This window comes from Pongo pygmaeus, chromosome 3, assembly GCF_028885625.2.
Source record: "Pongo pygmaeus isolate AG05252 chromosome 3, NHGRI_mPonPyg2-v2.0_pri, whole genome shotgun sequence".
Taxonomy (NCBI): domain Eukaryota; kingdom Metazoa; phylum Chordata; class Mammalia; order Primates; family Hominidae; genus Pongo; species Pongo pygmaeus.
In genome coordinates this window covers 54,796,834-55,085,191 of record NC_072376.2, presented here as the reverse complement: position 1 = coordinate 55,085,191, position 288,358 = coordinate 54,796,834, and the positions used below count along the sequence as shown (strand labels likewise).

At 36.3% G+C, this 288,358-nt stretch overlaps 1 long non-coding RNA gene and 4 pseudogenes across 4 annotated transcripts; 2 read left to right on the top strand and 3 right to left on the bottom strand.

Moving 5' to 3' along the window:
- The first annotated feature begins 19,995 nt into the window (after positions 1–19,995).
- On the top strand, positions 19,996–20,472 carry LOC134739501 (large ribosomal subunit protein eL21-like; annotated as a pseudogene).
- Positions 20,473–69,244: 48,772 nt separating this feature from the next.
- LOC129034538 (ubiquitin-conjugating enzyme E2 L3-like) lies at positions 69,245–70,046 on the top strand (annotated as a pseudogene).
- A 9,784-nt stretch (positions 70,047–79,830) lies between these two features.
- LOC129035598 (uncharacterized) lies at positions 79,831–243,644 on the bottom strand. 4 transcript variants are annotated; one of them, XR_008502242.1, is made up of 5 exons: positions 243,509–243,643; positions 241,776–241,952; positions 225,038–225,152; positions 216,079–216,171; positions 211,220–211,352 (listed from the first exon to the last, which is right to left on the bottom strand). It is a non-coding gene; the product is annotated as an uncharacterized LOC129035598 (long non-coding RNA). The 4 variants fall into 4 exon arrangements; XR_008502245.2 differs by lacking the exons at positions 211,220–211,352; positions 216,079–216,171; positions 225,038–225,152 and adding exons at positions 79,831–81,456; positions 171,048–171,125 and having other exon boundaries at positions 243,509–243,644; XR_008502244.1 differs by lacking the exons at positions 216,079–216,171; positions 225,038–225,152 and having other exon boundaries at positions 243,509–243,632.
- LOC129036021 (U2 spliceosomal RNA) lies at positions 158,731–158,883 on the bottom strand (annotated as a pseudogene).
- Positions 243,645–278,196: 34,552 nt separating the features above from the next.
- On the bottom strand, positions 278,197–280,045 carry LOC129034537 (dynein regulatory complex subunit 2-like; annotated as a pseudogene).
- Between the last annotated feature and the right edge of the window lie 8,313 nt (positions 280,046–288,358).

Sequence of the window (288,358 nt, the reverse complement as noted above, 5' to 3'; positions counted from 1 at the left end):
CTCCTGACTCTGAGTAATACTTCTTCACACATTCTTCAGTAACAACTAGCTCAAAGGCTCAAAGGTCAATAGCGTTTCCTTTTTCTCTCATGAAAACCCGTCAATATTCACTGTGGCTTCGGTCTGTGATTTGCTCTCATTTTTCTTCATTAAAAAAAAAAAAAAATCCTTCCAGTATTCCATTTCAAGCAAGCTCTATCCCTGGTTCTATTTTGTGCTTTCTTCTCTCTTCAACTGTCTATGAGGGACAAAACAAAAACAAAAACAAACAAACGAAAAAAACCCCCAAAAACTGACATCTGGATGTGTAGGGACCAATATTTCAGAGTCTACTCTGTATCTTAGGAATCTAAATTTCAAAACCAAAGCACTCATAAATTCCTTATTGGATTGACATGCTATTTCCATTATGGTTTGCATATTAAATAACTATAACTTCTGTATTTCAAAGATGTCACTATATAACATTTACATTGGCAGTAAAATACTTTTCGCATCTTTTTTTTTTTTTTTTTGTCTTTTGACACTTTTTCACTTCTACCTCCATGGCATGGGTGCACACACACAGGCACATAACCCAAACCACTCAATGGATTAGACATGGGGAAAGATCCCTGATGATACATACAATGTAGAAAAGAACAGAAATTCTTATCACCATCAAACAGTAGTTTTGAGCTATAAATATATTTTCTATGAGCCTATTGAAATAATAATTCAGAAAAAGACTAGATTATGCCAGCAGTTTTTAACTATTTTTTTCCTTAGACTTGTTGAACAGTGTTGCATTTTCAGTTGTATTGGTTTTATAAATTGATCCCTGTGGAACTGTATTTCCAAAGGTAGAGTGCCTTCTCTTTCAAACCTGGATTAATACCACTGAATTTGCCCTTTGATGTTAATAATTAAAAAAGGATAAAACCTCCTTGTGGATTTTTCCTTTAATGCAATTTAAGCTTATTTTCTTTGTTAGTAATAGCCATCTGGTAAGATTTACATCAATGATGAAGTCTAGTTGGAGCACATGTTTCATTTTTGCATTGACAGGAATAATGCTGAGTATGTTCCTTAGTCTCTCTGGAATCACCAGGCTCTCTACAAAAAATGTTGTGATTTTCAGTAATTCTATATATGGTGGTATAGTTGGTTTTATTTAATCTAGAAATGTATACTGTGCATGAACCATTTTGAATGGCACCATGTAGGAATCAAAGCAAATAATGCAAGGCTGTTTTCTAGTTTCTATAATATATTAGGAAATAGAAGGCAACTGCAAATAACTGTGCTAAAATTAAAACATAGAAAATGTTCTAAAATGGTAAAATATATTATAGGAATACAGCGAAAGGAGTTTTTTCATCATTTGCTATTTTATTTCCACGTAATAATAGGTAACTAACCCTAAAATATTTGATGTTTATGTATGCAATTTATTTAAAAAAATCCTCTTCAAATTTTACTAATGCTTATTTTCAAAATAATCTCAGAGCAAGGTTATTCATAAATTCAACACTTCTGATTTCAGAGAATACAACTGTTACTTTTACTTGATTATAGCAAATAGTGCAAATAATGTAGACAATCCTGGATACTGTATATAACTTGAAAAATATTATGTGAGGTTTAATTTACATAATGTTATGAGTTTGTGAAAGTAGAAATCACTTGTGTAAATAATTACAGCCCAGTGAAAATTGATAAACTGCTGGGCCATTCATTTAATTTCCCAATATAGCCTTGAAACTGCTACAGATAACCAGGAAACCAAGAAAACATTAAAAAAATGCAGAAGATTAATAGTCGTACAAGAAACTTTATGAAACAGAATTTTAGGGACAGCAATCTGGTTGGAAGATGGGTTAGTAGACTTGTCTTATGGCTGAGTTTATTTGGGAAGCCCATTATTTTTCCACAGAATATAGATGAGAGGGGACTGATGGAGATGGAGGAGACACCATCCTCAAGCCCCCGCATGCAATAACCATGGATGAATAATTGATTGAATGAGTTTCGTGTGTTAACCTTATTTATTATAATTAGTTTCTTGGGACATTTTCCATTGACCTGAACAAATGCTGAATTTACTTACTATGACATTAACTGAGAAAGAATATTTGTTATATTACTGATATATAGTTAATATATGTTTGCTATTCATCCTTAAAAGGATTTTTTGTTGTTGTTTGCTTGTTTTGTTTTGTTTTGAGATGGAATGACACCCAGGCTACAGTGCAGTGGTGCAATCTTGGCTTACTGCAACCTTCACCTCCCTTAAGCGATCCTCCTACCTGAGCCTCCCGAGTAGCTGGAACTACAGATGTGTGCCAGGCTAATTTTTGTATTTTTTTGTAGAGACAGTGTTTTTCCATGTTGCCCAGGCTAGGCTCAAGTGATCTGCACATGTCATCCTCCCAAATTGTTGGGATTACAGGCATGAACCAGCACACCCAGCCAAAGGGTGTATTTTTAATGTTTATTTTAAACCTGAACTTTAACAGGATCTCTGATCAATATGATTAATTTTCAATATGCTTATGGGGAATTTGCTATTTAGATGAATTCTGCTTTATGAATTTGTTAGGAATGACATAACTAAATATTACAGACACTGGGTGGTTTGGTTTAAACAACAGGATTTGTTTTCTCACAGTTTTGGAGGCTGGAAGTCTAAGATCAAGGTGTCCGTGGGGTTGGTTTCTCTTGAGGCCTCTTTCCTGGGCTTGCAGATGACTCTCCTTTCAACATGTTCTTGCATGGTATTTTCTTCATATGTATGTATCCCTGGTGTCACTAAATGTCCTAATCTCCTCTTATAAAGACACCAGTCATATTGAATTAGGGCCCACCCTTATCACCTCTTTAACATTAATTACCTCTTTAAAGGCCTTGTCTCCAAATATGGTCACATTGGGAGGTAGATACTTGAATTTTGTAGGAACACGATTCAGTCCATAACAGAAAATCACAAGGGTTTAGATTTCTGGAACAATTAGAAACGCTAAAACATACCCTGAGTAACCAGAGGAATAGCATATGCTGTTCAGACTCTTGGTCTGATATTTACTGACTGCTTGTGTTATCCATCAGGAATGACGGCCACTTCTTGAGTCAGAATCTGGGAATCATTCTTAACTCTTCACTCTTCCAATATTTCATGAATTGCCTGGGAGAATAAAATTTGCTCCCTTACCTAACTATCTGTTCAAACTATTGACTTTTCTCCAGTCTCAATATGAATATGTTAGCTTTTCACTTGGCTAGCTTAATACAGAAACTTCCTAATTACCATTTCTGCCATTGTCTTATTTTTAACTCCTTTCAATTCATCCCAAATTCAGCCTTCTGAGAGATTTTGCATAAACATTTCAGTGACTTCCCATTGACCACAGAATTTGGTCAAATTCCCTGCATTATTTGATAGAGTTCCCCGCTACTTATGTACCCTTGCCCTCTGTCTACTTCTCCACCCTTGTCTTTTCTCACTCATCTCTTACCCTCCATCCTTCGGCCAGACTAAGCTTGTATTCCCTGAGAAGCTATGTTATCTCTTAGCTCTGACATGCTGCACATGCTGAAATTTTAGCCCAGAGATCTTTCTGCCGAGAATCTTATTCATATTTAAGGTCTCAGTTTAAATATAACTTTTTATAGGCACCTTTATTGACCCCCAAATATGGCTGAGATGTTCTTTTAAGGTGCCACAAAAAAACTTGAAAAAATATTTAATTAATTCACACTTCTCCCATGGTAACATTTCTCTCATTACATTGGAATTAAATTTTTACCAGTATATATTTACTACTAAAATCTAAGTTTCTTAAGAAATAGGAATCAGTCCTGCTCATCACTCTAATCTAAGCACTAGTGTAAAGCCTCGCGCAAGATAGATGTTCAACAGGACTGAAGTGACTCAATGTATAATTAGGTTAGAGAATCTCTTTTAACATATATCAATTTTTATTAGGTTAGGGATTAATGGCAGGGTAAGTATTTCCAAATTGTGTTTTCCTTCATTATATTTCTTTTGCTGTCTTCCATTATTTTCATCTCTGTGTCTACACTTTTCTATACTTGAGAGTTTTCTATATTTTTGATCCTAAGAATCAGGTCACTTGTATTTTTTTTCACCTTGCATCGTACAAAGAAAAGCTTGAAAGATCCTGGTCTGTTGTATAAACTGACTACTGGGATGAATTGGAAACCAAAGCACAGTGACCAAGTTAACAGAGAGGAAGAGAATAAAAGGACAGAGCTATGATACAGTGAATGCTTCAGGGCAGCCGAGCTGCAGGCATCAAGTTTCTGACAGATAACAGAGCTGGTAGCTATCATTACTAGATTGTTTTCCAAAGACAGTTGATGCTGCAGCAGTATGTGTATGCGAGCATTTTAAGAGAAAAAGTGTCCACCCAAACATCAATGTGGTAAATTGTACGTGTCAATGAATTAGGGCTTTATTCTCCACACGATGAAACTGAAATGTGATTGAAAATGAGTGAAGCGTGAAAAAGGGACTCATGTTTAAAATACTCCCAGAAGAAAGAATGCCTGTGTAATGACTATGCTTAAAAAAAAAAGGTATCATTTCTAAATATGTGCTATCAGTTTCACTAGGAATTAGATCCAAGTTTGAAAACATTTAGTCAAATAATAAATTTCAAAATAAAATCACCCTTTAATTTTGATAGAGACTTTGACTATATGATTACTATGAGAAATTCTTGTAGTCTTTATTCACTGCTTCATGTGTACACAGTGAAAGCTTTAATATAGAAACCTTTATAATATATTAGTATTGTATTCCTTTAAATAAAGTATATATTGAACATACCAAGTTCTCTGTGGATTATGAGTAAACATTCTAGAAAACGATATTTACAAATCATGCTGCTTCAGTGGGTATAAAGAAACTGCGTTGTTGCCCCATAAAGGAAATTTACCTTTTGGACAATGTGGGCAGAGGTAATGACCTGTTACTGGAATTTTACTCCTAGAAATGAAATTCTTTGGTAAATAACATACAGATGATGACAGAATATATTTTCCCAGTTGCAAGTAATAGACCAACAGTTAAAATATTTTCTCAAAGAACTAGAACACTTCCAGGGGTAGGATTAAGGTTGCCTTCTGTCTATTGCAATTTCATAGCTGTTTTGAAATCAGTAATTATACAAACATTTATTGAGTAACTATCATGATGTCTAGGGCTGTGTTGGGTAATGGAAATACAAAAGTATAGATTCTAGATATTATCCTTGCCTTCAACTTGCTCATAGCTCCTTGGAATGCTCACAATATTTCTCTCTAATGTGATCTTTAAACATTTTAAATCTTAGCATGTTACTTCCTTGCTTAAAACCTTAATGCTTTCCCTTTTCAGCTAGAATAAATGAATGCTAGAAACCATGATTCACAAGATTCCAGCTGATCTTGTCTAAGTTTCTTGTCTCTCCCCCCTATTCTTCTCTTCCCTCACCTGGAACATCACTTTTTGAGATCTTTGAATGATTCACTCTTTCTCGTGATGTCATTCTCTGTTCATACGTCCTTTTCTCAGCAAGGCTCTCTCTAACCAAAATATTTAAAAACCCCTTCCCAGTCCACAATCCTAAGTCAGTCTCCATCCCTTACACTGCTTAATATTCTTTATGGCTGTTGTCACTCTCTGAAATATTTGTTTACATAAAAAATATCCAAATAGAATTAAGTACCATGGAGAAAAGACCGTTTTTGCCAACTGCTGAATTCATATCACATTAAAAATAAGTTTGTGGCCCACAGTGGTACTTGGTGAGTTTGTGCTACATGAATGAATGAAGTGCTAGAAAGGCCTTGGCTGTTCAACATATGATGTCACTGTCTCCACGTATCAGAAGTTTCTGCACAACCAGAATGACGAAGAAGGCTTAGGAAGTCAATCAAAATGCTTTTGTAAAATGTGTTTTCCAATTTCCCATTCAATATATGTTCATAAAGTATAATTTGGAACTTAGATGCAGAAAGAGATACAGAATTTCTCCTCAAATGAGACCTCAATACCAAAAGACTCATGTTACATGCTAATTTTCCCATGAATTTATATGTTAAATGTAGACTTTGACATTTTTTTTCCTGAAAATGGACATATATCTAAAATTTGATTTTAAAATCAATTTTTACAGAAAAGCATTAATTGTGAAAAAAATTAGAAAGCTTTGGTAAATATATTAACATTAAAAAATAATATATGTATATTATAAAGCTGTGTTTTTATGTAAGGATTTCTTAAAATAGAATGTTATTGTAATAGGTATATGTGTTGTAAAATAAAAGTGGCACCTCAGGTTATCTTAAAACATGACTGGGTTTCAGCCTTTACAAATGCTTTACTACAGTGTGCCAAGAAAGATATTTTGGACTAAATGTATACACATGTTAGGCACTGCATCATACACCGTTTAAACTGCTTCAACTGTATCTGTCTTATTTTAAAGACTGCACTTGCAAACACTGAGGGTGTATTGAGAATGTTTATCTACCAATTTCCTTTTTTGCTTGAGAGACAGTACTCAATATGATAAATTACCTTCCTGGTAGAAAATCCATTCCAGAAAAGCCCTCTGAAGTGAATACCTGTTAAACTAGGAGATCTTTAAAATGAATACATTTTATAATGAGAAAATGAAATTGAAAAATGAAGTACTGAAATAAAATGCCTGATGCTTATAGAAAAAAAATGACATCTAGTAACAAGTAAAATTTACCTATTAAGCCACATCTCATTAAAAACATGTATAGAACAGTAGAGGTGATATGAAATAGCCAGTGTCATGCTCAGGATATATTTGTGCTGTATGTAATTGTGCTATTTTAATTCATATAATTAAACTATACTGTTGTAGATCACTTTAAGTAAATGTTAAAAATCTGTTATTGTAAACTAAGTTTATGAGAGGTCATGATTCATGGGTGAGAATTTTCAAGTTGTACCATTGAGCAATGTTCAGATAGAATTATTTCCATTTTCTGTCTGCCCTTGGGATTCCTCAGCACAAATATTGTTGAAGAACATGCCTCAGTGGTATTTCCTTATACATCCAGGCTTTTCTGGGTGAAAAAACATGTTCTACCTATAAAATACACAGTAAACAAATTGCTTCAGTGTAAGCTCCTCACATTCCTTTCCTCTTTCCCTCTCTACTTCTTCCTCTGCCTTCTCTCCATCGCTCGGTCTCTTCCCTCCCAGGGAAGTTTTGCTTTTGACAAGTAACCTTTAAAGTGACTCAATGACTGTTTGCTCGTTTGAGTCTCAGGTCATATGCAGTGGAGTTTGTCAGAAGAAAGCTGCTCCTGAACTGCTGTAGTAAGAGAAGCTCTACTAACTTGAAGTTTGTAACATAAAAGCACTCTAGGAAGGATGAAATGGCAGCTGGGAACAACACTTTAGGCACCGGAAGCAATATAGCAGCTGTTGGGGGACAGCATTCCTCTTATAGACGTCCATGTGATTTTCTCAGCCAGGGACACATCTGCAGGGCATTATGAATCTGCCAGAAGATTAAAAAATTCATTTACACTTTTCGAAATATCTGAGGGAACTATTTGAAGTGTTAGAGTCTTTTGTAGCTTTTACAAGGAGGCCTTTATGGAAGCAAAAAAAGTCATGTATTGGAAAGACTAGATTTAAATTAAAATTTTTTAAAAAGTTCGTATTTTAGGACCAGGATAGTAAATTTTAAAAAGTGAAAAGAATGTAGCATTCTATGAGCTAAAAATGGTTATTGGTAAAAAATATTTTCAGTGTTCTAAGTCACGTTATAATTTATATATTGATTTCTCTCTATATATATCTAAACACACACACATATATGTATGCACATATGGTCTTTAAAATATTACACACCTAGGACATTCTGCACAAATGAACATAATTATGTAAATGATATTTATAGAGGGCTTTTATATTTATTAACAAAATCTACTTAATGTTAATGTGGAACTTCAAAACTGAAAGGTATTACAGGGTAAATATTTTTTAGTAGAGATTGGAAGAACTGAGTTTTAGAAAATTTGTCTTTGGCACTCCAAAATTACCATAGCAATTGAATGCAGTACTTCCATTTCTAAGTTAACACAATGCCAAATACAGTGCCTAATGTACAATAGTTCTCTTTTTTTACACTAAAGAGAGTTATTTTAAATGTTAAACATTTTAACATATAATTTTAATTGTCAAAATTATAATATGAAGAATATAATTTAGTAACATTAATCATGTAAAATTGGTGAAATATATGAAAATACTTGAAAATTAATTCAAATGGCATATGGCTTTTGATACAATGTGACGGGATCCATCATATTCTTGGGGCAAGAAAGATAAGCAGCCAACAGGTTACTGCTTAATACTTATGTATTAGAAGTTCAAGAATAAACAAGAAGTGGAGCTCACCTGCCCCAAACGAAGGTCGTGATCCATTGTTCAATTTCTCCACAAGAGCCACTTCTCAGCCCCAGAGCTCATGGACTGAGCAGCAGTGATCTCCTGAGCTCCTCTGAAGAAGGACCGATGGCCATTTATTTAGGTAGCTACACATTTGGGAAAGGAGAATACCAGGGCTTTAGAGGATTCTTGGATGCAGAATCTGAGTTGGCACTGATATTTAAGGATCCAAAACGTCCTCCCTGTTAAACTCAGAATTATGTGATCAAGTTATAAACAGAGCTCAGGTCCATCTTAAAGTGGGTCCACTGGATTTATGTTGGCAGAACCTTCACACTTTTTCCTTGATCTGTGGAATGAGAGACAGAAGGAAAGTGAGAAGGAAGCTCCTGAAACTGTACCCTCTCTTTAAGACACTTAATCAAGAAGCATTGGTCAGTCACTAACAGAGACATAAGGTCAAGTTCGCAAGGCAATTTATGTCCCTAACTTCCCTATGAAATCAGACTGAAGCTACTTTCTGGTGGATACCACATTCTTGTTATGCTTTTTTCCTCTCCTTTATCCACTTCCATTTCACCCGTTGGCCTGAAAACACTTCAATAAATCATTTGGAAGTTACCCTTGACTCAGGCTCTTCCCTAGGGAACGAGATCTGTGACATTTGAAATAGCACCCTCCACTCTCTACCTCTTTTGTTCTTTATCCTCTTACCCATTTTTTTTTTACATAGCTCAAAAGTACTTCATGTTATAGTTCTAAGTAGCTATTTTTAAATTTATCTCAATGGACTCTTCCCCTCATTAGATTGTAAGTTATTCTGAGTGTAGGTGCTTTGTATTGTTCATTACCTTAGCCCTCAAAGAATAGAACCTAAACAATACTCCATATTAAAAAATGACAAATAAATGAATAGATGAGTATGTAAATGATTTGAAAGAGCATATTTTCATTTACTTTTTTATTTTGTTGTTCTTTAGTATTACAGGTAGTTCACTAAATTACTCCTAAGGAAAATTCAGTTGCTCAATTTAACAAGTTTTTTTTTTTTTTCTAATCCTATTGCATATGTAGATTCAAGTAGAATCAATAAAATATTTTGAATTAAATTAGATAAACTCTGAGAATTAGGGGGTTTATATGAACATACATCTAACTTTAGTTTTATACTTAGATTATTTTTCCATATTCACAAAATGAGTTATTTCCTTTTTATGTTTCTAATCTGTGTCTTCAGTATTCTAGCCTTACATGCCACAATTTACTTCCTCTTGGAAACAGCATGTTCTGAATTGCTCCCTATTGGTTAATAGTCATTTTATAAATGGAATAGTATAATCTTTAACTATCCCAAGATGCCATCAATTTTAAAAATTTCAACCTTTTACACATTTAAGCTTCTGAAACTCAGTGTAAGGTGGTGGATACATTTTACTATACTCAGTAAATCATAAAACTCCAATAATTTTTGGAATCAAATAAATTTTTGAAATCATTGTAATTTTTATAGCAATATTATCTTATATAAAGATTTTCTTTTTTCACTTGAACTAATTGATTGAATTATTTCTCTACATATTTTATAGTAACTGGCCTTTAAAATAGAGGGAGATAACTTTTAAATATAGTGTATTAAATCAAGAAGATGGCATATATTGAGAGAAAGCAGACACTTTGAGTTGATCTCAAGCTGTCATGCATATTATAAAGCCTAAAGATTTAAGAAATGAAAGAGTATTACTTGGTGGGAGTGTGGAGGCAATAAGAACATGAACTAAACAATTCAGATTTTTTAAAGATACCACTAAACAATCAAGGCCAATAGTAGAGGCATTGGAACTAATTTGGCATCCCAACTCTACTATTGTCTAACTATGTGATCTGGGATATAAGTAATGCCATTTCTAAAATGATTTTATTTGGTGAATGTTGCATGAATGATTTTATATATAAATTCCTATTGTGTTTTTACTTTACCTTATTCTTCCCTGTAACTCCATACAAGTGCCCATTTGAGCCACAAAGTCATGTTAGTCAAGCCAGTGAGTAGAAACTGTACATGCTTGACTTTTAAGTCACAGTCCACTGGTAAAATTAGGAGTTCGAGAAGAATACTTTCTGGGTAAGTTGTTCCTATACTATAAGAGATTGAAACTCTGGGCTGAGGTTTAGACATGAGAATGACAGGAAATCAAAGTAGACCACAGTGAATGAAGAGGCTTTGTGCTCTGACTTGTCAACCCTGAGCCTTAGCATCCAGGTTTGGGATAATAAAACTCAGATATGTCAACCCTGAGCCTTAGCATCCAAGTTTGGGATAATAAAATCTCAGATAAGGTTTTGCATCTCAGAGTATAAAGGAGCCCATGCTCTCCAGAAGTGTCTGTTAAACCTAAAAATGGCAGCCTTGCAAATGCTCTGGGGTGTCATTGTGGCATGAGAGCAAGAGAAGATAGATGGTTATCAGAGTTGGATGTAGGATAATTATATAGTTTAGTTTGCCCAGGACATTTCTGATTTACATCTGCTTTTCAGTAACATTTATCCATGACAACATGTCCTCGTTTTGGCTGATAAATTAGATAATTGCTCAAGTTCTAAGTGGCAAATAGGATTTGAAGTAGTCCTATCAAGTTCCCTATAGCCCTTAAGGTGGATAAAAATGAGACTTCATTCTATTGTGCTTCAGTAAATTAAAGAACACAAAACAGTTGAAAGAGGCATACATATGTACAACATATCTCAAAATAATAAGAGCTGTTTATGACAGTCCCACAGCCAATATCATACTGAATGGGCAAAAGCTGGAAGCACTCCCTTTGAAAGCCAGAACAAGACAATCTCTCTCACCACTCCTCTCTCACCACTCCTATTCAACATAGTATTGGAAGTTCTGGCCAGGGCAATTAGGCAGGAGAAAAAAATAAAGGGTATTCAAATCAGAAGAGAGAAAGTCAAATTTTCCCTGTTTGCAGATGACATAATTGTACATTTAGAAAACCCCAGTGTCTCAGATCAGAAACCCTTTAAGCTGATAAGCAACTTCAGCAAAGTCTCAGGATACAAAATCAAAGTGCAAAAATCACAAGCATTCCTATACACCAATAATAGGCAAACAGAGAGTCAAATCATGAGTGAACTCCTGTTCACAATTGCTACCAAGATAATAAAATACCTAGGACTACAACTTATAAGGGATGTGAAGGACCTCTTCAAAGGGAACTACAAATCACTGTTCAAGGAAATAAGAGAGGACACAAACAAATGGAAAAACATTCTATGCTCATGGATGGGAAGAATCAATATTGTGAAAATGGGCATACTGCCCAAAGTAATATATAGACTCAAAGCTATTCCCATAAGGCTACCATTGACTTTCTTCACAGAATTAGAAAAAACTACCTTAAATTTCATATGGAATCAAAAAAGAGCTTATATAGCCAAGAAAATCCTAAGCATAAAGAACAAAGCTGGAGGCATCATGCTACTTGACTTCAAACTATACTACAAGGCTACAGTAACCAAAACAGCACGTCACTGGTACCAAAACAGAGATATAGACCAATGGAACATAGCAGAAGCCTCAGAAATAACACCACACATTACAGCCATCTGATTTTTGACAAACCTAACAAAGAGAAGAAATGAGGAAAGGATTCCCTATTTAATAAATGGTGTTGGGAAAACTGTCTAGTCATATGCAGAAAACTGAAACTGGACCCCTTCCTTACACCTTATACAAAAATCAATTCAAGATGGATTAAAGACTTAAATGTAAGACCTAAAACCATAAAAACCCCAGAAGACAACCTAGGCAATACCATTCAGGACATAGGCATGGGCAAAGACTTCATGACTAAAACACCAAAAGCAATGGCAACAAAATCCAAAATTGACAACTGGGATCTAATTAAACAAAAGAGCTTCTGCAAAGCAAAAGAAATTCTCATCAGAATGAACAGGCAACCTACAGAATGGGAGAAAATTTTTGCAATCTATCCATCTGACAAAGGGCTAATATCCAGAATCTACAAAGACCTTAAACAAATTTATAAGAATAAAACAACCCCATCAAAATGTGGGCGAAGGATATGAACAGACACTTCTCAAAAGAAGACATTTATGCAGCCAAGAAACATATGAAAAAAAGCTCATCATCACTGGTCATTAGAGAAATGCCAATCAAAACCACAATGAGATACCATCTCACACCAGTTAGAATGGTGATCATTAAAAAGTCAGAAAACAACAGATGCTGAAGAGGATGTAGAGAAATCGGAACACTTTTACACTGTTGGTGGGAGTGTAAATTAGTTCAACCATTGTGGAAGACAGTGTGGTGATTCCTCAAGGATCTAGAACCAGAAATACCTGTTTGTCATAAACAGCTCATTATTTTGAGATATGTTTTACATACGTATTCCTCTTTCAACTGTTTCGTCTCCTTTAGTTTACTGAAGTACAATAGAATGAAGTCACATTTTTATCCACCTTGAGTGCTATAGGGAACTTGATAGGGCTACTTCAAATATTTGACCCAGCAATCCCATTGCTAGATATATATCCAAAAGATTATAAATCTTTCTACTATAAAGACACATGCACATGTATGTTTATTGCAGCACTATTCAGAATAACAAAGACTTGGAACCAACCCAAATGCCTATCAATGATAGGCTGGATAAAGAAAATGTGGCACATATACACCATGGAATACTATGCAGCCATAAAAAGAATGAGTTCATGTCCCTTGCCAGGACATAGATGAAGCTGGAAACCATCATTCTCAGCAAACTAACACAGAAACACAAAACCAAACACTGCATGTTCTCACTCATAAGTGGGAGTTGAACAATGGAACACATGGTCACAGGGAAGGGAAAGTCACACACTAGGGGCCTGTCAGTGGGGGGAGGCAAGGGGAGGGATAGCATTAGGAGAAATACCTAATGTAGATGACAGGTTGATGGGCGCAGCAAACCACCAGGCACGTGTATACCTACGTAACAAACCTATATGTTTTGCATATATATTCCGGAACTTAAAGTATAATAATAATAATAATAAATCCCTGGATGCAAAAAGCTGTAGAGGGGACTAAACTAAATTAAAGATACTAAACCTGAAATGACGGTGTTTACCTGAGATTTAATAAGATCATAGTTTTGATGATTACTTGAAATAAAAGTTTGAGACTAAAACTAAGTTCAGTTATAGTAAAAAATAAAAATAAAAAAATTATGGATTGAGAAAAGTGTACCCACTGCAAGTGTTTTTCAAACTGTTCTCTGAAGAGGTCTACAGGTCTAGGCCCTTAGAATGACATCAAGGGCAAAGGGGTGACTTGGGTGAGAGATCTGAGCTCATCACCCCTTCTTTAAACAGTTTGATTCTGTTCCTACTTATTCTAACTATTTTAAATAAAGAAAAAATTTAACTACTAAAATAAAACAATTGATTTCATTTTTTACTTTTCTATTTTTCTCACAGCCCATAAGTGACACAAGTTCTACTGCTTCTATTTTCAAAAATACATCCAGACTCTGATCATTTCCTACTAGCCCCACTGTTAGATACCATGTTCCAAACCATTATCATTCGTTACTCACATTATGGCAATAACCTCCCAGCTGGTCCTCTTTGATACTCTGGTTACCATATAGTCTATTCTCAACAGAATAGCCTGAATAATGCTTTTAAAAAGATAAGTCAAGACAGTTCACTTTTGTGCTTATGACTCTTCAATGATATCTGATCACTTAGGCTCTCTCCAGCTTGCTGCATAATGATATCACAAGGCCCTGCGTAAGCTGAACCCTTCTAGATACTCTGATCTCATCCGTTTCCAAGTTTCTTTTGCTCTCTCTGCATTACCTGTCCTCTGGGCATCTTTGCTGTTTGCACAAACATGCTAATCATGCTTCAATTTTGGGACTTTTGCATTTCGTGTTTGCTATGACTAGCCCCTCCTTGCTCCTGAGTAGGCACTCAAAAGTAAGTTTAATTACCATTAGACCACATGATTTCTAAGAATACTTTTATAACTTAAGGCCTGTAATTATAGGAAATTCTTGCTTTGGAATACCTGAAATTGAACCAGATGCTTTTTTCAAACACTGTAAGGATGATGGACTCTTTCTGTTTTGGTGCTAAAGTGTCAATTTCAAAATTGTCTATTTTGTCTCTTGATAGGGAAATATTGGACAATTGATGTCAATACCAAACAAGCTACAAATAGTTTGCATTCAACTACCAATATTTGTAGGAGAAGGATACCACTGCTAACTTACATTATGTAGCAAAGAATTTGAAAATTGCACTGCTGTTAAAATTTACAAACTTTGTAATTTTCACCATAATAAATTCAAAGATTACTGTCTTATGTTCATGATACCGAATTCACTCCCATACATTTTACTTCTTTAGGTGTTACTTATAACAATTGGCTTTAACATCATGCCAAAATATTACCATTCAAAATCGTTCAGCAGCTATATGTTATTCCTAGAAGTAGACACTTAAACGTTAATTTGTCAAGAAACTCATGTTCTATTGGTCAAGTCAGTTAACTTTTTGAGGACTCGATTAATTTATTTTCTTTAAGTGGTAGGCAGCCACAAAAATATCCCCAATGATCCTCACCTCCCAGCATGAATGCCCTTGTATAATCCTGCCCCCTTGACTGTGAGCTGGACTTAAATGAATTCATTTCTGAGGAATAGAATACAAGGAGAAGTGTTGGGTAGGCAATTCTGACATCAGGCATGAAAAACACTATGACTTCTGTCTTAAGTGTTTCTCATTTTTTATTACATTTGCTTGTTCTGGGAGAAGTCAGTTTTCATGTCCCGAAGCAGCCTGTGGAGAGTCCCACATGAGTGAACTTGGAAGCAGATTGAACCTTGTCAATAGGTATACGAGTGAATTTGGACATGGATCCTTGAGAACTAAGAGCTGTGTAAGTGGATTTAGAAGTGATCCTCTCTTCGTTGACCCTTGAGATGGCAGCACCTGTCTTAGTCAATTTGAGCTGTTCTAACAAAATACCATAAACCAAGTGGCTTATAAACAACATAAATTTATTTGTCACAGTTCTGGAGGCTAGAAGTCCAGAGAAGGGTGCCAGAATGGTCAGACTCTGGTGAGAGTTCTCTTCGTGGTTGCAGACTGCCAATTTCTTGTTGTATCCTCACATGCAGGAGAGCAGAGAGGAGACACAAGCTCTCTGTGACTCTTAGGACCCTTATAAGGGCGTAATTCCCATTTGTATTAGTCTGTTTTCATATCAGCATTAGTCCTTTCATAAGGGCTCCATCCTTATGATCATACCAAATCCTAATTACTTCCCAAAGGCCACACTTTCTAAAACCATCACACTGGGAAGGGAGTAAAGTTTCCACATATGAATTTTGGAGGAACACAAACTTCCAGTCTATAACACACCTGATGTCACATACGGTTGCAGCCTCATGAGAGACACTGAGATGTAAACACCCAGCTAAACTATTTTTGAATCTCTAGCTCTCAGAATCTATGAAATATTAAATGATTGTTGTTATCATATGTATGGATAACCCATCTAGGAATATGTTAACTAAGGATGACATTATTGATTACTACAAGATTTTTTCTTCTGTTTCTGAAATCTCTTTGTTTTTCTGACTATAATCAGACTAGAACATAGGAATTGCCATTTTCACCAGACTGTAAAAATAGTGAACTTGAGAAGACATGTGATTTTGCATTGTGATAAATCTGTTAAATGGCTAATTTAGCATATAAAATATGTTTAACATATGCAAAATTGTCCTAAAATCTCTAGTCTTTTAAAAAAGTGAATTTCTTAAATCATTTGCCCAACTTTAGTCTGAAGTAAAATTAAGACAACCAAGTTAGAGTGACTGCTCTAGCCCTCTTGCATAAGAAGGTCACTTAAAGGAGACTTGGTTCAGTTTAGATCTAGGCTGCCTCAAAAGGACAGCAGTAGACAGGCTGGTCAGAAGGCAGCAGCCTTGATCTTCATGACTCTTGTCCTTACATTTCCAGCTTACACCAATGCCCTTTGAAATAACATGCTTTGATCTGTCTGGTCCATCCACATTGCTACAGTTTTAATTGGTCAAAGTCCCTTGATATCAATCCCTCACTCATGGCCTTGCTATATTATGGCTCTCGTACCAGGAGCCTCTAGCATCACTGATCCTTTTATTTGTATAAAAGGAGAAATCTTTCAACATTATTTATATAACTAGCACCTCCATGGGTCAAAGCACCAGCTTGCAACATCAGTTTTCTTCCAATCTTTTAAAGCCTTTATGTGATTACAGGAGCTTCACTATTTTCATCTTTGCCACTTTCTCATAGCTAAACCTCAGTATGGATTTATACACATGGATACATGCAGACAAATACATATGCTGATACACACGTGCAGATAAATATGAGAATTTTCTTCTTGTCTCTAGCTGTAGTCAGTGTAATAATTATCTGACAGTTCATAAAATAAGTAAATTTTTTACTGTATAACAGATGACACCTTATATTAAAGTGTACATAAGGAGTAACTTAACTATAGACTAAAATTAATCAGTTCTGTTTTTCTGTCCTTATTGAAATCAGTAATAAAATGTTTTGTCTAGTCACACATACATACACACACACCTACACACACATTTCTCCTTGGAGAACATTTAGCAACAACTATCTTCTATTTGTTCGGGCATTTTCATAAGCAAATCATCTTTACAGTTCGTTAGTAGTAGTCTCCAAAGTGCATTTCTTGGATTATTGTTTTGTTAGGTGTTGACAAACTATATACTTATAATCCTCAGGTTATGTATGTTTGGAAAATACACAGTTAAAAAAGGGAAATAGATTCTGTTATTTCAAGGAATACCAAATGTTAATATATTTTTATTAAATAACTGTAAGCCTGTTAAAATTAATATAAGCCTATTAAAATTTAATTATTAATGTGCAATGGAAACTATGGGATACCATATTATTAAAATGAAATGATAAAGAACATTTAGGAGAACTAAAAAACAATTCTAGAAGAGACATTTAAAGCAAAAGTAGATAGCTCATGGTCAGCATCATTTAACTATTCAGCAACTGGAAGTCAGTTTTGGGTGAGGCACCTCAATGAGCATCTAGCTATTATTCATCAGGAGCCTTACGATGGGAACAAGGTTTTACTTAAACACTTTTAAATTACATAGTGACATGCATGTCTTACAAAAATGAGATATTGGTGTATTAGAATACTTTCTTACATAACAATATTTTATCATAGAAGTCCACTTGATAATGTAAGATTCCTTGATGAACTGATTCTTGTAGGTGAATATTAATATACACACTAAGGACGATCTGTAAATACTTGTCTAATAAAAATGACCAGAATCCTGAGAGGGTCCAACATTCCTTTTTCTGTTGATCTTATCTCTTAAATATTTCTCCAGTTGGCCGGGGGCGGTGGCTCACGCCTGTAATACCAGCACTTTGGGAGGCCGAGGTAGGCGGATCACAAGGTCAGGAGATTGCCACCATCCTGGCTAACACGGCGAAACCCCGTCTCTACTAAAAAAATACAAAAAAAATTAGCTGGGCGTGGTGGTGGGCGCCTGTAGTCCCAGCTACTCGGGAGGCTGAGGCAGGAGAATGGCGTGAACCCAGGAGGCGGAGCTTGCAGTGAGCGGAGATCGAGCCACTGCACTCCAGCCTGGGCGACTGAGCGAGACTCTGTCTCAAAAAATATATATATATGTATATACATATATGTATATACATATATGTATATATGTATATACATGTATATGTATATACGTATATATATGTATATACATACATGTATATGTATATATATGTATATATGTATATACATACATGTATATGTATATATATGTATATACATACATGTATATGTATATATGTATATACATACATGTATATGTATATATATGTATATACATACATGTATATGTATATACATACATGTATATGTATATATGTATATATGTATACATATATACATATGTATATACATACGTATGTATATACGTATATATGTATATACGTATATACGTATATACGTATGTATATACATATATACGTATATACATATATACGTATGTGTATACATACGTATATACGTATATACGTATACGTATATATGTATATATTTCTCCAGTATTAGTACCATCTCCTTTGGCCAAGTTCATGTCTTTATTTCCCACCTTTAAAATTTATTTTTATTTCCAACCTAGACTGTTTTTCCTATGTAATTTTGCATGCAGCTTTATTCTCTACATTGCATTTTCTACTTTGTCACCAGAATTTTTTTTAATGCAAATGTGATTATGTTGCTTTCATGTTTATTTGCAGTGGCTCTGTGCACCGACAGGGTGCAGTCCAAACTCATATGTTGAATGCATATGTTTATAGTTCAGCTATTTCCTGACTTTATGCTTTTACACCTACTCTCCTGACACCTCAAATGCCCTCTTCAGTTCAGTAGTTCCAGGTTCCTAGAACTACTTTTAAAAAGTCAAGGTTTCTAGAAACATAAAGAAGGAAACACTCTTCAAGACATACATGGAAGCTTTTAACATGCTTGCTTTTCAAATGAGCCGATATTTAAATTCTTAAGAATATTTTTATGTTCTCTTTTGTTCTTTGAAACAACTTTAAACATTCTCAACAAATTTGAATTATGAATAGTTCTCATAGTTCTAGGAAATAAAATGAAAATGTTATTAAACATTTCTCCCTCCTGAGGGACATGGGAGAACTAGAGGGGAGTAAGGACCACAATAGTTTAATGAGGACATGAAATGTGAAATACCAAGTTAAATAGTTCTTAATAATAATTATGACAAACATAGTATGTTTGTAATTGATATTGTGATGTAAATCCTTCAGCCACTTTCTCACATAAATATTAAAATATACTTTTAAACTATTTCCTGAAAGGGCTTGTATTTAAGCTATGTTCTAAAAGGGCTTTCCAGATCTGAAGTTACACGAAACTATTACCCTCATCAATCAGGAAAAAAAACAACGACAAAAAAAGAAGCAAAAAACAATGCTTTTATAGTGGCAGCACCACCTCCTGATACCTCATTTTCCTACTTAGTTGCCACAGCACAGATCCATTTCTCCTGAGCTGATTAAAATATTTGTATGTGTAGTATTCTTGAATGAATTAATCAAGAGGAGGAGTAGTGGCACATACAGAGAGGGTATTTGGTATTACAAGAATGTCAGTCACCGAGAGACACTTATAGAGACTTCACCGAATTAAGTGGATGTGAATCCTCAGTTACATCAGTCAAAGATGCTAAATCAGGAGGGACTTCTGATTTCTTGTGAAGACAAGATCAGGGAGCATTGGTAGACATTTCAGACAGCCTTGCTTGGCCCGTCTTCTCTAAAGTTGGGCATCCTTCAGGGCTGTATTTCTACGTGCTTCCCCTCAAAATTATAGTAAAACACTAGGTGCTGTTTTTACATGCAATAACAAGTTTGAGCTCTGTTCAGCTGGAACTTCCATCTTCCAGTAATCCACCAACATGACAAACACAAAAAGAAAGAAGAAGGACACCCACTGTATGCTCTCTAGGCATTTTAGAAAACTTGGAATTTTTCCTTTGGCCATATACCTATGAGTCTACAAGAAAGGAAATATTGTAGACATCAAGGGAATGAGCACTGATCAGAAAGAAATGCCCGCAAATGTTACCGTGACAAAACTAGAAGAGTCTACAATGTTACCCAGGATGCTGTTTTTATCTTGGTAAATAAGCAAGTTAAAGCCAAGATTCTTGCAAAGAGAACTAATGTAGGTATTGGGTGTATTAAGCACTCAAAGAGCTAAGATAGCTTTCTAAAATCTGTGAAGGAAAATCAGAAAAAGAAGGAAGCCAAATAGAAAGGTACCTAGGTTCACCTGACAAATCAGCCTGCTCCACCCTGAGAAACACACTTTGAGAACCAGTCGAAAGAGGCTTAAGCTGTTAGAACCTATTCTCTATGAATTCATGCCATAACAGCGTAAATAAAATGCATAAAATAACAAGTTTTGGATTCCAAAGTTAGCCGTTTTATTTTTCTCTTAATTAAATAGAAGTGTGGTGTTTCCTCCCCTAAAAGAGTATTTAAAGCAAACTTGGTGTCCTAATTCATTGGGTGACGTCCTTAATTTTAAAATTTAGTGCCATTCTTGCTGGGAAAGGAAAGTTTGAGCTAATTTCTGGCCTTCATAGAACAATATGATTCAAACATAGAACAATATGCTTCTGTTTTCCGTAGAAAGAGCAAAATGATTTGAAGAAAACTATATCACTTTGCTCTTCTGCAGGTTATCCAGAGATAACCTCCTCTTTTTTGTCAGATCTTTGTGTATTTCTCTTTCTCATTAATTTTGTATTAACATCCATTTTTCCCCACTAACCTCTCCACTTCTAATTTTTCTTTAGATCAACTTCACTCCTATATTATTTACCCACTCCTGGAGGTAAGAAAAAGTGTTAAGGGAACACAATTGTAGAGATTAAAAAGATAAACTGAAGAGTTGGGGCAAGGCTAAAAAGCCAAGAGGTACAGTGGGGACCAAATTGTGGAGACAGAGCTAAATGTTTTTCTCTCTGAAGGCAATAAAATTCAATTAACCAATTAGTAATTTTTTTGTCCCATCTGCCTGGTACAGTCTTCTAGGTGGGTGCCTGGTTAGCTCTTTCTCATATATTGGAGCTCAGCTCATATCCTACTTCCTGTGAGAGGTGTTTCTTAATCTCCCAATGTAAAATGCTGTCCTCACTCCCACCATTTATATCACATCAGCATGTTATAATTTCTGCGTGTCAGCTATGACTATGTGAATATATTTTATTTCATCATTTGTCTGTTTCCTTCCAATAAAAAGTAACCTTCATGTGGACAAGGTCCATGTTTTGTGGTTGTTTTCTCTATCCCTAATCTAGCACAAAGACACATAAGAAAATAGTTCTATAAAGATAATTATTTCTTTTCATAGAAAATCATAATTTAATCCACAGAATAACTAGAAAATGATAAAGAGTGAAATGCACCCTGTAAACCATAAGTAATACGCTAGTTCAGTGGTGAGAGGAATTGTTATGGCTAGAAACATTTAGGGAAGACTTCATAGAGGATGAGAGCTTTAAAATGACTCTGAAGAACAGGCAAAGAGAAGAATGGGCATTCCCACAGAGGGAGAGGTCTTGGGAGAGAATAGGGGTAAGAATTAGACGTAAATGCTGTTAAATGCCTTATTTCTCACCACGCACTTCTAATTTCTTTCATGTAAGCGTGGTGTTTGATTTGAAATTACCCTTCCGACTTTTTTATGGAGAAACATGAAGCCAGATATTCACTACGACAGCTTGTTGAAGGAATGGATGGTGAAGGCATCACTTTTCTTGGTGCTGAAGTGCAGCCCTCAATAAGCCTGCGGTTCAATGAAGTGCTGTCTTTGTGACAGGATGGATGAGGCAGCTACGTTGTGAGCAGCAGTTGTAGATTATGTGGGCTGTGGCTTTCACGGGAATTTGTCAGGCTAGGCTAGATTTCATGTGAGAAACTTGAAGCACACTTCGTGATGCTGTCTACATGGGCTGGCATAAGTGTTTCTCACTATTGCTGTAGGCCAGCATACACACATTGCCTTCTCTCACCTTTTGATTTGGAAGCCAACTGTCAGTTTTTGATGTCCTCACCTGATAAAAACTCTGCCTAAGAATCATTTTATTCCACTGGGGATTTAGTTAGTGAAAGGGAAGCCCTAAGTATGCAATTTTAATATTAAGGAAAGGGCAGTGCATAGCATTCTACCCATTTTCACTACCTTTGGCAGTGTCTTGTTTTGTGACATTGTGTGTGCTTGTGTATGTGTGCGTGCCCGTGGGTTTTCCTTTTTTTTTTTCCTGATCCTTGTCTTTTATTGCCATATTGACAGAAACCTGTGCCCTTTTGGGCTGCACAGTCAAAGTAGAAAGCAATCTAATTTGAAATGGCTATTTTAAAGAATAGTTGGCTTGCAGAGACAGAAACCTTTAGTGGGAAAGAAAAAAGGAATACAGATGATAAATGAACACAGGTCTGAAAATTATTAACAAAAAATAGTGAAGTATCTTGATGACAAGAAGACTTTGATTTACTAAATAATGAGAACATCTGAATTGAAGGCATCATTTTATTGATTTTCAGTAAGTCCATAACTACAACCAAACACTGTAACTGGTGTACAGAAGTTGAGGGCACCATTTATATTCAGAATATATAATTTTACCTTTGGAAGTTATGAATGACACTTTTTGTGCCCATTGGTGACCTCCTAAATATTCTATAAAATTTTTAAAAACTATAAAAATTCTATAATGTATGATGATATATTAAATATTGTGTTAATAGTTTAGTTAAAATCTTTCCCCAATGTGTATATAATCTTACGTATGTTTTGGTATGTATGATTGTGGCATATTTCTATAGATGTACCAAGGAAATTTTTTTTCTTTATTTTTTGTGAGACCTAGTCACGCTTTGCCACCCAGGTTGGAGTACAGTGGTGTGATCTGGGCTCACTACAAACTCTGCCTCCCAGGTTCAAGCTATTCTTGTACCTTAGCCTCCCAAGTTGCTGGGATTACAGGTGCGGGCCACCATGACTGGCTAATTTTTGTATTTTTAGTGGGGAGAGGGTTTCACCATGTTGGTCAGGCTGGTCTCAAACTCCTGACCTCAAGTGATCCACCTGCCTCAGCCTCCTAGAGTGCTGGGATTACACGCATGAGCCACCGCACCCAGTCAAGAAGGTCTATACTTTTTTAATTAAAATTTTTAAATTAGCAAATAATAATTGTCCATATTCAAGGGGTACACAGTGATTTTGTGATACATATAATGTGCAGTGATCTGATCAGGACAATTAGCATAGCCGTCATCTCAGATGTTTATCATTTCTTTGTGGTGGGGCCATTTAACCATCAGTGATCCATATTTACTTTGAAATGTTATATAATTATTTCAAACCTACTGTGCTTGATAAAACATAGAAAATAGAAATACTACAGAAACAAAACATACCTTCCAAATAGTGACAAAAGATTCACAAAGTATGGAACTATGCTTAATTGTTTATTTGTTTACTCATTTATTCATCCCTTTATTCTTTTCCAATTTCATCGTACTTGTTAATAGATCACTTGGCTAGTTGATTGAATAAATTGGTTTATTTAGTGTTAGAAATACCCTAACTGTTCCAGTTTGGATTTGGGCCAACATTTTCCATGTCCTATTTTGTAGAAGAGGTCTATGGAAAGAAATGTATTGCCTAGGTCTTATGGGTGGTTGCAAGCCTGGACTCATCCAAATACTAAATAGTTAGGTTATATCTGTCCTTCATGATGCCAGTTTTATTTACTGAATGTTAGGTCCTCTTTTGTCCATATTTTCTTCATTTACTAAGGAACTTGTATCCTCACATGTACCTATTCTGCTGTTCTTTCATCACCCCATATAAGGTGAATATTTAATTTATGAAATATCTGTAACTAAGATATTTTCAATTGCAACATCTAATTTTGAAATGCAACATCTTTCTCTATTAATAGGTCAGGTTTTAAGTAGTAAGTGATTGTAGAATTTGGGGAGCTAGGGTGTGACATTTCTGGAGTGACTTTTTCACAGCAGAAACATAAGAAGAAAAAAAGAAAAAGAAAACAAATATTTATTTAATACTTTTATTATGTGATAATTACCCTATATATACATTTATACATTTTATCTTATTTAATAATCTCATAAACTTGAAATGATTGTCATCATAAGTAATTTTGTTTTTGCTAATGAGACCTAAAAATTGCTTACCTGAGATGTCCACAAAATTTCTGACTATCCATTATAATAGATTCATGTTCCATTAACTCAATTTCTCCACTGTAATGCAGCTCACTATGTATACAGATGTCATATACTCCTCTTCACTTTGCCCAGTGGGAATCATCAATTGGAAAATTGGCATAAGAATGCTGATATTCTTCCTACTGACCAAGGGGCCTCATGTCTTCTACCAGCATTTGTGAGACTATAGAAAGTTAATTTGTTTGGTTTACTTGAGTGGAATAAAATCTCAGATACTTCACAGTTCTTGACAATGATGTCATGATTTACTCGGTCATGAATTCTCTTAGTGGTAAATGAAATAATGGTTAAAATACCATTAAATAATGGTAATTTTTAAATTAATGACTTTTTAGATTCAGTGACACGTAGTGTCTGATATATATTCCTGCATTTATAACATATAGAATCAATGACATCCACACTTTCTCTCTAAAGATCTTATCAAATCTTCAAGTTCCTATAGCGTGAAGCTGGCCAAAACAGTATAATCTCAATATTCACACTTAAAGTTAGAGATAGAGATAAGCCAAGTCAATTTATACTTTTATTGTCACTTTCTATTCCCACCTTGTAAACAGTTTCCTAGAAAATTTCCTTGGAAGAGATTTGTTTGACATGGCTGGCTTCAGGAATTTTTGGCCGTAACATCATCTCTTTTCTTACTTTAGTGAAATCAGCAAGCCAATGTACTACGTTAGAGAGGGAAACAACTGTGAAAGAGTCAAGATTTTAATACTTCCGTATTATCTTCCTATATTTATGATCTTCCCATAGACAAGCAACAGGGAAGGCAAATTATAAGATTTTGTGTTAAGAACAGAATTAGAGTAAATAATATTAATATCATTTTGTTGTCTACTAGTGCCTGACTGAAAATAAACCAAACGAAACAGAACACTATTATTCTTGCCCTGGAACATGCCCCAGTGCATCATTTACTCTATTGTCTTAACCCCTTTTTTTTCTTTTTTAAACAAAAAGACAGAGTATCACTTTGTCAATCACACTGGAATGCAGTGGCATGATCATAGCTCACTGCGGCCTCAAACTCCCGGGCTCAAGCGATCTACCAGCCTCAGCTTCCCAAGTAACTAGGTCTATAGGCACATGCCACCACACCTGGCTAGTTGATTTATTTTTAGTAGAGATGGGATCTTGGTCTGTTGCCCAGGTTGGTCTTGAACTCCTGGCCTCAAGTGATCTCTACCTTAGCATCTCAAAGTGCTGAGATTACAGGAATGAGCCATTGCACCTATTTTGGTAGTTTCATTCTTCAGGAAAATTGCTTTAGCATTGGACTTAAAAAATTCTATTGAGATGGCTGAGGATTTCTGAACAAACCACATTCCTGTGGGCGTTGTTTTGAATGAGCATTTGAAGATGGCTAGATGTGTAGCAGCTATCTTCAACTTTATGTAGAACTAGCCTATAGACAAGGCCACAATACTGAGAGATAGCAAGGTAGAAAGATTAAATCTCCCCAAATCACCAGACTCCAATTCTGTTACTCTATGTTCAACCAATGTGTTTCCTGAGCTCATATTTTGTGTCTCTTTGTTGCCTTCCTTTCCTGGCAAGAGTTGAATGTATTGGTGGGAATGGAGTCAGGTTGAGCAGAAGACGTATCAATGTATGAGCTATCACTTATTCCTTATTACAGCTCTTCTCATTAATTTTCAGCCTAGCTTAGTTCTTTCCTAGTTGAGAGGAGAGAAATCAGTTTTTTAAATTTTTGTTTAACAGCTGTTTTTCTTTTTTTATTTTTGACCTCAGGTATAGAGTTTCTTTAATATTAAAGATTACAAGTTCATGTTCTTTTTCTCAAAGTTCTATATGAAGGACAAAGAAAGAGAATTGTATGGAAATAAAAGTGAATCAGTCTTTGACATAACAAATTTCTAACTACCATAAAGGATACTTTATGTGTCATATTTCTACATATGTAATTAGCCATTATACTTTCTTATTATTTGTAGCCATTTAATCACTTCCCCAAACAAACAATGGCTTCAGGCATTTCTTACTCTGTCTTTTGTAATTTCTGTTAGTTCTTATGAATTTTAATCATACTTCTTCACTTCTAACAAAATTATTATTACATTTATTTTACAGTTGTTGATGGAGAGTTTTAATACATCAGATATTGACACTCATATTTTTTTACAACATCACTCTTAATGGACTTATTATCTGAGTTTTTTTCTGTTTTGCATTTTAATATTTGTTCTTATTGATAGAAGCACTTACATGTAAAAAAAAAAAAACTTTCCCATTTCTGCCATGCTAGGTGCATTGTTCTACCATGCTAGGTGCATGCTAGGTGCAGGGAATAATTCTCTCTCATAATCGCAAAAGTGCCTCCAAAGATAGTTCTGTACTATTTCCTTTGAAAGGCCCTTTTGAAATATAATATTTCCATGACCACATATAATTTCCTGAAGACCTTTAATAAAAGGCTAAATGCTAGCTTTTATCTCACTTAGTTGACACAGTTTTTCACATTTATATCACAGATTTTAATTTTATTTCAGCAACCTTATTTTTAAACTTCAAGTAGTCATAGAATTCTATGTAGCTTTCAAACCATTGATCGGCTATTATAAGTAACACCTCATTCTCCACCATGATCCCCTGCATTACTCTCCTGCACATTTGCTGCAGTTACAAATGGAACAGGGTCAAAGTGAAATCATTTCAATCACTTTGAGTATGAATGAAGAGTAGCCCCTGCAAGGTAGAGTCAAAGCTCAGAATTTGGGTATGGCAACAAATTGAGTGGTCTGTTAATTCTAAGGATGCCCACCAGAATGTGAATAGAATATATTAAATATTGGGGACCTGCATACAGGGCAGGTAGGACTCCTAGAGACATAGAAAAATGTTCAACTTAGTTTTAGATCCAAGAAGCTGTCACTGTTATTATTTAACATGATTTGTAAAGTCTTGCCAATGTAATAAGATTGTATACAGCTGAGGCAGGAGAATCGTTTGAACCAGGGAGGCAGAGGTTGTAGTGAGCTGAGATTGCACCACTGCACTCCAGCCTGGGTGACAGAGCAAGTCTCCATTTCAAAAACAAACAAACAAACAAAAATCGTATACAATGTAGGCAGCAAAACTATGGGGAAAATGAAGAAAAATGGTCATTATTTGCAAATGACATAGCTATCATATTGGTTCAAATTGCATGTCAACCGAGAGTCCTGGAAAACAGTTATGTACAGGAAATCGGAGTTTATTATTATTTCTGAACAGGGTCTGAAGGTACGAATTTCAGTACTGGCATGAATTTCTATGATATAAACAGGAAATGAGGCTCCTTCTCATTTTTGTTCCCTCTTCCTTAAGGCATGATTGTTGTTGATGTTTTCAAGATAACTACTGGACCCTAATTGTCATTACCTACCCTGGACAAAGAGAGTCAAGACAAAGGCAATAATAATTTTAAAAAGATCAGGCTAAATGAGTTTGTCCTGCTGTTTAAATCCACCTAAGGACTCTCTTAGATAACAAAGAAAGTGAACATGGAGACAGGACTGGAGCCCAGTCACTAGATAATAGAGTACAAATTACAGAAACCATTAATGGAGATATATTTTGTTGATAGTATAGTATAAGCACCAGAATTTGCAAAAAATACTTAGTTTCAACTTACATTGGGTTTTTAATGGGCAGGTTTTACACTATGTTGATAGGTTTTCTCAAGATGAGCACATCTATAACATGCACAATTCATCGCCATGAGTTATATTGAATCATGACAAATCATAATGTCTGATAGACCAATCCTGATGTGACATTTGTCCTGATGTACACATAAAACTTAAGGTATACAAATGTATTCATCTACTTTATAACCTCTCAAGTTTGGTTACTGTGTACTTCCCAACAGTGTATTTCAACTTTATACACTTTATTGCTCTGCTGCCATCCAAGAGATTTCTACAGTTCTCATGTTACTATTTATTCTTGAAGTGCGTATTGTACATATATTTTATTTCTTTTTTTTGCATGTTTACTAATTTTTTTATTTTGATATTTGTCTTTTTTTAAATTTTACAGTAGTCATTGAAAGTTATGTTTCTTTGCTTACTTCATTTTTTTCATCTAATTATTCAAGACTGGAACAAAAGTATAAATATTATTTCTTTCGTTTTTTTATTTTTTTATTTATTATTATTATTATTATTATACTTTAGGTTTTATGGTACATGTGCGCAATGTGCAGGTAAGTTACATATGTATACATGTGCCATGCTGGTGCGCTGCACCCACTAACTCGTCATCTAGCATTAGGTATATCTCTCAATGCTATCCCTCACCCCTCCCCCCACCCCACAACAGTCCCCGAAGTGTGATGTTCCCCTTCCTGTGTCCATGTGTTCTCATTGTTCAATTCCCACCTATGAGTGAGAATATGCGGTGTTTGGTTTTTTGTTCTTGCGATAGTTTACTGAGAATGATGATTTCCAATTTCATCCATGTCCCTACAAAGGACATGAACTCATCATTTTTTATGGCTGCATAGTATTCCATGGTGTATATGTGCCACATTTTCTTAATCCAGTCTATCGTTGTTGGACATTTGGGTTGGTTCCAAGTCTTTGCTATTGTGAATAATGCTGCAATAAACATACGTGTGCATGTGTCTTTATAGCAGCATGATTTATAGTCCTTTGGGTATATACCCAGTAATGGGATGGCTGGGTCGAATGGAATTTCTAGTTCTAGATCCCTGAGGAAACGCCACACTGACTTCCACAAGGGTTGAACTAGTTTACAGTCCCACCAACAGTGTCAAAGTGTTCCTATTTCTCTACATCCTCTCCAGCACCTGTTGTTTCCTGACTTTTTAATGATTGCCATTCTAACTGGTGTGAGGTGGTATCTCATTGTGGTTTTGATTTGCATTTCTCTGATGGCCAGTGATGGTGAGTATTTTCTCATGTGTTTTTCGGCTGCATAAATGTCTTCTTTTGAGAAGCACCTGTTCATGTCCATCGCCCACTTTTTGATGGGGTTGTTTGTTTTTTTCTTGTAAATTTGTTGGAGTTCATTGTAGATTCTGGATATTAGCCCTTTGTCAGATGAGTAGGTTGCGAAAATTTTCTCCCATTTTTTAGGTTGCCTGTTCACTCTGATGGTAGTTTCTTTTGCTGTGCAGAAGCTCTTGAGTTTAATTAGATCCCATTTGTCAATTTTGGCTTTTGTGGCCATTGCTTTTGGTGTTTTAGACATGAAGTCCTTGCCCATGCCTATGTCCTGAATGGTAATGCCTAGGTTTTCTTCTAGGGTTTTTATGGTTTTATGTCTAACATTTAAGTCTTTAATCCATCTTGAATTAATTTTTGTATAAGGTGTAAGGAAGGGATCCAGTTTCAGCTTTCTACATATGGCTAGCCAGTTTTCCCAGCACCATTTATTAAATAGGGAATCCTTTCCCCATTTCTTGTTTTTGTCAGGTTTGTCAAAGATCAGATAGTTGTAGATATGTTGCATTATTTCTGAGGGCTCTTTTCTGTTCCATTGATCTATATCTCTGTTTTGGTACCAGTACCATGCTGTTTTGGTTACTGTAGCCTTGTAGTATAGTTTGAAGTCAGGTAGTGTGATGCCTCCAGCTTTCTTCTTTTGGCTTAGGATTGACTTGGCGATGCGGGCTCTTTTTTGGTTCCACATGAACTTGAAAGTAGTTTTTTCCAGTTCTGTGAAGAAAGTCATTGGTAGCTTGATGAGGATGGCATTGAATCTGTAAATTACCTTGTGAAGGATGGCCATTTTCACGATATTGATTCTTCCTACCCATGAGCATGGAATGTTCTTCCATTTGTTTGTATCCTCTTTTATTTCCTTGAGCAGTGGTTTGTAGTTCTCCTTGAAGAGGTCCTTCACGTCCCTTGTAAGTTGGATTCCTAGGTATTTGATTCTCTTTGAAGCAATTGTGAATAGGAGTTCACTCATGATTTGGCTCTCTGTTTGTCTGTTATTGGTATATAAGAATGCTTGTGATTTTTGTACATTGATTTTGTATCCTGAGACTTTGCTGAAGTTGCTTATCAGCTTAAGGAGATTTTGGGCTGAGACAATGGGGTTTTCTAGATATACAATCATGTCATCTGCAAACAGGGACAATTTGACTTCCTCTTTTCCTAATTGAATACCCTTTATTCCCTTCTCCTGCCTAATTGCCCTGGCCAGAACTTCCAACACTATGTTGAATAGAACTGGTGAGAGAGGGCATCCCTGTCTTGTGCCAGTTTTCAAAGGGAATGCTTCCAGTTTTTGCCCATTCAGTATGATATTGGCTGTGGGTTTGTCATAGATAGCTCTTAATATTTTGAGATATGTCCCATCAATACCTAATTTATTGAGAGTTTTTAGCATGAAGGGTTGTTGAATTTTGTCAAAGGCCTTTTCTGCATCTATTGAGATAATCATGAGTTTTTTGTCTTTGGTTCTGTTTATATGCTGGATTACATTTATTGATTTGCGTATATTGAACCAGCCTTGCATCCCAGGAATGAAGCCCACTTGATCATGGTGGATAAGCTTTTTGATGTGCTGCTGGATTCGGTTTGCCAGTATTTTATTGAGGATTTTTGCATCAATGTTCATCAAGGATATTGGTCTAAAATTCTCTTTTTTTGCTGTGTCTCTGCCAGGCTTTGGTATCAGGATGATGCTGGCCTCATAAAATGAGTTAGGGAGGATTCCCTCTTTTTCTATTGATTGGAATAGTTTCAGAAGGAATGGTACCAGTTCCTCTTTGTACCTCTGGTAGAATTCGGCTGTGAACCCATCTGGTCCTGGACTTTTTTTGGTTGGTAAGCTATTGATTATTGCCACAATTTCAGCTCCTGTTATTGGTCTATTCAGAGATTCAACTTCTTCCTGGTTTAGTCTTGGGAGGGTGTATGTGTTGAGGAATTTGTCCATTTCTTCTAGATTTTCTAGTTTATTTGCATAGAGGTGTTTGTAGTATTCTCTGATGGTAGTTTGTATTTCTGTGGGATCGGTGGTGATATCCCCTTCATCATTTTTTATTGCATCTATTTGATTCTTCTCTCTTTTTTTCTTTATTAATCTTGCTAGCGGTCTATCAATTTTGTTGATCCTTTCAAAAAACCAGCTCCTGGATTCATTAATTTTTTGAAGGGTTTTTTGTGTCTCTATTTCCTTCAGTTCTGCTCTGATTTTAGTTATTTCTTGCCTTCTACTAGCTTTTGAATGTGTTTGCTCTTGCTTTTCTAGTTCTTTTAATTGTGATGTTAGGGTGTCAATTTTGGATCTTTCCTGCTTTCTCTTGTGGGCATTTAGTGCTATAAATTTCCCTCTACACACTGCTTTGAATGTGTCCCAGAGATTCTGGTATGTTGTGTCTTTGTTCTCGTTGGTTTCAAAGAGCATCTTTATTTCTGCCTTCATTTCGTTATGTACCCAGTAGTCATTCAGGAGCAGGTTGTTCAGTTTCCATGTAGTTGAGCGGTTTTGAGTGAGATTCTTAATCCTGAGTTCTAGCTTGATTGATTGATTATAACAAACTATCTGAAAGATAGTTTGTTATAATTTCTGTTCTTTTACGTTTATTGAGGACAGCTTTACTTCCAAGTATGTGGTCAATTTTGGAATAGGTGTGGTGTGGTGCTGAAAAAAAGGTATATTCTGTTGATTTGGGGTGGAGAGTTCTGTAGATGTCTATTAGGTCTGCTTGGTGGAGAGCTGAGTTCAATTCCTGGGTATCCTTGTTGACTTTCTGTCTCGTTGATCTGTCTAATGTTGACAGTGGGGTGTTAAAGTCTCCCATTATTAATGTGTGGGAGTCTAAGTCTCTTTGTAGGTCACTCAGGACTTGCTTTATGAATCTGGGTGCTCCTGTATTGGGTGCATATATATTTAAGATAGTTAGCTCTTCTTGTTGAATTAATCCCTGTACCATTATGTAATGGCCTTCTTTGTCTCTTTTGATCTTTGTTGGTTTAAAGTCTGTTTTATCAGAGACTAGGATTGCAACCCCTGCCTTTTTTTGTTCTCCATTTGCTTTGTAGATCTTCCTCCATCCTTTTATTTTGAGCCTTTGTGTGTCTCTGCATGTGAGATGGGTTTCCTGAATATAGCACACTGACGGTTCTTGAGTCTTTATCCAATTTGCCAGTCTGTGTCTTTTAATTGGAGCATTTAGTCCATTTATATTTAAGGTTAATATTGTTATGTGTGAATTTGATCCTGTCATTATGATGTTAGCTGGTGATTTTGCTTGTTAGTTGATGCAGTCTCTTCCTAGTCTTGATGGTCTTTACATTTTGGCATGATTTTGCAGTGGCTGGTACCGGTTGTGCCTTTCCATGTTTAGCACTTCCTTCAGGAGCTCTTTTAGGGCAGGCCTGGTGGTGACAAAATCTCTCAGCATTTGCTTGTCTGTAAAGTATTTTATTTCTCCTTCACTTATGAAGCTTAGTTTGGCTGGATATGAAATTCTGGGTTGAAAATTCTTTTCTTTAAAAATGTTGAATATTGGCCCCCACTCTCTTCTGGCTTGTAGGGTTTCTGCCGAGAGATCTGCTGTTAATCTGATGGGCTTCCCTTTGATGGTAACCCGACCTTTCTCTCTGGCTGCCCTTAACATTTTTTCCTTCATTTCAACTTTGGTGAATCTGACAATTATGTGTCTTGGAATTGCTCTTCTCGAGGAGTATCTTTGTGGTGTTCTCTGCATTTCCTGAATCTGAATGTTGGCCTGCCTTGCTAGATTGGGGAAGTTCTCCTGGATAATATCCTGCAGAGTGTTTTCCAACTTGTTTCCATTCTCCCCGTCACTTTCAGGTACACCAATCAGACGTAGATTTGGTCTTTTCACATAGTCCCATATTTCTTGGAGGCTTTGCTCATTTCTTTTTATTCTTTTTTCTCTAAACTTCCCTTCTCACTTCATTTCATTCATTTCATCTTCCAGGGCTGATACCCTTTCTTCCATTTGATCGCATCGGCTCCTGAGGCTTCTGCATTCTTCACATAGTTCTCGAGCCTTGGTTTTCAGCTCCATCAGCTCCTTTAAGCACTTCTCTGTATTGGTTATTCTAGTTATACATTCTTCTAAATTTTTTTCAAAGTTTTCAACTTCTTTGCCTTTGGTTTGAATATCCTCCCGTAGCTCAGAGTAATTTGATCGTCTGAAGCCTTCTTCTCTCAGCTCATCAAAGTCATTCTCCATCCAGCTTTGTTCCGTTGCTGGTGAGGAAGTGCGTTCCTTTGGAGGAGGAGAGGTACTCTGCTTTTTAGAGTTTCCAGTTTTTCTCCTCTGTTTTTTCCCCATCTTTGTGGTTTTATCTACTTTTGGTCTTTGATGATGGTGATGTACAGATGGGTTTTTGGTGTGGATGTCCTTTCTGTTAGTTTTCCTTCTAACAGACAGGACCCTCAGCTGCAGGTCTGTTGGAGTACCTGGCCAGCCTTGTGAGTTGTCAGTCTGCCCCTGCTGGGGGGTGCCTCCCAGTTAGGCTGCTCGGGGGTCAGGGGTCAGGGACCCACTTGAGGCAGTCTGCCCATTCTCAGATCTCCAGCTGCATGCTGGGAGAACCACTGCTCTCCTCAAAGCTGTCAGACAGGGACATTTAAGTCTGCAGAGGTTACTGCTGTCTTTTTGTTTGTCTGTGCCCTGTCCCCAAAGGTGGAGCCTACAGATGCAGGCAGGCCTCCTTGAGCTGTGGTGGGCTCCACCCAGTTCAAGCTTCCTGGCTGCTTTGTTTACCTAAGCGAGCCTGGGCAATGGCGGGCGCCCCTCCCCCAGCCTCGCTGCTGACTTGCTGTTTGATCTCAGACTGCTGTGCTAGCAATCAGCGAGACTCCGTGGGCGTAGGACCCTCTGAGCCAGGTGCGGGCTATAATCTCCTGGGGCATGGTTTCCTAAGCCCGTCAGAAAAGCGCAGTATTCGGGTGGGAGTGACCCGATTTTCCAGGTGCCGTCTGTCACCCCTTTCTTTGACTAGGAAAGGGAACTCCCTGACCCCTTGAGCTTCCCAAGTGAGGCAATACCTCGCCCCTGCTTCGGCTGGCACACCGTGCACTCACCCACTGACCTGCGCTCACTGTCTGGCACTCCCTAGTGAGATGAACACGGTACCCCAGATGGAAATGCAGAAATCACCCATCTTCTGCGTCGCTCACGCTGGGAGCTGTAGACCGGAGCTGTTCCTATTCGGCCATCTTGGCTCCTCCTCCCATATATTTTATTTCAACAGCTATAAAAATGTCTGTTAGCTACTTAGGAATCATTACATTTTGGAAAAGAAAACCACCTTTAAATCAAATTGAATATGCATGGATCTTTAAAAGGTCTGACCTCACTTAAACAAATGTTACCTTAACAGAACAATTGATCCTACGGAGGATCAATTATGACAAAAATCAGTAAGTCCAAAAGAGAAGTCTTGTCTTTGGAAATGAACATGAAATAATTTATTTGACTTCTGGTCATATTTGTGCCATTAGAAAAATGAAATGCCTTTACCACAGAGGCGATACTGAAATGTATATGAGAAAATTGATTAGGTGCTAATTGCTTTCTTGATGCTTAACTTCACTAATATTATTCATGGGATAAATATAAATAGACCTTATATAATGTAGCTAGGTCTTTTTCTAAATTATATGAACAATTTTAAAGGAATAACTGCCTTTATTCTTAGGGAGAAATTTTAATAAGATTTTTCTTGATTAAAACAAATAATTGCTTTATTGTGGTTAAACATAATTTGATCTAAATTGATCACTTTGTTGGATACATTATCTTTGAGCATCTTAAAAAATGAAACACACCTTTTAGATGAGATAATTCTTTGTTGATATGAATTATTTTTATATGGTTTATTTTTCTATTACTAAAAAAAGGCAAAAATTCTGATTTCCCTATAATCTCACTTGTTGAAAGTAAAGTTGAGCCATGTCCACACAAAACAATATGTTTAAATGAAAACTAAAAGCTCATTTAGATCTATCTAGCCATCTGTAATTAGTCAAATATGCAGAATTAAGGAAGCAGATTCTCATTTAACTCTGTTTACATATTACACAAAATTTAAACCGCAATTGAATGATTTACACAAAACTTAAATAGCAAATGAATTGTTAAACCTTCATTTCCTTCTTCCACCTTTCCAGCTTAAACAAATTTTACACAAATATTTTAAATTTAATAGGCATTTTAACATGTATTACATTTTTTTCTCATTTTGAAGATAATACCTTATTTATGAGAAAATGTCTTTCTTTTTCTTTAAAGGAAGATTGGTGTATATAATTACTGCTATGATTCATAGACTGTCAGACTGTATAATAATGAGTCTGAAATGATTACATAGGAGCCCTTTCTGAGTTTCTATAGCATGAAGACTGAGAAGGTAATTTTAATGGACTTGCATAGGAAATGTCATAATATCCCTATTTTTGGCCAGTGTGGCTATGTTTTCTGCTTGGACCTTGTATCTGTTTGCTAGGGCTACCATAACAAAGCACCACAGTCCGCATGGCTTAAACAACAGAAATTTATTTTTTCACAATGCTTGAGGCCAGAAGTCTGTGATGGAGTTGCTGGCAGGGTTGTTTTCTTCTGAAGCCGCTCCCTGGCTTCCGGAAGCCATTTTCTACTCTGTGTCTTCAGGCCATCTTTCCATTGTGCCTGGCTGTGCCCTAATGTCTCTCTCTCTCCCTTTTTTTTTTTTTTTTTTTTAGGACAGAGTCTCGCTGTGTCACCCAGGCTGGAGTGCAATGGCGTGATCGTGGCTCACTGCAACCCTCTGCTACCCAGGTTCAAGTGATTCTGCCTCAGCTTCCGAAATAGTTGGGATTACAGGCGCCCACCACCACTCTCGGACTAATTTTTCCTTTTTTAGTAGAGACTGGGTTTCACCACGTTGGCCAGGCTGTTCTGCAACTCCTGACCTCAGGTGATTCACCCGCCTCAGCCTCCCAAAGTGCTGGGATTACAGGTGTGAGCCACCGCACCTGGCCCCTAATCTCTTCTTATATGACACCAGTCATACTGGATTAGAGTCCACCCTAATGACCTCATTGTCATTTCTTTACCTCTTTAAAGGTTTTATCTGCCAAGATAGTCACATTCAGAGGTACTGGGTATTAGAACCTTAATATATGAATTTTGGAGAGGCATAATTCTGCCCATAAAAGACCTCAACAGCCAATGCATCTCCCTGCCAAAGGAATTTAAGACATCTTTAATATTATCACAGTAGGCAAAACTATGATGATGATGAGCATGCTGACTAGGGAAGAAAGGATAGTGCTTACAATTCATAAAAACACAGAATAAAAAAGTTGAGGTTAAAGAGCTGCAACAATATACAGCCATGCTTTTCAATTAATGAAGCTGGAAGCCACCATTTTGGATAACATATTAGGAGGAAGAAAATTGATATGAATAGCTCTACTAACTTAAGGTGTGAGTGATATTATATTTATTTATTTGTCTTTGTACCAGAATGTCAAAATGATCCTGGAAGACCAAGAATAAAATATCAGTTTGTAAGTGCTCCAGCATTCCAATTGAGGCACTAGACATGTAAATGAAGAGACTAAAGCTTCATTTTGCAATCTTTAGCTCTATATCCACCTCAACCTCAAAGGCTAAGTTTGGGAATCAGATTTCTTAAAGAAGCTTGAGCTTGTTTTACGCGGGGTAAGGGAGACAATGTTTTACATCACTTCAAGTCAAGTATGTGGGTCTTGATTTACAGTGCCTGCAGTTTGGGAGCATAGTGGACTGGCTGGTATTGGATGCATATCTGAATACCTTCTCCAGTCACTCTCCTCTCAAAAAAGTTTAGAAGCAAGAAGCTGGCTGAAATGTTCTGCAGCAATAGAACAGAGTGCTGCATTAGCAAAGTAACTACCACTCCCACTCCTGATACACTAGATCAAGGCTGTATGTTTCTTGTTGACCAAATCTGGGCCGTAGACAAAACACAGAGCCAATCTTAGGCTGTCTTAGACATTAATGAAGAGCATAAGACATCTCCAGCCACATGGGAGGGAATTTAGAGATCCATAACATGACAGCATGAGAAAAAGAGATGTTTTAATTATCTACCTGATCCAGAATATACCATGACCCTCATGACAGTAATAGTCAATTAAGACTGTGACCAACATGATGTCCAAGTTAAGAAAAGAGAGAAACATAATTGAAATGTAATTCAGAGTTCTGACTATTGCATATTATGGACATTTTAACTGTGTGAATGAAATTAGATTCATAACTAAACACGAAGAAAGAATTTTTATTTTCTGAGAGTTAGGAGATAAGTTTTAAGGCCTGCCCAAGATTTTACTCAGGGTCAGGAAAGAACCAGCTATACACGATCATTATGAATGAATATTTAGGATGGAAGAATAATATTGGTTCCAGAATTACGTTCGATGAGTCCCATTTGTTTAATTGATTTTTAAATCAAATTAAATTCTGCTAAATCTCTGGAATTATGGTAGTATTCTTAGAAGGCCCCCTTCTTGCCCAGTTGTCCAAGAAACCTTGAGGGCTAACATATTTTCAAATAGTGAGAAGAAAGCCCACCTTCCATAGTCTTGTGGATTTATCTGGTTGTGTTTCTGAGTTCTATTACATATTTTTCTGGACTCCCATGTGTTGCCATAGTGCCATGCGCTATGCATCCATAGTGCGTGAAGTCTGGCTGGGCTCTAGTTCCCAGGAGAAGCCAGCATGATCCATTGAAGGTAAAAAAAAATGGCTCCCCACTTATGCTAAGTTCCCCTAAAAGAATTCTTTAGTTAGATCATAAACTGTGGTCTTTTGCAATTTCCAGCAGCATAAGTAGACATCATCTTCACCCTGCCACCTCTTACATGCTATATACCAGAAAGTCTGCCAAGATGCCTATATTACTGCCATTCATCCTAAAAGATCAGGAAGGTTTTATTTGTCACCATTCAAGAGTGACAGTCGATCCCTCCCACTCCTTTCTTCAGAGGTAGAGTCATGCCAGCCCTGCCTCACCATTCCCATTTCTGTCCACTATTAGTAGATATTCAGAGAGAAAGTTGCAGGAACAATGACATTCTCTCAATGAGTCATTCTTCCATATCAACTTTTAAAGAATTGGCACTTGATTTCTGTCCTTTCAACAAATAGGTTTGCAAATATTTATAAAATTCCTACAATAACAAATATTCATACTATTGCAAACAGTCTGGGACAAACTAAAACCTGTTTGTAATGGGAAGTGATGCACTGAAACTTCTGTAGTGAAATCCATTCTAGATCAGAATAGAAAGAACGATTTTAACAATACTAGTTAAGGATTATCATGTTTCCTTACCGAGAAACTGAAAATAGATTTGAGAATTTTCTAAATCTCCCTCTCTCTCTCTCACACACACAGAGAAACTCCTGTACCTATTTGCATATTATTTTAAATATATTAATTTAAGCATATGCATATATTTTTAAATTGTTTTTCTGATGGTATGGTTGTCATTCATTTAATTTGAGTAAAATATTTCATCGTCCTCATAAAGTGATGTTAAAAAGCCCTTGCTGTAGGTAGAATTTCTTTGACTATTAGAATCAAAATTTTGCAGCCAAAGTGGAAAAATAAAAGGTTTTAAAAAAAAAGTGTAGGTTAGGCATGGTGGTGACTTGCACTTGTAATCCCAGCACTTTAGGAGGCTGAGGCAGATAGGTCACCTGACGTCAGGGGTTTGAGACCAGCCTGGTCAACATGGAGAAACCCCATCTGTACTAAAAGTACAAAAATTAGCTGTGTGTGGTGACCCATGCCTGTAATCCCAGCTACTTGGTAAGCTGAGGCAGGAGAATTACTTGAACTCGGAAGGCGGAGGTTGCAGTGAGCTGAGATCGTGATACTGCACTCCACCCTGGGCAACAGAGTGAGAGTCCATCCCCCACCCCCCAAAAAAAAGTATTACAAAAGAATATTTTTCAGAGGTTTAATTCCACCTCGAGTAAACATAATAGATGAATACATTCCATGGTTATAATTGTATATTTTAAGCTAGATAGCTTAGTTACAACTGGCAGATAAGTTTTTCCCCGGAAGCAAGTATGATTGTAAAAATAATAAAAGTGCTAGGGTAGGTAGATGGCTATCTAAATTTGCATCTCATTTGATGAATATTAAACACTTTTTGAAAGGGTGAGATAAATCAACACTCAGATCTAATTAACCTAAATTGAACACATAAAAATATTTGCCACTGATAAAGTTGATTTCAGGAGTTAAGATCAGTACCAATACATAAAATACTCTGGCAAGTAACATCTTTGAGCAACTATTAGCAGCTTTCAGCCCCTTTGATATTTGCTGTGTTATAAACTCAACGCAAAAACTACAAGTAAAGAAAACAGGAACTAATTAAACAAAGACAGTGTAAGCAATTTAAACAGTAACTATTGAGTTGGAGAGCCTGAACTGCATCTTAAATACTATTCATAAAATAGGATTTTCCTTATTTATTAGTTTTCACAGCTTTTAAAAAGAAAACAAAATATAAAATTTAGAGAAATAAAAACATAGGAAAACATTGTATAATGTTCTATTCTCCACATTAAGAAATATTTTCCAGAAACAAAATAATAACCAAACAATAGAATACATTTCCCAGATCTCAACATTCCTCACATTTAAGATACTAAGTTAGAGAAAATGATACACAGGTAAAGTAGAGACACATTTGAAGACAGTATCTAAAAAAATAAGTAGGCAAACAAAACAGTATTCTTGAAATACTGCATGGCACTGACACATTTTTTTCTTTATTGAAAAATTTTTGCACCCTGAGAAGCTCTTATAAAATGCATCGTTATTTTTGTGAAGGCGGCAGCAGAACAGCAGTCGTGTGATCACATTTTGACAGGCTTCAGTAGCACACAAATAGCATTAACGCAAGACCCTTGGTCTATGGCAACAAACAATGACGTAACAGACAACTCTAATCAATCAGAATTTGACTTCCCTTTATTCTGACAAGGATTCTTAATATAAGCCATCAAAAGTAGTTTAAAACTTGTTAGTCCTTCTGCCCTGCTTTTAATAGAACAGGTACATACCTCAGTTGCCGTCTTTTCCTTTATTGAAAAACTGACAAAGCATTACAAAATGCATCTGCCTTAAATATTTGAGGCCAACTATAAAACATCAAGATGTGTGGTAATAAATGCATCAATGATGATGTGCTGTGAAAAGTAATAGGCATTAAACTGTCAAAGGCAAAAAAAAAAAAGGTGGGGGGTGAGCTGGATTGAAGTAAGAAAAATAATTCTGTTAAAAAGGCAAGAAACTTGGTGGGAACAAGATAGAATTTAGGAATCAGAAAAACCTGACTTTTCATCCTTCACTAGGAGCTAATAACTAGGAAATGTGGGCAAATTGTTAAGTCTCCCCAGGCTTTGCTTGGCACATTTGGAAAATGAAGAGGCAACCTGGATGATTTCCAAGATTCCTTCCAAAGCTAAAATCTGATGATATATTAGTGATTTACAATTGTTAGAAAGAAGACAAGAAAATTCAAATTCTGGGTTTACAATCTTCAGATGAGAATAAAGTTATCTTTCTTTTTAATTTATAGAAATTATAAATGAAATAAAAATGGATATAGTCCATTGTGTTTCTAGTCAATGGATATATCTAGTCAACAGATATGACCTCTGGATTGTACCTGTTCTACAGTATTCTCCATTTACAGTTAAAGCTGAAAGTTAAGATAATACAATTGATCTCTAGGGCAAATTCTAGAGAGAAAATGTACTCTTGTACTAGATAATGGTAAAATTTACCATCAATGTACTAGAATGATGAACTATTTAACATACATGAAGACGACCGATCAATATTTAGTTAATATGTGTTGGTTTGTTTTTTTCCTCTACAGAACTGTGTTACTGAGATGGGTGGGTGTTGAGGTAATACTTTATTATTTAGATTTTATTAGGAGACATATTAACTGGTTTAAGGAGAGAGGGAGAGAAAGAGAGAGAGAGAAAGTGGGAACTGAGAGGAGAGAGAAAGAGAGAGAGGTGGATTGCAGGGAAAAACAGTGAAATTATTGAAGCATTAGAAGACGTAATATAATTACATAGAGGGGAAGGACTACTGAATAGCTGCCAGGCCACTGAAGAGTCCTCGCCTTTGTCTGTAACAGTTGCTAAAACAAAGAGCACGCTAGGCTATTTGCAATTCCTTCTTGTATTGTCTAAGCAGGAATGCACTTTTCCAGGCTATAGGTCTTGGTAAACTCCACCTGTTCTGTGTTAGACTCTGCAACCTCGAGCTATACTTGGGAAAATGTATGCTCAACAGTTTACAGCCACCTTAGAAAGTTTCTTAAGCAGGTGCAGCTCTGGGCTGGGTACTCTATAGTGTGCACCTTTAGTTTCAAGAAGAATTAGCACTATGTAATATCATAGTGGAAAGATAACCATTATAGGTTAGACCTTGGAATGAAATCCCAATTCCAAACAGTTATGATACTACTATTACTACTAAGAATGATAATCATGATAATAATAACAGCTAATAGTAATTGGGTTTTAGACTAATGCAGATGCTTTACATATGTTATTTCTATTAATACTTGTACAACGCTATGGAGGTATTATTAATCACACAGAGAAATTAAATAATTTGTTTAACGGTAGAGTTATCATTTCAAAGTAGTTTTTTGACTTAAATTCTCTTGTTCTCACTACATGTGACAAGGGGCAGGCCATTTGGTTTATCTTCGAGTCATAGCTTCAGTTTTCTGAGGTAAAATAGTAAAACAATATTTCCCTGTCCCCACATGTTTGAATGTTATTAATACATTCAAACACACACACATATATACATATATGGACATACATATTTACACACAATTATCTCTATGTCTATCATCTCTGTCTCCATCTATTGATCTAACAGGTTAACCAGTGATAAACAGGAGCTTATCTTCTCTTTACTTATGCAATTGGCCTACTGTAATATCCAACTAAAATCAGAGTGCAAGAGGTGAGAATGCATCAGCGACAGATACTTTTCTTTATTTTAGGTCTGACAAATTCAATAAATTTACTTAAGACAAAGTCAGGTCTAGTCTTTTTGATTTCTCACACAGTGGCTAAATTATAAAAATGATTACCAATATACAAATTCCTACATATTCATAATACTTTATTCATATTGATAACAAATATAAAAAGTTGTTATCACTTCCTTTTTACAGTTAAGGAAATTGAGAGTTACACAAGTTAAATGATTTGTCCTAGGTCATATAGATAATGAGAGTATGGATATGTCTGTCTAACTATAGGCTCATATTATTTATGTGAGTCAGATCATCTCTGTAGCAGACAGACACTGGGGTGGCCCTTATGATTCCTGCCCTTGATGGTCATACTCTTTGAGTGGAGGTAGGACTATGAATTGCTTCTAGCTAACAGAATATGGAAATGGTTAAGGGATTCTGAAGATGCAATGAAGGTCCTAAATGAGCTGATTTTGAATTAAGCAAGAAAGAGATTAACTTGAGTGGACCTGATATAATCATGCAGAAGCCTGTAAAATAGGAATTAGGGCCTCCATCGTGGGCTTGCTGAAGTAAGCAGCCATACTAGAGAAGCCTACATGACTTCATACAGCTGCAGGGATATAAACTCTGCCCATAACTTAAAACAGCTTGAAAGTAGATTCTTCCCCAGTCAAGCCTCCAGAGGAGAACACAGCCTAGTTGAGACCATGATTGCTGCTACATGAGATGCTGAATAAAAGACCCAGTTAACCTATGGTCAGATTCCTGATCCACATAAATTGTGAGGTAATAAATGTGTGTTGTTTTAAATTGCTAAGTTTGTACTAATTTGTCATGCAACAACAAAAAAACCAATATAAACTCAAAAACTATTGATTTAGTAAATATTTGTGAAGTGTTTTTTATATGCAAGGTACTGTGCTAAAGGCCATATAAAGCACAAAAATAGAAATCCTCTAGAATTCCTGCCCTCAAGAAAATTATAACTGCAATAGGGGGATCATGTTGGCTTTCTGGTGCCCTTTGGCTTATTCTAGGACTTCTATTAGCTTTTAGTATAACAAAATCCTTAGTAAATCAAAATATGATAGCTAGGTTGCAGGCTTTATTTCTTGAATTATGTCATGGATTGAAGTAAGAAAAATATTTTCAAATATGGAACATTAATTTGTGTATGAGTTCTTTTCTAGACCATATGAACACATCATCTCCAAAGACAAACAAATTGGATATAGATATTTTTTGTGGTAACTTCGAGTTTGATTACATTTGAAGATTAGCATCTAGAATTAAATTCTCTTTAATTTAAAAAATTTATCATTATTTATTCCTATGACAAAATAAGTCCTATTATCCCCTAAATTTGAACAACATATTGTAGTTCCTAAATTTAGGGAATAAAAAGAGATTATTTAAATTGATGACTAATTTACATGAAGTTATATTAGATGGAATGTCCTTTGAAGTCCAATCATGGGCATCTTCGAGGGAGAAAAGATTTCTAAATTGAAACTTTTGTGGGTGTTTGTGTGTGTGTGTGTGTGTGTGTGTGTGTGTGTGTGTGTGGAGAATGAGGTCTCACTGTGTTGCCCAGGCTGGCCCTGAAATTCTGGGATCAACCTGTCCTCTAGCTTCTGCCTCCCTAAGTGCTCAGATTACAGGTGTGAGCCATAGTGCCCTGCCAAGATTTCTAAATTCAATTAAATTGCATAGAATATTAAGTAAGTGTGTTCTTATCATTGTCTAAACCTATGCTTCTTAACTGCTACAGGATTTTTAATATTGACTTTCATTCAAATTTGTTTGCATGTTGTAAAACTCAGTTAAGCCATATAGGTCGTTCTTATGTTGTAGAGCATATCAATTTAAATTCCCAAGGAAAACTTAAGTGCTTACATCGAAGTGATTCTTGATATTAAGCTTTCAAGCAAGAACTGCAGACATTTCCTTATACTTTGTTAACCTCAAAATAAAATAGTCTTTGTAGGAGACACCCTATGTTTTTGGTCTTTTTTTTTTGAGATGGAGTCTCGCTCTGTCGCCCAGGCTGGAGTGCAGTGGCATGATCTTGGCTCACTGCAACCTCTGCCTCCCGGATTCATGCCATTCTCCTGCCTCAGCCTCCCTAGTAGCTGGGACTACAGTCACCCGCCACTATGCCCGGTTAATTTTTTTTTTTTTGTATTTTTAGTAGAGATGGGGTTTCACTATTTTGGGTCTTTTCTAAGCAAAGACTACATAGGCAGTATTAAACATCAATATGTTCAAATTGTTTGCAAATTAAGCATATTAACAACAAATGCGGATAAAAGATAATTAACATCAAATCTTCATAAGTTATCAATAAGAAGTGAAAATTCTGAAGTGAAATCGTAAAATCATGGGTACCTTCAATATAATATCTCAGAATAATTGAGATTGACATAAATTATACTAAACATAATGATGAATTTAAATGTTTGCCCTCCTTTAACTCTTTTCTGTCAGTTTCTACCTATGTATTCTTAAAAAAAAAAAAGACAAAAAATAAACAATCAAAAAGACAGCTTTCAGAAACTCTTTAGTGAAAATACACTTCTTTCAGTCTTAACCTCTCAGAGAATATTCTGTCTTCCCCTAACTTCACTTGATTTACATTACAAATTCATAGCAAGAGAAACAAAAAATTTTACTCTAGGAGACAAAGAAACTGGTAGAAAGGTTTGAAATATCAACATATAATTTTGTTTGCTCTCTATAGCCAATCTTAAAACAAAAAATAACCAGTTTTATTAATATGACCTACTATCTTTTTTCCTGAGTCTGTCACTCTTACTAGAAGCACCTGCTGGGCTCGATGCTTTTTCATTAATGGGATCTGTTCAAGAAGAGTGTAATTTTCCCAATAACACTCTTGGAGAGCTTTTTGACTCAACAACCTCAAACATGTACTGATTTCATTTATAATCACCTCTCCTACTAGTAGTGTCTGTAGACTCTGAAGGCACAACATAGTGTGAAATAAAAGTAAATAAATAGGAACTGAAGTGAGCATCATTTCCCTTTCAATTATCTGCATATGGAAACCCTTCTTTATATTTTGAATACATGAGAAACATATTTTTGCTGATACCTGCATTGAAATCATCTTTAGGAATTTTTATTCTTGCTTTATTTATCTTTCTTTATCATTAGGGAAGTTCCTTCATGGATCTCTGGTTACTGTGTTTTGTTAGTTAAATCAATAAAGCCCTTTATTGAAAGAAGAATTGCGTTACAATGCTGTCAATAATGAATGATTATTGCAAGAAGGGGCTCAGAGAAAATAATTAAGAGGTGGAAATCTCTTAAGAAACTTCTTCAAACCAATTGTAGATGTAATCTATGTATGCAAATGATGGGCATACATTGTATAGCAGCTTTCATCCAAATAGACACTTAACAAATGTGACTCTTATACTCATGAATGCAGTGTATTCTTTTCTTTTTCTGCAGTTGTTTTCATGATGAAATGTTAGCTCTGCTAAATAGAAACTTTGGTATGGATTATTTAAGCAAGAAATATAAAAGAATGAAAAATCAATTTGAAAAAATTAAATTACATCAGAGGAGTTCATTAAAGAGCACATCTCCAAAACGTTGAGATCTGTGGAGGTTACAACTAGGACTAGTGGAAAAAAATACCTCCTTTCCCTTGGCTTGCATCGCCTCTCTTGTAATCATTAATTGTCAAATTTACCCACCACAACTACCTCATCTTTTCTTCACCTCATGCAAAATTCTCTTATTCAGCCATTCTCAATCAGAAGTATGAGAAATTCTATTCTGTATGGTTGTTGTAACTTTCTTCTCACCAAACTGCCGTTGTGTCTACTTATATTTTTGGATTCTTCTTCTTATATTTTATAAAATTCAACTCTTTAAAGATCCATCTTTGGTTCTCCATCCTTATGAGTAGCATCCTCTTTCTTTTACTCATTTCTTTTAGTAAAATCATGAATTTCTTTATTTGTCAAATATAGAAATTTACATAGTGGCTGTGTGTTCAAACCAAGATGAGTTTGCATTTAAAAATAATATCAAAGTATGTTGTTGCTGTGTGCACATGGATTGGTTGCAAATGCAATTAGGAAAATAAGCTGAAAATATATGAAAGATGTATGTGACTTAGTGAAGGACAATTTGTTTTAGACAATAGAAGAAAGCATTAAGAAATAAGATTTCCCTATTTGAAAAAAAATATTAAGTTATTGAGATATACTCTGGAATAGCCAGTACATGAAGTGTGGAGGCTAGCTATTGATTCTCAAAATTGAACCTTAGGAAAATTTCCAATTGAGTAGCATTAGGATAAGAGTGTTGAGGCCCAGTCCTTGAGGACTGACCATGATCCAGGCCCTGTGAATACAAAAGGAAACAGGGCACAGCAACATTTGCTTTTCAGTAATTGGTGTATTTGAGATAAAGGAAAAAAAAATTCATGATGCTTGTTAAAGATGGTAAGGCAAGCTTTATTGAGGTGGGGCCATGGAGATAGCTTTAGGGATGGCTTCAATGGGATCTTGCAGTAGAGGAGAGAGATTGGACTCAAGTCTAACTCCGACAAGGACAAGTGGAGACCTATAACCAAAAAGAAGAATGAGGGTGAGTGGATGGAAAATTACTAAGAGGAAACATCGAGGATAAGGGGTTTCTGGCTAAACTGATTTGAGAGGAATATTGCTAAAGGCAGGTCAGGGTAATAAGATACCCAGGGTGCTCAGGTAACGAGAGACTTAGCAGGATTCTTGCTCAAAATGAATTTCACAGACAGAGAGGGAAAGCCCAAGGTCAAGACTAGTCAAATAGAAAACTCTGAGGTGCCTCACTAAAATTTTGGCCAAAAGAAAGAGTCTTTGTCAGAGTTTATATGGGTAAGTGCAATAATAAAGAAAAAGGAAAAAAAAAGTTATTTATGGTTTGTGGTCAAACAGGATAAAAGCCTATTACTGAGGATTAGACAAGGAGAAGTAAATAGTGTCATCGTCTTTCAGACTAATTTATAGTTTGTGACTTTAAATATATTGTGATAGTAAGGCACATATACCTTTAATTCTAACCTTGGGACCTTCTATGAGGCAGAATAATAAACAAAAATCTCTCAGGGCAGGTACATGCCTATTTTATATCTTTCTGACTTTAAAAATTTATTGGCTCTTAAAGCATGGCATTGGATGTATCTCCTTACCAGAGTGGTTGAAAGGAATGATTTAAGGATAACTTTAAATTACAAAGGCCTTCAGAAATTAAGTTAATTCTTCCTTGCAATAGCCTTCCAAGGTAGAAAAATATTGTCCTCCTAAAAATGGCAGTTAAAATTGAGATGTAGTTAAAATAAATTGGTTAACGTAGGAAAAAAGTCAAGATTATTAACTTTATATTAGGCTTGTGGCCTGATGTTAAAAATCTCTTCTTCCCTGTTAACGGTAAAACCCTTCAGAGTTATGGCTTTCTTAGGGCATGTACCTTTTGTAGCATCACCCTCATCATCATCATTGTTAACAGCATCATTAACATTTTCATTGTGATTACAACACTAGTTACATTAGCATTTCATGCTGAAATATTCTTCTTAACACTCTCCAGATAGTGACAGGATATGATAGATGGGCTGCTTCTAAATAGTTGCAGTTAAGAATTTCTCTCTTCTGGTCTATGTGTGAAAACAGATAGCGAAAAGAGATGGGTAGAAAGCAAAAGGACAACCATACCTGTGAGATCTATTTAAGAACTTTATCTGGCAACATATTAAATAACATAGCTCCTTGTAGAACTCTGCACTTTATTTTCTTCCCTTTTTATTTTTTCTTGGCTCTAATCATGGATTTATTTTCCTATATTGTTTTGCATAAGCCATGTTAGGATTTGTTCTAAGTTGCAAACATTATAAAATGCTTTAACTTATAGTCCTTTTAGTTAAAGGTGTTTTTATATAAAAGCCTTATGATACAGTGTGGCTGTGTCCCCACCTAAATCTCATCTAGAACCACAGCTCCCATAATCCCCACGTGTTGTGGGAGGGACTCAATGGGAGGAAATTGAATCATGGGGGTGGTTACCTCCATGCTGTTCTTGTGATAGTGAGTTCTCACAAGATCTGATGGTTTTGTAAGGAACTTTCCCCCCAACTTTGCTCTGCACTTCCCTTTGCTGTCACCATGTGAAGAAGGATGTGTTTGCTTCCCTTTCTGCCATGATTGTAAGTTTTCTGAGGCCTTTCCAGCCATGCTGAACTGTGAGTCAATTAAACCTCTTTCCTTTATAAATTACCCAGTCTCAAGTGTATCTTTCTTAGCAGAATGAGAACGGATTAACACAGTAAATTGGCACTGGGTAGTGGGGCGCTGCTGTAAAGACACTCGAAAATGGGGAAGCGGTTTTGGAACTGGGTAAGAGGCAGAGGTTGGAACAATTTGGAGGGCTCAGAAGACAGGAAAACGTGGGAAAGTTTGGAACTTCCTAGAGACCTGTTGAGTGGCTTTCACCAAAATGCTGATAGTGATATGGACAATGAAGTCCAGACTGAGGAGGTCTCAGATGGAGATGAGGAACTTAATAGCAACTGAAGTAAAGGTCACTCTTGCTACGCGAAAAGACTGGTGGCATTTTGCCCCTGCCCTAGAGATCTGTGGAACTTTGAACTTGAGAGAGACTTGCTGAGTCTTCCGGCCTTCATCTTTCTCCCGTGCTGGATGCTTCCTGCCCTTGAATATCAGACTCCAAGTTCTTCAGCTGTTGGACTCTTGGACTTATACCAGCTCTGGATTTGTCAGGGCTTCTTGGGCCTTTGGCCACAGGCCGAAGGCTGCATTGTTGGCTTCCCTGCTTTTGAGGTTTTGGGACTTGGACTGATCCACAACTGGCTTCCTTGCTCCTCAACTTGCAGACAGTCTATCTTGGGACTTTACCTTGTGATAGTCATGTGTGAGTCAATTCTCTTTAATAAACTCCCTTTCATATATATATATATTCTATTAGTTCTGTCCCTCTAGAGAATCCTAATGCAGTTTATGTTATAAGTTTATTGTTCTTTTTCCTTTCTCTTATATTTTCTGAACTATACGTTTTGAATCATTTAAAAGGGGCCTGTTGAGGCTGAGAAAACAATACCCCAAAATGAAGGCCTCAGAAGCAGCCTTGAAGCAAAAGTTTTTCTCTGCCCTCCTCCTGTCCTCCTGTCTCTCAGTCCCATTCTCCCCTGGGGTTAGCCATAGAAATGGAATCCCTCTTCCCCAAGGCAGGTCATAGAAACCAGAACCTCTTTTCCCCAGAGTCAGCCATAAAACATAAAAAACATTACTCTAATTTTCCCTCCACCCTTCTGTGTAAAAACTGGTCATAAAGAAATGATCTGATGACTACCTTGTTTGAGTGTAAGTCATAAGGTCCCCATTCCAGAGAGGGCCTTACCCCACACCCAGAAGAAAGAAATGCCACACAGACAGAGAGGCCAAGAAGAATCTAGACAGATAGGCCTTGCTGGGTTTCCCCATTCAGTGGGGATTAGAACATAACCTTTTGATCAATCATATTTCTACATGACTGTCCATCCTCTGTTGAACTTAAGCATAAAAATGGACAATTTCCCCTGTGTCCTTGGGTCTCCATTTTGAACACTGCCCTACATACATGTTAAATAAATTTGTATGTGTTTTCTACAATTAATTTGTCTTTTGTCAGTTGATTTTTTTTCTGAACCATCAAAAGGCCAAGGAGAACTTGTCCAATGGCCCTTACAGACTCTTTTGCATATTCTAACTTTAAGAATTGTGTATATGTTTACTAGAAAAAATTGGAGGACAAATTGTATACTTGGTTTGTTTATTACAGAAACAATCCTGAAAAGGACAATGTTTATTTTCCAAATAGATCAGTAGTGACAATGCTGATCTTTACCAGAGCCATGTGATTCTGGAACAGTGATGATTAGATAAATTCTCCCAGCTTTTTAAAGTTCCAGAAAAGAGTTTAGTGCAAAAAATCATCCGTCCTCGCATGGCTGAGATAAAACTCATGGATGCCTCTTTTTTTTTTTTAACCTAAGACAAGGCCAGACACAGACCCTTCAAATTCTCATTTTTTGCCTCATAAATGATCAGCTGAACTGCTTGTCCTTGCTGATCAACAGGAACAAAATGCTTGTTAACCAAACTTTGGTTAAGCTCTTCTCTTTCCCCAGGCCCAGAACACTGACATAACCACATCCTGACCCAGCAAACAACCCCTACTTAATAGCCTCTCCTAAGAATAGGCTGACCTGAGGGTAAAACATTTTCTGATCTACTACCTTCCTTTCATCCCACTTCTCATCCATTTTTGTCTTATTTACTCCTCCTTATAAAAGAAAAGCCCTTTTCTGTCTGACCTCTGAGATACTTGCAGATCTCATGGTCCGAGCCTTCTCCCTATTGCAATAGTCTCCCCACTCCTTTACAGTAGTCCCTTTCCCACTCATGCAATTGTCTTTTCTGATAAACTCTTTCCATATCAATGTCTGGAGTTGTTTTTATTTGACATCTGTAGAAATTTGTTAGCTAATGATAGCCTTATATGTAGCAAATGCCTTAAATATGGTAGATTAAATTAAGCTAATATATAGGCAGTAAATTATTATTAAAACAATTAATACATAAATTACTGTGCCAATGATCAATGTATTGCCTTTCAGCTCCAAATCTAACCTTGTTTACCTTGCTTTGTGATATTGGAGCTGGGCTCTGTAAACTCCTTTGCCAGTCATCCTGTAAAGAGATGGTAGAAAAATACTACCCTTCCAGATTCAGGTTCTCCATATTGACTTTTCAGCCTATGACTCCAGGGGTCTGTGCAGACATGCCCCAGTTTTGCCCTCAGGCCAAGTTGTCCCCACCAGCAGCTCTTCTGCCCTCCTGAAGGCAGATATGATATGCCTGTCCATATTCCAACAGCTGGTTGCTTCTAAAACTACCGTTAGTCCAACACCTTTGACAAGTTTTGTCACTGACAGGCTACGTGTTCCTTTGGTAGCCATACTGTCTTTGCAGGAGTCTGAATCACAGCATTTCTGAGTGGTGGTCTCACCTACTTCTTAGTTCCTTTATTGTTTCTTTGCCTCAGTCTAGAGGTAACAGCTATCCGTTTGACCCTACTTCTAGATGTCTTAAATCAACTTTTACTTCTTTTAGTATTTAACCACTTTTTAGTGTTGAACAATTTTTTATTTTGAAATTTTTCTTTTCAAATAAACAGAGTCATTTCTGTCTCCTAACTTCTTTCTCTGATGTAATGAGTGAGGAATAAAATTTTCTACAAGCATTCTTGTCCTCAATTTTCAATATTAGTAGATTCTAGGCATAACCTTTTTTTTTTTTTTTTTTTTTGGCGACAGTGTCTCACTTTGTCACCCAGGCTGGAGTGCAGTGGCGCAATCTCGGCTCACTACAACCTCCCCTTCCTGAGCTCAGACTATCGTCCACCTCAGCCTCCTGAGTAGCTGGGACCACAGGCATGTGCCACAACACCAAGTTAACTTTTGTATTTTTAGTAGATTCGGGGTTTCACCATGTTGGCCAGGCTGGTCTCGAACTCCTGACCTCAAGTAATCCACCTGCCTCAGCCTCCCAAAATGCTGGGATTCCAGGCGTGAGCCACCATGCCCAGCCTAGCCTTAATCTTTCTTCAGTAAAACATACTCAAAAGTTATACCCCCAGCTTTTCTGTCTAGAAATCTGGGAGTCACTCTTGACACTTTCTCTTTTCTCTCCTCCTAAATTTATTTTATATATATATTTATTTTTTTTTGAAAGAGAGTCTCGCTCTGTTGTCCAGGCTGGAGTACAGTGTTGCAATCTTGGCTCACTGCAACCTCCCCCTCCCGGGTTCAAGGAATTCTCCTGCTTCAGCCTCTCAAGTAGCTGGAATTACAGATGTGCACCACCACACCTGGCTAATTTTTGTATTTTTTTTGGTAGAGATGGGATTTCACCATGTTGGTCAGGCTGCTCTCAAACTCCTGACCTCCCAAACTGCTGGGATTACAGGCGTGAGCCAACGCGCCCAGCCTCTTCCCCCAAATTTAGTTTCAGTTTAACATCAAGTTCTGTTAAGTTCTACTTCCCAGTATATCCCAAATCTGTATACTTCTCCCAATTTCTGCTAGTCCACCATCCTACTTTATCAATAACACACAGTAATCGATATGTTAAGTGATTCCCCTTCTGTTATTGTTTCTCAGTTAGCTTAACCTATAGGCACACTGATCTCTTAGAATACAAATTGGAACATGTTACTTACCCGATTAAAATATTTCAATGACTCACCACTGCACTTAAGATAAAAATTAAAATTTATTATGGTAGCCTCCAGGCTACCATTGAGATCTGGCTACTGACGACTCCTTCCTTCATATTACATTGACACTGCCCTTCCCCGTTTGTCTGTTTTTGCACACAAAACAACATTTAAAATTTCAGGTCAAATCATAGTGTTATCTTTCTGAGACATTAAATTGTCACTGAAATTTACCAGTGTGTATTCAACAATACACATAATTCAAGCTAAGTGACAACAATGGATAGCTCAGTCATATGCTGATAGTGACTACTGCACGGTGACTCTTGCCTGGCCTTTAGAGATTATGAAACCGCATTGGTTGTAAGTTACCATGCGATGGTAAAGTACAATAAAATGTGAAAAAAAAAGTGTTTTAAAACTGATGAAACCTTATATATAATTGTGTTTGTGTTATTATTTATTTAATGTCTGCCTCTAGTCTGAAAGCCATGTGGCTTGTGTGGACCATCTGAGTCCTACCACTTACTGGACTGTCAGGCATTTAGGATGTGTTCAATAAATATCAATTGGAGAAATAAATAAGTTAAATGTTTCTTAGTATTTAGTGATAAGATTCAAGATACTTATTTCAAAGGAAGGAAAAATGGTGGCTGTTTTTAGCCAATATGATTATCCATGCCTCTGTGGTTGACCGTGAATTACAGAGGAAACTCAAGTAGGTACTGCTGAGCCAGGGATTAGAGAACCAAGAAAAGAGAGTCTTTTAGTCTCAAAAGAGGGTATTTTACCTCAAAGAGAGCAGTGTACAGGCTTTCTATACACTGGTCACTGAGAGTCCTTTTCCTCCTTGTATTTTCTCAATAAAGCCTACAGGCTGTGACTTTAAACCTCAAAGAGAAGCTATGTGTCACATGGGGTGCAAGCATTAGAACATGAAGTTTTAGCCTTGTAATTTTAGTGTTCAGCCTTAGCTGACATATTAAATCAATAGACAAATAATTGTTCTACTTTATCTTTTTATTAGCTGTATTCAGGATCAAAGAAACAACATTGTAGATAATTTCCTGTATTTATGTGGCCTGTCCAATAGTTTCGAGGACAACTGCCACTTCTCTAACACACAGCTTCTAAGCATGTCTGATTTATTAATTATATAAGCTATGACTATGGATGTTGCTTCAAGAGCCAGTCAGGGTTCTCAACCACAGAAAAGCGGTGAATATTTATAAATGAGTAGATAAATCAGAAAATGGTGAGGGGACTCTATTTCCATGAAAATATTACTTTCATTTGGAAGGGGTCAAAAAAATTTTGGATGAGATTGACGTACATCACAAGGTCAAAGTTGGTAAAGAAAGCTTGTACTTAGGGTGTTTTACTGTAGAGAATTTGTTAGAACTGAAAGACTATAAGAAATTGGGACATCAGAGAAATTTCAAGATGTTAGATGAATGAAGCTCAGGAAGTGATTTTAGCTCTGGAAATAGCAAGCGCACTGTGGAAGTATCAAGGCATACAGGAGGGGCATACTTAAAAGGAGGCAAGGTCATTGAAGCCAAACTAGATTTAGATGACAGGCTAAAAATATAGATTTATTTATTCATTTAAAAAATACTTTCTTAGGCACTTGCAATACCTCAGAGTAAAAAAAAAAAAGTAAGACAAAAATGTCTGCCTTTTGTATGGCTCATCTTCCACAGATATACTCAGAACTTATTGTTTTTTGAATGGTATTAATAATATGGGCAGTGATATGTGAGTTATTACTTGGTTGACTTGGATCAGAGAAGGCTAACAGAAAAGAAGAGTTCATGAAGTGAACTGGAGTGATAACCCAGAGAAAGCCTGGATCCCAGGACATATTGAGAGGTACTTCATTAAACTTCAGATACAAGTCAGTAATAAAAGCACTTATGCTAATCATTCATTGAGGAATGGAACACATTAAAGTGGATAAAAAAATAAGAATTTGAATAAATTTGAGAGAAGCCTCAGAAGATAATCTTGACATGTCTTACCATTTTTGGACTACTTTCAGTGTGACATATATCCTTGGATAGCATACCAGGAAAATATATAGTTAGGACTCTACGGGAAGGCACACAAAATGTGAAATATACTAAAGGGGAACCAGGAAGGACATTAACAGATGGGGTCTAATCCTGGGCTAGTTGAACATTTAATACTAACAATATGAAAAACAAAACAAAAAAACAAAAAACCAAAATCTAATATCTTCATCCAAAAGCAAACAAAAAAAGAAAAGAAAAGAAAGTACAATTGGAAGAGAAGCAAAGGGATAGCTTAAAAAATTAAAATCTTAAAAACTCTGATAAGCCTGCCTCAAAGAAATAGAGAAACCACAGTGGAAAATAGAACACTAGGGGATATCTCATTAAAGCAGAAAAAAAAATTGTTGAAAAAAGTTTCTGTTGCTGTTGAAGTAGTAGAAGTTACCCAAGATACAAAAAGTGAAAAAGCTGTTAAAAGGACAATTTTTAAGGTGCATTTATGGTCTTCTTTGAATTTCAAAGAAATTTCAAAAAAATGCTTCCTTTTAAATATGTGTCAGAAGGAATAGATGTCATTTTGATTCAAGATTCTGCCTTGGATAATTTTTCAGCTAAGGAAAAAAAAAATTATGAGGCGAAACTTCTCTTTAGTAGGAAGATTAAACAGAGTTAAGCAATGGACAGAGCAAGCGGCAATAGTAAGTGGCTTAAAATGCCCGATGAGGAAACAAGGAACGTCACGTTAGACCCAGGGACTATGGGTGTCATTGCCGCATACTTGCACATTTTACATGAAAACAGGTCATCACAAATGTCACTTGCTGGGAAAGAAGGCAGAAAGAAGAGGTTGATCCCGCCCCATCTTACTTCCCCAATCCTGAGATATGATAAACGTGACATAACCACCTGTTCTGTCCATTGACAGGAAACTCACAGGGTGTGAACTCCATCAGTCTTCACAGGCTAATTGGCAACCACTGGAGGTGAAACCAAAAGGATTTTTCCCTGCTTATCATGGTATCTTGGTGGTCTAAGCCTTTTGTCAGATAACAGGAATTTTGGGGAATATTAGTATGGGGAATGGATAACAATACAAATACAATATTAACTATGGACCTTGGGAATTTCTTGTGTTTTCTAAATTTTATGAGTTGTTAAAGTGAACTAAATATAGCCTGAGAAGGACTCTGTACTTCTATATTTGAGTCCTTGTGGACAAACTGCAACCTAACTTAATGGATAGACAAGATTGAGAACCTAACATGGCAATGTGTGCCTGTACCAGTACCCGGGTCTTGGCCAATACCAGCAGCCATACTTCAGCCACTCATACACTGTTGAGTGTTCAAACTGTTCAAATAAGGCCAAGGCTGGGCTGTAACCAATCCACTTGTTTCTGTACCACATTTCCTATTTCTGTACCTCACTTTCCTTATTTTGTCTATAAATCTTCTCCTACCACGTGCCTAGGCTTAAGTCTCTCTAAATCTCCTGTGATTCTGGGGGCTGCCTGATTCGTGAATCATTCGTTGCTCAATTAAACTCCTTTAACTTTAATTCAGCTTAAGTTTTTCTTTTAACAGAGTATAGGGCTGGTATTGCAATGGCAGTACATGTCCTAGCAATTGTTAAAGGCTCTTTTAATAATACATACAATAATAACAATAATTTTATTTTTCATTCTCAGTGTGTACCAGGCACTGTTATTGTAAGGTCTTCATTTGTAATTTAAAATATAAATAGATTTAGGGTTCGATTAATTCAACTTTAAAACCTAAAAGAAATTTGCTTTTTCAAGGGAAAACCAGTCAAGAGAATAATATCCTGGGATTCCAAGAGAACCCTCTGGCTGAGAGTGAGCAGAGTAAGAAATTGAGAATGATGATTGTGGACTTCCTAGAGATTTGATTAATTTTGGAGTGAAATTAAATTTTGAACTTTACCATTTTCCTGGACTTTCCTAAAGGGGAGAGGAATTAAAAACATTTAAATGTTGGACATTTAAATATTTGTATTCTTTAAGGCGTATTTCTTCTATCATCAAACTAATTATCAAATTTCTAGTAAGCTATATCAATCCTTGCAACAAGATATGATGTTTAGGATAGAAATTACTCTAGGAAGCAATTTATTTTATTTTACATTATCAGCCTGTGGGGTAGTGTGAACTTGAATTAGTTGTATGTAATATTTTGATTTAATCTTATATTTTCTTGAGGCAAAAGCTAAATCCACATCCAGTGGTCCCAGGATAATACTAAAAAAAGCTGTATTTGGAATAGGGCAATTGTCTTAGGAAGTGGGAGTAGGACTAGCCTGAGAGAATAATGGTCTTCTCCACCCAGGGCAGAGCTTTTAATTATTAAGGGTTAATTGTTAAGACCCATAGGTTAAGAGAATAAGATCTGGGGAGTGATACAGTGCTATTTATTTCCCTATAAATCTATTTCCTTGAGAAAGCATTTATTCCATTCCCCGAGAGAGAATAGTATTGTGAAGTTAACTTTTGCATCTCCTCCTATTTCCCAACTCTTTCCCTTGATAATTGCCTAAAGCAGTTCAGGAGAAAACAAATTGATCCACATAATAATTCTTGAGAATTGAGTCTCAGTTACTGATATTTTGAGCATGGGTAATTTTAGTACATCATGTTGTTTTTGTAAATTTTTATTAATCTCTACTTATTTTGGTTTAGTTTTAGACTTTTCTCAATTTTGTATTTTTTTCTAACCATTTTAAAGTCAACTACACATGCACATCACTATTTTTAATATTAAAAACTTGGGTTAATTTTAATATCAAAGAGTAGGACACTAGTTGGAAAACCCAAAATATCTAACATTAGTATATAGGTTGGAGCACTTATACCTTCAACAACAGTGTATTAGTTGGAACACTGAATAAAGTTTCTACCATTGATGAAATGCTTAAGTAAAATATGACAGCTTGCAAAAATGAATAAAAGTTACTTGAGCATAGAATGAGATTTGGAAGTACAAATTGAGGTTTTACCACTGGTAGTTTCTGGATGCATGTGTTTTTACTTATTTATATCCTAATTATTCTGTATTAATAATTGCTTTTGTGATAAGGAAAACACAGAATTAATTTTTAAATAAAATTTATTACAAAAGGAAAATAAGTAGGTTTGGAGGATCTTAGTGATTTATACTTAAAAGTGATAATTCATTTTATAAACTAATTATTATTGCTCTGCTTGTTTGACTGTATTTTAATTTTATGCTCAGGTGTGAAAAACATTTAGTTGGTACCAATTAATTCCCTCTTGTTGGATATTTAATTTTGCTCACCAATTAAACACATATTATTGAATATTGAAGTTGTGCCAAATTATTTTCAGTTAACATGCTGGGCAATTGCCATGTGTGTTAACTCTTTAATTAAAACTAAAATCTTAAAATTAAAATATAATTAAATATAGCTTAAAATGTGTGTGTGCTTATATCTTAACTCTGAAGACTACAATTTTACCTTTTTGTTATTTGAATTGAATTTTAGAACCTTATGTCTCTGGGCCACTGCTATGGTTTCAGTATTTGTTTTCTCCAAAATTCACATTGAAATTTAATTCACCATTGTGGCAATATTGAGAGGTAAGGCCTTTAAGAGGTGATTGGGTCATGAAAGCTCTGCTTTCATGAATGGATTAATGGGTCCTCATAGGAATGAAAACACTTGTGACTCTATAAGAGGTAGAGAGATCTAAGATGGCATATTCAGCCTCTTGCCATGTGATGCTCTGTGTCACCTTGGGACTTTGCAGAGTCCCCACCAGCAAGAAGGCACTCACCAGCTACAGCCCCTTGACATTGGACTTCTTAGCCTCCACAACCGTAAGAAATAAATTTATTTTCTCTATAAATTACCTAGTTTCAGGTGTTCTGTTATAAGCAACAGAAAACAAACTAACACCGTCACCAATAAAAAAATTGTTTGCGATAGCAATCATTATAATATTTGTCATCAAATCAATTGTTTTCTGAAAACACTTTGTTTTTTTTCCCAGATTTTAACACTGTTGATATCTTGTAACTCTCTCCATTACTTTAAAGTAGTCCTAAAATATCATATTTATTCTTCAATATCTTTTCCATATGCTACTCAATTACTTCTTCTGCTGTATTCACCACTTTCATATTTCTTTCTCCTTATTTCATCTTTTATCTTTTTTTACCTGCTGTTTGCTTCATTCTTTTTTATCTTCTATTTTACCATTTTTATTTTCTCTTCTTTTTTTTTATTTTTTTCCCTTTGCTCCTTCTTTTTTTCTTTTTCTTTTCCTTCTGCTTTTGTTCTTTTCTCTTCTAAATGAATATGATCCTTTAATTCCTCACTTCAATTCTGCTTAATTTTTTTCACATCATTGAATTCGAAAGTGTAGTCTGAGAATTACTGGGGGTCATCCTTCTTTAACTACATATTCGTGTGAGGCAAGCTTTTCTGCATGTACTTCAACAAACAAACAAAAAGATACAACAAACTTAATGTTCACTAGCGGTTCATCTCTTAATCCCCCAAACCTGTGAAGACATTACCTTATGTGGATAAAAGCCTTGCAGATGTGATTGATTTAAAAATCTTGAGATGGGAGATTATTCTAGAGGCCCCAGTGTAATCACAGGTGTCCTTATAAGAGGGAGGCAGGAAGGCCAGAGTCAGAGAAGACGTAAAGATGGAATCAGTGATTTGGCTGAGAACCAAGGACTGTGGGGACCCTCTAGAAGCTGGAAAAGGCAAGGAATGTGTTCTGCTCTAAATTCTTCAGAAGGAACGCCATCTTTAATTTGCTTCATTAGACCACTAGACTTCTGACCACTGTAAAACTAGACTTCTGACCACCAAAACTGTGTGATAATAAATTTGTGTTGTTTTCAGACACTAAGTTTGTGGTAATTTGTCACAATGGCAACAGGGAACTAACACAGATCTATGTAAGGATTGACATTTTAGGCTGGTGGTTTCGGAGTTTTAAAGATTGTAGATTCCGAGTTCCCACCTTCAGAGAGTAATATTTGGTAGATCTATAAGAGGAATTGGAAATTGTTTTTAAGAATTCCCCAACTGACTTGGGAAATCAAAAAGGTTTGAGAAGTGTTGGTTAAATGGTTAAAGGCACAGATAGAAATTTAAAGGGTGGGTACATTCTGACTGTTTAGAGAAATGTAGCCTATATCTGGATTTCAATTTGCAGTTACAAATTGAAAATATCTGTAAATAGTGATTTGTAATCCACATGATTATAATTGTTTCTAAAATCTACTCGAGAACTATTGCTTTAAAAATTTAAAATTTGAATAATATATATTGAAATTGAACAGCCATCACTGTAGCAATTGCCCAGCTTGATATAAGGGGAAAATACAAAGTTTCCTTTTAAGTAATCTATTCAGGTTATCTTTTTCATAACCGCAACGTATTTTTTTACTTTTATTTCTTCAACTTTTGAAGTACTATTGATTTATCATGTTAACTGGAAAACATTATTTTACTTGCAAGGTTGAAGAAACCACAGAAAATGTGAAGTCATTTTTAAAAACCATGATCTTTGTGGTTAAAAGGAATGGAAATTGTGTAAAGTAACTCCCAAAATCAAAACTGTTCAACGGCTTCTCATCACGTTTAGAACAAAATCAAAATTTCTGAATATGGCCTGCATCGTCTGGACGCTGGCTACCACTCTGAAACTAACTCCCACAACTCCCCCTGCCTTACCTACTTCCCACCAGCAAAAGCCTCCTTGTTTTCCTCAAATACATCAATCATGAGGTGGCATCAGGTCTCTCACAATTGCCTTTCCTTCTCCCTGTTATCTGCATGATTCACTCTCTCTTCATATGTCTACTTAAATATTCCTCAGAAAGGCTGTCATGTTTCTGGGTGCTGCATAGATAATTAATATCAGAAGGACAAGTGTTGAGGAAGGGAAAGCAGGCAAAAGACCATTATACATAGTTTAGGCAGGTTATTGTGGCTGCTTAATATAAACATGTACATATACTGATAGTGAGCATAAATTGGCATGACCATGTTGAACAACTAAAGTTAAATATCTGCATATCATATGACCCACTTCTAGGTACCTGTTCAAGAAAAATGAATATGTTTGACCACTGAAATATATGTACAAGAATGTTATTAGGAGATTTATTCATAACAGCTGCTGAACAGGGAACTGCACAAAGACACAGCCTATCAACAGAAACAATAACTAAATTGATATATTTATGTAATGGACTCCTCCACAGAAATGGAAAAAATGAAATACAATGATATAAAAAACATTGAGGGCTGGGCACAGTGGCTGATGACTATAATCTCAGCACTTTGGGAGGCTGAGGTGTGCAGTTTGCCTGAGCCCAGGAGTTCACGAAAAGCCTAGACAACATGGTGAGACCCTACCTCTACAAAAAATATAAAAATTATCTGGGCATGGAGGCACATGCCTGCAGTCCCAGCTCCTTGGAAGGCTGAGATGGGAGTACCCTTATGCCTGAGTGAGACTGTCTCAAATTAAAAAAAAAAAAGAAAAATTAAAAGGTTAAAAAAAAAACCATTCATTGTCTGAAAGACATAATGTGACATGAAATGAGCAAGTTACAAGGATCTATGTTGTATGATTCTAGTTCTATGAAGCTCAAGATCAAGGAACATATTATGAGTATAAAATAGACATTACCTTTAAAGGCATATAGACTGGGTGAAGCATGAGGAAGTCTTTCAAGGTGCCAGAAATGTTCTATATCTTGATTGGCTGGAAGTTGCACAGTTCTATATATATGTAGAAAGTCACCATGCTGTGCTGTGTACTTGATGGTGACAATCCATTTAAAAAGCAAATTTTAAAAGATTATTTTGGCTTGAATCAGTGTGATTTTGGTGTGAGATGGTGTAATTCAGGGTGTATATTGTTGACAATATTTTACTAAAGGAAAAGTCTGCAAGAGAAGAAGGAGCCATTGGCTATGACTTCATTAATTTTTGGAATGAGAAAATTCATGAGCTGAAATGAAAAAGAGAGCAGTAGAAGGGATTCAAGGACTTCACCATCTTTTGTTTTTAACAAATATATCTGTTAAATGGGAACTCACACACTTATATGAAAGTTAAATGTATAAAGTATTCTAAACAGTTACAAATAAAATGCTAAGAATGTTAAAAAGAAAAAGGAACCGATACACTATTTGCTCAATTGGCCGTTACTCTCTGAGTGAGGTCTGGCAAAGCAGGATATTATTAGTCAAATTGAGCACATCATAATACCTTTTAGGAGAGTTTCAAGAATGAAACAAACTTGCAAGTCCTATAGTGTTTTGTATTATTAAAAATAGTAGCGTAAAAAACATAAAATATCCATAACCCAGTTTCAATAATTATCAAGATGAATCAAATCTTGTTTCATTTATAGCCCTGCCCATTGTCTCCCACATAATTTGAAGCAAATCCCAGACAGTATATCAGCACATCTGTAAATATTTCAGTATGATCTTTAAAAGATTATGTCTTTGAAAATCATAAGGCCAGGCATGGAAGCTCACACCTGTAATCCTAGCCCTTTGGGAGGCCAAGAGAGGAGGATTGCTTGAGGCCAGGAGTTCAAGACCAGCCTGGGCAACATAGTGAGACCCCGTCTCTACAAAAAATGTAAAAATTAGTCAGTTCTGTAGTCCTAGCAATTAGGGGGACTGAGTGGAAAGGATTGCTTGAGCCCAGGACTTTGAGGATGCAATGAACTATGATCACACCACTGCACTACAGCCTGGGCAAAAGCAAGGCCATGTCAACAGAGTGAGATAAGCTTCATGCACATGGATGAATGGTTGATATTCTTTTTGGTCAACACATCAAAAAGAATTTACATATTTTATTTTTTTTCTTAGAACTTTTCTGTTGAAGAAACCAGGCCATTTATCTTGTTGCATTCCCCCAGACTGAATTTTGCTTTCAGTGCATGGACTATGGATTGAGTAACATAGCTATATTTTACTCAACAAATCATCTATAGATAGAATTTTGAGTGATTTGCAGTCTTTGCTATTATAATAGTACTGCAATGAATAGCTTTGTGGATACTTGTGTTTGTATTTTTGTCTGTTTGTGTTTTGGACAGATCCCCAGACATGGAATTGTAGTATCAAAGGGTAATGCATATTAAATTTTGCTAGATACTGCCAAATTCTCTTCCATTAGGGTTGTTCTATTTGCATTTCTACCAGCAAAGTTTTCGCATTCATTTCCCCACAGTTTTGCTAACAGAATAGCTTGGCAAACTTTTGGAATTTTGCCTAATAGTTAAAAAAAGCCATCTCAGTATAGCTGTTATTTGCATTTTTTTTTTTGTGAGCTGAGTTGAGCATACAGATAACTTAAGCTGTCTGTACATTAAGCAATGATTTTTTTAATAACAATTTTTTACATATATAAATAAGCAGCAGCTAGCCTGAAGAGTTATCTTTATAGCTTATAGTTTGTAGGAATGTTAAATGTTAAAAAGACTTTGATAAATAAAATATTATTAAAATATCATTATTTTAATGTAAGCATTTTAATTTAATCAATTGTAGTGTATCTGAAAATATTTTGTAGAATAACTTGTAGCTGACAACCATAAGTGGTAAAATTGGTAAAAGGTGCTCTTACAGAGTGTGTTAAATACAGAGTTTAGAATTTTTCTTTTTGTTCCTGATATTTTAATATGGCCAGAGGCCTCTTTAATTCAGATTAGAAAACCCATTAATTATCTTAAAATAGTAGATTGCTTTAAAATTTAGAATGGGACAAAGCAAAGAAGGCATTTCTCCCTTTTTTCCAGGCTCAAGGATGAAAGGCTAAAGGCAAAATGTAATACTTACTATACGCAATGGGCCTGAGAGTTAAGTGGGCAGAGGTGTAAGGGGGAAGATGAGAGGTTAAAAGTGTCTTCTGGCCCGGCACGGTGGCTCACTCCTGTAATCCCAGTACTTTGGGAGGCCGAGGCGGGCGGATCACGAGGTCAGGAGATCAAGACCATCCTGGCTAACACGGGGAAACCCCGTCTGTACTAAAAATACCAAAAATTAGCCGGGCGCAGTGGCGGGCGCCTGTAGTCCCAGCTACTCGGGAGGCTGAGGCAGGAGAATAGCGTGAACCCTGGAGGCGGAGCTTGCAGTGAGCCGAGATCGGCCACTGCACTCCAGCCTGGGCGAAAGAACCAGAGTCTGTCACAAAAAAAAAAAAGTTGTGTCTTCCAAAAGCAAGGCCTTTTTGCTGTTTTTTGTGTCTGAAAGACTTTTTGTTTTGTAGTGTTACCTACTTTGGATTGAACTTTTCTTCCTTTTCTTCCGGTTTTCATGTTTGCTAAATTAAGCTGGACTTTCCTTCCATTCAGGAGGTCTGAGGAGGCCTGAAGGAGCCAGGATAAGGTCAAAAGGAAAGCAAGTACAGAATGGGCAATTTAGGAAAATTTGGTTTCATTTGACAAGAAATATTCAGTTTTTTATTACTTTAAGAGTAGTAGAACCCAAGCCTGGATCTGGGTCTAGGAGAAAAGAGTCAAACCTATGGCTTGACCTACTTTAATTTAGACAACGCAGTGGGTCAAAAATAATCCTTGAGGATCACAAGGCTGGAAGAGTATATGCCACTCTGAGGCCAAAGATGTAGCTCCCTTGAGGACTTGAAAACGTATCAGGCCACTGTCTTAGTCTTTATGTTTCCCCGTCATTGTTTTTCAATGGAAACAAAATTAAGTTCTTCCATGTGCCTATCACCTGCTAGGCTATAAACCAGCTTCTGAGGAGTTAAAAATACACAGCACTGTGCTGAAGAAGGTTGTAACCTTCTTAAAAAGGTACTAGAATGCGGGGCTTAGATGCATGAATTCTGGAGCCAGGCCTGTAAAGCTGGATAATTTTGAGCAAGTTATTTAAGCTCATTGCAACTTAGTTACTTCATTTAAAATTATCAATATTAACTGTAAGGTGCTTAAAACATCAACTGGTACATAGCAAACTGTTAATTTTTGTTATGATTACAGTTATTTAAAACAGACCCTATCTTTGATTTGCCCCTGTAATAAATATCTGCTATTCATTTTTCCAACATATTCAGTTCATGCCTACGGCCAAGGAGAGAAAATCCTCCCTGACTATTCTGCTAAGGTTCCAGGGAAATATACACTCTTATATTTCTTTGTGGATGAAGAAGTACTTAGTGGAATAAGCACTTTCCCAGCCATGCAATCTTTCCTTTGCAATTAATTCACTGTGCATATAGAATGAATGATTTATTATCTGGAAATCTTAGCGTATTCATTTATATAATGTGAAATGTTATCTTTAAAATTCATCATACCTGTAAAACATCATTATTAATGAGTAGCCTTGACACAAAAAGTATACTTCATTGTTAAGCAGCTGTATGAGAAATTATAAATACTTTCAGGTATAGCCAAGTACACTCTACCTGGTGAAAATCTTGCAATGTGTTACAGCTAATCCTTGGGCTTGGAGGAAATTTTAAATCTAGAGTTTATAGTTCACTGAGCTTAAAGTTAATCACACAGTATTTAAGATTAATTGCTATATTTACAGAACTAGCAATTCTTAGAAAAAATACTGATCGGATTTGCCACACCTACCAATCACTTCTAGTCAATCAGGTAACTTTGTCTAGAACGGGAAAGGAAACTGTTCAAATCTATTTTATTTCTTTAATACATCTGAGTATATAGTGAGGCAAAATAATTTGTACATAAATATCAAAAGTAATAAAAGGGGTATTGTATTTTGTACATCTATCAATATATTAGAAAATATACTATCATTGATACTACCACTCCATGTACGTAAGTGTATATGTGTGTATGTATATGTGTATATGTATATGTACATATGTATACATACCCACATATATATACACATACATAGTATACATTCAGGGTTAGATATAATGATGGCAAAGATGTATGGGTGTGTATACAATTCATACTTTACTTAAAACACTGGAATGATTTCAAGTCATTGCCGATTTCTAATTTACAGTTACTTGTAGATTGTTATTCTAACCTTAAGTGATATTTAAGCTTTATAATATAAAGATTTTGAATGTTAATACTTTATAATTATTTATTTAAAAACCATCAAAATTATGTTAAATAGTTTCTAGCATTGTAAACTTAAGTAAAAACATACAGAACATTTGACAATGATACTAGCAAACTCTGCTGCAAAAAAATTAATAGTTCGAAATGCCTATTAGGGCTTGGTTCATATCTTTAAAATAAGAAGTTTCCATGAGAATCTCTATGGTGCATGGTTTGAGGATATGATCTTTTGATATGGGCTGCCTGAACTAAACTGGCTTTGCTATTTAACTGTGTGACCCTGGGTACTCTGTTTCCTTATCTGTCAAATATATCTAAGAGGTGTAGGACAATGCCTCACACAGCAAATAAGTTCATAATTATGATAAGAAACCTGAGATCCCTTTGAGCTTTAGAATTTTATGAAATAGTAGTAATATCTGTTTAAGAGAAGTTACTAAGGGCTTCTTTAGCCATACAATACTGAAGAAAATGAGCTCTCAATGAAATAAACACTTTAATTTTTATCATATGCATTTATAATATAAAAAGTAGGTTACAGGAGTTATCTTGGAACTTGCAAGAATTCAAGGTGATTTGGGAAGAGTGAATATGGCAATAATTGGAAAAACTGCTCTGATTTATTTTTCTAATCTTGACATATAAGATGAAGGATTCATGTAAAATCACTTATGTTTTATATGTTACTAATGTAGTTTTGTACTGACTAAAACTGAAAGAGAGTCAAATGCTTTCTTTCCATTTGCTGAGTTTCACGGGTATGTGTTTAATTTGAACTCTTTTTAATGGGAGTGAAATGAAGAAAGCTGAAAAAGGCCAGTCCTAAGCCCAAGCATCAGTTAGTTACACAATAGGTTCAGGGAACGTGTTTGAAAAACAGAAGGCCAGTGCTTAGTCACCTGGCTTCTATCTGCCTTGTTCTCTGTAGAGACTTATATAGTATACTTTATAAATTGCTGGAGAATGGAGATAAAACTTGATGATTTTAATGGAAATTGCTGTTGTTTCCCTAGAGTAATTCAGTTAAATTTGCCCTATGTTGAACATCAGTGAAACAATTTCTCTTTCTTTGTAGGTTCATTCTGTATAGAGAATTAAATAGGAAAAAAAATTACATTTCAGATCTTTTTTGCAAGACCAAAATTTTCTGGCCAATATTTGAACATTGCAAAGAATTGTGTAAGTAAAGATTATTCATTTAGACAGTGTTCTCAATTCAACAATAGCTCATTTCTAGTATTTAATTACATGATGTTCCAAATGATATCATATCATTCCAGTAGAATAGGGGAGCTTTCCCAATCACTGTTTTGAATATTTCATCTAATTAGAGAACAGAACTTTTATGTTGTAAGCATAATCTAATGTTGTAGGATATAATCTGTGTTTTATGTTTTTGGATGAAGAAGATGAGAGAGTGATCAGAGAAGAAATGTTTGAATAAACATTTAACATAAGTTCAAATGCTCATATGTGCTTTTTATTGATGTAAAACAGGTTACATCAAAAAATAGTTTTATATTTTGTAATTTTACTAATCTCTAAGGGTTGTCTGAATGAAATAGACATTAAAAACTGATACCAGGATAGCAAAACTAGTGAAAAAATTAATATGACCAACTCTAGTAATTTACTTAAGAGAACTTAAGACCCAGAAATAGACCCACACAAATGCAAACATCTGATTTTTGAAAAAGGTGTAAAAGAAATTCAAAGGAGAAAGGGTATTCTTTTCAACAAATGGTAGTAAAGCAATTAAATATACATAGACAAAAATAGTAAACCTTGATCCACATGGCACACTTTGCCTAAAACCAACTCAAAACAGGTAACTCAAAACCATAATATTTTTAAAAGGTAACATAGGAGAAAACTCTGGAACCTAGGGCTCGGTCACATGTTCTTAGACATGATACCAAAAGCACCACCCATAAAAAGAAAAATCAATAATTTGGACTTCATCAAAATTAAAAACATTTGCTCTGAGAAAGACCCTTATAAGAAAATTAAAAGACACGCTATGGAATGAGAGAAAAGAATTGTAAACTACATATCTGACAAAGACTTCTATTAGAATATATAAGAACCTCTCAAAACTCAGCAATAAAACTAACAAACAAAAACTAACAAACAAAAACCCCCCAAATAACAAATAAAATTAGAAAATGGTCAAAGACATGAAGAAACATGTCACTGAAGAGGATATAAAGATGACAAATAAGCACATGAAAAAAATGTTCAACATCACTAGCTGTTAAAATACAAATGTAATCCAAAATGCCATTTGGTATTGTCACTATTTTAGTTCTTCCAAAAGGAATGTAGTGATATCTCATTTGGATTACATTTGTATTTCCAGATTTCACAGTCCTACCAGCAAGGTATGACAGATCCAGTTCCTCTGCATCCATGTAATCCAAAATGGGATGTCACTGCACACCTTTTGGAAGAACCAAAATAGTGACAATACCAAATGCTCATAGGACTGTGAAATCTGGAAAATAGTTTGGCAATTTCTTAAAAATACTAAACACATACTTACCACTAGACAATCGAGCACTTGGACTCCTGAAAATTTATTCTGGGGGTAGAGTGGGAGGTAGGGAAATATGTCCACATAGAAACCTATATATGATTGTTGAAAGCAGCTTTGTAAGAAATGGCCAGAAACTGAAAACAACCAAAATGTCTTTCAACAAATGAATGGTTAAACAAACTGTGATCCATGTATACCATTGAATACTACTCAGCAATAAAAAAGACTCAACTTGGATGTCTTGGACAGATCTCAAGGGCATCATGCTGAGTGAAAAAAAAAAAAGCCAAGTTATTCATTTACACATCTGCACAACTGAAAAAATAACATAAAAGTATGCATACACATTGTATTGAATGTCAATTTCTTGGTTTTAATATTGTACTGCAATTATATAAGATGTAACTATTGAGGAAAACTAAGAGCGTACTACACTGACTGGCACCAGTCCTCTTTGTACAATTTTTTGCAACTTCCTGTATCTACCGTTACTTCAAAATAAAAAGTTTAGGCCAGGCACGGTGGCTCACGCCTGTAATCCCAGCACTTTGGGAGGTCAAGGTGGGCAGATCACTTGAGGTCAGAAGTTCCAAACCAGCCTTGCCAACATGGTGAAACCCCATCTCTACTAAAAATACAAAACAATTAGCTGGTGTGGTGGTGCACTCCTGTAATTCCAGCTACTTGGGAAGTTGAGGCAGGAGAACTGCTTTAATCTGGGAGGTGGAGGTTGTGCTGAGCCGAGATTTTGCCACTGCATTCCAGCCTGGGCGACAGAGCAAGACTCCATCTCAAAATAAATAAAGAAAGAAAAAGTTTTAAAAAATACAAACATAGGAAGTGATAAACAGCCCTTCCTAACTGGGTTCTGTTGCATGTGGATGTGAGGTGTCGAACTGTAGCAGTTGATGTCCAAGAGGGTGGTCAGCAGGAGGGTGATGGACAAGCCTCCACATGATAAGGGGGCCTGATATAGTTTGGATATTTGTCCCCACTCAAATCTCATGTTAAAATGTAATCCCTGATATTGTAGGTAGGGCCTGGTGGGTGGTGACTGGAATATGGAGGCAGAATCCTCATGAATGGTTTAGCACCATCCCTTTGGTGCTGTCCTCCAGATAGTGAGTGAGTTATTGGAAGAGTGTTCTGAGATCTGATCGTTTAGAAGTGTGTGGTGCTTCCCCTCCCCCCTCCAGTTCTCACCATGTGATGTGCTTGCTCCCCTTTGCCTTTTGCCATAATCAGAAGCTTCCTGAGACCTCCCAGAAGCAAATGCAGCTATGCTTCCGTAGAGCCTGTAGAACCATGAGCCAGTTAACCCTCTTTTCTTTATAATTTACCCAGTCTCAGGTATTTCTTTATAACAATGCATAAATGGGCTAATACAGGGCCTTCAGGATCAAAACCAACTTTCCCACAGAGTACTCATTCAAACCACCAAAGATCACATTTAAAACAAAGGTGTATCACCTGAACATTGATGAAAAGGGGACAGTCTGTTTGCCAGTAATTAGTGCTGAAAACTAGAAGCTGGCAACCAAAACCAACAAAGTAATCCAGTCAGTCTTTCATAGCACTGATGAACTATCCCCAGCCCAAGCATCCCTTTGGCCTGACCTACCTGAAGAATACTCTAAGGATCATAAAAAATTCTGTAAGAATGCTGGAGAGTTTACAAAGCAATATAGTCAAAAGCGACTTGCAGACTAAAATCTGCTGCGATTGATTCCAGCAAATGTGAGCAGAGCCGTTGCCCCTGGGAGCAGTGCATTCAGACACCCAGTAAGCAAGGCTCTGTGGAAAATTGACACATGCCATCCCCTGGGTTTCCTTGTGGCAGTTACTAGCTTTCCACAGTTTTCTCAATCAAAAGCCATCTAGGTAACTTGTAAAGAAAAGATGAAACATTTAACATGTTTTCATTCTGCTTTTTGTTTTAAAAAAATCACTGCTTCAACCTACTTCAAAAGAACGATTTTCCTTTTCTTGTCCAAAGTTATCGAAAATCTTCAAGCTACACTTAGCTCTTAAGGTTAAAAAAGAAAAAAAAAATATGCTGTTCCCCTTCTTCCTTCTGTCGTTGCAACTCCCACTTCTTGCACTCAGTTTCTTTTTCATTTATTCACTTCCCCAGACCTAGGCCCTGCCTCCTCCGCATAGGAGAGGAGAGGACCCAGGTGTTTATGGTGGCTTTTCCTCTCACTTACTTGGACTGCTCTATGTAGGAGTTGTTTTAAAATTCTCCTGACTCCCAGTTTATGATATCATTTTAAAAATTTAAAAACAAGCAAAGAGCCACACCCCGCCCCTACAGCCCTCTCCCTAAAAATCCGTGGAAAGGGAGAGCCAGCTGTCCTGTAAATATCCAGCTAATGTTACTACAATATAGTCAATGACTTGGGCAAACCTCGATGTCAGGGTGCATGACTGATCTCCGGCGGGACCTGGCCTGCATAGGGAAACCCTATAATAACAGGTCGGCCAGCCAAGAGGATGCTGTGCACACTGCCTGCGGTGAATCTCTCGCCAGAAAGACTCCAGAGACAAAGGGTGGCACTCCTGCAGCCAGTTAGATCTTCTGGTTCTTGCAAGCAACGCTAAAGCCAGAATGTCCATTTGAAATTTCAAGCTCATGTGTCACCGAGTTCCATTGGAATGGGCCACGGGGCTCAATCTCCACTTTCTGGGTGCGCGGCCCCACCACAGCCCTTCCCCAGCACAGTCTGATCCTGTGCGAGACTGGAACTGGAATCGGCAGGACTTGGCTATTTAGGGCACCGGTCTGGGGTCTCCGGGGCCTCTGCTGGCTCCTTTGTCCTCGGAGCAGCCAGCCAGCCAAGGAACAAGACAGACATCCCTCTTCCTTTGGACTCACAGCCTTTGCAGAGTCAAGCTCCCCTTGAAGCTCACTCAGTAATATCCTTTAAAACGTGTCTTAAATTGTTTTGACTGCCTCTTTTATTTTTGGAAGAAATAAAAATTGATCTTAGAATTAAAAACAACAGACACACACACACACACACACACACAATTACAGCAGTAAAGTGGCATAAGGAGACAAACAGGAAAAAGCCAATATGCTGAATATGGTCTAATTGGAAACATGGAAGACGCTTGGCTTCTGATGCCATCTTTGGATCACTAAGTTAACTAAACTTGGAATGAGGTATATCTAGTAAATTACTAAATGATCTAATAATTGACTTCATTGTTTAAGCTTAGAAAAAAGCACTGAGTCTCCTCAAAACTATTAATATTAAATGCTATAAAATTTAAATAGAAAGATTATTTTAAAATGTAAAATTCTGGCATACATGTACTGAATTGCATCATCTTTGACAATTTTCAAATGAGATACCCTGGAATATCTCCGAAAGAAATCTAAATTCACCATATTTTATTAAACTACTGAACTGACAGTATATGAAAAACACAGATGTTACACACAAAATAAATGCAGGAACAAATTCAGATTTTAAGAAGTATAATGTGAGTTGAGAAATGGCTTTTGTTCTTAGCAAAAGTTAGAAAGTTGGGGATTTTGTCAAGATTTGAAGAGGCTTTAAAATTTGGAAAAGAAAATAAAGGTTTATAAATAATATTTTCTTAAAGTTCATGTGATATTCCAGAACAAGAGATAACTCTTAAGATTAAGATATTTTAATTTTAGCTTTAAATAGTTTTTGTTTTCTCCCTAAATTTGCCACTGTGTAAAAATGTTAGTGCAGTATTTTAGTTAGTACATGCTTTGAGTTTAATCTACGTTAAACTTTCAAAAATTTTTACATTAGTTCTATGGGTTGAGTCATTAGTGTTTCTATAAATTGTCTTAAGATTGCAAAACTATACAATTGTATTTAACTAAAAGAACTCATAACAATGAATAACTTCTAAAATGTTTAAGCCTATGAATTCTTAAAATATAACCAATTATATATACTTAATTTTCTTGTTTTATTTTAATTTCTAGAACTTTAACTTTAAAGCCTGAAGCTAATCATTTATTGAGGTAATAATTTAATCTTTGGGTACTTGGACAATTTCTAAGGAAAAAAGAGGCAAAACATTGGTCACTAATCATTGTTATATCTACCCTTTTCACTATTTTTATATATTATACTATGGTTGTACAGTAAAAATATATGCAATTTTCTTTAAATGGTCAATAAAACTCAAAAGTTATTAATCTGGTAGATTTGGGCTTATGAAAAATTATTTTTTTGGCTGAGTTCTTTTTATTTTTAATTTGGAAAACAAAATTTGGTTACTTTGGATAAAGATAGTGCTATAATCAGAATGTGTCTTCCAAAATTCATGTGTTGAAAATTTAATCCCAATGCAACAGTATTGGAAGGTGAGGCCTAATGAGAGATGTTTAGGTCATGAGTGCTTCATCCTTATGTATGTATTAATGCTGCTAAAAATGGGCTTCTGGGAGTGTGTTCACACTTCTGCTCTTCTGCCATATTTGGACACAGTTTGTCTGTTTTTGCTCTTCCACCTTCCACCATGGGAAGATAGAGCAAGAAGGCCCTCACCCAACACCAGATGCTTGTGCCTTGATCTTAGACCTCTCAGCCTCCAGAAATGTGAGAAATAAATTTCTGTTCTTTATAAATTACTCAGTCTTAGGTATTGACAGGCTAAGACCAGATGGTAACATAAACCACAAGATAATACTTGGTTTAGGGGTTACAGAAAAATATAAATATGTATTGTACTAGTTTTGCTAGGGCAGCCATAATGAAGTACCACCGACTGGGTGACTTAATCAACATAAATTAATTTTTCTCACGTTTCCGGAGGCTAGGAGCTCAAGATCAAGGTATCCTCAGGGTTGTTTTTTTTTTCTTTGAGGACTCTCTCCTTGACTTGTAGGTGGCCATCTTATTCCTTTGTCTTCTACTTGCTCATCTTCTGTGCTTGCATGTATTTTAATCTCCTCCTATAAGACCAATCACATTGGATTAGTGCCTATCATTACGACCTTATTTTAACTTAATATCCTCTTTAAGAGACCTTTCTCCAAATATAGTCACATTCTAGCATACTGAGGTTTAGGACTTCAAAACATCAATTTTGGGGAGATATAATTCAGCCTATAATATATACATATATGTGATGATAAACATGTGTATTAGTCTGTTCTCACACTGCTGTAAAGAACTACTTGAGACTAAGTAATTTATACGGAAAAGAGGTTTAATTGACTCACAGTTCTGTGTGCCGAGGGAGGCCTCAGGAAACTTACTCACATGGTGGAAGGTGAAGGGGAAGCAAGGTATGTCTTACATGGCAGCAGGAGAGTGCAAGAGCAAGGGTGGAACAGTCAAACACTTTTAAATCATCAGATTTTGTGAGAACTCACTACTCTCATGAGAACAGCATGGGGAAAACTTCCCCCATGGTCCAGTCACCTCCTACTAAGTCTTTCTCTCAATATGTGGGGATTACAATTTGAGATGATATTTGAGTGGGGACACAGAGCCGAACCATATCATTCCACCCCTGACCCCTCCCAAATCTCATGTCCTTTGCATATTTCAAAACACAATCATGCCTTCCCAATAGTCCCTCAAAGTCTAAACTCATTCCAGCATTAACCTAAAAGTACAGGTCCAAAGTCTCATCTGAGACAAGACAAGTCCCTTCTGCCTACGGGCCTGTAAAATCAAAAGCAAGCTAGTTACTTCCAAGATACAATGGGGGTACAGGCATTGGGTAAATGCTTCCATTCCAAATGGGATAAATTGGCCAAAACAAAGGGGTTACAGGCCCCACACAAGTGTGAAACCCAACAAGCCCATCATAAAATCTTAAAGCTCTGAAATAATTTCCTTTGACTCCATGTCTCACATCTAGGGCATGCCGATGCAACGTGAGCTCCCAAGGTCTTGGACAGCTCCACCCCTGTGGCTCTGCAGGGTACAGCCCTTGTGGCTGCTTTCATGAGCTGATATTGAGTGCCTGAAGTTTTTCCAGGTGCACAGTGCAAGCTGTCAGTGTATCTACTCTTCTGGGGTCTGGAGGATGGACCCTCTTCTCACAGCTTCACTAGGCAGTGCCCTAGTGGGGACTCTGTGTGGAGGCTCCCACCCTACATTTCCCCTCGGCATTGCCCTAGTAGAGGTTTTCCATGAGGGCTCCACTCCTGCAGCAAACTTCTTTCTGGACATTCAGGTATTTCTCTAATCCTCTGAAATCTAGGCAGAGGCTCCCAAAGCTCAACTCTTGTCTTTTTTGCCCTTGCAGGCCCAACACCACATGGAAGCGGCCAAAGCTTGGGGCTTGCACTCTCTAAAGCCATGACTGGAGCTATGCCTTTGCCCCTTTTAGACATGGCTGAAGCTGGAGAGGCTGGGATGCAGGGCGTCATGTCCTAAGGCTGTACAGAGCAGTGGGGCCTTAACCTAGCCCACAACATCATTTTTCCCTCCTAGACCTCTGGACCTGGGATGGGAAGGGCTGCTGTAAATATTTCTGAACTGCCCAGGAGACATTTTCTCCATTGTCCTGGCTATTAACATTCAGCTCCTTGTTACTTATGCAAATTTCTGCAGTCAGCTTGAATTTCTCTTCAGAAAATAGGTTTTTCTTTTCTACTGCATGGTCAGGCTGCAAATTTTCCAAACATTTATGCTCTGCTTCCCTTTAAACGTAAGTTCCAATTTCAGACTATCTCTTTGTGAATGCATATAACTGTACACTGTCAAAAACAAAACAAAACAAAAAAAACAGATCACCTCTTGAATACTTTGCTGCTTAGAAATTTCTTCTGCTTGATTTCATCTCTCTCAACTTTGAAGTGCTACATATCTCTAGGGCAGGGGTAAAAGACTGCCAGTCTCTTTTCTAAGGCATAGCAAGAGTGACCTTTACTCCAGTTCCCAATAAGTTTCTCATCTCCATTTGAGACCCCCTCAGCCTGGACTTCATTGTCCATATTACTATCAGCATTTTGGTCAAAACCATTCAACAAGACTCTCGAAAGTTCCAAACTTCCCCACATCTTCCTGTCTTCTTCTGAGCCCTCCAAACTCTTCCAACCTGTGCCCGTCAAAGTTGCTTTCATATTTTCAGGTATCTTTATAGAAGTGCCCCAAACTCCTGGTACCAATTTTCTGTATTAGTCCATTCTCACACTGCTAGAGAGAAATCCTGAGACTATGTAATTTATAAAGAAAAGAGTTTTAATTGACTCACAGATTCACATCACTGGGGAGGCCTCAGGATTCTTACAATCATGGCAGAAGTTGAAAAGAAAGCAAGGCACGTCTAACATAGTGGCAGGGGAAAGAGAGTGAGGGGGGAACTGCAAAACACTTTTAAACCATTGGATTTTGTGAGAACTCACTTAATATCATGAGAACAGCATGGAAATTACCACCTCCATGATCCAGTCACCTCCCACCAGGTGCCTCCCTCAACATGTGGGGATTACAATTCAAGATGAGACTTGGGTGGGGCACAGCCAAATCATATCAATATGGTTTGGTTAATACCCCAATATCTCATCCTATGGACTTTTTAGATTGGCAAAAGGATCTGTTGTCTTGGTTTAATTTGAGCACTCTTAGCTCCTGGTCTAGAAGAAAACTAAAAACTATTTTCTTAGTATTTGCTATGTTGCAATACTCAAATATATGATTTCCAGACTCTTAAATGCTGTTACAAAGCCCCTGTCCCCCAAATAATAATTCACCAAAATAATAGAAACAAAACTTTATAAATGTTGAATTTATCACAAGAAAAAAACTTATTATGTGATCATGACTCCACAAAGATTGATGCAGATTTGGATTGATCATATCCCCAGATTATATTGATTTATTGTCCAGCACAGGCATATGAACAAGAAAATACAGAGAGCTGTGTCCTCTTGCAATAACATGATACCATATTTATTTTGTCCCAGGAAACTCTTCACCAGGAAGGTAGGAGTATAAACCAAAAATAACCACTGTTTACTTCAGGAAATTGCTGTGACCCAATTTATCTGGGCAAACAGTTTGCTCCTTTGGACAAACAGCTCTCTTGTCTGGAAAATAGAATGCTCACTGGTGCAAACAGCTAACATAATATATGAGATTTTACTAATTCAAACCATCCTTTCATAATGCTCACCATTCTAAACAATGATTTAGACTGAGTATTCTTACTTTATCTTCCTTTTTTTGAGATATAGTGAGGACTCTGTCAAAGTGGTGTTTTTTCTTATAGTAGAAAATCTGATCAACTTACCACTGTTTGATTAAAAGACTTAAAATAATCTTCTTGGGGATATAACAGTTGATATATTTTACACCTAAACTGTAAGTAACATGTTAAAGTTATTAAGAATAATTGGTTTGCTATATTTACATATAATTTTGAGAATTTTAGTGTTATTTCCTCAGTGTTAAATTTTATCTTTCACATAAATTCAAACGAAGTTAAAAACACATAGAATAACCTAGTATCAATGATAATAATATGTTATAATAATAAATAACATAATTATAGAGGCTAAAAATAGATTAGTGGTTACCAGTGGTTAGGAATTAGGGGAAGGTGTGGGTGTAGCTACTAAGAAGTTACATACGGGAGCCTCTGGTAATGTACAGTAATGTGTCATGATTGTGATGGTGATTACAGAAAGCGACACGTGATAGCATTGTATAGAGCAACACGTGATAGCACATACACACATACACACATGCACACATGCATACATTCTAAGTACAAGTATGACTGGTGACATCTGAATAAACTCTATGAATTACACCAATATTGATTTCCTGGTTTTGACATTGTACCGAAGCTGTGGATAATACTGACATTGAAGGAGGTTGGGTGAAGTGTGCACTGGACCGCCTTGCACATTTCTTTGCAAGTTCTTGTGAATCCATAATTATTTTTTAAAAATTTAAAAAAAGACCAAGAAAATCACTGAATTTAAATTTTGGTGATTTAACACATAATCATTAAATTATTTTATTGATTCACCTAAAAATTGTATTCGGTGCTGAAATTTGATACTGTAATGAAGCAGTGGCAGACACTGTGCCTTGACTACCTAATACCATTTACTTTTCCCCTTTTACTTCCTGCCAAAGGTCACTTCTCATTATAAAGGCTGAAAATGTCAGATTCCCATTTGTCAGGATCTCTTGCAGTAAAGCTAGGTCACAGTGCTGGCCAAAAAGATGAAAGAAAAACTGTATATGTGTGTTTGTGTGTGTATATATGTGTGTGTCTGAAAGAGAGAGAGAGAAATCTGTTGTATATGAGAGCATCTGATATCTTCCTTGTTGAAAAGATAGTGCTGTGATGACAGAATCTTAACTTTATCTTTCCTTTGAATGTTATTGTGCAAGGATGTGATAGAAAGAGATGCAACATTAATCTTAAAACCATGAAGCCACAAACTGAAATAAGCAGCCAGCCTGCTTAGGATAATGAGTGGGAAGGCATTGGCATTTTAGTGACATTGAGACATTGAATCCATCTTGAAAATATCTACCTTTAGACTTCTTGTTATTTACAATAAATATTTATTTCATTATTAAATTAATTGTCAATAGGTTATTTCATTATTTGCAGCCAACAGCATCTGTAATTCAAATATTTGACACATTAATGATTTTTTGAGTAATGTTTTTTGCTAGAACAATCTATTTTATATGAAATAATATCCCTTCAAGAAACAATATCATATGCCTTCATAGAGACATTTAAACAGCACTTTAAAAAACCAATTTGTCATAGTCATTTAAAAGCTGAGATTTTAACAATTAGCCAAATTCAAAACATCACACATTAAAATAGATTATCAAAGAAAAATCATTTTTTCAGGTACTTGTGTGCACATTTAGGCTTCAATTAAAATTTAGTGATGGTGAGAAAGAATGAAAGATAATGCCACTTTTTGTTGAATACTTGTCACTTTTTCTTAAGAAAGCTTCAAGATAGATATAAAATTTTAAATAAAAAATGCTGTTATATTTCCTTTTAAGACACTGAAATAAGCATAAATATCTAACTTCCTGAGTTTTCTATGCAAATAATCAATAACATACAGCAAGAAATAACCTACAAGAATCCTGAAAATTAAATAATGAATTTATTCATATGTTGAACACCTCAATGTAAACTATTTTCACAAATTGCAATTATGAAAAAATAAACATTGTTTTATTAAGTAATGCACTCCACTATGAAACTGTATTAAAAAGCATTGAAATATTACCACATTTGTTTCAGTCCTCTGTGAACATTTTTCTTTTTCTATTTTCCTCTTTTGTATATTTGAGCAAATTTAGAGCTCCAACCTTCATGAAAGGTAAACAAAATGGGTTTTTGTTTATTATTGTGCGTTTCAAATTGAGGAAACTGTTTTAACATATTTTTGAAAATGATGGCAGTGATCGCATTCAGTTATAATTCCATAGCTTCATTTAGGGTAAATTTAATGGGCAGGCCTGTCTTTAGTCATCATTTGCAGCATTACACACTGAGCTATATTCAATAATTTTCATTAATTTATATAACAATATTTGCACAAAATTTCATTAGAAAATGTGTATACTTTGCATTTTCTTGCAATAATGTGAAATTTAAATGTGTAAATGATGTAAGTGGAACTGACTTGAAAACTTTTGTTAATATTTACAATTTATATTTTTTCATCTTTTTCTTTAAAGAGGAAAAATTTTAACTTTATGTAATTTTTAAGGGCACTTCAAGCTTAATAAAGGGACATCAGAGAAGATGGGCTCAGAATAGCCTATATTTTAACTTAAAAAATGAAGTATTTTGAAACATAAATTATCTTTTTTATTTGACTTATAAAGGCATAAAAAGATAGGACTGTTAAACTGACTTTTTTCGTGACAATTTAGCTTAGAGACCTTGATTTTTCCACTGTCATATAGTTCTAGAAAGCAAAGTTTGCAAACTACAGAGATTTTAAAGGAAAAAAAATATTTCTAGTTGTTCTCTTTTGAAAATATTTAGATTCATTTTTTCTGCAGTCAGGTGAAATGGAAGTTTAAAGTTGAGACTTACTACAGTTATAAATATAATTTTAAAATAATACTTTTGCATACCTCATTTTGTTATATGAAAATATACTTGATAAAAACTAAAATATCAAAAGCTAATTATTGAGAGAAACAATATATGTAATGTAACATTAGTAACAAAATTCCAGGAAATATACATGCAAACTGAGAAGAGGCTATCAAGGTCTTTATAATTCCCAGGAAATCGGTATACTCTTTCATCTTGGCATTGATGATTTGAGAACTGTAAGTCTAAATATCAATTTTAATAAGAACATAAATTCCTGTAAAAGAAAAAATAACATGCATATTATATAAATTTACAAGAATGAAAAAGTTCAAGAAAACATTGCACACGGAGAAAAATATATGGCAATGAACAAACAGCCAGGAAGCCCCAAATACAGCATGCACAATAAAATATAAAAGAAGAAATATATCAGCTTTGACAATTCACATAAATAGTTAACTTTATTTATGCAACAAATAGTTTCTCAAAATGGGTTCTAAATCAAGTCCATTCATATGATGTATGAGGAGCTACATTTAAAATGACATGGGGCAACTAGGGAGGAGCGGAGCAAGATGACCAAATAGTAGCCTCTACTGATCATTCTCCCTTACAGGAACATCAAATGTGACAACTCTCCACGCACACCCGCATAAGAATGAAAAATGAGGTGAGTAATCACAGTACCTGGCTTTAACTTCATATAGCTGAAAGAAGCACTGAAAAGGGTAGAAAAGAAAGTCTTGAATCTCTGATGCCACCCCTTCTTTCATCCTCTGACTGCAGCCACATGGTGTAAAGAGAAAATTTGCACTTTGGGGAGGGACAGCACAAGTGGTTGTGAGACTTTGCATTGAACGCAGTGCTGCCTTGTCACAGTGGAAAGCAAAACCAGGATGAACACAGCTGATGCCTGCTCACAGAGGAAGCATTTAGACTGGCCCCAGCCAGAGGTGAATTCCCCATCCTAGTGGTTGGAACAGGAGTTCTGGCAAGGCTTGCCTCATGGGCTGAAGTGCTCTGGGGTTCTAAGTCAACTTGAAAGGTACTCTAGGCCACAAGGATGGCAATTCTTCAGCAAGTCCTAGTGCTGTTTTAGGCTTGGAGCCAGTAGACTTGCAGGGTGCATGGTCTAGTGAGATGCCAGCTGGGGTGGCTAAGGGTGTGCTTGCACCACCCGTCCCCAAACCCCAGGCAGCACGGCTCACAGGAACAAAAGTGCCTCTATCCTTCTGCTTGAGGAGATGAGAGGGAAGAATATAGAGGACTTTGTCTTGCATCCTGGATATCAGCTCAGCCACAGTAGGATAGGGCACTGGTTAGAGTTGGGGGGGCCCCTATTCCAGGCCCTATCTTCTGGAAAGCATTTCTAGACACACCCTGGGACAGAAGAGGACTCACTGCCTTGAAGTGACGGACCTAGTCCTGGCAGGATTTATTACCTGCTGACTAAAGAGCCCTTGGGCCCTGAAGAAAAGCAGCAATACCCAGGTAGTACACCATGAGCCATAGGTAAGTCTGAGATATGCTGACTTCAAATGAGACCCAGCACACTTCCGCCTGTGGCGGCTACAGTGAGAGATTCCTTCAGCTTGACAAAAGCAGAGGGTAAAGTAAAGGGATCTTCATCTTGCGTCTTAGATACCAGCTTGGACACACTGGGGTAGAGTACCAAGCAGGCTGTTGGGGTCCCTGATTCTAGCCTTGTTTCTTATACAGCACTTCTGGATCTTCTCTGGGCAAGAGGGGAACTCACTGCCAGGAAGGGTGATTCCCAAACCTGGCAGCATTCACCACAAGCTGACCAAAGAGCCCTTGGGCCTTAAATGAGCATCAGCGGTAGCATGGCAGTACTCCTGTGGGGCTGTAATGCTGGTGGTGGCCATAAGAAGAGACTTGTCTGCCCCTGGAAAGGGGAGGGTAGATGGGAAGAACTTTATCTTGTACTTTGATTGCCAACTGAGCTGCAGAAGGATAGAGCATCAGGTAGATTTCCAAGGTATTTGATTTCAGTCCATGGCTCCTTGACAGCTCTGAATCCAGCTGGGGCCTGGGGGAACTTGCTGACCTGAAGGAAAAAACACAAGCTTAGCTAGCTTCACCACCTGCTGGTTATAGAGCCCTAGGACGTTGAGTGAGCATTGGTGGCAGACAAGTAGTGGTTCCAGCAGGCCTTGGGTGAGACCTAGTGCTGTGCTGGCTTTAGATCTAACACAGCAGAGTCCCAGTGCTGGTGGCCACAGAGGGGCTTGTGTCACCCACCTCTGGCTCCAGGCAGGTCAAGAGATAGAGAGAGAGGAGAGAGAGAGAGACAGAGAGAGAGAGAGAGAGACTTTGTTTGTTTTTGAGAAAGTAAGGGAAGAAAACAAATTTCTGCTTGGTAATCTAGAGAAGTCTTCCAGATCTTATCCAAGACCACCAAGGAAGTACCTGGGCCAGTGTGCAAGAACCACAACATTACTAGGCTTAGGGTGTCACCTAATGCAGATATGGTTTAAATCATAACACTCAAGTCACTTCAAATTCCTGGAAAGCCTTCACAAGAAGGACAGGTACTAACAAAGCCCAGACTGAAAAGTCTATAATAAATACCTAACTCTTTTGTGGGTGCCCAGAAACTGATGAACACCCACAAGCATCAAGACCATCCAGGAAAATAAGACCTCACCAGGTGAACTGAATAAGGCACCAGGGAGCAATCCTGGAGAAACAGAGATCTGTAACCTTTCAGACAGAGAATTTAAAATAGCTATTTTGAGGAAACTTAAAGAAATTCAAGACAACACAGAAAAAGAATTTAGAATTCTATCAGATAAATTTAACAAACAGATTGAAATATTAAAAAGAAGCATAAATTCTAGAGTTGAAAAATGCAATTGACATACTCAAGAATGCATCAGAGTCTTTTAATCACAGAATTAAGCAAAAAAAAAAAAAAAAAAAGAATTAGTGGGCCTGCCGACAGGCTATGTAAAAATACATAGTCAGAGGAGACAAAAAAATAAACATAAAAAACAATGAAACATGCATACAGGATCTAGCAAAGTGCCTCAAAAGGGCAAATCTAACAGCTGTTGGCCTTAAAAAGGAGGCAGAGAAAGAGGGGTAGACAGTTTATTCAAAGGGATAATAACAGCAATCTTCCCAAACTTCAATATTCAAGTATAAGAAGGTTATAGAACATAAATCTGATTTAGCTCAAAGAATATATCTATATTCAAGTGTAAGAAGTATATGAAATGCCAGTCAGATATAACCCAAAGAAGACTACCTTAAGACATTTAATAATCAAACTCCAAAAAGGAAAGGATAAAGAAAGAATCCTAAAAGCAGCAATAGAAAATAAACTAATAAAATACAATGGAGTGCCAGTACATTTGGAAGACTTTCCAGCAAAAAACTTACAAGCCAGGAGAGAGTGGCATGACATATTTAAAGTGCTGAAGGAAAAAACTTTTACCCTAGAATAGTATATCTGGTGAAAATATCCTTCAAACATGAAGGAGAAATAAGGACTTTACCAGACAAACAGAAGCTGAGATATTTTGCCAACACCAGATCTGTCCCATGAGAAATGCTAAAGGGAGTTCTTCAGTCACAAAGAAGGAGATGTTAGTGAGCAATGAGAAATTATCTGAAGGTACAAAACTCACCGGTAATAGTAAGTACAAAGAAAAACACAAAATATTATGACTGTAATTGTGGCGTGTAAACTACTCTGATCTAAGTAGAAAAACTAAAATATGAATCAATTCAAAATAATTGCTACAACAACTTTTGAAAACATACAGTACAATAAGACATAAAGAGAAATAGCAAAAAGTTAAAAAGCAGTGGGATAAAATTGAAGAGCAGAGTTTTTATTAATTTTCTTTTTGCTTGCTTATGCAATCAGTTTAAAATAATAAGTTATAAGAGAGTGATTGCAAAACTCCTAGTAACCTCAAATAAAAAATACAATTGATACACAAAATATAAAAAGCAAGAAATTAAATTATACTAACAGAGAAAATCACCTTCACTAAAAGGAAGATAGGCGGGAAGGAAAGAAGGAGGAAAAGACCACAAGATGACTGAAAAGAAATAACAAAATGGCAGGAGTAAGTCCTTACTTATTGATAATAACATTGAATGTAAATAGACAAAACTCTCCAATCAAAAAACTCAGTGGCTGAATGGATTACAAAATGAGACCCAATGACCTGTTGTCTACAAGAAACACACTTCACATATAAAGACACACATAGATTGAAAATAAAGTGATAAAAAAAATCTTCCATGCCAATGGAAGCCAAAGACAAACAAAACAAAACAAAACAAAAACAAAGCAGGAGTATCTATACTTATATCAGACAAAACAGATTTCAAGGCAAAATCTGTAAGAAGAAACAAAGAGGTCATTATATAATGATAAAGGGGTCTATTCAGCAAGAGGAAATAACAGTTCTAAATATATGTACACCAAACACTGGAGCACCCAGATATATAAAACAAATATTAATAGAGCTAGAGATATATATATATATCACAATACAATAATAGCTGGAGGCTTCAACACCCCATGTACTCATTGGACAGATCTTCCAGAGAGAAAATCAAGAGAAAAACATGGGACTCAATCTGCACTATAGACGACATGGATCTAAGAGATATTTACAGAACATTTCATCCAATGGATGCAGAATACATATTCTTCTCCTCAGCACATGGATCATTCTCAAGGATAGAACATATGTTAGGTCACAAAACAAGTCTTAAATCATTCAAGAACATGAGAATAATATCAAGAATCTTTTCTGACAACAATGAAATAAAACTCAATATCCAAAACGAGGAATTTGGAAACTATATGAACACTTGGAAATTAAACAATATGCTCCTGAATGACCAGAGGTTCAAGAAAGAAATTAAGAGGAAAACTGAAAAATTTCTTCAAATAAACAACAATGCAAACACAATATACCAAGACCAATGGGGTGCAGGGAAAGCAGTACTAAGAGGTACGTTTATAGCTATAAATGCCTGTATCAAAAACGAAGAAAAATTTTACATAAATAACTTAATGATGCATCTTAACTGACTTGTAAGTAAAGAGCAAATCAAACCCAAACTTTAATGGGTGCAGCACACCAACATGGCATATGTATACATATGTAACAAACCTGCACATTGTGCACATGTACCCTAAAACTTAAAGTATAATAATAGTAAAATTTTAAAAAAGAAATAAAGATCAGAGCAGAAATAAATTACATTGAAAACGTACATAAGATCAACAAAATGAAAAGTTATTTTTTGAAAAGATAAACAAAATTGACAAACCTCTAGCAAGACTAAGAAAAAAAGTGAGAAAATCCAAATAAAATCAGTGATCAAAAAAGAGATATTACAACTGATACTATAGAAATTCAAAGGATCTTTAGTGGCTACTATGTGCTACTATATGTCAATTAGTTTGAAAACCTAGAATACATGTATAAATTCCATGTTGTATCTATACATACAACCTACCAAGACTGAACCATGACAAAATCTCATAGACCAATAAAAAAACCTGAACAGACCAATAACAAGTAAAAAGAATGAAGCCATAATAAAAAGCCTTCCAGCAAAAGGAGCCCAGACACCAGTGGATTCATTGCTGAATTCCACCAGACGTTCAAAGAAGAACTATTACCAATCATACTCAAACTATTGTGAAAAATAGAGGAGGAGAGGGAGGAGCCAAGGCAGCCGAATAGGAACAGCTCCGGTCTACAGCTCCCAGCGTGAGCGACACAGAAGATGGGTGATTTCTGCATTTCCATCTGAGGTACTGGGTTCAATTCACTAGGGAGTGCCAGACAGTGGGCGCAGGACATTGGGTGCAGTGCACCGTGAGCCAGCCCAAGTAGGGCGAGGCATTGCCTCACTCAGGAAGTGCAAGGGATCAGGAAGTTCTCTTTCCTGGTGAAGGAAAGGGGTGACAAACAGGCATCTGGAAAATCGGGCCACTCCCACCAGAATACTGTGCTTCTCTGACTGGCTTAGGAAATGGTGCACCAGGAGATTATATCCCACACTTGGCTTGGAGCGTCCTATGCCCACAGAGTCTCACTGATTGCTAGCACAGCAGCCTGAGATTAAACTGCAAGGCAGCAGTGAGGCTGGGGGAGGGGCGCCCACCATTGCCCAGGCTTGCTTAGGTAAACAAAGCAGCTGGGAAGCTCGAACTGGGTGGAGCCCACCACAGCTCAAGGAGGCCTACATGCCTCTGTAGGTGCCACCTCTGGGGGCAGGGCACAGACAAACAAAAAGACAGCAGTAACCTCTGCAGATTTAAATGTCCCTGTCTGACAGCTTTGAGGACAGCAGTGGTTCTCCCAGCATGCAGCTGGAGATCTGAGAATGGGCAGACTGCCTCCTCAAGTGGGTCCCTGACCCCTGACCCCTGAGCAGCCTAACTGGGAGGCACCCCCCAGTAGAGGGAGAGTGACACCTCACACGGCCAGGTACTCCTCTGAGACAAAATTTTCAGAGGAACGATCAGACAGCAGCATTCGTGGATGACAAAAATCCGTGGTTCTGCAGCCACCGCTGCTGATACCCAGGTAAACAGGGTCTGGAGTGGACCTCTAGCAAACTCCAACAAACCTGCAGCTGAGTGTCCTGACTGTTAGAAGGAAAACTAACAAACAGAAAGGACATACACACCAAAAACCCATCTGTACATCACCATCATCAAAGACCAAAAGTAGATAAAACCACAAACATGGGAAAAAACAGAGCAGAAAAACTGGAAACTCTAAAAAGCAGAGCGCCTCTGCTCCTCCAAAGGAACACAGTTCCTCACCAGCAATGGAACAAAGCTGGAAGGGGAATGACTTTGACGAGTTGAGAGAAGAAGGCTTCAGATGATCAAATTACTCCGAGCTACAGGAGGAAATTCAAACCAAAGGCAAAGAAGTTGAAAACTTTGAAAAAAATTTAGACGAATGTATAACTAGAAAAACCAATACAGAGAAGTGCTTAAAGGAGCTGATGGAGCTGAAAGCCAAGGCTTGAGAACTACGTGAAGAATGCAGAAGCCTCAGGAGCTCATGCGATCAACTGGAAGAAAGGGTATCAGTGATTGAAGATCAAATGAATGAAATGAAGTGAGAAGGGAAGTTTAGAGAAAAAAGAATATAAAGAAATGAACAAAGCCTCAAAGAAATATGGGACTATGTGAAAAGACCAAACCTGCGTCTGACTGGTGTACCTGAAAGTGATGGGGAGAATGGAACAAGTTGGAAAACACTCTGCAGGATACCAGGAGAACTTCCCAATCTAGCAACGCAGGCCAACATTCAGATTCAGGAAATACAGGGAACGCCACAAGATACTCCTTGAGAAGAGCAACTCCAAGATGCATAATTGTCAGATACACCAAAGTTGAAATGAAGGAAAAAAAGTTAAGGGCAGCCAGAGAGAAAGGTCGGGTTACTCACAAAGGGAAGCCCATCAGACTAACAGTGGATATCTCGACAGAAACTCTACAAGCCAGAAGAGAGTGGGGGCCAATATTCAACATTCTTAAAGAAAAGAATTTTCAGCCCAGAATTTCATATCCAGCCAAACTAAGCTTCATAAGTGAAGGAGAAATAAAATCCTTTACAGACAAGCAAATGCTGAGAGATTTCGTCACCACCAGGCTTGCCCTACAAGAGCTCCTGAAGGAAGCACTAAACATGGAAAGGAACAATCGTTACCAACAGCTGCAAAATCATGCCAAAATCTAAAGACCATTGAGACTAGGAAGAAACTGCATCAACTAATGAGCAAAATCACCAGCTAACATCATAATGACAGGATCAAATTCACACATAACAATATTAACTTTAAATGTAAATGGACTAAATACTCCGATTAAAAGACACAGACTGGCAAATTAGATAAAGAGTCAAGACCCATCAGTGTGCTGTATTCAGGAAACCCATCTCATGTGCAGAGACACACATAGGCTCAAAATAAAAGGATGGAGGAAGATCTACCAAGCAAACGGAAAACAAAAAAAGGCAGGAGTTGCAATGCTAGTCTCTGATATGACAGACTTTAAACCAACAAAGATCAAAAGAGACAAAGAAGGCCATTACATAATGGTAAAGGGATCAATTCAACAAGAAGAGCTAACTATCCTAAATATATATGCACCCAATACAGGAGCACCCAGATTCATAAAGCAAGTCCTGAGTAACCTACAAAGAGACTTAGACTCCCACACAATAATAATTGGAGACTTTAACACCCCACTGTCAACATTAGACAGATCAATGAGAAAGAAAGTCAACAGGGATACCCAGGAATGGAACTCAGCTCTGCACCAAGTGGACCTAATAGACATCTACAGAACTCTCCACCCCAAATCAACAGAATATACATTTTTTTCAGCACCACACCACACCTATTCAAAAATTGACCACATACTTGGAAGTAAAGCTCTCCTCAGTAAATGTAAAAGAACAGAAATTATAACAAACTGTCTCTCAGATCACAGTGCAATCAAACTAGAACTCAGGACTGAGAAACACACTCAAAACCACCCAACTACATGGAAACTGAACAACCTGCTCCTGAATGACTACTGGGTACATAACGAAATGAAGGCAGAAATAAAGATGTTCTTTGAAACCAATGAGAACAAAGACACAGCATACCAGAATCTCTGAGACACATTCAAAGCAGTGTGTACAGGGAAATTTATAGCACTAAATGCCCACAAGAGAAAGCAGGAAAGATCCAAAATTGATACCCTAACATCACAATTAAAAGAACTAGAAAAGCAAGAGCAAACACATTCAAAAGCTGGCAGAAGGCAAGAAGTAACTAAAATCAGAGCAGAACTGAAAGAAATAGAGACATAAAAAACCCTTCAAAAAATTAATGAATCCAGGAGCTGGTTTTTTGAAAGGATCAACAAAATTGATAGACTACTAGCAAGACTAATAAAGAAAAAAGAGAGAAGAATCAAATAGATGCAATAAAAAATGATAAAGGGGATATCACCATTGATCCCACAGAAATACAATCTACCATCAGAGAATACTACAAACACCTCTATGCAAATAAACTAGAAAATCTAGAAGAAATGGATAAATTCCTCAACACATACACCCTCCCAATACTAAACCAGGAAGAAATTGAATCTCTGAATAGACCAATAACAGGCTCTGAAATTGTGGCAATAATCAGTAGCTTACCAACCAAAAAGAGTCCAGGACCAGATGGGTTCACAGCCGAATTCTACCAGAGGTACAAGGAGGAACTGGTACCATTCCTTCTGAAACTATTCCAATCAATAGAAAAAGAGGGAATCCTCCCTAACTCACTTTATAAGGCCAGCATCATCCTGATACCAAAGCCTGGCAGAGACACAACGAAAAAAAGAGAATTTTAGACCAATATCCTTGATGAACATTGATGCAAAAATCCTCAATAAAATACTGGCAAACAGAATCCAGCAGCACATCAAAAAGCTTATCCACCATGATCAAGTGGGCTTCATTCCTGGGATGCAAGGCTGGTTCAATATAGGCAAATCAATACATGTAATTCAGCATACAAACAGAACCAAAGATAAAAAACACATGATTATCTCAATAGATGCAGAAAAGGCCTTTGACAAAATTCAACAACTCTTCATGCTAAAAACTCTCAATAAATTAGGTATTGATGGGACGTATCTCAAAATAATAAGAGCTATCTGTGAGAAACCTACAGCCAATATCATACTGAATGGGCAAAAACTGGAAGCATTCCCTTTGGAAACTGGCACAAGACAGGGATGCCCTCTCTCACCACTCCTATTCAACATAGTGTTGGAAGTATGGGCCAGGGCAATTAGGCAGGAGAAGGAAATAAAGGGTATTCAGTTAGGAAAAGAGGAAGTCAAATTGTCCCTCTTTGCAGACAACATGATTGTATATCTAGAAAACCCCATTGTCTCAGCACAAAATCTCCTTAAGCTGATAAGCAACTTCAACAAAGTCTCAGGATACAAAATCAATGTACAAAAATCACAAGCATTCTTATACACCAATAACAGACAAACAGAGAGCCAAATCATGAGTGAACTCCCACTCACAATTGCTTCAAATAGAATAAAATACGTAGGAATCCAACTTACAAGGGATGTGAAGGACCTCTTCAAGGAGAACTACAAACCTCTGCTCAATGAAATAAAGGAGGATACAAACAAATGGAAGAACATTCCATGCTCATGGACAGGAAGAATCAATACCGTGAAAATGGCCATACTGCCCAAGGTATTTTATAGACTCAATGCCATCCCCATCAAGCTACCAATGACTTTCTTCACAGAATTGGAAAAAACTACTTTAAAGTTCATATGGAACCAAAAAAGAGCCCACATCACCAAGTCAATCCTAAGCCAAAAGAACAAAGCTGGAGGCATCACACTACCTGACTTCAAACTATACTACAAGGCTACAGTAACCAAAACAGCATGGTACTGGTACCAAAACAGAGATATAGACCAATGGAACAGAAAAGATCCCTCAGAAATAACGCCACATATCTACAACTATCTGATCTTTGACAAACCTGAGAAAAACAAGCAATGGGGAAAGGATTCCCTATTAATAAATGGTGCTGTGAAAACTGGCTAGCCATACGTAGAAAGCTGAAACTGGATTTCTTCCTTACACCTTATACAAAAATTAATTCAAGATAGATTAAAGACTTAAAACCATAAAAACCCTAGAAGAAAACCTAGGCAATATCGTTCAGGACATAGGCATGGGCAAAGAGTTCATGTCTAAAACACCAAAAGCAATGGCAACAAAAGCCAAAATTGACAAATGGGATCTAATTAAACTCAAGAGCTTCTGCACAGCAAAAGAAACTACCATCAGAGTGAACAGGCAACCTACAAAATGGGAGAAAATTTTTGCAACCTACTCATCTGACAAAAGGCTAATATCCAGAATCTACAATGAACGCAAACAAATTTACAAGAAAAAAACAAACAACCCCATCAAAAAGTGGGCAAAGGATATGAAGAGACACTTCTCAAGAGAAGACATTTATGCAGCCAAAAGACACATGAAAAAATGCTAATCATCACTGGCCATCAGAGAAATGCAAATCAAAACCACAATGAGATACCATCTCATACCAGTTAGAATGGTGACCATTAAAAAGTCAGGAAACAACAGGTGCTGGAGAGGATGTGGAGAAATAGGAACACTTTGACACTGTTGGTGGGATGGTAAACTAGTTCAACACTTGTGGAAGTCAGTGTGGTGATTCCTCTGGGATCTGGAACTAGAAATACCATTTGACCCAGCCATCCCATTACTGGGTATATACCCAAAGGAGTATGAATCATGCTGCTATAAAGACACATGCACACGCATGTTTATTGCGGCACTATTCACAATAGCAATGACTTGGAACCAACCCAAATGTCCAACAATGATAGACTGGATTAAGGAAATGTGGCACATATACACCATGGAATACTATGCAGCCATAAAAAGTGATGAGTTCATGTCCTTTGTAGGGACATGGATGAAATTGGAAATCATCATTCTCAGTAAACTATTGCAAGGACAAAAAACCAAACACTGCATGTTCTCACTCATAGATGGGAATTGAACAATGAGAACACATGGACATAAGAAGGGGAACATCACACTCTGGGGACTGTTATGGGGTGAGGGGTGGGGGGAGGGATAGCATTAGGAGATATATCTAATGCTAAATGATGAGTTAATGGGTGCAGCACACCAGTACGACACATGTATACATATGTAACTAACCTGCACATTGTGCACATGTACCCTGAAACTTAAAGTATAACAATAATAATAATAATAAAAACTCCAAAAAAAAGCTGAATTTCTTAAAAAAAAAAAGAAAAATAGAGGAGGAAAAAGACTTCAAAACTCATTCTATGAGATCAGTATTGCCTTGATACCAAAAACAGACAATTACATATCAAAAAAAGAAAACTATAGGTCAATATTAATGAATATTGATGCAAAAATCATCAACAAAATACTTGCAAACCAAATTCAACAACACATTGAAAACATTATTCATCATGAACAAATGGGGTTTATCCCAGAAGTTTAAGGATGGTTCAACATATGCAAATCAACTAATGTGATACACCATATCAACCAAATGAGGGACAAAAACATATGATTATTTCAATTAATGCTGAAAATGCATTTGATAAAATTTAACATTTCTTCATGATAAAAATCCTAAAAAATCTGAGTATAGAAAGAACATACCTCAACATAATAAAAGCCAAGAAATAAAAGGCATCAAAATCGAAAAAAAGATAACAAATTATCCTTGTTTGCAGATGATATAATCTTATAGTTGGTAAAATCTAAAGACACCACAAAAAACTATTCAAACTGATAAACAAATTCAGTAAAGTAGCAGCATACAAAATAAACATATAAAAATCAGTAGCATTTCTATATGCTAACAGCAAATAATCTGAAAAAGAAATCAAGATGTAATACCATTTACAATAGCTACAAATAATATACCTAAGAGTTAACTTAAACTAAGAAATGAAAGTTCTTTATAAGAAAAACTGGAAAAACTGAAACATCGATGCAAAAATTGAAGCAGACACAAAGAAATGAAAAGATATTCCATGTTCATGGACTGGAAGAACTGATGTTGTTAAAATATCCATACTACCTAAAGCAATCTACAGATTCATTGCAATCTCTATCAAAATACCAATGGCATTCTTCACAGAAAAAGTAAAAAAAATTCCTAAAATTTTTGTGAAGCCACAAAAGTCCCAGAATAGCCAGAGCTATCCTGAACAATAAGAAAAAAAAAAACTGGAAGAATCACATTACTTGACTTCAAGCTATACTAGAAAGCTAGAGTAATCAAAACAGTATGGTACTGGCATTACAAAAAAAAAAACAAAAAAAAACCAGACACATAGACCAGTGGAACAGAATAGAGAACCAGAAACAAATCCACATATTTACAGTGGACTGATTTTTGACAAAGTTGCCAAGAATATACATTGAGGAAAGATAGTCTCTTCAATAATTGGTGCTGGTAAAACTGGATAACCACAGGCAGAAGGATGAAACTATGCTCCTTTCTCTCACTATATACAAAAATCGATCCAAAATGGATTAAAGACTTAAATCTAAGACCTCAAACTATGAAACTAATACCAGTAAACATTGGAGAAGTCTCCAGAACATTGGCCTGGGCGAAGATTTCTTGAATAATACACCACAAGCCCAGTTAACCAAAGCACAAATTGACAAATGGAATCACAAGTTAAAAATCTTCAGCACAGCAAAGGAAACAATCAGCAAACTGAGGCAACAACCCGCAGAATGACAGAAAATATTTGCAAACTACTCATCTGACAAGGGATTAATGATCAGAATATATAAGGGGCTCAAATAACTCTGTAGGAAAAAATCTAATAATTTGATTTAAAAATGAGCAAAACATCTGAATAGCAATTTCTCAAAAGAAAACACATAAATGGTAAACAAATATATGAAAAGTTGATAGAAGGTGCTCAATATCATTGATCATCAGAGAAATGAAAATCAAAACTACAATGATATTCATCTCCCCCCAATTAAATTGGCTTTTATCTAAAAGATAGGCAATAACAAATCCTGGTGAGGATATGGAGAAAAGGGAAACCTTGTACACTGTTGGTGGGAACAACAGTAGTGCAATAGATTAGTGCAACCACATGGATGGACCACAGTTTGGAAGTTCCTCAAAAAACTAAAAATAGAGCTACCATATGATCATGCAATCCCACTGCTAGGTATATACCCAAGAGAAAGGAAATTAGTATATTGAAGAGATATTTACACTTCTATGTTTATTGCAGCACTATTCACAATAGCCAAGATTTGAAAGCAATCTAAGTGTTCGTCAACAGATGAATGAAGAAAATGTGGTACGTATACACAATGGAGTACTATTCAGCCCTAAAAATGAGTAAGATCCAGTCATTTGCAGCAACATGGAGGTCATTATGTTAGGTGAAATAAGCCAGGCACAGAAAGACAAACTTCACACGATCTTATTTACAGGAGCTAAAAATTAAAACAATTTAACTCATGGAGATCAAGAGTAGAGGGATGGTTACCAGAGGCTATGAAGGGTAGTTGAAGGCAAAACGGTCTATTTCAAAAATAATTTAAAAGAAGGAAAACAACCTACATTTTGATAGCACAGAAGGGTGACTATATTCTAAATATTAACTTAATTGTACATTTAAAAATAAGTAAAAGACTATAATTGGATTGTTTGTAACACAAAAAATAAATTCTTGATGTGATGGATACTTCATTTACTCTGATGTCACTATTATGCATTGCATGCCTGTATCACAATATCTCATGTATCCCATAAATATATACTGCTAGTATGTACCCAGAAAAATTTAAAAATAATTAAAAAATAGTAAAATAATATAGAAAGCTAGAATGCAAAGGACATATAAAGCCAATCCAAAATGAAAAAAAAAAAAAAAACTTAAAAAGCAAGTGTCAGTATACTCTTAAGAGAAAATGTAAAATTTGATATTGAAGACATTAAGTTGAAAAAATTGGTCATTCATATTTATAAACAATGCAGTTTGTGGGTGCGGTTCCAAGATGGCTTAATAGGAACAGTTGCAGTCTACAGCTCCCAGCATGAGCGATGCCGAAGACAGGTGATTTCTACATTTCCAACTGAGGTACTGGCTTCACCTCACTGGGGTTTGTCAGACAGTGGGGGCAGGACAGTGAGTGCAGCCCACCAAGTGTGAGCCAAAGCAGGGTAAGGCAATGCCTCACCTGGGAAGTGCAAGGGGTCAGGGAATTCTTTCCTAGCCAAGGGAAGTGGTGATGGATGGCACCTGGAAAATTGGCTCACTCCCACCCTAATACTGAGCTTTTCAAAAGGTCTTAACAAATGGCACACCAGGAGATTATATCCCATGCCTGGCTCAGAGGGTCCCAGGCCTATAGAGCCTGCTCATTGTGAGCACAGCAGTCTGAGATCAATCTGCAAGGCAGCAGCAAAGCTGGGGGAGGGGCGCTCACCATTGCTGAGGCTTGAGTAGGTAAACAAAGCATCCAGGAAACTCGAACTGGGTGGAGCCCACTGCAGCTCAAGGAAGCCTGCCTGCCTTTGTAGACTCCACCTCTGGGGGCAGGGCATAGCCAAACAAAAGACAGCAGAAAGCTCTTCAGACTTAAATGTCCTTGTCTGACAGCTTTGAAGAGAGTAGTGGTTCTCCCAGCATGGACTTTGAGATCTGAGAATGCACAGACAGTCCCCTTAAGTGGGTCCCTGACCCCCCAGTAGCCTAACTGAGAGGCATCCTCCAGTAGGGGCAGACTGACACCTCACACAGCTGGGTACCCCTCTGAGACAAAGCTTCCAGAGGAACGATCAGGCAGCAACATTTGCTGTTCAGCAATATTCACTGTTTGGCAGCCTCCGCTATTGATACCCAGGCAAATAGGGTCTGGAATGAACCTCCAGCAAACTCCAACAGACCTGCAGGTCTGTGAGGGTCCTGACTACTAGAAAGAAAACTAACAAACAGAAAGGACATCCACACGAAAACCCCATCTGTATGTCACTGTCATCAAAGACCAAAGGTAGATAAAACCACAAAGATGGGGAAGAAACAGCAGAAAAGCTGAAAATTCTAAAAATCAGAGCACCTCTCCCCCTCCAAAGGAATGCAGCTCCTTGCCAGCAATGGAACATAGCTGGATGGAGAATGACTTTGATGAGTTGAGAGAAGGCTTCAGATGATCAGACTTCTCCGAGCTAAAGGAGGAAGTTCAAACCCATCGCAAAGAAGGTAAAAACCTTGAAAAAAGATTAGATGAATGGCTAACTAGAATAATCAACACAGAGAAGTCCTTAAATGACCTGATGGAGCTGAAAAGCATGGCACGAGAACTACATGATGAATGCACAAGCTTCAGCAGCCGATTCCATCAACTGGAAGAAAGGGTATCAGTGATTGAAGATCAAATGAATGAAATGAAGCGAGAAGAGAAGCTTAGAGAAAAAAGAGTAAAAAGAAACAACAAAGCCTCCAAGAAATATGGGACTATGTGAAAAGACCAAATCTACGTCTGATTGGTGTACCTGAAAGTGAAGGGGAGAATGGAATCAAGTTGGAAAACACTCTGCAGGATATTATCCAGGAGAACTTCCCCAACCTAGCAAGGCAGGCCAACATTCAGATTTGGGAAATACAGAGAATGCCACAAAGATACTCCTCGAGAAGAGCAACTCCAAGACACATAATTGTCAGATTCACCAAGTTGAAATGAAGGAAAAAATGTTAAGGGCAGCCAGAGAGAAAGGTCAAGTTACCCACAAAGGGAGGCCCATCGGACTAACAGCTGATCTCTTGGCAGAAACTCTACAAGCCAGAAGAGAGTGGGGGCCAATATTCAACATTCTTAAAGAAAAGAATTTTCAGCCCAGAACTTCATATCCAGCCAAACTAAACTTCATAAGTGAAGGAGAAATAAAATACTTTACAGACAAGCAAATGCTGAGAGATTTTTTCACCACCAGGCTTGCCCTACAAGAGCTCCTGAAGGAAGCACTAAACATGGAAAGGAACAACCGGTACCAGCCACTGTAAAAACACGCCAAATTGTAAAGACCATCGATGCTAGGAAGAAACTGCATCAACTAATGAACAAAATAACCAGTTAACATCATAATGACAGGACCAAATTCACACATAACAATATTAACCTTAAATGTAAATGGGCTAAATGTTCCAATTAAAAGACACAGACGGGCAAATTAGATAAAGAGTCAAAACCCATCAGTGTGCTGTATTCAAGAAACCCATCTCACGTGCAGAGACACACATAGGCTCAAAATAAAGGGATGGAGAAAGATCTACCAAGCAAATGGAAAACAAAAAAAAGCAGGGGTTGCAATCCTAGTCTCTGATAGAATTTAAACCAGCAAAGATCAAAGAGACAAAGAAGTCCATTACATAATGGTAAAGGAATCAATTCAACAAGAAGAGCTAACTATCCTAAATATATATGCACCCAATACAGGAGCACCCAGATTCATAAAGCAAGTCCTGAGTGACCTACAAAGAGACTTAGACTCCCACACAATAATAATGGGAGACTTTAACACCCCACTGTCAACATTAGACAGATCAATGAGAAAGAAAGTTAACAAGGATATCCAGGAATGGAACTCAGCTCTGCACCAAGTGGACCTAACAGACATCTACAGAACTCTCCACCCCAAATCAACAGAATATACATTCTTCTCAGTACCACATCACACTTATTCCAAAATTGACCACATAGTTGGAAGTAAAGCACTCCTCAGCAAATGTAAAAGGACAGAAATTATAACAAACTGTCTCTCAGACCACAGTGCAATCAAACTAGAACTCAGGATTAAGAAACTCACTCAAAACTGTCAACTACATGGAAACTGAACAACCTGCTCCTGAATGACTACTGGTTACATAACAAAATGAAGGCAGAAATAAAGATGTTCTTTGAAACCAATGAGAACAAAGACACAACATACCAGAATCTCTGGGACACATTTAAAGCAGTGTGTAGAGAGAAATTTATAGCACTAAATATAAACAGAACCAAAGACAAAAACCACATGATTATCTCAATAGATGCAGAAAAGGCCTTGAAAAAATTCAGCAGCCCTTCATGTTAAAACTCTCAATAAATTACATATTGATGGGACATATCTCAGAATAATAGAACTATTTATGACAAACCCACAGCCAGTATCACACTGAATGGGCAAAAACTGGAAGCATTCCCTCTGAAAACTGGCACAAGACAGGGATGCCCTCTCTCACCACTCTTATTCAACATAGTGTTGGATGTTCTGGCCAGGGCAATCAGGCAGGAGAAATAAATAAAGGGTATTCAATTAGGAAGGAGGAAGTCAAATTGTCCCTGTTTGCAGATGACATGATTGTATATTTAGAAAACCTCATTGTCTCAGCACAAAATCTTAAGCTGATAAGCAACTTCAACAAAGTCTCAGGATGCAAAATCAATTTGCAAAAGTCACAAGCATTCTTATACACCAATAACAGACAAACAAAGAGCCAAATCATGAGTGAACTCCCATTCACAATTGCTTCAAAGAGAATAAAATACCTAGGAATCCAACTTACAAGGGATGTGAAGGACCTCTTCAAGGAGAACTACAAACCACTGCTCAACGAAATAAAAGAGGACACAAACAAATGGAAGAACATTCCATGCTCATGGATACGAAGAATCAATATCGTGAAAATGGCCATACTGCCCAAGGTAATTTATAGATTCAATGCCATCCCCATCAAGCTACCAATGACTTTCTTCACAGAATTGGAAAAAACTACTTTAAAGTTCATATGGAACCAAAAAAGGGCCCACATTGCCAAGACAATCCTAAGTCAAAAGAACAAAGCTGGAGGCATCACGCTACCTGACTTCAAACTATACTACAAGGCTACAGTAACCAAAACAGCATGGTACTGGTACCAAAACAGAGATATAGACCAATGGAACAGAAAAGAGCCCTCAGAAATAATACCACACATCTACAACCATCTGATCTTTGACAAACCTGAGAAAAACAAGCAATGGGGAAAGGATTCCCTATTTAATAAATAGTGCTGGGAAAACTGGCCAGCCATATGTAGAAAGCTGAAACTGGATCCCGTCCTTACACCTTATACAAAAATTAATTCAAGATAGATTAAAGACTTAAAACCATAAAAACCCTAGAAGAAAACCTAGGCAATACCATTCAGGACATAGGCATGGGCAAAGAGTTCATGTCTAAAACACCAAAAGCAATGGCAACAAAAGCCAAAATTGACAAATGGGATCTAATTAAACTCAAGAGCTTCTGCACAGCAAAAGAAACTACCATCAGAGTGAACAGGCAACCTACAAAATGGGAGAAAATTTTTGCAACTTACTCATCTGACAAAGGGCTAATATCCAGAATCTACAATGAATGCAAACAAATTTACAAGAAAAAAACAAACAACCCCATCAAAAAGTGGACAAAGGATATGAACAGACACTTCTCAAAAGAAGACATTTATGCAGCCAAAAGACACATGAAAAAATGCTAATCATCACTGGCCATCAGAGAAATGCAAATCAAAACCACAATGAGATACCATCTCACACCAGTTAGAATGGCGATCATTAAAAAGTCAGGAAACAACAGGTGCTGGAGAGGATGTGGAGAAATAGGAACACTTTTACACTGTTGGTGGGACTGTAAACTAGTTCAACCATTGTGGAAGTTAGTGTGGCGATTCCTCCGGGATCTAGAACTAGAAATTCCATTTGACCCAGCCATCCCATTACTGGGTATATACCCAAAGGACTATAAATCATGCTGCCATAAAGACACATGCACATGTATGTTTATTGTGGCACTATTCACACTAGCAAATACTTGGAACCCACCCAAATGTCCAACAGTGATAGACTGGATTAAGAAAATGTGGCATATATACACCATGGAATACTATGCAGCCATAAAAAATGATGAGTTCATGTCCTTTGTAGGGACACGGATGAAGCTGGAAACCATCATTCTCAGTAAACTATCGCAAGGACAAAAAGCCAAACACTGCATGTTCTCACTCATAGGTGGGAATTGAACAAGGAGAGCACTTGGACACAGGAAGAGGAACATCACACACGGGCCTGTCATGGGTTGGGGGGAGGGGGAGGGACAGCATTAGGAGGTATACCTAATGTAAATGACCGGTTAATGGGTGCAGCACACCAACATGGCGTATGTATACATATGTAACAAACCTGCACGTTGTGTACATGTATCCTAGAACTTAAACTATAATAAAAAAAAAACGCAGTTTGCTAATAAATTAAATCTCTCAAGAGCTGGCCATTACAAGGGGTGACACTACCAATATGGCGGAATAAGAAGCTTGTCACGCTCCCTTTACACTTTTGCAGCTAATAACCATCTACTCACGGATCAGTTCTCTCTGGGGGAAAGTTAGAGACCAGTCAGGAGCCTCCTACTCACTGGGCGTTGGAGAGAACATCCACAATGAGTGGGTAGGAGAAACTGATGCACACACAGGCACAAGCATCACCCCAGGTATGCATTGTGCCATAAAACTAGGAAAGAAGTTCCCAACGTTCAGTTTCTCCCTGTGGTGAGGAGGGTCTAGATCTCACATACAGGGCTTTAATCCCAAGCTTCCCTGTGAGTTGACTGTTAATTCACATACTCTGGGAATAGAAGGGATTAGACACACGCCTTTCCTCCCAGATCATAGGAAATAAAGCAGCCATTTTCTATGGGCATGCAAGTACTTGTAGGAATTTCACCCCCTAGGAGCAGTGCAAAAAAAAGGGGGGCTTAAAAAAACTACAGATCTCTGTTTCTTCCTGGAAGGAGTTTACAATACCCCCCTCCAGTGGCTGCTGGGTGGCCTGTCTTTTAACTAACTTGCAATGGCAAGTTAAAGAGAGAGTCAACTATTAACCTACCACCAGTCTGGGAGGAGTTTGCACCCACACCATGTGCCTCAACTGTTACAACTTCCACCTGAGGGACTCATTCACAAATCTTCTAGCTCTGGGAGTGGAAGGGACTGTCATACACATGTCTGTCTAGATGGCAGGAAAAAAGCACTGTCTTTAAATGTGTATGCAAGTTTCTCCGGGATTTCATCCTCCTGGAACTTCATCCTTCTGAAACAGTGCAAAGGGCCTAAAAGCAAACACCCACCTCCCCCTCAATTCTCTGTTTTTTTTTTTGTTTGTTTTTTTTTGTTTTTTTTTTTGTTTTTTTTCCCAGAAAGGATTTAGGATGCTCACTGAGTGCACCAATTTTTAAAGTTACCTCTTGAAGGACTCCATCCTAAACCTAGTAGCTCTGGGATCAGATGAGACTAGGTATATGTGAGTATCCCTTGATCCCAGAGGTGGTTTTAAATTGTTGTCTTAACACTTCCAGGGGTTATGCCCCTTAAAGCAATGCAGAAAAGGGGCAAGAATGTGCAGCTCTCATTTTCTCTCCAGAAGGGATTCAATGACAGAGACTCTAATTAACTGGCACTGGGCAGGTAACAGAGCAAAACAAAGAAACAAACAACAAAAACCCAGTAGCCCTTCCATAGCTGAGACAGAGCTCAGCACATCATGAGATCTCCCTCTGGATCACTTTAGAAATAAATTCATGCCTATTTAGTCTGGAAGGTATTTGGCCATGCCCCAAGCACCATAACTTCCATAGCTCCCATCTAAAAGGACTGTCCCTTTAACAACCCATCTCTGGAAATTGAGGAAGGGTCTTTGTGATCCTGACTGGCTCAAGACCACAGAAAACAAACAGGTGGATGTACATTGGGCCTACTCCCAGTAGCTATCCCTCCAGGATCAGAATGTGCAGCCTGATCATGAGTGTAGATACTTGCCACAGATCCTCTTCTTAGCTTAGTCCAGAGATATTGGGAGATAGACTCAGACTTACCGTGAAGATAGAAAGACTTGGAACTCACATTCAACCCCCCAAACTCTTCAGCTATAAAGAGCCTGTCTCCTACTTTACTGGTCTTTGGGTACTGAAAAGCTGTGGCACATCTTAAGCTCCAGGTTCTACCAAAACAAGAGAGAGCAATCTGGACAAACACAAAGATTAGATCAGATAGGCACCTTAAAATCTCTGTCTGGATGGATTGGTGAAAATCTTCTCTTACATAAGTCCAGTCTAACAAGGTGGTGTCTTATTTAATGTACAGATATCAACACACAGATCAAGGAAAACGAAGAAACAGGGATATATTCCAAACAACAGAACAAGGCAAATTTCCAGAAGCCAATACAAATGTAGTAAACTTTTGTGATTTACCCAAGGAAATTCGAAATTATGGTTATAAAGAGGCTCACAGAGGTCAAGGCAGCAATGCAAGAACAAGCTGAGAACTTCGACAAGGAGATAGAAAGTATAAGGCAGTACCAACGAGAAATATTAGATATGAAGAATGCTATAGCTGCACTGAAAATTCAATAGAAGCACTCAACAATATACTAGTTTAAGGTGGTGGGGAGGATCAGTGAATTTGAAGACAGGTCATTCAATCTGAGAAGCAAGAAAGAATGAAAGAGTGAAGACAGCTTAAAAGCTTATGGGGCGTAATCAAGGAGAACAACATACATAATTGGCATGCCAGAAGTAGTAGAAAGAGAGAAAGGGACAGAAAGTGTATTCAAAGAAGTAATGGCAGAAAACTTCCCAAATTTGAGAAAGAAGTTAGAGAAACAGATCTAGGAAGCCCACAGGATACCAAAAAAGATGACCCCAAAGAGTCCCACACCAAAACACATGATGGTCAAATCGCCGGAAGTTAGAGACAAAGAAATGGTATTAAAAGCAGCAAGGGAAAAGTGAATTGTCACATAAAGGAGAATCGCTGTAATACTATCAACAGTTTTTAGCAGAAATTGTGCAAGTCAGAAAATTTCTTTCTTTTAAAATTTTATGCCTTTAATTTTTTTTCATATTTCAAAAATATTTTCCCAACTTTGAGGTGGTATCCCACTCTTTCAGAAATAAAAACATAATGAGTCTATATAATTTGGCTGAGTCCATGACACATTTTTTTAAAAGGTAAACCTTGGCAATTTTTCTACCCAAAGCAAGTGGAAACCAGTAGGAGAAGAACTAAAACTGTATTGTCATTGTGGTGATTTTTGCTGCAGTATAATAATGCCATTTGTATTTTTATTAAAATCCTATATAAATTTGTAAGTACAGTGTGTTGCATCTAATAATGAATTTCTTAAATGAAGGAAAAACTATCTAAAGACATTTATTCTGTGTTGAGGTTTATCTGAAATTAACTTTGCTTTTCCGGCTTTACATTCAGTATATAGTCTTTGGAATTAAGTTTCAAATGAATTTCAGGAGGATTTGCACAATATGTTTATATGGATTGCAATATTTGCTGAAGTTTTATTTAAGGATAAAAACGTTTCAGACGTTGCTGTTCTATAATGCAAGATAAAGATGTATCTTTCTTCCACTATTCTTTCTTTATATGTACAACTTTACTTCCTTTTATTGTTCTAATATAAATACTCCACAACTTTTGGTTAAATATTTATTTTAAAAACTGTTGATTTTTTTATAGGTGAGCTAAGTACTATGATTATTTGCCCTTTATTTTACATTTCACTTTGTAAACATAGTAAATAAACTGTGTTTTTTTATTTGCTTAGCTTTCTGTTCACCCTATCAATAATTTATACCTAATATCTATGGTAGAATTGAAAATAACTCCTGGATATGCTGAAATATATCAAATATTCTATCTGTTTAATTTTCTTCTAGCTAACAGTGCTCTTAGGACATGGTTCCCCTGCTCCGGTCTCCATTGTTTGCTCTCCAGCTTGTTTCACAAACTGTCTATAATTTTTAAATCCTTTTCTTTGACTTGTATTATGTCTGTTGCTGTTTTTTGAATTTATATTTTCCCCTTGTTGGTTTACTCCCCCATTTTGATGATGTACATTCACCACCAGCTTTCTGAAGAAAATTCTGAATTTATGAATTGGTTAGCTTCTGTTTGGCTTTATCTCTTAAAGTTTTAGGTTTTCTCTAAGCTATTAAATCATATATCATTAGTTGATTTACTTGCTCAATTTCCTGTCTTCTGCTCTTCATTCATTTTTCCTTGGGGGTAAATGCCTGTTTTGTATTTTTACTGTCAATTTAAAGGGTTTGGTAGACAGTATCTGAAATAGTTCCCAATGATTCCTGACTCCTGGTATTCATGTCCTTGTATAAGCCCTCTCCCATCCATGAGTGCAGGTTGGATTTAGTGACTCAATTTTAATGAATAGTGTGGACTAATGTCATGCAACTTCACCTCTGAGATTAGGTTACAAAAAAATCATGATTTGGTCTTTTTCTCTTTCTCTCACTCTCATTCTTGTTCTGTTGATAGCTCTGAGAGTAGCAAGCTTCCATACTGTGAGCTGCCCTACAGAGGAGCCCACATGGCAAGGAGCAAAGGAGGCCTCTGGCCAATAGCCCTTGAGGAATGTAGGCACTCAGTCCACCAGGCTGAGAGGAACAGAATTCTGCCATGTCAGTGAGCTTGGTATCACACTACATCCCTCATTCAAGTCTTCAGATAAGACTGCAGTCCCTACTGACACCTTGATTGTAGCCTTATGAGAAACCATGAGGTACAGCAACCCAGATAAGACATTCCCAAGTTTCTGACCCATAGAAAGTGTGAGGTTATAAATGTTTATAGCTTTTCTGGCTTCTAAGTTGGGGTTATTTATTTCAGAACCATGGATAACTAGTGTAATTTTTAGGAAGGAATAAAGATTATTGCGTGTGTTTGATTTGCCATATTTGAACAGAAACTTGAAGGCTCTTCATAAGAAGTCACTATACATATATCTTTAAAATAAAAGTCAAATGATAATTATTTTAAAGAGTTATTATTTGGAAACCTTGTGGGGAATACACTACAGGGAGCAAGACTGGAATAAAGGAGCTACTGGAGTAAACAAGTGAGTATTGATGAGAGAATGAATTAAGTCAGTATCAGAGGACATAGAGGAAAGAAGGCAAATTTGAGAACTGTTAAGGAGGAATCACTGATGCACTGTAATTATTGAGTATTTTTATTAAATAATTAGATTTCTTTTGGATTCCAATCTTCAGGGAATAAGTGGATCATGGTCTTGTTAATAAGAATAAATACTAGAGAAAAAGAAGCAAATATGGAGAGGATGAAGATGAGTTTAGTTTTGAACATTCTGAGTTTGGGATACCCTGATATAGCTGTGTAGAAATAAGAATAATAAAAATAATAATACATAGCATGCATTAAATGCTTAATTATCAACAGGTTCTGTTTGACGCATTCTACATGGGTTTTTAAATGTTATCCTTATGACAACATTATCTAATAGTTGCTATTGTTGTTTGTACTTTACAATGAATAGTCTGAGGATTACAGAGGTCAAATAACTTGCCCAAAGAGCATAGATCACTTTTGAGGTAATATTGTAAATATAAGCAGTCTGTTTCAGAAGCTCAAACTTCTTACCTTGATTCCATACTGTTCTCTTAGGACCAGCTTATACACACACACGGGCATGTGTGTACACACACACATGCACACACACACGCGCACACACACAAACACAAGCTGGGCATTGTCTTCAGAACTTTTGAATTTCTTTTGGTTGCCCTAAACATTTCTGTAACCAGACAATTCTGGTTCTAATTATATGACTGGGCCTACAGCCTAGAGGATAATTACAGGCATTTAAAATTTTCTGGTGAATTATTATATTTTGTAAATCAATTACATATAAGATATGTTGATGGATATGGAAACAGACAGGTCTGGTTTTTAGTGTTAAAATTAATCATTATGGTACAAGCCTGGGTGATGTTTCTTGCATTCATTTAAGTAGATTATAATATTGACTGTTTAAATCCAGGATCTTCAGGAATAAGAGGTTGCATAGCATAAGGATAGTCTGTGATTTTTCAAAAGTTTTAACTTGATTACAATACTGAAAAATTGTATCCCAAATAGTGTCATATGATATCTTTTACCTTTATTTGTTTTAACTTTGGTTTACTTTTTAGAAATAATATTCTGCAAATTGCAGCTAGCTTGGATTGACATAAAAGTTCGTTATATTTTCTGAAATAATTATCAGTTTGGCAGAACATGAAAATTACAACACTATATATCTAAGAGAGGGAGAGAGAGAGAGAGAGAGAGAGTGAAAGAGAGAAATATCAGGGGTTTTTCTTAGGGCCACTAGAAGATTTTTATTTTTGAAATAAGTAAATTTTTATGAGGTGCCTGAATAGAGTATAGGAAGATATTAAGGCAATCAAAGCTATAGAGGTATAGAAGCTAATAGTGAAAGGTATAAGGCAATTAAGGGATGACTTGCACGTTTAAAGAATTTCAATTCTTTCAGTGAACTATTCTCTGAAATGTTTGTTTGTATTCTTTCTTCTGTTGTTTTTACATTTATATTCTGAACTTATCATCACCTTAGGACATTTGGTGAGTGCCTCATTTCCTTCAATTGATTATTAAAATTTTAAAGAATACAGAAAAAAAATGTAGAGCAAACACCTGATGTTCTTAGTCTAGTTTTAGCAATTGTTAGTTTGTCATATTTGCTTGTGTGTGTGTGTGTACTTTAATTCATCCTTGAATATTCCAGCAGGCATCTTTAGAAATAAGGGATTCTTTAGGAGTTCTTTATCATTGTTAATGACAAGAAAGAGAGTGTGGAGTAATGATTAAGAGCAAAAGCATGAGAGAGCTAAGTTTGAATCCCAAACCTGCCACTTACTAGCTAAGTGAGATTTACCTCTTTACTTCTTAAAACCTCAGTTTCATCATATATACAATGGTGATGAGATATTTTTCCATATAACAGGATTACTGTAAGATGAAAGAAGAGAGTGTATGCAAAATGCTTTAGCCTAATGCCTTGTAGAAGGTGAATGCTCAGTAAAGAGTGGAGTTTTCTTAGGTACTTGATGTTTTTCCCCATGTTTGTCTCACTGCTTCTTGTTCCTGTTGTTCAATTATTACTTGCTGACAACCAATATAAAATCAAATTATGATTGAGAATGGAAATTTGAAAATCTGAAGAAAATTTTGGAGAAGGCACAGTTCTGTTGGTTAACACATATTTACTTGATTCAATTTACAAAACGAAAAAAAAATAGCAGAAAGACTTGCCTACAGCCATCCTTTGCTGAGAATAAACAGATCTGAGTTTCCTTCTATCCAAGCTAATTTGGCATTCTTACTTAGGAAGGCTTTCAATGATGGGTAGGGTTTAGAATCTTTTAAACAACCTACCTTCAAGTGAGTTTATAGCCAGTGATCAGCGTTTGCTGTTTAGAAACCTTTGTTGTTTGGGTATTTTCACAGAGAACTTAATAAGAGTAATTGGGAGGCATCTGGAGCCCTTTGACAGATCTTACAGAAACAAGCAGTATTTCTTTGGGAAAGGATTACTAACACTGTATTTAAGAGAAAGAGCTCCCATATTGGGGTTGAGTCAGTGATATTGGCTTTAATATTGCCCAGGGTGGAAAGGGAGCTGTTTCTTTGTCAAAAGAACAATTGGACTGGCTTCAGGCTGAATTCTTCTTTATCCAGAAAAAAAGAGAAAGGAAAACACTTACAGAATACTTCATTTTGTCAGATACTGAGCTAACATCGTGTGTGTGTCTGTGTGTGTGTGTGTGTGTGTGTTTCTACTTTTATTGAGTCTCCACAATGACCCTAAGTGGTATTGATTGCCATCTTTAGCATATATTAGTGAGGCAACTGAGGAAACTGAGTGTTTGAGACATTAGGTCTTTTGTTCAATGTCACACAACTAGTAAGTAATACAGTTACAATTTAGACTTAAGTTTGTCTGCTTCAGAAATTGGCATTCTTTCCACCGTACCAATGGCTGTCAAACTATAGCCTTTGACTCAGTGGTATCAATATCATTTGTAAGAAATGCAAATTTTCAGGCCTCTACCCGGATCTACAAAGTCAGAATCTCCGGAATTGGGGTTAGCAATCTGTGTATTAATAAATCCTCTGGGAGATTTTGATGCAGGCTAAAGAGAAAGACCCTTTGCAATATATTTTTTCCCCGAAGCATCTGAAATGTAGAGAATTTAGAGAAGAAGGTAACTGTTAAGAGTAGACAGTTCCAACTCAGCAATTACAGTTCTGATGACATCTCTCTGAAAGTATCATAATCAGGCTAAATCAAGAATAAAACTAGGGGACTTCCTTTGATAAAATCTATGAAACCACTGGAGGACTGAGACTAAGAGAATCCATCCAAATAGGGCTCTCAGCAGAGGAGGACATTTGTGGAGGGAAAGTTGGATCATGCCAGTGGAGTTCACTGAAATGGTTCAGTGAGAAGATCACTCAGAAGGGGAATGCAGCTGATTTTCTGGGAATTGTTGATTCTAATGCCCATTAGGAAAGGATTCTTCAGAGACTACTCTGAAAAATATTTGGTATGAGGACACTGTGATAGCTGTGATTTGCCTGATTCAAAATACATAGTATTTGTTTCTTTCTTCTATTATCTTTTAATAGAATTTTCTTCTAAACCACTAAGATCACTATCTTGCACATTGGATTATAGATAGTAGCCTCATACACCAACACCACCACTTGAAATATACATATTAAAGGTCTAGACAAGGTTGGGCAGTAGATAAACAATATTAATTTACTTGTCGGGGATCCAAGCCAAAATAAAAATGACACATTTTTAAAAATCTAAGTTTCTCATTGTCCTAGAATCTTTGACAAAGCAGAAGGGCAAAATTTTGTCTTATGCAAACTAAAATTTTGATTATGCAAACAAACTCTCAGCTGTAAGCTAAAGGGTTAGGCATAAAGTTGCCATTTATCACAAACCAATTAAAAATAAATATGGTAAGCAGATGTGACATTGTAACTAGAGGAAACAGTAGCAAAAATTAGATGATCTTACTTAAACAAATGAACAGATGCATGGAAGACAACAAAACCAGCAAAACAAACAAACAATTGGAATAAGAATTTTTAAATTAAGAAATGAAGCAAAAGGGAACTGTGGTCCTAAATTGAGATATCTGGTGTGGTAAAGTGTTGTCCGTTCATTCCTTTGGCAAATCTCATTTTTGAGGCATCTGTGATTAGCACAGTGCTTTCCAGCTCCATGTTTCTCCTCAATTTAGGTCTCATCCATGCCTAGATGCAGGAGGAGCATTGCCACCCATCCAAGGTTTCTGGATATTTAGTATTCAAGATGTCCAGTGAATAAAGCAAAGCCTGGCATGTGGCCACTGTGGTCATGTTTGTGGTTCCCACACTCCCAGACTCTTTGGACTGCCAGAATAAATTTGGCAGTAGCTAGATGAGTTCCTGCCAGTAATAGGTTTGAGCATTGTTTGGACCAATTTTCTGAGTATCTGGTTGCTTCAGAATTTCCTTATTTCTAGTGTACTGTAGAAAGGAAGATATGGGAATAACTTAAAGTTTTTAAAAAAGGTTTTTAAAAAGGATATATTTGGAAGGCTTTTCATGGTAGAGCTAAAGAATTACAGATTTGAATAAGCTCATTTTAATATCCTTTACTGTCTTTTGGCAATCTGTGTATTAACAAGTCTAGGTAATTTTGAAGTACACTGAAGTATGAGAAACACTCAGACAGATATCCTCTATTTAAATGCATGCTCCTTCTTTTGTAATAGCATCTCTGCAATACTGACTTTTCACACATAAATTACAGCCCTCTAGCAAGATAACTTTTTTTGTTGTTTTTGAGATGCAGTCTCGTTCTGTCGCCAGACTGGAATGCAATGCATTGCAGTGCAGTGGCACAATCTCGGCTCACTGCAACCTCCACCTCCAGGGTTCAAGTGATTCTTCTGCCTCAGCCTCCCAAGTAGCTGGGACTACAGGCACGTGCCACCATGCCCAGCTAATTTATATATATATATATATATATATATATATATATATTTTTTTTTTTTTTTTTTTTTAATTTAGAGATGGGGTTTCACCATGTTGGCCAGGATGGTCTTGATCTCTTGACCTTGTGATCTGCCTGCCTTGGCCTCCCAAAGTGCTGGGATTACAGGTGTGAGCCACCACACCTGGCCACAAAATAATATTTTTATAGAGAAATGCTATACTGTACCATACATGAATACTATATGGCAGTGCAATATCTTATTTGAATTTTGAATTTTGAATCCTGGCTTGGTCATTGACTGCCTTTTCTGCATTGGAACAGACACTTAATATGTCTTATCCAGGCACACCTAATTTTATTGCGCTTATCTTTATTGCACTTTGAAGATAGCTGGGTTTATTACAAAATAAAAGTTTGTGGCAACACTGCATTGAGCAAATCTATTTGCACAATTTTTCCATTAGAATCTTTGTTTTTGAGACTTTGTAACAAGAGACTTTGTTTCTCTGTATCACATTTTGGTAATTCTTGAAATATTTCAGGCATTTTCATTATTATTACATCTGTTATGGTGATTTGCAGTCCATGATCTTTAATGTTACTATTGTAATTGTTTGGGGATATTATGAACCGTGGCCATATAAGATAACAAATTTGGCTGGGCGAGGTGGCTCATGTCTATAATCTCAGCACTTTGGGAGGCCAATGTGGTTGGATCACCTGAGGTCAGGAGTCCAAGACCAGCCTGGCTAACATGGTGAAACCCATCTCTACTAAAAATACAAAAATTAGCTGGGTGTAGTGGTGCACACCTGTAGTCCCAGCTACTCTGGAGGCTGAGGCAGGAGAATCGCTTGAACCTGGGAGATGGAGGTTGCAGTGAGCTGAGATCATGCCACTGTGCTCCAGCCTAGGTGACAGAGTGAGACTCCATCTCAAAAACAAAACAAAAACAAAACAAACAAACAAACAAAAAAGATGACAAACTTAATGGAATAATGTTTGTGTTCTGACTGAACCACTGGCCAGCTGTTTCCCCATCTCTTTCCTTCTCTTTAGTGCTCTGTATTCCAAAAGACATGACAATATTAAAACAGGTCAATTAATTACCCTGCAATGACCTCTAAATGTTTAAGTAAAAGTTGCATGTCTTTCACTTTAAATCAAAAAGCAGAAATGATTACTCTTAGTGAGAAAAACATGTCAAATGGTGAAAAAGACTGAAAGCTAGGGCTCTTGTGCCAAACAGTTAGCCGAGTTGTGAATGGAAAGGAAACATTCTTGAAGGAAATTAAGACCACTACTCCAGTGAACACACAAATAATAAGAAAGCAAAACAGGCTTATTCCTGATATGGAGAGTGTTAGTGGTCTGTATAGAATATCAAACCAGATACAACACTACCTTAAGCCAAAGCCGAATACAGAGCAAGGCCCTAATTTTTTTCAGTTCTATGAAGGCTGAAAGAGGTGAGGAAGCTTCAGAAGGAATATTTGAAGCTACCAGAAGTTGGCTCATAAGACTTAAGAAAGCTGTCTCCATAGCATAAAAGTGCAAGGTGAAGCAGCAAGTGAAGTAGAAGCTGCAGTAAGTTATCCAGAAAATCTAACTAAGATAACAGATGAAGGTGGCTACACCAAAGAAAAGATTTCCAATATAGATGGAACAGCCTTATATTGCAAGAAGATGTTATCTAGGACTTTCATAACTAGAGAGGAAAAATCGATGTCTGGCTCCAGTGCTTTAAAGGACAAGTTACTCTTTTGGTAGGGGCTAATGCAGCTGGTGACTTTAAGTTGAAAGCCAATGCTCATTTACCATTTCAAAAATTCTAGGTCCCTAAAGATTTATGCTAAATCTACTCTGCCTGTGCTCTATAAATGGAATAACAAAGCCTGGATGAAAGCACATCTATTTGCAACATGGTTTACTGAATATTGTAAACCCACTGATGAGACCTACTGCTGAGAAAAAAAGATGCCTTCCAAAATAGTACTACTCATTTATGATGCATCTAGTCACCCAAGAGCTCTGATAGCAATGTACAAGAAGATAAATGTTTTCATGTCTGCTAACATAACATTTATTCTGAAGTCCATAGATCAAAAAGTAATTTTCACTTTTGAGTTTTATTTTATATAAAATAATATATTTACTTATATAAAATATAATTTTTAAGGTCTTAGCTGCTATAAATAGTGATCCTTCTGGTTGATCTGGGCAAAGTAAATTGCAAACCTTCTAGAAAAAATTCACCAATCTAGATGCCATTAAGATCACTTATTAGAATTAAAAGTGGAGCCCGAAGTTATGAGTAAGTTGCTGCAATCTCATGATCAGACTCAAATAGATGATGGGTTGTTTCTTATGACTAAACAAAGAACGTGGATTCTTCAGATGGGATCTACTCTTGGTGAAGATGCAGTAAACATGGTTGAAATGACAACAAAGGATTTAGAATATTACATAAACTTAGTTGATAAAGGAGCAGCAGGGTTTGAGAGGATTTATTTCAATTTGAAAAAAGTTCTACTCTGGGCAAAATGCTATCAAATAGCATCCCATATTAAAGAGAAATCTTTCTTGAAAGGAATAGTCAATCAATGCAGCAAATTTCACTGTGGTCTTATGTTTAAAAGTTGCCACACCCAGTGCAACTTTCAGAAGCCACAACACTGATTAGTCAGCATCCATCAATATCAAGACAAGATCCTCTATAAGCATAAATATTAAAATTTACTGAAGGCTCATATAATCATTAGAATTTTTAGCAAAATATATTTTTAAATTAGGGTATATACAGTGTTATTAATGATATAATGCTATTACATACATAAAGGACTTCAGTATATGGTAAACTTAATTTTTTATGCACTGAGAAACAAAATTTTGTGTGACTCACTTTATTGCTATTTGCTTTACTGAAGTGGTCTGGAGCAGAACTCAAAATATCTCAAAGGTATTCCTGTACTCAGGTTTTCGAGATATAAAGTGAGATAATAATTGCATCTAACTCACAAGGTGATTATGAAACTTACGAGAATGTTATAATGTATTCAACTGTTTTATTTTTTTGAGCTGGTATGGTATGTGTCTGGTATGGTGATAGAAGCCAGGAATACAGTAGTAAACAAGACTTAGTCTTTTTTCTTAAGAAATTGTAGAGTATTCCAATATGTATAAGTACTCCTGGGTGGGAAGCTGTGGACATACCCATTTTAGTGTACATAGTATTTGGAAAGAATCAGACATAACTTCTCAGAGAGATGTTCTGTTGGGAGAAAGATACAACTAAAGTAGAAAAAAAAAATGATGGAAACGGATGGTGGGTGGAGCATTCTGGGTAGAAGAGATAACATTGGCAAAAACTTTGGAACCAAGAAAGAGCATTGAGCATTAATGGCTGCAAGTGATATAGTTTGATGTGCTAATGGAGGTAAAAGTGGAGTCCTCAAAGATGTGAATATGTAAATGCAAGTAGGATTTTATGCATCATAACTTGTATAATGTGGAGTCAGTAATGAGGAATTTTAAAAAGACTTTAGTACAATTAGATCCACATTTGGTAGAGATCATTTGCCTGTATTACATAAGATGGGTAAGGATTCCATTTAGGTGATTGTTGTGATAATGTAGCCAACAGATAATAATGCACTAAACTAAAACAATGGTGATGAAGATGGCAAGAAGTAGAGATATTTGAGGTGAGAAGGGTATAATCTCAATGTCATTTGGAAGCCAATAGGATTTAACTGAAAAAAAATTAACATTAATTTCCCAGACCTTGTTAGCCTATGGTTACAAAAATTTTTAAATACTCAGATTATGATCGATTGAGCTCTGACTGTTCTAATTGTTGGCAATCCATCTTCCTCCAAGTTTCCATCATCTCAGAGGATTTTCTCAGGGAGCATTCTCTCATGTACTCAAGGTCAACTTCCTAAAGTTCTTCTGCTCTGTCCCTCTGTCATGCCACCCTATGGTGGACTGTTTTATGGACAATCTTAAAATCTTCATTTTAGGGTACAGGGTTCCTCTGCTGGATTGGTGGTTGCAATCCCCATTCTGACCACACAGAAAGCCTTCTGCTCTATTATTTAGACCTCTGTTGCTGTATCAGATGCATGGAATGTCTGATTTGGGGACACTAATTCTATAAAACACAACTCCAGCCAGGCCATAGCTTTTAAGAATACATTCCAGAAGGACCAGGGAACCAAAGGATCCAGGGAAAGATAACATAGAAATTGATATTCATCAATGTGTGGACCCCATCTCATACTATAACCCATTTTTTTACATTTATGTTTTTGAGATAGGGTCTTGCTCTGTTGTCCAGGCTGGAGTTCAGTGGCATGACTATGGTTCACTTTAACCTTGAACTCCTAGGCCCAAGCCAGCACCTCAGCCTCCTGAGCAATAGCAGCTGGCTGGGACTACAGGTACGTGCCACCACATACAGCTAATTTGTAAAATTTCTGTAGAGATGGGGTCTCACTATATTGCCCAGGCTGGTCTCGAACTCCTGGGCTCAAGCAATCCTCCAGCCATGGCCTCCCAAAATGCTGGAATTACATATGTGAGCTACCATGCCCAGCCTCATACTAGGACTCTTTACCTGGCTTCATTGCCCACTGTCCTTCATGTTGTTGGAAGTATCCGAACCCCCACACTGAAATTCTTCAGGATATCCACACACTGGAATCAGACTAAATCTCTTTTCAACTCTAGATAAAAAAGGAAGTTTACTTCTCACCAAAACTAAGGCTTGAACCCTAAGTCTTGACTTCTTTATGGAGCCTGAGTCATAGTGAGCATGTTCTTTCAGGAGAAAGCTCATCCCTATTCACAGTTTTATAATCTATTTTCATCGCCCCATCAAAACAACATAACATAATGGTAAAACATCAGTTTATTTCTCAGACTCAATGTTATTTGGTTTTAAACAGTACCATATAAAGAATAGGAACAGCCTTATCCCATGGGCTGATAAAATATAGTCTAGTTTCTTTTTTGTCTCATTTCATCAAAGATTTAATAATCTTGGAGTAAAAACTCATTAGTGGTAAGCTTATTACTTAGCATATATAAGTGCCTTTGTAGACTATAAAACACAATACAAATATAATGCTATAATTTTTTGTGAAAGAATCAAAGTCTAAATTATTTAGTACAGTTCAGTGAATCCTAAAAAAAAGTTGCTCCCTAGAGTATGATGATATAAAATCCTATATCTTGTTGTTTTATTCAATAATACATCAGAAATAAAAATAAAACATAATTTATTTATGACAGCTTGACTCATTAAATCGCTCAGATCCTGCCAGGTGTGGTGGCTCATGTCTGTAATCCCAGCACTCTAGGAGGCTGAGGTGGGCAGATCACTTGAGGTCAGGAGTTCAAGACCAGCCTGACCAATATGGCAAAACCCTGTCTCTACTAAAAATACAAAAATTAGCCAGGCATGGTGGTGAACACCTGTAATCCCAGCTACTCAGGAGGCTGAGGCAGAAGAATCACTTGAACCCGGGAGGCAGAGATTACAGTGAGCTGAGATTGCGCCACTGCACTCCAGCCTAAAAATCACCCAAATCCTCAGCAGACATGATTTATACTGGAATATATCTGACAATAAACTTTCAAAAAGGTGAAATAAAAAGGAAATAATATTTTATTATACCTTTATCTGACTAATTTTTTCTTTTCTTTTTTGAGATGGGGTTTCGCTCTGTCGCCCAGACTGGAGTGCAGTGGTGTGATCTCTGCTCACTGCAAGCTCTGCCTCCCAGGTTCAAGTGATTCTCATGCCTCAGCCTCCCAAGTAGCTGAGATAACAGGCATGTGCCACCATGCCCGGCTAATTTTTGTATTTTTAATAGAGATGGGGTTTCACCATGTTGGTCAGGGTGGTCTTAAACTCCTGACCTTACATAATCCACTCTCCTTGGCCTCCCAAACTGCTGGGATTACAGGCATGAGCCACCATGCCCAATGCTTATCTGACTCATTTTTATTCATTGGTTCTTCTTTTAGAGACTGAGCAACATTATTTTCCTGAAGTTAAAACAAAAATTTACCTTGTGCATAAACTTTTATAAAAATTAACACTAAGGCTTGCCACTGCCAACTTTGTGGGACAGCCAAAAAATTGTGAGCACCAAAATCCACCTCTAAACATATGTCCTCACTGGGGAACCTGAAAATCCAGATCATGTGAGAAGGATTTAATCATACCTAGAGCTGAAACAAATTTAGAGAGCTGAGCGAAATAGAAAAGTAGAAGAAACAGTGGGAAGAGTGCTGTAGGCACTCCTGGTCTGCAGGGAAGCCCAGGGAAGCCATTTCTGACTTTATCTCACAGTGGTCCTTGGGGAGAGCAGCCAGTGGAATTAGGGAAGGACCACAGAGAGGAGACTTCCAGCTAACTTTGTAATAATTCCAATCAAGCATGAATTTTCTTGGGCAGAATCTGGGTGAGTGAATGGGAAATGCAAGTATGACCACAGAAGCTGCAGCAGGCAGGGAAGGTCAAGGCCTGAAAGTCCTGCTTGCTTTCTTAGCAGGGAGGGTTGTAGGAGCTCTATGGCCCTGCTCATCACTGAGAAACCTGAATACTTATCCAGACAAACTTAGGGCAAGCTTGTATTCCCCCTACACTACCACAGATGACGTTTTCTTGAAAGTACCATCTACTGGCTGGAGGCCAACCAACTTAAGCCATTACAGCAACTCATAACAGAACAACCATGCTCCAAGAAAGGAGAAAGCAACAGCTAATTCCACTTCCTGTAACATCCAGGCTAACCAGATGTCCCAAGTGTGTCCACATGATAACTTCACTGCCAGCATAACCAGCATTCAAGAAAACCAGTGCACTAAATGAAACTACAACCAAGGACTCTCACAGGGTCCACTTCACTCCCTGGTACCTCCAGTGGAGCAGGTGCTGGCATTCATGGCTGACAGACCTTAAGACGGATCACATCACAGGACACTTTGCAGACACTCCCCAGTACCAGCCTGGAGCCCAGTAGCTCCATTAGGTGGCTAGACCCAGAAGAGCAATAATAATCACTGCAATCCAGCTCTTAGGAAGCTCCATCCCTACAAAAAGGGGGAGAGCACCACATCAAGGGAGCACCCCATGGGACAAAAAAATCTGAACAGAAGCCATTGAGCCACAGATCTTTCCTCTGACATAGCCTATCCAAATAAGAAGAAACCAGGAAAACATTTCTGGTAATATGACAAACAAGGTTCTATAACACCCCTAAAAGATCACACTAGCTCATCAGCAATGGATCTACATCAAGAAACAATCTCTGTATTGCCAGAAAAAGAATTCAAAAGGTCAATTATTAAGATACTCAAGGAGGCACCAGAGAAAGGTGAAAACCAACTTAAAAAAATTAAAAAATAATTTCTCCAGATAAATATATATTATAAATAAAAAACAATCACAACTTCTGGAAATGAAAGACAAACTTAGAGATATGCGATACACCTGAGAGTTTCAACAATAGAATCGAAGGAGTAGAAGAATGAACTTCAGAGCTTGAAGACAAGGCATTCGAATTAGCCCAATCTGAAAAAAGAGTAAGAAAAAGAATTTAAAAAACGAACAAAGACTTCAACAAGTTTGGGATTATGTTAAATGACCAAACATAAGAATAATTGGTGTTCCTGAGTAAGAAGAGAAATCTGTAAGTTTGAAAATCTTATTTGAGGCAATAACAGAGGAATAATTCCCTGGCCTTGCTAGAGATCTAAACATTCAAATACAAGAATCTCAAAGAACACCCATGAAATTCATCACAACAAGATCATCATCTAGGCACATAGTCATCAGGTTGTCTAAAGTCAAGATGAAGGAAAGAATCTTAAAAGCCGTGAGGCAAAAGCATCAGGTAACCTGTAAAGGAAAACTTATCAGATTAACAGATTTCTCAGCAGAAGCCCTACAAGCTAGAATGGATTGGGATTCTATCTTTAGCCTCCTCAAACAAAATAATTATCAGCCAAGAATTTTGTATCCAGTGAAACTAAGCTTCATAAATGAAGGAAAAATAAAGTATTTTTTAGAAAAACACATGCTGAGAGAATTTGCCACTACCAAGCGAACACTATAAGAACTGCTAAAAGGAGTTCTAAATCTTGAAACAAAACCTTGAAATACACCAAAGTAGAACCTCTTTAAAGCACAAATCTCACAGGGACTACTAAACGGTAACATGATGAAAAAAAAACAAGTTATTCAGGCAACAACTAGCATGATGAATAGAATAGTACTTCACATCTCAATACTAACATGAAATGTAAATGGCCTTAATGCTTCACTTAAAAGATGCAGAATGACACAATGGATAAGAATTCAGCAACCAAGTATCCGCTGCCTTCAAGAGACTCACCTAACACATAAGGACTCACATCATATAAACTCACATCACCTAACAAGTAAGGACTCACATCACATAAAAAAGACTCACAACCCAAACAGACTCACATAACACATAAGGACTCACAACAAAAAGGACTCACATCACATAAGGACTTGCAACACATAAAAAACTTAAGATAAAGGTGAAAAAAGACATTCCATGCAAATGGACACCAAAAGCAAGCAAGCTTAGCTATTCTTCTATCAGACAAAGCAGACTTTAAAGCAACTACAGTTAAAAAATACAAAGAGAGACATTATATAATGATAAAAGGACTAGTCCAACAGGAAAATATCACAATTCTAAATATATGTACACCTAATACTAGAGCTCCCAAATTTGTAAAGCAATTACTACTGGACATAAGAAATGAGGTAGACAGCAGCACAATAATAGTGAGGGACTTCAATAGTCCACCGACAGCACTAAACAGGTCATCAGGACAGAAAGCTAAAAAAAAAAAAAAAAAAACTTTATCTATACCCTAGAACAAATGCACTTAAGAGGTATTTGCAGAACATTCTACCCAACAACTGCAGAATATATATTCTACTTATCAGCACATGGAACATTTTTTAACATAGACCATATAATAAGATACAAACAAGTCTCAATAAATTTAAGAAACTGAGATGATATCAAGTACTTTCTCAGACCACAGTGGAATAAAATTGGAAATCAACTCCAAAAGGATCCCTCAAAACCATGCAAATACATGGAAATTAAATCTGCACCTGAATGATCTTTGGGACAATAATGAAATCAAGATGAAAATTTTAAAAAAAGTATTTGAACTGAATGATAATAATGACATAACCTATCAAAACCTCTGGGATATAGCAAAAACAGTGCTAAGAGGAAAGTTCATAGCATTAAATGCCTACATCAAAAAGTCAAAGAGCACAATCTATGGTTACACTTCAAGGAACTAGAAAAACAAGAACAAACCAAACCCAAACCCAGCAGAAGAAAAGATATAACCAAGACCAGAGCAGAACTAAATGAAATTGAAGCAACAATCAAAAAAAAAAAAAAAGATAAATGCAACCAAAAGCTAGTTATTTGAAAAGATAAACAAAATTGATGGACCATTAGTGAGATTAACCAAGGAAAGAAGATCCAAATAAGCTCGATTAGAAACAAAATGGGAGCTATTACAACTGATATCACAGAAATACAAATGATCATTCAAGGCTATTATGAACACCCTTACACACACACACTAGAAAACCTAGAAGAGATGGATAAACTCCTGGAAAGATACCCTCCCAGATTAAACCAGCAAGAAATCCAAACTCTAACAGACCCATAACAAGCAGTGAGATTAAAATGATAATTAAAAAGTTGCCAACAAAATGAAGTCTGGGACCAGACTGATTCACAGCTGAATTCTATCAGAAATTCAAAGAAGAATTGGTACCAATCCTACTGAAATTATTCCAAAAAATAAAGAGGAAATCCTCGCCAAATCATTCTATGAAGCCAGTGTCACCCTAATACCAAATCTAGGAAAGGACATAACAAAAAAAGAAAACTACAGACCAATATTCATGATGAACACAGATGCAAAAATTCTCAACAAAATACTAGCAAACCAAATCCAAAGGCAAATAAAAAAGAGAACCTACCATGGATCAGATGGGTTCTATAACAGGCGTGCATAGATGGTTTAACATATGCAAGTCAATAAATGTGATACACCATACAACATAACTGAAAACAAGAATTATAATCTCAATAGGTGATTACAAAAATCAACTCAAGATGGATTACAAAAATCAACTCAAGATGGATCAGAAAAATCAACTCAAGATGGATCAAAGACTTAAATCTAAGACCTGAAACTATAAAAATTCTAGAAGATAACACTGGAAAAACTCTTCTAGACATTGGCTTAGGCAAACAGTTTGTGACCTAAAACCAAAAAGCAAATGCAACAAAAACAAAGATAAATAGATGGAAGTTAAGCTAAAAAGCTTCTGCACAGCAAAAGAAATAATCATCAGAGTAAACAGACAACCCACAGAGTGTGACAAAATATTCACAAACTATGCATACAACAAAGGACTAATATTCAGAATCTATAAGAGACTCAAAAAACTAAAAAGCTTCTGCACAGCAAAAGAAATAATCAGCAAAAGAATCATCAACAGACAACCCACAGATTGTGACAAAATATTCACAAACTATGCCTACAACAAAGGACTAATATTCAGAATCCATAAGGGATTCAAACAAATCAGCACAAAAAAAAATCCCATCAAAAAGTGGGCTACAAACATGGATAGACAATTCTCACAAGAAGATATAAAAATGGCCATCGAACATATGAAAAAATGCTCAACATCACTAATGGGGAAATGTAAGTCAAAACCACAATGCGATACCACTTTAGTTGTGCAAGAATGGCCTTAATCAAAAAATAAAAAAATAATAGATGTTGGTGTGGGTGTGGTGAAAAGGGAACACTTTGACACTGCTGGTGGGAATGTAAACTAGTACATTCACTACAGAAAACAGCACGGAGATTTCATAAAGAACTAAAAGTAGAACTACAATTTGATCCAGCAATTCCACTACTACCACTACTAATATCTATCTACCCAGAGGAAAAGAAGTCATTTATTGAAAAAGACACTTGCACATGCATGTTAGTAACAGCACAATTCACAATTGTGAAAATATGGAACTAGCCCAAATGCCCATCAATCAACAAATGGGTAAAGAAAATGTGATATATTTATACCATGGAATACTACTCAGCCATAAAAAGGAATGAAATAATGGTATCCACAGCAACCTGGATGAAGTTAGAGACCATTATTCTAAGTCAAGTAACTCAGGAATGGAAAACCAAACATCGTATGTTTTCACTCATAAGTAGGAGCTAAGGTATGAGGATGCAAAGGTATAAGAATAATACAATGAATTTTGGGGACTTGGAGGGAAGGGTGGGAAGGGGCTGAGGGATAAAGAGCTACACGTTGGGTACAGTGTACATGGCTCCGGTGACAGGTGCACCAAAATCTCAGAAATCACTAAAGAACTTAGCCATGTAGCCAAACACCAACTGTTCCCCTAAAACTATTGAAATAATAATAATAAAGAGAATGCACATTTGACAGCAAAAAAAAAAAAAAAAAAAATTAACAAGAGCGTTTATTAAGGATCTACATACATATGTCATGGTCCTATAATCTGTACAATATAAGTCATATAGAAAACATTTCTAGCTTCTAGAATCTGATAATTTAAGCTAAATAGTATATATACAGGCCAAGAGAATCATTTCCATAATTTGAATATTTTTCCCCTTTGAAACACATGTGGCATCCCCAATGTGGCAGTTTTGATAGGGGAGGCCTTTAAGAGATGACTGGGTCATGAAGGTTCTGCTTTCATGAATGGATTAATTCATTCATGGTTTAGTGGGCTAGGGTTTAATGGATTATCATTGGAGTGGGACTGGTAGCTTTGTAAAATAAGGAGAAAATACCTGAGCTAGCATACTTACCCCCCTCTTCATGTAATGTCCTGCACTGAGTTGAGACTCAGCAGAGTGTCCTCACCAGCAAGAAGGCCCTCACCATATATGGCCTCTTGACTTATGTCCTTTTCACAACTTTAAGAAATTTCTTCGTTAGTTAGCCAGTTTCGGGTATTTTGTTATAAGCAACAGAAAATGAAGACAATCATTTATTAAAAACACCCAGAAGAAAGAATAATACATTATTCATTAGATAAAGATAGTCAACAATTGAAAATGAATCTTAAGGAATCTTGGAGTGGGAAAGCAAAAAGAAATCCTTTATTTCAGGTTCAAAGGACAAAGTACTCTCTCTGCAGAATTCACAGGGTGTTTGAGACTTGGGGGTAATTTTCCGCACCATAAGACAGTCCCACACCTCCATCCCCATCAGACTCATTTGCTCCAGAGAACTTGTGACATAAATTATCTCATTTAACCTTCAAAATTTACTTGGCTATCACTCCCCGGTAAGGAAAATCCCTTTCTTTGTTGGACCTTCTTGTCTTTACCCTATTAACTCTCAGCCCACTTTAATTATTTTCTGTCCCATTGAGGGTCTCACCTTTCTGACACTCAGAACTTTGCTCTGTGTTCAGTCACTTGGGTCCCCCTATTTCCATTGCTGACTGAGACGTAACAGTTGGAAATGGCTTTCACCATGGTCTGGACTCAGAGTACAGTAAAGAGTAGACACTCTGAGTTTTCTTGTTGCTCAGAAAATACCTACTTCCATGTTGCTTCTAAGGTATGATAAAATGTTTTCTTTTTTATCCTTCCATTGTCATATGGTTAATGCCCCAGGAAAAGGGTAGAAAAGTAGACCAAAAACTGTCACCATCTCTTACTCTTCAGTCTTTACCACCCCCTCTCTCAATAGTAGATTATTGGGGAACCCACCCTGATATTCCTGTAGGTTCTTTTCTATTTTCCCTAAGCATCAGCCAGCTTGAGAAATAAAGGGACAGAGTACAAAAGAGAGAAATTTTAAAGCCAGGCATCCAGGGGAGACATCACATGTTGATAGGTTCCGTGATGTCCCAAAAGCCACAAAAGCCAGCAAGGTTTTATTAGGGATTTTCAAAAGGGGAGAGAGTGTGCGAATAGGTGTGGGTCACAGACATCAAGTACTTTACAAGGTAATAGAAGATCACAAGGCAAGTGGAGGCAGGGTGAGATCACAGGACCACAGGACGGGGGTGAAATTAAAATTGCTAATGAAGTTTCTGGCACCATTGTCATTGATAACATCTTATCAGGAGACAGAGTTTTGAGATCAACCGGTCTAACAAAAATTTATTAGGCGGGAATTTCCTCTTCCTAATAAGCCTGGGAGCGCTATGGGAGACCGGGGTCTATTTCACCTCTGCAGTCTCAACCATAAGAGATGACCACACCCGGGGGGCCAGTTCAGAGACCTACCCCCAGGTGTGCATTCTCTTTCTCAGGGATGTTCCATGCTGAGGAAAAGAATTCATTGATATTTCTCCCATTTGCTTTTGAACGAAGAGAAATATGGCTCTGTTCTGCCCGGCTTACAGGCGGTCAGAGTTTAAGGTTATCTCTCTTATTTCCTGAACAATTGCTGTTATCCTGTTCTTTTTTCAAGGTGCCCACATTTCATATTGTTCAAACACACAAGCTGTACAATTTGTGCAGTTAATGCAATTATAACAGGGTCCTGAGGTGATATACATCCTCCTCAGCTGACAGGATTAAGAGATTAAAGTAACGACAGGTATAGGAAATCACAAGGGCATTGATTGGGGAAGTGATAAGTGTCCATGAAATCTTTACAATTTATGTTTAGAGACTGCAGTAAAGACAGGCATAAGAAATTATAAAAGTATTAATTTGGGGAACTAATAAATGTCCATGAAATCTTCACAATCCACGTTCTTCTGCCATGGCTTCAGCCAGTCCCTCCGTTTGGGGTCCCTGACTTCCTTCAACAGTAGATAAAAAAGAATTCACATGAATAACTGCATGCTACATAGCAGGGAGTTTCTAGTTTCCCTGTGCACCCAGATAGCTGCTTTTAGGTCGGCTGTCCATGGGAAGTTGTCATTTACTGCTTGACTTTACAAATTGATCATTTCTTCGTTTGAATATACTCCTCTTTCCACAATGGTCTCTTTTTAAATTATTTCTTCTCTGAGCTGCATTGATTTCATTCAAAGTCTCCTACCTGCTTCCTTGAATACTTCCCACCAAAGAGTGCTTTTTCCTGTCACAAGTTGGGATAGAAAATATTCCATTTCAATTCATGCTTGAGAGTACCTTAATACTCTCACAGGAGTTTCTAGTTTCCTCACCGTTTTCTATGTTAATATCTACCCCTCACTGTCTGCTGAACATGCCATAGTTATGGCCAAATTCTGAAGTGGCATAAATTCTTTTCTGGGTCAATTTATGAATAAGTATAAAGATATCTCTGTACACTGCCTTAGCATTCCTGGTTCTGGCTTCAGACTTTACATTATCTATTGGCAAAAATTCCAACTGGTCTAATATCAAATATAGATCTTCTTGCACTTGCTAGCTAAAAATCTGTTGTGAGATCCAATGTTCTTATTACAGTTTATGGTTCTATATCCACATGCATAGATTTTTTTTCTGTTACATAACCAAAAGCAGATGTATTTGTTGGCACATGCCCTGTGCACTTTAATGTTAAAAGAGTACCTTTCTCTGTTTTAGTCAAGACCCTTAACGCTGTAAATGACAAAATCCCCATCAAATTTTGGTTAAGCAAAAAATAAATTTATTTGGTCTCATAACTAAAAATTGCAATGGTAGATCTGGCTTCAGAATTCAATGTTATTAGGATTCATTTTATCTTCTGTCATTTCTTGGTTTGCTTTTATCTTTTGGATTCCAAGTGGTAACAAGATGACTGTATGAGCTCCAATTCGTACATAATCTCAGGCCTTTCAGAAAGAGCAGGAATATCTTTTCTAGAAATTACAGCAAAATCCACTTTCATCTCCCAAACTCAGTTTTCCTTATATGTCTGTTTCTTCACCATCACAGTGGCCAGGCAAATACAATGCTCCAAATTTCCCAGTCTAAGTCATGCAGAATGAGAGATGGATAGAACTCTAAGATAAACAAAATGGACTGAAAAAATTGAAAAGTTGTTATCAGAAGGTGCTGCATAGCAAAAACAATGAATGTTCACTATAGTCCCTCTAACCTTGGTATGTGACAGGATCCAGGAAAGAAATGGGCTACAAAAATGTAGGGACCAAATATAAAAAATTTGGCACCTAATTAAATTAAAAAGCTTCTACACAGCAAAATAAATAAACAACAGAATAAATGATTACTTACAGAATGGGAGAAAATATTTGCAAACTATGCATCTGACAGAGTACAAATATTCAGAATCTACAAGGAACTCAAACAACTCAACAAGAAGAAAACCAAGTAACCTAATTAAAAAGTGGGCAAAAGGCAGGACGCGGTGGCTCATGCCTGTAATCCCAGCACTTTGGGAGGCCCAGGCTGGTGGATCATCTGAGGTCAGGAGTTCAAGACCAGCCTGGCCAACATGGTGAAACTCTGTCTCTAATAAAAATACAAAAATTAGCCAGGCATGATGGCACATGCCTGTAGTCCCAGCTACTCAGGAGGCTGAGGCAGGAGAATCGCTTGAACCCAGGAGGAGGAGGTTGCAGTGAGTCCAGATCGCGCCACTGCACTCCAGCCTGGGTGACAGAGCAAGGCTCCATTTCAAAAAAAAAAAAAAGAAAAAAAAAAGTGGGCAAAGGATATGTAAAGACATTTTTCAAAAGAAGACATACAAGCAGCCAACAAACATACGAAAAAATACTCAACATAGCCAATAATCAGAGAAATGCAAATTAAAACCACAATGAGATATCATCTTACACCAGTCAGAATGGCTATTATTAAAAGTCAAAAAACCACAGATGTTGGTGAGGATACAGAGAAAAGGAGACACATATAAACTAGTAAAATATAGAATGTAAACTAGTAAAACCTCTATGGAAAGTGTATGGTGATTTCTCAAAGAACTAAAATAGTAATTTCATTCAACCCAGCAATTCCTCTGCTAGATATTCACCCAAAGAAAAAGAAATCATTATATAGGTTGGGTGCAGTGGCTCATGCTTGTCATCTCAGCACATTGGGAGGCCCAGGTGGGATGACTGCCAGAGCCCATGACTTCTAGACCAGCCTGAGCAACACAGCAGGACCCCATCTCTACAAAAAGTTAAAAAATTAGTCAAGTGTGGTGGTACACACCTGTGATACCAGCTACTTGGGAGGCTCAGGTGTGAGGCTTGCTTGTGCCCAGGAATTCAAGTCTGCAGTGACCTATGGTTGTGCTACTGCACTCCAGCCTGGATGACAGATCAAGAGCTTGTCTCAAGAAAAAAAAAAAGGAACAATTTATTATATAAAAAAGACACCTGCACTTGTATGTTTATCACAGTACTATTCACAATAGTGAAGTTTTGGAATCAACCTAAGCACCCATCAATGGATGATGGATAAAGAAAATATGGTATATATGCACCATGGAATACTATGCAGCCATAAAAAAAAACAATGAAATTACGTCTTTTGTAGCAACATGGATGGAGCTAGAAGCCAGTATCCTAAGCCAGTATACACGGACATACAGAGGAGAATAATAGGCACTGTGGACAACAAAAGTGGGGAAGGTGGGAAGGAGTGAGGGTTGAAAAACTATCTCTTAGGTACAGTGTTCATGACTTGGCTTATGGGTACACTAAAAATTTAGACTTCATCACTATGATATATATTAATGCAACAAAAACTGTGCTTGTACCCTCTGAATCCATTTTTTTTAAGTTGGCATCATAGGAAATATTTAGCAGGAATTTGAAAAGAAGACATGTTGGCATATTACAGTAATTAAGATTCTGGATATTAAGATTTTGAGAAAGTGAAAATACAGTAGGATGTTATTGGGTATGCAATGCATGATATAATACATATGTGTTTATATCAGATGTATTATTATCAATAATTTTCCCTGTTTCTGAGGCTTTCATTTTCACTATTTTTAAATTTTCTCCTCATTTATCTGTAACTGATTTCTCCTGGTACCTTTATTATTCTGCTCAATTTGGGTTTATTTGCTCATTTTCAATTTTTAAATTGGAATATTAGAATATTGATTTTACACCTTATTTTTCTAATAGGAGTATATAAAGCTGTATATTTACATTTGGTACTTCAATAGCTGCATTTTTGATATGTGGTGTTTTCAGTGCCATTCAATTTGAAAAAAAAATTTTGCTTGGGATCTCTTTTTTGACTTATGAATAATTTAGCAGTATATTATTTAATTTTAAAACATGGGAATGTTTTGGTATTTGATTGATATTGATTTTTGAATTTGTTTTGGTTATGATCATAGTTCATACTATGTATATTCTCAGTATTTTGAAATTTATTGAGACCCATTTTATGACTCATTATATTGTTTATCTTGATGAGTAATACACTTGTAGGTAAAAAAAATGAGTAAATGTTCATACTGTAGTTGTGGGGTGAAGTATTCTATAATATCAACTAAATCAATTTGGTTGATGATTTTTTTTACTGATATTTTAGTCTAGTTGCTCTACATATTACTAAAATATGACATTAATACCTCCAATTAGGATTTTATATTTTTCTATTTCTTTCTTTAGTTCTGTTAGTTTTTGTTTCACGAAGTTCTGTTATTTAGGTCCATTAAGTTAAAAGGTTATATTTTCATTATAATAGTGTCATTTTATAGTTTGAAATATGCTTATTTATCTCTGTAAACACTCCCTTGTCTTAAAGTGCATTATGTCTGCTATAAATTTATCTAAACAGCTAGGATAGTATATCTTTTTCTGTATTTTTTCTTTTCCCACATCATTATCTCAAATTTTGAATGTATTTATTGTGAATAGAATGCAGTTGGGTCTCAGTATTGTATCCAGTCTGATAATCTCTATCTTATAATTACAGTGTTTAGTACATTTATGCTTAAAGCAATTATTGATAGGGTTTGATTTAGATCTACAATCTTGGTATTTGATTTCTATTTGTCCCATATTTTACAATTTTAATTCTGCTGTTGTTTCTTTCTTTCTTTCTGAGTATTCCATTTTAACTCTTCTGAAAGCTTTATAACGGTAACTAATTTTTTTCTAGTGGTTGCTATAGTTATTTCAATATGCATCATTAACATACTATGGTTTCCTTAGAGTTAATATTGTACCACTTCACATAAAATGTAAGAACCTTATATAGCTCCATTTATGCATCTCTAAATTTTTGTTATTTTTGCCATACATTTTACCTTTGTATGCATTATAACCATCATAAGATAATGCTGTCAGTTTTGCTTTAAACAGTGTCTTTTAAGGAAATTAACAGAAGAAAACTATTTTTATACTCACATATTTATTATTTTATAAGATTTGAGTTTCATTTGAAAAACTTTCAATTAGCATTTATTGTAGTTCATTTAGTTCTGGTAAAGTAGTAACATATTTTTTCATTTTTTGTTTATCTCAAGATGTTTTAATTTCAGCATCATTTTTATATGATGTAGAATTCTGTATTTACACACTTTAAACAGGTCTTTCTATTGTTTTGATGAGGCATCAGTCAAACATTATATACAATGTGTCTTTTTCCCCTTTCTTCTTTTGTTTTCTGGCTGTTTTAACATAGGTTTGCATATGATACACCTAAGTGTTGTTTTCTTCTTATTAGGTTTTTGGATCTGTAGCTTGAAAATTTTTTAAAAGATTTCAGAAAATTTGGGCAATTATGTTTTCCCCCTCCAGATAATGTTTTTATTTCCAATGTATTTTAGTCTCTTTTTTAGGGATGCAAATTATATGTATGTTGGATCAATTGAGATTTTCCTCAAGATACTAAATACCTATTTATTTGTTCCTATCTTTTTTTCTGTCTGTCTTTTAATAATGGAATAGTTTCTATTGTTCTGTTTTCACATTAACTGACCACTCATTTTATAGTTTTCAGTATGCTGTTAAACCTATCTAATGCAGTTTTTCATATCAAATAAAGTACTTTTTTATATATATATTAATATTTTCATGTGGTTCTTTTAACATTTTTCATATCTTTGCTGAGATTCTCTATTTAGATGTTTTTCTTTTCCTTTGCATTCTTACTCATAATTATACTTACTGTTCAAACTCTTTGTCTACCAGTTCTAATATTTGCATCTTTTTCTGATAGATTTCTTTTGGCCACTTTTTTCTCTCTTGATTGTTTTTACATTTTCATGCTTCCTTGCCTTTAGTGAATGTTTTAATTATATGGATATTGTCAATGTTATGCTATTGAGTTTTGTTTAACTAGTCTTCTTTTATGGGTATTGAATATGGTTCTAGAAAGCAGTTAAATTACTGGGAGATCACTTGATATCACCAGACTTGGCCCTGTTCTTTGTAAATGATGGTTTCATTTTTGTTCTTAGTCCTAAAATGTGCCCTTTCATGTAGTAAGCATTTCTCGTTACTGATTTGTAAATTCTCTGGGGTGTCACTGAAAGTGCTAGCTGCTCAGGGAATTCTCTCGACTCTGGCTGGGCCAGAACTTCACTACTTCTTAGCACTGTGTGACCTATGCTATCTCAGTTCAACTCTCACTCAAGCAATAGCTACTCTTACTTAGTCCTCAAAGAATGTTTCCTGCAGATGAACAGCTAAGCTCTTGACAAACGATCTGTAGGAAACCCTCAAAGATTTTGATGTCCACTTCTCAGTTACATTTCTACCACTGTGAAACCAATTACCACAAATTTAGAAGCTTAAAATAACATCCATTTATTAAGTGACAGCTCTGAAGCTCAGAGGACAAGGCATAGAGTAGCTGGTCCTTACCTCGCCTTCTTAAAAGGCTAAAATCAAAGTTTTGACAGGGCTATGTTCCCTTCTGGAAGCTCTGGGGAAAGAATACTTCCAGGCTTAATCAGGGTATTGATAGACTTCAGCTTCTTGAGACGAGAGCACTGAGGTCCCTATTTCCCTGCTGGCTGTCAGCCAGTGGCTATATTCAGCTCCTAGAAGTCACCTGCATTCCTTGCCATGTGACCTCAATAGGCAGTTAACAACATGGCTGGAAAGAATATCCTCTGCAACTATTTGGAGAAGACAAAAGGACTCACCTAATCAGGTTAGGCTCATCCTGAATAATCTATCTTATTCGAAGTCAACTGTGCCATACAACATAACCTAATCATGGGAGTAAAATTCATCATATTCAAAGTCCTGGGATGTATACTGTTGTGTACACCAGGGTACAGGGTCTCAGGGGCCACTATAGAATTTTTCTTACCACATCCTCTATGTAACTCACTTCTCTCTGGTACCTTACCCTAAAAATATAGCCTCTTCCATTACTGAAATTGATATATGCCTTCTTAGGTCAGTGAGAATAAGGGTCTCTGCTTAAATTCTATCTCCCTGCTTAGTGTCATGGGGAGTGTCCCTAGGCAGACAGTTGATGTGAATATAAGGCCTACCTCATGTGTTTTTCTTCCCTCAAAGACCACAGTGTTGTTTTATCCAATGCTTGAAAACAGTTGACTTATGACTGTTGTTCAGCTTCCTAGTTGTTTACTTCAGAAGGGCAAGTCTAATTCCATTTATTCCATCATAACTTGAAAAACAATGGGAAATACTTTTCTAAAGAGATGAGTCATGCAAATATCTGAGAAAAAGTATACTGGGAATAGATAACAAGTGCATCCTTCTTACACTATTATCAAACACATTATCCACACTATATATAAAAACCCACAGTTATAGAAGATATGATATTTTGGGGGAATGCAATTTATGTAAGGAAGCTTATTTATTTATTTATTTATTATGTAGTCTTAGTGGGCATAGAAAACAAGAGATATTTTTGTAAAGAGAGAGCCGATATACAAAATCAGATAGAATACAAATATCCTTCCTTTGTTATTTGCATATACTGCCAAGGTAATCCATCCAATCCTATGGCTTACACACTGTCTCATGCTCAAATGTAGGACACTCTGAAATATATTTCTTCAGCCTTGATTTCCCACTTTTAGGCCAATATATCTGATCCTCTATTCAACATATTATTAACATATTAGGCAAATTAAAACTAATGTGTCTAAAATCAAATTTATCCCCACTCATCCAATGAAATAACTTATCTTCCCTAAGTCTTCCTTATCATAATGAATGACAATTTTTATTCTTTCTATTGCTGAGGCTAAAAGCAAGGGGAAATCATTGACTTCTCTCTTTCACAACTATATCACAATGATATTCAAATCTCATTACTTTTTACTTTTAATCTTGAATCCTACCAAACAGTGAAATTTGTTGGCTCTACTTCAAAATATGCTCCAAATTTTACGACTTATTACCTCCAGAACTGCAACTCTGAAGCAAGGTCACCAAAATCTATCACCTTGATTACTGCAATTGATTCCAAACTGTTTATATTCTTGTCCCTAGCCCCAGTAGACCCTTCTTACAGCAATCAGATGATTCCTTTAAAATATGAGTTGTAATCTCCCCAACCAAAACCCTCCTATGTTCCCCAAACATGCCTAGCAAAAAAGAGGAAATCCTTAGTAAGGTTCATACCAACTTATGTGATTAGCTCCTTGCTACTTTTCTAACTGTATCCTCAACCACTATTTATGGTAGCACACTGATCTACTTACTGTTACATGAACAAATCAAACATCCCATCATAGGATCTTTACAATTGATATTTATTTTCTGGAAAATTCTTATCTCAAAATCCACGTGGTTCTTTCCCCCATATCACTATGGTTACTGCTCAGATGTCACCTCCACAAAGAAATATATCATGACTATCCTATCAAAGTAGCAATCCCCTCACTGTGCTTTATTTTTCTCCTAGCATTCATCACTTTTGACATTATATTAGACATCAGTTTATTATACTCCTCCTCCACTACCATGTAAGTTAGATGGAGCCAGGAGTCTTGTCTGCCTTGCTTGATGTTGCATCCCCAGCAACTTTGATGTAGAAAGTAATCCCAATTTATCAGAGAGTAAATTGCCTGAGTTTTAATGGTCACAAAACTGAGAAGATACAGTTTTGAAATAGAAAAACATTTAGTCATTCATGCCCTTTTTACTGACTGTCTACTGTCAACAAGACAGCATTAAAGAGCAAGTGATCAAACCTGATTTTCAAGTAAAAAGACATTTAACAAAGAATTTGTAGGCATTGTAGATATGTGTCATATCTCATAGAAAGAGCATACAGAGTTGTTATATTTTGTTTAGCATAATAGATATAGATGATTAATGCTATATGTTTTGTGAAAATGGTGGCTTCAGTATTTTTTAAGACCTGTGTTAGAAATATTCTAAAGGGTTTTTCAGCAACCATTACCTATCAGGGAATAGCTGCTCTCCAATACATTATTTTATTTTTTTCTTTATTGATAAACTTTCAAAATTATTATCACCATCAAATACGGATATCTACATCTTATTCTTTATATAACAAAATATTGACCCCATGATAGAGCATAAGATAGAAGACAGATTTTGAATCACCATAGATTGCATTATCTTTTAAAGGGAGCTTCCTATTTATAAGATTGGGTCTTAGGTGGCAAGTAGGCCAATTAAGTATATTTATTATTCTTGCTTTTGTTAGTATTGTTGCATTTTTCTCCTTTCCCAAATGAAACATTTCACAAAGTTTATTGCATGTGCTAATTAGATTAGCAATTACCCATTAAGTTAGATTTCAAAGTACCAATCACATTTTATATCTTAATTTGTTACTTTGTCACTAATTAGAATAGCAATTTTTCTAATGGATTAAGTGTAAATTATAACAATTCAGTCCAATTTTTAAAAAGTCTACATATATTTAAGTAATTGAAGTAGTAATCATTAGCTTATATTTGAATTTAATATGTCAAGTTAGTAAAGAGTCATATGACAGTTCAAGTCTGTGTAAAATATGGGAAAAATTATCAGAAAAAAACTAGAGTTAATCATTTCAGTATTGTCCAATTTTATCCAGGTTTGAGTTAAGAGATGAGTGACATATTACCTAATCATGCTTTTCAAGACAGAAAAACTAAGTTCTCTGATAAGAACAACAACATAACAGAACATAAAATACAATATATTAAAATATCCAAAGCACACTTTTTATGAATGAGCCTTTCATCTGGCAGTAGCTGATTAGTATACCTTCTGGTGCAGTAGTAGCCAAGATGCACGGACTATATCAGAGACAAATAAATTAAATTTCAATTTTAAAATTTCTGATTAGTTTTGACATCTGAACTTTCAAAATTGTTCAAAGATTTATTTCTTTTTGCTGACTTTTAACAAATATTTTGTGAACAATTCTATTGACAGATGTTTTCTTACTATCATATTAGAGATACATCAAAGACATATAAAATGTTAGCAGTATGATACCATAAATGTACATCTGAAACTGCCTTTGCTAAATTATGACAGTAAGAGAAATCTGACCATTGACTCCCCATCTTGCTTCTAACCTCCAAGCTTTCCTTGGTCATCCTCAGCATAGGCCATGCTACTTTGGGAGGAATTTAGTTTATAGTTTAATTTTAAAACAAAAATAATAATAGTCCCTCTGTACAACTAATTGCCTCACTGGGTATTGAAATTGCCTTTGTAAGACTAATGAGAGGCCACAGGTTAGATTTAGTTTCTACAGTCCCTTACTAGGCAGGGGTAATGGGGCCAGAGGTCACAAGATTTGTGACTTTCTCAATTGCTCCTATGGATAACATCTAGGATTGGGTTATTTTTAAAAGTTTTCAGACTGACCCCACCCAAACCCATGACTCAACTAATCTGTTACCCCACCCAGAGGCAGACTCAGCAGCACAGGGACCATTTTTCACAACTTCTATGATTTCAGCCCCAACCGATCAGTGGCACCCATATCCTAGACTCTGTCCATCAAATTGTCTGTAAAAACCCTAACCTCCAGGCATTCCAGGAAACTGATTTCAGTGATAACTCCAGTTCTTCTGCATGGCCAATCTCAAGTCAGTTAAACTCTCTCTACTGCAATACCACCATCTCAGCGAACTGATTTTGTTTGTGCAGCAGGTAGGAAGAATCTGTCAGGCCATAACACATTTATTGGATAGACAATAGCCTATAAAATGACTAAAAACGCTTGACTACATTAACGCCTTCCTACATTTACTACATTAACATCAATATTCTTTTGTTTATTTACTATATTTAATGATTATTTTAGTCAAGCACAAGATGCTGTATTGTTTAGGACAGTTCCCTAGTCCTAGGCTAAATAGGAATACAAGTAGAAAAAAATATAGCGTTTGTCAATTATAAACTTGTATAAATCCTGAAATTGCACTCTGCCCCACTATACTGTTATTACATAACTCACTCTGGTTCTTTGCTCTTAGTGATGACCCCAGTATGGTAAAAGCTGATGTACATTTACAAAGTAGTAAGTACAGGTATTTTAAGTTACTGATAACTAAAAAACAGACCCGTCAACCAATTAGGATAACAAATGTATTACTCTCTGTTCTCCAAACATCAAATTAAATATTACAATAAACAAGTTACAATTAACATTGTAAATATGTTAATGATCAAACTCTTGGCAAACAAACTAGTGAATATTTGCTTATGAAAGAGTCCATATTTATGGAATACTTTTAGCAAGTTGCCTGCAGTAGGTTCATGGTAAACAAATAGAAATCTTTGTATTTATGGGGCAGCTCTCTGGAAATGTCTCAGAAGCTATGTAACTATATGAATAGAAAGTGGAGATGTTTCCTGGCCCAGGCAACTCTCCTTTGTGTAAGTGATGTAGTTACACATATTATACCAGATCTTTCCTTGTTTGTCTATGCTTGTGATTATTTACAGCATCTAAATGATTACTAAAGCTATCAGACTTGGTGAGATCTCTGATGCATATGATTGAGATTTGACAATCTGATCCTTTGTGTTATCATAGTATATGTTTAATATGTTAGGTTAACTACATGGCAGACTAAGTATTTTTAAACAGTCACGTGATTGGGTGAAAAATATGTCACAGCCACTTAAAGCAGCTATCATTCAGGAATATGCGAAGAATGTATGAGCTTCATCCTTGCAACAAATATTCCTAAAACTTAACTCTTTGTTTAAGAATCCAACAGTTCGTGCATTCTAAAGGTCTTTTATCTATTAAGCCCAAGTATAAACCAATCCAATTTTTATTAGGATTTTAGGAAGACAAATTATGACACAAAAGCCATTAGCCTATTCTATATAGAGGGTAAGAGAGTGGGAATGAAAAATCAAATCAGGAGGTTAATTTTTACTCATCTATTTCAAAGCTATAGTAACATATTTTCCATTTACTTTAGGTTTTGATCTTCTCTTTAAATTCTCTTTTATTATTTATATCCTCCAAGTTTTTCCTCTCACCTTAAGCCATATGACTCTGTGTTCTCTTAATTATAATCATCTGCTTTTGCATGGATCTTTCTGGTTATGTTTATGCTTATACAAATATAAATGCATCACATGAAAACTTTTACATTTCTTTCCAGATTTCTTTTTTTCTAAGTCCAGAAAGTGCTATTCTATTAAGCAAATTGCCCTTTTCTTTTTAACAAATTATATTTACTGTCATTAAAAACGAGCTCTTAAAAAAAAGGGCTTACTCTTCAGAGAGACACTTCTTTCAGAATTCAGATTTTGATGAAGAGAAATTCTTAAAAATTATAACCTTACTACTTTTCAATCTCTCTCTTTCTCTTTTTCTTTTACCCCTGCTCAGTTCTCCCCTATATAAAAATGACTTATCTGATAGGTAAAATTGGGGAAAACTCACAAGCCTCCTATGGAACATAAGTTAGCTGCTAGTTCATGCTCTAAATCTTCCCATGTCATCTACAGTGCCCTCAAGGGGAAGTTTGTCTGAGATCAGTTAGCCAAGGGTGGAGTCACTTTATGTCTGTTTAATGCTGAGGTTCACTGTGGGATTGAATATTTCACTTTCAATAATCATTACGTTCCTGGAAAGATCTTAATGAATCATGTTTTTTTTAACTAACTTATCAATGCACAATTAGGTCATTTTTAAATTTCTATGTTTACAGTAAGTTTGTAACAAACATATTTGTAGCTACTTTTTCATATATTTCTGTGATTTATGTCTCTAGACCAAATTTCTAAAATTGAATTTGCTTATACAAAGAGTTTTGCATATTTAAAATTTTTATAGGTATTTTCAAGGCACTGTCAATAATTTTCACTAATTTATACTCACAACAATAATGTAAAAAAATGATTTTTCTACTGTAACATCTGAAAAGCTATTTATATTTTTATTCATTTTATTTTCATGAGGTTGAGCAAAATCTTATATATTTATCCTGTGTCTATTTTTCTGCAAATTTTACCTTTATGCCCAATAACCTATTTTTCTTTTCTTTTTTTTTTTTTGAGACACAGTCTCACTCTGTCGCCCAGGCTGGAGTGCAATGGTGTGATCTTGGCTCACTGCAACTTCTGCCTCCCGGGTTCAAGTGATTCTCCTGCCTCAGCCTCCTGAGTAGCTGGGATTACAGGCGCCTGCCACCACACCTGGCTAATTTTTATATTTTTAGTAGAGACGGGGTTTCACCATGTTGGTCAGGTCTTGAACTCCTGACCTCATGATCCGCCCGTCTTGGCCTCCCGAAGTGTTAGGATTACAGGCGTGAGCCACTGTGCCTGGCAGGTTTTTCTGTTTTTTTTTTTTTTTTAATATGTTTGCAAGAGATTCTTTTATGTTAACAAAATGTGTTCTTTTTTAATCATATGTGTTACAAATGATATTTTGTTGTTTATTTGTGACTTGCTATACTCTGTGTATCTTTAATATGCAAACGTTTTGAAATTTTATGTAGTTAAATTCCTTATTTTTTTTTCTTTATGGCTTCAGCATGTCAGGTTTAGAAACTCCCTTTTTTACTTCAAAGTTATACAATACTTTTTTTTTTAACTTCCACAATTTTCTCCACATTAAACACTAAAGTGGGGTGGTATGATTAGGCTGGCTATTTTCATATTTTCCTTTCTATAAAAGTTGAATAATGTTTGAGGTTGGATCAGAAATAGTAGTAAATGAAGAAAGGTAAGCCACCTTGAACTCTTAAAAAAGCAAAAAAAAAAAATGCAGAAAATTAAATGCATAAACAAACAAACGAAAAACATGGAAAAACATAGGGGTCAGAAGCATCTGTGGTACCTGTAACATGGAAGAGTTGATAAGTCTCTCTAAAAAAGGATGTTTTGGCCGGGTGTGGTGACTCATGCCTGTAATCCCAGTTCTTTGGGAGGCTGAGACAGGCAAATCACCTGAGGTAAGGAGTTCGAGACCAGCCTGACCAACATGGGGAAATCCCATCTCTACTAAAACTACAAAATTAGCTGAATGTGGTAGCGGACGCCTGTAATCCCACCTACTTAGGAGGCTGAGTCAGGAGGATCACTCGAACCCAGGAGGCAGAGGTTGTAGTGAGCCAAGATCACGCCACTGCATTCCAGCCTGTGTGACAAGAGTGAAACTCCATCTCAAAAAAAAAAAAAAAAAAGGATGATTCAAAAGATTACGTGTTTCTTGCTATATAAGGCAGCTACAGAAGGAAAAGGCTCATAAAAGTGGTGTTTTCCTTACTACTGAATGATTGAAAGGTTGCATCTGTTTTCATTTCAATTTGCTTCAATTTCTACTGCGGCTTTAAATATAATATCTACTTTATTTCAGCTCACTTACCAATAATTCAGACTTATACAGGAATAGGTATTATCAGGTATTACCTGATAATAAGCAAATATAAGAAATGTTATTTTCAATATGCAATATTAAAGTCTAATTTGTAATCTACCATTGTAACTCTAAGTAGGAATTAGAGTAAAAATGAATTCTAATTTAAAAATTTTAAGGAGTTTAATACCTTGTATATGTTGAATGTTAATAATTATTATAATAACTTACACTAAAATGTGTAACTTTATAATCAGGACTTTGCATTCACTGGATTAAATACATAAATATAAAATATTCAGCACTGAAAATATTATCGGAAAATTTGTATGACTTTGTTGAGTGAGTAGAAGAAATAATGGAAAAAACGAAAGCAACTTAGGAAAAGTAGACGTATTTAACTACCTAAGTCTATTTATATTATCTCATGCTATTCTATTTTGGTATGGGAAACAATTCCCATAGAATGTTATGGAGCAAGTAATTGAAGAATAAATATTTAAAATCTATGTAATAGTTAAAGATCTAATATCCCTAGTTGTTCAGAGAATGCCTCAAAGTACTAAGAAAAAGATAAATCCGGCAGGGGGTGGTGACTCACTCCTGTAATCCCAGCACTCTGGGAGTCCGAGGCGGGCAGATCATGAGGTCAGGAGATCGTGACCATCCTGGCTAACACAGTGAAACCCCGTCTCTACTAAAAATACAAAAAATTAGCCAGGCGTGGTGGTGGGTGCCTGTAGTCCCAGCTACTCGGGAGGCTGAGGCAGGAGAATGGCCTGAACCCAGAAGACGGAGCTTGCAGTGAGCCGAGATTGTGCCACTGCACTCCAGCCTGGGTGACAGAGCGAGACTCCACCTCAAAAAAAAAAAAAAAGAGAAAGATAAATCCACTTCCCAGTTGGAAAAAGATTTCAGTAATCAATTTAAATTTGAGGAAAATCTATAGCCAAAAACGTGTGACAGGAATCTAACCAATTTTTAAATAATTTCTATATCAATGAGACATATTTTATTTTATCTACCCATCATTTTGAATACCAATAGAAATACAGCCTTCATTTTTGGTAGCAATTTGAGTAAATGAACACTCTTGTACATTGCTAATAGAAATAATTATTGCTATAGCTTTTATGGACTGTAAATTGCCTTTATTTTTAACATTAAAAAAAGACCTACCACCTTAAAATTTTTTCCATAAATCTTACTTTTGTGAATCTTTCGTATAGCAGTAAAGAAAACATACAAGAATACTGGTTAGATCGATTTATAGAGAGAAAACAGAGAGAGAAATGGAGATACATATATGAATATATATGTATACACAGAACTATAGCTATGTATCAAGAGATAAATAGGCATACAGATGTATATTGCAGTATTAGTTTACTGAAACAATATTGGTAAAAATTTTAATGTTTGTCAGTATCATCATTAGAGTGGTATAAAAATCTTACATAATATTATGAAACTATTACAAAAAATAGATACTTCAATATTATATACTGTAAATTTTTTAACAAAGCAAGCAACCAACAAGTTAAGAATAATTTAAAGTATATGATTACATTTTGATAAAAATAGCAACATTCCTTAAATGTTTATGTGTGTGTGTGTGTGTGTGTGTGTGTGTATTAGTGGTAACGAAAAAACAGATTAATAACGTTTGTTAAACCATAAGTGGGCGGTGTCATGCACGTCCCTGTGAAGAGAGTCCACCAACAGGCTTTGTGTGAGCAACAGGGCTGTTTATTTCACCTGGGTGCAGGTGGGCTGAGTCTGAAAAAGGAGTTAGCAAAGGGTGGTGGGATTATCATTAGTTCTTACGGGTTTGGGATAGGCGTACAAAGTACCTTCTTAAGGGCGGGGGAAAATATATGGTATCAGTTGGGGTGGGGCAGGAACAAATCACAATGGTGGAATGCCATCAGTTAAGGCTATTTTCACTTCTTTTTTGTGGATCTTCAGTTGCTTCAGGCCATCTGGATGTACACATGCTGGTCACAGGGGATATGATGGCTTAGCTTGGGATCAGAGGCCTGACAGGCAGGGGGTTCAGGAATGGGAATTCTAGACCAACTCCTTACTTTGTTTTGCTTGAATGTTTACAGAGAATAGATTCCACCATTGTAGATTTTGGTAAGAAACATAATGTATGAAATGTGGAAAGAAAGACAAGTCAATATAATTGGTATAAAAATAAATTGGAAATAAATAAGAAAGTTTTCCCTCTCTCCCTCCCTCCCTCCCTCCATTTTCTCTCCTCTCCTCTCCTCTCCTCGCTTCTCCTTTCCTCTCCTCTCTTCTTTCTCTGCTTTTCTTTTTCTGAGGCTGGAGTACACTGCAGTGGCATCATAGCTTACTGCAGCCTCAAACTCCTGGGCTCAAGCAATCTTCCCTCCTCAGCCTCCCAGATAGTTGAGACTGTGGTGCATGCCACTGCACTTGCTAATTTTTAAGTTTTTTATAGAGTCGGAGTCTAGCTTTGTTGCTGAAGCTGGTCTTGAACTCCTAGACTCAAGCAATCCTCCTGTCTCAGCCTCACAATATGGTGGGATTATAGGCATAAGCCACTGTGCCCAGCCTTAAGAAGCTTTTTGAATAAATTATTATTATTATTACAATCACATTGTTTTCAGTCTCTAACTTTGAACCTCTTATTTTTATTTTTAAAATTTACTTTAGAAATAGTAAGAAGTTTATAAATAAGAAAAAGATAATTCCATCATAAATGGGTCATTTCCACTAAACTATTTGTGTAAAAGTTTAAGAAGATGGCTGCTACTGTAAAATATGACAAAAATGTGTTTAACTTACATTGTATTTTTCTTCTATCTATGCTAGAATACATTCATCCTTATATTAGCTCCCAAGTTGAACTTAAAATATCTGGATGAAGGATTAATAACGTACTCTTTGCTTAGTTCGATTCGAACAAATTAGGTAATAATGAAGCATTTGAATCCATTATCATTTTGAACTATTTTTGTTCTCAATTAGGATGAATTAAAATGAAATCTTGCAATTTGTTAAAGTTTTTAAAAATTTATGTCTAGATCTTATTGAGATTCTAGTTCTTTGGCATAAGAGATTTGTAAAGCCCATGCAATCCTTCATTTCCAGTCACAATTCCAACTTAGATAAGCCTGAAGCTGGTTCAGTTCTGAACCCCACCTAGAGATATTGGGGCTTCCACCACCACTACCTCCTCCTGCTACCCACCACTAGGTGCTAAGATACTAAACAGACAGGGAAAAGGAAAGGGGAAATAAAAAATAACATAGATTCATATGATAAAAATTTATCCCAGTCATCCAGTCCAAATGACAGATGAAAGCAGAACTGATTTGCTGTTCCCCTGAGCACCTTTCCCCAAAGTGCCAAATATCAATGTTTTTAAAGGTAATATGTTGACAGGATAGTTATTAAAACTATAAAAGAAGAGGAAGTACATAAAAGTAAGACCTGGAGGCTGTCAAAAGATTGTGCTATTCTTCCCAATCAACCAATTTTACAGTCCTGTTGAGACCTGGCCTTTGGCTCAGTTCCTTGTTGATGAGACCCAGCTTTCCTATATCCACACACCTCTTTTTTACCCAAACCCTATCAAAGAATCCCTGAGGCTCCAAGGAACTCAGTTTAAAACAAAATACAAAAATTGCTGTCTTAGTTCAATACACTCATTCAATAGATGAAGACATTTGAACTTAAATAGTTGAAATATTTTACTGGAAGTTATGTGTCTTAGTCTATTCATAGCAAACTCCCATAGACCGGGTGGCTTTGAAACCAGATAAATTTATTTCTTGTGGTTCTGGAGCTGGAAAGTCCAAGAGCAAGGTACCAGATGAGGAAGCTGGCTTGAGTCCCTGATTCTTGGTTCATAGAGGACTGTCTCTCACTGTGTCCTCATAGGGTAAAAGGGATGAGGATTTGTCTGGGCCCTTTTATAAGGGCATGAATCCCTAATTACCTGATCAATTCTCAAAGGCCTTATTTTCAAATAACATCTCATTGGGGATTAGGTTTCAGCGTATGATATTTGCAAGCACACAAGCATTTAGTCTATAACATTATGTTTGGTAATGGGCAGAGCTTAGCTTTGAACTCACGACCTCTGCATCTGGGTTTGGTTTTCTTTTCCAACATCAAGATACATCGTAGGAACCTGTCCTAAGTCTTAGTTCATCCTTATTTAAATAAAGAAAATATTTAAAATTACCAGAGATAAAGTTTTAAGTAACCCACAAAACTTTCCACATTAAGGATTTTGTGTTTTATAAATTATACTGTTGACTCAAGCAACACAGATTTGAACTGTATGGGTTCATTTATACATGAATTTTTAAAAGTAAATATATTAGAACATCTTTTGAAGATTTGCAACAATTTGAAAAAAATAGCAGATGAGCCTAATAGCCTAGAAATATTTAAAAAATAAGAAAAAGGTATGTCATGAAAGCATAAAATATATGTAAATACTAGTCTATTTTATCATTTACTACCATAAACTATGCACAAATGTATTATAAGAAATTAAAAATTATCAAAATGTATGGACACAAACACAGACTCTGCATGGTGCCATTGGAAGTTGAGAGAAATGGAAACAATTGTAAAGATGCAATATATTAAATCATAACTGCATAAAATTAACTGTAGTACGTACTATGCTACTGTAATAATTTTGTAGTCACCTCCTGTGGCTCTTACGGTGAGCCCAAGTGTTGCAAGTATTCCCTTAAAGCACTGTGTGATGCTAACCTTCCCTGCATGAGAGGTTTGTCTCTCCAGTAAATTACTTATCACTGTAAAAAGTGATCTCTCACAGTTCTCGTGTATTTTTCATCATGTTTGGTGAAATACTGTAAACCTTAAATAACACCATAGAACCCATATGAAGTGCCACTAGTAATGCTGGAAGGGCTCCCAAGAAGCAGAGAAAAGTCATGACATTACAAGAAAAAGTTAAATTGCTAGATATATATCCTAGATTGAGGTCTGCAGGGCTGTTGTCCTCCACTTTAAGATTAATGAATCCAGCATAAGGACTATTGTAAAAAAAAGAAAAGGAAATTCATGAAGCCCTTCTGCAGCTATGCCAGCAGGCATGAAAACTTGCACTTTTTGTGAAATACAAGATATGTGTGAATTGACTGTTCATGTTATCAGTAAAACTTCCAGTCAACAGCAGGCTATTAAATTTGGGATGAGTCAAAAGTTACGTGCAAATGTTTGACTAATTCCAAGGGAAGAGTTGGTGTCCCAACTCCCATGTTTTTCTTGGATGAACTGTAGTTATACTGTCTGAAATGTGCTTCTAGAATGTTGATAATATTTTGTTTCTTGAACTGCATGTGTATAGCTTGTGACATTCTCTGAGCTGTAAACTTAGGATTTTTGCTGTTTGGATCTATTTTGTACTTTAATTAAAAAGTTAAACAATAGTGACTGTTAATACAGAAATTGCTATAGTATGGACTCATGGGAAAACCACAAAACTTTAATTCATCTACCCTGTGAAATATTACTGAATTGTTCTATATCTAAAGATCTGCAACTCTGAAAGGAAAACTGGAATTATTTTGAATATTGCATGAAAGAATCCACATTAAGTACCTAGCATGGCGCCTGGCATAGCAGATTTTCAATACGGTGTAATTCTCCTTAATAAATATGTTGTAATTTTAATTCTGTTTCAAAGAAGCATTAAGTAATAAAAGGAGTGTAGTCATTGTGGTTTAATTTTCAGGTCTAGCAAATATTAGTTTTCTTTAATTTTTGGAGTTTGGAGTAATCTATAATAGTAAATGTTTACCTGAAATATCCTTCTGTACTTAATGTTCCTCAATTCATGGCCTTCTTATTAGATTGATAACTGACGACTGATTCACTGACTTATCCATTTATTTATTCATTACTTGTACAGTATTTACTGAGTGTATTAATCAGTGTTCTCCAAAGATACAGAACAAATAGAATATGTGTATGTGTGTGTGTTGGCGGCGGGGTAAGGAGAGAGAGAGAGAGAGAGAGAGGGAGAGAGAGAGAGAGAGAGAGAGAGAGAGAGAGAGAGAGACTGTAAGGCTTTAGTTCATAAGGCTGTGGGAGCTAGCAAGTCTGAAATCTTTATGGCAGGCTGGCAGGCTGGAGACCCTGGAAAGAATTCTTGTTGCACTTCAAGTCTAAAGGCAGTTTGGAGGCAGAATTCCTTCATCCTCAGAGGACCTCAGTCTTTTTCTCTCAAAGCCTTCAACTGATTGAATGAGGCTCACTCACTCTTATTATGGAGGGTAATCTTCTTTACTCAAAGTCTACTGATTTAAATGTTAATCACATTTTAAAAATATCTTCATGGCAACATCTGCTATTTGACCAAACATCTGGGCACCATAGCCTAGCAATGTTGACACATAACATTAACCATCACACTGAGTTTTAAATATAAGAAGCATGGCTGGGAACTAAAAATCTGTTGAGCACATAACCTAGTGGTAGAAACTGAAAGGGAAGAAAAGGGGAAAAGAGGGACAGACACAAGGTCAACTAACTAGATTACAATAGGAAAAGCAAAATAACAGATCATTGCCAAATGTCAAGGGAGCTGAGAATAGGAAGTGAATAATTTTGCCTGAATAAAATAAGAGGTGCATTGATGCTCAAGATGCTTTCCTCTCATCCAGAAATTTGGCCCAGAGGAGCAATAGCTCTAGTCAGAGAGAAATTTAAAGAGATGTGTGAAGCTCCACCTTGGGGCTCATGTGGAACTTGTTCTAGGCTTGGTTCCAAAATTTTTGCAAACTTAAGCTGGGATTCAATTTTACAGTGAAATTGAATATGCATTGGGATCTTTCTTAGTTTGAGGCGTAGTCTTTAAAAATCTCCATCCCCCAGATAGATCTTATTTTATAAGCATCATATACAACTATTTGTTTGATTAAATATGCAGAGTTTTTGAAAGCCTTTTATAAATTGCTTTACTCTGTGAGCTATCCAGTTTTTCCATCTGAAATGTTCATAGTAGAATCTTCAGCAAATCACAAAGTTTTTGGTTGCAGGATTTTGGCAGCCAAATTCACTCAGCACAAGGAGCTGTCTTTCTTCAGCACATTGCATTAGAGAAACAGTTATACACCCTAAGGGTTTTCAGAGTTTTTTTGTTCAGCAAAGAATTGAATCATATTCCTGAAAGTGGATCTATTTCTTTCAAGACCAAGTTTAAATGATCATTGACAAATCAAGCTAGACACTAATTAACTCTCCTAATGAAATTAATGCATCTTATATGTATTAATGTTTATATCGCAAGAGACACACTGTCAATCTAGATTTCACAAAGGAATGTTACATACCTTCCAACTATTGAGTATTGGAAAAAATTTCTAGGATCTCTATCTCATCCTAAACTATTCTCCGTCTGGCTGGCTGTGGTTTGGCACATTGGCTTCCTAATCTCCAAATCTCAAGACTACAAAGGTCATATGAAAGCCTTTGTACTTTCTGCCCCATTGGACCTGGAATGTTATTTGTTTGTTTCTTCCATAACTTGCATCTCCACATTCTTCATATATTAACTTTTGTTTTACCTGCTGAGAGAAACTGTCTTTGACCAGCCCATCCACTGCAGGCCTCTGACCACTCATTTCTCATCTATGGGCCACTGCTCTCATGCTCTTTGCAGCCATTGGGGTTCATATAATAATCTTAAGTTATATTGCTTATTTATTTATCTATTCATGTAACACTTTTTTTTTTTTCCACTAGGAAATTTGCTTCACTAGAATAAGGAACTTGCCTGGCTTTTTTTCTTTTTTTTTAACAGCTGTATGCTTAACACAAAATATGTACAAATTCATGTTTGTTGATGAAATAGTGGAAACAAAACAATGTGGCCCTGATAGTCACACAAAATGTTATTTAAAGTGAAGTTCCTAAAAAGTGAGGTCAGGAATACAATTATAGCTTCTGTTTTATTTTAAGTGAGCTGTCAATTATAAATATCAGTCTCCAAAGTGAATGTGAGATAAATGCCATACCCAAATTTAAAAGAGAAATAGTCCCTATCTTTGGATCCTTTGGCCATATTGATACAAAAAAAGTGTGGGGTGCCCCCCAAAATTGTAGGGAAGGCAAGAAGACTGTGAAGAGATATACACATGTATATCTCTTTCCCCTTTTCCTGTGGATGTGGCTTCCTGTTAGCCAAGCTGCAGCGTTGTTATCTCTCTTTTGGGTCTAGCTACCAAGCAAGTCTACCTGGCTCTGAAGTGGTACTGGAGGTTGTCTGCACAGAGTCCTGTGATGTGAACTGTCTATGGGTCTCTCAGCTGTAGATACCAGCAACTGTTCCAGTGGAGGTGGCATGGCGGTGAAATGGACTCTATAACGGTTCTTAGCTTTGGTGGTTTAATGCTCTATTTTTGTGCTGGCTGGCATCCTACTGGGAGCTGGTGCTTTCCAGGGAGCATCAAATATGGTAGTATGGGGAGGAACAGGTGGTGGGTGGGGCCCTAGAACTCCCACGATTATATACCCTTTGTCTTTAGCTACTCCGGTGGATAGGGAAGGCCCACCAGGTGGGAGCAGGGCTAGGTGAGTCTGAACTCAGACTCTTTGGGCGGGTCTTGCTGCAGCTGCTGTGGGGGATGGTGGTGAGGTCCCCAGGTCAATGGAGTTGTGCACCCAGGAGGATTATGGCAGCCTCTGCTGAGTCCTGCAGGTTGTCAGGGAAGTGGGGGAAAACTAGCAGTCACAGGCCTCACCCAACTCCCACGCAATCCGATGTGCCAGTCTCACTCCCCCCATACTCCCCCTAACAGCCCTGAGTCTGTTTCCAGGTGATGGGTGAGCCACGCTTGAGAACTTGCCCCAAGCTACCTGCCTCCCAGCTGCAAAAGACCAGGGCTTTGGTTCTTGCTTTGCCTATGGAGTCTGCACACCAGATTCACACTCTCCCTCAAGTTCTGGCCAGGAGGCTTCTCGTCTGATTCAAATTGTTACAAAGTTCAGCTGGAGATTTCCTTCTCCCTGTGGTGTTTTTCCCCGGGCTCCTCTGGTCACTCTCCTGAAGGATCCCCGTGGTTCCAGGCAGGAATGGCCTGCTTGGGGAGCCAGCGAGCTCCCAGGGCCTTTCCTGCTGCTTCTTCTACCCCTGTATTACACTTGGCTCTGTAGATTGACTCAGCTCCAGGTAAAGTCAGAAACTTCTCCCGCAAACAGATCTTCAGTTTCCCCAGTGGGGGTGTGTGTTTGGGAGAGGAGGATCTCCCTTTCTGCTTCCACAATTGGGGCACTCACAGTATTTGGGGTGTCTCCCGGGTCCTGCAGGAGCAGTCCACTTCCTTCCAAGGGTCTGTGGGTCCTCTTGGGATTCCTGGCTTGTTCTTGCAGTAGATCTGGAGCTAAAATTTTGATGCAAGCCTCCACATGCTTCTCTGTCCATCTGAGTTGGAGCTGCAGTCTAGTCCTGCCTTTTGGCCATGATCCACACAACTTTTTCTTATCTCGAAAAGTTTTAATTTTGAATGAAGATTAAAGCACTTTGGCAATAGGTGAATTGTATTTGCCACTAGGGAAATGTCTGTTGATTAAGAAGAAGCAGAGATTATGGGATCTGACTCAATTTGTATCCACAGGCAGAAGATTACCCCCAATGTGTAAGTTTTAAGGCATCATTTAGATTCAGAAATACATTTGTGTATTTATCTCATCTCAAGAATCAGGTATTTCAACATACCAGTTATAGGCAATTCTGTTATCCCAAGTATTCCTTTAGAGTCTGTGGCAAAATTTATCTCCCTTTCAATTAATTCTCCATGCAGCAGCTATATATGTGTGTGTGTGTGTGTGTGTGTGTGTGTATATATATATATTTTTTTTTTGAGATGGAGTTTTGCTTTTGTTGCCCAGGCTGGAGTGCAGTGGCATAATCTCGGCTCACGGCAACCTCCACCTCCTGGGTTCAAGCAATTCTCCTGCCTCAGCCTTCCAAGTAGCTAGGATTACAGGCATGATCCACCAGGTCCCGCTACTTTTGTATTTTTAGTAGAGACCAGGTTTCTCCATGTTGGTCAGGCTGGTCTTGAACTCCCAACCTCAGGTGATCTGGCCACTTCGGCCTCCCAAAGTGCTGGGATTACAGGCGTGAGCTACTGCGCTCAGTGCCGCAGCTATATTTTTAAAAACTCAAATTAGATTATGAGAATTACCTGCTTAAAAATTTCTAATTGCCTTTTAGTGCTTTTATAATAAAATTTAATCTCCTTGACCATAGCATATAGGGTCTACATATTTTGGCTGGTTGCCCAATTCATTGACCATATTTATTCTAACTCACCTCCCCACACACCCCCACCCCCCCACCCCCACCCCTAACTTCTGTTCTTCAATCACATTGCCTTTTTTAAAATTCTTAAAACATGTCAGGCTTATTTCTACCTGAGAATGCTGTTTCTCCAGCCTGAAATGTTCTGGTTCCAGACTTTCTCATGACTGTATCCTCAGACACTCAGGTCTTAGCACAAATCATCCCTTCATAATGAGGCCTTTGATGACCTCATAATTTAACCTAAACACTTTATCCCTGACCTCCCTGGAGACTGCTCTACCATTCCTAATTTTATCAACTAGCTTTATTTTCTTCATATGATTTATTATTAAGTGAGATTATTTACTTATTTTTTTCCTGCTTTGGTCTGTGTCTTGCATTAGGCTATAAACTCCATGACAGTAGTGAATAAATTTGTTTTACTTAACAATAAAGATCTTAGGACATAGCATGTGCTCAATAAATTTCATTGAATGAAGAAGTAAAACAAAAGCATTTCTTTAAACATTAAATTATCACATAGTTGAATTTTTTTTTAAAAAAAACAACATGATTGTGATTTTGACAAATGGACTACGTACATGAGATTTACTAGTTTGTTTGGTTTTTGATGCCATGGTAGTTTAAAATGTAGTGTTTTTATTTGGGGGATTGTTCAATTTTTACTGCTTAGACAGTTCTTTTAGTCATACATAGGATATGCTAGACATCTTGATAAAATATTTAAAAATTAAACATCATGAATTTTTTACATAATTTCAAATATTTAAGTCTTTTAAAACAAGGTAGACTTAGGTTTATCCAAAATGGTTGGCTAGTAAGATACTCCAGTTCATGGAAAATTTTGATTAATTAGGGCTTATCATATACAACGGCTATTAATAAGTAATTTCTGGAATCGGGTGAAAGAAATCAATTTCAAACTGCATGTAGGTTAACCTGTTGTTTTGATGGCTCTAAATGCACTCTAGAATCTTGCTGAACATCCTAACGGAATAATGTAGAATCACACATATTGGTGCTACATTAAGGGCTTGGCATCCTTCACATTCTTAAGGGATACCTTATTCCTATGTCTTACTTTCCAATAAGTAAAATATTACCACAGGTGTTGGAGGAGTGGTGGTGGTGTTGGAAAAGGGAGGAAGGGAAAAATGAATCTCATGTTTTCTATCTTTGTAGTGAAAATGCTGCATTATCTTAACAAAACATTCTAGGAATAGAGGGAAATGATTATTCATAGAAAAATTGTATCTCCTTTAGATATCTTGTTATAAATTATTTAACTTCAATCTCCCCTTCCCACGTCTGCAAACTTCCAAAGCTGTAGTAGTCTACTGTGTAACGGGAAGAATGACATCCTAATGTGTCTAGAAAGCATCTAAGTGGAAATGCTACGAGAGTTCTGACTTGTGTCATTAGTTAAATGTTAACCTCATAAATTATTGTATGTTTATAAATGTCTTCTTAATATTACTCAAATAATGTCACAGAAAACTTCACAAAATATGGTATGGTGTTCTCTATCATCTTATCATTTTTATAATTTGAGCAAGACTTGTTATCATTTTATCGTATGTAAAAATGGAAGAAAGAAAAGCACCAGCCTCCAAGGCGATTTTGCATAGAAGTGTTTTATTCCTATAGGATATCACATTTACATGTAATATATCTTTACTGCATTGCATTACAGTTATTTTTTAAAAATTTCACTTTCCCACTGTACTAAGAGTTAGGTTGTTTGTTGAAGCAAAATGTTTCATTGTTATTATTCTTAAAATATCTACCTCTACCTGAATACTTAAGAATAGGCTTGGCCATGTAGCCTGATATTTGGGAGAAGTGAGAAAAAAGAAAAGAGAGAGAGAGAGAAAGACAGAGAGATGACAACAGGACCAAAAGTAAAGTCTTAAAAAACTTGATTCATGAGTGGTAAGATATGAGAAGTTTGATGTTTTGAAAATCATTTTTTAAAGTGTATTTTGTTTTCTTTTCTTAGAAACTGAGTTGAAAGCAATTTCATCTACAATGAGCTATAATGCTCTACAGTAATGTAGGTGTATGTCACCATCAGAAGAAAGGGCAAGACTTAGAAGAAACCTTGGCCAGAAGGAAGATGGAGGAGAGAACCTGTGCTGTTTGCCGCCTCCTAAAATTGTGGGAAGAAGAATTGGGCAGAAAGAAGGAAACATCCATTGAGACATTTTTGTCATAACACTTCTGCTGTGGGCAAAATTTCACTTTGCATTAGAAGATCTGTCAAGAAACCAGCTCTTATAGTCCCTTGGCAGATTCTGGGGCACTTATGCATCAGTCAGACGGAGCACAGATATAATGCCCCTAAACATCTTTTGGATTCCATGTAGTGTGAACTGACTCAGAAATTCCTCTCTCCTCCAAGAAAGGATGAGGCACTTGCAGAGTCTGAGATGGTAGGTAGCCAAAGGAAGCCATAGAGAGGTGGAGATTAATCTGCTGTTGAGGTCTATAAGGAAAACCAATTTTGCTTGGGGGAGGGAAAAAAAAAAAAAAAAGAAAATCAGAGCCAGAACTTCAGTTGTCTATTTGAGTAAGAACTGAGTATTTGGCTAGAGTTGAGGGTACACATGGGAGTGTTGGGAGGTTAGGGAACCACTTGTCCTGATCCAGCTAAGATTCATCCCACTTGTTAGCCAACCTCAGACTTCAATATTTGATGCCAGTGTCACACCCAGGTGACAAGAGGTATTATTATAGAAATCAGAAGAGCCAGAGGGTGGTAAAAAATCTCATTCATGTAGACTTGGTGTATGTGCTTCCAACATATGAAGCTACTTAAGCTTCTACTTTTAATATATACTACATATGCCGTATGGTAAAAGAAGGAAACGAAATCTCTAAGATCAAACATTTGGTAAAGAAAAAAATGTAACTGAGTTATCCATAGTAAATTGATACTATTATTAGATCAGACTAAGTTTATAAAATTGAAATCTATCTATCTATTCATCTAATTATTTTTTATACTACTCCTACCCAGTGCCTTGATGTGATGGTTAATAGTAAGTGTCAACTTGATTGGATTGAAGGATGTGAAGTATTGTTCCTGGGTGTGTCTGTGAGGGTGTTGCCAAAGGAGATTAACATTTGAGTCAGTGGACTGGGAGAGGCACACCCACCCTCAATCTGGGAGGGCACCGTCTAATCAGCTGCCAGGATGGCTAGAATAAAGCAGGAGGAAGAAAGTGGAATGAGGAGATGGGCTGAGTCTTCCGACCTTCATCTTTCTTTTGTGCTGGATGCTTCCTGCGTTCGAATATCGGACTCCAAGTTCTTCAGCTTTTGGTTTCTTGGACTTATACCAGTGGTTTACCAGGGGGTTTCGGGCCTTTGGTCACAGACTGAAGGCTGCACTGTCGGCTTCCCTACTTTCCAGGTTTTGGGACTCGGACTGGCTTCCTTGCTCTCCAACTTGCAGCAACTATTGTGGAACTTCACCTTGTGATTGTGTGAGTCAATACTCCTTAATAAACTCCCCTTCATCTATGCATCCAACCTATTAGTTCTGTCTCTCTAGAGAATCCTGACTAATACACTTGTTATCAGCAAGAAAAGAAAGTGAACAAAGATTGTCTTTGATAATCCAAAGGCTTCTTTGACAAAGGTATTATAGTAAATAGATTCATATTAGTGGAGTGTTCCCAAACAACAACAACAAAAGAAATAACTTTATTTGTATTTTTGAAGATTTCTTCAAATTAACTTTAAAGTTACTGTATAAGGGTACTTAGAATTAAAATCCAGTTTCTGGTCTGGAATGTAAGGAGCTTAGAAGTCTCTTCTCTGTTTTAACAAGTAAAAAGCTGAATAAACTGAAAAACCAGCAACTCTTCTTAGATCCAGAAGAGAAATGAGATCACAGGGCAAACCACTTCCCCAAAGTTGAAGAGACAGCCAGAAAAATACAGAAATAAAAACTATAACACTCTGATTTTAAAAAATCAAAGGAGAACTAAAGAAATAGAGATAAATTCCATTTTTATGGGTAGAGAGATAATATTAAGAAGTCAATTCTCCCAATTTGATCTGTAGATTCAATGCAATCCCAATCAAAATCCCAGAAACATATATTGTGGATATCAACAAACTGATTCTAATGGGTCATTATATGGAGAAGCAAAAGGCCCAGAATAGCCAACACAAAATCAAAGGAAATAACAAAATTGGAGGACTAACGCTACTCAGTTTCAAGACTTAGTACGAAGCTACAGTAATCAAGATCATTTGATAGTGACAAAAGAATAGATAAGTACATTAGTGAACAGAATAGAGAGCTCAGAAATAGATCCACATAAACATAGTCAACTGATCTTTGATGAAGGAGCAAAGACAACACAACGGAACAAAACAGCCTTTTCAATAAATGGTGCTGAAACAAGTGGACATCCACATGCATACAATAATCAAGATGGAGACCTTACACCCTTCATAAAGTTAACTCAGAATGCAGCACAGATCTAAAAGTAATATGTAAAACTATAAAACTCTTTGAAGATAACACAGTAGAAAATCTATATAACCTTGTGTATAGTGATGACTTTTTAGATACAACACCAAAGGCACAATTTATGAAATAAAGAATTGATAAGCTGGAGTTCATCCAAATTGCAAATTTCTGTTTTGCAAAATATATTGCCAAGAGAATGTAAAGGTATGCTGCAGATTGGGAGAAAATATTTGCAGGCATATCTGACAAAATAATGTTATCCAAAATATGCAAATAATTCTTAAAACTTAACAACAAGAAAACAAACAAACAGTTCAAAACCTAGGTCAAAGACCTTGGCAGACACCTCACCAAAGAAGATATACAGATGACAAATAAGCATATGAAAAGGTGTTCATAAAATTTGTCGTCAGGTAAATGCAAACTAAAACAAAAATAAGATACCTATACATCTGTTAGAATGGTCATAATCCAGAACACTGCAACACTAAATGTTGGAGAACATGTAGACCCACAGGAACTCTCATTCATTGCTTGTGGGAATGAAAAAATGGTACAGCCACTTTGGAACAGTTTAGTAGTTTCTTACAAAACTCAACATGCTCTTATCATACTTTCCAGTAATTTTGACCCTTGGTATCTACCCAAAGAAGCTGAAATTTTATAGCCACACAAAAACCTGCATAGGAACGTTTACAGCAGCTGTACTCATAATTGTCAAAACTTGTAAGCAACCAATATGTCCTTTAGTAGGTGAATAGAAAAATAAATAGTGGTACATGTAGTCAGAAGAATATTGTTCAGAACTAAAAGGAAATGAGCTATCAAGAAATGAGAAGCATGGAGGAAACTTAAATGTATATTATTAAGCAAAAGAAGCAAATCTGAAAGGGCTTTATACTAAATGATTCGAATTACATATGACATTCTAGAAAAGGCCAAACTGTGGAGCCAGTAAAAGGATCCATTGTTGCCAGGGGTTGGGGCTAGTGATAGGAGATAAATAGGTAGAGTCCAGAGGATTTTTAGGGCAGTGTAAATACTGTGTGATACTACTCTGATGAATACATGTCATTATATGTTTATTCAAACACACAGAATGTACAAACCAACAGAGAACGTAAACTATGGGCTTTGGGTGATAATAATGTATCAATATAGATTCATGAACTGTAACATGTATAACTTTTGTGGGAGATGCTACTAATGGGGAAGGCTATACATCTGTGGGGGCAGGTGGTATATAGGAAATATCTGTACCTTTCAATCAATATTTCTGTGAACCTAAAATTGCTCTAAAAATAAATATAATAAAATAGAATTGGTTTGAAAGTGTATTTTAAGAAGAGATAACTTGAAGATATCAATTAAAATTGAATATAATCTGACAATTTAGCAACTCTTCATTTCTAACTTGTTTAATTTTTTTGATATTAGTTTACCTTTATAAGATTTATGGTAGAATAGGGAGTTATATTTGCTGTGTACTTTTATGATTATCTATTATAATCACAAGTTGAAATTATTCAGTCTTTTTATTCATCAGTCCACTTGCCTCTATTATCAAGGCACATAGAGTTATTGATTATTAAAAGATGCTTCCAAGAAGTACTCTTCCTGGATGTTTGAATGTAATTGAGTGAGCTTGTCCATTTATTGGTATATTCAGCAGTTTAAGAGCTTGCAGTTTTGATTTTCTATCCCTTCCTTGCTTGGGCAGTTCCTTCCTGTACAACATGCTGCAGTATTTGTGATTCTTTGCTGAGCACCGGAGCAAAATGTTGCAATCCTGTTAATTTGAATATCTCCCTCACCTTACGGCTCAAATCATTCATCTGATATTCTCAATTCAAAGTGCCTTGGAAACTGGTATGGTGGTATGCATATTTGAAATCCACAGATGAATTAATGTATTTATCCAACAATGTAGTGTTTTCCTTTATCAAGTTATTTGGTAGAGATGCTAATAGAGTAACTGTGAATTTTGTCCCTAAGCACCTGGTATAAGTGCTAATATGTAAATAAGCCAAAGAGTAGTTCCCACAATAGCTGACAGGAGGATTCATCTATGCATAATGATGTGCTGGATGAATCTCATTCTTGCTTTAGTACAGCTAAGCATGCAATAGCCTGTGAGGATGAGGCAAAGAAAAGGTTAATTCTCAGAGGCTCATCTTTCTCTACATTAACTAATTAATAATGGAATTCATTAGAATTATTTAGCTTATGAATATATGAAATTTAAATTTTATATTTCTTTCATGTTATAATTTGAGAATGAAACTATAGGTGACACAGGGAGACCTATTCTACACAAATGTGCATTAAATTTAAATTTAGTCATCTCTACTTATTGACTTTTACTAAATGCAGATCAGTTTTTCAAATGCTCAAGAGAGCAATGGAGAAAAAGAAAGAGAAAGGAAGAGAGACTATAAAAAATGCTACCTGTATGTCTGCTAAAATGAATTCTTAATAATTGTTATGAAGCCATATTATCAATGTAAATTGAACACAGCCCAGAGATGAACTTGGTATGACTTTCAATTGTGTGAAGGTATTAGATTCACTTATAAACTAAACATTTATTCAGCAACCACTGTGTTCCAAACCTATAAAAAATGTTGGAAATAAAAGTGAATGTAGCCAGGTGCGGTGGCTCCTGCCTGTAATCCCAGCACTTTCAGAGGCCGAGCTGGGCAGATCACTTGAAGTCAGGAGTTTAAGACCAGCCTGGCCAACATGGCGAAGCCCTGTCTCTACTGAAAATGCAGAAATTACCGGGTGTGGTGGCGGATGCCTGTAATCCCAGCTACTCAGGAGACTGAGGCAAGAGAATCGCTTGAACCCAGTAGGCAGAGGTTGCAGTGAGCCAAGATTGCGCCACTGCACTCCAGCCTGGGCGGCAGAGCCAGACTCTGTCTCAAAAAAAGAAAAAAAAAGTGAATGAGACAAAGACACCAGCTTCAGTGAACTACAGGAGAAGAGAGGCAGGGAGGACACTCATAATAATGCTTGCTAAGTATCAGGTATTGTTCTTAGAGGTCTGTCTGAATTAACTCATTTGATTCTTACTCTTATAAAACATATTTATCTCTGTGGGAAAGATACTTTACTCCAGTTCCACAGATGAGGAAACTTTGGCACTGAACGCTGATATTAACTTATCTAAGTTCATGTAGTTATTCTACTAACCAGGAGAGGTGAAGTCATGTGTCTATACCAAAGAAATCATAAGAACATAGAATAAAGGTCTATTGTGTCTTTTCTTGCTCAAGTCGTAGTCTTATTTGGCTTGGGAATTCCTCCTTCAAGAGGTCACTCAGAGATCAAGGTTGCTTCCACGTTGTAGCTACAAAACTATAACTAAAACATTGGAAATACCTAGTTTTCAAGGTCATCATGGAGAGTTAGGGAGGGTAAGGGGATTGATCACGGAGATTATGAACAGTCCTGGAAATGACGAACGCTACTTCCTTCATATCCATTTGCTAAATCAGTCATGTGGTTCCAACTTAATATAAAGCAATCTAGGAAATGTGGTTCTTCTATGTGCTTTTAAGACAACATGAACTGGTGAACTGACAAATTTGTGTCACAGTTAATGAGTGGCACAGATAAGATTTGAACCTAGACAGTCGTACAGTGGTCGGTCACCCTCTTAACCATTAAGTGCTTCCTGTAAAGAAATATTTATAATGCAATGTGGCAAATGAAGCCAAGCAGAAAAATGAACATTGGAGAGCTAAAGGAGAGCACTTTGTAGTCAATAAGTCCTCATCAAAATCACATGTAACATAATAAAGTTTGGTATTTGTCCTTCTGAATAAACAAGGTGATATGTCAACACTGTACTCTGTTCTTATACAGTATTTCTTTGTCAAGAAAAATATATTCTATGGTTCAGTCTTATTGTGTAGTTTTATCATACTCTTATGTATTTAACCTAAAAAAGGGATAAACTCTGTGGGCTTTTCACTCTTATGTTAAAACTAAAATATAATTTACACATACAATATAAGCATATATGCAAAACCAATAAAATTCAAATCAACAAATTTAATATGACAGATAAAATTATTTTGTTGAAACTAAATTGCAATTCCCATTGTGACTCTGATTTTGATTGCTATATTGCAATTCCTTTGATTTTGGCATGACTTGTCTGCTGGTTGCCCTTGATGGCTTCAACTTTCCTACCATAGTTTTCTATTTGAATAAGTAGGAAACATTTGTTTATGTAGCACTTTCTCATATCATTTGGCCTTCGCTTGTGTTGGTGCAAGATATAGTATTTACATGTTAAGTTGGACTCTGTCTTACATTAATTTACCTGTGCCTTCTAAAGTGGAATTACCTGAAGGCAATACAATTGTAAGTATAAATGCAAATTGTGTAAATGGGGATTAAAGTATAAATGGGGATTAAAATTGTCTAAGAGAACTCACACATGTAATGGATATCTTTTTAGTATGGGACCCATGGGTTTCTAAAACTACTGGGAGACAATGCATAAGACCTGCAACACAAACTAATAAGGGGTAGGCTTTTTAAAACTAGGGAAATAGCTTCATTTTTTGTTTTAAAGAAATAATGGGTGTCTCTACAGAAGAGTAGGAGCAGGGTTCTATTATTCGACCCATGTAGGCTATGTGTAATCTCAGCCAGCCTGGATTCAATTCTTCATTTCCATGCCCTGGCACTTTATTGCAACTGATTTGTAATCTTTGTGCATTTTCCACATAAAATATTTTCTGTAATATTATGTAAAAGTGAAAAATGGCTTTGTTGAGTAGGCATTGTTAAATTTATAAGTTACAAGCAATACTAAAGCCTGAAATTTAGATGGACACCTGGAATCATGGAAATCTTAAGTTTAGTAAAAATCATGGGTCTTTTTTTTTTTTTTTTTTTTTTTTGAGATGGAATTTTGCTCTTGTTGCCCAGGCTGGAGTGCAATGGTGCGATCTCGGGTCACAGTAACTCCGCCTCCTAGGTTCAAGCGATTCTCTTGCCTCAGCCTCCCAAGTAGCTGGGATTACAGGCATACGCCACTGCGTTTGGCTAATTTTGTATTTTTAGTAGAGACGAGGTTTCTCCATGTTGGTCAGTCTGGTCTCGAACTCCCGACCTCAGGTGATCCGCCCGCCTTGGCCTTCCAAAATGCTGGGATTTCAGGCATGAGCCACCACGCCCGACCTAAAGTAATGGGTCTTGTATTTGTAGAGATTCACATTTTTTGACAGCAAAGTAATATATTACTCAATGAAACAATAATTCAAACCCAGATAAAAATTAAAAAACAAACATTTTTACTTTACTCTTTTCTTTCCCCAGTTTTTCCTACTTTTCTACTTTTTAAAAATACTTCTCCCCCTTCCTTTTCTGTTTCACTCCTCTCTTCTCTCTCTCTTCATTTGGTTTATCATTAAATGAGGATTATGAAATAGATACTATTTGTCAGGTATTATGCTAAACACAGAGGATTCACAGATGCGTAAGAGGCAGTCTTAAATTTCAAGGAGATTTCAGTGTAGTAGGAAGTAGAAACACAATTAATAAAGTATTTAGGTGATGGGCTGAGGTGGTTAACACCTAGGAAAGGAAGATATAGTTGAATTGAAATGGAGCGGCCAAAAAATTTGGCAAGGTAAGTTTTGAGGTTAGGTGATGGTCAAGAGGGGCTTCTAAGAGTAATCTTTTACACTGAATCTTTAAGGACACATAGGCTACTCTGGTGGTCATTTAGACCCAGGGTAGAATATATTACAGCACACAATACATATTTAAAAACTCTCTGCACACATGGGGAGGGATTATCTCTGAAACAGATACCTGATTATTTCTGTTGAGCCTATTATTAATGGTATTACACTTTCATGTCCATTAGAAACACCTGAAGTGTTAAATAAACAGTTTGGTATCTAGACCCTTTCCCCAAAGAAACTAATTAGATCTGTAGCAGGACTGAGTAATCAGTGTTAAATTCTGATTGTTTAAGCAGGTGATCCAGAGTCTATAGATTATAAACTCCACCACATTTGGCTTGCAAATATAATGATAGGTTTGCAGTTGTGTTTGGGTATAGGGGTTGATTTTTTTTTAAATAAAAAAGAAGAATTGTTGAGAGTACACTGGGTAGAGGTGGCTGAAGCACACTTATGAAGATATAACAAGAAAAGAGAATCTCTGAGAATATTAGAAGTGAGGTGCTTCCTGAGGTGAAATGGGTAGTAAAAAATTGTGAAAGCTGCAGTAGTGTAAGGGATGCAGAATGTCTAAGTGTAGCAATTTATAATGGTTGACTTGTTTTTGTTTTGTTTTAATAAAAAAATCTCTTTTGCTTCACAAAAGCTTTGGTAAAGTTGACTGCATAAACATGGTTAGCTGTATGTAACTTATTTTTTTTAAGACATTAAGAAGACGTTTTATCAGTCATGTGCTAGAGCCAAGCTGTACAGCATGGAAGATACAATTTCTAAAATTACAGGAATTTTGTGAGGTAGTCACTAAATATAACCATCATTAAAAATTAACATATAAACTTACATATAAAAATTAACATGTAAACTTATAAGCAAATATATTGTATTAATAATAGTTAATATATATTGAAAACCTATCACTACCTAATTATTTTACTACAATGTACCATTATCTTTGCTTTTGAGGCTATTGATGACTATTGTATCTGAGTATGTATATACATATGTATATACATTTATATCTGAGTAATCTGAGTATAAGTATACTCAGACACAATAGATATTAATAACCTGAAAAGCAAAGATATGTATGCAGTGGTATACTACTGCACATCTCTTCTCAAGTCTTCTTACAGAGACCTCTCATTGGTATCTTGAAATTGTCACGATGGGAGAATTTGCAACATGAAAATGATCAAGCATTGTAGAGAAAGACTCGGTATTTTTCTTGTTTTCTTTTGAAAGCTGGTTCTTACTCACTGTCTTAGTGGACTACTTTTTTGTCTTTCCTCCCTCTCCACCCTTCCTTTTCCTTTTGTCTTTCTTCTTCCCTCCCTTTCTTCCTCTGTCCTCCCATTCTTTCTTTTTTCCACTTTACCCATCTGGTATTCATTTTCCTTTCATAGGGCTGTGGCTTTTGAGAAACACCTACTTGTACTAACAGCCTGTCTACTTTTTATGACATGATTCAGTGGAATATAAAGAATTTAGAGTAAACCAATCTAAACATCTACACATTCTATTCTCAGCCATAGCTGATTGCTGAGAAATGCACTTGACTCAAGTCAGGCTAGTCACAGATAAAATTTTACACTTGATCTTAGCCAAAAGGCTGAGAAACTATAGATAAAATTTTAATTGCAATCCCAAGATTTTTGTTTGAAAGGACTGGGAAACAGTCTATTACTTTTCCTTTGGACATTAATCACCAGGATAATAGCCTGTGGATTCCTGGCACTAACATAGTGGCTAGGAGGGAGGATGGCTTGAGGGTGAAGCCAGGACAAAAAAAAGAACTAAGCACGCAAGATAGTGGGCCCTGGTCATATCATCTGAGCCCTAGATTAAGCTATATCTGGATTATTCACTTCCTTGAGTGAACACATTACTTTTCTTCATTAAATATGTTTGAGGGTCTTTCCCACATTAGTTATATAAAATCTTCCAATTGCAGCAGATTGAACTTTATACCTTGTATAAAATAGTGCAAAACAGAGATCATTCCTATGGGCTGGTGAGATAATCCATGAACTGGAGAAGCAGAAGTCCAGGCAGAACCTGTGGAGATAGCAGAGACTCACCAAGAAAAGAGAAACTGAGCTCTCAGACTTGGCAACTAGTGAGGGTTACATTATTCACTATGTTTAACTTTACTATCTATTAGTATTTGGTCTTTAAATAGTAATTACTTTTTATTCTATTGTTATGCAGTTTTACAATCTGCATTTCTTGGTTTTATGTATTTTACCTGAAGGATTAGTTAAAATAAATATTTCATGAGGTCAAAGACTGTATTTTTGTTTTGTTTTTAACCTCACATCATCCCATCCTTTGAAATATTGTGTGTTTGGTAAATGTTGTTAATTGATTAACTACATTTTATCACATCTTAGGGAGAGAACTTGGTATCAAAAAAATTCTTTTGTATTTCCATTATTTATTGTATGACTCTTGAAAATTATATGTATCCTAGAGTGCTTTCATGAAAAAAATGGATAATAAATTGAGCAAATTATCAATATCCTCTATCTGTGATAACTTATAAATAAGAAGATTAGGGGAAGTGATAGAAGATGAATTTTCTTGTTAAGGAGTTCATGCATTAAGTAAAACTTAAAATAGTTTGATCCTAGGGTGACCATACATTCTATTTGCCACTTATGCTGGCAAATTATTAATAGCACTCTCTTTAATTCTTAACAGTGTCCCAGTTTGTATGATAAATTGCATTGCCCAGTAGTTACTAAAATATTTCTCAAACCTGGATATCATCTGAATTACCAGGAGACAGATTTTTTTTAAATATAAAGTATTTCCAACATGTAAAAAGAAAGAAAATAATAGAAACCTGTATGCCCACAATCAAAATCGGATAAACGTTAACATTTTGACATTTTTCTTTAACTGTTTTCTTGTAAAAGCAAGACAATATTACAATTAGTATTAATAAATCTACTATCCCAACCTTTTCATCTTCCCTTTCTCCCCAGAGATAATTATTATGGTCAGTAAATTATCCTGCCTGTGCATTCATTTATATTTTGACTGTGTGTGTATTAAAGACTTAGATGTAGTAATTTGCACAATTTAATACTGTTTATATAAAAGTTACTAAAACAAAAACAGTAATATATATTTTTATGAAAACATTTAAAAAATATGAATTACTGAACATCTCTCCTATGCATTAACTCAGAATGTTTTGGATTTGGAACCAGGAATATATATTGTGTCCCAGATGATTTTGATATGTAGATAGCTTTGGGAAATTTGATTATTGTCAGATCCCAAACTAATTTACAATGTTTAATTAGATTTATAATATCTAGTTTGATGGGCTAGAGATTCAATATTGAATATAGGCAATAAACATCCCAGGATGAAATCTGATAAGCTAAACAGATCAACTTTTCAGTGATCTTTAAAATACAGCCTGTTATGTTTTCCTCTTATATTAGTATATTAGTTTCACACGGGTTTTCAAGGGTGAGAACTATGGAATTTCCACCTATTATTTCAATTCCCAAATTGAAGTAGGCCAATTAAGCTGTGAAGCAAGACAATTAAACCGTGTGGTCATGGGCATACGGCAATATACTAAAAATTACATTTAGGAAATGCTTATGTGAATAAAAGATAATGCTAATGCATTATTGAGCTTCAGGAAAGGCCAAAAACATTTTAGAAAACATTAATGGGTTTAGAGAATGGATGCTGAGAATATGCTCTTAATGTATTGAATTAAGAAAGAATAATATAGAAGGCAAAAATGAACTTTCAGAATAGAAACTATTAAAGAAGAATAAAGGTATAGGCCTAAATAAATTGCTAATTCATTGTATGCACTGAAAAGTATCTAATTTCAAGCACTTTACTAAACTTATTGAAATTCTTAGAGTATTATATATTTGACTTCCTTAATCATTGCACGTTTTGTCTCTTTTTAACCAAAATCAACTGACCTGGTATGCTCTGATTATATGAGTGTTTACGCAATTGTCCTTGAGTCCTAAAGCAAATTGTGATTCATTTCATACAATGGTACTAATGATAGAAAACAACTTAGAAAATAAACTTTGAGACTTCTGGAAAGTTTCAAGTGACATATCCTAAATATTTACATGTATATTTACATGAGACTTCATTGACAGATTCTCACCACCAAACTTCATCAATCAAGCATAATTTGGAGTGAATTGGAAAGACAGGGACACATTCTCAAAATATCTTCAAAAGATTTAATGATGTCACTCTATGTTTCTAAAAGTTACAGTGACTTTGGCACCTCATCATTTTACTTGTCTTTTGGAGTCTCAAGATAATAGAAAGGGAATAATGAAAAGGATAGGATAATTTGGGAAGAAATTGTGGTTTGCAACTGAGCTATCAAATAAATCACCCTCTAAAGGAGACAACAATAGAGAAGATTTTGGCTTTAGCCATTGGGTAAAGATAAGCATTCAAAATGAGACAATGAAGGCTAGGGTAGATAATAGCTTATCCAGCAGAGCGATGTTTCCAATTAATGTTAATAGAAGCATATAGAATTTCACAATACTGCTGCTAGCCATACTTAGAATTTTGTTAACATCTGTATGCCTATCCTTTATTCAACACCTCGAATAAAACAGTGGGGAAAAATTGAATCAATGCTTCTTTATCGAAGGTAAGGGAGATTTTAATTGAGAATCACATTTTTAAAAAGTGGTTTAGAAAAAAGTAAGGTGGTTTCACATTGCTCTTTATTACACAGATAATTCTTACATAATTTTTGACCCCATTAATCTGCTAATTAAATATCACAAGTGTCTGAATCTGTGGGAAACATTGGACATCTAGAAATGAAAAGGCAGATGCAGTAACTGCAAATTATGGTACCCCATAGTAAATGCAATGTAGGGAGATTACGAGGTGCTATGAGAACATGTATGAAAGTTACTTAACCCAGGCTTAATGGTTAGGAAATGCCTTCTAGTGAAGGAGAACTAAATCAAGAACAGAAAGAAAGGTGGGGGTTAAGCTAAAAGGATGGGGGTTGGGGGTTAAAGTTTATGATAAAATTAACTGCATGTGCAAAAACCTGTAATAAGGATAAAATGCTTAAATCACTAGAAGAAGTTAGCTTTGATAGAATCCTAAGAGGAACAGGGAGTGAGAGTGATGAGACACATAGCTGAAAAATGATCCAGTGATACTTGAATTTGATTATAGGAACTGTGGATAGTTATTGAAGGCTAGATGTGATCATCCTTGGGTTTTAGAGAGGTTCCTTTAGTTCATTGTGGAGAATAGATTAGAGGAAGGCTCAAACAGAGGCAGGGAGAGCTTTCGGTAGTCCACGTGACTCTAGAAAAGGGTAGAGGCCAATAAGAGAAATAGGCAGATTTGACAGATTTTTGAGGTGGTACTGACAGAACTTGGTGATTAATTGGAGTTGATGATAAGGGAATAATAAGAAATAAGAGTAACATCCAAGGTGAATCTTGCTGTTGGTAAGTGGGACTAGCGTATTGTAGTGCCCTTGAATGAGGTGGGAATTACTGGGACACAGATATGGAAGAAGATAAAAGTTGTGTATAAGGAACACGTTTACAATAGGATTTAGGTAAGTAGCTGTATGTAACCATCTGATGTTCACGGGAGTTCCTTGGGCTGAGGTTATGTTTTTGAGAGTCATGAATGTTTAGATATTAATTGGAATCATAGGGGTGAATGAGGTGTCTTATTGTATAGAAAGAAAAGAGATGAGGGCACAGCATAAGATTTTCTGGAGGAAAAACATTGAACAGAAAAGCATACATCAAAAAAGAAAAAGCTGGGAATGTGGAATGAAAAGAAAATGGAAAATTCAGGGAGAATTAGGACAAGTGTGGAAGTTTGCTTGATATGAGATGGGTCTTTCATAGAATGCAACAGATAAGAGGGCGGGGTTAGTTATACATGGGGGAAGAGCAGAGTTGCTTCACTAAATCATTTTATATCTAAGACACTAAGACAGAACAGGAAGCAGGTTGAGATTACCTGACTTCAGATTATAAAACGAGTAATTCCAGTTGTTATCTGGCAGATAAGTTTGCTGTTCTGATCTCCCACAGATACTATATTTTGAGAAACTATATAAAATTTTGATTATCACTAGATCTGGAATTCTGATATAACACAATCAATTTCATGTCTCTGTTGATGTGGTTTCAATGTTTTAATAGTCAGTCTAAAGAGTTTTTGCCTTTTTAAAATGACAGAACACAATAGCAAAACCATCAAGTATCAGATTTCAGAGATTTGGTCAGTCCTATCAATGTATAAATATAATGGGTTGGATGTTTTTATAAGAAGTATTACCACTAATATTTTTATATTTTTCTTCTCTGTCTGTAATGATGCAAAGCAAGAATTGGGATTTTTGCTCTTTAAGCATTTTTGCTAAAATTTTGTAAAATGTGTGAATTTTAAAATCATCATTCTTCAGTGTCATGTATTTTTTACAATCTAATAATAATTGTCACCCAAAAATCTTTTTTTTTGTTGTTGTTTTGCTGTTTTTGAGAATTTGAGGAGGAATAACACTGTTAGAAAATATATTGGGTCTCAAGTTTCCCAATGAAAGCCCTAGTTCTTAAAATTATATTATGCTTGAAGATGAGATCTGCTTCAACATATAAAAAAGCAGCATTCTCAAATACTTTTAAAATCAGAGTTCACACTTTGATCATACATTTCCACTTTATCTTTTGAAATGTTCAATGTAACTGACAAAGACTGCTGCATCACAGCCTAAAATCAAAGGACTTATTATTTCTATAATCTAGGAATTAGGTATGGAGTTTTCATTTCTTATAAGTGCATAATAGGGAGATAACACTTGCATTTTCAGATTAGTTGGCACAGCAGCAAGTAGCAGAACTGGCCTGTGAAAGTAATGATATTCCGACAAATATTTTCACTTAAAATTAACATTTTGTTTTGCTCTTTAAAATAGACTGTATTTTTAGTTCTTTCAATATGTTAAAATTTAAAAACTCTCTACTGCTCCTTGCAGGAAGCATGAATGGATTATATAAAAGATCATATACTCATATTTAGAGCCAACAAAATTATTGTACTTTTTTTCTTAATATATAAATTAGGGTAGACACCCACTCTAGCTAAGCAAAGGAAAAATAAAACTGCAAACTTTCAGTGGCTTATTTTTTTCTTACGTAAAGCTTGATACAAATCAGGCAGCCTTTTTTGATCTTAGGCTACAACATGTAGAACATGGTACTTAGGAATGCTGCAATAAGAAGAGGAACACTGGTGGTGAACTGTGTTGGCAAGAACAGGTTGAATAGCTGGAACCTAACTATGGAAAAGGCTGAGGAAAGCACAACACACAAAATACTAAGTACTGATTGCTTCTGCCACACTATGTGCTTTATAAAACTGGAAGGTTAGTGAAAAAATCCAGATTCAAGAAAGCCTACAACCAGGAAGATCTGGAGAAAGAAGGATCTTAAGGAAAGAACTAAGTCTTGGAGACTTTCTGTTTTCATCTTCTACTCTTCCTTGTTTGGATAATTTGCTTATGTGGTTTGTTGCAGGTTTTCAGTTGTGTTTTTCTAAATAATTTGTAGAAGCTCTTTATATATTCTGGATGTAAGCCCTTCAAAAATTATGTTTTGCTTTGCAAATATTTTCTTCCATCCAACAGTTGTCTCTTCACTCTGTTGATTGTTTCCTTTGCTGTGCGACTTTTCAGCCTAATGCAATTCCATTTGTGTATATATGCTTTTGTTTTTTTGTTTTGGAGATAATATTCATAAATTCTTTGGAAGGCTTATGTTAAGAAGCTTTCTCCTATGTTTTCTTCTAGAAGTTCCAAAGTTTCAGGTCTTAGATTTAAGTTTATTATTCATTTCGAGTTGATTTTTGTATTTGGGGTGAGATAAAGATCCAATTTTATACTTTTCATATGGATATCCAGATTCCCAGTACCATGTATTGAAGACCCTGTCCTTTCTCCATTGTGTGCAAGGGGCTATTATTCAAAATATTTAAGAAACTCAACGTAATAGCAAGAAAACAAATAACCTAATAAATGAGCAAAGAGTCTGAATAGACATTTTTTCAAAAGAAGGCATATAAATGGCCAATAGATATATGAAAAAAAAATGCTCAACATCACTAATCATCAGGGAAATACAAATAAAAATCATGAGATATCACCTTACACTTGTTAGGATGGGCAAAAGGACAAGAGATAATCAGTGTTGGTGAGGATGTAGAAAAAAGGGAACTCTTGTGCACTTTGGCGGGAATATAAATTACTACGATTATTATGAAAAATGGTATAGAGGTTCCTCAAAGAATTAAAAATAGAACTACTGTATGACCCAGCAATCTCACTTCTGGGTATATATCCAAAGGAAATGAAGTCAGTATATCAAAGAGATATCTGCACTCCCATATCCATTACAGCATTATGTAATAACCAAGATATAGATGCAACCTAAGGATAGATGAATAAAGGAAATTTGACGTGTATATTCAATGGAATCTTATTTGGCATTAAAAAAAGAAAAAGCCCTGTCATTTGTGACAACATGAATGAACCTGAGGACATGATGCAAGTGAAATAAGCCAGACATAGAAAAACAAATACTGTATGGTCTCACTTATATGTGGAATCTAAAAGTGTTGTACCCATAAAAGTAGAGAGTAGAATGGTAGTTGCCAGGAACTGAGGATGTGGAATGGAGAGCTGTTGGTTCAAGGGAACAAATTTTCAGTTAAAAGGAATAAGTTTATAATAATGCAGTTAATAACATGCAGTTCATAATAATATATTGTATATTGGAGACTGTATTAGTCTGTTTTCCTGCTGCTGATAAGGACAAGACTGGACAATTTACAAAGGAAAGAGGCTTAATTGGACTTAACAGTTCCACGTGGCTGGGGAAACCTCACAATCATGGCAGAAGGCAAGGAGGAGCAAGTCACATCTTATGTGGATGGCAGCAGGCAAAGAGAGGGTTTGTGCAAAAAAACTCCCATTTTTAAAACCATCAGATCTCATGAGAACCATTCACTATCACAAGAACAGCATGGGAAAGACAACACACCCCCCTCCACCCCCGCTCACATGATTCAGTCATCTCCCACTGGGTCCCTGCCACAACACGTGGGAATTATGAGAGCTACAAGATAATATTTGGATGGGGACACAGAGCCAAATCATATCACAAGCCACACAGTTAAGACTAATATATTGTGTATTTGAAAATATCTAACAAAATAGATTTTAAATGTTGTCACCGCAAAAAGATAAGTACGTAAGGTAATGAATATGTTAATTACTTTTATTTAATTCTTCCACATTGTGTACAGATATCAAAACATCACATCATACCACAGAAATGATATTTTTGTCAGTGAAAAGTAAACAAGTAGCTTTTAAAATTAAAAATGTGCACATATACATGTGTACCCTATGGTTTGATATTACATTACCTCAATTATTTATTTGAAGAACTGACATTCTAAATTATAATGTAGAGAAATTTACCCTTCCCCCATGCTTGTAGATAAGTGTTTTCTGTAACTTGTTTAGAAGTTTCTTTCTCTCGCTCTCTCTCTCTCTCACACACACACACACACACACACACACACACACACAGAAATTCTGTTGGGATTATTGGGAATAAATGAATCTTCAGAACTTAGATTGAAATGGACATCTTTAAAAAATTAAATCTACCAATACATGGACATAGTATATGCTGCTCTTTTAGGGTGTTTTTAAAAGTTTCTATCAATAAAGTTTAACAGTTTTTCAGTAGAGGTCTTATACATCTTATGCGACATATGTTTAAAGATACTTGACATGTTAGATAATTTGAATCTTTAAAAATATTTCCATGACTACTTCTTGCTGCTATATAGAAATAAAATTGATTTTTATATTCTATTTCAATATGACCTGTAAATTCCCTAAATCTTCTTAATAATACTAATGGTTTATCTGAATTTTTTTTATATTTTCAATACACACAATCATTTTATTTGTGAATAGTGAAATTCACTTTTTCTCCTTTTTCCAGCTCAGTAACTTTATTTATGTTTTTCTCTCTTTTTATTTGTTTATTTTTTACTGCTTAGGAACTTAAAAACTGAGTTAAATAGAAGTGGCAATAAAGATTACAGTTTTCCTGATCTCAAAAGAAACAGTAATTTTTAAAATCATAGTATATTTTCTATGGAGTTTTATTTTTATGGACATATACCAGATCAAGAAAACTTTCTTCTATTCTAGTTTGCTAAGATTTGGATTTCACAGAATATTTCTGCATGTATTGAGATAATCACATCCATTTTTTAAAATTTGTTAATGAAGCAAAATGCAGTATTGAAGCAACCTCATATTCCTGAAATAGACCTGAACTTGGCTGTCATGTATTATCATTTTTTATATTATTATTATATGTATTATAAATTTTAAATTTGCAAATATTTTGTTTAGAATTTTTGCATTGGGATTAAGGTTGGCCTTTACCTTTTTTTTCTTTAACTTTGCTCATCCCTATTTTATTTTTGTTCAAGATTCATAAAATGCATGAAATGATTTGCTTTCTATTTATTTTTCTCAAATGTTTGGTTAAATATATCAGAGACATATTCTCCATAGAAGGTTTAAAATTACAGATCCATTGTCTTCAGTAAATAACGTTTCAGGTTTTCTATATCTGTTTTGTTAGTTTTGGTAAGTTATAATTTTCTAGGAATGTGCTTAATATACATGCACTTCAAAATAAATTTAGTTATAATGTTGATTATAATCTCCTTATTAGCTTTTTAATGACTAAAGGATCTATACTGATGGCTTTTCCAAGCCCGGTACTGGATGCTTGAATGTTCACTCATTTTCTTGTCTGTCAGCCTCAGCAGGAGTTTGTCAATTTTACATTTGGCTTTTTTCTTTGTTTTTCCAATGAGTTATTTTGGCTTTGAGGACTTCAGATATATTTGTTTTTAATTTTACTATTTTCTCAATAATATTATTAATAGCTATTAATATTATTACTTTTCTGTTGGTTTTCTATCTTCTTTTTTCTAATTTTATGAGATGGATGCTTTCACTATTTCTCAGTCTTTCTAAATACATAGGTAAAGTTACAAGTTTTGTGTACTACTTTTGATATGTAGTGTTTTCATTTTCCATAATCTTCAACATTTAGGAATTGTTTAGTTATTTTTTTGTTACTAATTGCTAGCATAAATTCATTATGGTCAGAAAATAAACAGTGTATTTTAACACTTTGAAATTCTTTTAGAATTGACTTCATAGCCCACTATATAGTTAATTTTAGAAAATGGTTTTATGTGTGCTTGCAAGGCAGCTATATTCTGCAATTGTTCCATTATCATGTTCAAATATTCAGTTTTTCCCCAGTTCCTTTGTGATTTACTAGAGAGGAATATTAAGAGCATCCACTCTAATTATCAATTTTTCCAATTATCATTTTATCTCTGTTAATTTTTTTTTAATATTCAAGACCAATTATTAGATATTAAAAAATTGAAATGTTTAGTCTTGGTGAATTAAACTATTATTATGAAGTGACCCTCTTCATTTCTAATGTTTTTGCCTTAATGTTGACTTTTACCAATATTAATATATTTCAACTTTGTTACTTTTTGTACAAAAAAAGTTTTCCTAGCATTTAATTTAAATATCTATATTATTTATGTTTATATTATTAATATTTAAATATTTCCTGTGTAAATATGTTATAAAATTTAATGCAATCTGACAATAAAAATACTAGAACATCAATTTCTTATATTAAATACAATTTGTTATACTAGACTTTACAGTTTGGCTTTACAATATGTTTCTCTTTGTTCTGCCTGTTCTATTTCTAGTCTTCTGTTTTGAAATTATTGTATTTTTTCTCTGGCTATGTTATTTTGAAGTTAAACAATCTAATTCTCTTTAGTTGTTAAGATATTACCACACACTTTTCTGACTTAAGCTAGTCAATTATTTTACCCTCCTCCCAGATAACATAAGGACTTTAGAACACATTAACTTCCATTAAACCATTCCAAACATGATTGTATTCTATTCTCTCTCTCTGTGTTTTTCTGCCTGAATAACTGCCTTTGATACTTTGTGACGTTCGGGGCTGTAATGGTAAATTTGCCAATTTAAAAAAAATTTCAAAATGTCTTCATTTTACCCTCATCCTTGAAAAGTATCTTCTCCAGATATAGTTCAGGTTGCAATTATTTCAGCTCTTTGAAGATATCATTTTATTACCTTTAGCTTCCATCCTTGCTCTTGATACTTCAGCTAGAAATGTAACTGCTCTTTTTTGAAACTAATCTTTTTTCTTAATGCTATAGTCTGACTGTTTCCACCTATTTAAAATTCTTATGCTGAAGTCTAATCTCTAATGTCATGGTATTAAGAGGTACGGCCTTTGGGAGTTTATTGGGTCATTAATAACCCTTATAAATGGAATTAGTGTCCGTATAAAAGAGGCCCAAGAGAGCCTGTTTGCCTCTTCCATAATGTTAGGTTATAGTGAGAAGTCACTATCTACGAGTCCGGAAATGGGCCCTCATCAGAAGCTGAAATTGCCTGTGCTTTAATCTGGGACTTCCCAAACTCAAGAACCATGAGAAATACTTTTTTGTTGTTCATAATCTATCCAGTTTATTGAATTTTGTTACAGCAGCCTGAAAAGACTAAAATATTTTAATTGCTTTTTAACATTTTTGTCTTTGCCTTTTTTTCTGTACTTTTACTCATATAATAGATGTAGATTTCATTTACTTACTTGAGAAACAATACTTTTTACCCATAATCTCATAAAATATTTCATTACCACATTTTATTATTCTTCCAGGATTCCAAGATTATCCTTACCATAACTTCCCTCTTTATCCTATATGTTTCTCTCCTGTATTTTCTAACTTTTTTGTCTCTGTTCGTCTTTGTAGTTAATTTCTTCATTTTCCCCCTAAATTTGCGTGTTTTCTTGATTGTTTCAATCTATTGATAGTAATATTTATTAATTCTAGAAATTCTATTTGATTCCTTTTTTCTAAGCTATTCAACCACTTTGTATAATTTTAAATCCCCTGCTTAAATTTTCAAGCCTGGCATTCATTTTTATTTCAAAATTTAAAAAGCATAGCTGTTTTATGTTCTAATTGTAAGTAACTCCAGTGTCTATATTCCTGTGTCTCTGTGTCTTTTCGCCTCTATCCTTCTGCTTATTTGAAAAATTACTCACTGTAATTATTTAATGACAGGATATTATTCTCTTCCTTCAGAGGTTATGCTTGACACATGGGGACACTAGCAATTCAGTTACTCCTTAATCTAATTCAATTTTATTTATTTATTTATTAATTTAATTTATTTATTTATGTATTTTTTGAGACGAGGTTTTGCTCTTGTTGCCCAGCTGGAGTGCAATGGCACGATCTTGGCTCACTGCAACCTCCATCTCCTGGGTTCAAGTGATTCGCCTGCATCAGCCTCCCAAGTAGCTGGGATTACAGGCACCCACCACCATGCCCAGCTAACTTGTATTTTTAGTAGAGACGGGGTTTCACCATGTTGGCCAGGCTGGTCTTGAACTGCTGACCTCAGGTAATACACCTGCCTCGGCCTTCCAAAATGCTGGGATTACAGGGATGACCCACCGCAACCAGCCCTAATTTTAAATTTCAAGATTTTCTGGTCCATCCAGATGACTTTGAGACTGGTTACATAGGGAGAGTTTAGTTTCAGTTTACCTTACTCCTGGGGGTATAACCTTTTCAGTATCCATCCAAAATGGTGGGGTGACTTAGTAGATCCCTCCTTGTTGGACCCTAGGGAGCAAGACAAAGATTTTTGTTCCTTTAATCCTCTAAGGCTTCAAAACCTTCAGCTCAGCCTCACCTCATCTTCTGGAAAGGAAAACAACCTTATTGCAAAAGGAGCTCTGAGAGTAGGGCTCACTTTACTTTTCTGGATTCCAGACAATCGAATCTCATTCAGGCCCCTAATTTATTATGTTATTCTTCTCTAGTAAACCTAAAATATTTTGTTCTTAATGTGTCCAGCTTGCGAAGTTGCCTTCAGTGGGAGAGTTGATTAAAATTATCTAACTATTCTGGAATATTTTAATTTTTCCCTTTTTGAAGAGCAATCAGATATTTCAGGGACCCTGTAAGATGTAGGGATCTCAGCTATAGTTCTTAACTTTATAAGACCCAAGTCCTTAACTTTAGCCTCCAAGGAATATTCAAATCCCTTCTCAGGCAGACCATTGAGTCAAGATCAGAGTCTGATGTTTCTAAGACTGTGATGACATTATTTAGTAAATCTATCACTCTTGCTCTACATTCTTTCTCTATTTACTCATGGGGGAACCAACCTTCCTGCCTTCCTTCCTTTATCCTTTCCTTTTCCTTGTTACTCAACTCAACTTCTATTTCTGATGTTGTTTTCCAGAATGTCCGAGTTTTGTGGGGAGGAGACAGAAACTGTGATAGCTTAATTTGCCATGTCGACAAATTCAGAAGTGTCAATTAAAAAGTCAAAAATAAAATCCAGTACTTTAAGAAAAAAGTCAATGTTTTACATTTATATATAAATATACATATACAAAATTATTTGTAGTTGAGCTTTTCAAGCTGCAGATAATCAACTACAAATATCTCTACGAATTGTACACATTTGTCAGATGTATATTTAGCAGTGTGCTATCAAGAGGGAAAACTAGCATGAGTTGTTGGCTCCTTCCGTCAAAATCATCACTAGGGAAACTATAAAAGTGAAAGAAATATGTGGATTCTGGGAATTAAAACCTGCAACAGAAACTACAATAAACCTCCAGAGACACCAAAGGTTGACATGATTTTTGTTGTTGTTGTTGTTGTTGTTGTTACAGAGTCTAGCTCTCTCGCCCAGGCTGAGGTGCAGTGGCCCGATCTCGGCTCACTGCAGGCTCTGCCTCCCAGGTTCATGCCATTCTCCTGCCTCAGCCTCCCCACTAGCTGGGACTACAGGTGCCCACCACCACGCCTAGCTAATTTTTTTTGTATTTTTAGTAGAGGTGGAGTGTCACCGTGTTAGCCAGGATGGTCTCGATCTCCTGACCTGGTGATCCACCCGCCTGGGCCTCCCAAAGTGCTGGAATTACAGGTGTGAGCCACAGCACCCAGCCAACATGATGTTTAGAGGAAGTAGTGGTTATTGCCCCATTTAGGGGAAATGAGTGGAGGGGCACCTGCTGCAGCAGTGAGAATTCTGTCCCCTTCTCCACTGTTTTCCTATCACTTCTTTGAGATGGTATGGCCTGTGCTTTCACTGCAACAGGTTCTACCTTGTTCAGGTGACCACATGTAACATCAGGAATCCTCAAAAGTCCTGGAGCTCTATGTGGTTGATGAAAACTGAACCAAAAAAAATTGTTTTCCTAGGGCATTTACTCTTCCATACTTTCCCTCCAAATTTCTTATTATTGGTGCATTTTAACTTACAGGCACTCCCCCTTCTCAAAGCTGCTTTTTCTGAAGCATTGAATGGGGAATTTTTGAATATAGGAGTTCCCGCATGAGTGCCAACCAAAGAGAATGGTCAATAATATTTTCCTGTCCCTGGGTCTCTCTGCTTTGAACTCGTTCCTTGTCTCTTTCTAAACTCAGTGCTAATACTGGGTCTAGACTTTGGCCCTTTCCTAATACATATTACCAGAACAAACAGTTCATACTCTCCAGAAATATGTTCTCACAGGCCAAAATAACCAAACCCCTGTGGCGTATAATGCCCTCAGAGGAAAAACAGCAAATCTTTGGATTATCTTAACACCTGAATAAAAATTTCTGGAATAGATGGAGTATGTGTGATACTATTTAGTTACAGGATTAATCTTTTCATAAGTATTTTCTTTTGTGATATAACTTCAAAGTTCAGTTTATTCATTTAGGATGGAACACTGGAGAGCAGCACATGCGGGCAGTGAGTGATAATTAGGTACAGCATCACTAAAGACATGCCTCAATACCATCGTTTCCATAAAACTATGTGTATAGGTGATAAGAATAGTTACCATGGATGGAATGCTCATTATATATCCGCCACTGTGCTAGGCAGATGGTACACACTGTTTTAATTCTTAGGTAACTATTATCTACTCAAATGAGGGATGTGAGGCTTAGGAGGTTAAATGACTTATCCAAATCCCAACTGAGAAGTGTATTTCTCAGTTCTTAACCTGGCCAAAGAATTCCTTGGGGGAAACTGGACTATTATCTCAGGTTAAAGTTTTGTTTTTGTATAATGAGGAAGGTTCTATTTGACTGTTATCTGGTAGTGACAGGAAATGGAGGGGAAAGGAGAGTCTCAGACTATTGGTGTCAATGAAACAAAAGATGTGAAGTGCTTATATACTTAGGACTAGTGCATAAATATATTCTCCATATATTGCCAAGCAAAGTTTCCAACCTCATCTGTGGCTATATATATATATTTGAATATATATATATTTGAATATTCTCACTCTTTCAAATTTGCCTTCAATTCTTGTTTTAACTTGTGTTAAAACACAAATTGCTCCTTGAAGTTTTCTGTGTCCCACATTCAGTTGAAGACTATAAGTCCTTTACAGTTTGTTCATGGCAGGTTGAAAACTGTAGTTACCCAGTCTAGTGCTTGGAGCGCAATAGTGGCAATGGGGGTGAGGGGAAAGTTTCCACAAACAATATAAAAATTGGAATAGTCTTGGGTAATAACTTTACATTTTATCCCTCTGGCAATGACAAGTGATGAAGGTGGATCTTAGGAGGCAGCATGAATTCTCATCTATCTTAATCCTCTTTGACAGCATAAAATGTGCTTCTAGGCTATATACAACTTATATTACCAAAAGTTGATTTCACGCCTGAGGAAAGTATAGTGAACAATACCAAAGTTACTATGTTACTAGTTTCATATACTTTATTTAAAGAAATGTGATTGTAATTCTTAATGCCATCAAAATCAGTTTGCAAAGTTTAAGCTTGCCTTTGCAAACTTAGACTTCTTGATGCAATAGAAGTGGTTGCTTCAAGGTGGGAGGGTGCTGTAATAATAGACTGCAGTCCACTTCCAGCTGTTTGTAATTACTGTGAGTCACATCATGAGTCGCATGATTAGGGCTCTATGAAATTAAACTTTTTTAAAAGGTTACATTTCAATTATACTAACATCTGTAAGGAAGCTTATGGGAAAAGAAAAACATGTAAAGTGAGAAATACTAGAATATTAATCTTAGACATTCAAAAGTTTTACAAAGAAATCCCTGAAGACCACATCCCTGTAACAATCTCATTCTGCCATCCTGGGAGTCTATTTGTTCTAAGACTTCAGGATTCAAAGGAAAACATTTTTGGTAAACATTCTCTAGCAGCTGATGTTCATGAAACAAGAAACTTAGTCATTCCCATTACTTTGTTTTAGCACCAGAAATATATTACATATTATTATAACAATCTGCCTTCTCTTTGCCATCAAGTCTTTGCTTAAATGATACCATAAAAGTTGTATTGATAACGGCTAACACTGTGATTAAACAGGTTGTATCAAGCTGTAGATTTCCCTATAATTTTATGATTATTTCCATTTTTACGAATACAAAGTTAAAAACACTTAAGCAAGCCATGAAACTAGTTCCTATATTCTAGTTTCATTGCGGAGATTGTTTCAATACAAGTTCTAAGAAAAATGGTCACACTAATTATGAACTGTTCATCTCAGTAGCCCAAACTGCAAAGTCAATTGATTAGTTTCTGCTACCTATGAAATCATTAAGATTCAAAAGCTTATATGGAGGAGAGTTAAAACATGTAACTAAAAGTGAAAATTCTCTCCACCCCTAAGAATCTCCTCGAACCAGTGGTGAAAGAAAAGCAAATGAGTAAGGTCAATCTTCATCTTTTAGTTGGCATAGAGAGCTAAATCTACCTAGTATATTTGGCAAACTGACAATTGTAAGGAAGTTTTCTGCTTTAGATTTAGAATTATAATTTAAGGGGGAGGAGCCAAGATGGCTGAATAGGAACAGCTCCGGTCTACAGCTCCCAGCGTGAGCGACGCAGAAGATGGGTGATTTCTGCATTTCCATCTGAGGTACCGGGTTCATCTCACTAGGGAGTGCCAGACAGTGAGTGCAGGTCAGTGGGTGCGTGCACTGTGCGCCAGCTGAAGAAGGGCGAGGCATTGCCTCACTCAGGAAGTGCAAGGGGTCAGGGAGTCCCCTTTCCTGGTCAAAGAAAGGGGTGACAGATGGCACCTGGAAAATCGGGTCACTCCCACCTGAATACTGCGCTTTTCTGACGGGCTTAAAAAACGGTGCACCAGGAGATTATGTCCCGCACCTGGCTCAGAGGGTCTTATGCCCACGGAGTCTCGCTGATTGCTAGCACAGCAGTCTGAGATCAAACTGCAAGGCAGCAGCAAGGCTGGGGGAGGGGCGCCCACCATTGCCCAGGCTTGCTTAGGTAAACAAAGCAGCCAGGAAACTCAAACTGGGTGGAGCCCACCAGAGCTCAAGGAGGCCTGCCTGCCTCTATAGGCTCCATCTCTGGGGGCAGGGCACAGACAAACAAAAAGAGAGCAGTAACCTCTGCAGACTTAAATGTCCCTGTCTGACAGCTTTGAAGAGAGCAGTAGTTCTCCCAGCATGCAGCTGGAGATCAGAAAACTGGCAGACTGCCTTCCCAAGTGGGTCGCTGACCCCTGACCCCCGAGCAGCCTAACTGGGAGGCACCCCCCAGTAGGGGCACACTGACGCCTCACACGGCCGGGTACTCCTCTGAGACAAAACTTCCAGAGGAATGATCAGATAGCAGCATTCACGGTTCACAAAAATCCGCTGTTCTGCAGCCACCGCTGCTGATACCCAGGTAAACAGGGTCTGGAGTGGACCTCTAGCAAACTCTAACAGACCTGCAGCTGAGGGTCCTGTCTGTTAGAAGGAAAACTAACAAACAGAAAGGACATCCACACCAAAAACCCATCTGTACATCACCATCATCAAAGACGAAAAGTAGATAAAACCACAAAGATGGGGAAAAAACAGAGCAGAAAAACTGGAAATTCTAAAAAGCAGAGCGTCTCCTCCTCCTCCAAAGGAACGCAGTTCCTCAACAGCAATGGAACAAAGCTGGACGGAGAATGACTTTGACGAACTGAGAGAAGAAGGCTTCAGATGATCAAACTGCTCCGAGCTACGGGAGGATATTCAAACCAAAGGCAAAGAAGTTGAAAACTTTGAAAAAAATTTAGAAGAATGTGTAACTAGAATAACCAATACAGAGAAGTGCTTAAAGGAGGTGATGGAGCTGAAAACCAAGGCTCGAGAACTACGTGAAGAATGCAGAAGCCTTAGAAGCTGATGTGATCAAATGGAAGAAAGGGTTTCAGCGATGGAAGATGAAATGAATGAAATGAAGCAAGAAGGGAAGTTTAGAGAAAAAAAGAATAAAAAGAAATGAGCAAAGCCTCCAAGAAATATGGGACTATGTGAAAAGACCAAATCTATGTCTGATTGGTGTACCTGAAAGTGACGGGGAGAATGGAACCAAGTTGGAAAACACTCTGCAGGATATTATCCAGGAGAACTTCCCCAATCTAGCAAGGCACGCCAACATTCAGATTCAGGAAATACAGAGAATGCCACAAAGATACTCCTCGAGAAGAGCAACTTCAAGACACATAATTGTCAGATTCACCAAAGTTGAAATGAAGGAAAAAATGTTAAGGGCAGCCAGAGACAAAGGTCGGGTTACCCTCAAAGGGAAGCCCATCAGACTAACAGTGGATATCTCGACAGAAACTCTACAAGCCAGAAGAGAGTGGGGGCCAATATTCAACATTCTTAAAGAAAAGAATTTTCAACCCAGAATTTCATATCCAGCCAAACTAAGTTTCATAAGTGAAGGAGAAATAAAATCCTTTACAGACAAGCAAATGCAGAGAGATTTTGTCACCACCAGGCTTGCCCTAAAAGAGCTCCTGAAGGAAGCACTAAACATGGAAAGGCACAACCGGTACCAGCCACTGCAAAATCATGCCAAAATGTAAAGACCATCGAGACTAGGAAAAGACTGCATCAACTAATGAGCAAAATAACCAGCTAACATCATAATGACAGGACCAAATTCACACATAACAATATTAACTTTAAATGTAAATGGACTAAATGCTCCAATTAAAAGACACAGACTGGCAAATTGGATAAAGAGTTAAGACCCATCAGTGTGCTGTATTCAGGAAACCCATCTCACGTGCAGAGACACACATAGGGTCAAAATAAATGGATGGAGGAAGATCTACCAAGTAAATGGAAAACAAAAAAAGGCAGGGGTTGCAATCCTAGTCTCTGATAAAACAGACTTTAAACCAACAAAGATCAGAAGAGACAAAGAAGGCCATTACATAATGGTAAAGGGATCAATTCAACAAAAAGAGCTAACTATCCTAAATATATATTCACCCAATACAGGAGCACCCAGATTCATAAAGCAAGTCCTGAGTGACCTACACAGAGACTTAGACTCCCACACATTAATAATGGGAGACTTTAACACCCCACTGTCAACATTAGACAGATCAACGAGACAGAAAGTTAACAAGGATACCCAGGAATTGAACTCAGCTCTGCACCAAGTGGACCTGATAGACATCTACAGAACTCTCCACCCCAAATCAACAGAATATACATTATTTTCAGCACCACACCACACCTATTCAAAAATTGACCACATACTTGGAAGTAAAGCTCTCCTGAGCAAATGTAAAAGAACAGAAATTATAACAAACTATCTTTCAGATCACAGTGCAATCAAGCTAGAACTCAGGATTAAGAATCTCACTCAAAACCGCTCAACTACATAGAAACTGAACAACCTGCTCCTGAATGACTACTGGGTACATAACAAAATGAAGGCAGAAATAAAGATGTTCTTTGAAACCAACGAGAAACAAGACACAACATACCAGAATCTCTGGGACACATTCAAAGCAGTGTGTAGAGGGAAATTTATAGCACTAAATGCCCACAAGAGAAAGCAGGAAAGATCCAAAATTGACACCCTAACATCATGATTAAAAGAAGTAGAAAAGCAAGAGCAAACACATTCAAAAGCTAGTAGAAGGCAAGAAATAACTAAAATCAGAGCAGAACTGAAGGAAATAGAAACACAAAAAATCCTTCAAAAAATTAAGGAAACTAGGAGCTGGTTTTTTGAAAGGGCAAGCCTGGTGGTGACAAAATCTCTCGGCATTTGCTTGTCTGTAAAGGATTTTATTTCTCCTTCACTTATGAAGCTTAGTTTGGCTGGATATGAAATTCTGGGTTGAAAATTCTTTTCTTTAAGAATGTTGAATATTGGCCCCCACTCTCTTCTGGCTTGTAGAGTTTCTGTCGAGATATCCACTGTTAGTCTGATGGGCTTCCCTTTGTGGGTAACCCGACCTTTGTCTCTGGCTGCCCTTAACATTTTTTCCTTCATTTCAACTTTGGTGAATCTGACAATTATGTGTCTTGAAGTTGCTCTTCTCGAGGAGTATCTTTGTGGCATTCTCTGTATTTCCTGAATCTGAATGTTGGCGTGCCTTGCTAGATTGGGGAAGTTATCCTGGATTATATCCTACAGAATGTTTTCCAACTTGGTTACATTCTTCCCCTCACTTTCAGGTACACCAATCAGACATAGATTTGGTCTTTTCACATATTCCCATATTTCTTGGAGGCTTTGTTCATTTCTTTTTATTCTTTTTTCTCTAAACTTCCCTTCTTGCTTCATTTCATTCATTTCATCTTCCATCACTGATACTTCCTTTTTTCTAGTTGATCACATCGGCTCCTGAGGCTTCTTCATTCTTCATGTAGTTCTTGAGCCTTGGCTTTTAGCTCCATCAGCTCCTTTAAGCACTTCTCTGTATTGGTTATTCTAGTTATACATTAGTCTAAATTTTTTTCAAAGTTTTTAACTTCTTTGCCTTTGGTTTGAATTTCCTGCTGTAGCCCAGAGTAGTTTGATTGTCTGAAGCCTTCTTCTCTCAACTCATCAAAGTCATTCTCCGTCTAGCTTTGTTCCCTTGCTGGTGAGGAACTGCATTCCTTTTGAGGAGGAGAAGTTCTCTGCTTTTTAGAGTTTCCAGTTTTTCTGCTGTTTTTTCCCCATCTTTGTGATTTTATCTACTTTTCGTCTTTGATGATGGTGATGTACAGATGGGTTTTTAGTGTGGATGTTCTTTCTGTTTGTTAGTTTTCCTTCTAACAGACAGGACCCTCAGCTGCAGGTCTGTTAGAGTTTGCTAGAGGTCCACTCCAGACCCTGTTTACCTGGGTATCAGCAGCGGTGGCTGCAGAACAGCGGATTTTTGTGAACCGTGAATGCTGCTATCTGATCATTCCTCTGGAAGTTTTGTCTCAGAGGAGTACCCGGCCGTGTGAGGCGTCAGTGTGCCCCTACTGGGGGGTGCCTCCCAGTTAGGCTGCTTGGGGGTCAGGGGTCAGGGACCCACTTGAGGAGGCAGTCTGCCAGTTTTCTGATCTCCAGCTGCATGCTGGGAGAACTACCGCTCTCTTCAAAGCTGTCAGACAGGGACATTTAAGTCTGCAGAGGTTACTGCTCTCTTTTTGTTTGTCTGTGCCCTGCCCCCAGAGATGGAGCCTATAGAGGCAGGCAGGCCTCCTTGAGCTCTGGTGGGCTCCACCCAGTTCGAGTTTCCTGGCTGCTTTGTTTATCTAAGCAAGCCTGGGTAATGGCGGGAGCCCCTCCCCCAGCCTCACTGCCACCTTGCAGTTTGATCTCAGGCTGCTGTGCTAGCAATCAGCAAGAGTCCATGGGCATAGGACCCTCCGAGCCAGGTGCGGAATATAATCTCCTGGTGCACCGTTTTTTAAGCCCATTGGAAAAGCGTAGTATTAGGGTGGGAGTGACCTGATTTTCCAGGTGCCATCTGTCACCCCTTTCTTTGACTAGGAAAGGGAACTCCCTGACCCCTTGCACTTCCTGAGTGAGGCAATGCGTCGCCCTGCTACGACTCGCACACAGTGTGCTGCACCCACTGTCCTGTGCCCACTGTCTGGCACTCCCTAGTGAGATGAACACGGTACCTCAGATGGAAATGCAGAAATCACCAGTCTTCTGCATTGCTCATGCTGGGAGCTGTAGACCGTAGCTGTTCCTATTCAGCCATCTTGGCTGCCAGTACCTATCACAAAGTTTAAAAGCCTATATACTTTTTTTAAATGACTAAAACCTATTGAACAAGAATTCCTGGAGATAACAATGATAAGTTCAGGACAAAATACAAAATAAAACAACACAAACAAATAAATAAACAACAACAACCTGAAGACACTAGGGAGTAAATTACATGGAAATTCTGTGTGAGGATCAACACTGAAGAAAAGTTAGCACTGGGTAAATTTCTCATTTTTAATTACTTAGCATAATAGAAACCATCAGTCAATATCATGTGGGGTAGCTAAATCCCTGATAGAATACTTGCAGTGTGTCTGAGCTGAAAAAAACAAATAACAGAAATTTGTGGCAAATATAGTCTTTGGAACCAGAAAACAAGGAACCCTGCAAAAGCAAAAGCTAGCTGAGAAGCACAGATTCTGTATTCAGACTCTATCTAAATCTCTGCATGAGCCCCAAATGTGCATGAGCTGGGCAGATTCAAAGCAGCCCAGATGAAGGTAAAATAAATAAAACAAGTTTGAACATTCTTAATCAACAGTTTTTAATTGGAATCCAACTAATTGTCAGATTTAAAAAATCAGTATTTTTCAGAGAATTATAACAAAATTCAAAGTCTCTCCACAACAAAATTTCAGTGTCCAGTTTATAAGAAAATATTATTATTTGAAGCAATATAAAAATATGATCTAGTCTTAAAAAAAAGACAACAGGACCAACCCTGCGATGAGTCGGATATTAGAATGAGCAGACAAGGATTTTAAGAAAGCAATTAAATTAATGAATAAGATTTAAAAAACAGTGATACTGAATAAAAAACTTAAATTTTAAAAGAAATATAGGAATCAATAAAAGGAAAATTCTAAAAGTGAAAATACTGGTGGTGCATGCCTATAGTCCCAATTAGGAGGCTGATGCAGGAGAATCACTTGATCCCAGAAGGCAGAGGTTGTAGTGAGCTGAGATCACACCATTGCACTCCAGACTGGGCAACAAGAGTGAAACTCCATCTCAACAAAAATTAATAAATAGAAAAATTAAAAAAAAAATATGATACATAGATTTAAAAATTCACCACATGGGCATAAAAGCAGAATGGAAATGACAAAGAACAGAGTCCACAAACTTAAATATAGATGAACACCAATTATCCTATCTTAAAGAGAGAAAAGATATTTTAAAACATGAATAGAGCCTCAGTGAGCTACAGGATGTCAAAAGGTGTAACATATGTGTAATTTGAAGATATAATGGATGCACATGTTCCCATTTTATTGAAAGGTATAATATTACAGATTCAAGAAGAAGCAGCTCAGTAAAGCCCAAACAGGATATGAAGAAAATGAGAATGAAAATATGAAGAAAATAAGAATGAGTACATCATAGTCAAACAGCTAAAAACAAAAGGTAAAGGATAATCTTGAGAGCAGCCAGAAAAAAAAGACATTAAAAAGAGAGGAACAGCAATTCAAGTTCAAATGACTACAAACTTTTCTTCAGAAACAATGTTAGCATATGGCATGAAATAACATCTTTAAAGAGAAAATAAGCAAACCTGTCAACTGAGACTTTTAGATCCAATAAAAATATTTTTTATAAGTGAAGTCAAGCTACAGACTTGCAACAGCAAACATAAAAATGCTGAAATGGCTATGTTAATATGAGATAAAATATGTTTCAAGATAAAGAGCATTATCAGAGCTATCGAAGAGCATTTCATAATGATAAAAGGGTCAATTAATTAGGAACCTATTGCTATAAAAATTGTGGGTGCATCTAATAACAGCTTCAAAATACAAGAAGCAAAAAATAACAGAATAAAATGGAGAAAGAAAATGTACCCATTATACCTAACAATCAGAACTTGCTAAAAAAAATGCAAGTAATAAGTAGTATGATCTGAATAACACTTTCAATCACCTTGACCTGGTGAATATTTATAGGACATTACACACAATAACAGAAAAATATACATTTTTAAAGTGCATAGCATTTTCAGCACGATATAATACACATATGTTAGGCCATAAAACTAGTCTCAATAAATTTGAAAGATTTAAAATCATATAGAGTATGTTTTCAGATCACAGAGGAATTAAATTAGAATCAATAACAATAATATGCCTAGGAAAACCTCAAAACATTTAGAAATTAAATAACACGATTCTAATTAATTTATAGGTCAAGGAAAGAATTAGAAAGGATTTATAAAATACCTCAAACCTAATGAAAGTGAAAATATAATATATGAATATCAGGCCTACTGCCTATTTTTTGGAAAAAAGCCACATCCTTGGACTTATGTATTGACTGACTGCTTTCTTGCTGCAATGGCAGAGTTGAGTAATCGGGACAAAGACCATATGGAATGGCCACAAAGTCTAAAGTATTTACAATCTGGCTTTTCACCAATGTAATTTGCTGACTAGCGTTAAGCTATCATTTGAAATGTTTTACCTCTTTTTAGAGGGATGGAGATTTTTAGCAATATTGATTATCTAGTTTCCAAGCTGTTTTACTCTACTTGTGTTGCATAAAGGAATTCTTGAGGCTCGGTAATTTATAAAGGACGTTTATTGGGTTCACAGTTCTACAGGCTGCACAAGAAGCACAGCACCAGCATCCACTTATGATGAGGATATCTGGCTGCTTTCACTTACGGTAGAAGGGGAAGAGGAGCCAGCATGTATAAATCACATGGCAAGAGAGAAAGCAAGAGACAGATAAAGTGAGAAAGACCAAGAGGAGTGCCAGGCTCTTTTTAACAACCAGCTCTCACTCATTACAGCAAGGACTGCACCAAGCCATTCATGTGAGATCCACCCACGTGACCCAAACACCTCCCATTAATTTCCACCTCTAACACTGGGGATCAAATTTTAACATAAGATTTGGAGGAATGCAATATCCTTACTATTGCATTTTGTCTCTGGCCCAAAACTTATGCTCTTCTCACATTTTTCCAATTTTTATGCTGTTTCCCTTTTAATTATAAATACCACTTTTAGGGCATTCTTTTGTTACTAAGTATGATTGTAAGCTGTTGAAAATAGCAACACCACTTCTTGAACACTCTGCTGCTTAGAAATTTCTTTTGCTGGATACTCGAGGCCCTCACTCTTAAGTTCAATCTTCCCAAACACCCTAGGGCATGGACACAGTGCAGCTAGGTTCTATGCTACCATGTAAAAATGACCACCTTTTCTCCCATTCTACATATGTTTCTCATCTCCATCAGAGACCTCATGAGCATGGCCCTTACTCCCCATATTTCTATCAGGTTTTTTGACACAACTGCTTAACCAGTCTCTATAACTTTTCAAACTTTCCCTTATCCTTTCTGTCTTCTTGACTTCCAAACTCTTCCAACCTCTGCCCATAACCCAGTTCCAAAGCCAATTCCACATTTTCAGGCATCTTTAAAGCAATGCCTCACTCCTTAGTGCCAATTTTCTGTGTTAGTTTGTGTTGCTATAAAGAAATACACAAGGCTGGGTAATTTATAAAGGAAAGGTTTATTTGGCTCAAGGTTCTGCAGGCTGCACAAAAGGCATGGTGCTGCTAGCCTCTACTTCTGGTGAGGACCTCTGGCTACTTCCAATCATGGTAGAAGGTGAGGGGAAGCCAGCAAGTACAGAGGTCACATGGTGAGAGAGGAAGCAAGAGAGAGAGAAAGTGAAAGAGAGCAGGAGGAGTGTTGGGCTCTTTTTAACAGCCATCTCTTAAAGGAACAGGCAGATTTTTTGAGGATGTGTAATTCTACGGTTTATCTGACCACTCGTGCCAGATAAGCATGACAGATTCCACTTCCCATACAGTTTAACTTTAATTTTGCCAGAATTCCTCAAAGAATAAGAGTTTTTGAGAAATTAAAAAAAAAATTTCAAGATAGATTTTTGGAAAGCAGAAACTAGATTTGCTAACAAATTACAAATTATCTGTATCGGGACATTTGCATTATAAAAAATGTAAAATTTTAAAAATCAATTTTAAAAAGAATTTTTTGTTAAATGTTATTCTTTAATTTCAAAAAGTTTACTTTTTCTGTAATCTCTTATTAACATTCACCAAATAAAATTCAAATTATTTGGACCAATAATATCAGGATAAAACTTCAATCATGATCTTTCAGTGTTTCTGGTTACAATTAAAAATGTCTACTTGTTGTAATTATGCACTAGAAATTGAAGAGCAAGTTAATCTCTTTTTGTTTGAATTTAATTTCCTGCTAATTGATAAGACAATTGAGAATATCACAAAGGCCAAAGCAGAATTTGCTTTTAAATACAGGCAATGCAACTGACTAACATTCAGTACATAGAAGAGAGTTCAATCTAGACAAATTTAGATTTCAACTCTCCTTGTATAATTTTTGTAAGGCATTGAGATGATAAACCTGTGGAGTACCTATGCCTGGCATATAGTAGGCATTCAATAATAGTAATAACAATAATATGATTTTTAATTGTAGTTATTTTTATTTACCTCCAAAAGCAAGAAAACCATTACTATCATTAATACTACTTTTTTATATATATACTTTAAGTTCTAGGGTACATGTGCACAATATGCAGGTTTGTTACATATGTATACATGTGCCATGTTGGTGTGCTGCACCCATTAACTCTTCATTTACATTAGGTATATCTCCTAATGCTACCCCTCCCCCGTCCCCGCACCCCACAACAGGACCCGGTGTGTGATGTTCCCCTTCCTGTGTCCAAGAGTTCTCATTGTTCAATTGCCACCTATGAGTGCATTAATACTACTTTTTCTATGAGGGGTCTCACCTGTAACATAGAATATATTGGAAACCTTAAATAAGTTTTCTTCCTCTCTGCTTTTTGTCCTTTTTGTGTTCACTCCTTGAAACAATAAGATATTTCTGAAACCCTATTATAGATGGTTGATATTGATCCAAAAATGCACTGTTATAGAAATAACTACACGTCTATATATATATATATATATATATATATATATATGCAATAGACACCTGGTTCTTCAGTATTAGAAGTGCTCTTGGGAGAAAGATGACAGATAATATCTCTAAAGTTACACTGCTTTTAGAAGACAAGTGGACTTTTTATTCCACTATAAGGGCTCATGTATGTGTCAATGACATTTTACAAACAAATGAACAATGATGCTTCTGAGGCTATTAAATTTGAAATCAGAAGAAAATGATAGGTAGCATTCATCATGTAGTTAAATTATGCTTACTAGCTACTGGAGGATAAGATGTAGTGTAGGCAATCAATCAATTTTGCAGCATATTTTTAATTTCTCCAGATATTCATAGGGATTGATTGCTATTGTTCCATTAGGTAACACCATTGCATTATTTTAAGGTTGATATCATTAGCCCCAGGCACATGCGAAATATAAAAACTAAATGTTTAAAGAAAAGGTGACCTTCTATTTCAGAACACAGATAAATAGTAAATGAGCTGTATAACCGCCAACATTGATGTTTCAAGGTAATTTAATAACAAGACCCTTAACTAAAATACTGAAGTGCAGTACTATACATCACACTTAGAGGCATTCACAGCCTGTAAGAACAATTAGTTACAGTAACTTTTCCAATTCCACCATATTAAATTCAATTAATATATCATTGTTGAAAGACACCTTGGTTTTATTAGACATTTTCTAGGCATTTCGGTCATTAATAACACTTTTAAATTCATATTTGTAGCCTGGAGAGACAAGTGTTTGTTTGTTTCCAAGACAGTAGTTCAGACACTATAGTTTTTATAAAGGTTGGTAAAGGTCAACTCTGTGTGTGTGTGTGTGTGTGTGTGTGTCAGAGAGAGAGAGAGAGAGAGAGAGAGAGAAGAGCGAATTTTGTTGCTAAGATTTTATTGCCAAGACACTTTGGAAATAAAAACCTCCACTCCCAACCACTCTGATGATTTTTCATGTTAGCCTTAGCCTGTTATCTCCAAGAAGGCAGAAACAAGATTTTGCTGTTTATGTTATACATGATACTTTGCAGAGCATTATGTTTTTATAGATATTAGTTTTGATTCCAAAGGAGCAACAGTTGATATTAAAACTGTTACAAAGTAAAGAAGAGAAATACATGGAACAAGAATTCATCTCAATTACTCTAAATGGCAGTCCTCAAGTGACATTTAGGTAGTGTATCTTAGTCTTTAAGAACTCCAGCTTTGGCATCAGAGAAACATGAGCTTGAGTCTCAGCTGCTCTCAGCTTCTTTGTGGATATTTGCTGATAATGGGCAACATAATTATGTTTTCTAAATCTTATTTTCCTCATTGATAAATGGGTAAAACAGGAACACTCATTGCATTGGCTTGTGTAAATTATTGTTACGCATTTGTTTCATGTTCAAACAAGCAACTAAATTATTGAAAATGTATCTGTCTCTAAGATGCTTGAAGAACCTACAGCACTTGCCTAGTGTATGAATTATAGAGAGTAGGAAGGAAATAGCACCTGCCACTGTTAGTTGCTTACCAGTTTATTAGTCATTTCTACTTTCTGTTTTGCAATAAGAATTCTAATTTTATTCAGATTTGAAGGAAACAATGTGTCTACACAAAGCATGACTAGTGATTAATCTTGTCAGTTACATTAATCCCGTATCTTTACCTGGTTTAGGGTTGAGGATGTGACCCTGTTTTGGTAAAAAAGACATAAGAGTAATCCTGCTGAGGACCCTTGGAGAAATAGTTTCCTCTCTAATTAAAAGAGGAAAGTGCATAATTGGGCCCTTCAGTCTCTCCCCACATTTGCCTGTGTGCACAGTTACACTGGATTATGAGGTTTGTAGCAGCAGCAGCCACAGGCAATCATGAGAGAAGAGGCAAGAGACTCATAAATGACTGAAGGGCCTGATGTGGTTGAACTGCTGAATTAACCTCTGAACTTCTTGTTATTCAAGATTTATTAATATAACCATATGTTTAAGCCACTGATCCTAGGGATGCTATTATTTAAGCCAAAAACATTGTAGTCTGCTGCTATTGTTAAAATGCATAATCCTATTAAATTTTTTCTTTGGGTAGTCCCAAATGAGGAAGGAAAGGAGTAATATCTAAAAACACTTAAATTTAGTAATTGATGTATTTCATTTATTCATTGATTGGATACATGTTTATTCAACTGTAAAACTGAAGCAAATATGTATTAGGTATTGTGGGGAATACTAAACAAATTGGACAGGATAGTGAATGAGCAACAGCACCTTATAATAAAATCCCATAGGGGTGGAAGCATGACACAACAAAATTTTAATCTGGGCATTGCAATAGCAAACATTATGGCCTTGAATTTACTTAGTTTCTCAGAGTCTCTGTAAAGTGAGTATATAGTTATCTCTACCTCTAGTACCCCTTCAAAAATTGGTGATTAGTGTTATCATTTATTATTTAGTCACTATCCCTAACCTAAATAAATAGTAGTTGGATGAATGAGCAAGTTATATATTTTCTCATTGGTACTAACAATGACATATTTTGCCTAAACTTTAGTTCTCTAGAAAAAAAAAGGAAACAAATTTATTTTAGAAAACGTCACTTAAAAATCAGTCACTAGAAATTTAAATAAAGATGTAGAAATGTTTATGAACCTAAGGCTATTGAGAAGATACCATCTATGAACCATTTATTTTCTTGGGGATTTTCTTCTCTGCATTATTTTGCAGCACTAGTTATATATTTTTGCTTAAAAAATTTAGGCCAAAATAAAATGTATATATATTCACTTTTTTTATTTGAAAATACCAGTCTAGAATAATCAAAACCTCCTCACATTAAAAAAGCCAGGTAAGTATAGATACTCATACAAAGTATAATTAATACACACATGTAATTTTAGTGACAAATAATTAAATATATAATAATGACTATTAAAACATCAATAAAGTTAGCCCTCCATATGTGCAAGTTCTGTTTACTTTTCTGTTTTTATTTTTTAATTTTTTTGAGACAGGATCTATCACTCTGTCACCTAGGCTGGAGTGTTAAATGGTCAACTTTATATGGGTGGATATACAGTAGATTATATACAAATACTATGTTATTTTATAAAAGGGATTTGAGCATCCATGAAGTTTTATATCTGTGGGGGTCCTGGAACCAATCCTGCATGGATACTGAGAGAGGACTGGATGTATTTGTGTGACCGCTATTAACTTTCACCTTATTTTCCTGGCATATACCCAAAAATCATACAATGTAAAATTTATATTTGGCAAAAGAATTAGAGCCTTACCCTTGTTGAATACAACCTAAAAATAAGGTATCAATTGTCAAATCACCTAAACACTTATTAACAGTAACAATCATAGCTAACTTTTATTGAGCTAGACATTTTATGCTAGACATATATGTGCTAGACACTGTTCTAAGCTCTCTGTGTATTAATTCATTTAAACTCATGATGTTACTAATATTATTCTTATTTTACAAAGGAAAAAACTTAGGTACAGAGAGATTTATTTACTTGTTTAAAGGTACACAGTTGGTAAGTGGCAGATCTGGAATATGATCTGGGATATGACTGAGGCACTGTGCTGTAGATCCCATGCTTTTAACTATAACATGCCTTATTTGGAAGAGGTGAGATTTACATTAGGACAGCATTAGTAAGTGCTCATGGTTTAGATCTTAAATGCTTGGGGTTTCTGATAAATAAAAATTCAATAAGGTTTTGAGTAAGTACTGATGCTTGCTTGAGAAAGAGGACTTTTCCTAGAAATGTGACAAGTTATGATATGAATAGGCAGTGCATCAAGGAATGTGTGCATTCAGGCAGGGAAAAGAGCAAGAGTGAAAATACTAGTGCAGTAGTAAATTTATAACATACATGAGATTTTAATGATATGGATGAAAATATTTTAAGGAAACAAATTTTTATTTGTTTGTTGTTGATTCCTTTTCTTTGTAGTTTCCATGCTCCTCTATTCCCTTCAGAGCTCGTTCTTCATTCAGTGATGTGGTAGGCTTAATAATGACTCCCCAAAGATATCCACACCCTCATCCCTGGAAACTTTAAGTGCGTTTTATTACATGGCAAAATACACTTGGCAGATGTATTTAAGATTATGAATTTCAAAATAGGCAGATTATTCTGGATTATCTGATATGGCTTGGCTCTGTGTCCCCACCCAAAATTCTTCTTTTAGATCCCATAATTCCCATGTGTTGTGGGAGGGACCCAGTAGGAGATGACTGAATTATGGGGGTGTGTCTTTCCCATGCAGTTCTCATGATTGCAAATGGGTCTCATGAGATCTAATGATTTCAAAAACAGGAGTTTCTTTGCATAAGCTCTCTCTTTGCCTGCTGCCATTCACGTAAGATGTGACTTGCTCTTCCTTGCCTTCTGCCATAATTGTGAGTCCTTCCCATCCAAACCCTTTGTCCCGTATAAAGTACCCAGTTTCGGATATGTCTTTATCAGCAGTGTGAACGAAGACCATTACGGTAAATTGGTACCAGGAGAGTGGAGCAGTGCTGAAAAGACACACAAAAATGTGAAAGCAACTTTGGAACTGGGTAACAGGCAGAGTTGGAACAATACTGAGGGCTCAGAAGAAGACTGAAAAATGTGGGAATGTTTGAAACTCCCTAGAGACTAGTTGAATGGCTTTGACCAAAATGCTGATAATGATATGGACAATAAAATCCAGGCTGAGGTGGTCTCAGATAGAAATGAGAAACTTACTGGGAACTGGAGCAAAGGTGACTCTTGTTATGTTTTAGCAAAGAGACTGGTGGCATTTTTGCCCCACCCTAGAGATCTGTGGAACTTTGAACTTGAGAGAGATGATTTAGGGTATCTGGCAGAATAAATTTCTAAGCAGCAAAGCACTCAAGATGTGACTTGAGTGCTATTAAGGGCATTCAGTTTTATAAGGAAAGCAGGGTATAAAAGTTTGGAAAATTTGCAGCCTGACAATGCAACAGAAAAGAAAATCCCATTATCAGAGGAGAGATTCAAGCTGGCTGCAGAAATTTGCATAAGTAACAAGGAGCTGAATATTCATCCCCAAGACAATGGGGAAAATGTCTCCAGGGCATGTCAGAGGTCTTCACAGTAGAGCCTCCTATCACAGGCCCAGAGGCATAGACAGAAAGGATGGTTTTGTGGGCTGGGCCCAGGGACCCCATGCACTTGGTACCCTGCATCCCAGTCACTCCAGCCACAGCTAAAAGGGCCCAAGGTACAGCTCAAGCTGTGGCTTCAGAATATACAGACCCCAAGTCTTGGCAGCTTCCACATGGTGTTGAGCCTGCGAGTTCACAGAAGTCAAGAATTGAGGTTTGGGAACCTCCGCCTAGATTTCACAAGATGTATGGAAATGCCTGGATGCCCAGGCAGAAGTTTGCTGTAGAGGAGCGGCTCTCATGGAGAACCTCTGTTAGGGCAGTGCAGAAAGGAAATGCGGAGTGGGAGTCTGCACTGGAGTCCCTGCTGGGGCACTGTCTAGTGGTGCTTTGAGAAGAAGGCTACCATCCTCCAGACCCCAGAATGGTAGATCCACTGACAGCTTGCACTGTGCCCCTGGAAAAGCCTGAGAATGCCAGCTAGTGAAGGCAGCCAGGAGAGAGGTTGTACCCTGCAAAGCCACAGGGTGGAGCTGCACAAGACCATGGGAACACACCTCTTGCATTGGTGTCAGCTGAATGTGAGACATGGAGTCAAAGGAGATCATTTTGGAGCTTTAAGATTTGACTGTCCCACTGAATTTCTTTCTTTTTTATTTCTTTTTTTTTTTGACAGAGTCTCACTCTGTCTCCCAGGCTGGAGTGCAGTGGTGTGACCTTGGCTCACTGCAAGCTCCACCTCCCAGGTTCACACCATTCTTCTGCCTCAGCCTCCTGAGTAGCTGGGACTACAGGCGCCCACCACCACACTTGGCTAATTTTTTATATTTTTAGTAGAGATGGGGTTTCACCGTGTTAGCCAGGATGGTCTCAATCTCCTGACCTCATGATCCGCCCACCTTGGCCTCCCAAAGTGCTGGGATTACAGGCCTGAGCCACTTCACCCAGCTGTTGCACTGTATTTCAAACTTGCATGGGGCCTGTAGTTTCCTTGTTTTGGTCAATTTCTCCCATTTGGAATGGTTGTATTTACCCAATGCCTGTACCCTCATTGCATCTAGGACGTAACTAACTTGCTCTGATTTTACAGACTCATAGGCAGAAAGGGCTTGCCTTGTCTCGGATAAGACTTTGGACTTTTGAATTAATGCTGAAATGAGTTGAGACTTTGGGGGACTGTTGAGAAGGCATGATTGGCTTTGAAATGTGAGGATATGAGATTTGGGAGGGTCCAAGCATAGAATGATATAGTTTAGTTCTATGTCCCCATCCAAATCTCATCATCTTGAGTTGTAATTTCCATGGTTCTCATGTGTCGTGGGAGGATCCTGGTGGAAGGTAGTTGAGTCATGGGGGTGGGTCTTTCCCATCCTGTTCTCATGATAGTGAGTTGATCTCATGAGAACTGATGGTTTTAAAAATGGGAGTTTCTCTGCACAAGCTGTCTCTTTGCCTATTGCCAACCATGTAAGATGTGACTTGCTGCTCCTTGCCTTCTGCCATGATCGTGAGGCCTCCACAGCCACGTGGAACTGTAAGTTCACTAAATGCTTTTTCCTGTATAAATCACCCAGTCTTGGGTATGTCTTTTTCAGCAGTGTGAAAATGGACTAATGGAGGCACAATCTAATCACGTGAGTCCTTAGGAGCAGGAAACTTTGGCTGGACTCAGGAAGATACAATAGCAGGAGAAGGGAGAAGAGGTGTGGTAGAAGGGACATTCAGGGAGATTCCAAGCCTGAAACTCAATGTGCTGTTGCTGGTGCTGAGATGTAAGAGTCACATGGAACAACAAGAGAGAGGCTTCTGGGAGCTAAGTGTGGCTGTTGGCTGATAGGAAGCAAATAAAGGAACTAGTTTTACAACATTAAGAAACTGAAATCTGTTAACATCCTGAGTGAACTTGAAGTGGATTCATCTCTGTAGCCTCCAGGAAAGAGCTAGTCCTGTTGACACTTCCTTGGTTTTAGTCCAGTGAGATCCATTTCAGTTTCCAAACTACAGAAACTGTGAGATAATAAATGTATGTTGTTTTAAGCCACCAAATTTGTGGTAATTTGTTACAGCAGTAATAATTAAAAAATGGTGTGTAGAAGATTATATCTGGATTATGAGGAGGCAGGTGCAGACTGTGATAAAATTTCTATCATTTTTCCGTACTCCCCACTCCATGTTCTGATAATAATGGAAATATGAATAAATACTCCAAAACCTTTTTCTTATGTTACTCAGGAGTCTGGTATTAAAAATTGTACATTTCTATTTTTATCTGTCAATATTTTTAACTAGAAATGTCATCATTTCTTAAAGTATTTAAAAAATGGTATATTAGATAGATAGTCAATTTTTCTTCTCTCTGCAGTAGGAGTTTTCACTTAACTGGGATATTTTTATTCTTAGCCAATACTTATAGGAAAACAGTGGAACAAAGCGTTGTGTTATTCTGAGAGTTTTTTGAGATTAGATCCTTTATGGATTTTTATATGAGGGAAGAAGAAGAACAAGTTTTCCCTCCTGGTATATTGGAATATAAACAGAAAACATTTAAGGCTGCTCTCTACTTATTGGTTATGAGATAGGTGCTGGTAACTAAGGTTGGTTGTGTTTTTTAACATATGAGATTTATGCCTTTTGCCAAGGGAAATAATTCAGAAGTAAGTATGTTTTTCCTCTTGGTTTATCTTTGTATTACTTTTTATATTCCAGGCTTTATCATAGTCTACTGCCCTCACTTGGATCTGTTTTGAGAATTAAAAACAACTGCCTAATCAAAAACTTGTTAATAACTTCAGCTGGTCTCCTTTTACAATTAATCTAGTTAGTTTAGCATTTATAAACATACAACATTGAGTTTTGGAATAATTACTTTTCAACACTAAAACTATGAAACTTATCTGAAAGGACTATTCTATCCTGTACCAATTTCCTTCAGAAACTTAAGAAAATAACCAACAAACCTGATCTTAAAGCAGAGGATTTTTTCTTTCACTGAATGAATTTGAAGTGAGTACTTTTTGTTGATTAGCTCCCTTTTTCTTTGTTTTTAGATTCAAATAATTAAAGCTATAGTAAATAGAAGTGTCTCTTTTTGTGTGTTCAAACTTCAGAAATAATGCTAAGAAGAATTTAGAATTTAAAATGGTACATACTTAACCTTAAAAGAAAATAGAATTATAGGGATTATCAGATTGAACTCACAATGATTTAGATTACGTTTACCTAATTTCTTTTGAGAATAATTGTATTTTAATAGTTACATTTCCTCTCATGTTGATTCCAGAACTTAGATTACTAATTATCTTAGCTTTCAAGGGAAAAATATTTAAATAAATAATGTATTATTCTGTTTAATTTTATTTTATTTTCAAGAAAAATAGTTTAGAATCTCCTCACCTTAACTGGGACTTTCCCTTCCTTGTTGTGACTCTGTTTCAGGCTAACAAAAATCAAGCACTTTTCCTGACAAAGATGTACTATTATAATTTGTATTTTCAGATTTTGTAAAGTATTTTTCATTATTTCTTAAAAATCTGGTTATACATATAATCATTGTTATTCTAAAAATGTTTGGGGAAATTTTGTGAAGAAGGCAATGGAAATCACCCCTGACTAAACAATAAAAAAATGTTACTATTTTGGGGGATGTTTATTTTTAAGACTTATTATACATATATAATGGACATTTTGCAAGGAAATTAGTATAATTTTTCTTATTCCAATATCTTTCACTTGGCGCAAGACATACTTCAGAGAAATATATGGATGGTCAGAGAAGATAAGTAGAAAAACAAAGGATAATAATAAACTTTTGCCATTCAAAATAAGATTTTCCAGAAAGTCTTCAAAACCAGTCTTCATTAGAGATAAAGATTTTTCTAAATTTATTTTACTTCACATTTAACCTGTTAAGCAGCAGGGCCTAGAGGGCTGTTTTTGTTGTTGTTGTCGTTGTTGTTGAGACGGAGTCTTGCTCTGTCACCCAGGCTGGAATGCAGAGGCATCATCTCCTCTCACTGCAACCTCTGCCTCCCAGGTTCAAGTGATTCTCATGCTTCAGCCTCCTGAGTAGCTGGGATTACAGGCACCTGCCACTACACCACACTAATTTTTGTACTTTTAGTAGAGATGGGGTTTCACCATGTTGGCCAGGCTGATCCTGAACTCCTGACCTCAGGTGATCCACCCGTCTCAGCCTCCCAAAGTGCTGGGATTACAGATGTGAGCCACTGTGACCAGCTCTTTTTTTTTTTTTTTTTTAAATAACTGAAATAACATATCCTATTTTTCATTAAAGTTTCAGAAGCTAGAGTTGGGAAAAAGAAATGTGACCAAGAATTGAGGAAACATGACAAGGAAAGGAGACAAAAAGAAAGAGGATGAAGAGATTGAGGAGGTGTTCAGGATCCAAGCTAATAGTGCCCCTTCACTTTCCTGTCTCCAATCCAAGCCAAAGGGCTAAGCCTTAAAAAGGGGAAAAGGGTTACTTTACAAATATACAGAGAAGCTGAAAAAAGCACTGAAGGCAGACTAGAATTGAACTAAAATGAGGTGGCCATTTAAGGGGACAGAGCTGATGAGTAGGCGGAGAGAGGAAGAGGGAGTCAAATTTGCATGTAAGACTCATGTGGTTATATGGTTCTGGCTTGAGTGCCTGGTTGCCAACTGGAGTAGGCCATTGAAAGGATGTGCAGTACTCATAGCAGAGGCTACAGGTGGGCAGGTTGGTTGGAAAATATGGCAAAGCTTCGAAAATGATTTTAGACAGTGAGAGTTATGTGGAAGTCATGTCAACCAGAAGGGCTACTGAGAATAGACTGAAGGGATGTAAGGTCATGAGTTGTGTCATCTGTTGACACCCACTTTAAACACTAACAGGGAGAGCCAGGCAGACAAGGAATGTTGCTGTGGGGCACAGAGTAGCCAAAGGTTACTTGGCTGGTTCAATCACTGACTTCTGTTCAGCAAAGTTACATGACTTCTTTTCCCTACATTCATCTGGACATCATCTTAGAAAGAAGCAGGGGTTTAGTGAGAAATAAAAATAAGAGAAGCTGAACAATTATTTCAAAAGACGAATGTTTAGCTTGACTGAAGATCAAGCAAGAGCTAAAGTAAATACAGTTTTCTCTGCTACTGAGGGAGTAGAAATTTGAAAGTGTTAAAGAAAAATTATGGGAGGCCATGGCTTTGGACTGAACTCCTGCACTAGGCTCCAGTAGACAAGACTAAACCAAAAAAGCATCACTCATGCTAAATGCCACATAATCAAACTTTAAAGAAACAGAGAGGTCCCCAAACAGACCAGTTTTTCGTAGAGACAGGAGATTCCAATCTACCTGCATCAGAGTAATAAGGAAGTCCCTCTGCTTCAACCCTTACAAAAAAAAGTAACCTGAAGTAACCTGATGTTCACCAGTTGTTTTTTCCATTGTTCTGTTTCCTTTTTCCCATCTTATATAACTATATATGTAAATACACACAGAGACATATAGGTACACACATGCATGCACAAAGGAAATAAAATTTGTATGCTATCATATTTAATATTATAGCATAGCTATTTTCTCCCTTTAATAATTAAGTTTGAAATTATGCATTTAAAAGTATGTATTGTGAAATATAACACACATTTATGAACTAAATTCACACGAAGAAGCCTACTGTGGATTCCTTCTTAGTTCCTCAATTTAATAAGTGTTTACTAACATTAATATTTGCTAATTTTTAAATGTATAAAAATTATTATCTCATTGTTGCATAATCTTTATCAACTACATATGTTCCATAAACAATATGGTATAATTTTTCTTTTAAAAATATGTACATAATGAACTTATACTGTATGTTTTATTTTGTATCCTACTTTTAAAACAACTCAACGTTGTGTTAAGTATTTAATAAATTTTAAACATTGTATCGCACGACATTATATGGATAGGTCTTTTTATGTATATAGTACAATATTATATGACTATATCACAAAATTTTAATTTATTCTATTAGCGACAACATCTGAGGTGTCTTCATTACTTTGCTATCAGAAACCACACTGCTCTAATCATTTTTGTACATAGATATTTTTTGATGAAGAGTATGAATTTCTCTAGGGCATGTCATATAGATGGAATGAATGTGTTACAGATTACCTATGTCTTCCACTCTATTAGCAATGCCAAACTATTTTTGGAATAGATTAAAACAACAAAATTATACTTAGTAGCTTTGGAAAATATTTTTCAAAGTAGATACTTTATGATTTGGGTATCTATTTCTTTAGCTGAGAATTGAGTTTTTTTAAATTTATGATTTATTTAACACCAGTAAAATTAATATCTTTGTGTGCTCTATACACTGTGTCGAAGTTTCTATGTATTTCCTTTCAATCAATTTTTAGATTTGAAATTATGCTGATCAAGTTTGATCATTTTTGTGTTCTTGATAAAATTTTCATGCTTAAATACACTCTTTTATGAGATCATCCACATATATCTATTTTCCTTGCCACCTGTGAAACACAGTGCTGTTATTAAGAGTCATTGTACAATAACATCAAAGAACAAATAGACTTGAAAGAATCAAGTATGGTATTTATATTTTTTCTTACCCATATCAGCTATTGACTATAAACAGGGGTGTTTGCCAGTTTTCCAGAATAGTAGGAATGCTTTTTTTACTCAAATTCTCTTCATTAGAATATTGAAATTACCATATATTAGTCTCAGACCTTTTTTTTTAAGTGTCTGTCATTTCTGGTTATGCCTTTTTTGCTTTACAAGAAAAAAGGCCCATGATAAAATTTCTGCAAATCCTGCTCTGATACACAAAAGAGCAAATGCTTCTCTTTTTATGACTAGTGCTAGGCAAAGCAATATATGTAAAATATGTTTAGCTAAATCATCATAGCATTTCTGAGAAAAATTTTAATACATCTGGAAAAAAAGGAAAGCTCAAATAATTCTAAAAAGGTTATCTGATATGTATCAAATCTGTAATTGTTTTGCATTGATTTTAAAGATCATTGGCTATTCTTAAATATATTTCACATTTTTTTAAATGGCCACCATTATGCTATGGAATTCCTTGAGATTTTATTTCAAATTGTGTTTCTTTTTGGATGCACAGTTACTTTTAAAGGGTTAATCAGGCAGAAATGTAAGCTGTGAATCAATAATAACCATGCTGGAAATTAACCTCCAAGGGAAAGGTAAATCAACTGAGATTGTACAAGACAGAACTGCACTAATGCCAGTCAATTTTATTTAGATTGAATCGCCTACAACTAGAGCTGAGTTAACCAGAGCCCTCAATTTCTTTTTTTCTTTCTTTCCTTTAGTAGTGGCCTAGGTGATTTGATTTCAATTCACCTGGGGTTTTGAGAAACAAAATCCTCCCCCATAAAAACTGCATGGTGTTTATGACCACCACAGGGATGGTTTAAAAAACAATGAAAAAAGTGGGCTTATGAAAAATAAAGCTGGCTAATTACAGCAAATGGGCTTAATTTAAAAACCACAGGTGCCTCTTTTATAAGGTTTGGTTGTGCTCTTGCCCGTAGTGTGTTTATATATTATGGGATAAAACTGAAATCTTTGCTGTGGCCAGCTTTAAATAGGGAACACTTGGTTCAACTCTATTTACAGTTTGGATCGTATATGATGTCATAGAAAATATAAAACCTGCAAAGATGTTTCTGCCTTGAGGAATATAGTATCTAGTTCATTATTTATGAAATTCAAGTAAAATAATATCAATTAATGCCCCGTCAAAGAGCTTATTTGCTATATATTTTGTCTTAAGTAGAAGTACAAAAAAGTTTATTCAATAGTTTTTATTATTTTACTTTTAGAAATCTGTGACATGAGAAGCATTAAAATGTAGTTAGTGAAAATAATTTTTGCTAATATAATTTTGGTTATGGTGGATTTCTATAAGCTTATAATGCCTGACTTTTGACACATGTATTTTTCTGATACATGTATCCTGGATGTGATAGGCTTTCAAATCTCCTTACTCTAGGCACTGAAAGTTTAGGTTAGTTCCTTGGGGTTCTTGTGTTTCTAAATCAAGAAAGTATCTAATCTTTTTCTTGTCCTTGAGTAGTTAGAAGTTGCACTGTAATCAGAGATTTAGAACAGAATTACTTAATGAGAATCAGGGAGGAAGCCAATGAACCCCAAAGATTACCATCTTGAAATTAACCCAAGGCAGTAAAGAGAACAACAAGTCATATAAACTCAGTTTCTAATTGCTTTGCAAAACAAACATATTATAAATACTTCACCTAAAATTCACTAAATAGTATCATGTTAGATACTTTATTGAATTTATGCATAGATTCATAGATTTCAAATAAGCTAAGAAATCTCACATGGTTACAGGTATGTATCTATTCACTTTTTATTTTTATAAGAGAAAAATCTATTCAAGCTATTTTGGTTTAATTATCTTTTATATTAATTTTATGGTTATATTTGGAAAGCATACGTTATGTCACAGAATGAAACCCTCATGCTCTTAATCTGTAAAATTAAGATACTACATCCTCCTTGGAGGTTTGAATAATGATGTTCCCTCCAAAATTCATGTTGAAACTTCATCTTCATTGTACTAGTTTTAAGAGGTGAGGACTTTTGGGGAATTGATTAAGTCATGAGGGCTCCAAAATCATGAATAGATTAGTGCCTTATAAAAAGATTAGAGAAAACTAGTCTGGGTCCTTTTTGCCCTTCTGCCATGTGAGGACACAATGTTCACCCTCTCTGCCATGTTGAGGACATGGCAAAAAACCCCTTACCAGACACCAAATGCTAACAGCTTGAACTTGGACTTTCCAGACTTCAGATCTGTGAGAGGTAAGTTTCTGTTCTCTAAAAATTACCCAGTTTCGAGTATTTTTAAATAGCAGCTATACATAGAACTAGACATAGAGTTCCTAGTGAAATTGCAGGAACTCGATAAATGGTACAATTATGTTGTTGTGTTTACACTAATATATTCATTTCTGACATTTCTTATCTGAAAAATCTCCCTGTTTTAAAATAATATTTTCATTATCAACTGTTACTAATTACATTTGATCTGGGACTCATTCTCATACACAGGTCAAATACGTACACATATCACTAGCAACTAGTATTGATCATGTTTTACTGATATTTTAAGAAAACTTCTGCATAACTTTTTTACATCTAAATACATTTCCATTTTCACCATTATATTATGTTTTGAAAAGAACAATCCTATTAAAGATTAATAAAAAAATTTCCTACCATCATATGACTCAATATCTTAATAACAGCCTGTAGAGTTTATTTTGCACCTAATACATTACAAATGGTATGTTATGTTATGCATATTAAACATATTTCTAGCCCTCACAACACACATATTATGATCACTTGGATACGATGTGAAGAGAGTTGAAAAGATTATGTGATTTGCCTACAGTGGCTAAAACATGAACTGATATAGGTTTGTCTGACTCTTACTTTCCCAATTTTTCTAGAAAGTCATCTTTTATTGAGGTTGACTCACCCAACCAGCTGATGCTAAGCCTAGAGCTAGGTTGCGTAGATTTGGAAAGTTTATTTAAGTAGGAATTCCTTTTCTTTGGATATTGCTGACAACAGTAAAGCTTAAATGCTTTGCTCAGTAACAACACATTTTTAGCCATATCTATATAAGATACACTGATATTACTTTATTCTCCTTTAAAGAGTAAGTCCGTGGAATATTGAACTTCCTAAACACTAACTATAGCAAATACTTCAATATACATAATTGAAATGATATTTGATATTTGACTGTTGCATTATAAAACTTTAGAAATTAAAGGGTCACCATAAATTAGTCCACTTAATATTGAGGTCCATAGGATTTGCAAAGACCTACAACTGGAACACAGGTCATTGTCAACTAAATGATATTCATGTAGAAAATTATTTGAGGTAAAATGTCTTAATGCACTAAAATTTAGGCTGAATGTAAGGTTCATTTGTTCATTCAGTAATTATTAAGTGTCTTCCATACATCAGATGTTGTTTTAGGTACTGGGAACTTGATGGTGAATGAAATAGATAAGGTGAATCATATAGATAAGGTTCCTGTTTTCATGGGGCTTATTGCCTAGTGGAAGATAAAACAAATCACAAGCCAGGGAACAAATAAATGAAAACATTTCAGATTTTGATAAATGCAATGATGAGCCTAGCATGGAGACTGAGAAATGTGTGTGTTTGCACATGTGTGTGCCCATCTGCTTGTATATATGAAGATGTACGTGGAATACTTCAGGGAAGAAAGTCTGAGGCCATGATATGTATGCTGAGATATTTGCCATTCATACTACAATAACAAGCCCACTATGGGAAATCTAGCAGTGCGTTTCAGAAAATAAAAAGGCCCCGAGGTCAAAACAAAAACAAACAACCAAAATATCCTTGGAATGGTGAGGAAATAGAATTAAGGCCAATATGATTAAAAGTAGTTAATAGTGCATTTAAACATTTGTACATATAAGTGGCCTAAGTATAGTGGTGAGTGAAGTGATATGCTTTATATGTTTCAAGGATCAGTGGGACTGCTACATAAAGAAAGGGGAAAAAGATCTTTTTGTTAAGGAATTAATGTTTATAACCCATTCAATCATTTATTCAACACTGAGTTCCTACTTTGTGCCAATCACTCTTCTAGGCACTGAGGTAATAGCAGTGAATACAACAAAGTCCTGAATCTCACAGGCCTTACAGCAAAGTGAGGGTAGGCATACAAAAATAAACAAACACAAAAATTAGATGGTGGTAAGTACTTCAGTCCAAGCATACACCATGGTAATCAAATAGGAAGTGAAGTTGTATTGGTGTGTCTTGCTAATTTATACAAGTGATTGAGGAAGATTTCTCTGATTAATTTACATCTGAACGCAGACTACAAGACAGTAAGGGGATTTGTAATGTGGATATTTATGAGAAGAACATTTCAGGCAGAGAGCCATGTCAAGTGCAAATTCAGTGAGGTAGGGGGAATTTTTATGTGTTTTGTCCTTCATTTTGTCAAGAAATGCAAAAGAAAGGTCAGAATTTTGGCCTTTTATTCCTGGCATGTCTCTTGATTTTTGAAAAATATATTGCAAAATCTTTAGTCACTGTATATTACAAAGTCTAGCAGACTTTGAGAAAGACACTACCATTTAGAAAGCAAAAGAATGAGAAGCCTGTAGTAGTGGTTCTCAGGTCCTGCTGAATGACTATTATGCTACACCTCGGCCTTAGAGATAGAGAATGTTTCTGTCTTAGGGCCTCAGTTTTGGATCAGGTGCAGCTCTCTATTGTTTTCCATGGCCCTTGATTCCACCTTCCAAGAATTCATTCCTCTTCTATTATTCCTTTTGGCTTCATCAGAAAGAGGACACTAAAGAGTATACTCTGTTTAAAGTCCAAATGACACCCTGCTCATAAATATTTGGGGCCTCAAAATTCTCCTTCAAAGATTGATTATTTGTCCACAATTCAGTTTTACCATATTGGGTGATAAGTAACATTGTGGTTTTATTATTAATGCATCAATTTGTGATGAATTTGATATGTCTATTTGTTTTTATTATAGACAAAAATATTGTTTTTTCCATGAACATTTGAGATTAGCCAAGGTTACTAGGCATATTAGATGCAAAGAGAAGGACACATTTCATGTCCCAAAGAAATTTCTCAGAGGAGATTCATAAGAATATCAATACTTATAGCAGTGAATAATAAATACTGTAAAAGTGGTCATGTTCAGTGTGCTCTGGGAGCAGGGAAGAGGACCAATCTAGCACTGTAGATCAGAGATAGGTTCCCACATTTGGTAATTGTTTTTCTAAGCCCAAAGCATAAAAAGTAATTAGCCAGAGAAAGAGAGATGTTTCAGCAGAGAATGTGTAAAAACAGAGAGTCCTGAGGAAGTGACATTCAATCATAAAATACAGAGGATGTTTTTTGGCTGGAAAATAAACTTTCTATTGGGAAGTGTATAGGCAGGGTTCTCTAGTGGGACAGAACTAATGGGATAGATATATATATGAAAGGAAGTTTATTAAGGAGTGTTGACTCACGCAATCACAAGGTGAAGTCCCACAATAGACCATCTACAAGCTGAGGAGCAAGGAAGCCAGTCCGCGTCCCAAAACCTCAAAAGTAAGGAAGCTGAAAGTGCAGCCTTCAGTCTATGGCTGAAGGCCTGAGAGCCCCTGGCTAAATCACTGGTGTAAGTCCAAGAGTCCAAAAGCTGAAGAAGTTGGAGTTCAATGTTTGAATGCAGGAAGCATCCAGCGTGGGAGAAAGATGAAAGCTGGAAGACTAAGCCAGTCTGTTCTTCCCAACTTCTTCTGCCTGCTTTATTCTAGCCTCACTGGCAGCTGATTAGATGGTGCCCACTCAGACTGAGGGTGGGTCTGCCTCTCTCAATCCACTAACTCAAATGTTAATCTCCTTTGGCAACACCCTCATAGACACACCTGGGATCAGTACTTTGCATCCTTCAATCTGATCAAGTTGACACTCAATATTAACCATCACAAGTCGACACCTTTTCAGACTGAACCAATACACATCACCTGAATCATACATAATCTTCAAATAAAGACCATAATAAGGTGATAATTACTCCAAACATAGTACAGGTATCCTTCATATAACAGGACGTGCACTAATCCTTAACCTAAATGCTATTACATAAAGTTAACAACACTTAAATGCAGTTATAAAGTCAATAAATCTTATGTCACATGATAAAGGAAAAGGAAAAGAAGTAAAATGAAAATATTTTCTTAATACAAGTGTATACATGCACAAACGTATTCTTAACAAAATAAGGAGAAAATACTCATAACAATTACAGTCCTCATTTCTGCAACTAGTCACGTGGTCATAGCTGGTACTGATGATTACCTTCTTCTACTACCCATTCTGTATTCTCTTTGCCTTCAGCAAGCACCTCTGGTAGTGGTTTTTTACCTGGTAGAGTGACTCTGAAGGGTCTCCATCATTTATAGCCCTGACTGGATTGGGCTGTTGTAGCTTCCCATTGACTTTAATCATAGAGCATAGTAATACTAAGCGATGCCCTAAGGGATCTCCTGTATTCCATGCATACTCTTCCTTACCGCCACTGTGGAGTAGTAGACTGATTTACTTGTGATAGTCCTGGTCAATACCCCAGCCAACACTGTAACTCCCTTCTTAGCCTGTTGAGTTAGAGGTAGGAGCCCAAATTAGCTAGGTGTCAATGTTAACTTCCAGTTTAATGGAAACATTGTTGTGTCTCCTGGTGACAGCATTCCCCCCTTTGGCTAAAACCTCTAGGCCAACAGAATGTAGTGTCATGGAAACAAAAAGCAAAAATGTTGCTAGTGAGTCAATAGGGGTGTTGGTGAGTCCAGGCTCACCATCAAGCTCACCAAACAGGTCCAGACTGCAGCTTGCACAGCAGCCTGGACCTGTTTGCATCCTTGCCATTTCCACTTCCACTCCTTGATTCCTGGACCCATGAATCCTGGCTATGGGAGAAAGGGTACTATGTATTGGATGCTAATGCAGAGCATACACAGCCTTCTGGAGAACTTTGCCCCAGTCGTGCAAAATATTGTCACCTAGTTGGTGTTGTAATTGTGACTTCAGAAGGCCTTCCAATCAGTTCTATCAATCCAGCTGCTTCAGGGTGATGGGGAACATGGTAAGACCAGTTAATTCCATAAGCATGAGCCCACTGTTGCACTTCTTAAGTAGTAAAGTAAGTGCCTTGGTCAGAGGCATTGCTGTGTGGAATACCATGATGGTGGATAAGGCATTCCGTGAGTCCACGGATGGTAGTCTTCACAGAAGTATTGCATGCAGGATAGGCAAATCCATATCTGCAGTAGATGTTTATTCCAGTGAGGGCAAACCTCTGCCCTTTCCATGAGGGAAGAGGTCCAACATAATCAACCTGCCACCAAGTAGCTGGGTGATCACCCTGGGGAATGGTGCCATATTGACAGCTCAGTGTTGGTATATACTACTGGCAAACTGGGCACTCAGCAGTGGCTGTAGACAGATCTGCCTTGCTGAGTGGAAATCCATGTTGCTGAGCCCGTAAATAACTTCCATCCAAGCCACCATGGCCACTTTGTTCATGGACCCATTGGGCGATGACAGCAGTGGCTGGGGAAAGAGACTGAGTGGTGTCCACTGAATGAGTCTTCCTATCCACTTGATTATTAAAATCCTCCTCTGTGGAGGTCACCTGTTGATGAACACTTACATGGGATACAAATATCTTCACAGTTTTTGACCACTTAGAGAAGTCCATCCTCTTCCCCAAATTCCTTTGTCACCAGTTTTCCAATTATATTTCTTCTAAGTCCCTGACCATCCAGGCAAACCATGGGCTACAGCCCGTGAATCAGTATATAATCACACATCTGGCCATTTCTCCTTCCAAGCAAAGTGCACAACCAAGTGCACTGCTCAAAGTTCTGCCCACAGGGAAGATTTCCCTTCAGCACTGTCCTTCAGGGATGTCTTATAAAGGGGCTGTAGTGCTGCAGCTGTCCACTTTCAGGTGGTGTCTGCATATAATGCAGAACCATCTGTAAAACAGGCCCTAGTCTTCTTTCCTCTGTCAACTGATCATAGAGAGCTCCCCATGAGGCCATCAGTACAGGCTGGGGGAGAGAAGGCAGGAAGGCAGGAGTGGAGACCATGGGCATTTGAGCCACTTCTTCATTTAACTTACTTGTGCCCTCAGGACCTGCTTGAGGCCAATCACACATATACCACTTCCATTTGATGATGGAATGATGCTGTGCATGACTCACTTTATGGCTAGATGGGTCAGAAAGCACCGTCTTCATGATAGGCAGTTTAGGTCACATGGGGACTTGACCTATAGTCAAATGTTCAGTTTCTACTAAAAGACAGTAACAGGTCAAGAGCTGTCTCTCTAAAGGAGGGTAATTACCTGCAGAAGATAGCAGGGTCTTGCTCCAAAATCCTAAAGCCCTCCACTGTGATTCACCTATGGGGGCCTGCCAAAGGCTCCAAACAGCATCTCTATTTGCCATTGACATCTCAAGCACCATTGGATCTGCTGGGTCATATGGCCTAAGTGGCAGAGCAGCTTACACAGCAGCCTGGACCTGTTGCAGAGCCTTCTTCTATTCTGGATCCCACTCAAAACTTGCAGCCTTTTGGGTCACTCAATAAATGGGTCAGAGTAACACAACCAAATGAGAAACATATTGCCTCCAAAATCCAAATAGGCCCACTAGGTATTGTGCTTCTTTCTTGGTTGTAGGAGGGGCCAAATGCAGCAACTTATACTTCATTTTAGATGGGATAGAAAATATCTCAACAGGCCTCACACCACTGGACCCCTAGAAATTTTGCTGAGATAGGAGGTCCCTGAAATTTAGTCAGATTTATTTCCCATTTCCTGGCATTCAAATGTCTCACCAATAAGTCCAGTGTGTTTACTACTTCTTGCTCACTGGATCCAATCAGCATAATGTCATCAATGTAATGGATAAGTGTGATATCTTGTGAAAGCAAAAAATGATCAAGATCCCTGCAAACAAGATTATGACACAAAGCCAGAGAGTGGCTATACCCCTGAGGTAAGACAATGAAGGTATGTTTCAGACCTTGCCAGCTGAAGGCAAATTGCTTCTGGTGGGCCTTTTGGACAGGGATGGATAAAAAGACATTTGCCGAATCAATGGCTGCATACCAGGATATTGTTTATAAGACATCAGGGATGTCTTATTGTTCAAGAAATAAAGCCACATCTGGTACAGCAGCTGCAATTGGAATTGTCACTTAGTTAAGCTTGAGATAATCTTCTGTCATTCTGCAAGATACAACTGCCTTCTGCACAGGCCAAATAGGTGAGTTTAATGGGGATATGGTGGGAATCACCACCCTTGTGTCTTACAAATCCTTAATGATGGCACTAATCTCTGCAATCCTTCCAGGGATGGGATATTGTTTTTGATTTAATATTGTTCTCAGTAGAGACAGCTCTAATGGCTTCCATTTGGCCTTTCCCACATAACAGCCCTCACCCTAATAGTCAGGTGCCAGTGTGGGGATTATGGCAGCTGCTAGGTATGTCTATATCAATTATGCATTCTGACACTGGGGAAATGACCACAGGTTTAGGTTGGGGACCCAACAGACCCACTGTAAGTCAGACCTGAGCTTAAACTCCATTAATTAACTGACTTCCATGAGCCCCTACTTTAACTAGAGAACCACAATGACGTTTTGGGTTTCCTGGAACCAACATCAGCTCAGAGCCAGTGTCCAATAGTCCCCTAAAAATCTAATTATTTCTCTTTCCCCAGTGCACAGTTACTCTGGTAAAAGGCTGGAGGTCTCCTTGGGGAAGAATGAGAGAAAGATTAAAAGTATAAATTTTCGATAGCGTAGCAGGGTCCTCCCTCAAGGGGACCTGTCTTCCCTTTGCTCAGGCATTCTGGGTCTGTAAACTGGTTCAATTCTGAAAATTGACTGGGGAGCTATAAGTTTCTATTTTTATAATTCAAATAAGTCTTTTGTCCACTCAGCATGGAAGTTTTCTGCTTATACAAATTATGTAAGAATATAGTAGGCTTTTTATCAATTTCACTTCTAGGAATACCATGATAATTAACCAACTCCAGAATTCCACATGAGTCAGACTATTCTGATTGCTGCTTTGTCTCTGCTGTCCATTACAGTAACTATACCCACCTTGGCTTTGATGGTTGAGTGCTATAACTTGGCTCCTGCCACCTTGGGATCCAATTCTTCCCATTGCATTTACATTTTGTAGTTGAGTGACTGTGGTTCCCACTGTAAGATCTGGCATACAGAGAAGAGCAATCATAGAGTTTTCAAAGTCACAGATGCTCCCCTCACAAATCTTTTTCACAAAGTATTGGTGAAGGGTTTGTCTTCTGGCCCCTCCCAGCTGGGATGAGTAGGTCTAAAGTAACTAATCCACTCTAACATTCAAATTTCCCTAAGCCTTGGAATTCCTTCCTCCACAGTAAACCAAGGAAGAACAGGCATCTCCAGGTTGCACATAGTGGACCATCTTTTGATCCATTTTTCAGCTAACCAAGCAAATAAACTATTATAACCTTTTTTTTTTAACTCCCTGAGCTGGAACATTAAATGCAGGATCCCTCTTTTGTGGGCCCATATCAATAAATTCAACTTTATGTTCCTTCCACCATTATCCCACACCCTTAATATCCATTCTCATGACTGTTCTCCAGATTTCTGCTTATAGAAATCAGAAAACTCAAGGAGTTCTTTTGGAGTGTAGCACATCTCCTTGTAGATAACACTCTGAGCATCACCTCTAGGGGCCTGCTGGGATTTAAGTCTAGTCATAGGCCTAGAAGCAAACAGGAGAGTTGGGGTGTTGGGGGATTTCTGAGGAGAATCAGCATTGTCTTTCCTGGTAACTGCCTCAGGGCAGGACATCACTGTTGCCTCAGGCAGTGCATGGTTAATTTCCTCAGACAAAGGTGGAAAGGCTGATGACAGCATGGGTGGGAGAGAGGATGTTACCACCACTGGGGTTGGGGAGGCTGTTTTCTCTGACAAAAAGGGTTCATCAGAGCTTACAAGCTCAGTGTCACCAGCTTCATTAGTGTCCTCCCTCAAGTCCCCATTCCAAGTTGCAGGGTGCCATTATTTTCAATCAAGGCCCTTGATTTAACAGTAGACACTTGGCAAGACTGAATGTGCACCTTTCATAGCAAGTCAGCCACTCTCATGATAAGAGTTTGTGTCCTATTTTTCACTATTTCAGCCCTTTGTCTACAGGAGATAAGACTCTCACTCAGGGCAATCTTAGAAGATTGAGGCTCAAGTATGTGCTTCAGGAGCTGGGAATTAGATGCTCTTAGCTCATCCTTTTCTTTCATCACTTTGTCCAGTGAACTTAGGAACAACCAACCACTTCATTACATTTCTTGATTCTCCAATATGGTCAAAAGTATTAGGTACAGAGTCACTAAACTCCTTGCCTCTCATGAGTAGTGAATCAGGAATATCAAATGCATTTATTTTGCCTAAATCTCTAAACAGTTTATGCCAAGGACTATGAGTGTTCTCCATACTATTAGAAGTAGAGTCCTTAGCATTTTTGGGTCTAATCATATTAAGCAGCCAACTCCAGAAACCCCAAAACCAACTAAAGAAATCCAACCTTAAAATTCTGTTCCTCTAAAACCAATCCTGGGACCAAAATCTGTATTAGTCAGGGTTCTCTGAGGGACAGCACTAACAGGATAGATGTATATATAAAGGGGAATTTATTAAGGAGTACTGACTCACAATCACAAGGTGAAGTCTCAGAATAAGCCATCTGCAAACTGAGGCACAAGGAAGCTAGTTGGAGTCTCCAAACCTCAAAAGCAGGGAAGCTGACAGTGCAGTCTTTAGTCTGCTGCTGAAGGCCTCAGAGTTCCTGGCAAATCACTGGTTTAAGCCAAGATTCTCAAGGCTGAACAACTTGGAGTCTGATGTTAGAGGGCAGGAAGCATCCAGTAGGGGAGGAAGATGAAGGCTGGAACACTCAGCAAGTCTGCTCTTTCCAACATCTTCTGCCTGCTTTATTCTAGCTATGCTGGCAACTGATTAGATGGTGCCCACCCAGATTGAGGGTGGGTCTGCCTCTCTCCATCCGTTAACTCAAATGTTAATCTCCATTGTCAACACCCTCACAGGCATATCCAGAAGCAATACTTTGCATTCTTCAATCCGATCAAGTTGACACTCAACATTAACCATCACAGGAAGTATGAGGTGAGTTTAGTTGGCATGGGTATGTTAATTAATTTGGATTTTATATTGAAGGAATAGGAGAGCCAATGATGGGTCAAAAATCAAGATCAAATTCAGGCATGAATAAAAGGTTGGCAGGTATTGAAACCAGGAAGAAAGTAGCAATATTTTAGGCTGAAGGAAAAGGTAGAAAGCCAAAAACTTTAATGGAACTGAACTTAGGCCATGACTGTGGGAGAGTGAAAGTACAGCAGTATAGAGAGAACGAGAATCTAGACTTGAGAGAACTTGATGAAGTGAGAATGAGGGAAAGGATGACTGGAGGAAAATTCTCAACTCTCTTATTGCACAAGAATATCCAAAAAGAACAGATTTTGTATATGTAGTGAGACTATCTATATTGAGATTGAATGGTCTAAGGTTTATTCAAATGACCATTAAGTTATCAACTTGGACATGTATGTCCACAGCTCTAAAGAAAAAGCAATCACCTGTATATATATCGCTATATATATCTATGTATATCTATCTATCTGTCTATCTATCTATCTATCTATCTATCTATCTATCTAATCTACCTATCTACCATCTGAGTTCAGGGCCTAGATAAAGGAAAACAAACTGTTAGACATGCAGAAAATGGTAGACAGATAGGAGAAGAAAGAAAAGTATTTTAAGGAAAGTTGAGGGAGGAAGCATTATTAATGGAGTAAGAATGGTATTGAAGTCTAAGAGAAGCCAACCAAGAAAAAGGTCTAGTGAACTTGGCCACTGTGATATAAATTATGGGGGAACAATTCTAGGATAACGTATTTAAATAAATGTTTGAGGGTTGTGATCGATGTGTAATGCAAAGAGGTGGAACTGTTGAACTTGAGGCTAGTATTTATTACACATAGTCGTGAAAGAAGGAAGTGCATCAGGGTAATACTAGTGTTACCAGTTGTGGATGTCCAGGTTCTTGGCATTTTGAACAAAGAATTGGACAAAATGCACAAAGAAAGCAAGTAAAGAATGAAGTCAATTCTCTATCAGGCTTTAAAGAATATTTTATTATCTAAACTTTTTCCACATCTTTCTCCCCTCCTTACTGGTTTATTACTACATTGTTCCACAAATAAACTTTTCAAATCTATAATTTGAACTAGCTGTTTGATAACTTCTGAATTAGACAAAATTATTCTTTTTCTCACTAATAACACAATCCTTTCTGGCACATTGTATATACAGAATTTTGTGTTTACTAGAATTCTTATCCTTAGTAACCTAAAGGTTTACTAAAACCCTAAAAAGCAAGAAATCCTGAACTATCAGATATGGGCATTTATAGATAAGAATAATGCCACAATTTTAGGAACAGATTTCCCCATATCACAACTCTTTCTTGATTGGAAAAGACCCACATATTCAATGAGCATTAATAAAATAATTTTAAGATTTTAATTTACACAAAAAGTTTACTTAAAACATTTATCTCATTCACTGTACTCAATTCTTTCACTTTAACAGTTTATCCAGACTAATTTTGTAAACTGAGATATTAGACACTATCATTTAAAGTTAGTTATTTCCTTGTTAACCCATGTTTTTACTAGCCAGTGAACATCAGGTGCTCACCCAAGCCTAAGTAAGGTTCTCAAAGTTAAATACATAGGTATTTTTGCCAATAACTCAGAAGATTTAGCTAATGCTGAATTACTCTTATTTGTTTTTTTTTTTAAAAAGGCATGTAAAGCAAGATCATTTTGTTTTGGTTGTGTTTATAGTTTTATAACTTTCTATGCCAAACCCCGACACCTGAAAATATCTAGAAGAGACAAATATAGAATCCAGACAAAAATGTATGCTGACAATTCTGAAGGCATTTCTATTTTTATTTTATGAATAATTTTAAAACCAGCTTGTTTAGTAAAGTTATACTGAAGTCATGTGAACTTGAAACTTGTTTGAAAATTGGTGCACGCCCATCGAGGGTCCTGAGTGGGAAAGGAAGAGAGAGAGAGAGAGAGAGAGAGAGAGAGATTGAGATTCCCTTGTATGGAGCAGAAAGAAAAAGGAGAAAAATAAATCTTAAACTTTGGGCTTACCTCCTAGTTGGCTTGCCAAAATATGTTACCAGTGGAAGGTGTCCAGATTCTTGGAGTTTTTAACAAGGAATTGGAAAAAACACACAAACAAAGCAAGGAAAGAATGAAGCAACAAAAGCAGAGATTTATAGAAAATGAAAGCACACTCCACTGGGTGGGAATAGGCCCAAGCAAGTGGCCTAAGGGCCCAGTTACAGAATTTTCTGGGGTTTAAATACCCTCTAGAGGTTTCCATTGGTTACTTGGTGCATGCCCTATGTAAATAAAGAGGCTAAAATGAAGTTACAAAGTCATTTACTCGGTGTACGCTCTACGTAAATGAAGAGGCTATTTCCTTTCATAGCTGAAGTGTTTCAGCTTGATTTAGTTCTAGGAAGTCCTTAGGTTCCCTGCCTCCAGGCCCTATTCTCCTGCCTCGCTAGGATTGTCTATTAATGTCTGAAGGGACTTGAATGGCAAGTATTGGGAGGTGGCAGCGTTTTGATGAGGAAGATAATGAATTGAGAAATGATGCTTGTTTGGACAAGGCCCTAAGAACGTGGCATAAATTAAATGTGGGAGTGATTGGAATTAAGAGCTAAAAGATTATTCATCTTTAAACAGGAAGTAGAGATATTTATGAAAATATATTTAGGGCTTATTCTTGAGCTTTCAGTGGTAAAGTTAGTTTTATAGTTTTCAGTTTGTCTAGATTTGTTTGCTTTTCATTTTTTATGAAAATATTTGCACTGTTGAACTAAACAGTAATCTAAATTATCTGAAAAAATTCAAAATCAGAAGTATCAGAAACAAACAAGTATTGATCAAATTTATTAAATCAATTATACTGTCTCAGAATAAAACTGAAAAATAACTACTTTGGGGAACTACACTGTGACCTCATAGAGCACAATCTAATTTTCACTTTTAGTCCATGATCCTGCATTTTATGTATTGTCAGACCGATCTCTTTGAGGGGAAAACTTTTCAGTTATGATTTACAAAAAGTAATAATTTGATCTTTCATTCATCTATAAATATGAAGCAACAAGTGACTCTTCAGCCAAAAAATAGAAATTTTACTTTTGCCATATGTTAATATATACACTCAGCAAATAAGTTATGCCTTGAGTTTTGAAATGATTAGTCTCAGAAGCAGCATAGAAAGCAATAACAGCAGTATTAGTAGGGACAGGGTATAATACTCACGTATTTACTCACTATAATGATCATAGCCAGTTGTAAATAGACAAAATAAAAATCAGCCATAAGCTATTATAAAAATGTCACAATATTTTAAAAATACTTTTGGGTGAATAGAAAACCTGTAATCTGTAAACCAAAAAGTATCTGAGATAAGTCACAATCAATTTAGAAACTTTATTTTGCCAAGGTTAAGGGTGCACCATTGGCACAGCCTCAGGAGGTCCTGACGACCTATGCCCAAGGAGGTCGAGGGCTAAGACTTGCTTTTACACTATTTAGGGAGACATAATAATCAATAAAAGTAAGATTTGCATTGGTTCAATCTGAAAACGCAGAACAACTCGAAGCAGTGGTGCAGAGGTGGGGCAGCCAAGTCATAGGTAGATTTAAACATATTCTAATTGTCACTTGGTTCAAAGAGTTATTATCTATAAAAAGAAATGTCTGGGTTGCAATAAGGAGTTGTGGGGGCCTAGATGTTGTCATGCAGATGAAGCCTCCAAGTAGCAGGCTTTAGAGATAATAGGTTATAAATGTTTCTTATCAGACTTAAGGACTGTGTTGATGTTAATGCTGGAGGGATAAAATGAGGCATGTTCAACCCCCACTTCACTTCACGGCATGAACCAGTCTTTCAGGTTAAATTTTAGGGTGTCCTGGCAGAGGAGCAGGTCCATTCAAATGATAGCCTGGTGAGTGGGATTTGAATTTTATTTTTGGTTTACAAATCTATAGATTTGGACTTCTTCATACTAAAAGATACATGGCTGTGTTAAGCTAAAGAGTTAGAGAGGAAGGTTGTAGGGAAGAAGGAACAAACGCCGAGGCTGTGCAATTTAGACTCTGGATCCAGGAGGGACAGGGTTCTATCACTGTTTACAGCTCCTGAGACTAAGACTCCAGACAATTTATCTGGATTATTCCTCCCTTAAACTTCCCAGCAAAACACCAGTGCTTTTTCATGGCCATAGCACTAGCCTCCTGAAACAGCTAACTGTGTAAGTTACGTGTCCTATTACCTTGTAATGTCAAAAAATCCTGTACCAGAAGAAAAGAAGTTAAAAGTCTTGTGTTGTAACTTAGAATTACCAAGCTTAAAATGCAAATATGCCCTGGAAAGACAGCACTTAAACACCCATTAGTATAAGATTTGCTTTTGTTTTGAAGCTTAAGGTAAATGGAAATGGGGAACAAGCATATATTAGGTTCATGAAATTAAGGATGATGACATAAAGCCAGAGTTGAGCTTCACATAAGATTCACACTCAGTTATACCTGGGTTCCCACTGAAATTCAGGAGGTCAACAGAGAGCCAAATGTGAAAGCATTTTGCCTTATAGAAGCAAAATAAGCAGGTCTTCATTCGATTTAAGATTGTAAAATTTTTTGCTTGCTGTTAACAAGTCTCATTTCATATTAAAGACCTTTATATACCATACATTGGTCAACGTACAAAAGAAGTTGTTATAAAGACCTCCTAAAACCATACTTTGTTTTGCGTATCTGATGAAGTGAAAGTAGCCATAAATACCTTGGTAATTTCATCCCTCTGTCATTGTAATAGGCCTTTTTAAGTTTGCTAATCTTTCACACATTGAATTTAATAATAGTTATTTGCAAGTGAAGAACATACTATCCCAAATGACCACAACTGAAATGCAAATATAATTTCCTAATATATAAGAGCAGACACTTTAGTGTTAGAAAAGGCTATAAGGCTGTCTCTTAATCCTTTTTACTCTTCTTACTACTTGTAAAACTTGGGGTAACTTATGAATGGTAAGTCTTAGTTTTCATATACATTAAATAGCACTTCATGGAATTCTAATGAATATTAAATAATGTTGCAGAATTTTGCTCCTTAGTTCAGTTAAAACTAGGAGCTTGTCACACAACCAGGAAAATTTAGGCACGGGGACACATTGAAGGGTGAGTATAGCAGGATTTTATTGGGTGAAAAGGGAAAAAAAAGGAAAATAAAACTCAGCAAAGTGAAATGGAGTCCTGCTAACAGGCCCTCTACTTCACAGATTGACTCCCAGGTCACCACAAAAGCTGAAGAGATTAGGCGCCTCCCTTGCATAAGGCAGGAATTCCCCATGGTTCCACCCACTTCCCATAGTGCACAGGTTGGGCTCCAGTCGGCTGTGGGCATGCCCAGACAAGCCCTGGGCAGGTTCCTTCATCTGCTCAAAAGCACTTGTAGGGCAGGCTGGGGAGTCTCTGGGGACCTCTTTTTATCTGCCTAGGCATTTGGCTGTCTCAATATAATGCATTGTAATGAGAGGTGAAGCTGGCTGAGCTTCTGGGTCGGGTGGGGACTTGGAGAACTTTTATGTCTAGCTAAAGGATTGTAAACACACCAATCAGCGCTATGTATGTAGCTAAAGGTTTGTAAATGCACCAATCAGAACTCTGTGTCTAGCTAAAGATTTGAAAACGCACCAATCAGCACTCTGTAAAAATGGACCAATCAGCAGGATGTGGGCGGGGCCAAACAAGCAAATAAAAGCTGGCCACCGGAGCCAGCAGCGGCAACCCACTTGGGTCCGTTTCCATTCTGTGATAGCTTTGTTCTTTTGCTCTTCACAATAAATCTTGCTGCTGCTCACTTTTTAGGTCTGCACTATCTTTATGAGCTGTAACACTCACCACAGGGGTCTGCGGCTTCATTCCTTGTTAGAGTCATTTGGAAAATGACAGTTTTCTTGGACTTAAAATAAGTTTGAAAGAATAACTACAGAGACAGAATTTTTTTTTACAGTGTATGTGCAGAATATGTATGTTTTGTATGTGGCACAGATTTATTAGCAGAAAATGCTATTTCTACTAGATTTGAGACTGTGTTTTAACTAAGACATTATCTTTACCTTAAAAGGTAAAGATTTTAAAAGGTAAAGTTTTACCCTAAAAGTCTATTTTCTACAAGCTATTTTATTTTCCAAGAAACAGTGGTAGATTATTGGAAAGAGTTCACAGAAGTGGGCTTCTGGAAATGGATGAGGTTAGTGACAAGAACCCTTGAGAATTTTAAGTACACAATATTTGCACCAACACACTGAAATGGTGGGAGCCAAGGTTAGACAGGCATAACCTCCATGGAGTCTAAGGTCAGCACTAAGCCCTTATCTATGTCCAGTAAACTGATAATACTACTACTTAGATGCAGGAAGTGACGAGACTTCAAGCAATTATTGATGCCTACTTTCATAAAATCTACCTGCTTGGATAGGAAAAGCAGACCTACATTATTTCAGAGAAGTGAAAACCTATTGTTTTGCAATACCACTAGAGAATGTGTACAATTTATAATAAATATTGTTGCAAGGAATTTATACTTTCAATATAACCAATGTGTTTCATAATCATTTATTATTTATTGTCTACTAGTTTCTATGTGTTTTGTATCACAGTTTTATTAAATACTCACAGCATCTCTGCAAGGGCAAATTTCTTAGTCTCATTTTGGTGATGAAAGCTTCGAAGCTCAGACAGTTTAATAGTGTTGGCTAAGGTTGCACAACTGGTGGATGGCAAAGCACAATTCAATTTTTAATGAGTTACTATGATTGTATATTCTTTTTCTATTCTCCCTGACAGTAGGTAACTGATTGTATAACACCACTTAATTAATCTTATATGAGCTATAGTCTCAGTCATTTTTCTTTCCTACCAAGGAGAATGCTTGCAATGCAAATAAATAGATGTGTATTTTTTTGTTTAATAAGGAAGTTACAATGGACTCATTCTCAGTGGGGCATTTAATTTGAATTTTATTTTTTTACTTGGGATTATGTGTATTGAGACACTTCATAGTTCAGGACCAAAAGTGTAACAACTCATTATAGTTGTTAAGAATATAGCTTTGGAATTCAGCAGGCTTGAAATCTTGTATCACCTGCATTGCTTTCTAGGTAAATTATATACTAAGTAAATTTTGCTAAGTTCTGAATCTCCCTAAACCATACTTTTCTCACACGCAAAAGGAGAAATATAATACACTTGTAATCCCAGCACTTTGGGAGACCCAGGGGGTAGATCACCAGAGATCAGGAGTTCAAGATCAGCCTGGCCAACATGGTGAAACCCCGTCTCTACCAAAAATACAAAAAATTAGCCAGGCGTGGTGGCAAGCACATGTAATCCAGCTACTCAGGAGGCTGAGGCGGAAGAATCATTTGAACCCGGCAGGCTGAGGTTGCAGTGAGCGGAGATTGCACCATTGCACTCCAGCCTGAGCAACAAGAGTGAAACTCCGTCTCAAAAAAAAAAAAAAGAAGGAAAAAAAAAGTTTTGCTAGAGGAAACGTTAGTGAAGCAAAAGGTAAGCATTTAACAAATGATACCATACCTTTTATTTTTAACAAATTGTTTGAAAGTGTTGTCAATTTGCTTAAAGGCCAAGTTATATCTGTTTTTTCTCTTATATTAATATATCCCATTTTCTTAAAATAAAATATGTTCCATTTTTCCAAACTTGTCCAAGTGCCGCAATCTAATAGCCAGTGAATTATAGTATTTGTTTTAACCAGGCATTGACCATTTTTTTTCTGTAAGGTTCATGTAAGGAAATATTTTAGGTTTGGTTGGCCAAGCAGTCATATGCAACTACTTATCACTGCCTTTATGGCCTATAAGTAGCCAAAGATAATATGTAAATAAAAGGTGTTGCTGTTTTAGAAGAAAACTTTATTTTCTTTCTTTTTTTTTAACATTTTAGGTTTGGAGGTTCATGTGCAGGTTTGTTACATAGGTAAACACGTGCCGTGGGGGTTCATGGTACATGATATTTCATCACCCAAGTATTAAGTCCAGTATCCAATATTTATCTTCTCTGCTCTTCTCCCTTCTCCTGCACTCCCCCTTCAAGTAGATCCTAGTGTCTGTTTCCTTCTTTGTGTTCATAAATTCTTATGATTTAGTTCCCACTTATAAGTGAGAACATGCTGTATTTGATTTTCTGTTCTTGCATTAGTTTGCTAAGGATAATAGCCTCCAGCTCCACTTATGTTCCCCCACTAAAGACATGATCTTATTATTTTTCATGGCTGCATAGTATTCTATGGTATATATGTACCATGTTTTATTTATCCAATGTGTCATAGATGGGCATTTATGTTGATTCCATAGCTTGGCTATTGTGAATAGTGCTGCAATGAACATTTGTATGCATGTGTCTTTTGGCAGAATGATTCATCTTCTTCTGGATATATACCCAGTAATGGGATGGTTGAGTTGATTGGTAGTTCTGCTTTTAGCTCTTTGAGGAATTGCCATACTGCTTTCCACAATAGTTGAACTAATTTACACTCCCACCAACAGTATATAAGTGTTTCTTTTTCTCCACAACCTCACCAGCATCTCTTATTTTTTGACTTTTTAGTAATAGCCATTGTGGCTGATGTGAGATTGTACCTCATAATGGTTTTGATTTACAATTCTCTAAAGATCACTGATATTGAGTTTTTTTATATGCTTGTTGGCTGAAAGTATCTCTTTTTATGAGAAGTGTCTGTTCATGTCATTTGCCCACTTTTTAATGTAGTTATTTTTCTCTTGTAAAATTAAGTTCCTTATAGATGCTGGATATTAGATCTTTGTTGAACGCATAGTTTGCAAATATTTTCTCTCATTCTAGAGGATGCCTGTTTACTCTGTTGATACTTTCTTTTGCAGCACAGAAGCTCTTAAGTTTAATTATATCCCATTTGTCAATTTTTGCTTTTGTTGCAATTGTTTTTCAAGTTTTTGTCATGAAATCTTTGCCCAGTCTTATGTCCAGGATGGTATTTCCTAGGTTATCTTCCAGGGATTTTATAGTTTTGGGTTTTGCATTTAAGTCTTTAATCCATCTTCAGTTGATTTTTGTGTATATTGTAAGGAAGGGGTCTAACTTCAATCTTCTGTATATGGCTAGTGAGTTATCCCAGCACCATTTATCGAACAGGGAGTCTTTTCCCTGCTGTTTGTTTTTGTCAGCATTGTTCAAGATCAGATGGTCATAGATGTTTGGCCTTATTTCTGGGTTCTGTGTTCTGTTCCATTTGTCTACGCACCTATTTTTGTACCAGTACCATGCTGTTTTGGTTTCTGTAGCCTTGTAGCATAGTTTGAAATCAGGTAATGTGATGCCTCCAGCTTTGTTCTGTTTGTTTATGATTGCCGTGGCCATTCTGTATCTTTTTGGTTCTATACAAATTTTAGATAGTTTTTTCTAGTTCAGTGAAGAATGTAATTAGTAGTTTCATAGGAATAGCATTAAGTCTGTACATTTCTTTGGGCAGTGTAGCCATTTTAATGATATTGATCCTTCCTATTTATGAGCAGGGGATGTATTTCCCATTTGTTTGTGTCTTCTCTGATTGGAGCAGTGTTTTGTAATTATCTTTGTAGAGATCTTTTGTAGAGATCTTTTACCTCCCTGGCTAGCTGTATTCCTCAAAATTTTATTCTTTTTGGGAAATTGTGATGAGATTGCCTTTCTGATTGGGCTCTCAGTTTGGCTGTTGTTGGTGTATAAGAATGGCAGTGATTTTTGTGCATTGATTTTGTATCCTGCCACTTTGCTGAAGTTGTTTATCAGCTGGAGGAGCTTTTGGGCTGAGACTATGGGGTGTTCTAGATATAAAATTATGTCATTTGCAACAAAGATAGATAGTTTGACTTTCTCTCTTCCTATTTGGATGCACTTTCTTTTTTCTCTTGCCTGATTGCTGTGTCTAGGACTTCCAATACTACGTTGAATAGAAGTGGTGAGAAAGGGCATTCTACTTTATTTTCAAAAACAGATTGTAAGTGAATTTGGCCTGTGAGTCACAGCTGCTTCATTCCTGAATAAATTATTGATAAGTGGTCATTGATTATCTGCTGTTATTCAACATATCAGTAGAATCACTTTATATCTATGAACAACTAAATATCTAGAAATGCAACACATATTAACTAATGTATTTGTTTTAAGAAAATTGCTTATTTTATTGGCACTGTCACATGCATTGGTGTCTCTGCCTACCTCTTTTTCTCAATCTTATTTCTGGATTCTGAATAAAGAAAGAAATAAGCTGCAAAAACTTAAAAATATGTAATATGTATGTTAGCTGGCTTTCAAAATGTTTTGTTAGACCCAAAATAGTAATGCCTTTTGCAGCATGACCTAGTATTTAACTTACATACACGCAGATATATGCGCATGCATGTGTGTCAAATTCTGATCTATTCTATTTCATTTCATGCCATTGCATTATATTCTTTTTCCAGCAAAGGTAACATAAAACTAGGCTCACTAAAATAATTTCATGATATACTATTGCATTATAAACTATAGTTTAGGAAATTAAGATAAGGCATAAGGATCCAGAAACTCACGGGATAGATCTTTAGTGGATTCCTATCCTACAGACATCTTTCTCATAATGTTGCAATACAATTGCCAGGTTCCTGCACCTGCTGCACAACAATAGACCAATACACTGAGAAAACAGAGTTTTCAGAATAGAAAGAGTTTAATAATAGCCAGACAACTGAGTGAACAGAATCCTCAAGCCCTAGGGTTTTTAAGGGGATTATGGAGGGTGAGGGTCTGGAAAATTGGGGTCATTGATTGGTTGGGACAAAGGAGATGAAATCATTAGGATGTGAAAACTGCATTTCTTGCCACATAGCAAGAAGGAATGAAGAAGCACAAGTGGAAACTCCTAATAAATCCATCAGATCTTGTGAGACTTATTCACTAACATGAGTATAGCATGAGAAAGACTGGCCCTCATGATTCAACAACCTCCCTCAGAGACCTTCTCACGACATGTGCAAATTCTGGGAGATACAATTCAAGATGACATTTGGGTGGTGACACAGCCAAACCATATCATTCTGCCCCTGCCCGCCCCCCCAAATCTCATGTCCTCACATTTCAAAACCAATCATGCCTTTCCAACAGTCCCACAAAGTCTTAACTCATTTCAGCATTAACCCAAACATCTACAGTCCAAAGTCTCATCTGAGAAAAGGCAAGTCTCTTCCACATACAAGCCTGTAAAATCAAAAGCAAGCTAGTTACTTCCTAGATGCAATGGGTGTACAGGTATTGGGTAAATACAGCTATTCCAAATGGGAGAAATTGGCCAAAACAAATGGGTTATAGGGTCCATGCAAGCCCAAAATCCAGCAGGGCAGTCAAATTTTAAAGCTCCAAAATGATCTCCTTTGACTCTAGGTCTCACATTCAGGTAACACTGATGCAAATGGTGGGTTCCCATGGTCTTGGGCAGCTCTGCCCCTGGGCTTTGCAGGGACAGTCTCCCTCCTGGCTGATTTCACAGTCTGGCATTGAGTGTCTGCAACTTCTCAGGAGGCTGAGGCAGGGGAATTGCTTGAATCCCCGGGAGAATGCGGTAAGTGGAGATTATGCCACTGAGCTCTAGCCTGGGCAACAGAGTGAGACTCCATCTCCAAAAGAGGAAAAAAAAATTAGACTCCTTGCTACTTATGCAAATTTTTGCAGCCAGCTTGAATTTCCCCTTAAAAATAGATTTTTCTTTTCTATTGCATTGTCAGGATGCACACTTTCTGAACTTTTATGCTCTGTTTCCATTTTAAAACTAAATGCTTTTAAGAGCACCCAAGTCACCTTTTGAATGCTTTGCTGCTTAGAAATTTCCTCTGCCAGATACTCTAAATCATCTCTCTCAAGTTCAAAGTTCTACAAATCTCTAGGGCAGGGGCAAAATATTTCTAGTTTCTTTGCTAAAACATAACAAGAGTCACCTTTGTTCTAGTTCCCAACAAGTTCCTCATCTCCATCTGAGACTACCTCAGCCTGCGCCTTATTGTTCATATCACTATCAGCATTTTTGTCAAAGCCATTCGACAAGTCTCTAGGAGGTTCCAAACTTTCCCACATTTTCCTGTCTTCTTCTGAGCCCTCCAAACTGTTCCAACCTCTGCCTGTTACCCAGTTCCAAAGTTGCTTCCACATTTTCAGGTATCTTTTCAGCAATGCCCCACTCTACTGGTACCAATTTACTGTATTGGTTCTTTTTCATGCTTTTGATAAAGACATACTCAAAACTGGGAACAAAAAAAGGTTTAATTGGACTTATAGTTCCACATGGCTGGAGAGACCTCAGAATCATGGCGGTAGGTGAAAGGCACTTCTTACATGGTGGTGGCATGAGAAAAATGAGGAAGAAGCAAAAGCAGAAACGCCTGATAAACCCATCAGATCTTGTGAGACTTATTCACTATCATGAGAATAGCACAGAAAAGAGCAGCCCCCATGATTCAATTACCTCCCCCTGATTCCCTCCCACAACATGTGGGAATTCTGGGAGATACAGCTGAAGTTGAGATTTGGGTGTGGACACAGCCAAACCATATCAAAGCCATTTGTGGAATCCTTAAGAAATTCAAGCCTTTTTGTGCTCTACTTTGAAATATATAACTGATTCTCACTTGATGTCAGAAATGCTACCTCTATTAATAAGTTGACAACTGTTCCAAAATACTTTTGGAGAACATTTTTGAGTTGGAGAAATAGACTAGAATAGAAACATAAATAAAATAAAAAGTAGAAAATGAGTCATTTTTTTAAAGTCTATTTTTTGCCTAGGGACAACAATACATTAGGCAGCAAATTTGTTTCTTTTAAGCAATCTTTAGTCAAATGCTTTTTTTCAAAATTTATAAAGTTTCTTTCTCAGAGCTTTTTTGGGGTTACAGATAAGTTAAAGCAAGTCCAGAAAGGTCACATTTACTCTGCCCCAGACCCCATTCCCTCTGTCCTAAACAGTTTTTATTATTAATATCTTGCATTGATGTGAAACATTTGTTACAATTGATGAACTAATATTGACATATTATAATTAACTAAAGTCAGTAGTTTATATTAGGACTCACTTTTGTGTTTTACAGTTCAATAGCTTTTGACAAATGCTTAATGTCATGCATCCATTATTAAAGCATAGCAGAGAATGGTTCCACTGCTATAAAAAGTGTCCTGTGCTCTGCATATTCATCCCTTCCTTTCTTCCTTTCCTAACCCCTGGCAACTACTCATGTTTTTACTGTCTGTGTAGTTTTGTCTTTTGCGATATGTCATATAGCTAGAATTGTATTGTATGTAGTCTTTTCATACTGATTTCTCTTACTGAGAAATATGTATTTAAGGTTCATCCATGTATTTTCATGGCTTGATAGCTCATTTACATTTATTACAAAATAAGATTCTATTTACTGTAATTTATTCACTTACCTACTGAAGGACATCCTGGTTGCATGCAAATTTTGGCAATTGTGAATAAAACTCACATTAAAAATTGTGTGCGGGTTTTGTACGGTTGCAAGAGTTCAACTCACTTGGCAAATACATAAGAGTATGATTGCTGATTATATGCTAAAACCATATTTAGCTTTGAAAAAACTGCCAAACTCTTCAAAAGCAGTTGTACCATTTGCATTCCCACCAGCAATGACTGGGAGTTCCTGCTTGTCCACATATTTATCTACATTTGTTGTTTTCAGGAATTTAGATTTTAGTCACCCTAATAGGTATGTAGTGCATGACATTGTTTTAATTCACAATTTCCTAATGACATATGATGTTGAGCATCTTTTCATATGTTAATTTTCCATCTGTGTATACTGTCTGCTGAGGTGACTGCTCAGATCTTTCGCCTAGATTTAATTGGATTGTTTCTTTTCCTATTGTTGTTTTAAAAGTTCATGCATATTTTATGTACAAGTCTTTTATCAGATATGTTTTGCAAATATTTTCTCCCAGTCTGTAACTCATGTTTTTATTTCCTTAACAGTGTTCTTCTCAGAGTAGTTTTAAATTTTAGTACAGTCCAGCTTATTGATTTTTTCTTTCATGAATCCTGCTTTTGATGTTGTATCTAAAATCTCATTGCTAAACTCAAGTTTACCTAAATTTTCTCCCATTTTATCTTTTAGAAGCTCTGTGTATTATCTATAATAGACAATCATATCATCTCTGAATGAAGACAGTTTTCTTTCATTCCTTCCTTCTGTATGTCTTTACCTTTTCTTGTCTTATTGCATTAGCTAGGACTTCCACTATGATGTTGAATAGGAGATGTGAGAAGCATATCCGTGCCTTTTTTTTCCTGATCTTAGGGAAAAATTCCTTAGTTTGTCATAATTAAGTGTGATGTTAGTTGTAGGGTTTTTTGTTGTTGTTGAGGCTGTTTTGATTTTTTGTTTTTTTTGTAGATACTCTTTATCAAGTTGAGGAAGTTCCCCCCATTCCTTCTGGAGGCTCCAGAAGAAGGATATATTTCCTTGCTTTTCTTAGCTTCTAGAGGCTTTCTGCATTTCTTGGCATGTGGCCCTTTTCTCCACCTTTCATGTGCATCACTCCAACCTCCACTTTCATTGTTATATCTCCTTTATCTGACTTTGATCCTCTTGCCTGCCTCTTAATAAGGTCCCTTGTGATTACACTGGTTCAACCATGATAATCCATATTAATCTCCTAATCTCCAGACCTTTAATTCAATCACATATGCAAACTCCCTTTTGCCATGTAAGGTAACCAATTTATAACTTCTGGAGATTAGAACCTAGACACCTTGGAGAGGGGGCCTTTATTCTGTCTACCACAGTAACATCCCTTGCTTCTATTTTTTACAATTTAAGCCTGCCTTTCACATTCCTTTAGATTTACTTAACATACCACTTACACAGTGACATTTTTCCTGAACAATTTAGTGAGATTTATTTTCCTTTTCCTTTATGCTTTCTTTGCATCATTCTTCTGGCTTTATTATTTATATTCATTTGTATTCACTAAAAGTCTCTTTACCTCTTCTTGTTGTCTCCAGACTTTTTTTTTTCAATTATCTTTCCATTTCATCATTACAATAACAGCTTAAGAATACTTATTCCTAAACTGAGTGCAGTGGCTTATGCCTGTAATCCCAGCACTTTGGGAGGCCAAGGTGGGCGGATCATTTGAGTTCAGGAGTTCAAGACCAGCCTGGTCAACATGGTGAAACCCTGTCTCTACTAAAAATACAAAAAATTGAGCCAGGCATGGTGGCGTGCACCTCTCATCCCAGCTACTTGGGAGACAGAGGCATGAGAATCGCTTGAACCCAGGAGGCAAAGGTTGCAGTGAGCTGAGATCACACCACTGTACTCCAGCCTGGGCAACAGAGTGAGACCCTGTCTAAAAACAAAAATACTTATTCCTACAACAAATATTTGTTTTGCTCCTGTTATATGTCAAGTCCTGTGATAGGAACTGAGATTTTTAGGATAAGCAAAGGAGAATTTTTTTTTCTTAACAGAGCTTACAAATCACAAAAATGTTTAATTATAATATGACATAAATTTATTGAAGATGAGATTAAGTGAAATTGCATAGTGTACCTGAGCTGGTCTGGTGGGGGAGTGGTGGTGGCAGTGGTGGTGGTAGAGGTTAAGAAGAGGTTGGAGATTCACAACGATTTTAAAATGAGACCTGAAGCTTGGAAGATGTTTCCAGCTGAGAAAAAAAGCATATACAAGGGGTTTTACAGCAAGAACAAATATTCAAAGAGGTCATATTAGGTCAGAAGAATTGCATATGGAGAAAGGGAAAGAACAGCACAGGGTGGGGCTTTAGAGGTAGGCAAGGGCTAGATCTTAAGGGATTTTGAGCCGTGTTACAAGTTCTTACTGGTAACTGTGGGTTTTAAGCAGTGAACTACTATGGTTTCATGCAGGTTTTAAAAAGATCACTACGATAATTACATTCATTTTTAAACATATTTGATATTTACTTACAGCTTGATTATATCCCACAATAATTTTTCACACTACATTGTATATAGCCTTACTAATTGAGAATATTTTTCATGGCCGGGCTCAGTGGCTCACACTTGTAATCTCTACACTTTGGGAGGCTGAGGTGGGCGGATTATGAGGTCAAGAGATGGAGACCATTCTGGCCAACGTGGGGAAACCCCATCTTTACTTAAAATAAAAAAATTAGCTGAGTGTGGTAGCATGTGCCTGTAGTCCCAGCTACTTGGGAGGCTGAGGCGGGAGAATCATTTGAACCGGGAGGTGGAGGTTGCAGTGAGGAGAGATGGCGCCATTGCATTCCAGCCTGGGTGACAGAGCAAGACTCCATCTCAAAAAAAAAAAAAAAAAAAAAAGAATATTTTGTTACTTCCTACAGTGTTTGTTTTTGGAAAAATAGTACTTCTTTATTAAGCATACCTTTATGCTTTGGAAAGTTCCTAAATTGGGAATATGCCTGTTATTTCTCCTTCATGTTTCTCCCCACTCACTACCCTCCACACATGTACACAATGTCTGTCTCTCACTCCTCTCTCTCTCTCTCACACACACACACACACACACATTGAGAATCACCTTATTACGCTCTAAAGTCTAAACTCATGAGGATCTCATTTCATACTCTCCTATTTAGTATTCATTTGCTTTTATAGTCTCATACTTCACTGTGGGTTTCTCTATTAGTACTCAATCTCATTGTACTATTTGACACATTTTTTTCTAATATGTCATAAACCTCAGTGTAAGTGTTTATGAGATTTCAACTGCATTATGCTATGTGCCTACATTAAGGTGAAATCATTATATTTAATTAACTGTTGTGTAAATACTTCATCCTGTACATTGTCTATACATTGAGAATATATAAGAAATATTTCTTTTACAGCCTTACTACTTCTACCAAATTAAGTTAGTATTTATCGCACAGATATTATATATAGTGTTAAATATTGTATTTCTCTTTTTAACTTTGTCCTTAGGAAGCTTAAAGTTGTATTTGAAAGCCCATTCTAGCAACTGTATTGATTGACTAGACAACATTATTGTGTGTGTAACTCTTAACCGAAAGAATTATTATTTTCTTATTATTTTTTTACTTTTCTAAGTATATGTGACCTATTATTTTAACTATCTTATACTTCATGTGTTTTAGTTTTTTTATTGTGAAGTATAACATGCATAAGAAAAATTATACAAAACAGCTGTCTGAATAATCAATTAGTATTAAACACTTATAACCACCTATGAAGACAAAAATGGCAACATTGTAAGTCCACTAACAACCCCCTGCATAACCAGTCTTATTGATAGTCGCTCCCTTCCATTCCAGGATATACCTAATATCCTGATATTTAATGAATATTATGATTTGTATGGTAATTTGTTAATTGCTTTTAATTACATTTTTACTTATATAAGTAGAGTCTTTAAGTATGTATTCTTGTATGTCTTATCAGATTATTTTTCTTCTGCCTTAAAAGTTTCCTCTTGTACTTTCTTTTGTGTAAGACTACTGCTGGAAGTCTGCTTTTATTTTATAAAAACATATTTTCAAACTTTCCTTGAAGAAAAACATACTGAACATAAAATTTTAGTTCCAAGTTATTTTTCTACCTTGGAGTACTCATTAGACTATCTTCTGGCTTCTATGTTTTTATTAATATATTAGCTATCAGTCTCACTGGTGTTCTTTTGAATGTAATCTATTTCTATCCCACTATCCCAGGCAACCATGTTTTAAGATTTTTCTCTTTGTATATATATTTCTGCAGGTCTACTTTGATACATCTTGGAATAAACTTGTGATTGTTGCAATTTATTGAGTTTGAAGTTTTTGGGAAAATATTAGTCTGTGGATTTCAATGCCTTTTGAAAATTCTCAACATTTATAGATTCAAATGCTGCTTCTTTTCCATTCTTTCTCTCTCTTCTCTTTCTGGATTCTTAAACATATGTCTTATATTTTGTCTGTATCTTCTATGTCTTGTACCTTGTCTTTTTTTCTTCCTATTTACATTATTTACAATTAATTTCTTTCATTTTATTTATCATTTAAAATTTTTAACTTAAAATTAAAAATTTTAATTTCAATTTTAATTTACATTTTTAAAATTAAGATGTAATTTCAAAAGCTGTTGTACAAAATAATGCAACAAATTTTTTTTGGTACACTTTGCTTGGTTTTTCCAATGGTAACACTTTACAGGACTATCGTACATTATCACAAAGTATTGGCATTAATAAAATCAACTGACATTATTCAGATTTCCCCAGTTTTACTTGTAATTATTTGTGTGCATCTGTATATATTTATGCTTCTTTTTACATACATTTTTAATCTATATTTCTGTTCTCAAATTCTCTTCGACTTTTTTTATCCTTCAACTATTCTCAAATATTTTTCTTTATTCTAGCCTTGGTTGAACCTGACCATAAATTTCTTTAATCAGATTATTTTTTAGCTGCTCTAATGTTTTACTGATTTTTTTTAAATATACACTGCAATTTTTAATAGTTTTAGTTTCTTGCTAAAAGTTTTATATTTAGCTTTTTTCCATAAAGGAAATGCATAGTTGTTTTTAAATGTTCTATGTCTGGTAGTTCTAATCTCTGGAATACTAGTATATCTGCTTCAGTTATTTCTTGTTTCTGCTGTTTCTCATTGATCCTGTCATGTTTTAATGTTTCTGGTTACCTGTATTACATGCTAATGAGGGAGTTTGAAGATTGTAGAAATAATTCCAGGTATTGGATGACACTTTCTTCCTCTAGAGAAAATTTTATGTTTCCATAGACTGAACCACTAGAAATATGGGATCATCTAGAAGGTGACATCAGCAAGATGGCAGAATAGAAAGTCTCCTGGTTGATTCTTCCCAGAGTAACAATTATTTCACAATCATCCATAGACAAAAGTTCCTCTGTGGGAGTTTTGGGATTCAGGAAGGAGGTTGTGAAACCTTGGTGGATCCTGAGACCTAGGAGAGCCATTTTGAGGGGGCAGACTCATGCCTAGGTGGTAGACTTTCTGAGCACCGTCCTGGCTGTAGACCCAGAAAATATCCTTGTCCCCCTGAAGACTCATTTGTCCTTGATTCTGCTAACAGAACCATCTACCAAGACATCAGTTACATTCACTTGTGCTTTGGGTGATAGGCCTACTGACCTTCGTCCTGGCTGTGATCATCTTAATAGATGCAGAAAAGCTTTTGGCAAAACTCAACATATTTTCCTGCTGAAAATTTTTAACAAATGAAATATAGAAGCAATGTACTTCAACAAAATAAAGGCCACATGTGACAAGGCTACACCTAACATCATACTCAATGGTGAAAATTTGAAACATTTTTTTCTTAGATCAGGAAAAAGGCAAGGGTACCCACTCTTAATACTTCTATTCAACATAGTTCTAACCAGAGAAATTAGGCAAGAAAAAGAAATAAAGGCACCAAAATCAGAAAGGAAGAAGTTATCACTGTCTGTTTGCAAATGAAATGATCTTATACAAAGAAAATCCTAAAGACTTTGACAAAAATTGTTAGAACTAATAAATGAATTCAGTAAAGCTGCAGGATACAAAATCAACACACAAAAATCAGTTGCATTTTTAGACACTAACAACTAGCTATATCAAAGAGAAGTTGAGAAAATAATCTCATTTATAGTAGCATGAAAAAGAATAAAATATTTAGGAATAATTAAAACAAGAAAAGCAAAGAACTCTGCTTTTGGAAATTATAAGAAAATTGGGGAAAGACACAACTAAATGAAAAGATATTCTGTGTGAGTGGACTGGAAATATTAATAGTCTTAAAACATCCATACTATCCAAAACAGCCTACAGATTAATTGCAATCCCAATCCAAATACCAGTGGCATTTTTCACGGAAAAAAAATTCTAAAATTTATATGGAATCACAAAATACACCAAATAATAAGAGCAATCTTGAGAATGAACAAAGGTGGAGGTATTGCGCTACCTGATTTCAAACTACATTGCAAAGCTATGGTAATCAAAATAATATAATACTGAGAGAAAGACAGGCATATAGGCCCATGGAATAGAGAGTTCAAATATAAACCACACATATATGATCAATTAACTCATCTTTGACAAGGACACCAAGAATACACAATGGGGAGAGGAAATGCTCTTTCATAAATGGTATTATAAAAATTGGATATCCACATACAAAAGAATGAAATTGGACCCTTGTCTTATATCATATATAAAAATTAACACAAAATGGATTAAGGAATTAAATGTAAGATCTGAAACCATAAAATTTTGAGAAGAAACATAGGGAAAAGTTCCCTGATATTGGTTTTGGCAATAATTTTTGGGATACGACACCAAAAGCACAGGCAAACAAACACAGGTAGGACTACATCAAACTAAAAAGCTTCTACACATCAAAAGAAACAGTCAACAAAATGAAAAAGCAACTTATGGAATGAGGAAAATATTTGTAAACCATGAGCTGCAGTATCAGTGTGTCTCCTAAAGTTTGTATGTTGGAAACGTAATCCCCAGTGCACCTCTTAAAAATATTGAGAGGTGGGGACTAATAGAAAGTGTATAGATCATGAGGGATTTGCCCTCATGAATAGATTAATGTTATTAGAGGAGTAGATTGACTATAAAAGTGAGTTTTTTTCCTGATTTCCCTCCCCTACTCTTGCCTCTCTCACCTTTCTGCCTTCCACTATGGAATGGTGCAATAAGAAGACCCTTGACAGATGCCAGCATATTTATATTGGACTTTTCAGCCTCTAGAATTGTGAGAAATACATTTATTTTCTTCACAAATAACCCAGTCTCTGGTATTATGTTATAGCGGCACAAAACAGACTAAGACTGAAAATTGGTGCCGAGAAGTGGTGCTGTTACTGTAACAAATAACCAAAGAAAATGGTAGTGGCTTTGAAACTGGGTAATAAATAGAGGCTGAAGTAATTTGGGAGAGCAGGCTAGGAAAAGCCTTGTTTGTTAAGAGTCATTCTGGTAAGAGCTCAGAAGGAAAGAGCTGTAGGGAAAGTCTGGAACCCCTTGGAGATCACTTATGTGATCATGATCAGAATGTTAGTAGAAATGTACTTAAATAATCATCAGAGAAATGCAAATAAAAACCAAAGTAATACATCTTCCATCATTTAGGATAGTTATTATGAAAAAGACAAGAGGTGATAAGTGTTGGTGACAGTGCAGAGAAAAGGGAACCCTTCCGCCCTGTTGGTGGAAATGTAAATAAGTATAGCCATTACAAAACACGGTATCGAGGTTCCTCAAAAAATTAAAAATAGAAATTCTATAGGATACAGCAGTCCCACTTCCTGGTATATATCTAAAGGAAATAAAACCAGTATCTCAAAGAGATACCTGCATGCCCATGTTCATTGCAGTGTTATTCATAATAGCCAAGATATGGAAACAATCTAAGTGTCCATATGAATGAATGGATAAGAAAAATGTGATATATACAATAGCAAAGTCTTGGAACCAAGCCAAATGTCCAACAATGATAGACTGGATTAAGAAAATGTGGCACATATACACCATGGAATACTATGCAGCCATAAAAAATGATGAGTTCATGTCCTTTGTAGGGACATGGATGAAGCTGGAAACCATCATTCTCAGCAAACTATCGCAAGGACAAAAAAACCAAACACCGCAGGTTCTCATTCATAGGTGGGAATTGAACAATGAGAACACATGGACATAGGAAGAGGAACATCACACACTGGGGCCTGTTGTGGGGTGGGGGGAGGGGAGAGGGATAGCATTAGGAGATATACCTAATGTTAAATGATGAGTTAATTGGTACAGCACACCAACATGGCACATGTATACATATGTAACTAACCTGCACGTTGTGCACATGTACCCTAAAACTTAAAGTATAATTAAAAAAAAAGAAAAATGTGATATATATATCTCATATATATTATATATATTTCATAAATATATATATCTCATATATTATATATTTCATAAATATTATATATATCTCATATATAATATATATTTCATAAATATTATATATATCTCATATATATTATATATATTTCATAAATATTATATATATATAAAACTTATCCAGTGGAATATTACTTAACCATAAAAAAGAAGGAAATCCTATCATTTGTGACAAGATACACAGACCTGGAGGGCATTATGCAAGTAAAATAAGCCAGAGGCAGAAAGATAAATACCATATGATCTCACTTACATGTGGAATCTAAAAAAGTCAAACTCTCAGAAGCATAAAATAGAACAGTTACCAAGGGCAGGGACTAGGGGTTGGGAGGAATGGAGTGATGTTGGTCAAAGGGTACAAACTTCAAATTATAAGATCAATGAGTTCAGTGGATGTAATATATAGCATGGGTTGTGATGGATGTGTTAGTTAATTCAGTGGTGGTAATCATTAAACGATGTATAAGTATTTCAAATCTTCACATTATATACCTGAATATACACAATCTTTGTCTATTGAATATTTTTAAAAAATAAGACATAAAGGATTGCCTAAATTTAGGGCTTGAGGTTTGTTAATGAATCAAATCACCCAGGATGAATTTAGGGAAGAGTTAATTTACTTCCAGCTTACTTTTACTCTCAGTGTTCCAAACTTTGGCGACACACTCCTAAGTAGAGGATTGCATATTAACTATTATAGACATAACTATGTTATTACCATTGGTTAGTATTAAATTGCGTCTTTTGGATTTACATGTCAAAAATTTTCTTCTGTCTTCTAGTCATCTCTTTTGGATCTTTAAATGGCCCTTGGATAGAAGTGATCTCATCTGACAGACTCACCTTTTCTAGTTTTCAACTTCTTTTGGATTTTAGCTTTTGTTATTATTTATCATTCTTGTTAGTTCTTTGAAATCTTAGAGAGATACATTTCTTTATTTTCCACTTTTGAAGGTTGGCTTCAGTGGGAACATTGATCTAAATTACCTAATCTGCCATTATTCAAATTGAGTTTTCCTTCTTTATACATATATTTCGATTAGCAATCTCCAAAGCTTTGTGAAGTGACTTAAGAGATATGTAGTATATATGTATGTGTGTGTGTTTGTATACATCTGAGTGGTTCTCAAACAACAAGTATTTCCTGATTATCAACTGTGTGCTAATGAGTCTGGTAATTACTTTACAGTATAGGAGATATAGTCATTGAGGAATTAGTGATTTAATTACATGGCTTACTATTTTTATTTATTATACTAAAGCTTATGTTCTTCTAAAGGAAAAAGAAACTTATCAAACAAGAGTTTCCAAAATTGTACTAGGATTTCATGTGATTATATATGATCATTCTGCTAGTACTTTTAAAGATCTAAAGGCTTCCTTTGCCAAAAATAAACTGTAGTTCATTGTATGTATTTTTGCAAACACCATGCATGACAATAGGTAGCACAGATTACTAGTTAAGGGCAAGATTCTGGAACCAAATAGCCTGTCTTCACCATTCACAGGTGGAATGAAAGGCAAATTACTTAAATTCTGGGTCCTTTAATGTCCTTATCTAGGAAATAGAATTTGTAATAAATATATTTACTTCAGAAGGTGTTATGAATTGATATTTATAAAGAAATTAGTGCCTAACACATTGAAGTACAAATATGTTACAGGTAATGTTTATTAAAAATCTTAAAAACATTGTGATAGATAACTTTATGCATCAATCTGGCTGAGCCATACTGCTCAGATATTTGCTAAAATGTTATTCTGGATGTTACTCATGTTAAATGTAAGATTTCCATTTTAGTCAGTGGACTTTGCATAAAGCAGATTGCCTTCCATAATGTAAACAGACCTAATTCAATCAGTTGAAGGCTTGAATAGAACAAACGATTGACCTCCACTGAGCAAGAGCAAGAGGGAATTCTGCCAGCAAACTGCTTTTGGACTTTAACTGGAACATCAGTTCTTTCTTGGGTCTCCAGGCTGCTGGCCCAGCCTGCAGATTTTAGACTTGCCAGACTTCACAATCAATGTGAGCCAATTTTTTAAATTTCTTAAAATAAAACTCTCTCTCATATATATGTGTGTGTGTGCATGCACATTTTCTATTAGTCTTCTGTCTCTGGAGAGCTCTAATGATTACTTCCACATTTATTTTCACTATTTTTCTAATAAAGATGATGTACCTGATGACAGGAGGTTTAGCACTATTAAATCTAATACAACGTCTTAATTTTTTATTAGTTTAGACCATGGCTCCAAGCTGTTGTGGTGGAACTTACATCTTTTCTATTGATAATAATGTAGCAGAGCAACTATGAAGGTGGTATTATGATGCCTAACATACAGTGTTATATGTTATATAGGCACCCTTCCTCTGGAACGTGGATGGGAACCATGACTTGCTCCTAACCAACTAGATACGCAAAAGGTGGTAGGATGTGTGTGATTATGTGCATGTGATTATTTTACATAAGCCCAAAGTGCCTGTCTGTTGGCCTCTCTCTCTCCCTTGCTGTCTGTGAGAATGCAAATGGCTATACAGGGGAATCTCACATGGTAAAGAACTACTGGTATCCTCTAGGAGGTAAAGTCTGCCCCAGCCAACAGCCAGCAAAACACTGAACCTCTCAGTCTTATAACTACATGGAACTAAATGTGCTAACAACCACATAAGAGAGGAAGCAGATTTTTACCCAGTTGAACCTCCAGATGAGAATCCAGTCCTGGCTGACAATTTGCAGCATGGCAGAGGGCCCAGATAAATAAAGCATGCCTGGACTCCAGATCCACAGAAACTGAGAGATAATTAATGTGTGCTGTTTTAAGCTGCTAAATTTGTGATAATATTATTGTATAGCAATAAATAATCAAATAACATCTTTATTATTATATAACTTCTATAAGAAAGATTACATAACTTTGGAATCATGGCATATTTACTTCATTTTACATAATTCAAGTCATCTATATTTCTCAATGGCTTTAACTTATATTCCTGGAGGATCCTTAAGTCCTGGATTTCCTCTAAGGCCCTTTCTCTAATGTATCTGTATCACTATACCTAAAAAATAAAATAAGTTGGAGGAAGAGGACATGAGGGAGGAGGAACAGGAGCATTAGGTGTTTTGTGTCCTGTGCCAGTTTCTATCATGGTACTTTGTACTTTGTGCTGTTTATCAGTTCCTAAATTTTTCCATAGGCTACAATGTGGTGGAGACTAGATGAGATATTTTAGCCATCTTTTTATCCTGAATTACCAAGAACACAGTAGGTATTTGTTTAATGCATGTAAATTGAATGGAAATATTTAATTCAGTTGAAAATGTTACATGAAGAATATTTGCTTACACGTAATGCAGGGAACTAAAATATTTCAAACAGGAAAATGGAATTTTACCAAGAAGAGTCTGGACATTTGCTCTCCTTTTTATTGTCATAGTAACAATGTACTTTTTAGGGTGTCCTTATAATATCTACCAGTTTTCCACTTTGTTGTCTTTAAAAATAGGAAAAAAGCACACTGATCATCTCTAAAGAAAAGGAAATAAATAAGGTCATTATTAAATGTAATTTAAAATAATACAAGCAATCATTTTAACTGGGTGTTATTACATCTACAAATAGTAAACAATACATAGTATATATAGTATAATAGCATTTGTCTTAAAACACACAGGAAAATTCATGAAATCTCATATATGTTAATCACTCAACATGATGATTTTGAGAGTTTGTGACTTCATTTCTGTAGGAAGCCATGGTAACTTAGCTACTAGACTTCCTTTCTGATAGTATCACAAACCTCAGATTACGTGTAGATCTCAAGCACCCTTTTCATAATGTCCTGCCTTACTCATTGTGCCAGACCACTACAGCTGTTCTCTTCAGAAGGATGTGTCCACAAAAATTACGTTAATTATTGTTAATATGTTTATTACATCTAATTTGCTGTGTATCTGATTTAAAAGGCCATTTTTCATTTTAATAACATACATAACATCAGGAAGAAGTAAACTTAATATAAGTAATAAAATGACTTGTCATTTTATTTTAAAATGAGAAAAAAAACAGAACTTTTCATATGTAGAGTGAAGGAAGGAGATGGAGGTTAAGTAAGTGTAAGTACATATACATGTGCTCATATGGATATATTATATGTATAATACACAGACACACACACATTTATGCACATACATATAAGTTGTGTATACACATGTAACTGTACATACATATAAGTGCAATACATGACATATATGCACATAAAATAATAAACATGTAAATTAGTAGTATGAGACTAACAAATTAAGCATAATCCACATAACAATTATCCACCTCACACTGGGCACGGTGGCTCACGCCTGTAACCCCAGCACTTTGGGCGCCCAAGATGGGTGGACCTACTTGAGGTCAGGAGTTCGAGATCAGCCTGACCAACATGGTGAAACCCTGCCTCTACGAAAAATACAAAATTAGCCAGGCATGGTGGCATATGTGTGTAATCCCAGCTACTTGGGAGGCTGAGGCAGGAGAACTGCTTTAACCTGGGAGGCAGAGGTTGCAGTGAGACGAGATCCTGCCATTGCACTCCAGCCTGGGCAACAAGAGGAAGACTCTGCTTCAAGAAAAAAAAATTATCCACCTTGCTCATAGAACAAATATTTTTTTTTCTATTTTGGTACAGAATAAAGAGAGTAGTTATTATATATTTATTTTGATTATATTATAATGACAAGTACGTCTTTTCAATAACTTTGTCTCAGATTCATTACCTAAGCAACATAGGGGAGAGAGGAGGCACTATATGCTAAAATGCCCAAAGATTATGAAGCCAGGGATAGTGCATTTGACCTTGTGCAAGTTTCACAATTGCTTCATTATGTAAAGTACGAATGATGATGATTATTGCCTTCCAGCATTAGTTATTATAAGGATTAACTGAAAAAAAGTTTATATAGTGATCAAAGGATGCTATTCTTTCCGAATTTGAGATTAAGGAACAAACATATTAAGAGTTATTTGAGAGTAAATCATAATCTTTGATATCACTGTGGTTTTAGTTTAATGCCAATTTTAATATAGATGGAAAAGAGAGATGCCTATGTGATGTGATTTTAAAACTGCCAAAAATTCTTATCCATGATTTGCAAAAATAGCAATGATAATATGTGAAATTATTGTATTATTTAATTTCTTGGTTTCAAGACCATATAGACTCTAATAAATTGATAATTGTTTATATTTGTTTTCTGCCTTAAAATTTACAAGATTTTTTGCATACATTATTTACTTTAAGCTTTAGTCAAACCTATGACTTAGGCATATTAGATAATTATTTCATACTTGTAAGCCTGGGCCATGTCAGAACTGAGATACGAACACAATGCTTTTAACCCCAATGGGCATAAGCCATGGTCTTTCCAGCTAGCTATGGCTAACTGAAAATTATATCTAGAAAGATTTTCTTCCATGAAGAATATGAGGCAAATTAAATCAGTTCCTATCTTCAAAAATATGGTAAGTGGACACAAAGAAAGTTGTGATGGGAAACTGCATCAAGAAAATTTCACATTATGAGGCCAAAGTCTAGAGGGAAATGTGAATTGAAGTGTTGATTATAACATACCATGCTATCATTAGATTTCCTAGAGCTGAGAGGAGACTAAAGGAGGCAAAGTAGATAAAAAGTGTCACTAAGGAACAGTTAAAGATACTCTGTGATCTAATCCTAATCCAAACTCATGTTTCTCTTGTCTGACTTGCATTTTGTAATTTAATTATTAATTCAATCATTCATTCAACCAACATTTACTATGTATCAGGCACTGTTCTAGGTACTTGGCATGCAATGGTAACCAAAATGATGAGGAGTACTACTCCCCATGAAAGTGAAATTGTAGTGGGAAATATTTAAAAAGCTTATGGACCTCCCAAAAACTATGATTTTTTTTTCCACTTATGACTCTTCTATCTGTAACACTTACTAATCTTTTTTTTTTTTTTTTTTTTTTGAGAAAGAGTCTTGCTCGCAACACAACATACCAGAATCTCTGGGATGCATTCAAAGCAGTGTGTAGAGGGAAATTTATAGCACTAAATGCCCACAAGAGAAAGCAGGAAAGATCCAAAATTGACACCCTAACATCACAATTAAAAGAACTAGAAAAGCAAGAGCAAACACATTCAAAAGCTAGCAGAAGGCAAGAAATAACTAAAATCAGAGCAGAACTGAAGGAAATAGAGACACAAAAAACCCTTCAAAAAATTAACGAATCCAGGAGCTGGTTTTTTGAAAGGATCAACAAAATTGATAGACAGCTAGCAAGATTAATAAAGAAAAAAAGAGAGAAGAATCAAATAGATGCAATAAAAAATGATAAAGGGGATATCACCACCGATCCCACAGAAATACAAACTACCATCAGAGAATATTACAAACACCTCTACGCAAATAAACTAGAAAATCTAGAAGAAATTGATAAATTCCTCAACACATACACCCTCTCAAGACTAAACCAGGAAGAAGTTGAATCTCTGAATAGACCAATAACAGGAGCTGAAATTGTGGCAATAATCAATAGCTTACCAACCAAAAAAAGTCCAGGACCAGATGGGTTCACAGCCAAATTCTACCAGAGGTACAAGGAGGAACTGGTACCATTCCTTCTGAAACTATTCCAATCAATAGAAAAAGAGGGAATCCTCCCTAACTCATTTTATGAGGCCAGCATCATCCTGATACCAAAGCCTGGCAGAGACTCAACCAAAAAAGGGAATTTTAGACCAATATCCTTGATGAACATTGATGCAAAAATCCTCGATAAAATACTGGCAAACAGAATCCAGCAGCACGTCAAAAAGCTTATCCACCATGATCAAGTGGGCTTCATCCCTGGGATGCAAGGCTGGTTCAATATATGCAAATCAATAAATGTAATCCAGCATATAAACAGAACCAAAGACAAAAACCACATGATTATCTCAATACACGCAGAAAAGGCCTTTGACAAAATTCAACAACTCTTCATGCTAAAAACTCTCAATAAATTAGGTATTGATGGGACGTATCTCAAAATAATAAGAGCTATCTATGACAAACCCACAGCCAATATCATATTGAATGGGCAAAAACTGGAAGCATTCCCTTTGAAAACTGGCACAAGACAGGGATGCCCTCTCTCACCACTTCTATTCAACATAGTGTTGGAAGTCCTGGCCAGGGCAATTAGGCAGGAGAAGGAAATCAAGGGTATTCAATTAGGAAAAGAGGAAGTCAAATTGTCCCTGTTTGCAGATGACATGATTGTATATCTAGAAAACCCCATTGTCTCAGCCCAAAATCTCCTTAAGCTGATAAGCAACTTCAGCAAAGTCTCAGGATACAAAATCAATGTACAAAAATCACAAGCATTCTTATACACCAACAACAGACAAACAGAGAGCCAAATCATGAGTGAACTCCCATTCACAATTGCTTCAAAGAGAATAAAATACCCAGGAATCCAACTTACAAGGGACCTGAAGGACCTCTTCAAGGAGAACTACAAACCACTGCTCAAGGAAATAAAAGAGGATACAAACAAATGGAAGAACATTCCATGCTCATGGGTAGGAAGAATCAATATCATGAAAATGGCCATCCTTCCCAAGGTAATTTACAGATTCAATGCCATCCCCATCAAGCTACCAATGACTTTCTTCACAGAATTGGAAAAAACTACTTTAAAGTTCATATGGAACCAAAAAAGAGCCCGCATCACCAAGTCAATCCTAAGCCAAAAGAACAAAGCTGGAGGCATCACACCACCTGACTTCAAACTATACTACAAGGCTACAGTAACCAAAACAGCATGGTACTGGTACCAAAACAGAGATATAGATCAATGGAACAGAACAGAGCCCTCAGAAATAATGCCACATATCTACAACTATCTGATCTTTGACAATCCTGACAAAAACAAGAAATGGGGAAAGGATTCCCTATTTAATAAATGGTGCTGGGAAAACTGGCTAGCCATATGGAGAAAGCTGAAACTGGATCCCTTCCTTACACCTTATACAAAAATCAATTCAAGATGGATTAAAGACTTAAATGTTAGACCTAAAACCATAAAAACCCTAGAAGAAAACCTAGGCATTACCATTCAGGACATAGGCATGGGCAAGGACTTCATGTCTAAAACACCAAAAGCAATGGCAACAAAAGCCAAAATTGACAAATGGGATCTAATTAAACTAAAGAGCTTCTGCACAGCAAAGGAAACTACCATCAGAGTGAACAGGCAACCTACAAAATGGGGGAAAATTTTCGCAACCTACTCATCTGACAAAGGGCGAATATCCAGAATCTACAATGAACTCCAACAAATTTACAAGAAAAAAACAAACAACCCCATCAAAAAGTGAGCGAAGGACATGAACAGACACTTCTCAAAAGAAGACATTTATGCAGCCAAAAAACACATGAAAAAATGCTCACCATCACTGGCCATCAGAGAAATGCAAATCAAAACCACAATGAGATACCATCTCACACCAGTTGGAATGGCAATCATTAAAAAGTCAGGAAACAACAGGTGCTGGAGAGGATGTGGAGAAATAGGAACACTTTTACCCTGTTGGTGGGACTGTAAACTAGTTCAACCCTTGTGGAAGTCAGTGTGGCGATTCCTCAGGGATCTAGAACTAGAAATACCATTTGACCCAGCCATCCCATTACTGGGTGTATACCCAAAGGACTATAAATCATGCTGCTATAAAGACACATGCACACGTATGTTTATTGCGGCATTATTCACAATAGCAAAGACTTGGAACCAACCCAAATGTCCAACAATGATAGACTGGATTAAGAAAATGTGGCACATATACACCATGGAATACTGTGCAGCCATAAAAAATGATGAGTTCATGTCCTTTGTAGGGACATGGATGAAATTGGAAATCATCATTCTCAGTAAACTATCGCAAGAACAAAAAACCAAACACCGCATATTCTCACTCATAGGTGGGAATTGAATAGTGAGAACACATGGACACAGGAAGGGGAACATCACACTTCAGGGACTGTTGTGGGGTGGGGGGAGGGGGGAGGGATAGCATTGGGAGATATACCTAATGCTAGATGACGAGTTAGTGGGTGCAGCGCACCAGCATGGCACATGTGTACATATGTAACTTACCTGCACATTGCGCACATGTACCATAAAACCTAAAGTATAATAATAATAATAATTTAAAAAAATAATAATAAATAAATAAATAAATAAATAAAAGAAAAAAAAAAAAAGAAAAGAAAGAGTCTTGCTCGCTCTGTCGCCCAGAGTGGAGTGCAAATGGTGCGATCTTGGCTCACTGCAACCTCTGCCTCCCAGGTTCAAGCCATTCTCCTGCCTCAGCCTCTCGAGTAGCTGGGATTACAAGTGCCTGACACCACACCCAGCTAATTTTTGTATTTTTAGTAGATACGGGGTTTCAGCATTTTGGTCAAGCTGGTCTTGAACTCCTGACCTCAGGTGATCTACCAGTTTACGCCTGTAATCCCAGCACTTTGGGAGTCTTCCTAATCTTTAATATTCTGTTTAATTCTCACATTTTTCAATTTTTCAAAGTCTTCCTGAATCTTGCAGTCTCATCATGGCTTCATATCTTATGCGCCTATGTATGCCTCTACTATTACACTTAACATATTTCTTTACCTTTTTTACTGTTCTTACTTAAGGACAGGACTGAGTCTGCTTTGTATGCATATCCATGCCAATCCAAGGCCTTACACACATGCATAATATAGGTTTGTTGAATGAAATAATAAATTTCATTTGCAAATATATCCAAGAGTTAATTTTACTTTTTCAACATGTTTATCTGTTTTGCTGATTGAATTTTGGTAAATGTTCAGCTCAATTTTTTGGTCTGTTAGTCTTCATTGATCAAATGCCTAGATAGCTGCCAAATGTCTACATCAATATGAAACCCTATAGACTTATTTTTTCCTATTTGTAAAGACCCTTAAAATAGATAAATACGTATATAAAACAATTATGTTAAGATAAACATAAGAAACCATGATATTCACAACTAACGTAAGCAGTACTAAATAACTGTTCTATCTATACCTTTAAATTCCCTGTGCCATGATAGTAAGACAACTGTTTGTGAATTATATATACTTACATATATGCACACACACATTATACACACACATACAAATTATATATGCATACAGACACACGCACAGAGAACTAATGACTGACATTTTTACTACCATTTTCAAAAACTTTGAGCGGCACATTAGCTGAAAGATAATAAAGAACAAATTCCAAACCCATTAGGGAGAAAAATTACCTATGGAGCTGGAGTAGATCTGATATATCCAACAAAATTGGGGAAGGCAACTTGAATTATGATCCGGAAGACTGACAGAGTGATTGATAGACTTCTGTAAACCCATGGGGCTCGTAGAGGATTTCTTCGTTCTCTGTCTGGAGTTAGAGCAACTGGCATGGTTCTTTCAATCTACAGCTGAAGCCCATGAGAATATATAATGAATTAACATAGAATTTGTTTCTTTTTCTGTCAGTTTTATGATAACAGGAAAAGTACAGTTAGACATATGCATTAAAATGCCAACTTGTATTTAGTAATTATTTTATAATTGTTATTTGTTTACTTATTTGCTATTACTTCTCATCAGCTTAGTGAGTTTTCTTTTATGCTAATGAGCACCATTTAAATAATTGCTCAAGGAACCTGTTATTCTTCACCCTTCTCTTCATAGTTCTTGTTTTAAGAACAAATAGTCCTTTCTTCTTACTAACAGCATATCTGCATTGACTTTGCTGTTCTGTGACTTACCAGTTGGCTTACCTTGGCGAAGTTACTTACCCTCGCTGCCTTTTCTCACTTGTGAAATAAATATCTCCCGGTATTGTTATGAAGATGCAATAATACTGCATGCCAAAAAGCAGAAACTCTCTAGATACCATTGTTAGTTTTTCCCAGCCCATGAGTATAGCTCTTTAAGTGACTGCGTTCTCACATTACATATTTGAACCTTAATTTTACACATGAAGAAACATAGTTACTAGCATAGATTCACGTAGCTACTAGAGACAATAATTTAGATTATAACCTGGGTAATCTGGCTCCTATAATTCATAGAATGTTAGATTAATACAGAAGAATAGGTAAAAAGAAAATAAGTTGTGGTGTTTATTACATGCCAGGTCTGTGCCAAGTACTTAATTTTCATTATTTCATATAATCTCCATCACGGTCCTGAAAGGTAGATAATTATTATTTTAAGAGTTAATTTAGGCTCATGAAATTATATAGTTGCCTTTGCTTCACCACCCAATAGGTGGTGAATTTCAGATTAAACTCTGGGCAATAATGACTTTAAAATCTATTATCTTTCTATATTATCATGCTGTCTTCTATGTTTCGAGGACTCTTTCTTAGGCATAATTTATGCTGATTTTCTCCCTTTAGATTAAGTTTGGTCTGAGGAAATTCAGTAACTTATTCAAGGCAAAGTCAAAACTTGTCTTCTCAAACTTTTAGTTTCATATATGTTCGTTAGTTTTTATTTTAACCTTTGACTTATTGCTTTCTTATAACCACATTTACATATTTAAACAATTTTTCTGTGTCTCTACATCTCTCATTATTTTTCAGTCTACATGTCTTTCAATCAGACTTTATGTCAAGAAGAGATCACTGGGTTCTAAAGCTGACCTCCAGTGCGGTATTTGGCAACATGCAACTCAGTGTCTTCATCTCCTTATATTGGCTTCTATTGTGAAGGACGCTAGTGAATGATTTTAAAGTACTCTGCCAAGTATTAAGTGACAAAAGTAATCATAGCTGCATATGTCTAGCTATGGCCTTAACAGTACCATGTTACTTAAAACTATACATACAAAGAAATATGATGAGTATTTAAAAATATCTATATAATTTATCCTTTTAGGAGAGTCTACATTTGTCAGAGTCTATATTTTTTCAGTTGTCACAATAACAGCACCCCTTTTGTTTTCCTTTTATGCTATTTTTTAAAGTTTGATAAAATATCCTACCTTTTCAGATCATTTATTATTTGGACTGACTGCCTTAGGAATCCTGTAGTTCTTCAAAATGATAGCCAGAAAGTTTGAAATATGTCCCTCTTCTCAGATGTAAGAAGCATAGTTATCATAATGACTGACTTTTAACACAGATGACATCATTTTAACATCATAATGGAACTGAGAATTCTTAGTTGTGTCAAACACAAAAGAGATGTTAGAAAGTTCATAATTTGTAGCAGGCCCAAATGGATAAAACCAAACACATTAAAAACCTTATAACTGAGAATGGGGTGTCTTCAAACAATGGAAATCAAGTTTTGCTTAGGAATTGTCTGCTGGTGAGTGTGGTAACTATTGGCATTGCTAACTTTTCATAGGCAGCAACACAGGGCTTGCCTCACCATTCCTGCTATAAAGGTAATTCCTGCAGCATGTTTACCCCTTTCTACCAATCAGTTTCAAGATATATAACTCATCCTCCCATAAACTCTACTAGATAAAGTTAGGGTCTCACCCAATGTTACATATGAAGTTAGTGATAAAATATAAACCAAAACGGTAAGGACTCAGTAAATGCTGTCCTTCCCTCTGCCTTCTATAAATATTAGTACAGTAAATTTTTCAGTAGCATCCATGTCAGCGTTCCACTACATAGCATGGGCAGAGAGTCAGGACAAGTATTGTTAAGTAGAATAGGATCCTGTTCCTGGTATGCGTTAAATCCATGCTGAAAAAAATCTATGTATAGTCACTGTATTCATACTCAGGTATTACAAGTATTAATGTAAAAATCTGTATGTAATTACATGTCGATGCTGATTACTCTCTTCAACATATATTTAAGCTTATTCTAAGAAATCAGCCTTTTATTTTAATATTAAGATTAAATATAATTAATTTAATGAATTATTAATTTTTATCATGAATTAATTTGAGTGATCTCTTATATTTTCAAATATGATCTTTAATTCATTTATTTGAACAAAGGTTTATTTATGTCAAAACTTTTTATTTATGCAGCTACTTTCAACTTTCAAACTAATTTCACATTTTTTCATTTGATCTTTACAACATACCAGTAGAAGGGAAAGGTAGTATTAGTCTTACTAAGACTAATAGAAGCAGAGAAGGAGATTGAAATTAGTATGAACAAATGTGTGTATTGGTTCTAAGGTAGGAAACAGTTATTTTTGCAACAAAATTAATTTGCCAAATATTTATATTCAGGTAGTTCATCAAATAATTTTTATGTGTAAACATTTATGATTAATTACTATAGCACTGAGTGTGAGTCAGACAGGTGAATTTTGGATCTTTCCAGAGGCATTTTTCTAAATGGATATGCAGTATTATTGTTGTTGTAATCAGCAATATTTTTTTTTTCCTGTAGCATCAGTCTTCTTCCTTCAGTTTCTTTGTGCTCTTAAGATAACACAGCATCCATCTTGGGTAACGATGCAGTCATTGCATATTCCGTGAAGAAGATGTCAACTGTGGACAAATAAAAACTACTGCCGTGTTTTATCTGGCTTCTTAGAGTAAGCACTCTGAGGTCAAGATAAGTTTTTATGGTCCTGTGCTGTTTATTAGTTGTTTTAAATTATGATAAGAGGTCAAAACACAAGGGTCCTTCTAATTTATTTCAGAATTATTATATGTGTATATGTCTGTGTGTATGTGTGCACATGTATTATGTCTCAGAGGAAAAAGGTGAAAAATATGTATAATGTATAATGAATTTAGAGACAAGAAATGTGAGAGGAGACATGATATTCTGACAGCCAGAGAAGTATTGAAGTATGATGTGTAGCCCTATTGGAAGCTGTCTGTCAGCTTGAAGAGGAAAAATCCTTGAAACTATTTTGTTCACAGCCTTGAACAAATCTGCAATGTAAGATTAATTTTTATTTGCATAAAGATCACATTACTCATATAATTACTGATTATTTTGTCCTCTAAAGTTCTACATGTCCTTTTAAAGAGCAAATTGGCTTGGTTGTCTGCAAATATTTAACTAATAGAATACAGTTTGTTTCACCCTAATATATTTTCATGCCATTTTTGTGCTACTGTCAACATTATTAAATTCATAATTTTGTTTTCATGCTTGGGCTACATTATATCCCCAATTCTCAAAAATGAACTCATGACTAAAATGGGGTTCATTGAAGCATAAAAAGTGATGAATTTAAGAGTAACATAAATAGTGCAACCCAAAATAACATCATAAACAAAGAGTGAACTGGTCTCCAGTGGTAAATATGAGATGCAAATCTGTATATGCAGGGAAAAATAAAGCTGCAAGTGTCACGATTTCACAGATGTGGCAGGAAAAGAAAAGTGCAAATAGGTAGTACGTTTATGAATATCCAAAAAATTTGAATTATATTCGACTGAAAATTCATTTACCACTCTTCCCCAGTTCATTTTGAGTTATAAAGCCTTGCCAAACAGAGGAATAAACATCTGTCAGAACTACTACTTGAAGTGTAGATTCGTGTGTTTCTTCTGCTTCCTTGTGAAGTCTCTGGCCTGTACTCTGAGCATTTTCCCCACTCCTGGACCACATGAGTAAGGGTAATCATCCATTTCAGAATCATGAACAAAAAATCTAAGCTCCTTCTGGAAGGGAAGAAAAGAAAGAAGAAGGGAAGAAATGGTGAGGAAGATGAAAGAAGGGAAGGAGAAGACAGAGAAGGAAAAGAGAAAGAAAGGAGGCAGAAAATGAAGGGCTCAAAAGCCCCTGATTTTGTCTGAGGAGTAAGGAGTAAGAAGAAAACACTTCTGCTTTTAGGCACCAGAAGCCTGCATCAATCTGGATTAATTACTGAGCTTTGTTTTTGTTTCCCATTGTGAGGCCCACAAGCATGTTAACTATAGCCCTTTGATTTGGACACCTGGTTGTAACCTAGACATTCTGCCTTAGTTTTGCCCACACCCCAGTGACTCATCATTTTACAATCTGAGACACTTTTACACCCTTACAAGAGAGGAGAACTTAGATACCATGTCGTTCTGGTGGGGTGGTGGTGATAGTGGTGGTGGTGATACTCTCTCATTGCAGGGATGGAGGTGGGGAGAACTGGAAAGAAAAAGTTGGAAACTCATTTGACCTGCGACATCTGTGAACATAGGATCCCTGCTCTAAAGCCATTGGTATTTTTATTCTGGTACACTAAGAAAGGATTTTTAAAATAACATGCATAAAATAATTTTCTTTCAGTAAATTGATTAATTTTGTTGCCAGTAGTATAGAAGAGAACAAAGTAGGAGAAGCATGGAAAGTTTCATTCAATAGCAAAAACTGCTGATGAAAATGTAAAACCAATGGTAAAATTAATAATAAACGTTATGCTTAAAGAGAAAGCAGAAGAAGCTATCGTCAAAAATCTTTTTTATCGAATGATATTCTAAGATGATGTGTAATGTTAATTGCATATTCAAGGAAGAAGAATATTTACTATGTTTTAGGTGCCTGCAGTTATTTTGCTTGACAGTTGAATGAAATTGATGTACAAACTGAATAAACTCTCAGCTTATACACAGTGCACATACGAGGGCATCATAGTTGATGACTTTTTGTTCTGCTTATCAATGAGGAATCAGTACTGCAGTTAAGAGATTTTTTATTTGGTTACCATTTATTTTGTGCTGTGGTCTTGAAAGGAGGATTAGAAGGAAAGGAAGGGATTGTTGTGTGAATGGAGTTGAGAGCACTTGAGTACTAATTTACATTCTACTTTATTCATAGTGAATATTTTGTGGACATTCATATGCTTTCTGACTTTATGTATCAAGAAATAGTAAAAATGTTAATTCAGTCCCATTGCGGCTACTAAATCTGTCACTTACTAAAAAGTGGGCCGTGAATTCAAAAATTTGCTTTGCCAAGTTAGTAGATCCTCTCTGTCTTGGGTAAGTACCTGTATGACTGTTTGAAATTGTTGTTGATATTAACAGACTATATTTAATATTGTCCCTCAAGAACATTCACATATTTCAAGTAATTTCCTCAGTAGCATATCAACCGTATAAATTCTGTATGTTAAATTACTTGAGCCTATCTTTCAGGGATGAAATAAAATATTCAATGTTGAGGATTAGATAATAAAATTTCTTAAATAGATTGTGTAGCAAATTCTTTACCTTTGATACTCAGACTAATTTCCTACCAACTGGTTATACTTTTTAGTTGTTGAAGGAATATGCAAAATTCTAGAAATGAATCTGACAAAACATGGATTAGAAATTCACTTATTGTTCTTCAAAGATACAGGATTCATACCTATTTCTCTCTTATCTTCAAAATTCATTTAGAAAATGAGCCAGGTGCAGTGGCTTACGCCTGTAATCCCAGCACTTCGGGAAGCCGAGGCTGGTGGATCATTTGAGGTCAGCGGTTCGAGACCAGCCAGGCCAACATGGCAAAAGTCTGTCTTCCACCAAAAAAGACAAAAATTATCCAGGTGTGGTAGCACACACCTGGACTCCCAGCTACCCGGAAGCTGAGGTAGAAGAATCGCTTGAACCAGGGTGGCAGAGGTTGCAGTGAGCCAAGGTTGCACCACTGCACTCTAGCCTGGTTAACAGAGTGAGACCCTGTCTCAAAAAAAAAAAAAGATATTTAGAAAGTGAATTATTTTTAAAATGGATAAGTCTCTTGATTAATTTTATTTAGCCAGTTATTGGATATGGGAGTACTTTTAATGTCCAACATCTTATCCATTAACTTCCTGTCTTATTTGATTCTGTACTTCTTAAAGCCGAATAGCAGGGTGGAGGAGCAATTGAACAACAGGAAATCCTCACTCCCAGCCATTATTGCAATAGGTGACATAGTTATATGTAGCATCAATAACTGCCTTTGAACCAAACCCCAGGACTTCTGAATTCATACTGAGTGCTATTCAATTTGTTGGGGGTGTGATAGCAGATAAATAAAGAAATCGATAAGAGTTTGGAATTTTTATAGCAAATTAACAAACTACTGTATACAAGCATGTGATCAATGGACTGATCTAACTGAACAATTTAGACCAGTTTTGGTGTACAGTCTACCCTCCATATCTGTGGCTGCTGCATCTACGGATTCAACCAAAATTGAAAAGAATATATTTAGAAAAGAAATTGCATCTGTACTGTACATGTACAGACTTTCTTTTTCTTGTGATTGTTCCCTACACAATACAGGATAACAACTATTTACATAGCATTTGCATGGTATTAGGTAATACAAGAAATCTAGACGTAATTTATATAGGAGAATGTGCATAGATTATCTGCAAATATTATGTGACTTTATATCAGAAACCTGAGCATCTGCAGATTTTGTTATTGAAAAGAGGTGCTGGAACTAATCGCACATGGATACTCAGGAATAACTCTAGTTCATCTTGTGGGGTGAGAAACTTACGTGCAGTAGAATCACAATGCAACACGTATTTTCGTTTGCAAAGTATTAATATAACTCAAAAGAATATACAAATCAGAGAAAAAGTATCATTTGTTTATCTTCAATACTTTGCTATTTCTACATCATTTTATGTTTTAGTTAAGCCTGGTTATAAATTAATAATTTAATAGTATTAGGTAAAATAAGGAAGTGATGTTTGTATTATGTATTTTGAGTTTTAATTTACAGGTGATTAAACATTCTTCTCTGAACTACTTTTTCAATAAAAGTTTAAACTTTTCTAAATACTTCAGAATGGCAGTTGTTTGTTTTTGATCTAACCTTAGGTCAAGAGAAGCTTGATTTAAAAGGACAGTTGGCGATGGGGGGAGGAGAATATTGCAATAGGGTAAAGGAGACTTGCAATAGGAGGACTCTGACCACAAAATCTAAGAGTCAAACGGGTAGGGAAGAAAGGAATTTTCTTTTATCAAGAGGAGTAAATAAGGCTAGAGAGAATCAGGTATGAGGGAGTGTGGTGAGCAGGTGATATGACTGGACTGTTCATTGGGAACTTCTTTATTTGGGGCCGATTCTTGGGACATATGTCTTAGAAGAGTCATTCCACATTCTGATGATGGCCCAGGCATAGGGTGGGTTGAAGCTCAGGATTCTGAGGAGAGGTCAGAAGCTTAACTAAAGTTGTGTCCAGTCTAGTTAGCAGGCATTTTGTCCAGAGTGGCCATTGGGTATACATCGTTCAGCTAATCAAACATGAGACAAGGAATGGGAATATGGAAGGTCTGTGTCTAGTTTGTCACAGGTGAACAAGAAAAGCAATCATGATTCTTATCTAAGTCATATGGGAAAGGGTATTTCTTTGAAGCAAGCTAATTTTTTTTGGAACACAAAAGAGTGAGGGATTTCTTTAACCTTTGATGTTTTTCAGAACAGGGATCAAGACTAACATTGCCAGAAGTGAACTAAACAATGTCAGTAGAAATAACTGTGAAGTCCCAAAGAGTTACTCTAATTTTACTTAGAAATATAATCTCTTCCGAGGTGGGTGGATCACTTGAGTTCAGGAGTTTGAGAAGAGCCTGACCAACATGGTGAAACCCCATCTCTACTAAAAATACAAAAATTAGCTTGGTGTGGTGGTGGGCACCTGTAAACCCAGTTACTTGGGAGGCTGAGGCAGGAAAATCGCTTGAACCCAGGAGGTGGATGTTGCAGTGAGCCGGGATGGCACCATTGCACTCCAGCCTAGGCAACAGAGTAAGACTCAGTCTAAATATATATATATATATTCTCTTTTGTACTGAATTCATTTTTGTAGTCATGCTTGATAGAGGGATCCTAAAACTGCTGTGTTATTTGTGGGCCCATAATGTGGCTAATAAAGAAACAAACCATCAAAACTTGAGCAGTAATTATGAACAAAACACAAAAAACTTTAAAATAAAAAGAAGTTTGAAGGAAAGCATATTGAATTAAAGGTTGCTGGAAGCAGGTGCTTCATATTTTCCCTATGAACAATAGTACTTTGCAGGATTCTAATAAACTAGCACTTAGCTAAGACTAAAAATATACAATTGCCGTGACATTACTTTTGCTTGGAAATGTTGGGTGAGTTTGTAGCAGAGAAGGTAGTGAAAATACCACTTTCCACTGATGCCATAATGACATGTTCCAGAACATACTAATGATAAGAAGGATCATCTCAGAACACAGAGTTATAGTATGTTTTTCATTGCAACTTGCAAATGCCCAGATGTGGCTAACATGACAATTTATAAAATGCATATATATGATTTGAACATAGTAGCTATGGAAAGGAAGAATGTGTTTTTCAGCTTCATTGCTGGAAAACACAACCCTGAAACATAAAAGTATAAAGGATTACATAGTTTTTAAAATGTGGTTTAGAGCTTAAGATTTTTTTGAATATGTTTTGAGGACACGGCTGTGATATCAGAAAACCTTCTGAAGTTCTTTTATAGATTAAGGAGGGACCTGGTGCCAGAATGTAAATCAACACACTGCTTCTTTCAAGGACAGAGATTTGCTGTGGAAAAAAAAAAAAAAGTGCCTAGTAACTTGGTAACATTTGTTAATTATAGAATGGCTAAAATGTTAAAGTTGAGACTATTACTATGTGGTAAAATGGAAAGCTGATCATAAACAACAATTAATGCTTATTTAGGAATCAAATATTCTGTTCCAAATGTTTGAATTACAGAATAAACATTTAGTATTTCTACAAAATAAAAAAAAATCATTTAGTCCCAACTTTTACAAACTATAAGTTGGACAACTAGTTTTCATATTAAATATATTCAGCATTTATAATTTTTTAAATTTTTGCTTGCAAAGAAGAGTACAACACAGCTTTCAATGGCAGATAAACTGAAGAGTGAATACAAGAGTTAAAAGTCTGGGAGAATCATCTCTACAGATTCCTTAACGTTTCATAATTTAATAATTATAAGTTAAGTAGAGAATGTTGACATTACATATATGTGAAAAGTTATTGACGTGGTATGGATTTGTAATTCCCACTGTTGGAGGAGGAGCCTAGTGGGAGGTGATTAGATTGTGGGGCTGGATCTTCCCTTTGCTGTTTCCGTGATAGTGAGTGAGTTCTCACGAGAACTAGGGTAGTTGTTCAAAAGTGTGTAGCATCTCCACCTTCACTCTCTTTCTTCTGCTCCGGCCATGTAAGAAGTGCCTGCTTGCCCTTCACCTTCTGCCACAATTGCAAGTTTCCTTGAGCCTCCCTGGCCATGCTTCCTGTACAGCCTGTGAAACCATGAGCATTTTTTCTTTATAAATTACTCAGTCTCAGGTATTTCTGTATAAGTGTCAGAACAGACTAATAGACTTATCATTGAACAACTTAAGAACTTTATAGAGACATTCAATTTGGATTTTCCAAAATAATAAGATACACATGTGGAAAATCTTTGAATCAGGAATTGTTCTCTTAGATTATAAGATAGTTTAAAGTTAATTATAATTTTATAGGATATGTTATTGAAATTGCTTACTGATAATGATTGAAGATGAATTTTGAAAATCAAAATAATTTGCTTTCTTCTGGATAAAAGTTAAAAATAAATATTTTGAGATGGACTGAAATCACTTTAAATTTCACCTTCCATTCAATTCAACAAGCCTGTATGAGACTGGCTTCTCCACCCATGTTATTAAAACGAAATATAAATATCATTTAGACATACATTAACTGAGGCAAATAACACTATCATCAATCTCACATAGATCAGATAAGCTAACAAGCATGAAGCAAGCTCATTTACCACACTAAATAATTTAAGTATTGATATGCATGGTATTCGTCAAAGTGGCTGGAAAGGAATTTAACATGGAGAGTCACCGTTTCATTTATAACTTGTCATTCATGTATACTTTGACATGATAGACAGGTAGAGTGTATTAGTGATTCTCTACATTACCACTTTTGAACAGTCAATGAACATGTGAAGATGTGTTAATTCTTTTTGCTTATGTCAGTGGAATCTGGTCTTTTTTTCATATGCCTATTTTACTCTTATATTGTTTATTAAGTTACTGTTATATTTTGCAAAGCTCTCTAACCATGATACATTATTAATTTAAATATATTAAAAGTGGTATTTTGTTAAATGTAGTTTGAATGAATGTAGTATCAATGAATATTTAGAACATTGATATTCTGTCCTAATTCTGGACTCTCCCCTTTTACCTCTATTTCCCATCAACTTCTCTGTATTCAAAGCCAATATCTACTGTTGCAACTTGGGCCACTAGCCTCCTTCAGTGAACTAAAACTTATCTCCAACTTAAACTCAGCTCTGACAGCTTGCACATTCTCTTTGTAATGTTTAAATATGACATGGTTTTGCCTGATTCTTTTTTTTTCAGACACTAGCATCAAAAGGTAGGTATGTATCTGCAGGTTTAAAAGTGACAAGGATTGTCTCTGAATACAAGTTTCATAAAATGTACCTAAAAATGTATACTATGTGTATTTTTGCACTTTGAACATATTTTTAAACTTTTAAAATACAAAAATGACAGTTACCCAAAAATATTCATTCTCTATATGCCAGATATACATACACATATATATATCTCCAGTGTACTCAAACAGAATAAGAATACAGTCAAGAAAAATAAGTAAATATTAAAGCTATTACAAATAAATAATTTTGATGATACAAAGAATTATAAGATGTTTTATAATGAACTGTGTTTTTATAATACTGTAAGTATTATAAGCATATAATACCCAACTACAATAGGCTGCATAATGTGCCCCCCCGACAAAGATGTCCATATTCGAATCACCAAAACCTATGAAATATTGCCTTATATGACAAAGTGAACTTTGTCATTTCAATTAAGAATCTTGAGATAAGGCAATTATAATGCGTTATTTGTTGGATTCTATATAATCAAATGGATCCTTATAAGAGGAGATCAGAGTTACCAGTAGGAGACGTGACCATGGAAACAAGAATTTGAAATGATGCGAGAAAGAAGCCATGGGCCAAGGACTGCAGGTGGTCTCTAGAAACTGGAAAAGGCATGGAAGCAGATTGTCCCCTAGGTCTTCCAGCAGTAAACCACCCTGCGGACACTGGTATTAGCCCATTGGAACTAATTTTGGACTTCTAACCTCCAGAACTGTGAGATAATAAATATGTGCTGTTGTAAGCTACTGTGTGAGAAATAGGAAATTAACACAGTGACCTAATATTTTTTGGTAAGAGATTTTCCAACCCTGCTTAGCTTCTGAGATCAGATGAGGTGAGAGATTTTCCATAGTAAATAATATTTAATCTGAAGCACAAAGAAAAAGCAAAAACTAGTCAGGTAAAGAGAAACAGAAATTTCTGGGTAGGAAGAATATTGCATATATAAAGAATTTGAGGCAAGAAATAGCATGGTGACTGTATTAGTTTCCTATTGCTTCTGTAACAAATTCCACACACTCAGTGACTTGAAACAATGTAAATTTATTATGTGACAGTGCTGGAGGTCAAAAGTTTCATGTCAGTATCACTAGCCTAAAATCAAGGTGTTAACAGGGCTGTGTTTTTTCTCAAGACTCTAGAGAAAAATTCATTTGTTTGACCTTTGCAGCTTCTAGAGGTTGTCCATATTTCTTGACTTGTGGCCTTTTTGTAACCTGCAATCACATCACCCCAACCTCTCCTTTTCTGACTCTTCTGCCTTCCTCTTTCACTCACAAGGACCTTTGTGATTATATTGAACCTCCAGGGATAATCCAGGATTATCTCCCTGTCTGAAGATTCTTAATTTAATCACATCTTTAAAGTCCCTTTTGCCATGTAAGATAACATATTCAAAGTTTCTGGGATTAGGATGTGGACATGTGGGTGGTGGTGGTGGTGATATTATAATTATCACAGTGATTTTCAGAAATGGAAATGGCTACAATGTCAAGAGAAGAGAGAATGAGACTAGGAGCAAGAGACAGCCTTAAAAGATAAGCGACTATGAAAGGCCTCATACACCATGTTAAAAGTTTCAAATGTTATCCCAAATGAAACTATTTTATTCTACCCTGGAATACCTGGAATCTTTCCTAGGGATTTATTGATTTTCTTTAAAAGCAGAAAGGTAATTTTGACTTCCATGTGAGGAACTGATGAGATAAATAGATAAATTCAGAGGTTAGGAGAGATGGTTGGACAATGTTGTATAATAAAGATGAAAATAAGTAGATCAATTAAAGAAACTTTCCAGAGGAAAAGTTGGAAAGAAATGGTCAATGATTGGAATGATAGCTGATCAAATAAGCTTGAGCATAATCGTTTCTATAAACCCTGACATGCATACATGGAGGCCTAAACTAAGAGAGAAGAAACTGGATAAGGGGCAAAAAATATTGGGTTTAATTATAGACCTACTGTGTTTTGCTACCATAGATACATTCAACTGAAGATTATTGTTTCCACAGTTCAGGAATACAGATATGAAGGCTGGACAGAGGATGATATATTTGTGATTCACAGACATAAACACATCATAATTCAAACCAATGGAGTGGAAGTATTGCTCAGCAAAACAATGTTGATTGAGAAAAGAAAAGACTGAGCAATTTCCACATTTAATGGAGTAAGGAAAAGCAGACCAAAGGTAACAAAGTACTGTCTTAGAGCTAGAAAAATGCTTGGAGGTTGAACTGTCATGAGAATCAAGAGATGAGAATGATTTGAAAATAAGATTCTTATTATTTTGAGATATTTTCATTTGATTCTTATTTATTGAGAGTTACTTATCATGAAAGGATGTTGGATTTTACCAAAAGCTTTTTTTTCTGTGTCTATTGAGATGATCATATTGTTTTGGTTTTTAATCGTATTTATGTGGTGAATCACATTTATTGGTTTGCACATGTTGAACAAACCTTGCATCCCTGGAATAATTCCTACTTGATTATGATGAATTAACTTTTTGATGTGCTGCTGGATTTGGTTTGCTGGTATGTTATTGAGTGTTCAGGCATCTATGTGTATCAGGGTTATTGGCCTGTAGTTTTTGTTCTTGTGTCTTTGCCAGATTTGGGCTACAGGATGACATCGGCTTCATAGGATGAGTTAGGGAGAAGTCCTTCCTACTCTATTTTATTGACTACTTTCAGTAGGATTTACTACCAGTTCTTGTTAATTCTGGTAGAATTTGGTGGTAAATCCATCTGGTCCAAGGATTCTATTGGTTGGTAGGTTATTTTATTATTAATTCAATTTCAGAACTCATTATTGGTCTGTTGAGGGTCTCAATTTCTTCCTGGTTCAATTCTGGGAGGTTGTGTATTTCCAGGAATTTATCCATTTCCTCCACAACCAACATCATACTGAATGGGCAAAAGATGGAAGCATTCCTTTGCGAACTGGAACAAGAGAAGGATGCCCACTCTCACAACTCTTATTTAACATAGTACTTATTTAACTTCACTGTAAGTCCTAGTGAAGCAATTAGCAAGAGAAAGAAATAAAAGGCATCCAAATAGGAAAAAAGAAGTCAAACTATCTCTCTGTGCCAACAATATGTTTCTATTCCTAGAAAACTTTAAAGACTTTGCCAAAGGCTCCCTGAACTGATAAATCAATTCAGTACAATTTAAAGATACAAAATCAAAGTACAAAAATCAGTAGCATTTCTATACACCAATAATATTCAAGCTAAGAGACAAATCAAGAATGCAATCTCATTTACAATAGAAAAAGAATAAAATACCTAGGAATACACATAACCAGGGAAGTGAAAGATCTCTACATGGAGAACTATAAAACACTGCTGAATAATAATAGATGACACAAAGAAATAGAAAAACATTCCATACTCATGGATTGGAAGAATCAATATTGTTAAAATGGCCATACTGCCTATAGTGATTTACAGATTCAGTGCTATTTCTATCGAACTACCAATGCAGTTCTTCACAGAATTGAAAAGAAAAAAAAAAAAAAACTATTATAAAATTTATATGGAACCAAAAACACCCTTAATGGTCAAAGCAATCCTAAGCAAGGAAAAAAAAAAAAAAAAGGTAGAGGCATCACATTGCTTGACTTCAAACTATACTACAAGGCTACACTAAGCAAAACAGCAACACTGGTATAAAAACAGACATACAGACCAAGGAAACAGAATAGAGAACCCAGAAATACAGGCCCACACCTACAACCATCTGGTCTTCAACAAAGTTGACAAAAATAAGCAATGCAAAAAGGACTCTCTTTTAGCAGGGATTACTGGCTATCCATATGCAAAACAATGAGACTAGACCTATGCCTATCACCATATATAAAAATTAACTGAAGATGGGTTAAAGACTTAAATATAAGACCTCAAACTATAAAACCCTAGAAGGCAATCTAGGAAATAACCATATGGACATCGACCTTGGCTAAGTCCTTAAAAGCAATTGCAACAAAAACTAAAATTGACAAGTGGGACATAATTAAACTAAAGAGCTTCTGTGATAGACTGTTAATGGAATAAACAGACAATCTACAGAATGGGAGAAAATATTTGCAAACTTTGCATCCATCTGACAAAGATCTAATATCTAGAGTCTATAAAGAACTTAAACAAATCAAGCAGTAAAAAACAGCCCTATTAAAAAATGGGCAAATGATATGTCTTCTTCTCAAAAGAAGACATACAAGTGGCCAACAGGCATATGAAAAAATTCTCAACATCACTAATCCTCAGAGAAATGCAAATAAAAACCACAGTGAGATACCATCTCATGCCAGTCAGAATGGCTATTATTAAAAAGTCAAAAAATTACAAATGTTGGCAGGGCTGCAGTATAAAGGGAATGCTCATACACTGCTGGTAGGAATGCAAGTTAGTTCAGCCACTGTGGAGACCAGTTTGGAGATTTCTCAAATAACTTAAAACTACCAGCCAGGCGTGGTGGCTCATGCATGTAATCCTAGCACTGTGGGAGGCCAAGGTGGGCAGATTACGAGGTTGGGAGTTCGAGACCAGCCTGACAAACATGGTGAAACCCTGTCTCTACTAAAAATACAAAAATTAGCCAGGCTTGATGGCGCATACCTGTAATCCCAGCTACTCAGGAGGCTGAGGCGGGAGAATCACTTGAACTCAGAAGGTGGAGGTTGCAGTGAGCTGAGATTGCACCACTGCACTCCAGCCAGGGTGACAGAGCAGGACTCCATCACAAAAACGACAACAACAACAACAACAATAAAACTACCACTTAATCCAGCAATCCCATCACTGGGTATATATCCAAAGGAAAATAAATCAATGTACCAAAATGACATAGGCACTTATATGTTCATTACAGTACTATTCGCCATAGCGAAGACATGGAACTAACCCCGTTTCCTATCAAGGGTGTATTGGATAAAGAAAATGTGGTACATATACACTATGGAAACCATGCATCCACTAAAAAAACCCCAAAATCATGTCTTTTGTAGCAACATGGATATATCTGAAGGCCATCATCCTAAGCGAACTAATGCAGAAACAGAAAATCAAATACTGCATGTTCTCACAAGTGGGAGCTAAATATTGGCTATATATGGTCATAAACATGGGAACAGTAGACACTGGGGAATACAAGAGTTGAGAGGGAAGCAAGGGTTGAAAAACTACCTATTGGGTACTATGCTCACTTCCTAGGTGACAGGTTCAATCATACTCCAAATCCCAGCATTACACAATATACTTTTGTAACGAATCTGCACATGTGCCCTTAGAAACTAAAAGTTGAAAAAGAAGAAAAAAAAAGTGAGATTTTTTTCAACTGTGACAAAAGTTGCTAAGAGTTTTATGAATGAAACTTTTATGAAGTTACCTTGTGCTTCTCATTTTAATTTTGTCTCAGCTTTTACAAAATTTGATTGATCTTGTGTTTACCCTTGTTGGGATTTTAATTTTCTTCCCATGTTTATTCTATTCATTTTTTTCAATATATCATGATTTATTCTTGTTGTTCTTCTGACATTAATCTTAAACAAAAACTGATCCCCTTATAATTACTTTTAAAAATCCACTTCTACATTTCAGTTTTTTAAATGTAATACTTATGAACTTTTAATTTTTATGATATGTGATCACAAGTTACTATATAGAGCTCCTTTTCCATGTACAAGAGACCGTTGGTTTTCTTCCCATTGTCTAACCCTAAAGCAAACCACACCTTCTATTTTTTCTAGTAGGAAAGGATCTCCCCATCTTTTTAATGATGACTTTTAAAAACAAAACAAAATAATCACCATCACAACAAAACAACCAACCTTATCCATCATATTAAAAATAATGGGTTAATTACTAGCTGAGCTAAAATTCTTTCTTGGCCGATTAAATATTTGACATACTGAAATTATTTTTTCTAGATATTCACAACATGCATAGGTGAAAATAAAGTTTTTTTTTAATCATTGTTTCGACACATTAAAGAACTGAATTTAAAGCAAAATGCCACAGCACATTATGAGTCAGTTAGGAATAGCAAGTAGGTGTAGTGATCTTTCTAGTACTTATACACATGGGCACGGTAAAGATAACTTCTCAATGTTTCCTTTCCCCCTCCCCCTCCCCTCCCCTCCCCTTCCCTATCCTCCCCCTCCCCTCCCCTCCCCTTCCCTTCCCTTCCCTTCTCTTTTTTGAGAAAGAGCCTCACTCTGTTGTCAGGCTGGAGTGCAGTGGTGCAATCTCGGCTCACTGCAACCTCCGCCTCTCGGGTTCAAACGATTCTCCTGCCTCAGCCTCCTGAGTAGCTGGAACTACAGGCATCCGCCATCACACTCGGCTAATTTCTGTATTTTTAGTAGAGACGGAGTTTCACCATGTTGACCAAGATGGTCTCCATCTCCTGACCTCGTGATCCGCCTGCCTTGGCCTCTCAAAGTGCTCGGATTACAGGCGTGAGCCACCGCGCCTGGCCACCATTCAATGTTACTACATGCATGTTTCTTTCTGGTCTTCTAAATTTGCATATTATAATATTCTTAAAGGAATAGAGTCATACCACATAAGTAATTTTGCTTTCTTCTTGCTTTTATCGTTTAATATTGCATTGTAAGCATATTTACCATTTAACATTAATAATAGTTTTTAAGTGAATAATATTTCATCCTATAGATGATGTGTAAGTTTAAACATTTTAGTGTTATATGACTCTTTCTTTCAAAATCTTGCATATAATTCACTTTTTTTGGCTATTACCTTAAGAAACATACCAAAAAATAAAATTATTGGATAAAAGTGTATAACCATTTTTAAAACTCTTGTTATTTATTGCCAAAATGCTTTACCACATCATGTAATGAGCACATGACATCTCTTGTTTCAACCCTAACAAATTAGTCTCTGGGTCTGATTCCTGGGGTTGGCCTCTCAGTTCATCTTGCTCTATTATTCTTGGTTATCCCCTTTCATACATTCCTTTTTTCATCACCCTCCTTGGCTACTTTTAAAGACATTGCTCTCTTGGCATTTGAGCAGCTTTCTGAGCCTGCCATCTGCTCTTAGCAAGTTGGGAGTCCCAGAGAGTTTTTATATTTTTAATAGTCTCAGTCTTTTTTAGATCAGGCTGCCGATGCTTTTGCCTTTATAGCTTCTTCAAAAATATTGTGGGATTCTCTTTATCTGGTTTCAGTCCATTCCACAAGACAAAAAGCAACCTCCACTCTTCTTTGGGATACAGTTCTATAAAGACATAGTTTCTGGTTATTTGGACAATGCACTAAAATATTATTATTATTAATTATTATTATTGTAAGTTCTGGAATGCATGTGCAGGATGTGCAGGTTTGTTACATAGGTAAACATGTGCCATGGTGGTTTGCTGCACCTATCAATCTACCTTCTAGTTAGGCCCAGCATACCTTAGTTATTTTTCCTAATGCTCTCTCTCGCTTCACCCCACCCACAACAGGCCAGGTGTGTGTTTTTCCCCTCCCCGTGTCCATGTATTCTCATTGTTGAGCTCCCACTTGTAAGTGAGAACATGAGGTGTTTGGTTTTATGTTCCTGCGCTAGTTTGCTAAGGATAATGTCTTCCAGCTCCATCCATGTCCCTGAAAAGAACATCATCTTGTTCTTTTTTTATGGCTGCATAGTGGCAATTCCTCAAAGATCTAGAACCAGAAACACCATGTGACCCAGCAGTCCCATTATTGGGTATATACCCAAAGGAATATAAATCATTCTGCTACAAAGACACATGCATGCATATGTTCATTGCAGCACTACTCACAACAACAAATGCATGGAATCAACCCAAATGCCCATCAATGACAGACTGGATAAAATCGTAAGTTACGTGGCCAACCCCGGAATAAGAAAGAGAGGACACTAGTAAGTTATATGGTGAAAGGCAAGGCTAGAAGGAGGATAAATATGTGGGGATATTTTTACTATCTACCACACTATAGAAGAAGGAAAAATGGTATTGGAGTATAACCAGCAATCTCTGCTGTAGCTCTGTATGAAATTCTTAAGCCACAAGCTAATTTTGTTTCTAAAATTCTATATAAATTGTTTCATGTATGCCTAACATTTAGTATTGCAGGTGACAAGCATTGGGGTTATCTGGGTTTTGCTTTTAGGTAACAATTTTTATGTACCTTTCTCTTTTTTTTTTTTTAACTTGCAATGTACAGTTTTTTTGTTTTTTGGGGTTTTTTTTTTTTGTCTTACGTAGCTGTAGCTCTTTTATGTAGTTAAAGATGAAGCATGAAGAGTGTTTTAAATCAGTGTACTTGAAAAGTTTAGGGAAGTTTAGAATATTGGTTTTCAAATTATATCTTTATGAGAAGGTTCTGTTTGGAACTGAAAATGTACTTTCTTTAATAGATACAGTTATAATAAGATTTTTTATTTCTTACTCAGTGGGCTTTATTTGTTTGTGTTAATCAAAGTATTTGACCAAATTATCTAAGCTGTTGAATTTTTTAACATATAGTTGTTCAAAACATTCCCATATTTTCCCTTGATTGCCTGTGTAAGCAATTGGGATATCTCCTTTTTCATTCCCAATATTTTGAATTATTTGATCAGTAATATTTCTTATCAATTTGGCTAAGGACTTATCAATTTTATTGCTCTATTAAAGGAACCACCTTTGGTTGTATTAATTTTCTTGAGTGTGTATATATATATACTCAATTTCATTGTATTTTCCCTTATCTTTATATCCTCCCTTCTGCCTATTTTCAGCTTTATATCCTTTTTTTTTGGTAAAGTGGAAGCTTAGATTGTTGATTTGAGACCTAATTTTCCAACATAGATATTTAATGGATAAATTTCCTTTGAAGATTTTGCTATGTCTCACAAATTTTGGTATATAGGGTTTTCTTTGAGTTAAACGTAGTTCAAAATATTTTCTAAATTATTTTTTAATTTGTTCTTTGCCTCATAAATTATTTGAAAGTATATTGATTAATTTCTAATTATTTAGTAATTCAGTTATCTTTATGGTATTGAGTTCTAGTTTAATCTCACTGAGATCACAAAACATACTTTGTAAGATTTCAGTCCTTTGACACGTATTGAGATTTGTTTTATGGTCCAGGCTATTGTCTGTATTGGTGAATGTTTTATGTACACTTGAAAAGAATGTGTATACTCATGTTACTGGGTACATCTTTGTTTGTTCCTCCCTCCTGCCTTTCCTTGCTCCCTCCCTCCCTCTCTCCTTCCTTCTTTCCTTCCTGACTGCCTGCCTGCCTGCCATCAAAATTTACTCTTCATTTTGGATTTCAGCAATTTGTTGTATCCAGGTCTGTTTTTCTTTGTATTTATTGTGCTTGGGGTTCTCTGAGCTTCTTTCTTGAATCTCTGGTTTGTTTTTATTTTGTTTTTGTTTGTTTGTTTTCAGAGAAAATCTCTCACATTGTTACCCAGGCTGGAGTGCAGTGGTGCCGTCACAGCTCATTGTAGACTCCAACCCCTGTCCTCAAGCTATCCTCCTGCCTCAGCCTCTCAGTTAGCCAGAACTGCAAGTGATCATTTTCTAATTGAGGGAATAGACAGCCATTATGTCTTCATAAGTTTCTCCTACTCCACTTTTCTATCTTTCCAGCATTCCAGTGACATGTATTGTAGACCCTTTGATATTCTCACAGGTCTTAGATGCTCTGTTCCTTTTTACTTTTTATTTTTTCGTTTTCTGCTGTTGCTGATTTTTTTGTTGTTGTTTGTATAGTCATACACTGCAGAATGACATTTTGGTCAACAACAAGCCATGTGTATGACAGGGTCCCATAAGATTATAATACTGTATTTTTACTGTACCTTTTCTATATTTAGATATGTTTGGATATATAAATTCCATTGTGTCACATTTCCTTACATTGTTCATTATTGTCACCTGCTACACAGGTTTGAAGCCTAGGAGCAATAAGTTATAACATACATCCCAGGTGTGTAGTAGGCTATTACATCTAGGTTTACATTAAGTGCACTCTGTGATCTCACAATGACAAAATTGCCTAACGATGCATTTCTCAGAACATATCTCTGTCTCTAACCAATACAAGACCGTATTTCAGTTTGAATAATTTCTATTAATCTAACTCAATTTCACTAATTCTTTCCACTGGTATGCCAATCTTTATAATAAATCTGTTAATATATTTATCATCTCTGATTTTTTTCTAACATTTCCATTTGAATTATTATATTTTTTATGATTTGTAGAGAAAAGGTCTTGCTATATTGCCCCAGCTGGTCTTGAACTCCTGGGTTCAAGTGATCCTCCCACTTCAGCCTCCCGAAGTGCTGCGGTTACAGGCATGAGGCAGATTACTCACCACGCCTGATCTGATTTATTTTTTAATACTTGCTATTTCTTTGCTGAAATTCCCCACGTGTTAAGGGATTTTTCCATTTTTTTCATTAGATTATTTGAATGTTAATCACAGTTATCTTAAAGTCCTTGTTTCATAGTTTGAACACCTGGGGTATCTCTCATCTGGTTTTGTAGATGGTTTTATTTCTTAAAAATGGATACTATTTGTTCCATTTTATATGTCTCATAATAGTTAATTGAAAACTGGATGATATGTGTAAAATAAAAGTAGAATGTGAGGTAAAAATATTTATGACTGGCAGGGGGTACGCCTCTTCTTCTCAGGATATTACTATGGTTAGTTGTGTTAAACTAGACAGCAGTTGAGCTGGAGCTGGGTTGGGGTTTTGTTCTCAGTATACCTACCCTTAGTGTATTAAGATATTCAAATTCCTCTAGTAGTGGGCCACTGCTACCTTGTGCTTAATGTGGTTGTATTAATTTTCTAGGACTGATGTAAAATAGTACCACAAACTGAATGACTCATATAACAGAATTTTATTGTCTACAGTTCTGGAAGCTAGAAGCCTGCCATCTTCCCTCTGAAAGCACTGGAAAGGATTTGTTCCACTTTTCTTTCTTAGCTTCTGATAGTTCCTTGGCTTATGGTAACGTAACTCCAATCTTCACATGGTGGTGTCTCCTTGTAGGTGTCTATCTTCAAATTTCCCCTTTTCATAAGGTTATTAGTTATATTTATTTCTATTTCATAAGGTTATTAGCAAGATTAGGAACTCTTGCTAAAGTATGATGTCACCTTATCTTAACTAAATATGTCTGTAACAACCCTATTTTCCAATAATGCCACTTTCTGAGATAATTGGGGTAGGGATTCAACATTTGAGTTATAATTTAAACATTGAGATATAATTTAAACCGTAACAGTGGATATGGGAGTGAGAGACAGTGGATATGGGAGTGAGAGGTGATTTTACTCTGTGCTCCATCCTCTGCTTTCAGCAAGTCCTACACACCTGTATACACAGACTTCTCTCTGTGTGCTCCTGGCTCTTCAGAAGAGGTAGATTGCTGTTGCTTATTATTTGATGCAAGGCTTGTTTAAGGGGCAGGTGTGTTTCTCTTTTCTGCTGCTCCTGCCACAGTCTTAGGCAGGTCTTGTGTGACTGACACTCAGGAGTGAGGCATCTCTGAATTCTTGCTCCTTCCCTCATGGCAGACAAACTCTCTCTTATACATGATGCAGGGTCTATATAGCAGCTATGTTTCTCACTCCTCCACCCATGGCATCCAAACTCTCCCTTGTGTCAGAGAAAAATCTTGGCTGTGAGTGAATTTCCTGCCTTTGCTCCAGTCGCAACAGCTTTTTTGTTTTATCCATGTAGGGTTCTGTGGCACAAGCAGATTTTCTGCATGCCTGGTAGGAGATGGCTTTGGCCTGTTATTTCAGGGTGGAACTGGGGGGAAGTGACAGGTTTTTCTATCCCTCTCTCAGAGGCATCCAACCTTTGTCTGGATCCTAGGGTGAAAGGATATTCACTCTTACTTCAATCAGCAGATAGCGTTAGCTTCTACCACTCACATCAGTGGAAGCCAGTCTTTGCCTTGGACCTGGGAAAGGGAGGATTTCCTTCCCCCTCCCACTGCTATAGTCAACTTTTCCTGTCAAAGTATGATTAGGTTCCTGAAAAGAATGGATAATTTCGCCCCCCCCCACCCCCGCCAAAAAGCAGCTTGCTTTTGTTTTGTTTCAGAAAGGGGTCCGGCAGGTTTCTACCCTGTTCCTGGGGAGCAGCTTATAACCACCTTGCATTTATGGGCAGCCTGTGCCATTGATGTCCTTCTCTAGGTATGACCATTCCATTCTCAAACCTTGGCAGGCTCTGTAAGCCAGTGTCACAAAGGGAGCTCACTCAGTTTTCTTGTCCTCCCGTGATAGAGGCCTCTAGAAAAGGGCTGCAGAATGGAAACAAACTCTTTGTATATGGGGCTGTCATGTATTCTTTATGGTCACTTTAGCCCGTGGAAGGGTTTGTCACCCTTTGGAATTAGGTTTTCCTTACTATCTTGCAATCTCAGTTCCCTGATGAGCTAAAAAAAAAAGGATTACAGGTTATCCCGACTTTTCTTTCTCATGGTTAGGTTTGGAGTGACGTTCTGTTTCACATTTAATATCTTAAGTGTTGGTAGAACCCTTTCTAATTATATCCTCTTGAATTTTTCTTCCATTCAGTGTATTTGGCTCATTCCTTATAAACACATAGTTTTTACATCAGATTTCCATTCTCTGTCTTTCAGAGTTCTCATATTTTCTTTCAAAATCTCTCTTCTTCATTTCTTCTGTGTTTTCTACTTCAGATCTTTGATGATGATTTCTTGTCAATAATTTTCTTACTGCTTCATGGGTATTTCAAGATTTGGCTTTCATCCTTCCTCAAGACAAACTGCTGTCTTCTAAGTCCAGAGTATTGTCTTTGAATCTCATATGTTGGCTTGCCTTTGTGTATAATTCTTCCTGCTTCTTGCTTCTATTTCATAGCAGTCATATCTCCTTATAACATATTGAGTACAAGTTTAAAAATTTTCTAACATTTGTTAAGGTTACACTATAACATTTCTTCCTGATGCAAAAATTTTCTTTTGAGTTTCTAGATGATGTTCTTTTTACTTTATGCTGTAGACTTTTTCTTTCGATAGCCCCAAATTTGTTTATTTTGAAACTATTTTTGTTTAGAATTCACATTTGCACTCAGGAAACATGCGCGTGACCCATAGTTTTCTTACTGTTCTTTACGATTTTGGTAAATTCGTCATTGTGTTGCCACCACTAGAAGGCAAGCTGTATTACACAAATACTAGGACAATTTCTAGTTTATATAACATGCAAAAATTTCATTTGGCATTAATTGACAGAGGCTATGTCTTTCCTGATGTTTTCAGATTAGTTTATTTAAATCAACTGAAGACATGGAAAATGAAAATCTCCCAAATAAATAGCCTTTTGTTTCCTTTTGTTTCTTTTTTTTTCCTTTTATCTTCTTCTCTAGTGCTTTACTTTTGGGGAACTATGCTGCCCAGGAGGCACTGTGTTCTATAATTTAGAGTGTTGAATGAGAATGAAAGCTTCCAAACAAATATAGAAGGAAAGATTCTGCTAATAGTTAGGAAATGGTTATGAGTTATTCCGGCCAACACCAAAATACATCTACACGGATGATTACGGTTCTGCTGCCTTCTGATCAAGAAATTAACTGTGGACTGGAGCCACTTCCTGCCTACCTACTTCTGAGAAACAGCAAGCTTGTTTTGTTTCACTTGATAGAGCCACAAATGTGGTTTAATTAATTGAATTTGCCAATGAAGCTCCATGGCTTTGATTACTTTAAGTTCCTCTTTAATTTTGGCAGTAAGCTTAGTGATTTGGTTTTGACATCATTATGTAAAACTATTTTCTCCTTTCCACTTACAGGCATCTAGGGGAAAGTTAAAAAGTTGGATCAGAGACTGCTAGTCAGACTTCATTTTTAACCTGAAAACCTAACATCAAGTTTCCAAAAAATGACATACATTCTATGGCCATCATATTGATGCTAAAATTGGTGATTTTTGAGAAAGTAACCAAACAGCTGTTTATTGCAGATATGGCATAGGAGGTATATGGTGCTTAATCATTTAACTGCATCTGTAGTTTAATCAATTGTTGTCATGTATTTACTGAGTGCCTAGCAGGCAGTCTGAGCTATCGAACCTCCACTGTGGCATCACACTACGAATTTCAGAGTTTTGAATTTGACAGAGCATTCTTAAAGCAACCCTCTTTAAATTGGACTTGCAGGCTGTTACCTAGTTAGATAAAATATAACTTTTGTCAATTCTAATCTGCACTAGGAAAGAACATCTAAATTAAAATCAAACAAAAATGGTGTGCTCATTTGCCTTTCAATCTTTCTTCCAATTTAGCATATATTTCACTCTCTAAGTCTGGAAGATACATAACATAGCTCTGTGCTGTGATGCTAGGTTATCTGTTCTACATTTCCAGGGATAGTCCAGTTGGATCTGAGTTCTTTGATTTTTCACTGGGCTTGCTAGAGATAGTCAAGGGGAACTAAAATCCCCCATTGAAAAGCAGTGAAAAACAGTTTGAAAAGTAATAAACATAATAGATCTGAATCATAAATTGGAACAACCTGGTAGACATGGGGGCTTTCAGAATAAACCAGACCTAGCATATGAAAACCTTCATACATTTTAAAGTTCGAGGTAAGTGAAGTAGGGTTAGTTGCTAAAGCAAATACTCGCTCCCAAATTTCTTAGGTTATTAATACCTGCACAGATACTGTCCCCATTTCCCACTCTTTTAAATGAGATTAATCTACGATGTGAAGAATTAAATAAATAGCACTATCATAGCTGGTGATTGGTAGAGTCACATTTTGCCCTCAGGTCTTCATGAGTGCAAATACTGTGCTCTTTATCTTCTATTCTTCTGCCAACAATGCTTAGGATTTCAATTACGTTTTCAAGTTACAAAGGTCTAGGTTGACTTCTCAAAGGTTAATATCTAGCTGGAAGACTTGGATATATAAACAGAAAATTTGTATAAAAGGTGGACTATGAAAGGAATCATTCTAATAAGCGGGAGAAATCTTATAGGAGAGCATATTCATGACTGGGGCAGTAGTGTAGTTCTTTGAGATTTGGAAGAAAACGTTTAAGATTCGCAGTAAGTGCTGGGTGATCTGAGAGTCTCAAGAATGGATCCAAACACTATGAAACAACAAAAACAAAAATATTTAGATTTATAAGTTGAAACAGAAAGTGTCATGCTAAATTATTTTCTGGATTAAGACTAAATGTAGAGTCGTTATCTTCTGTGTTATTTCTGTTTTCACTTCAGACATACAGCCATGTTGTAGCATTTTAAATATTTAGGTAACTTGGTGAACTCAGTTAAAGGAATGGCATCTACCTGGAGCAGCCTAAACATTGAATGTGTGTGGAAGTTACTTAAACTGTCTTAAAAGTTCACTCAGCATTTGCAGCTTACAAGATTTCAGGAGTTAGAGGCAGTGACTAACATCTTAGTTTTTATACAGACATCAACAGCCTAATTCTACTACAAAGTTACAAAATATCTTTGATGTTCCGAAGCAATGTTTATAAATATTTTTTAAACTTTAAAATATTTATTACTCAAAGGAAAGGATGGGGAAGGAGCTTTAAGAAAGGAGGTTAGTAATGAACTGTAGGGTAGACTACAAAATTGATGACAAATGCTTTTGGAACAATAAATTCATCTTTATGCTAAAATGAATAGGTTCAAATTTAGGTGTATTTGAACATGAGTCTGTAGCTCGGTTGTGAACGATCAGGTTAAAACGTTTGGATTTTTCATTAGGTGATTGGGAACAATAAAACATTTGAGCAGTTAAAGGGAGAGTTCAAGCAGTATTACAACAGGTTAAAACTGGCAGGGGTGCATTCTATCAGAGGAAAGAAAGCCTAAAGGCAGACTATTAGTCAGTTTTTGTTATATAACAAAAAGCCTCAAAATATCAGTGGCTCAAAACAATAAACATTTATAGCTTCTCTTTCATAGTGTTGTAGGTCAGCTGAGGCCCCTTGTTTTCAGATTGCAAATCTTCTGGGCATTCTATTGACTGAAGGTTGGGTTCAGATCTGCTCTACAGTGTCTCATCCTGGGAGCAGGGTTTACAAGGGACAGTTTTTTTTTTTTCTCATGGCAATGACACAAGCACTAGAAAAAACACCTGCTGACTCTTAAAGCCTCAGTGGAGAAGTAGTTATTGTCACTTCCTTTCACCTTTCATTGGTCAAGCTAAGCATCAATGGGGTGGGAAAATATCCTTTGCTCATTCTGGTGGTACTACAATGTCACATGGCAAAGGGTGTGGCAGCATAATTGTGATCCAGAGAGGGACTGAAGAATTGGAAACAAGGATTAAATCTACCACATAGAAAGAGACTGTTTGGGGAACTACTGCAGCAATCTAGACTTGTGGTGATGAGAGCCTTGACTAGTGTAGTGATAGAAGAAATTAATATTGATAGAAAGGGAAGAATTCAAGAGGTATTCCTAGCAAAGAAGGAAGAGGATTTGCTGCCTGACCTGGTGTCAGGAACGTGGGAAAATGATTTCAAATCAATACAAAGTTCTAAGAGTAAGTGACTGAGTAGATGGCTGAGGATAAGTAATTTGTCCTAAAGACATGAAATTAGAAAGTTGAAGAAATGACTCTGAAGGTCAAGTTTAACCAGCTCCAAAATCCATAATTTCTAACACCATGTTGTACTGCTACAAGTCACATTATTGCCAGAAATAAAGCACAATGTGGGTTACATATATGGGGAATTGGACAAGTCATTATTGCTCTTAATTGGATCTGTTGGTTGACTTCCTCCTAGTACCTATTGGGATCTGAAAATGTCAAGCTAAACTTTTAAGAATCCAAGTCACACATACTCTTTCAGAAATAGCTGGTTTTAGACATTTCAAAACAGCTGGAGATTATAAAGCTTCCCCAAGAAAATTTTAGCTTTGTCTGTTTGAACCCAATTCTATGGAATTAATTTTTTGAATTAGACAATTTAACTTATTTATTGGTTTTGTGGGCTATTTTTTTACAGCTTCTTTGTATTGTGATCTTTTGGTGTAACAGTTTTTTTCTGATTCCAAGCTAATTATGTATGCGTGTAAATAAGAAAAAAATTGAGAAAGATAATAATATGTAGTATGAAAACATTGATAATAATATGTAGTATGAATAATTGAGGATAATTATTATTATTTAAATGGCTCAGAATATACTATGACAAATATAAAAAATAAGCAGTGGAAATTTAAAAAAATGTTAAATAGATCTTTAGAATTTATCAATTGACAAATTTTTCAACAAAATCAAATGGATTGACTATATTTTGTTTATAGTTACACATGATTATTAATAGCTAGTTAAGCAAATTTATACTAGTTCTTTATAACATAGAAGCTATTATGGCTATGAACCAGAATTTGGATAATTTATTGAAAAAAACCCACCAATAACATCATATGACATCACGTGGAGAAATCGATAGGTTTCTTAAATGTGTTTGTCAATATTCATTTTGATGTTGTATTACTACAGTCTAGCACTATAGCAAAAACATTTCTGTGTATTTTTCTCCTCTCTTTGAGATCATTTAACTTCCATTGCTCTGCTTCCCAATAACTAAAATATAATAAAATAGAAAAAGAGAAGTACTATGGCATTTTTCCAGAATACTACATCTATGACTCTTTTTACTTATCTTTAGTATCTCACATAAAGGAAGGCTACATATATGATAAGCATAAGCAAACGATCAGTAGAAGGAAAAAATAATATATTAGAATAAAAGAGTAATTACAAAAAATACTTTTCTTGAAAAATACAATTAAATATATTCACCACTATTTGCATTGCTCTCCTCAAATCAAAGTTTGGAAGAGTAAAATGCAGAACTAAATGAAACTGTAACTGGAAATCCAAATATTTTTTCAGGCACAGAGACCTTAACTCATAACAATATAAATTGTTGAGTGGCTTGGACTTAAATTCTAAAGTCAAACTCAGGAAGTTTGAATCCTTTTCCAGCGAAGCTGATTTTATAGCTTAACTCTTGATATTTCCTTATAAGGAGGGGTGAAATGCTTAAAAGAATTGAACCAAAAGAGCATAAATTCATTGTCCTCAAAATGACAGTAAGTGTTATGTTTACACACGGGTAAAGCCTAAAAATTCTTTAACTCACCACTGATCACAATATGAAGTTGAGTTTAAAGAGAAAGAGATAAAAAGAGATTCTGCATTTTAAAAGCAGTTATAGTATTTCTTGATTCCTTGGCAATTCTAGTGGACCAGTAGTGGAAAGAGAAACAGATGTACTCGGAATTTTCAGAGTTGTGTACTGTTACTGGTGGTGGAATCTCAACCCTCAAAGAGTGTGAAATGGGCTTGGACAACGCAGTTTACTGGGGCTTTCAGCTCTAGCAGAAAGGGAGACAGCAGGAAGGGACATGCTGCCGGCTCCCCAAAAGCAAGTTAGTCTGGTTTTTATGTTTTCTTGAATGCGTTCCTGGTGACACCATTGCATGTTTGGGGTGATCTGTTGGTTGCACCTTCACAGTCTTGTGTCATGCTTCTTCATGCATTGCATGTTTCATTAGCATCTTAAATTTCCACCCAGGGATGTGATTTTGACTATTAAAATGAAGCAAAGGTTAGGTTAGGACAAGCTATGATATTACATTGCTTGTGTACTTGCAAAGGGTCTCTTGGAAAATCCCTATGGTTGATGGCCAGGATGTTTGTCTTTAGAGTGCTCTGTTTCTTTCATGTCTGATTGGTTGATTCGATGAGAGGAAGTGTTTGTGGCCACAAGTCCGTGAGACTGGCACAACCAGGAGCACGTAAGAAAAATGGGGAGTGGTCCCGGTCCCACTTTCCCTGTCTGTCTCACCTTTAGTGAGGTTGGAGATTGAATTATTTGAAATGATGCAAAAAATGTGAATTTTTGTGTTTTTTCATTTAAAATCTCATTATTAGAAATTAACATTTTAGAGATGACTGCACCTGATGTATTTGAATATCAAATTTGTAATCTTTGTTTTGAACCATAAATTGTCCAATTTCAGAGCACTACATTTCCCTACGTTTTTTAAATCATTCCTATCACTGGTAAACTCTTAAGTATACAGCATGTAAGGTTACATTTTTTACTGTAATCAGTAGAGAAAAAATGCAATATAATTTCAATATAGAAGTGATAGTATTGTTTTTATTTATTATGAAAAACTACCTAGGCATTCTGAACTTCGCTAAAGGTATTATTTCAAAATTAAAAAAAAAATTAGCCACTAGAAGATTCAAATTTCAAAATGATAAAGCAATTGAGAGAAAATGAAAATTCTGGATAGTCTGAGCAAGCAATATGCTATAAAATACTCTGAAACTACTTCCTTTTTGTTTTTGACATTTTATGTTTTATTGTATGAAAATTCTGGAATGAAACATATACTTAAACAGACCTTAGGAAATTCATTCTAGATACGAATAGATTAAAACATTTATAAGGGGGGGGGAAAAAAACACAGTTTAGCTGGAGTCACACAGAATTAAGCCAAAACTAAGATTTTACCAGTCACTGATTATGTGACTATGGGTTGGTTATTATCATACATCTCTTAACTGAGGGAAGTTTTTTTAAAAAACTTTTTTGGGTTTATCTGATGACAAAAATAGATCATATATATGTTTAATTTGGTTCTATCGTATTATACTTGGCATATAGCAAACTAAATAAATGATTGCTATCGTTCTTATTGTTACTTATTCTCAATGCAGAAGTATATTGAGTGCTGATACCTAACCCCTGAGACCTGATCGTTTGAAGACCAAAGCATTGATTTTGATGATTTCGCAGTTACTCTATATATTTTGTTAGCTTTTTAGAAACTAACTTATCTACAGTATTTTTCCTCCTAAACCTCATTTTACATATTTTATTTATAATCTGTACAAATATCCCTATGTTTCTGTTCTAAAGTTTTCCTTTAAACTTTGAACTCATATATTCTACTGCATATTTGATATACCAACTTGTGTAGCTCTCGTGCCTATGTTGAAAACTGAACTTTTGATTAGATGCATAAACTCTCTTCTCTCCAAAAACACATGCACACACACACATACAATAGTAACAAAAACACTAATCCACTGTTCCAGTTACTATGGCTTAATAACACACAACTCAAATAACACCAAAACTTGGTGTCTTAAAGAATGATGATGCATATTTTGCTCATATATATGCACTTTAGGCAGGGCTTGGTAGTGATAGTTGGTCTCTGCTGCATGTGCTGTCAGCTAGGATCATTCCAAAGGCTAGGATCTGGAATCACCTGAAGGCATTCACGGTCTTGTCATTTGGCTGTTAGCTTTCAGCTGCAATTTTAACTGGGGCTGTCAGTTTAAACACCTACACAGCCTTCCATGTAGCCTTAACTTCCATATAACCTGATGGCTGGCTTCCAAGGGTGAGTCTCCTGTGAGTAAGACTGCCTTTTATGACCATTGCACATAGCATTCTGTTTGTTAATGCAGTCACTGTAATGCAGTCACTGTGATCCAGCTGGGTTCAAAGGAGGAGAAATAGACTCTTCCTCTAGATGTGGAGCTGCAAGATTCTGGAAATGGTTGTGGGATCAGAAGTGTTGCTATAGTTAATTCTGGAAAATACAATCTTCCACGCCAACCAAGAAACAAAGTCCGGTTTCTTTATCAGTTATTCCAATCTCAGTAAATGTCACTATCGTCTTCCTGTTTGCTCAGTTCAAAAGCCAAGGAGTCAACCTGAATTTATCTTTCCTTTTTCTTTTGCTTCCAACATGAGAAGTCCACCTGGTTTTATCATCCATATAATATAACTTTATTTTTTTTGAAACAAGGTCTTACTCTGTTGCCCAAACTGTAGTGCAGTGGCTCAATCACGGCTCACTGAAATCTTGACCTCCTGGGTTCAAGCGATATTTTCACTTCAGCTTCAGGAGTAGCTGGGACTACAGGTGTGCCTACCATGCCCCGCTGTATTATGTATCTTGAATCCTTTTCTTTCTCTCCTTTTGCTTCGTCTTTTGTAAATACCAACATATTTTTCCTCCTAAACCTCACCAGTAAACTCCTAACACAAGACCTGCTACTACTTTTTTGTACCTGTTAAATCCGTTCTCCACATATATGCAACTTACCGTTAGTAACAAAAATTAGCTAATGTCACTTTCTTGCTTAAAACGGCCACATATAAGCAGGAAGTATTTCTTAGTTTTTCTGCATGGAGGTGTGATATGAGTATATAGAAGATATTGCTTGTGTAAAGTGGAAAAGAGTACCATCTCAAGCAAGTTTGATTGAGATCAGCAGAATATACGGGCGCCATGGCTCACGCCTGTAAGCCCAGCACTCTGGGTCCGAGGCAGGCGGATCACGAGGTCAGGAGATCGAGACCATCCTGGCTAACAGGGTGAAACCCTGTCTCTACTAAAAATACAAAAAATTAGCCGGGCGTTGTGGCGGGCGCCTGTAGTGCCAGCTACTCCGGAGGCTGAGGCAGGAGAATGGCGTGAACCCGGGAGGCGGAGCTTGCAGTGAGCTGAGATTGCGCCAAGGCATTCCAGCCTGGACAACAGGGCGAGACTCTGTCTCAAAAAAAAAAAAGGAAAAAAAAAAAAAAGAAAAAAGAAAAAGAATATACTTTCAGTTGCTTTCTGTCTTGAAATAATACAAATGAAAAACAAAAAAAAGATTAGATGCGTTTTTTAAACACCCAGAGAACCATGTTTTCTTTTGTTAGTATTTCTCAAAGATTGCTTTATTATTTTCTCCTGTAAATAAATATACAGATTATAAGATTTTTCCTTCTCTAACCACCATTTTGAAATGGAAATATATGCATATTTAATATTTTATGTAATTTATATCCAGCGTATAATTGCATAAAACAAGTAGCCAATTTGAAAAGACACAAACTATTTTTATATAATTTGCTGTTTTCTGTTGTGCTGCTCCATGTTCATATACAATACATTAATATTTATTCATAATCAACTGAGGATAAAAAGTAATAAGATTTTAGAAAGTTAAAACCATATTTCTCAATATCCTCTATATTTTTATCTGCTTTTCATGCTTGATTTTCCTTATGCTCAATAGTATTAGTACATTTACACTATTAAAAAATCCCTTCAAATATAATCTATAACCTGTAATCTGTGATAGAAAATGCATAAAATATTTATAAATTTGTATTTATTTACACACATACTTCTTTGGCAAGAATTTTAGGTTGCTACATTTTCTTTTCTCCAGCGATTTCATATTCTATGTGATGAAATTCACACAAGGAGTTTAAAAACAGTGCAATTTATAGTTTATAAAGGCTTATTTTTCTTTTCTTTTTCTTTTGCTAGTGGCAGTCTTACTAATGACAGTTTTTATTTTTCTTCCAAACTGTGAAATAGCATGTATTGTGTATGCCTGGGGCATACACGTATGCCTTTAAGCAATATGTGGACTGTTCTTGCTTGATGATCAAAAACTGGACAGATATGCTAAATTTACTTGTGAGATTTTACCTCTTTTCAATTGATACCCTTCTAATAATTTTTTAGCTATTTCATAAATTTGTGTATTATTTTAGTTTAATTGAAGGCATTTTGTATTTAAGTTATTCATAAAATAAATGACTTTTGAAGAGATTTTCTGACCTTAATAAGTTTAGGACCATGTTGAAAACTAATGATTTTTTTTTAAATGAGGTGTTTCAGTCAGTGTTTTTTAAATTATTTTTAAAATTATCTTGGCTCTGAAACATTGCTTTTCAAATTAGTTTGCACTTACATATGATCTTAGAAGACCTTATATTTCATAGAAGCTTTTTTTAGTGTGAAATTATTCTCTGAAACGATAGCTTCCTTATTTAAAAAAATTGATAAAGTGCAAAATTCACATTGTATAATACTCTATATAAGAATTCTTTCACTAATGAAATTATTCCATATCTGTACTTCAGATTTTGAAGTCATTGTGTTAATTTTCTACTGCTTAGTAACAAATTATCACAGACTTGGCTGTTTAAAACAACATGTGTTTGTTACCTCACCATGTCTGTGAGTCATGGATCTCGTTGTGGCTTGCCAGGATCTTTCCCAAGGCTGTAGTCAAGGTGTTGTCCAAGACTGGAGTCTAAGGTCTGCTTCCACGCTCTGTAGTTTTGACAAAATTCAATTTCTTGCAGTCTGTTGAACTGTTGTTCCCAGTTCCTAGCTGGCATTGGCCTGGGGACTTCCTTCTTTTACTTTCTGGGCCTCTCCAATATCGCTGCATTCTTCATCAAAGTGTTACCAGAAAGGGGTCCAGATACAGACCCCAAGAGAGGGTTCTTGGACCTCCTGCAAGAAAGAATTTGGGGCAAATCCCTAGAGTAAAGTGAAATCACGTTTATTAGGAAAGTAAATGGAGAAAGAATGGCTACTCCATAGGCAGAGCAGCAGCATAGGCTGCTCCACTGAGTATACTTATAATTATTTCTTGATTATATGCTAAACAAGGGATGGATTATTCATGAGTTTTCTGGGAAATGGGTGGGCAATTTCTGGAACTGAGGGTTCTTCTCTGTTTTAGACAATATAGGGTAACTTTGGGATGTTGCCATGGCATTTGTAAACTGTTATGGTGCTGGTAAAAGTGTCTTTTAGCATGCTAATATATTATAATTAGTGTATAACAAGCAATGGGGACAACCAGAGGTCACTTTCATCACCGTCTTGGTTTTGGCTGGCTTTTTTACCGCAATCTGTTTTATCAGTAGGGTCTATATCTTGAAATAATCACCTATCTCATCCTGTGACTAAGAATGCCTAAACTACTAGAAATGCAGCTCAGCAGGTCTCAGCTTTGTATTACACGGCCTCCATTCGAGATGGAGTTGCTCTGGTTCAAACATCTCTGACAAAAGTGTGCAAGTAGGGAAAACCATAATGAATGCCAAGTTACAATCTTATGTAACTGTTGGGTTTTTAATAGTTATCTTTCTTGATTTCATTCTAAACGTTCTAAATCAGTGACAAAATTCTTATTAAGTATTGCACAGTAAATGGTAGTGTTGGCACCCTAGGTAGTGTTGGCACCCTATGTCCTAATTCTTATTCCTAGAGTTACAAGCTGAGAGCCAGTCAAACTCTTCTAAGGGAAGAAAAACCTGACTCCGCATCCACCCCCATAATGAGTGGAAAAGAAAAAAATGATGCTTTTCTGTTATAAAGGGCAAGAAGGTACTTTCCCTTCCTGTCTCCTTTCAACTCCTGGAAGGGGTGTCTTCCTTTCTTTAGCCTTTTGTTCTGTAAATAAAATCTCTCTATGACACAGATAAACTTTGTATCTAGTCTACAACCTAGAGGAGTCTCCAAGGTCCTGGGTCTCATTGCAAATTGAAATGTAAATTCCTTGGATTATAGATTTGCAGTCTTTCCTGGCACCTCAGGGACTCAAGCAAGAAATCTACTCCTAGCTATAGCCATTTAGCCCCCTAAGAAGATAAGAGAAGTTCTGTCACTTTTTAAAATTAGAACAATTAACTAGACAAATGGCTATAGATCTAATTCTCATGAAATGTGAACGTCATAGCAGCTAGAGCTATTTACCTGAACGTTGAGAAATCTAGGAAGTTTTATTTTTACACATTAACCTAATCATGGAAATGATAAATCATCACTTTTGTCATACTTTGTTAGTTAGAAATAAGTCATAATCAAGAGGAGAGGATTACACAAAGGCATGAATTCTAGATAATGCTAGTAAGTGGAAATTATTGGAGCCATTTTAGAATCTACTCAGCCCCAGTACAGCCACATTTGAAGACATAAATAATTTTGAAAATCAATATAGATAAAAATAATTGTATCAACTTTTATATATAACAATGTCTTTTTTTAAATCTAGTTTCATATCAATATTGCCTGAAACAAAAATATTTTTGCTCAATCTGCCTGAAAAATTCTTAGATTGGTAAGTAAACATTAGACTAGTCATGGATCAATATGACAATATTCTGTATTCAAGTCAGTCAAATTTAGTTTTAATTAATTTCCTTTAAAAAAAGGTTTTGTTCTTATCTTTCCAATCAATAGAGAATTTTAAAAAATAATGGTAATCTATACCTTACATGAATATAATATTTTATGTTTATGAGGTGTTTATTCTTCTCGCACAACGTGAGGAAATTAAATTCAAATTAAGAAAAATTGTCTACTTCCTCAAAGTTACCCAACTACCAAGCAGAGTCTTGCCCCTGCCCCATTGGAAGTTTTTAATAGCGAAGTCCTTAGGTCTCTCAAAAAAAATCCCTGGGGGTTGAAAAGAGATTTTTTTCCTTAGATCACAGGGTGTGAGAGATCACGTGGGCTGCTTCAATGGCATGGTAAGTGGTTGGATGTCGTTTGTTACCTGGATGGGCTATAGGTATGGACAAGGGCTAGGGTAAGCTGTGTCCATGGATGACTATGAACAGTGGATTGATCTGGCCCAGCACTTCGTCACTCACTGAGGTGTCATTTAAGTACTGCTTCAGCATCTCCCACAGCTTCCCACTGTTTTCTAACAGTGGCCTCGTCTGTGTTGAAGGCTCAGTTGCTCCATTTTCACTTTGTCATACTATTTCTGGAAATTCTCCATCCCTATGTAGTCCACCATCACCTTGGTGAGCCCCTCAGGTCTTCTAGGTTGTTCTCCTCAATCTCCTCCTGCTCCTTAGGAGTCAATACTGACAAAAATGAAGGCCTTTTTCTTTTTTGGGTTCAAATTTCCTACATATTTCAGAAATCTTAAGGATCTTTTCACCCTTTTCAACAATCTTTATCAGGGCCTTGAGGGTAGTGTTACTTTCCAGGGTGAGTTTGACTAAGTTATGGGATGCTGCCTGGGCTTAAGTTTTCACAGTTGTACAAGGACCAATTCCTTGTCATTGTGGATATACCAGTTTTCATCTTCACTCTCACGGCTGTGTATCATGATCTTGCCTTTTGAAATGGTTATGCCATCCTGTAGTTTCTGTATTTTTTTCATCTGCGCTTTAGTTTCTTTAAAGCTCTTCTCATCCTTCACCTTCAGGGTTTCAAAGGCAATCTTTTGATCATCTGTGGGACCATGTTTAACCCATGTTTCCCAATCATAGTATCAGGAGTACTTCACATATATTTCATTATTATTTCAGTATTTTGTTTTAACATGAAAAGGGTTAACAAGGAAGGGAGACTGAAAAGAATTTTCTGAGAAATATGTATTTTTCATGCTGGTGTTTCTTTTGTCCCTTCTCTCTTCCTTTCTTTCTCCTTCTTTCCTGTTTCAATAATACAATCTTCCTAAATGTATGAAGAATTAACTTCTTATGGAAACAGTGTTACTTCTATTGTTAATATTGGTAGGTTTATTTCCTTGTTCTTTTTCTTATAACTACCAAGTGTAAGCTAGAAAATAAGAATTTTATTGACGAGTACTTTTACATTAAATTATTAAGTGATAAGTAATGCATAGCAATGATACATGCTTCAGCAGATCAGACATGTACTTTTCTATAAATTACCACATTTAGTAGCTGAAAGTCCACCTAAGGACTACTCAAATGCAGAAAAAAATCTGGTTAACAATAGCGAGAACAGACAAGTAAAACAAAGAGCCAGATCTTATTAAAACTGAAACACAATTTATTGAAAAGCTTCAGTACATCGTGTCATCAGGTTTTATCCCCAGCATTCCTGTAGTAAATGAATGAAAACCAGAGATGAGGAGAGTATTCCTTCCTAGTAAACTGGCAAATTCCAGGTCACTAGAGCTCATTGTGAACTTTATCTTACATGTAAAAAATATATACTTTTTAAATTTTATAGTCAAATAGGCAAATAAATAATTGCTTTTTATGGTGACCAATTTTGAAATCAGAATCCTAAGGATTCTTTAGATGGTGCTATGATGTGAATGTACATGTCTGCCCACAATTCATGTTAAAACCTAACCCCCAGGTGACAGTATTAAAATAAGGATCCGTTGGGAGGTGATTAGGTCCTGAGGGGGGAGTCCTCACAAATGGGAATAATGTCCAGGTGAAAGAGGCCCCAGAAACCTGTCTTGCCATTCTTCCATGTGAGGACAGAGCCAGAAGGTCCCATCTTGGCAGCAGAGAGTGAACCCTCATCAGACGTTGAATCTGGTGGTTCCTTTATCTTGGACATCTCAGCCTCTAGAACTGTGAGTAATAAAATTCTTTTGTGTGTAAATTCCCCTGTCTATTGTAGTGTGTTATAGCTGCCCAACTAGACTGAGACAGATAACTCAGTTATTAACTGTTATTTTAAGAGTTATTAACCATTATTTTAAGTATCATTAAAAACAACAACAGTTATGGTGGTCATTTTTTATGTTTGTAAATAAAAAGTCTAACTTCTTGGTAGCGTTATTACTAATATTTATTAAACTAACAGAATTTATTTTTTACTAGAATACCACAGAGAATTTTATTTTATTTTTGCAAAATCTGGCCTAATAAGAGGCTGTTATTCTGGTAGTTCAAGTTCCTTATCCGTAAAATAAGAAGAATTCAAAATGTATAAAATCCTTGTAGCTCAAATATTTATTGACTTTCATTCTTCCTTTTCCTCTAATATTACTGAAATACAAATAATTTTATTTTTCAAGAACAATTATATGGCAATTGATATGGTCCCCACCCAAATCTCACCTTGAGTTGTAGTAATCCCCATGTATCAGGGGCAAGGCCAGAGGGAGGTAATTGAATTATGAGGGCAGGTCTTTCCCATGCTGTTGTCATGATAATGAATAAGTCTCATGAGACTGATGGTTTTATAAGGGAGGGTTCCCCTGCACACACCCTCTTGCCTGCCACCATGTAAGACATCACTTTGCTCTTTCCCTATCTTCCGCCATGATTGTGAGGTCTCCCCAGCCATGTGGAACTGTGAGAACAAACTAATATAGTAAATTGGTACCAGTAGAGTGGGGTGCTGCTGTAAAGATACCTGAGAATGTGAAAGTGACTTTGGAACTGGTTAACAGGCAGAGGTTGGAACAGTTTGGAGGGCTCAGAAGAAGACAGGAAAATGTGGGAAAGTTTGGAATTTCCTGGAGGCTTGGAGGGCTCAGAAGACAGGAAGATGTGAGAAAGTTTGGAATTTCCTAGAAACTTGTTGAATGGCTTTGACAAAAATGCTGATAGTGATATAGACAATAAAGTCCAGGCTGAGATGGTCTTAGATGGAGATGAAGAGCTTGATGGGAAATGGAGTAAAGCTCACTCTTGCTATGCAAAGACCGGCAGCATTTTGCCCTTAAACTAGAGATCTGTGGAACTTTGAACTACAGAGAGATGATTTAGGGTATCTGGTGGAGAAATTTCTAAGTGGTAAAAGTGTCCAAGAGGAAGCAGAGCATAAAAGTTTGAAAAATTTGCAGCCTGACAATGCAATAGAAAAGAAAAACCCATTTCCTGGGGAGAAATTCAAGCCTGTCACAGACATTTTCATAAGTAGCAAACAGCCTAATGTTAGTCACCAAGACAATGGGGAGAATGTCTCCAGGGCAAGTCAGAGACCTTTGCAGCAGCCCTCCCATCGCAGGCCCAGAGGCCTAGGAGGAAAAATGGTTTTGTGGACCAGGTCCAAGGCCCCTGTGCTGTGGGAAGCCTAAGGACTTGGTGCCTTGGGTAGCAGCTGCTCCAGCCACGGATAAAAGGGGCTAAGGTACAGCTCAGGCTGTGGCTTCAGAGGGTGCAAGCCTGAAGCCTTAGCAGCTTCCACATGGTGTTGAGCCTGCAGGTGCACAGAAGTCAAGAACTGAGGTTTGGAAACTTCTGCCTAGATTTCAGAGGGTTTATGAAAAAGCCTAAATATCAGGCAGAAGTTTGCTTCGGGGCAGGGCCGTGATGGAAAGCCTCTGTTATGGCAGTGCAGAAGGTAAATGTGGGGTAGGACCCCCCAACACAGACAGCCCCCACTGGGGCACTGCCTAATGAAGCTGTGAGAAGATATCCACCATCCTTCAGACCCCAGAAAGGTAGATCCACTGACAGATTCCACTGTTTGCCTGGAAAAGATGCAGACACTCAATGACAGCTCATGAAAGCAGACAGGAGTGGAGCTGTACCCTGCAAAGCCACAGGGGCAGAGCTGCCCAAGACCATGGGAACCCACCGCTTATGTCATGATCAATAATCAGCATGACCTGGATGTGAGACATGGAGTCAAAGGAGATCATTTTGGAGCTTTAAGACTTGACTGTCCCACTGGATTTTGGACTTGCATGGGGCCTGTAGTTTCTTTGTTTTGGCCAATTTATGCCATGTGGAATGGGAATTTTTACCTGATGCCTGTACCCCCATTGTATCTAAAAGGTAACTAACTTGCATTTGATTTTACAGGCCCATAGGCGAAGGGACTTGCTGTGTCTCAGATGAGACTTTGGACTTGGACTTTTGAGTGAATGCTGGAATGAGTTAAGAATTTGGGGGACTGTTGGGAAGGCGTGATTGTGTTTTGAAATGTGAGGACATGAGATTTGGGAGGGGCCGGGGAGAAATGACATAGTTTGGCTGTGTCCTCAACCAAATTTCCCTTGAATTGTAATAATCCCTACTTGTCAAGGACAGGGCCAGAGGGAGGTAATTGAATCATGGGGGCAGGTCTTTCCTGTGCTGTTCTTGTGATAATGAGTAAGTTTCATGAGATCTGAAGGTTTTATAAAGGGGAGTTCCCCTGCACATGCCCTCTTGCCTGCCCTGTGTAAGACATCCTTTTACTCTTCCTTTGTCTTCCACCATGATTGTGAGGCCTCCCCAGCCATGTGGAACTGTGAGAACAGACTAATACAGAAACATAAAATAAAAAGTAGATTGTATTTTTAAAATATGATATTAAGCATCAAAGTTTAAAAAAGTAAACCATATGGATTCTAGTTTTGTTATATTAAATAAGAAATTAAATATATTGACTTTACATACATAAAAATACATAATTCATTTATTTTTATAATTTAAGCATACTACATTGATTTATTCAGACAGCGTTCTCTCTTCACAGAAAAGTACAGCAGGTTTTATTGGCTCCAACTCCATTTGTTCTCTGCTCTGCTTAGGGTCACTGGTGATCTCCATGTTGTCAAATCCATACACATTTTTCCTTCTTTGTCTTACATTTCTCATCAGTATTTTATTTATTTGATAAATTTGACCAGCCTCTTTGAGTTAAAAAAAAAAAAAAGTCTTTAATTCAATTCATGATACCTTATTCTTTGGTTTTGAGTTTCCTTTTTTTAATATGTTTTCTTCTTTTCTGGATATTTCTGTTTTATACAACCTAAGAACTTTGTATAGTGCTTGTTTTTGTTGTTGTTGTTGTTTGTTTTTTCCCTCACGTCATGTATACTTACTTTGTCTAACTCAGGCAGTCCCATGCCTTTAGAAATTTTATATGTTTACATCTCCCAGAAGTATATCACCAGTATCACCAGTCCTGATAGTATCTTTGCATTTCCAGCTCTATAAGCAACAATCTACTACCCATCTAAAATTTCCTTTAGACCTTTATCCTTTCATTTATCTTTGCTTGAATATATCGTAAGCATCTTAGTTCTACCATGATCAAAATTATTCTGCCTTATCTCTGCAAACAAATCTACTCCTCTTTTAGCCTTCACTGTTTCAATAAATGACACTACCATCCACTAGTTAGTTACTCAAGGAATGAAGCAGAGTAACCCTTACATATGATTGTACACCAAATTCTGCCAATTTTGTCTTTAAAATAATATCTTTAATTTTACAAGTTATCTCAATTTCCACCCCAACACTCTTTCTTAGTCATCCTAATTTCTTATCTTCTGTAATAATTGCTTTCACTCTTGCTCCCAACTAATTCAATCTTCTCATAACAACCAAAATAATCCTAAAATATAAATCAAGTGATGTTATTTCTCTGATTAAATGTTTTCCAAGGCTTTGCATCACACTCAGGACTAAATCTTAAAATTTGACCATGCCCTCATGATGCCTTTCTAGTCATTCTTACTTTCCAGTCCTTCTTACCCTCACTGTTTGCTATCCAGTGCCTGGAAAATTCCTTCAGTCCTTTATACTTTTATGTCTCTTTCATTGAAGTACACCTCTCCATTACTCAGCTCTGTCTACTGCGTGCTCAATATTATTTTCTTTTCTTTGATACGGAGTCTTACTCTGTTGCCCAGGCTGGAGTGCAGTGGCATGATCTCGGCTCACTGCAACCTCTGCCTCCCACATTCAAGCAATTCTCCTGCCTCAGCCTCCTGAGTAGCTGGGATTGCAGGTGCCCGCCACCATGCCTGGCTAATTTTCAATGTTCTTTTGCCCAGCTAATTCATACTCATCAATGAGATTTTGGCTTGAAAATCAGTTTCTCAGTCCTCTAATTGAAATAAGCTGCTTTTTGCTCAGAGCACTGGTTTCCTTTCCTTCACAGACAGTATTAGTTTCTAAGCATGAGTTTATTTCTATGTTATTTGTTTGCTTTCTCTTCTTATTGGCCAATAAATGATGAGTGCTGTTTCTCTTTTGCCCATATTTTATCAATAAGGTCTAGTATAGTAAATAGTAGATAATGAATGATAATTTTGTTGTAATGTCCCCTTCAAATTTCATTTTTCTCTATAAATCCAACACAATACTGGGCATGTTTACATGCATGTCATTGTTCCCTGCTGGATCACCCCTTTTACCTCTTCTCTTTATAAATTTCATCTTATCTCAGGAGGATGCACTTATCAATTCTTCTTCAAAGTACCTCAAATCAGTTTGGTGTCCCCTTTGTTGTGGAACTTTCAGTGCCTCTGAAATATCATTGCAAGTTTCATTACTCCATAATTTTTTATCTCCATTTTCCCCACCCTTATAGGCAATAAATTCAAACATGTATCCTGAAATTTCTTCTATCATTTCTTCGTAGACTATTTACAAACTTGCATTTCCATGTTTCCTTAATTTATCCACTAATTATTTTTAATTTTGAAAAATTTCAATTAAAAATTGAATAATAGCCATAATAGTACAATAGTAACTATGAAAACTTCTGTGATTGTTTACTATTTTAGAAACCCCTTTAATTATATAGAAATAGAATGTTTCTCTTTCCAAAAACTGCAGGAGAGCCGAACTCACCTTTTATGTGTCTTTTTGTCGGGAAAGTAGAAGAATAGTGTTTCAAAGATTTTAACTTACCTTTGCCTGAATGGAAACTTAACTGAAGTGAGAATTTATATAGGAAGTTGATTACCAGAGTAGAGTATTAGACATGATTTTCTTCTCTACAACCAGAAAATACATTTTTGGGTGACTTGGGGACAGAACATTAAATGAGCCCATTAAAAGATATGTGTTCATCTTGTGTTTTTCTTGATACAATGTTATTTCTACTCAGGAAGGTGGCAGAAATGCTGATTACCAAGCAATCAGATTTTATGAGAGAAAGAAAAGAGTGAAGTAAGGCTGTAAGTGAATTATTTGCTTTATATCACATAACACAATTCATTTGGCAAGTTTGTATTTGGTGGTGCTGTTAATAGTTATTTGAAAAGAGCTAATTCATAACCAAAGAAGGCAGATTCCTCAAACTTTTTTCACAGATTTTTTTTTTGTGTGTGTGTAATGTGGTTTCACTGGTAAGATCAATCTGTAGAGACTCCATAGGAAGAAGAAAAAAAATCACTTACTTTGAAGGGCAGCCAATGAAATAATTAGAATTGAGTATAATTATACATTTTTGTTATCAGTGTCTATACACACTTCTACTTTCATTTATTATTTGCATGGTGTTCCTTTTACCAAAATCAATCATAGTCTTTAAATAGGCACTATAAGGGATCCAAACAGAAAAGAATCTTGCATTGACAGGATTTTGTAAGTGGTGATGCTTATTTCTTTTGGCTCACTTGACTTTGAAACTTGTAATAAAATTTCCCCAGTTGCTTATATATAATATACTTGTAGGGTTTAAAAAATTATGTTGTCTTGTAGATAACAAACAGATTTATGGAGACTAGATCATACTCTGTTATGGGAAATACAAAAAAAATTAATATATATTATTATAAAAATAAAACCACAAAGTAAGTAGAGTCACAATTCATTCTACTCTGATAGTCAACATACAATTCTTATTTTATTTTATTTTTATTTATTCAGTTTTTAGAGACAGGGTCTGGTTCTCTTGTCCAGGCTGGGGTGCAATGGTGCTATCATAGCTCATGCAACCTTGGACTCCTGGGTTCAAGCCATCCCTTCCTAAGTAACTAGTAGTACTACAGGCATGCCACCATTCCCAGCTAAAGTTTCTAAAATTATTTTTTGTACAGGCAGGGGTCTCACTGTGTTACCCCAGCTGGTCTTGAACTCCTGGCCTCAAGCAATTCTCCTGCCTTGGCCTCCCACAGTGTTGGGATTACAGGCGCTGTCTACTGTACCCAGCCAACAGTTCTTAATAAATAAAGGACAATTTTTTACTCTGATTTAGTGAAGATTATATATATTTTAGTAGATATCTTTCAAGCATTCCCTGCTGTCCTCCATTGATATGGCCAATTGCTTGCACTAGACTCTTATTCTCACTCTTGATGCACTCCTGCATAATTCCTTCTAGTAGGGCCTCTTGTATTTACTGTCTTCAATATCCTTTGCAAAGCTCAGTGCTTGCTTCATCCTTGGGAATGTAAATGTTGTCAAGTATGTTCATCTTAGGTAGTATCAATACTGTCAAATACTTCAGTTTTTTCTTTCTACATCCTGAGTTCTCCCTTTTTCCTTTATGTTTGGCTCTTCTTTCTGTCCAAAGTAACAGTCTGCCCTTGGCAAAATACATAAAATCTTGAATGTAAATAGAGGTAGCTCACCACTTGGATTTCTGAATTATTTTACTTTGTTTATATCTTCCTACTAGAAGCAGAGCCCTGCTTTAATTGTTCTGTCAGTACTTACCCAGTATAATGAAGACAACAGATACATATCTTGTCTAAGTTTTCCTTTAATTTGTAAAAATCTGTGCTACAGAAAAATGACAAAGCCTTTAACAATTACTTAGGTTAATTGGTAGCAAGGTCATACAATCTTAGTTCTAGCTTAACATTTTAATTTACTTATATTTTCTATAGAAATGACAGCTAATTATAAGAAACTTATATGTGTATATATGATATATACCTGATTAAACTTTATTATAGAGAATTCAACATTTAGAGATTATACACCAATCAAATAAAACTATCTTAAAAACAAAGTCTGATGGTTGCAAATATCACTCACATTAAATATTGCTAAATAAATAATGATTATTAGAAGTTAATTCTAATCGATTATTATGGTTTTATCAGAGTAACACTTTTATACTCCATACCAAAAACTATTCAGTGTGGTAGTTTCTTCTAAACAGCAATATTTCTTAAAATAGAAAAATAGATCACAGTCTCCTTTTATGTAATTACACTTTTCTCTTAGTAGGTCAAGTACAGTATGAATTGTGATGGAAGTCAATGAATAATTAATATATTATGTAACACATTTGCAAAAATTACCTTAGGAGGAGATGGAATTTCAATATTAATTGATGTGAGAACAAGTTGCAAGTTTTTAATGCTTAATCTTTGTAATCTCAATTTTATTAGAAAATACATGTTTAATATTAGCATTGCAAGTGTCATCATGTTGCAATTTGAACATTTTGAAACATTGATAATTAAAATAATAAATGAATGTAATTTATCTGTTGAGGAAAGTCATAGCTAACATTTATGATGTAAAATAAACTTATTTGATATATTAATTATATAAGTTATTATTTTACTAATATGCTTTGCATCACTTTTGAATCCCTATAATATACCAGATTATTGCATTCCAATACAAAATTGTAAAAAGTATAATGGAAACAAATAAAATACATGTCATAGTTTGAGGAAAAAATTATTCTGAAGTGTAGATTTTAATAACATTTTATGAGGTTATATTTACCAATACTAACAAAGAAAGGAAGAATCAAATAAAATAGAACTATGTAGGTAAAATTGAATTATTACTGTTATGTCTTTACAGTTCATGCACATTTTACTTACACATAACTTGAAATGCTATTCACTTAAAGAAATGTAATAAAATTCATTGAGAATATATAAATAGGATTCTCTGAGGATTTTGTCTGCAAAAAAAAAAAGGGCAAAAGGAAGAAAGGAAGGAAGGAAAGTAGGAAGGAGAAAAGGAAGGAGTGAAGAAGGAGGAGACAGAAAAACATAAATTCTAACTCCATTTGGGAAAAATAGAGCTCTTGTGTTCTTACAGAGGGAAACCTTTTTTTCAAGTGTCCAAATTCCTAAAACATCCCAACCAAGAATTCAAAATAAAATGAATTACAAAATGAAATGAATTACAAAAATGAAAACTATTAAATGTCATGTTATTAAAAACAAAACTGACCTATCTGGTCAAGGTGTACTATCATGTTGTAAGCTACGGTGTTGCC